This window comes from Anser anser (genome assembly GCF_964211835.1).
Source record: "Anser anser genome assembly, chromosome: 16".
NCBI classification, from domain to species: Eukaryota; Metazoa; Chordata; class Aves; order Anseriformes; family Anatidae; genus Anser; species Anser anser.
This window is the reverse complement of record NC_139737.1, coordinates 10882357-11156502: the sequence shown is the minus strand read 5'-3', so window position 1 is coordinate 11156502 and position 274146 is coordinate 10882357. Positions and strand designations below refer to the sequence as shown.

The window sequence follows — 274146 nt, the reverse complement described above, 5'->3', positions numbered from 1 at the left end:
AGTTTATGACACTGATAGCAGTAGCCAGATATTTCCTCTTGGGCAGCTAAGAAATAGAAGATGCTGTACATCTGGGGGTACAGAATGAATTAATGTCCCCTCGCTCTGGCATGAGCTGTAGCTCTAATTCTCTTTTGTGCTAAGATTAGTAGGACGTGAATCCAGCTAATGACATCCATGGAGAACAGAGCAGGAACTTAGTATTTCAAGCTGAAACCTTAGAAATCAGATGTCCATCCTTAAGGCATCATCTTGATTATTAACAGATTCATTTCCATTTTAGCTCAAACCAGAACTGCTTAGAGCTGTCTTCACGATATCTGGATCCATGGCCAGCAGGGACTGGGGAAGAGCAGTGCACAACACACCAGAGACACGCCTCGTGGCCATTGCCCGGGACAGAGACACCGCTGCTCCATCCCCAATAACCCCAGCAGCACGATCAGCCTGACGGGAACAGCCCCCACGGGGATGAGGCAATAAAACCACCACTGAAGGAGGATGAAGAGGATTTGTCATGCTGAGCAAGTGCTATAAAGGTTTTTATTGCCACTTGTTGGGGAAGTGCCTCACTCTTGACAGTGATGGAGCCCTTCTGAGCTGAAGATATTTATCCACAGGGATAAATCAAGTCTTATTTTACTGAAGAGCTGGGGTCCGATCTCAAAGCACAAAGCATCCAAGTGCTCCCGGCGTAGCTCTCTTGTCAGTTCAAAGCTGCCCCAGCCCACAGCAAAGGGGCTGCGTGGGGAAAGTGCAGCATGGCAGGGGGGTCCCTGTGCCTGGCAGACCCCGGGAGCAGGAACAACGCCTCGAGGCCAGAATGGGGCAAAGACTGGAGTGCTCCAATTTACATCTCACCAGCTGCCTGCACTTCCCTTGGTTATTATTCACTGCTAATGCAGAGCATCCAGGAGCCTTGGTCACGGCCAAGAACAGCTGCTCCTTTGCACCCTGACCTCAGGAAAGAGGAGCCAGCCCCCATCAGACCTGTCCGTCCCGCCAAGCCAGGCTGCTCCCACACAAACCCGCCTGCCCTGCAAAGCAGGCTTAGGAGCCAGAGGACAGAGCTGCTGCGGAGTCTGACTCTGCTTTTGCTTGAGCAACTGATGCCAAGTCACTTGTTGTACATCTCAGTGATGTAGGTGAGACCAGGATCAGGCCCAAAGGAGCTCAGTCCTTCTCCTCCCTCCCTTCTCTTGCCCCATTTTGAGGCCCACACCAAACTTGCTGAAAGGCCGCAAGTGGCAAGTGCAGAAGTGCTGAATTGCAGCTGGAAAAAAAACAGAGAGTGATTATTGCTGTCCAGGAGAGAAGGATTAATACATCAGCCCAATGTGAGACTCATATTTCGGCAGAAGTATTTTCATACAGGTGAGAATCTACATCAATTTTCTCAGCTACTTGATTCATAGAAAAACAGTGATGAAGAAACAAGGGGAAAAAAAAGCATGATATAAGCTCAGGGGATAGTTTCTCAGTTAATATATTAATGTGCAGCAAGGTACCCATGACAGGAAGAAACTGATTCTCCAGGCATGTTAATAAAAAATGCTGAGCTGATGTAGAGGCTCTGTTGCTGATTCTCTCCTTTCTAAAGTGCCTCTCTTCAGACCATCAGGAGAGGTGAGGGATCCGATCCAGCACTTTATCTGAGAGCAGGAGTGGAGAAAAGGTCTGCTAAGGCTTGGATGGTGTGCTGCTGCTCAGCCGGAGTGAGCATGATGGATGGGGTGGCTGCTCCGCGTTAGGCAGGGTGCAGAGGGGCCTCAGTTACATCTATTAACACCATCCATTTTCCCAGGCTCATCTGGCACTCACTCTTTGTCACCACTCTTGTTACCTTTTCCTGATGGTAAATGCTGGGGAACTTCAAGATATTTGAACAGTCAGAGACGACAAATCCCTACTAAGAAGAAAGTGTAAAACAGCAGGAGAAACATGTTGGCTTCATCCTGAGTGAACATTAAATACACTTCACATTTGTCTAAGGAGACAGTTAATGGGAAAACGGGCTCTTTAATTGAACAGGCTGAGAGTTTCACGCAGATGCATATAACAAATGCTCAGGAGAAACTCATTTTTCTACGCAGGGATCCTAGCCTGGGTGAGGCAGGAGGGAGCATTTCTTCCAGAGAATTAACAGCAAATGCAAGTGGCTGGTGAGGACAATCCAGCGCGACTCTGTTACCTGTACAGCTCTATTTAAAGGAACAGAAAGGGGCCTTGGACCAGGCATCCAGCCCAAAACTGACCTAAAGCAACATGAAAGAAACAAGTTATTTTTGTTGTGATTTACAGCTGTTTTGAAGCCCAGGGCATGCCAACTGGTGTATTCAATTCCTCTGGGTCATCACAGCCCTCCACAGAGCTGCTGCTTTTCGTGCTAAGTGACTCACTGGCGGCATTACTCACCAGGACGCTTATGCATCTCCACAACGTGCTCGTGTCGTTTTGCATCTTCTGCCAATCCCAGTGCTCTCGGCAAGAAGGTTCATTCGACTTCATGATCCCACTGATGGAAAACTTACCACGATGGGACTCCTCACAAGCCCCTCACTATCTGCAGCTGACCGCTGAGACTGTTCCCTCCTGGATCAGTCCTTTGCACCAACCTCTGAAGTACAAGGTGTCCACAACTGTTGCAACAAGGAGCCAGTCACACTAACCCAGAAAGTTAATCAAGAACTGCCTATGGGTTGTGTAAAGACATGCTGCATGCTACACATGTTCATTTGCATTTGCATCAGTCTTCCCATCTCCCCTTCAATTCCTCCTGTCTGTATGCAATCCTTCAAACACACTTTCCCACAACACAACCACTTCACAGTCTAAGGAGCACAAAAGATCCTGGGATTAACTTGAATATTATTTTCCTTTACTTACTAGAAATGTCATTCAGACACATAAGCCACAGTGCGAAATCCATTAGCTGCCCAGGGTGCACAGCAGAGGGTGGTGGGGCCAGCGACACAGCCAAAGCAGTGCACCAGCTTTCACAGTTATTGTGCTAATTAATAACATAATTAAATGAAGAAAGCTCATTACTGGAGTATCAAGGGAAGGGACAAAGGTAAAAATGTAGTAAGAAAGGGACTGAAGGAATCTCCTCTGCTGTCAAGTCCTCTTCCTTCTGATTCCTACCACACCAGCTTATTAAAGCCTGTCTTAAAAGCAGTGGCTTTTCCCTTGCTCCCCCAGGGAGGCTGTTAAAGAGCTTCCCTCATCATATATCAAGGAATCTCCTCGTTTGCAAACAGAATTTATACTTAACCAGTTTGTTCTTTTTCTGTAGCTTAAATCATCTCTCCCTCACCAGGCTTTCCCTCCCCCATGAACAGCAGCCACCTCTCTTCTCCTCTGATATTTATTGCTGAGCAGGCTGCAGGAGCATCCCCTCCCTCAGCAGCTCCTTTGTCCCATGTGTCCTCAATGCTCTTCTCCATGGCTGCAAGCCCCAAACTCCTCAGCCTGCACAAAAACCTAGCAATGCCGTGTGCTATGTCAGACTCCGAGGGCAGAGCAGCAGCTGGGGACAACCAGGCAGCTGGTGGGGCTCAAGCCCTGGGCCAGGACATCTGGGAGGAGATGGTGCCGAGCGGGTTTGAGCAGCCACTCCAGGTCGTTTGTTTTGCAGGTGGGATTTGCTTGAACATGAGTGGAGACAAATGATACCTGCTCATTTCAGCTGCCTCTGGACAGGTACCAGGAGGCAGCATCACACCTGTGTGCCAGAATGCCACTGTGGTCATGCAAACGGGTCTTAGGAGGCAGGCAATGCCCCAGGCACTCTGCCAGGGCAGGGCAGGTTTCCAGGTGCAGTATCTCCGAACAGTGATAACACAGCTCTTTCTTCCACCTCTTTTTTTTTTTTTTTTTTTCCTCCCCTCTTTGCTTTATCTGGAAGCTGAGGATATCCTCAGCTGGCCCTGTCCAGAAGAGAGAAGGCAGCTGACAGGTTTTCTATCACACCAGGGTCTGGATCTCTCATTCAAAGAGCAGCATTGCAGACAGAAACCCTCACCAACTCCAGGAAATTCTCTCATTCTTTGGGTATTCATTACCTCCTTTTATTTAGCAGAAGGGCAGTCATGTGCAGCAGGTCCGATGTTTGAAAGGCCACAGGGAGCTCTCTTTCTGGCTTGCCTTACCCTGTTAACTGTGTTATCCCAATAACCGCTGAATGTACAATGATACCATAACTCTTCCAGGCTGAATTAGTGCTGCCCCACTGCCAGGGTGTCAGCCAGGCCAGAAGATCTCACGTGAAAGCTCTGGCTTGGCAGACTGGGAACAAAGATGCACTCAAAGGAGCTCTGCATCCTCACAGCCCAGACTGTGTTAGTTGACGTTAAACACATTTCAAGGTCCTTGATATTCCTTTTTCACCCCACTATTGAACCGGAAGGTCAATTGCAGCCATAGACAATGAATGGCCAAGGACCAGTCCTCCCAGTCTTCCACACAGGGCATTCCAGGAGAAGGAGGAAGCCACCTGTACAGGATGAGAAGTCTTGTTTCAGAAATACAAAGAGAAGTCAATGCCATGAGAAAAGAGAAGCTGGTACTTGAATCCCTGCTGTTATTGCACTCTGTCTGGCTGACTCCATGCTGTGCAGATCTTCCTGGTGAAGGGTGCAGAGGTTTCTGTATGTCCACGAAACTCCAGCCAGAGCCAGCCTGGGGAAGAGCTGGATCTATCAGGGACATGTGCCAGAGACCAGCCAATCCACTCACATCAGCCAAATCTTTGCTGTAAGACTGGTAGAACCTCAGACAGGTGTGCTTTGGTCATGTCCTGACTCAAGGACTTTATGTGTACTAATTTCCACCTAAGATAAAAAAAAATAAAAAATAAAATAAGACTCTAGGCATCAGAGTTAAATAACATGTTCTGGTTCCTCTTTAACACAAGTCTGGGCATGTTGTTCCCACTAACAGAGGAAGAAGAACGATTAGCCTTAGAGAGTATTAACATGTTGAATGTGCAATGTAATAAGGATTTTTACGTCAAATCTCCTTATGAGACTCCAATGAAGTACAACTGGGTTTTCCAAGGTATTTGCAATGCTAATGTTTAGCAATGCTGTGAGTCTGGTGATGTTGCATGGCAGGGAGTGATGTGGGTACAATGTAAACCAAAGGAAGATGAGTTATTTAATAGGATGTAAGTTACATAGGAAATGAGTAACCTACAAATATGCATGTGATGTAAATAGTTCTGGAATTAAGAAAAAAAAATGTCTTCTTTGAGGTTTTTCTTAAGAGGAGAGCTCAGACATATCTCTGGTCTCCCTTACTCATCTTGTTTCTACTAAGTCAGGGGTTTTCTTTAATAAAAACTGTCTGGATTTGTCTGTTAGGGGACATGATATTAGTAAGAAAGAATATTAAATATATCTTGTTGCTTTTGCTTTTGAGGGAATAGAACACTTCCTTAATAACCATTCTGTGACTGCTTGGAAGGATGGACCTTAGTAAAGAACAGCTATTTAAGTATCTTGTCTTTATCCAACAGCTTATGCTCTACCATTGCTAAATCATCTTGAGACAGTAAGGTTCAAAATTCACTGTTTTCTGATGTTTGGTGGTTGGTAGGCAACATGACAGCCAGTGCTAGTGCAGAACCTATCGGACAGATGTCCACACGATTGCTAACATCCACATATCAGGAAAGGAGTTAATTAAGGAAGCTCCACCCTGCTGCTCTTCGTGTACAGAATTTGCAAATGTTAGCGCTAGCTGGGAATTTTCCAACAGACTATTTCTTCAGTGAAAAACGTCATTTCTTCCACTCCGAAACACACTGCAGGAACATGCAGATGTTGATGAAATTCCAATGGAAAACTGCCTTATTTTCTGTTGCAGGAAGCTGGAGCACCAATTCCCCTGCAACAAACCAGCTCTGCAGCTGTATTTTCAAGGGGTTATGGGTTTCTGTCTCTTTGGCAGACCATGCTGCTCATTGGAAGCCCGTCAGTCCTGGGAGAACTGGCTCCAAACACCAGTTTGAGGGTCCAGGCTCCCAGCATTTCCCAGTGTTGGAAACGCGCAGTCTGTCCAGGAGACTGTACCAGGGCTGGTTCTGCCAGAGTGTGAGGTGATGGCTAAGCAGGAGGCCAGAAGCCCTGGCGTCACGGCCCAAATCACCTCCTTGGCTCCCCTTGCAAGAGCCTGGGCTCCAGGAAAGCTGGGGAGCCTTAAGAAAAAGGTTGTAAAAGTCAGAAATTAAGAAACTAGTTAAATATTTGTAAAACAACCAAACAAAAGATTTCTCCTTGCTTAGAATACAGCAGTTTTCATCCCACTTTGTAATATAAATATCTGTAAAGTTATTTCAGAGAAGAAATTCCCATCCCCACTCAGCTACGCTGGTTGTGAAGATGTCAGTCTCAATGGACATTCCCTGGCAGTTTTCACCAGCACTATTTTCCAGAAATCAATTTAAGCCCCACTGAAACCAGTTGGCATTCAGTTTAATATGATTTTGATCTTTCCTTAAAGCAGAAATTAAGTTTTACAATTACTAGCAAAAACCAGACCCTTCCATCCGACTATTTGCTCTGCTGTTGTCCTTCCATGCACAGAGCTGAAGTCATCCAGGAAGTGTTAATTACCTGTTTTATGCTTTCCCTTATTCCTCACTTATGTTAGAAGGAAATTTTATTTAAATGGCATTTGCTTCAGTACTCTTATCACAAGTGCCCTGTAAAGCAATTTGGCATGCCCTGTTTCCAGGGGCATTCTGAGAAACAATTTATAGCTCCATAGTAGTGACTAGTATTGTGCCTCTGTTCATGCTTTACTAAACTAATGTCTGCAGCTAAAAAAGACAAAAAAAAAAGACAAAAGGGAAAAAAAAAAAAAGAAAAAAGAACCCGAGCCCGCAGACATCCCAGCTGGTTGCATTCACAGATCTGGAGATTCACGAACCAGTGAATACTTCCAGTTTGCCAAGCAGATGAATTTGAATGAGCATGCAGAAGCTCACCCCATAAACTGGGTAATAAGAGCCAGTTATTGTGGTTCATGCAGTAAATGCCCCCAATTTGCTGCCACATGAAAATAGCTCAAACCTTTCATTGCATCTGTGCTGAAGAATAGAGTTATATGAACTCCAGTCTCTGGTGACGTAAAAGTTTTTGTCCATATGCGGCTGCTTTGCAGTTTCCTACCAATGACTCTAATTGCTGGTTGTGCTGGTCTTTTCAAATTACTACAATTTGTCTGTGTTATTTAATGAGAGTGTCAGTAAGCACTCCTCCAGTGCCGACCTCCTGCCCATGTTCCCCAGGCACGGCCAATGTTGAGATACAAAGCTGCTGAGGCAAACACAGATAATAGTACTCAAATTTTTTAGTCCCATTTCTTTGCAGAAGGGTCATCTTTTTCTCATGTGGGACGTAAAATTAGAAAATTATGTTCTCCCAGTATCCTTCTCCAAGGCATAAAGAAACAGCCCGGGCAGTTTCTGAATGCAGCTGATAACCTTCTGATTTTCCCCTCATTTTAGCAGCATAAAATATTTGTAGTTCCTGTCCCAAACCACTTTGTAGGAAGACAAAATAGTTAAGAGCTTCAATTTTCAAGAACATGGGCTCTTTTGAGCTGTTCAAGACAGAGACACATCAGAATATCCCTAGGAAGAAAGAAGGCGTCAAATAAAGGTGACATTTTTCCTCTGCTTGCAGTGGTGCAGGACACAGTGAGATTGAGGGGCTGTGCTGCCCTGGCTGCCATGCGAGCCTTGGCGATACGTCTTAGGCATGCTGCATGCCGGAACGTGGCTACACAGCACTTGTAATTAGAAGGGGAAAAAATGGCCCGCAAGATTGCTTTTGAAAATGGTCTTCGGTGATGCAGAATTTCAGCTCCCTCTGATTCATGGAGTGACCCTGGCTCACTGATGTCTACCCATTAAAAATTGGCTGGATTCAGGCAGTTGTGGTACAGAAGAAATAGAAAGCACGACACAGAAGAGAGAAATAAATCCAGGCAGATTCACCTCAGTCCTGCTCTTAGCTTTATTCGCTCCCATCTGTAATACATTTCAGCAGGCAGGCTCGACAATGGGCCACTGAGCCAGAGCCATGTTTCACAGCACATCCTTGCTATGAAAAGATGGAAAGAGAGAGATAAATATGGGTGGTGAGCGGAGAGCAAAGGCAGAGACTCGGAAGAGGGGAAGTCAGGAGAGCTTGGCTGGGAACATGAAGCAAAAAGGGATGAAGACACAGTCCTCTCTTGCTGCCCACCCCAACTGACCAGCAGTAGAGTTTTGGATCAACACTTTTCTACTTCTTACTGCCTACGCTGCACCTCAGCGAAGCCTCAAAAGCTTCATTTGCTGACTACTCACATCGTTCCTCACACCAGCACCCTGCAGGTTGGGTCAAGGGTGCCCAAGCACGCCCAAAAAGAAAACCAGGAGCAAAGGTAGGGAGCACACCTGGAGTGCGGATGGAATTAAGCACCCCGCGTTTGCCTCGGTCACCTCAGCACGCTCCTCCTGCCTCGGCTGCAGGGGCGGTGGGGGACAAGCTCACCACAGCCCGTCCTGGCGCTGCTGGGTGTCACGGGGGGAAAACGGGTTTTCCAGGCAGCCTGTGAGCAGCTGTTGGCAAGGGCAGGGTGGCCGCACAGAGCTGTTTGTGGATGCTCAGCAAACATCAGCTCTCTCTTAGGACCACAGAATCATAGAATCACAGAACGGCTCGGGTTGGAAGGGACCCCAAAGCCCATCCGCTTCCAACCCCCTGCCATGGGCAGGGACACCACCCGCTGCATCAGGTTGCCCAGGGCCTCACCCAGCCTGGCCCTGAACACCCCCAGGGATGGGGCACCCACAGCTTCTCTGGGCAGCCTGTGCCAGGGCCTCACCACCAAGCTCTGAATGAACCTAACCTTCCTAACCTCTAATCTAAATCTCCCCTCTTTCAGTTTAAAACCATTCCCCCTTGTCCTGTCATTGTCTGCCCAAGCAAAAATGTGCTCTCCATCTTTTTTAGGAGCCCCCTTTAAGTATTGAAAAGTTGCAATGAGGTCACCCCGGAGCCTTCTCTTCTTCATGCTGAACAGCCCCAGCTCTCTCAGCCTTTCCTCATCCAATTGTCCAAAACAGCCACTTCGGGGGTTATTGCAGCCACAGTCTCACCCTGCTGCAGCTGGGGCTCAGGGCAGGCAGTGGGCTGCAATGGGTGCAGGCACAGGGCTCGAGCTGCCTTTTTACATCACTGGCAGATCTGAGGAACCAAAATCCAGACTGGTCTAGGGAGAAGTTTGTAAAAAGAAAGATATCTAGCTTGATTTTTAAGGATGTGTTTCATTTAATCTGGAGAGAAGCATCTTGTTTTGATCTTTGAGGATGCAGAGTATTGATGCTGATGAAATGGGAAAGAAACTTTAAAAATGAAAATTATTTTCAAAGGGAGAAAATCTCAAATCTTTGCAAACTTGGAAATGACATTTTCATCTTGGAAGTGTTTTTATTCTCCCTCTCCCTGCTCCCAACTTCCCTACTAATGCACATCTTATAAAGTCAGAAATGAAATCACAGACTATTTCAGTGTCGCCAAATTTGCATTTCTTGATAGGAAAACATTTCTAATCAAGGAGGGTCTCTTCAGGTGAGACATGTCCTGATCTCTTGCAGTGTCTCCTGGGAAAACAGCTCTCTGTCTCCAGCTGCTGAATGTACTTGCTCTGCCACGGTGATTGAAACATTTGCTGAAATAGTCCCCTCTCAAAGTCCTCCCCAGTCCTCAGATGTCATCACCTACAGACAGTGCTGCAAATCTTCTGTAGGTGATGTTTAGGTGAAATCCTGGTTCTCTGTAGTCAGGTATAGAAACTCTGGTCAATCTGACCCAGTTTTCACTATTTCTCCCACCATAAAGGTACACAAGAATCACAGCTTTCCTTTTAAAATAAATAAATAAATAAAAATAGGTTTCTAGGCCAGATAGGCTATAAAAAAACATTTTTCAGCATGACAGGCATGATGTAATCCAACACCAAGGCTACTTATTTTTTACCACAGCCTCTCGGGAGTTTCTCCAAGGTCTCAGAATCCTCTCCACCCAGAACTGGAGCAGCCCCATGTGCCTTGTCCCATAGAAATAAGGAGAGGGTTGAGAAATATGGGAAATGTCTGAGAAGCCTAGGAAAAATGTAGTGTCTAGCTGGGGACTCTGAAACTGGTCTTCTGCTTTTGGAAAGCCTCTCTCATGAGGGCTGCACTGTGGCCTGCAGGTAACCAGCCCATTAACCCTTTAGAAAGCACTCAATCACCTGCCAGTAGCCATTGGGCCGAGTTTTCCAAAGAGCTCAGCTCATCAGCTGCACGTGGAGCAGCTTTTGAATACCTGGCTTGAGCTGTGGATGTTGACCACTAAAATTTAGCTTGATATTTTAAACCTGTTCTGCCCAAAAGACTGCTGTCGTTCAACCTAGCAGGCAGCTCAGCACCACCCAGCTGCTCGCCCACCCCCAGTGGGATGGGACAGAGAACTGGGGAGGGAAAAATGTGAGAGCTCATGGGCTGAGATAAAGGCAGTTTGTTGCCAAAGCAAAAGCTGCACGCCAGCACAGCAAAGCAAGGAACCCATCCACTGCTACCCCCAGCAGGTGGGTGCTCAGCCGCGGCCAGGAGAGCTGGGCTCATCAAGCAGAACTGTTCCTTGGGGAGACAATGTCACCACTCCCAAAGTCCCCCCCCGTCCTCCTTCTTTACCCCAGTTTTATTGTTCCCCATGCCATGGGACATTCCTCTGCCATTGGGGCCAGCCGTCCTGGCTGTGCCCCCCCAGCCACTTGTGCACCCCCAGGGCAGCACGAGGAGCTGGGAAGCCCTGGGTCCCATGCGAGCACCGCTCTGCAACAGCTAAAACCGGTGTGTTGTCACCATTGTTTTCATCAGCAGCCCAAACCACAGCATCACACCCGTCTCTACAAGGAAAATTATCTCTATCCCAGCCAAAACCAGGACAAACACCTAATCCTGAACCCACCTCCATTTATCTCCCCATTACACCATTCTGACAATGCTAATTAGTCAGAAACCAAATTTAAGTGATGTATTATTAAAAGGTTACATGTTGAAATTTCTCTCCTGGGCTGCATGCTTAGCCAATGTGTTTTGCAGCACTCATAGTCTTGCCCTTTGTCTAATACCCATGGACATTATCAATTGATATAACTTTCTTACATATTTTCAGCCTACAATAACAAAGCTCTCAAAGGAGAATGTGTTCCCTTTCAAAGCAGAATGCTTCCTTTGTGACAGCAGGTACATTTTCACGATTATCCATAATTTGCAGCAAACTTATCATTTTCATAAAAACTCAGCAAGAATATAAATGTGCACACTGCACAAATATAGATGCATCGTTATTCAAAACGTTCCTCCTTGCATTTCTCATATGCCTGCCTTGTTCTATTTCCAACTTGCTATTTGTTTTCTCCACCATTTACTTCTTCAGGATATTTCAACATACCACACCAGCTTGAACCCAGAACCTCAAAAACAGCCAAAAAATGGTCAAAAATATTGGAGGAGAAAGCAAAACAGGAAAACAAAAACAAAAACAGGAAAAGTTCAGAATTTGAGCTTCTGGTGGAAATTCAGGTTTTGTTCTTACTTTATGAAAATACTTTGTAACATCACTAATTTGAATGAATTTGATATTCAGGGAGCACAAGCTTGCTTCAAAGGCATTTCAGTGTTTGCTAGCTCTTTGTTGAAAGTCTGGGAAAGTAAAATCACAAGAACCATTGCAAAGATAGGGATGGAGAACAGAGACTGCTCTATTTCCCCTGAAGGAAAATCTTGTGCCCTTCTCCCACATTTGTCTCTGCCTGTAGTTCTTATGTTCTTATCCACAATCCTTATTTTTCCCACTGTTCTGACTCAACCGACACCCCAAAATTTCTGTTTCAGGAGAAGGGCAACCACAGTTAGAAGCAGCAGCTTATGGCAGAACCGTTTGCTATCTCATTCTGTAACTATTGGTGCCAGAAGCCCATAAAACAGTTCCACACTTTCGTTCCATATTATAAGCAGCAGAGTCAGTTATTTTTAGCTGCATCATTCCTTGTGACTTCAGAGGATGAGAGGAAGAAAAAGACAGAGTTCAAAAGCATCTTGAGGGGGAGGGAGGGGTTTGGTCGTATCTTAAGATGCTGTGTAGTATCCAATGTCCTACGAGTGTGTCCACAGAAACAGCTCACAGTGGTGGTTTTAAAAACAATTTTGCAAAAAATTAACTCCACATAACTCCTACATGTCTTTGTGCAGCCTCTCCAGCAGCGTGCCCCTGCGTGAGGTCACTAATAAACCCTCTTGGAAGCCCAGCAAGAGGGACTTAGCAGGTCGCCTCCCACCCATTAGAGCTGCATGTGGCAGGGGCGGATTTAATATATACAGTTTGGGAAACTTACTTATTGCTTACTATATTTGAGATGGCCCTGTATAGACTGAACACAGTGGGAAATCTCTGATTTTCTCCTCACCTCATTTATTCCTCTTTTCCTTATTTTTTTTTCAATCCTGTCTCATTTCAAAACAGCAGTAGAAAGAAATTAATTTTATTATTACAATTCACGTTATTAGGTACTATCTTCAGAAGCAGTCTGGGATATTCAAAAGCAAAGTGCAAAGCGCTAGAGAACAACTCATTGCTGCCTCTGCTGAAGGACCAGATCGGAGACCAGGCAAGGACCCCAGCATCCCAGTGGGTCCCCAGGGCTTGTGCTTTGGCAGGGCAGCGGCCACCCCCGTCTGCTCCATCTCTGACTGTCAGCACTTGCGTGGAGCTTTCAGAACCGACCCGATGCATCCCCTGATGAAGGCGAGTGTGGTGGTTTACTGCAGCCATCCAGTCTGGCCCCGGCGCATTGCTCTGGCCACTTGTTTCTCAGAAAATCCCACTGGCGAAGGAGAGATGTGTTTGCTCATGGATAACTTCTCCCAGTTATCATCACCATGGTAACAAAGCAATTCACCAACATTACTAGAATTATCCTTGCAATGGAGAGAGGGCAGTGCCATCAACTTCAAATGAGGGAACGGGGCAGCTGATGAAGACACAGCTCTGGAGCATCACTGCGTGGCAGCAAAGATTGCCTCTCACCTCCATTCCCACTCACATTCCCCCTCCTTTTGCCCCATCCTCGAATCCATCCGCACCTGATGTGGGCACCCATTTAGCAATGGGAAGTCGAATAATGTGGCACAACAACTGCCACACTTTCTGTGGGGGCTCTGCCCACCACACCACCTTAGAAGTGGCAGTAGGGCAGGACCCTGCAGGGGGAAAGCAGCCAGGCAGACCTGAGCAGGTAGGGCCGAGCCAATTTGCCAGTCTGAATTTGAGACGGTTGGAGGCTTCTGACCTGGCTTCTGACCCTGACCGGCACTACTGAAATCCAGCTTTATGGGAGCTCTTCTTTAAAAACAAAACAAAAGCAAAACAACAAAACATACTCCCCTCACTACCCCAAAACCAAACAAAGAAAAAAAAAAAAAAAACAGAAAGAAAGATGTAAACCATGTGATTTTACTCACAGAGAAAAGAAAGAAATTGGGATTATATTAAAAAAAAAAGCAAAAAGCAGTTAAAGAGCACAGAAAATGCATTATGGCATGAATTTGCCAAGTGGCTATAGCCATTGTCAGGCTTTTTAGCATTCAGACTCATCACTTTTGGATACACGGGCTGGCTGGACAACAGCTGGCAGGTTATGGGAGCAGCAACGCCAGGGAGCACAGTTTCCCAGACCGGGTGAGGAAATGGCACAGCCACAGCCCCTCGCCCTGGCTGCTGTACCTGCTGGCTGGCGGCACCATTCAGCCATGCACCACCTTAGCCAGGTGAACAGGCATGGTACTGGGAACCTGTGTGTGGTACCTTGGAGGTGTAAGATGTATTCTCTAGCTCTTAAGAGCCACAGCCCTGGTTCCACGGGGCCACCAGTGGTTACCACACACACCTTTCCCTCTGCAGGTCTCTGTGAAGCAGCACCATGTGCAGCCCTGGCATCCGCAGCTGAGCTTGCGGATGAGCCTCCCGAAGCCGCCTACAGGACCAATTCTGCACCCAGAGCGGTGCTGACAGCAACTTGCAGTCCTGCTTGGTGGTGATCCACACAGCCAGTGGTGGAGAACAAAGGTGTCCCCTGAAGTCCAAATACTGATAGCTTATGGCTCTGCATAATTAGCAGTTGGGCTCATTTCAAAGGGCAATCATATAAAATAAGAGGTGTGCCCACAACGTTTTGACTGTCAATGCCACTAAAAGCTTTAAGCGGCAATTACTTTACAAGGATGCTACATGCAGGGTGGAAAGCACCTACTCTTTGGTTTATAAACCAAGGGGTTTATAAACCAAGCAAGAGGAATGAACTGGGAAACAAAATGCTATTCGACTTACTGCCCAATCTTATGTCAAAGATATTTCTGGCTATGTATGAGGACTGCAGGCTAAGAAGTTTAAACTTGTTGCTGCAGACATCTCCTTGCAATGCTTCATCAAATCCCAGCCAGAGATCTCCAGCTGGCAGAGCACTCTCTAGAAGGCTCCAGTGCTCTGGAAGATGCTTGTTCAAAACTGCTTAAATGTGCTAACTTCCCAGACATTCTGTTTTGTGGAGCACTAGGGGAATGTTTCCCACAATGTCAGGACCCTCTGTAGCTCCTGGTGAGCAAGCGTCGCTCAGCTCCACAGCAGCCTCTGGCTGTGCTGTAAGCATAAAGGGTTCAACTTAAGAGCTGAAGGCCAGTTAGACCACAAAAGAACACAAACACCTTTAAAAAAAATCATTTAATTACTCACCTTAAAAAAATAAATAAATCATTTAGTTACTCTCTGTTCAGCAATACATTGTTTAACTGTCTTGAAATGCAATTCATAAACCAAGTCCCCCAAAAGTCAACTAACCTCAGTGAGTGCCACGAAGACAATATTGAACTGAACAGCTGGCTGAATTACCCTCTGTAGCAACACATTACAGGAAAAATCATGAGAACTTTAGCTTCAGCAAGGTGACATTAGTATAATAGGAAGCTCTTTTCTTGCATTAACAAATTACAATAATGGTGCCTGGCATTCTTTTAAATAAAATTCACATAACAGCTTTATATATCAATAAATAATAATAAGCATCTTCAAGCATAAGTGGACACATCCCACTTTATTGAAAAGTGATATTAGCTGCCTAATGCAACCCTAATAATATCTCAACTTACAGCTAATCTGCATCAAAAGCAGTCAGTCATACTTGGCCCATGGTGATGATTTCTCTCCTTGTTTCAGAATAAGGCTTTCTTCTAAGCTTTCCAACTTCATTTTTTTCTCCCTCTTTTCTCTGTTGGATACGTGCAAAGAGGTAGCTTCACATGAGTAAGAGAGTCCCACCAGGTGGTTTTTTTTTTTTTTTTTTTTGTAGTTAATGGAGAGAAGCTGGGAATTTAATGCAACGATCTTAACTGGGTCTTCTGCCTCATCCCCCAAAGCTTCCTGTACTTCTCAGGCCCCCTGTGGTGACCATTAGCTGCTGGGGCTGTCTCTCGAGGGCTGTGCTGAGGAACAGAGTGCTGCTGGCTGTGGAGAAATCCTCTGCTTGCAGAAGAGAGACAGGCCCTGGTGCTGGTGCAGAGAGACAGGAGCTGTGGTCCAGCAACGAGGGACACCAGGAGAATTACAGAATCATAAAGGATTCATAAAGGGAAAAAGCTCTAAAGACCTGAATTCATATCCCTGAAGGCGACATGTTGAGTGTCAGTGACTTTTGGCAAAGGTGTCCTCATCTTACCTGTTTCAGAAGATGAAACACTGCTTTTTCTCTCATATGAGAGAAAAAGCAATAGTTCTTCCTGCAGTCCTCAAGGACAAATACCTCAAGCCCCAGCAGACTTAGGCTACAGGAGGGACAAGGTGAACCGCTGACTTTACAGCTGCTGTGCTTCCACCCACCACGTTTAAGGACCACGGGGCTGCCCAGCCTCCACGGCTCATTCACTTGTTGGCTCTCCTGCCAACAGTGCCAGGTGTGATGCGGCTTTTGATGTCCCCAGCTCATTTCAGCGATGCCCACTGACCAGCTGGCAGGAGATACGGGGGGATTTCAGACGCCGCTGGCCCAGGAGCAGTTTCATACTCCATTACCAACGTCCTCTGCTCTGTGCTTGCAGTGCCATGGTAGGACTATGTTACCAACCTAAGAACAGCTATCCCAAACCAGCCTCCAGAAGCGGTCCATAAAATGAGTAGAGCATTTAGCTGAAAAAGAGATGTTTCAGCAACAGGTTTATTCTACCTTAGTAGAGCGAATAAAATATAGCATTTCTGCTAAGTAAGTCTTCTGGTCTTTTTATCAGTACCTTAAAACAGGCAACAATGTTGTTCAAACTTTTTTTTTTTTTTTTTTGGAAAGGCTGTAATCAGCCTTATTTAAATTGGCTTGGTCTTTTGCCTCATGGCATCACCTCAGAACTTCTGTAATGTGCAGGATGATTTTATGAGAGATGTACGGGCAGACACCTTGGATTCTTTCAGTTTTCATTAATTTGATTCCTTCCAGGCAAGAAGAGGCTGTAATAATGTGATAAAATGAGGGAAGTGGTGACATTTAATATCATAAAAGAGCACAGAGAGGGGTTTGGTGTTTTTAAGTGTCACTAACACATTTTTCGGAGACAGCCCAGCCCTGGGAATCAGAGCACTGAAATAATTTAATCCTGGCCTGATAAAAGGAATCACTAGAAATAATTCTTTCCTTGTCTTATTGCATAAAGGCTAATTTGGGAGCTCATTATTTATTTGGCAAGTATTTAGCATAACAAATCAATTTCTAGTGACATCTCAGATGAAGTAATTTAAACTGAAAGTCAAAAGAAGATGAGAAAAGGAAGATAAAAATTTGTTAGTTTATAAGCAGACGGTTTGGGTCCTGGTGTGCTATCCATTGCTTGCAGCAGAAAGGACAGGGGGGCCGGGACCTTGCGTATGCCCCTGCTCCTCCTCAGCCCCGTAGCAGGGCAGAGGCAACAAGCCCAGGGTACCAGTGAGCCAGCTCCGATGCCAGGTACAGCAGTGAGGCATTACGTGCCTCAAGCTGTACATCCCCCTAGGAGGAAAATCCCGTTAACTCCCAATTAGGCACCATCTCTTTTCGCCTACTGCCACCAACACCCAAGACTGAGCCATCTGAACACGCTGCCCAAGAGAGAATATTTGCCTCAGGGCAAGGCATGCGTCCTCCAGGCACACCATTTCACAGCTCTTTTCCTGCTTCTGGCGGGAGAAGTCAGACTACTGGAAGCAGTCTTCTGCATGTATAAAGTTGTTTTAAGGAAGTTTTAATGGAGACTAAAGGGTCTGCTGTAGGTGACGTTCAGATATCTTCTGAATTTGGTTCAGCAGTACAGGAGAGGAGTGGTTTCTCAAGTGCAGACCCCAGCAGTTTTTCATGTACGCTTGCACAGAACCACGTTAAGGGTGGCAAGAAGATGGACTGGGGACATCCCTGAAGGTAGCAGCAACACGTTCAAGTTTCATTGTTTGCTGCTGCTGCCAGCACAAAAAAGAGCATGAATCTATGGTGCTGGGGAAAGAGAGAGGGAGATAGAGTTGGAAGAGAAAGAGGAGACGAGTTTGTGCATCTGCTTCTGTGTTTTTCATTGCTAACAGCCCCGAGCAGCTGCAAGCAGGCAATACCAGAGCACATGGAAGCACAAATTCCCCGTCTGTGCTTGCACACGCCTAGCTCAGTGTGCAGGGAAGGGCTCAGATCCTCGGCCAAAGAACCACATCAGAGCAGACCAACTCACCAGCCCACCCTGCTGTGCTGCTACAGCCAGGAGTGAGCCATGGGTTTTTTGCCCAGTTGCAGGCAATTCACTGAAAGTCAGGTTTTTGCAAGGATCAGTGCCATTTGGATTTGCATTGTATTGGCAAAATGAGAGAAAATGTTTTAAACTAAAACTTTTCATGTCAATGTTATCTAACAGAAACTTCTTCCATTTTGTTTTGGGTTGATATTTTCAAATTAAAAAAGGAAGACTCCAAAATAATAAAAAAAATCTTTTAGAGAACACAGAACACTTTGGGGGTGACATGAAGTGCTTTTCAGAAGCGTTCAGAAGCAGGTATTTGCCTTTTAATGACAACAGACCGTTTTCTGGTTTTCTTTGACCCAAACCCTTTTTTCTCCGATGTCTCAGTTTGGCCACCAAAATGGAAGAAGAAAACACCTGTATCTGTCTAGCTTTAGACACATCTGGGAATTCACAGACAACTGCAAAGTGTCTTTTGCCCAAAGATGCTTACAGGACAATATTCCTAGAGAGCGAAGAGCACGGAACAGGTCTTCATGCAGCCCAGCTCCCTGCTGGCAGGGGACGACCAGGTCACAGATGAAAACAACCTGGAAATGTTCAGCCGTAGAAAACCATGGATTTCTCTGTCCTGTTTGGAGCCTCGCATGTTGACAGAGAGCTACAGCTGCCATTACCCAGTTCAGTAGCCTGTTACATTATTTAAAGAAACGCAAATTCTGCAACCATCAGGCAGACCACCTAAACCTGAAGTCAATGACGCCTCACGCAGAAGTGATGGAAGGAAACAGGAGTGCTGCTCTCTTTATGACAACACATAATTTGTGGGTCCAGCTGAACTGAAGGACTAAATTGGTCATTGGTCTAATTAGGTGGTGAGCCCTAAACTTAACTGCAATAATCAGAATATACTTTGTGTTAGATTTCCTATGAAAACTTCAAAGATGGGTTCACTTGACTTGGAGAGGATCTGTTGCTTCCTCAGTAAAATACAGCAGCACTTGCTGTCTTAATGAAATGCCCCAAGATATCTCAGTTGTACTTTATTTCCACAGGTGTATTTTCTTTCCTGCAAGGTCTTGGAGTGATCAGGATATCCAGACTATGCCAGGGAGACACAAATGGTCTCACCCAAGTCTCTGTGTAAAGGACAGCTAAAACCAACTCTGAGATGGGACCAGATCTCAGAGTGAACCGCTCTGAATTTGGGTTAGCTTGAATCCTGTGTCAGAAATGGCTTTTGGCCCTTGTCTTCTCTGATGAAATTGCTCCTCCTGCTTAAACATCCCCTCCACTTGCCATGAACCCCATGTGCACACTAACCCCACCGTGCCTTGGTTCCCAGCACAGTTTGGGAACCTTGGGAATCCTTAGATCCAGATCAGTTTTCACCAGATGCCTCAGTGACTACAGCATCATGTTCCCCAAAAGCAAGACCCCCTCCATTGCCAGCAACCCATGGGGTTAAACTCTTTACGGCAGGTGCTGTGGTCACCGCTGCCAGCAGGGACACCTTTGGGTCCTGCAGGACAGCGACGGGTATGGGGGGAGCAACGTGTGTGCATGCACACAAATGGTGTGTGTTCTTGCCTTCTCATATTTGCATCCAGTTGTTAATTAACAGCCACAGAAACTCTGCAAACATTTAAACAGGCTTTAAATAGCCATGAAAACGCAACTGCAATGTAAAGCGTGCCCACCTAATTAATGTAATTAAAGTATCAACCTCTGAGCCTGCATGGAGGATCGCTGCAGCTCCCCCCGAGCCCAGACCTGCCCCGTGCATTAAGCAGAGTTTAGCAGTCCTGACGACAGGTTTCCCAAGGGATGGCTCAGCAGTGGCAGCAAGCCCGGGCTGCTTTGCTTCATTGGAGAAGCCAGCAGGCACGGCTCAAAGGCGGGGATGCGCCTCCTGCACCTGCTCCCACGTGCTGCCCACCTCCTCTCTCTCCTCCAGATGCTGGCACCGTCCTCCACCTCGCCTGCTCCCTCAGCGCAAGCTGGGGACCACACTCTCCTGTCCTCCTTGGGAGGGATTCAGGGCTTCTGTCCTAGGGCATCAAAACCCTGAAACCCTGGAAAAACCATCAGGCTAGCTTAGTATTCAGGTGATCTCTTTTTAAGTGGGGATGGCTTATAGTTGCCTCTGATTTCTGCAGCAGCACTGTATGTGGAGGACCAGACTCAAGATTTTTCCAGGAAATCCCGGGAAAAGATTAAAGAAATACTCTGTGTTTCTTTAAAAAAGTCAGACCAGAGAAACACAGAAACAGGACTGGAGAAGCGTGCCCAACCTCACACATTGTGAGAAAGCCATGTAATGACTACGTATGGTTAACCTTGGAATAGATAATATCACCCAGGCTCTCCTTTTTGAAGGCAAAATCAAGGAGTAGAAACAAATGCAGTGCTTGATTTGACTACGCCCTTGAGAGAGATTTCTCTGTACTGCCATTGAGCCAGTTACACTAACAGTTGCAATAAAAGTTTTTCCAGCAGTAAATACCCCTGTTCTGGAACAGCTAACCCTGATGCTCCCTTATATCAGCTATCTTCTTTAGTCAGCCAAGACCACTTCATATGAGGTTGCTAAGCATCCCCTAACAACAAAAGCTTGTGCTTGTCACTAACTTGGATTAGGTTTAGTTTTAACTACCTCAAGTGAAATAAATTTGACCCTAAATCTCATTGTTAGTCATCTGGATTATCTATGTCCCCCCAGCTCTGCAGACAAATCGATCACCTGAAAACCCACATAACCTCCAGCAGGCACATGTAAGGAGACCTAGAGAGCCACTCCTGTGTCATTATCTCTTTGGAATTAAACAAACCTCCACCAATAACACTTCTGAGAGCCTTGTCTCTTTGTTAAGACCTATGCTATTTTCTTATACGTGTTTATTTGTTTAGTCATCTAAATTCAGACCACAAACTTCTGCCTTCGCCCACCCTCTCTTTCCCAATCCCTGGGACAAAGTCCTGCACAGGAGCAGAGCCAGGAGCTCTCTCAGGACTCTGTCCTCCACCTACAACAGATTTACAATAAAAGCAAATGTATAAAAGCTGATCCTGCAGATCAGCTCTTGTGCCCAGGGATCCCAAATCTCCTGACAAAGCCAAAAAACAGTTCTGAAATATTTCTTCCCAATGCCAGAAGTTCCCATTTTTTGCATGCAACGGTTGGTAACCCCCAAACCCAAAAGGGAAAAACATCACCATGCAGATGGTCAAACAGTGAAACAAGGGCCCTGACAAACTGGGATCTACATCCTTAGAGATATTCAAAACTCATCTGGACAAGGCCCCGAGCAACCTGATCTCGTTGGCTCTGATGGGTCACTGGAATGTGCTTGGACTACAGACCTCCTGAAGTCCCTTCCTACCCACCTTATTTTGTGTTTCCATGCATTTTGTGATTCTGTAAGGAGCTAAACAAACACCCACTTTGAGACCTTGTCCTTAAGCCTCCAGATAGCGTTCATTACAGCAGCTGATGGACTTGCTGATGGAGTGAGCTGATTGATATCACTGACAGCAGCACCCGAGCATCTGATTTGGAGCAGAAGGCTGAAAGCAGGACTGTGTGTGGAGACACACCAGCAGTGAAGAGCTCTTATATCACATGGGCAGACATCAGTGGCAGTATCAGCCACATCGCTTTGGTGGCCCTGCGGTGTCAGTGCCTGCAGAAGAAGCAAGGCTCTAAACTAAGGACAAAAAAAGGAGGCTCAGCTCTACACTCGGTATCCTGAGTGTATAGGGTAATTAATCACACCAGATATTAGTAATTAAGAATAACTATCGTATGTCTCCTGGTAGATAAGTATGCATACTCTCTGTGTCTCATTATGCCTCCCCTACATTGTGGCAAGTACACTGCCATTAACAGCACTACTTCAGACACAGTCCAAGTCTTCCCAAAGTGACAGGCAAGCAGGTTTTCCATGGGTTTCCATCTTCCTTGTAAATCACTTACATCCCTTACTGGAATGGATTTAGCAGCACAACCGTGCCTTACCCCAGGGTCTGTCCCCATTTCTGTCTTTGCAGCTCAGAGCACTGGATAATCACGGTTGGCTATGTTAAATGTGCCACTACGAATGTCAGTGCTGGGACCGCGAGGATAATCCCATGCCAGTCGAGCTTAATTAGGTAAAAGAGCAACATGCAGAGGGTTATTTCATTACATCCTTAGTTGTTTGTGTGATTAATAATGTAAACTGACACCTCATCAGCTTCTGAAGAGGGAGAGGATAGGTGCAGAAGTCTATCTATTAGTGGGAGATAAAAAGGAGCAGTATCATTTCAAAAGGCAGCAGTATTTATCACAATCCATTTGAAGTTGAAATATCTGAAATGCATGATGTTGTTCTATAAAACTACAAATGAGTATTCTTGCAATTGTAAAACACATCAGGGTCTTCGTGCTGCCTTTAATTTGTCAGTTCACCTTCAAGAATTTAATGAACTTGTCTAGGTTACGAAATGTTTTATTCAAGATGAAGGCTGATATTATCATTTAAGATGCAAATCCTAAACTAATAGAAGCTGAAGTTGATAAAATAGCCATTAATCCACACTGAGAGTAACAAAAATTAACAAACTGATGTTCAAATATTTATAGCAGGAAAGTTCTGTTACTTGCTCATTGATACTGTTTTGAAGACTGACTTTGAAAGTACAAAACCTGGCTTTCTGTCAAGCAGAGTGCTTTCCCATATGGAGCTGCCTGGCATTTACTGCAACAGAAACAGCCCCAGCAACAGCAACACCCACTTCCAGAGGGGACTCTGGGACCATTCATTTCTAATCTTCCCAATTTTCCTCTTGCTGTTTGCTATCCTGAAAGTTTAACCTCTTTTTCATTATAAATGGAGATCTGGGATGGGAAGGCTCAAATGATTCACTGAAGAGCTCTAATACTGCAGCTGGGGGGTGCCATACACACTTCACTGCACTTGGCTGGTCTGATTTAAAAATTTGATATGTCATATATCCAGAGCAGCTTTCTGACCCCAGAAATAGACTTTTTTCTCTCCTGAGCTTTGTAGACTTAGTGAAAAGAAAAAAATGCCAAATATAAGCCTAGAAAAAGCTGCATGTTTCTTTACAATGAGGATCTGATCTATGTCACATTATGTTGTTCAAGGTGAGGCATCAGCAATACATGTAGATACCAGGGATGTGAATGCATATCAAGAAGACCACACAGAGTGGTAGGGCTAGAAAGGATCCAGTTTCTCTCCGTAAGGCAGGTACTGGCATGGACCAAGAGGAACCTTCCTGCACAGAGCAGTTATCCCATTTCGGACCATCAAGCAGCTTGCCAGAATATTTGCACACCAAGCTTGAGCCTGGAAATGGCTCCTTTGGTTACAGAGGTAGGTTGTGAAGCTTCATGGCCTTGTTTCAATCACATAGCAATAGCAAGACATGCTGCACCATTAATGGGAAAGACAAAGTGAAAAGAGAGGGGAAGGCATCAGTCCTGTAACCCTACCCATTAAATCTGCCCCCAGGTAGATGGACCACCAGCCTCAGCTGCTGCATTTATTCTCTTCCTCCATCTGGATTACAGACTGTTCAGTTAAGATCTCCAAGGAATTCAAAAATCAGAGCTATACTTCCAGCCCCTTCCACAAATTCTCTGCTGGACCCAGATACCTAAACAAAGAGGAAAAAGAAGGTGGGTGCAAACATTTGCAGGTGGCTGCTCATCAATGCATGCAGTCATTTTCATCCCAGCCAGTTCTCTCAAGCCAAAGTAAAAATTAAAGTTGGCATTTCACTCTGCAGGCAGATGTGTTTCATAATGCATGGGCAGGATATATTTTATTAATTCTGTTTTTTTGTGGATCTCTGTTTGCATAAGTTTCATCCTTCCATGACGCTGCTTGGCTCCACGGGTTGTGTGTTTTTTCCCCTCCTGTGGGATGTTGTTAGAGGCTGATGCAGGGAGCTGAGCAGGTCCACAGAGCTCTGCAGGTGGGACAGCAGCAGCAGGGTCCTTGGGACAGAGGCATGGGAGTCCCAGCCTCCCGAATCCAGAGCTGGAGGTTGCTCTTCTGGCTGTGTAAGTCTTGTGAGTACAGAGTCACCTCTACCAGACTGCCAATTTACAGAGCTCCCTTGATATTCACCTAAAGCCTGTTTCACAGTGTTTTGTATTTTCCTTTAATAAGTTTTTTTGGAAGTATCATTTGCTTATAGGATATAACTGGTGAAGGGGAAGAAAAACAAGCATGGAGATTTCAGTGCCGAATGCTTCCTCTCTGTGGTGACAGATGTGTGATAAAACCCAGTTTCCTAGGAGGCCACGCTGCTCTCCCAATCCCCCTGCCAAACACATTCATTATGTTCAGGTAGTTGGCAGCGCTCATTGCGTGTGTCAAACTTCAAGACATTCAGCTGCTGGAAGCAGAAGAGCAGCTGGGGGGGAATTAACAGTGGTGGGGCCAAGGGGGAATTTGGGCAATGCTCTAGCCCTGTATGACCCTTGCCAGCTGCCCTTTACATCACTGCATTGCAGCACAGGCTCTCACAGCCCTGCGCTGGTGATGCCAAGGATATTTGCTCACTTCAGCCATCCCAGGCTTACTCCGATGTGAGCATGCAAATGGAGAATCCCCTCCCATTTCCAGTGAAGCACCAAGCTGTTTTCTCTTGTTATTCTGATTCATTTTTCTAAGCAAGGTGCCATAGTCCTTCTGAGCAGTTTCCTCCACTGGGATTTACTGTCAAGGGAACCCAGGGATGTAGGCATGAACCAGACACACGACAGAGGGTGACCAGCACACAGCCAGTGCTGATAGTGAGGCAACGTGGGTTTTAACCTCTGTATCTCCCACGCTGGAGAGTAGGCAACACGTGGGCACCATCCCTGCAATGACTGTCTGCCTGACCTGGGCAGCTCTCCCTCCTGTACCCTTCACTTCCATTCCCACTTAGAGCTGTTTTTTGTTGTAGTTCTTTTTTTTTTTTCCTCCTGCAAGTTAAAAACAAACAAACAAACAAAAAATAAAACAGGGTCTGGAGGCAGGCAAAAGCACAAGTTAATAATGTACAAGTCATTTGGAAACAAGCACAAGACCATCCACTAATGGTACCAGCTGGGGACCTGCACTTACTTTACATAAAGCAGCCCCAGGGCCAAGCTTTTGTGAGCTGGGGCTACTCAGGAGCATAATACAAACAGTTATTTTTGGAGCAGTATTTCTAGGCTGGTCTCTGAGTATTGTTTAGTTGTTGTTTTTTTGTTTGTTTGTTTTTTTCCCCTCTCTCTCCTCCTTTTCCAAAATCTTTTGGGCCATCTTTCAGTATTTCTCTCAGAAAGCAGTGCTGAGCACTGTGCTGTTCAGCTTTTTTTTTTCTTTTTTTTTTTTTCTTGTGAAACTGCGCCATTTCACCAGGTCAGCCTAGAAAGTGAGTACAGAAATCTTCATACTCTCTCTTTAGGGACATGTTACACCAAATAACAGAGGAAGAATGATAGGACGTTTAAGAAAGACACTCTCAGTAAGAACACATTGCATTAGAGAACATGAACAGACTCAAAGTGCCAAATCTGTGCTTGGGGCAAGCCAGGATTTAGGGAGACAAGTTGTCTTTCGGACCCAGAAGATGTTTTCAAGGTCAGCTTTTTAAAGCGTTTCTGAAAGAAACTGGAGGATATTTCTCAGAAGAACATGCCATACTTGAGATCACTGACATCTTATTTTGGTATGTCAAATCAGATCTCCCCACCCCTTACCTACTTTGACTAACTCTAATTATCAAATCAGTAAAACACCCTAAGGAGTTGAAGTGGATTTCCCCCCTACCCCAGAAAAAAAAAAAAGTCAGAATCTACCTTGGATTTTTTTATTTTTATTTTTTTAACCTAGACATCATTGGGAAAGATGGAAGAGTACCACAACCTATCCAGTTCACCACAAATCCCCTTTATGGTGTTGAACAATTCAGATCCAAAATATATGGGTTAAACTAAAAGAAAAAAAAAAAGAATATGAAAAGGCATGATAAATAAAATACAAATAGCTATTGAAAGTTCATACAGAAATATAGAAATATGTATATTTTTCTCCTACATACATATACACTGTACATAGAAAGATTTGAAAATGGAGTTCCTGAGACTCTATACAAAACCTCAATATTTGCCAGTAAGACAAACGTTTTGGGAAGCATGCTGGATGACCCACAGCGCTGAGGAGCACGATAGCTGCAATGCTGCATGTTTAACAGATGGGATGTTCCTGCACTGGTCTCACACACAAAAGTGCAGGCAGCCCAGCACAAAGCCAGCATTTAAGTCATTGTTGCCAATGACAGGAATAAATAAAGTAGATTGATTGCTCTTTCCGGGCTTGTCCTCTGTGATTGTGTGCAGAGAGAACTGCTGAGTAACGCCATATACCTGCTTCTGGAGAAAGGGATTTTCAAGTTTGTGCCTTTTGTGGACACCTCATGGATGTGGCACTTAAGGGACATAGTTTAGTGGTGGACATGGGTTAGGTTGATGGTTGGATTCAATGATCTTCAGGGTCTTTTCCAACCTAAATGATTCTATTATTCTAAGCTTAATTTAACTTTCAGACAACTTCACACAGTGAACTCAAGGACTACTGTGCAGACAGACTTCATCTGTGCGATAAGTAGGGGCACGAAGTAACAACAGGTTACAGCAATCCATACTCCTCCTTGCCATCTTGTCTTTGCCCTTGAAGATGCTTGTAGTACAGATAGGAAATACAGGTATTTCTCTGCATGTGTTCAGCCCCCTCTATCAATTAAGGTAGGAAAGAGTCCCTCTCTGTCAAAACACAGTTAAATTTTGGCTCCACACACTCAAAAGCCACTTGACTGTTTCACTCATGTTGGCATCTCACAACATTTTAAATGCTGCTGTAATATCCAGGTGGCAGAATCAAGACTAGGCAAAGCAAAACAACATCTTTTACTGTGATGAGCAGCAGGCATACTTCTAGCAAAGTGCACATTTTCAAGATGGAAAAGACATTTTATATGTTGTTTTTTTTTAATGCAGAAAGTATTGCTTATGCTATTATTTTGCATTTAATATTGAAAAAGTAAGGCTAACGTCAGGCCTCAAACTCCCCATATTGCCAGTGCCAGCTGTCTTCATCCCTTTAGTTAATGAACTTGTGATGAAAAAAATACTGGTAATCAAGTGTTAAGGCCAAGAGGCCATCATCTTACAAGAACAGAAAAAAATATTGAATAAATGAAAGTTCCAAGACACAGTTCTGATTTAAAAAGGCAAAATACTTAGTATTTCAAGCTTCTAGATAACCTTGACTTGGAAAAAACACAAGACAGTGAGAAAAAGGTGCCAATCAGCCCACATCACAAAATTGTAAAGAAAATAGTTTTACTTGATCAGAATTCAGCTTTTTTTTTTTCCTGCCACAGAGTTTACAGAGTTTTTTTTTTTTTTTTAAAGAAACAACTTCTTGTTCTGACAAGACCTGTGCTACAAATAGATTATTCACAAAGTCTATTTTGAAGATCCACCCCAACAGGCCACTTGAATTTCATTTTTATGTTTAAATAAGAACTTATCTACACTGTGTATTGTCCCAATATTCTTCACATAGAATATTTTTAAGTAAACAAAATTGTTATAGAATTGAAAAACAAAAATAGTAACAACAAGCTTAAGCTTTGAGTTAGAACATAAACAACAATAGACTTAAATAATAATAAACCCAAACAAAGAGCAAGACATTGGGAATCTAAATTTCTTCTTTGCATCACGTGCTTTTAGTATAAGTTGAATCAGTGCCTTGGCATTTAACCTGCATTTTGTTGTTACCTGGTAACAAAGGCAACCAGCCTTTTTTCACAAGGTCCAGGTGCACATGGAAACATCCACTTTTCGCAGACAGATTTCGCTTGTCCATCAGCCACACACATATACTAATAACATACAGATTTAATTTACTGCAAGCACTACTTGACAGGTGCAACAGGAATTAACCAGCACAACAGGACTATTTATGTGGTGTTAAATGAGACCTATTTATCAGCATGGAGTGTCCTTAAAACCTTTATGTTTTTCCTAATCTTGTTAAACTCCTTTCACTTGTGACAGCTCAGATGTGCCTGAGGTGTGCTAACAGAGCTGCCTGGTGCTTTACACCAGCTGGGAAGCAGGGTTCAGATTATTCTGAAAAGAAAAAGCACAACCCCACTCTTTGGGGTTGCAAGGGGAGTTCCATTTCCTGGCTAATATATTCTGCTTGACTTGTAGAAACTAAACAAAGCATAGTCAGTCATTGTTGGCAATCAACTGAATGTGAATGTTAGGACCACATAAGCAATAGCACCTTCATATCCTCGCTCTGCCTTTGAGCAGTGTTCCTAGCTGGGTGCCTGCTGGGATGGAGGATGGCCTCCTCAACCCACTCACTCTTATTTTCTGATGGCAGCAATTGCATCCAGTCAGCTTCATGCTCAATTTGGCATCATTAAAATGACTACAAGAGAAATGAAATGCTTGGATATACATGTTTTCATGCACTCATTTGCTAATGCACCATACAGACCTGGCTGCTGCAAACAAAAGGCAGATCTAAGAGGCAAGTATTTATTACAGAAGTTCAAGCTCCAGGATCTTCTTTGCTTACTTCTATTCTTTCTTTAATTACTTTATTTCAGTTTATCAAACAGCCAAGTTGCAGAAAAAAAAAAATCCTACAGAGAAAAGAGTTTCTGATTCTCTTCAAAAACCTATGCACTTCTCAACACTCACTCTGTTACCTGGTAAAGCGGAGGAGAAAGTTGAATTTATCTAATAATTGCAAACATAAATAACAGGTTACTAACCTAAGTGGAGATTTCTGCAGAGCACTTACTCCACATTCCCGTGCAATTCCAGATTTAAAGAGCGTCTACACATAAAGCCATCTTGGGATGGGGCCCCTCTACCTGTCTTCTTCAGTTTCTATCTGTAATTCCCCAGGGAACCCCAGATCAGCATTTGGTGCAGATTTTGGAGAATTAAAGCCTCCTGCAGAGAAGTTACAACGTTCAGTTCAGAAAAATGGACTTCTGCTTGCCTGAAATTTCCTTTTTCCTTTGAGAAACGCAGCATGCAGGTCTTTTATAGCAGGTAGGTATGTTAGTGAGCGGGAGGAGAGTGACCAAACCTTGTCAATATGGGTCAGATGAGAATGTCTTTCATCCTTGCAATTCTTCTTGGCATCATGGCTTTTGGAGACACAGAAATGCGAACCCATCTCACACTGAGGCATTGTGCTAAAAGTATTTTAAAGAAATATGTAAGAACTTGTCCTGTTAGAGCCTTTATCATTGAAAAATGCAAACTTTCTAGTATCACACATAGTGTGTCCTAATTTAATGCCTACCAACTCATTCTAAGGAGGGTTTATACCTACAAAGCCACGGGCAGCATCGAAGTTAAGTCAAGCCCCACATCTCCCCACCACCCTAGTGTGAGGATCCTTCCCTGGTGTGTGAGGATCCAAGTGAGGGCAAGGACTTCTCCAGGATCCTTACAGGACAACCGTTTCCAATATTAGGGTGTGAAGAACAGAGCCTAGAAAACAGGGGAGGACAAAGGACATGCAGTGAGAGTCTCCTACAGGACACATGGCATGCAGAAAAAAACGACAAAAAGAAGCCTGTGAGCTGAGAGTATGTTTAATCCTCAACGTCACAGATAGTCTTCCAACAGCTAAAATAAGAAACTATTAGCAAAGCTGCCAGAATTAGCAAAGGGAATGAAGCAGGGAGTGCGGCATGGCTCGCAGGAACTGCGCGTAGGTGGAAATGCAGCCTGTGAGTGAGGAGCAGTGAAGAAACACTTTGCTTTGGTGTCCAGCCTCAACAGGGCCTTGTTATCCTGAACAACTTAGCTCTAGCAAGCTGGAAGTGAAGGCCACTGCAGGAGAGCAAAAGCCAGCAACCAACCCTCTGGAAGAGGAGATGACAGACCAGTTTGCTCTGATTTAGGTGCCAGGGAACGTTATCCTTTTCATCTGCCTGTTGGATTATTTTTCCCTTTAATAGAAATGTTTATATTAAGTCCTGTGGTTCTTTTTTTTTTTTTTTTTTGTTTCAAAAGGGGTAAACTAATTCCATGAGCACAGGAAAATTAGATACACTTCTGCCAGGATTCTGGGTGGGTGCATTGGAACCCACTCATTAACGTGAGTCCTTATGATCCTAAAGAAATGAATCCTGAAGAAAAACCTTGCAAGGACCATCCACAGCTCCACCTTGTTGTTGGCTTCCCCACCAGGGTGGGTCTGTGTTTCTTTGGGGAACCTCATCGCTGTGTGTTCCCGTCATTGTTTGGTTTCATCTGAAATACTGCACAAGAAGAAATACGTACGTTTCCTACTTTAAAGTCAGAAGCATTGCTCCCAAAGCCCTGGGAAAGGATATTCAGAGTACATGTGATATCCAAGTGTAAAGACAGACTTTGGAATTGCATTTTTTCCCCATTCATCTACAAATGGAAGAACTGCCCAAGACGGTAAAATGGGAACTTTTTGTCGTTGTCAGACAGCCTTCCCTGGGATGCTCATTGGCTCCTGAGGGTAATAGCAGGCTCCAAAGCTGCAATCCCAAATGGTTGGCAGACAGTTTCATCCTTCATAAGCATTTTGAGGTTACTCAGACCCAGAATGTAAGAAGCTGTTAGCATGAATCTGAAAGATAGTCCTGTCCCCTTGCACATACCAAGTAGTCAAGGCTTTAGATCATTTTCACTCCTACACCATGTTATTAGAAGGCAGTGACTGAACAGCTATTGCTCTTAGAAATGAAAAAGCTGGGAGCAACCAACTCAGGTGGTAGGATAAGGCATCCCATAGCAATGGCTTGTCCTTATTGGGAAGAGGTAGATCTCTTTCTTCAAGCACGCAGCCTCAAGGACCACTAAGAGGGCTAGAGTACGAGCCTATCATTTCTGCTAGCCTGCTCTCCTGGGTCCCTCACTGCTGTGGTGCTACAGCCCATGGAGGGCACCAAAGCCTTCCAGAAAGGGAGCTCACACCCTCAGGGTCATGTTCTTCAAGGCCTTCATTGCCCGAGGAGGAAGTCTGCTGTCCAGAGGAATGGGGAGGTGACATGGGCTCTTAGCACCGGTCACAGGGCTGCCTCCAAAAATGGCACTGACAGTTTCATTTTGTTCTTCTTTGAGAAGGAGCACCCAAATCCTACTACAGAAGGGCTGTGAAAGACAGCTCCAGAGACTGGACATGGCCCTGCTCTGCACAAATAGTTTTACCGTCTCTCCTCTCTGGCAGCAGCACTTCTTCCATCCCACAGGTAGGCATTAATTAGATAATCAGAACAGGGCTCCCTACAGTCTTCTCCCCGCACACTAAGTCCACCTGGCCAACTTCTGGCATCTCCACTGGCTGAGGAAGTGCGACACAGAGGTGGAAGCAAGGACAAACCCCAGACATCATAGAAAATGACAATGTGCCTCTAAATCAAAGCTGGCCCAGGAGTGAGGCTGGGAATTCAGTGCAATAACCAACAGAAGCAGGGTTCTAAACCATGAAAAACTGTTGGGGTTTCCCTCCAGACAGGCAGTGTGCAGAAAAGTCAGGCAGAGACCCCCAGCCCCAAGGAAGCTGAAGACACTAAAGAGGCAGAGGTGGGATGTACCCCAGCTTTTATCAGCTCTACCAAACTGCTTTGGCCACAAGCTGCAAGCAAAGCAAAGCACTTTTTGCCAAAGGATTACTTGGAAAAAAAAAAAAAAAAGGAATTCCCATGACAATATGAAGGGACAAGAGAGGAAATCCTCATTTTAATGGAGAAAGGTGGAAAAAAATAGGATAGTATGATAAGAAAGTTTCTATTCAAACACAAATACCTCCTTCAGGAAGAGAAAAGAGTGGCAAACTCAGCAATTGCTTCTCCACTGCTGCACAGTCATTCACATCGTGAGCCTGAGCACCTCCTTTGCAGAAACACGATTAGACCATATATCCACAAGCGTAAAGCACTGGAATGAATGAGGATCCTATGGCAAGTGCATGGAACGATTCATTCCTCCCACAAAAGTGACAAATAAGGATAATCCTACCTCATTTCCGAGATGACTTTTTGGCCTGGCTGCAATATAACTGTAACAACTGTAATAGCATGGACACACAAATTATCTTTTGTGGAATTACGAATTAGGCATTTCAGTGCATATATCTGCTTGGGATTTACTTTAGGGCACTGCATGCAATACACAACTACCAGCCATTTGCAAGACAGCACACACAAACCAAGTAAGAGCAACCACATTTTCCAGAGCAATTGACTCAGTGGCAAAAAGGACCTGGACCACAACTCAGTCTTTATTGATAGTAACTTCAATCTTTCTGCCCCAGGAAAGATTTGTGATAAGGTTAAAGATACCTCGGACTGTTCTTACCTTCCCTTCACATAAATTTACAACCCCAAGGACACCTGTTAAGACTAGTGGAGATAAGAAAGGATAGTCATATTTCCTTATCTGGAGCTCTCTGGTTTATAGCACTTCAGTTTACAATATAGAAGTGGTTATATTCCCGGAGAAAAAGTCCCTGTGAACTTCATGAGCAGCTTTCTAAACATTCAGTAGCCTCTTGAGTAGATAGTATATGTCATTCATGCCTTTAAAAAAAAAATAAAAAGGGCTCTTACCTGTCAGGAACACAGATACAGACTGAAAAGACTCGAGACTTTCCACCTTCCCCTAAAGAGAGGTTTTCCCATTGGATATAAGCACTCAAGCTTGTTTTGATCTCGGATACTGCCAAACCCTGGAGCACCCATCCAGGCTCTCGTGGAGGCTTCCACATGGGATGCAGAGCATTAAGAGCTTAGCTGTGATTTAGCATGAGCAAGTGCAATAGCAAGCCAACAAGTCCTGCCGAGCCTGTCACTGTGTAACAGAATTAAGGTAATAGGAGCAACAACCACACGGAACATAAAGCCATATGAATTCCTCCAGGGAGCTACATAAGCTCCCACCTCTTTGCACAGATTTTTTCAATTACACCTATTTGCATGGCTGTTTGATGCCGTGCTTAATATATTGTTCTGAACACAGGTTAGCCTTTCTTTCATTATAACTGTACCACTGATTATAACTGTATTGTATAAATTCTTACAATTTATCCAACAATTTACAACAATCCAGTCTATCTCTTAGTGTCTCTGACTTTTGTTAAATTTGGTTTGGGATGCGATATAGAATTAGTTCTTTAGCAAGGCTTGACAAATGCTGAAACTTTAAAATTAGATGGCAGAAAAACGGGATTTGTGAAGACAATCTCAAATATAAAATGTTGGAAAGATTCAGATTGTGTTCAAACCCTCTTAAAGATTAATCTGCATGAGTAATTTCTTTTTCTCTGCAACAATAGATGAATAATTAGAATTGTCTCTTATGCTGAAAACTGCAAGGTTTCTTTCCTAGGCAGTATGTCCTGGTCTTACTGCAGGTATGTTCTGGTATGTCAGGAATGGGTGCAAGGGATTTTTCTTTTTCCTGGTGTACCAGTACAGCTGTGATTTGAATACACACACACACATGAAACTCAGCCAAGTGTTAAATAAAGTGCTTGCCTTAGCAATCCAGTGACCGTAGGTTCCCCAAAAGCTCCATGAATAGAGAAGGGCCTTCAGGAGGCAGTACAGATTTTGGGCAGACTCTCCATGTGACCCACTGGAGAGAATTCTTTGTCCACAGACTATCACAGCTGCTGAACTCAATTACATATATGTAACAACTAGGTCAGAGGAATTACTCCCTAAAATGAGCTGTGCAGAACAGAACAGAACACCTCCAGTTGGAAGGGACCCCCAGGGATCACCATGTCCAGCTCCTGGCTCCGCACGGCACCACCCAGAAATCAGACCGTGTGTCTGAGCGCGGTGTCCAAATGCTCCTGAACTCCGGCAGCTCGGTGCTATGAGCACTGCCCTGGGCAGCCTGTCCCAGTGCCCGACCACCCTCTGGGTGCAGAACCTTTCCCTAACACCCAGCCTGACCCTCCCCTGTCCCAGCTCCGTGCCGTTCCCTCGGGTCCTGTCGCTGTCCCCAGAGAGCAGAGCTCAGCGCCTGCCCCTCCGCTCCCCTCGTGAGGGAGCTGCAGGCCGCCATGAGGCCTCCCCACGGCCTGCTCTGCTCTGGGCTGATCATTTAGATGTGTAGATGCTTAAAGCTTGGTGAGACCAATCCCACTCTTGAAACGACTCTGTGCATATTGGTCAGACTTCTGATAAAGTGCGTGCTGTGACCGCAGCTAGGGTCAGACTCTGCAGCTCTTGGTCGTTTTGGACAGGACTTCATCTTATGAACCATCCCCTTGAACTCAGTCATGTTCTACACTTGGAGCAATTTCATCCAAAAAGGTGGTGAAATTCCTCCCCTAAAAAAGAACAGTGAACTGACACCATCACAAGACAAAGGCAAAGATCTGTGAATAAAGCCACTGTGCAGATTCCCAGCAAGGCTGAACAGAGCCTCGAGCACGCAGCAAACCTGCAGCAGAGCTTTCACTTGTCTCTACTGGAAGGTGATGAAGAGATGCTGTTTTGCCACCCGACACCCACAAGATCTTGGGATTTCTCACAGACCTCAGAGGGGAAAAAAAGGCTATTTGCTCTAATCTGAGAATAAACTGCCCCTGGAGAGAAGCTCTGTGCTGTTGCGAGCAACCACAAATACATAAACACCAACTGGATGCAACGGGCTGGGACAAGAACCCACATTTGGCGGTTCCCAAAACAATACTCTGTCAGCTGAAACCCCCAGGAAGATGCACTCTGGGACTCTGATTTCCCCTATGGACAGATCCACCAGAGAAGATCACCTTATATTTCTGTCAATACAGCCAGTAATTTGTGTGTGTTTCGCTGCTAAGCAGATCCTGAGCTTTTTAACCCCAAACTTTGCAGAGAATAGGTCAGCTTCCGCAGAACCCCCATGATGAACAGCTTCTGAAATGCAGAATAAAATTTCTTATCAAAATCAGAGCAAGATTGACACTAGCGAGACATATGAGACGCAGATTCAATTCCCATTCTGCCTAAAATCACGCTTGCTTACTCCAGCTGAGATTTCCTTGTTTCTTCTAGTGTCATTCAAATTATTGCTACGAAACTCTAGGTTAAGGCTGCCTTATCTCTCCTGGCACCCTGCAAAAATATCTAAAAATACATACTACTCCTAAGAGAAATTGTATGTTTCAGAAGTAAGGAGTCTTGTGGCAGAGGCAGTGACCAGATCTCATGGTGATTTAGCCACTGGGCTGATGACCATTCCAGATTTTCTCATTTATGTAGGTCTTGGTGACTGGAGAAAATGTTTCCTATCAGTTCTGCATCAGATCATCCCCAGCTCATTGATTTGCTCATAGATATTGCCAGTTGATCACTAGCTTGAAAATGAAGTGCTTTCTAAGGCATGGTTTTTACAGATACTAAGCAAAATCACTCTGAAGTCTTCTAACTCTACACTGCCCTGGGGAACCCTCCCCAGGACAAAGTTGTCTAAAAAGCATGCAAAGGTGAAGCCCAGAGCTGCAAAGCTCTGTTTCCAGGACAAGTAATTTTCATAATAGTCTGTTTGCAGGCAAACGTTCTTACAGTATCTTGTCTGATTGCTTTAAAGTACATGAAGATTCAAACAGATGCCCTCACCTCGTACAGCTTTGGTTTTCCAGCTGGGCTGACTGATCCACCATCACTGCAAAAACTCCAAGCCAGCCCCTCTTCAAGCAGCTAAACCTCTTCTCTTTCAACTTCCCTGTGTTTCAGGTGAAAAGGGTTGGATCAGGTTTGCAATGTTGGAAGAGGAGGAAGAAGGAAGGCAAAAGATAAACGGGAAATCTCTGCTGTTTGATCTGCTGAAAAGAAAATGTCTAAGAGCTGTTCCTTGAAGTGCATGAGGATGAAAGGAACAGGAGCACAATTTGGTGTGCTTGTTTGCTTGCTTTTCAAAATAAAACTGCAAAGAATGGTGAAAAAAGAAAATGCCTTTTGCTTCATTTTATCTGAGGACAGAATGCAGACAGCAGGGTTCATATTTACCTCTCATTTAGACTCAATAAATGTGTCCTGTGAATACATTTTTGAAAACTATTTTTCTTAGGGAATACATTTTTTATTAGCTATTATTGCTCAATTTGTGCTGGTTTTTAAAGAACTCATGTGGCTTGTGGGGACAGATGAAGAGGAGTGATTCATGACTCACTGCAAAGATCTCCTTTTTTATAAAACCTCATCAGTCAGTCATTTCACAGGTTTTTAAGCCCGTATGAACACACTGGTGCAGCTGTGACCTGCCTGGAAGTGCCCTGGGAGGCGACATGGGAACACAAAACCAGTTTTTTCACAAATGCAGGAGAGATGATGGAGGATGGCAGAGCCAGTAACACTGACATGACACCAATGTAGACACCCAGAGCTTGTGCAAATCCTTTAGCTGTCTTTAAACCAAAAACCAGTGGAGCTTTCCTTCCCTCCTGCTCCTCTATCCTCCCCTTCCCCTCTCTGTAGCCCAGTGGCTTACAGGATAAATTCAACCGCGTATTGGTATTTAACTAGCTTATTCACAGGGACATTTGATGGGCAAGACCAAGATGGAAGCACCAGAGGAAAAAAATAAAATACCAAAAACAGCCCCAGAAAGTGCTTTAAGCTCCCTGGTGCACTCAGAGTCAGGATATTTCAGGCTGTACAGGTTCCTCAGATTTCTCCTTCAGTGACAATAATACAGTCATACTGATGCATAAGTAGATGCTCTGCAATGCATATTCTCCATGCAAATACATTTTCTGTGTAGGGATATATATGAAAAATATTCTTATGGGAAATATGTATTTCTCCATCTAAAGATAACATTCTGGATGGCAGAGCCATTTTCTTGGTCATGCTAAATGACTTAACACTGAAATAAATCTTTAAGTTAAAAAAAAAAATCCATTTTATTTTCCCATTATCCAGTGGAGAGGGAAAGAAAAAAAAAAAAAAGGAAAAAAGAAAATCAAGTGAATAGAACAACTAAAAGGAAACAGAAACAAAAGCCACTCCTGCTCTAGCTACTCCTACTCATCCATCACCTGGAAGCTGGACTTTTCCAAGTACTTTGGCAAACAGGCTACCAGTACACACTGAGGTCATGGAAATGGCTTCTGGAGAGCTATCATTTTCTCCAGCAGCCCGAGGGAGTCTGGGCCGCTGAGGGAAGTGTAAGGTTTCCTTAAGGGACAATGACCATCTGTGAGAGGAGACACCACAGGTCCCAGCAGCCCTCCCCTTCCCACGCAGGGATGGGGCAGAGCACAGCACGGATGCAGGAGTGGGGGCAGATTCAGGCCGTAGAAAGCAGAGGACCTCTGCCATTTCTCCCAGCTTCTGAATTATGAGATTGAGAAACACATTTCTCTTTTTTTTTTTTCCTCTCTGAAATAATAACTCAAACCTAGAGACAGTTTAGCAATAGCTCATGTACTAAATTGCTTCCATTTCCTGTTCACCTTACTTCTAATGTGTTAAAAAAATTGCATCTGAGGGATGTTTTTTGTTATCCTCTGCATTAGTTTGTGCAGGGGTGTAATATACTCTCATCTTTTACTGGAGGGAAACATAAATGAAAGGAGCATTTAGAGAAATACAAATTTGTACAACAAAAATCACCCTATGTGAGGAAAACTGCAAAATATTAATTAAACAAACAAACAAAGAACTACAGAAGCAGGATACAGTCTGCTGTAGAATTCAGTTATCAAGAAGCACACCTGCTCGGTGGAGGACCAATTATTTTCCTTTTTTCTAAAGACTTTTATGGTATTGTAATTAAGGAGCTTGAAGAGTTAGGCGCACATTTTAATTGCTAGATGAATAAATGAAAGGCAACCATACTGCACTCTGAAGGTTGAAAGACTGATGAAATGGGAGGGCTGGGGGGAGGAATTCTGTTACTATTTCAGAGAAGATGTAATATGAAAAACCAGGGCTGAACCCAATAGTGCCCGACTTCCCTGCGCAGCCACTCGGGCCTTTAAAGAACAAGGCTCAGCAGGAGCAGATCCCAGCCCGGCAGAGACGGTGGGGATGGGCCGACACACAAAGCCCACTGCACAAAGAACACCGCTGCATTTTATCTGCCTGTTTGTGAGGCAGCTGCAATCATCGGTGCTTTTCACAAGCAACAAATGTAGAAGTTGTAGGTGTCTAGCCAAGCAGGGGATTGCATTTTATCAGCTCAGTGGTACTTCAGTCAATTCTTGTGAATGAACATGGAAGCTTATTCCTCTAGTCACTGCAAACACACTGAAAATTTTTCAAGAGTGACAAGAGCACTCTTCAGTGGCAATGGCATCAGCAAAACAACCTGAGTAAGAGATAAGTATTGTGACAATGTCACTTCAGAAGACAGAAGGGGCCTAGATCTCCTTCCTGCTTGGGTTCTCAGAGTCTGGGAAGGGGACGACACACTTCTCTAAATCATCATGGCTGCACTTAAGCCAAGGGAAATAGGACACTCTCCACCAGTTGAAGACCTGCCCTCCCATGTTTAGCACTTGCTAAGAGCAAGTACAAACATTTAACTTAAAGAACAGGCTAGCTGAGGATCTATTTCATAGACTCACAGAATCACAGAACCATATGCCGAACTGGAACGGACCCACAAGGATCACCGAGGCCAGCTCCTGGCTCCACACAGGACCACCCAAAAATCAGACCATGTGTCTGAGAGTGGTGTCCTAAGGCTCCTTGAACTACAGCAGGTTTGGAGCCATGGCCACTGCGTTGGGGAGCCTCCACTCCCCCTCAGGAGGAAGCTGTAGACTATGATGAGGTCCTGAAATACATAGGCAGCAACAGATTAGAAGTAGGTGGAATTTCACTCTAAACTTTATATCTGTCATTTAGATGCATGAGCAAAGCATCCATAAGTGGTAATAAGAGAAGATATCATCAAAATTGCCCTACAGCATCAAACGGCAGGAAATCTGCTGGGGGTGCTGTCTCTTGGAAGCAAAAGGTATTGAAGACTTCAGGAAAAACCTGCATTTCTTCTGTTTCTGTCAAATATGTTGTTTTTGAAGCCAGCCTTGACAACTCCACTTCATTATAGATGAAAAATCAACAAAATCTGAAAATCATACGCAGTACCTCCTAGTTGTATGGAAACATTTCCTTCAGCCTGTGCTCCATAAAGAAATCTGAGTGAAAGAATAAACTGTTCTGTAATGCAAGCAGGGGAGTCATGGTCTCCCATATCCTCTGTCACTCACTTTTCTCAAAAATATACCACAAATCAATGGTAAGTCACAGCAAATCAGCACAATTTGCCCATTAAGGATGATAACGGGTATGGAGCAGGATTGGCTTTCCAAAAGCTACACTCCAGTTCTACATCAAGTTATTGTTCCCCTCCAGCCCAGAAAAGTCTAACAGCATCTATCAGAAGAAATTATTCTAGTAAGGAGTCATTTTACAGCCCACGGTGTGTAAGACCTTTGGCCATGTTGATCCCGAAAGATGGCATGGCTGACTCTTCCTTTTACAATTGCGCTCTGGCCATTAAAACCAGGCTGGAAGCTCACAAAATTTGCTCATCACTGATCTGAGATAGTGATTTTCTCCATGGATGCATTTCTTCATGGATACACAGCATAGTTCTGCTTATCCCCAGGCTCTATCAAAGGCCAAGCCTGCCCATACCTTACATGTGCATTCTCCTTTTTTCTTGACCTCTTAGTATCTTCTTTTTGTGACTCTTTAGGTCCTGTCAGCCCTTTCTTCTAGCTGGAGAGAGACCTATTCAGTGACATTCTTGTGCAACTACCCTGAACAAATGGTTCTCAGTTCATTTTTCTTTCTGCATCATTTTATTCACAGCAAGGTTCATGTACTTGAATTGCAGATGTTTTAATGAGTGCATTCCATCAAGGATGCTCATAGGTAGCTGTCTAGGACAAGGCTGCGACCTATATGGCCTCGAAGAGGGTCTCCGGAACCACTTGTTAATAAAGATTGCAACTCAGATGTCCACTAAAACACCAATTCTTACACTATTGCATGCACCAGTGAGCAAACCTTCCAGGTCAAGAGTCCCTGCCCAGAGGACTTGGTACCCATTGTAAATCCCTTGAAAGCCTTTGATACTGAGTTATGAAATGCTTCTCCCAGCCCTGGTCTTTCTGCTTGAATGACTAATACCTCACCAATGCCAGATGGCTATGGCCCCAGTTACCCAGAGGCAAGATAGAAGAAGAGGGAGCAGGATAGCTAGCACTCTCAGATGGACAAATGTGCACTGTTGGTGCTGGCAGAAACTCCAGAAGGCTTTAGCTGGGTGAAACATGAGGAGAGCTCAGCTTTAGTGTCCTCTGAGAATTTCAGTCATGGGGCTGGTCAGCTCCTCAACAGGAAACACACAGACAGGGGTGGTGGGTGTGGGGAACCTGGCACATACCCATGCCCTAGCCCATGGACAGTATCCTCAGTCAGCCTCAGGTGGTAGACGAGCACTAAGCAATACTCTTGCTAATTCAAGATGATGATCCCAGAAGCTCTTAACCCATTTTCTGATGTTTCTCCAGTCTTGTACCCTGCAGGCTACATCTTCAGATAGGATGAAAGATGCTTTACGTACTTTAATTTTGCTCTGAGACATGGAAAACCAAGAAAAGAAGCCAGGACAAGCTCTCCTGTTATCACTAAGTGACAGAGTTAGACTGTCTTGAAGCACAGGAGGTACGTGAGCTTTTACCTTGACAGAGCAGTGTTTAATTTTCCATAAGGAAGTTGCTGAGAAATGTCTCAGGGAAGATGTAGCAGATGAAGGATTTATAAAGTCACGTTTTTTCTGCTTCAGTTGCTGGATGCTTCCCCACCAACCTCTTCTTTGCTCTCCTTTGTGCACAGCTCTGCAGCTTTGCCAGGAACTGCAGTGCTGAGTTAACATCCCCAGTATGCAGCAGCAGAGATAAGCACCAGTATAACACAATACAGTACGGAAACAGGTACATGTACTACTGTGTCATTGCTGGCCTAAATGGGGAAAGGCAGAAGTACTGTGCAGGGTGGGAAATTTAAAAAATATTTTCTTCTGTGTTACCAAGCATTTCAGGAGCCCTTGTTCTGCAGCACAGCAACCAAACAGCACAGCAAGTGAGCTATGAGGTTTAGCAAGCCAAGATGCCTTATGTGGAGTTAGATTAATTTCTGCCCATTTATCCCTGTACGACTACTACATTTAACAGGATTAATTTATAAACATGTCCCTCTCCTCCAGGGACTCTGAGTGCCAGGCTCTCTGGAAATTTTTTGCTCTGTTGTATTGAATTTTCTTCAATAGGCACAGATATGGCACAAAAGGATGGTAAAAGGCTTTAACTGGCAGGAGCTTATGCCATCGTAGGAATTTTTTTTTTTTTTGATCGTGGGGAAGTTTACTCGGCACCTGGCCTGATGGCTGCAGATGAGTCCCACCTGTCTCAAAGGGGGAAACTGATCCTGTAGCCCAGGTGCTGGCAGGGCTTATTGAGAGGGCTTTAAACCAAGTATGAAAGGGGATGGGGATGAAATGAGTCTCCATAGAGGTGAGCCTGGGGGAAGGGTCCCAGGGTTGGTGGTGAGGGCAATGCCACAACTGAAGTGCATCTACACCAATGCACACAGCATGGGCAACAAACAGGAGGAGCTGGAAGCCACTGTGTGGTAGTCAAACTATGACCTAGTCACCATCACTGAAATGTGGTGGGACCACTCCCACGACTGGAGTGCTGCAATGGATGGCTACAAGCTCCTCAGAAGGGACAGTCAACTTAGGAGGGGAAGTGACGTGACTCTCTATGTTAGAGAGTGTTTCGATGTTGTCGAGCTTGGGGTTGGGAATGATAAGGTAGAGTCCCTGTGGGTGAGGATCAGGGGGTTGGCCAACAAGGCGGACATCCTGGTGGGGGTCTGTAATAGACCGCCAAACCACGATGAAGAGGCTGATGAGGTGTTCTGTAAGCAGCTGGAGGAAGTCTCTCAGTCGCCAGTGCTTGTTCTTATGGGGTGGTCCTTGTCTTGGGCAGAGGGACCACAAAATGGTAGAGTTCTCTATTCTTGGTGAAGTCACGATGGGGGTCAGTAAAACTGCTGCCTTGGCCTTCCGGATGGCAGACGTTGAATTGTTCAGGACACTGGTAGGAAGGGTCCCTTGGGAGTCAGTTCTGAAGAGCAGAGTGGTCCAGGAAGGCTGGATGCTCCTCAAGAAGGAAGTCTGAAAGGCTTAGGAGCCTTTCAGACTTCCACCACACACTAGCTGTGTCATTCCAAATACCATACTCAGACATTTCCTGGTCTATCTTCACTGTGCAATTGCCCCTGCCTGACACATCACACCATAAATGTCCTCTTTCCAGTAGTGCACCTTCCTTCCCCATCCAACACCCCTCAGTCTCCAGCAGCTATTCACACAGATCGCTCAGATCCTTTTCCAAAGGACCTACGTGTATGTCTCACCTCTGAAGGACAGAGATCACTGTCAGGTCAGGGAGATCTAAACAGGGACCATGACCTGCACAGCTGCATCACTGGATCATTTTAGTAGGTCTTACCCTTGACTGAAAGCACTGCGTAGCCTACATCCTGCCTTCCCTGAGAAAGGGCAGCTGGTGCCAACACATCTAGCTCCAGAGAGTCAGTGCAGACAAGCCGCTCCAGTTTTGCCTTCGACATCGCTCATTCAGGTAAACCCCAGTGGTGGATATAATGCTGACAGGAATGAACCATGCCCTAAACACGATTTGACTGCTGACTAAGTTTGCTCTTCTCTGACTCACTTTTCTTGCCCTTAAAAGCCTTCCACTCTCCTCTCCCACAGGAGGAGCACTTCCAGAACTGAGCTCCTGGGGTGTGACCTCCTGGTCAAAGCCCAAGGCAGCCCAAAACATGTACTTCAGAGGACCAGCAGCAAAGGTCACGGGGAGTGGACTTCACTTGCCTTTTCACAAATAATTTCTGTCTTTTTAGTTTTCAAAGACCTTATCATAGCATTTTGAGACTGAAAAAACAGAAGGCAGAGAAGGCATCAAAGTCTTAATCAGATTAGTCGTCAAATCTCAGAATTGTATCATAAATAACAAGAAATCATTTTTCCTTTCTTGAGATTTAAGAGACTGAATAAACACTTCAGCTTTTAATAAAACATCTCTTTTCTAGTCTTATGGTAGCAGAGAGAATTTGGAATGATAGAAAAACTCAAAGCAGCCAACCTCAAGGTTAAATCAGGTTATTAAGTGCCGTGCTAAATGTGTTCTGAAAACCTCCAAAAATGAATATCCCACAAGCGCCGTGGGCAACTTACTCTGGTGCTTCACAACTCCTGTGACTGAACAGTTTCACCCAAGACTATGTAAAAGGATCAGCAACCAGCAGGTAACTAACTGAAGGAGCATAGAGAATGCTTCCTATTCTGGGAGGTCCTTATCTGTCTACCCATCATCGCAGAGCCTCTGTGGGGAGGGCAATCCAAAGCCCAGGAGCATCTGCTGAAAGGCTCTCCTGGCCTGCGTGATCTTTGCAAAAGCTGCAGTAGGCAGCATTGGACCAGCAGTCATCCCCCAGTGCAGTCTCACTTTTAACGTAGTGCCACACTCAGCAGGCCTTTTTGATGCTCTTATGGCTTTGTTCTTTCAGTTCTCAAGCTGACAGTTCATTTTCCTTCCTACAAGTTCCTGCCATCACACAAGAGAATATTTACAGCTGTCTAAACCCTGTGCCCAAACATTCTTCCAGAAAACCGTACATGGCATGTGTGTTCTCATTGAAAGGAGAGACAGGGAAATGTAATTTGCATTGAGGATGAGGTTCTCTGAGTGTGCAGTTTCCTTGTGGTTCCCCTAGTCTGCTTCCATCCTCTCCAGTGTTTTGAAACTAGATCCTGCATTACAAGAGTTCAAAAATTATATATAAAACTGATCACCTTGTGTTCAAAGTCTGGAAAATTATGGAAAAAAACAGTTTGGGAGTTCTTTTAGTTAGCTTGATGATGTTTATAACACAAGGCTTGGGTCATACTTTCAAGCCAGTTTCTGCAAGGCAGATGGCCTGAAGCTTGTCAGGCATGCACACGGCCAACAGCTTGAAGAGAACACCCTGATGAGAAAGTCAAGAAACACCAGCGAAGGCTGGGAATCCTGCTTAACTCCAGAGGTGGGATTTTCCACGTATCTGTAGAAGATCTGAGGCAGTGCTTCCCAGTGGTCAGGACACCTCAGCCCATATCCCAGCCTCTTCACTTCTGCAAGCAAGAAAGCAGAACTGCTTCTTTGTACTCATAGAACGTTAATTTTGCCGACAGGGTAATAATAAGGCTACTAAATCAGTACTAAGATTTCTTACATTGCATACACTACTTAAATTACATGTCATTTTTACAAATTGTAAACTAGATAAATGACTACTCACAAGTTTACACGTGACTTGCAATTGAGATTTTCTAGCCATGGAAGTGGCATTACTGAAGAAAATTGTGCTGGACATAGTGGTAGTCCTCAAAACACAGCAATGGGAGAATAGGATAATTCACTCATGCTGAATTGGAACTATGTCTTTTGAAGTGTATAAATGCTAAGATCAAAATATGATCTCCTGAGCCAAGGTATAACCTACATCAAGAGGTGGAAATTAGGAAATCTGCTTAGAAAGCCTACTTTTTCTTTCTGGAAGCAATTGACCCCTCCCCCCAACCCCCACCTCCCTTAATTATGACAAAGCCCCAGTTTACTGGATTGCTGTACATCTGAAATGCCAGATTTTGGATTAGATCCCTATACATAAAACCACAATGATCAATGCAAAGCTAAATTCAAGTATTTACTTGAAGTCTATCACAGCCTTACTGCAAAATTAAGTTAAACCATTTCTGGACACACTATAGCTCTGGTCATTTTCCATTATTTTGCTATTTGTCAGAACCACAGTGTACAAAACAGTGCAAAATGCAAAACAAACAGAAAAAAAAAAAACAAACAACCACTTAGGATTAATTTTTAAGACATTTTTCATCAAACATGGAGAATGGAATAAACAACCTTGGGGACTGTTTCTTGTTTTTTACCTCCTAATATTATTACCTGAGGGAAATCATAGTTGAGAGAGGTGTTAGGTAAACAGGAAAAAAAAGTATTTTTCATATTCTTTCTCTAATAAAAATAATATATTTAGGTTGTTCTCTTCTTCAGGGATTTTAATCATTTTAAGAGTATTCAAACAGCTACAAAGTTATACAAAAAAAAAGTTTGATTTTTAATTGCCCAAAATATACCAAGTAAAAGATAAATTAGACTATAGCTTACAAAAAGATACGTACTAAAAGGCATACACCCCAGTACCAAGAGAGTAAGTCTCCTGGCCTCCCCTGCTTCCTCTTCCAGACTGCCTGATCTCAGAGCTTTAGCTACAGCATATGGCTCTTGCTCAGTCTTGAAGTTATCACTATTAATATAGCATTTTAATATATCATAATATATCACTTGAATATATCATTTTTAATGCCTCCCCCCCCCCCCCCCCCGAATTCAGCATCAATCTGCCTAGAGCACAAGCAGCTCAAACTCGTTCTAGTAAATGAGAAAGTGGGGGACAACAGAAAGAAGACTAGGAAATGGTTGGAAAAAACAAAAACAAAACAAGAAAACACAAAACAACAGCTTAGATAGACAGATACAACAAGAAGTGTATCAGCACCAGCTGCCTATTCCTAGTCTAGAAAGCAATGCAGAAATTCAACACTTTTTTTGGTTTTGATTTCCTGGGTTTTGTTTCAGAGCCCCATGGATATTTCAGGCCCCAGCAGATGGTCAAAGACAGGAAAGAGACTGCAGTCAAGTTCTGCTTGGGGCGTTGATGACATGCAGAGGATGAGCTCCTACTGAATATTCACAGAAACGCCCCTTCCTTTTCTGAATGAATACATCCAGGGAAATCCTCCTGCAGGGAGGTGTCTGTATGAGCTGCCACATGCAATGGCCCCATCAATTCCCAACACTTTAGGAACTTCCAGTCTTCCTAAATCTGGCCAGTCATGCCTACAGAAGCCAGGAGAGCTCTTGTGCTGCAGCTCTGTAGTAAGCAGTGCCATACATCCAGAAAACACCTAAAATACTTCTCTCCATCATGGCTTGGAAACTCTGTTCCCTCCACTAGTTGATACCTGTTTTACAAGCCTGGCAACGGTGCTACGTAGATCAAAGCTCATTCAACGAATTCCTGCAGAACCGTCTGGCCTAAATCCTCCTGCTCTTGATGTTCATCCTCCCTAACCTCTCAAGGCAATTTGGCTAACAATCTATGCTCTTCCAAAAACCATGGCAAATACAGATTACTGCAGCTGGCTTACAAAGCTCAGAGCATCCAGCCACAAGGTGTCAGCTCCACCTCTCCTCACCACCAAGTATTTACAACAACCAGCATCATTCTCTAAGTATACTTCAACCTCTCTTCAGTTGCTTCCCAATGGATGGGCTGGCTTACCAAAAAGCAGAAGCTGCACAGTATGTTCCAGAGAGAGGAATTATGGCATTAGGAGTTGTTCTCCAAGATCTCAAAACTGTTCTGACCAGTGGCTGGTTTCTGCTTTGCATCAGAGCATGTCTTATGAGAAAACTCTACCCTGTAGAAGGTCCAGCAACCAGGGGAGTACAGACAGAGGTCCCAACACACCATGCCCACCCTTTGGGCAAAGGACATTGAGAACATTTCTGTATGCCAGGCGAGGATTCATGACTGTCAGAGGAACCACAGCGTAACTGTATGATAATGCACCCCACCCTGCAAGCGTAGCCCAGGACAGGCTAAGGGAGCACACACATAAGGACTTATCCCATCTCTTTTGGTGAGGTCAGGTGTGATTTTTCATTCTGTTGTCCTGTGGCCAGCTCTGAATTGTGAGCAGGGCTCCCTGTCTGCTGGGGTTGCCGAGAGATGATTTGGACACATCAACCTAGCTGACTTTTGAGGTTGTCCCTACCCTGTTCAAGCTCGCCTTACCATCCCCTGTGTCTTTCTGGTTCTCCCAGGAGACAGCAGTTTGCTTTCCACAGGAACAGGTCCTTATGGTCCACATGATACAAGTAAGAAAAATTTCCACTCTTCCCTGTCTGCTGGACCACCGGCTCAACTAAATGACAGGGAGTTGTGTCTGGGCTGGCATTTATTCCTCTTAATGTCTGTGAGCTCTCATAAAAGATTTTGCCTTGATATTACTTCTGGTGCACTTGGAGGGCATTAGATCAGAGCTTCATGGGGCAGCACAAAGTCCTTTCCAACTGAGTGAGATTTCTGTCTATTTAGCAGCTCAGCCAAGTATTCCAGGGGGAGGCTTGCTTGAAAGAAAAAGATGTTTCTTTCAAGCCTCGCATCTTACTCTGTATGAAAGCAGCAAATGCAGTGAAAAGAGTGACCTGCCCCAGCAAGCATGTGTTTGGTAACAAGGTTCGGAGTTCAAACCATTTTGGCAGGGCATGAACATGACCTACGGCTAGCAGGTCCTGCTTTGCATCCCACACAATAACCATCATTTCAAGATTCTCAAGTGGATAACAACTATTGCTCAGTTTAAAACACTTAGAGCTGTCACAGAGGTAAGAGGGAATCACCTCTGGGACTAGAAGTTACTTACAAATGATTTCTTGGCTCTGCTGAAAGGAGAAAGATTTAGAGCACATGGCTAGACCTACTCTGTGAAGCAAGTCCTGACTGGAAGTGCCTGAGAGGCCACAAGGCTGTTCCAAGGGCAGTGGTGGAGCATCAGGATGGGGACGGAGATGGGCAGAACTGCGTGCCCAAGTGAAGGTGAGGCAGGAGGGGGACCTCCCCTCTTCGCTCTTCCCTCCCTATCCTTGCAATTAGAAGCAGAAGCAGCCTGCTGGCTTTGGGACAGACCCAGGACATGAAGTCCCCTCTAGTTTTCTGCCTGGCTCTGCCACCTCCCCAGGTGTGACCATCCAAAAGTCGCCATCATTCCCGCGCCTTCAGATACCCTTCCCCATCCCGCACAGCACTTGGACTATTCATAAGCTGAGCAAGGACTGTCTCAAACATACAGCACCACAGGGACACAGTCTTAGAAGGCGTAATCTTTGGCTGCACACAGGCAGATAAATCACATGGGAGTTGCTTGGTGGCCCCACTCTTTGCCAGATAAAGAGATTCTTACATGGCTGCCTCTTCTGAAGGAGAGGAGGCTGTGAAAGTGGGTAATAATGTGCGCTCATATAGACTCTGTCTAAGAGCTGGCTGTTCTGCTATCAGTTTAAACTTTGTCTCTATATTAAGCTACATATCTTTGATTCACCAGCCTTCCTGGGAAGTTTCCAAGGCTTCTTGCTTCTGAGCTCGTGCTATGGCACTGTTCCTGTTCCCAGCCAGAAAGATCTGGGAGTTCAGAGAGAGGTGAGGTTACACAAACTGTATTAAAAGAAAACCCACCACAGCAACAAGCTCTATTCTCTCAGTCCCAAGGACAATCACTCAGTTCACTTCTAGGAGAAAGTCTGGCTTAACTTTTTTGGCTGCATGAGCCTGAGCCCCTGGATTTTGCCACCAGCTCTTCCCAACCATGGATTTCTGCTCCTTGCCATGGCTGGCTGTTCACAGAGCAAAGTGGCTCTGATTTTTCGTGACCACTTGACTGCTGTGCTTGAGTTGCCTGGAAAAGCACAGCACACTGACTGGGACATGAGCCCACTTCTGTACACGAACCTCTCACCTCAAAAGTTGTCTGCAGTGTGGTGGCCACGAACGACACATGGAGCTGTATTTGGGCAATGCTTAGTCCCAGGGGAGCACCTTGCTCCCAGTAAACCACAGGGAAGCTGAAACACCTGGGTAACAAAACCACGCACATACACACACTAAAAAAGGAGCAAGATTTCTCTTGCTGCTCTTCCACAAAAACAATGCAGCCTCCACGCAAAGCAGATGCAAGCATACACTGGCTTGGTCAAAAGATCTCCTCATTTCCTTTGCTTTTTTCTGTTTTTGTTTTTTGTTTGTTTGTTTTTTATTTTTTTTTTATTATTTTATTTTTGTTTCCTCGCATGCAGCTGTTTCACTTTAACAAACACGGCACAGCATGTGCCTGTCCCAGCACCCAGCTCAGTCCAGCTTGCTTGCTTCATGGCATCTCTCAGCCTCCCCAGACCTCCGTCTGCCACCAGCTGCTCCCCCTGCATGGACCAGCACATTCCCCAGAACCACAGGATGAATCGGGCCGTTACTTACGTGAGCATCGTGTTACAAGCATTTGCAATGGGACCGCTGGCACCACAGCTGTTGCTGGCTTAAAATAAGCAGAGTTGCTAGGTCTGATCGCTGCTGCGATTGTGGCATATTAAAGAAAAGGTCCCAACAAGGTTTTGGTTCTGCTCTCAGCAGAACACTGAAGGAGAGCTAAACTTCAACATAATTTATCAGTGCTTTATAGACCTCTTAAAGCACCATGAAAGAAATACTTTCTGTAGTCAAGGTGGTGCATTTTATTACGCTCATCCAACAGCATAACCTTAGTTTAAATCCAGGTTAATGGAACTTATGGTAGTACTAAAAGAATAAAAATTACAAATGAGCAAAAAGAATCCTAAATCTACATTTTTTTTTCAGAGATCATTTAAAGTTGAACAACCTTAGATTTGACCTTAGGAACAGAGTTGCAAAAGCTTCTCTGGACAGCCCCAAATTTAACTTACCGGTGCAGAGGGCACTCTTGGCGTAGACTTGTCTTTTACTCTGCAATAAGAAGCTCATGTTGAAGAGTGCGGCCCATCTCTCTCACGTCATGGTGGCAGACAACAATTCCGCACCAAACTTGGAGCATATTTCTACTGCACAGCTGAAATGAAATAAATACATCTACTCATCCTCCATTAAAATATGCCAGAAATACTATTCTTAAGAAACACTTTCATGGCCATTTTTTTAAATGAACAAAATTCATGGGAGACATAAATTGCTACAGGGGTATACTGGGAGTTAGAAAACACTTGTTCATTCTTGGCTAGGCCACGTGGTAACCTGAAGAGTTCGTAGCTGAATGCACCGAACCTTACGGTTGAATCTCCTCTCTGTGCCTCTCCCACAGCTGCTAAGTGTGTACCTGCTCAGGTGTAAGACCTGGCGCCCCACGCCAGAGTGCCCAGAGCTACTGAATTTCCAGAAGCAAAATAGAGACACACAGCACAGGGAAAGCAGTCCTTGTCCTTATGCTAGATCCCGGGTACATCCTGAGACATGGGACTGTCCCCGTGATCTCCATACCAGCCATTCCTGCCCACAGCATTTAATTCCCCACATTTCTCCAACGCAGTCCCTCCCTCATCCTCCACCTCAGAGACTGCACACTCCAGAGCCCTCAGCTCCCCACTCCTCTGGTCCCACATAATCCTCTCAGCTCCTTGTCCACTGAAGAGCCCAAACTCTACCACCCAAACTATCCATCCTACCTCAGATCTATCCTAGAGCTACTCCTGTCCTCCCCCTCTACCCCAGACACCTCCACTGTGTCCAGTGCCTGGACTCAAACCCGTATGTGACCAAAATAAGCTCCAGCCAGCCAGCTGGAGACACCAGCACCAGCTCCACTTCACAGCCCTGCCCAGATGTGCCCTCCTCCTAGGAGCAGAATGGTCATGGTCTCCTGCACCTTAGGCCGTAAGGACAGTGTGTACAAGAAAGGGACACGAATTCTAACATACTTGGCTTGCAGCTAGTGTCCCCAGCCCCGTGGCTGGCTGCGCACAAGTATCATTCGGCTGTCCCCCACCGTGACATTTACTGAGCGCTGCAGGAATGCACGGCAGACCTCTGGGCTCAGCTACACTCATCAGGCTGTAGGGCAGGTGTGATAAGACAGTTTGGGTTCCTGCAGAAGATGGGAAGAAATGGGAGAAAGCGAGCAGAGACAAGAGTTTCTGCCCAGCTGCTAGGCAGCTCTGCAGGTGTTGTCGCAGCTTCAGCTGACGGCAGGCACCACGGGACAGAAGAGGGATCCAGCTCCGACGTGAAGGTTGCTGTGCTGGGCTCTGGGACTCCATCATGCTGTCTACCCAAGCAAAAACCCCTTACAGAGCAATGGGGGCCTGCAGCAATCCATCTTTCTATTTAAGTCCTACCAATATATTTGTTCTTGCCTTACCAGCCTACGACCGAGCTAACTACCACAATCCCCCCACTAGCCTTTTGGTGTATTTTTGTTCGTTTGTTTGTTTTGCGGGTTTTTGTTTGTTTTGTTTGTTTGTTGTAACGGGTAAATATGAGCCACTCAAGCCCCTCTATCTGGGACGTATGCTCTGCTCAGCAATCAGTAAACACTGCTTGGCAGGGCAGGACCGGGCTGCTGCAGCCACCTGGCACCCTGGCAGGCAGCGATCTTACATGGCCAGGCTGCGCTGCTGCGGCCGTGAGGAGAGCAGGGGCCAGACGCCACGTAAATCAGCTGAGCCCTTCAGATCAGTGCTGTGGCTCAAGGCCTGGGGGATACAGTGAGGGTCCTGTTGGCACCTCTACTTCCACAAAGTGTACAGAAAACAGGCAAAGTGAACTGTTTGCATGAACGTGATCGTTACTGTAGCTTGGCAGCATCTGTGAGCAAAAACCAAACCACAGCCATAAAGTATGGAAGCATCTGGCCCCTTTCTCCTGCTGTTTACATTTTTAATTTTGCCTGAAATGTCTTTCCAGGCAGTGGGAATCAGCTTTTCTTTTTCCCATACATGAGCAGTGGAAGCGCAAGGCATGCCACCTATGTGAGTTCCTGTATCTGTGGGGTGTTCACAGGCTGTGTTCACCTCCAAATTACAGAATACCAACCCAAATCAGGGCTCTGTTGTGCTAACAGTAAGAAATAAATGCTGTCACGCAGTGTTTGCTGCCTTTAGAGGAGAGAGAGTGCATTTACAATTTTATAGACTAGAAACACAGTCTGAAGAGCCTATTTAAACCACATTTAAGTTCCAAGAAAGACTCTCCTTGACTTCCCTGGGTTTTGGATCATGCTCAGGGAAATTAAGCAAGTTGCCAAAATTCACACAGTGAGTTTGTAGAAAAGCCAGAGACCAAAAGCTAGATTTGCCGAGCTCAAGCATTCGTACTCAAGCCACTCCACTGCTGGAGGTGCTGGAATGGCAACAACAATCTGCTCGAGTGTGAAATTCTAGCTGCCAACCTGGCAATGTTTTTATTTCTATGACCTATTCCATTGCTCATATCCAGGATTTTTCTCGAGCAGAAAAGAATTAGAGAAGACTCGGCATCATCACTGGACAGGCACTAACATGCCCATGATAATTCATTAGCCACAGAGGAGAAGGAAAGAAACTCTCGTTTTCAGGAATCAGGACATACATCTGGGGCACCGGGCTGCTGAATGGTGAATCAAGGATGGAGCTTTATGCAGCTCAAGTGCCCAGCTTTCTGGGCTGCAAGCTCACGGATTCTTTTGCCTTCCTGGAGGCTGCTTGCAGGGGACGTTTGCTCCTCTGCTTGGCCACAACAAGCATGTCTAGTCCTGAGTGGTCAGCTGTCACTGCTTGCTCTGGTGACCCACATACTCAGCCACATTGTGGTAGAATAAGGTGATGGACATTACCCAGAAAATACATTCATTTTACCACACCAATTAAGTTCTGAGATCCCCCTCCTGTTTCATCCAGAAGTGAGTCTGGCATTGCTTTTTGTTTGTTAAGCTTCACATTCTGGCTAAGGGGCTTACTGTAAAGAAAAGCAGTTACTGCCATGGACAAGGGATCGTTTGGAATCATTTCATGTATCAACCAAATGCAGCCTTTTATGTGGGGAAATGCAGCAGCAATTTACCAGCAGTGGCTAGGGATGAAGACAACGACACCCAGTGAAAACTGCAGAGGAAACTGTATAGATATCTGCACGTACAGACACCTGATTTTGGCTAAGGTACTACAGTCAATTGTTAGAAAAGTATCACAAAAGGTTTTCTGAGTAAATGTCCTTTAGTTTCGGATCTGATAAAAGCATTTTCTGGAGAGAAAGGGAGGCTGTGAATCTATTTGAAGTAGGAAACTTGAAAATAGAGTGTTGTATTCTGAGGGGGTTTATTTAAAGATCTTCTTGCCACTGTTCTAAGTTCTGAAGATCTATTTTTATGCCTTTGTTTTCATTTGAAAGAGAACACATTATTCCAACTGCCCTATGACTAGCAAAGATGGTTATGAAAAGGAAAAGAAATGATCATTTCCTTCTCTAGCCAAGGAATTTGCATCTTATAATAATGGGTGTAAATTTAACAGACTTTAACAAAGCAGAAAGCCTATACATCTGCTGAATGTGGTGGTATCCCCCCCATACAAGTCACTCTGTATGGAGGACACGAGATCAACTGGAGCACTTGAGAAAGGACGTGTATTTGGGGAGGGTCTCAAACAAGGAAATGCAGCAGAATGACAGACGTGCTTCATGATTATAAGTCTTTAATACTCATTTTATAAAGATCTGGACCACATCACAGATTTCAACCACCGCTCAGGGCCATGCCATGCTCTAGGAATGACATTTTAATTTGGACATGGCTGCCCTGTGGAGAGTCACATTTGAGATCCAGCTTTAAAACAAGTCATTTGTATGGTGTATATCAAATACATATTATTTTTACAGGGTCCAATGCTGCATTACAAATTTTAACATTTCAAATTTTCATCCTTGAGACCAATGGGAATTTAATGCATGTAACAAATAGCAAATATAGTTACCAGTGCAGTATTTCCAGGCAAAAGAGTGGCTTGACCTCATCTGGACCTGCCTGGTGTCCAAGCACTGCAGAACAGCTAGTAAGACTTGGCAAAGAATCGAAGTGCAGTAATGGGAATGATTTTTTCCACTCCTACGGAGAGAGAACAAAAACACAAATTTACCTTAGAAAGGGAATGAGCAGGATAAGCAAAATCCTGAGATCGAGGAAGGGGAGAGCAAGCACTTTTCTTTGCTATTTCCCAACACTGGAACAAGCTAAAAACTGGTGAAACAGCATCGCGCCAAGTTCCAAACTCACGAGGAGACTGCCCTGCCCCTTCCCACACCATCGTGACTCCGTGGGAGCCTCCAGTGCAGGATGCCCAAGGCTTTGAACTTAGGAAACAAGAAGAGACTTGACATGTTAATGAAGTATGAATATTCCACACTAAAGAGATTCTTCTAAAAGAACATAAAATCTAGTTTACAAGATGTAGACAGACCTCAGCTATTAAAATGAAGGGCTCAGGGCTTCGTAGGGTTGGATTAGCCTCTAACACAGACAGTGAGGGAGTCTCAGGCTTTCCTCTTTTGCCTCAGAAAAGGGAGATGGAACTGAAGAAGGCTCAGGAATTACCATATTTGACCTGACCCATTTCTGGCAAAAAGAGGCAAGAGCCAGGTGAGATGGTAAGAGATGAAACTGCCAATCAGCATTTAGATGGCAGCAGGGTGCAGGACAGTGATTATGTGGCTGCTTGCTGTCAGCACATGCAGCTCTTTAGAAGCCATTAGATTTCTTTCATGGGGACTCTGTCGTGCTGCCTTCATAGCAAAATCAGCCTAATAAAGTATCTCAGTGAAGCAAACGAGATAGCCAGCAATGTATGGCTCAGTGTGAGCTTTTCACCAGTTGAGGTAAGCAAAGAAAAAAAGGCTAATATTTGGGAAGAAATAATTTTCTGACCAAACATGCTGTTTTAGAATAATCAGACCTACATGGATTTCCATTGCATCAGCAGCTAGTCCTCTAAGAAGGAGAATGGGGGGATGGATAAATTAGTGTCAAGTTTCAAGTTTTTGTAGATTAAATATTTTGATTTTTCTAAAGTGATTCAAATAATCGTCTTGTATTTGACAGACATTGTCTGTAAAAAAGTACTATATCTGCTCCAATTTGAAATGTATGCTGTCAGTAAGGCAAGTGAAGAATGGATTCCATTTGTCACCATCAAAATACTCATGTTTTTGGTCACAGAGTTATAAAGCCAGCATCTCCACAGAACTATAGTTATAAGAGTGTTTAGGGAAGATTTTCAGAAGATTTTAACACTTGCTTTTCCCTTCCCTAGTACAGCCTTGCAGAGCTGACCTTGTGCATCATGTGCACAACTGGACAAAAATAAATGTTTTTATCCACCCAGATTATTTGCAAAGTGATTTGTCAAAACCAGCCTCCCTGCTCACCCATTTGTATCACATTATATTAATTTGCCTCAATAGTCCTAGCACGTTAAAGACCTCCGGAAACAGGCTGTTCTTCTCATATGGCTCAGTCATGCCAAAATTGAGCAGCTGAAGCACTGTAAAAAAAGGGGAATTCCCAAGTCTGCTTCACTTTTCTCCATGGCTTTGCTTATGTCTCTTAAACCTGAACCCTGCAACTAGAGACTATCATGTTCCTCCAAGAGCATCCCCCAGCCAGCTTCTCAGGCCAATTTACACTACTCACCATGACCAAGCGTGACAGAGTAAAGGTGCTTAATCCTTCAGGATTATCTCCTTGGACAATAGAACTGCACGCTTTAATGGGGCAGAGGAAAGCCACACAAACAGCTGTGAGTACAGGTCTTGCTGTAGGTCAGAGGAATGTAGCTTAAAAGGCAGAACTGAAAGTTGTTGTGCATAACCACTATACACACACAGGTCTGAAAATCCGTCCTGGGGAGGGCTATAGTACGTCCCTTCCAATGTCCCCTGAAGCCCACCCTTGCAGTGAAGCCCTGATGCTTTCCAGGGCACAGTTTGACAGGAAACATAAAAAGGTACTCTTTCTCTTGACTTTCAAACAGGCTACTTTCAAAGTAGCAAACTTTGAAAAAGCTGATAAAGCACAACTTAAATGATTCATATCTTCCAGTTCTGCAGGTTGGGTAGGGCTTCAAAATGCATCTGCTGCTGGTCCTCTTCTGCTCCTCTCCTGCTGTTTCATAGCTGGATAATCATCAGAAACTAGAGCTCAGTGCAGAAATGGGACCATGTCGATGAAAAGAATCACTCTATCTACATGAAAACCACGTAGGACGGTGTATTCCCTGGAGATGAGAATAGCAAGGGACCTTATCAGGAAAAAGAGGAAATGGACAGATTTAATAAGATGCGTAATGCTGAAGCACAGCAGTAAGGAGCCGGACCAGATCCCAACAGCACTGAGCTCCGTCTTTTCTCCAGGAGTTGTCAGGAATCACTCTATGCTCTTTTCCTTCATTCCTCTCATCCCTTTGCTGGGATTGTTCCAGGCTGAGGACATGTGTTTTCTCTTGTGCAGATACATGGCACTTGACAGCTTCACTTGGGGTGACCCTTCAATCGACACTGCTTGTTTGCTTGTTCCCACTTAGAGTGCTCTTCTGCAGCTCCATTTCACCATGAGAGAACAGTATTCTCTGTTCTCTGACCAGTTCTCTAACTCAGCTTCTGAAATAGGGGAAAGTGGAGATGTTTCAGTATGTAGTATAAAGACAGATGATATGGGAGAAAATGAAATAATGAGAATGTCCCAGAGCAGAGAAAGCAAGTTGAGACCTTCAAGAGTCAGAGAAGAATAGATAAGACAGAAAAATCAGTTAACTTTCTCAAAGAAACTATCATGCTTTTGGACACAGTGATGTTAATGTCTAAATTAACACTATAATTATTATATATAATTGCTCATGTGCAACGGTCAGTGAGAAGAAGCCAGCCCTTCAGATTTGCTCAGTTACTCTGTACTCTGTGCAATTCTGTTAATACAACAAATAGTTGATTTCAGTATTGCCATCCAGGCTTTGTTTTAAGAAATGGAAAGTCTAAAATGGGACATACAGAGGACTTTCTATTCTGCTTCCTTTCCTCATTCCCTTCCCTTCCCTTCCCTTCCCTTCCCTTCCCTTCCCTTCCCTTCCCTTCCCTTCCCTTCCCTTCCCTTCCCTTCCCTTCCCTTCCCTTCCCTTCCCTTCCCTTCCCTTCCCTTCCCTTCCCTTCCCTTCCCTTCCCTTCCCTTCCCTTCCCTTCCCTTCCCTTCCCTTCCCTTCCCTTCCCTTCCCTTCCCTTCCCTTCCCTTCCCTTCCCTTCCCTTCCCTTCCCTTCCCTTCCCTTCCCTTCCCTTTCCTTTCCTTTCCTTTCCTTTCCTTTCCTTTCCTTTCCTTTCCTTTCCTTTCCTTTCCTTTCCTTTCCTTTCCTTTCCTTTCCTTTCCTTTCCTTTCCTTTCCTTTCCTTTCCTTTCCTTTCCATTCCTCATTCTGCAGTGCCCTGTAAGTCATTTAGCAGAGGGCTGCCTTGCATGCCCAGGACAGATGTCAGGCATGGCAGAGGAGAGAGGTGACTGATCTGCTCTGCAGTGTCCCCACAAGCACCGTTTATTTGCTGCACACACCCAATCTACTTCTGTACTCCATCACCACGGCAGCTTATTGACATCCAGACATCCTTGAAGACACCCTCACAGCATCTTCCCATGACTGCAAATGAGGGAAACACAGATGCCAGAAGGCATCCTGAGTGGGAGACAGTTCATAAAGGAGGGAATGTAAAGTGGGAACACATCTGAGCGGGTACTGAGAATTATCCCAGCACCTACAGCAAACTTCAACAAACACAGCTGCTGAAAGAGGACAAGGCCTGGACATGCTACAAGCTCCCTAAAATGCAAAGAAATCACAGCATTGTGCTTCCATTGCAAACACTGCACTCAGATCAGGCATGAGTTCTCCAGAGACTGGTGCAAGGACTAGGACCAGCGATGTCTTTGGTGACATCTGTCCCATCACACACATGAGCACATCACTCATGCAGAGAAAAAGTGAGATGGTGGCTTGGGAAGGGTTCAAACACAGCACTTTTTGACCTTTCCTCTGAACATCTTGTATCAAGAGATGAAGGAAAAAGAGCTGAGCAGAGCCATGAAAAAAGAATCAAAAGAGATCTGCCTGCAGGTTGGCTTCTTTTGAACAGTCAGACACAGCCACAGAAATTTCCATTCCTAAAACCACCAGAACAACCAGAGTCTAGAAAAACAGTTTTTCTGGTGACACAACAGAAGCCAGTTGAACTTGATAGGAAAAAACCAACCAAATCTGGTTGTCCAAGCTGTCATGTCAAGATGACAAAGCCCCATTTCCCACCAGATCCCAGCTTTATCTTGTCAGTAGCCAGCAAAGCCCAGATTTATGAACACTAAAGGGACTGGAACAGCTCAAAATGCTGTGCTCACACCCGCAGCCCAGTCTAACACCTATCCTCTGCTGCTGGATACAGCATGGACAAGTCCCAGGTCCTTCAAGAGCCCCTTTTGGAGCCCTGAGAGCCCTGTTTGGACTGCTGTGCTTTGACAGAGGGTAGCATATTGCCAAAGAGGCATAACAGTACATCCACAGAAAAGCTAAAGAGCAGCAGACCCTTGGCTTGGAAATCAACACTACACCCCCTCTCACTCATCTCCGGCAGGGGTAACATGCCCAAACACCTCGGCCTCTGGGATCAGTAAGCAGCGTTTACTAAAACAGCTAGACAGGTTTTGCAATGGCATTGTTCACCTGCTCTCCGTGAAGCTATTTTTAGTAGGTCATTTATTTGAGAGCCGGCTCTGGGAGTATCAGTTTCCTAGTCAACTGGGCAAATTGGGCTGTGTTTGCTGTTTGCTGAATTTCTATAGGAAAAGCACTTAGGGGAAAGGAGAAACATGAGCGAGGCAAAGGGAACCGGCCTTCCAGATCTCACTGATAGCACAGAGCTCGCTGTGGCCATGCCATTTTGACCTGCTGCCCTCCAGCCACCTGTGCGTGAGCTTTGCATGGCCACTGCCATCGCTGCGTCGATGCTGGCATTGCGCTTTTTGACAAAGAAAGCAGCAAGGATTGTCCACGTGTCAGTAGAGAGATCATACATCAGTTACAGCCTCTGACCCAAATCCCCCTGGTTTGGCTCAGACTTGCTGCTTTCCCGGATCAGCCTTCAGCTGGAGGAAAATGGCAGCCATGCAAACACCCTGCACTGCATCGTGGAGGACCCAGCCTTTCCCTGTAGCGAAATTGTTCCTGTTTTGACTGATTTTACATATGCAAAATAAGGGGAATGAAGGGCTGGTCCTGCCGTCTGGAGTCCTCCCGGCCCTGCTGCTGTTGCAAAGCTGTGTACCACGTACACCATCTGCAGCTCTGCACCGGCTGCAAGTCACGCCAGCTGCTCAGAGCCGCTTCTCGCTCAGGCAGGGTTAAACCTCAGCATCTGCTGCGCTGGTCCACGGAGGAGACCAACCGTGAGCCCCTTCGGATGCTCCCAGGGTATGGCACAGAGACAAATGCCCCACGCTGCAGCTGTCCAGCAGTCAGCTCCGAGCAGAACCGAGCCTGGCACAGCCTGCGTGAGCAGCAGCCCCAGCACGGCCAGCACACACTGGTCTCCTGTTCGCACTTTGAAGCGACTGGAAAGGAGGCCCCCCCACTGGCAGTGCCCTCTGCTGGTCCCTTACAGACCGGCCAGCTTCCCCCTTGCACGCCACCAGTCATTACCCTGCCCCGTTTATTATCTCTCTCTTAATAGCCCTCCTCAGGTACCATCTGAGGATAGCACCACGGTGAACGCTTTCGGCTAAACACCCCCTCTATACCCCCATCCACCATCCCACTGGGTTACAGCCCGCAGAAGGACAATCTTCCCTTACTATTTTCTCCCTCCTCCCCTTCAAAAGAGCCTTTTCTTCTTCTCCAGGCCCTCCCCAGCCCCTCTGAATTTCTTGAAAGGTCGCGACAGTCATTTCTCATGGCAGCCAAAGAAGCAGCCCTGTCTCAGCGAGCCACCTCTGTGTCCCCAGGCACTTGCATCCTCCCATGCACCTGCCATGGGGCCAGAATTTGGGAGCCCCCCACTGCCCCCATCGGCAGGAGGCCTGGGGCACTCAGGGCACCCCCTGTGTTTCACGGGAGTTGCTTCTGCTGATCTTTCACTCCCCTTTAGTTCTGCAGCCCATTAGTGTAGTGAACGAGGCACATTTGGGGGCATCTTTGCAAGTCTTTGTGGGGGTAAAATGGAGAGTAGAAAAAGGCCTGAATCTCAGCCATGTTCTTCTGATCCTGTTTCAACACTGAAACCAGTGCAGTGGCATGGGTGTAATGCTCAAGCCTCACTGAGGATCAGCTCTCCATCCTCCTCTCCCATTTTGTCCTCACTAACATGGCTCAGCTCGAAAGTCTGGTGCCCTGGGTTCCTTCGGGTTGGCATACACAAGCACCAACTTCCAATTAGTGTCTCTTGCCTCGCTACCACTTCTGCATTAGTAGTCATGAGAATTAGGGGAAGACAAATGTTTTCGGACCCAGCTGATGGCAGAAGATGTGAAGGGAGAAAACCTCCCTGAACCTTTCCAAGGCAGAGCCTGCTCCTCAGAAACCACCGATCTTGACAAGACCTCTGGTCTTTCATGCCTCGTGTCTCCATGGTCAGTGTCATGTTGAAAATCAGGTCAGCTGCCCTGCTGTCATGCATACCGAGTCCCTGCAGTCACCTTCAGACACTTCCCAGCCTTACCCCAGCAGAAAAAAATTGAGGTAAGCTTTCAGACAGCCTGTTTGAATAAAACTCAGTGATCTTTCCTGCCTTCATCGCTGCTCACTTTGTTCCATGCTGTGTGGCACATACGGCAGGCAGAAGTTCTGGGCAGGGGCAGCAGAGCATCTTGGTGGTCACACAGCCCAGCAGGTACCATCTGAGCACAGCACAGCAGTCTCCACTGCCACATGGGCTAATTGTGGCCACGTGAGCTAATTGTGAGGACATGAGTACCTGGCCTAGGGAAAAGATCCTGCCTAGCATTTGCCTACACTTAGCATCCAGAAACCATTTAAAATATCAGGGAAAAATAGAGTAATGTGGAATTTGCAAATACAGGCCCCTGACCTCAAACCAAAATGTGAGCAAGAAGACAAGAAAGTCACTTGCAGGGAAAAGGAAATTAAGAGAAAAAGATGGAATTTACACTTAATCATGTTTCCAGGGACTGGAATTTTGAAAAAAAAAAAAAAAGGAAAATCCTATAAAGAGATGAACAGAGCCAACACGGTGGACCCAGGTATATTTTGGTCTCCAGTACTCCTGCAGCACGGCTGTGGTGAACGTCCTCTCTGGGCAGTGTTTGCCAGCTACATCGTCAGTCGGTTGCCTTCCCTTTCACAGAAGTCACTCCAGAAATGTAACTCGACTATTCCTGCTCCAGCACAGAAGGGAAGACCAGATGCTAACCTGTTTGTTTCAGAAGCTGAGAAAGCAATGGAGAGAGAGCGTTACCCAAGGCAAGTCCGTAGGAGGCCCTGCACCGCCTGGCAGCTTCCCACTCCCCTCCCGCGTGAGCGTGCTACAGATAGCATTAACGCACCACACAGCGTAACTCGCCCACTCATCCAGTCGATGGCAAAAATACACCAGGAACAGAAAGAACAGGCTCAGCAGAAACTGCTCAGCCACTGCAAGAGGAGCAGCTCTGGCAATCAGAGGCAGCTGCAGGGCGAGTGATGAGCACGGAGGGGCCACCTCGGTGGCCGCGCACGGGCAGAGGAGCTTGCCGCAGCGTTTGCCTGGTTGCTGCGTCCCTGTAGCTGTAGCCAAGCAGCATGGAGCTCAGAAAATCCCCAGCTTTTCCGTCCCATCCGTTCTCTTCCACAAATGGAGGGCAGTATAGCAACTGTTAAACAAAACATGGCTAAATGGGTGCTGCTGTGGGTGCTCGGGTCGTGGCAGTGGTGGAGGTAGAAGCCAGCTCCTTCTTGCTGGGACCGACCTCGTAGACGCTGCACGAGGACTGACTTTTCTCACTGTGATAAGTATTTCATCCAGCAGGCAGAGGCTCAGACTTACAGCCCTGAACCCATGACTGCTCCATGGCACTTACAGCCCATAGGCGCACCGCGTCCTTACACACGCAGAGACCATCCCGTGCCGATGCACCCACAGGATCACTCAGACACGGTGCCAATCGAGCCGCTTTTACAAGCGAACCCTGGGCTCTCCCTTTATACACCTGAGGAACAGACCTGCAAATCCTTCCCAGCACGTACGGCTGAATTCTGCTCCTTGCAGACTCGTGTGTCCCAGCAGGAGATCAGTGCTGAGTGAGCAACTCCCCTTACGTTTAAATCTTTTGATGAATAAGATGCTCGCCTGCAGCTGCCAGTCAGTACATCAGGCTCCTCATTATGTTTTAAAATATGAAATGAAGAAATTGACTGAAATGTCAGGCAGCAGCCTCTTGTCCTGCCTTTTATGAAAGAGTAAGTTTAAAATAATAAGAAGAAATAATAAAACCCTGTCACCTCTGCAGTTCTCTCCATTATGCAGGACTGAGCGTGATAAGAATTTACTGAAAGTAGAGGCTGCGTTGTCTCCGGCTGGGTTTACCAAAGGCCCTCTGGCAGCCCTCTATCACAAGGGCTTGCAGAGAAATACTGCCATGTCCCTGGGACCTGGGCAGACGGAGGCGTGCAATTTTTGCTCGAGTCCCCCAGTCCTCTCTCCGTCAGCGAGCCAGCTCAGGCCATGCCCCTGAAATGCTCACCAGGCAAAGTCAGAGCAAGAGGAACTGCTGGCATCGGGGAGAGATTGAACTGATGGAACTCCCAGCAGCAGAAATTCAGCAGCACAACGCTTACAAATAGCCATGCTAATTACCAGCTACTGAGACAATAAATCAGGTTCGCTGGGTCTATAGTTCAAAATTTGTACCAATGTAGATTTGGCAGAACCCGCCCTTCTTTGCTTTTATTTCAGTTTAATGAGATGAATAGTCCAGCCAGAAGGACCTGGGGCCCAATCCTGTGACATTGCTCAGGAGGAGCCTGGGGTCTTTTGCAGAGTCAGGGAAGTGGTCTGGGGTTTCGACGTATCTTCCTTCAGACTTCAGCTGTCCTTGATTAGCCTTGAAAGAGGAGTTTGGTACTGGAGGTGTTGGGAGCAGATCTGAAAGACCCTGAGCACATCAAGACCTCTGAGTTTAGCACATTAGTTTAGAATTCAAAGCCGTAAATATCTTCAAATACCTCAAATTACCAGAATGTTTAGATCAAAAATCAAAACAGACAGTGGAGAAAATTTAACTTCTTTTACACTTCATTTCAAAGCGCTGGGTTCTTCAAACTGATAAAATTTGACCATTTGAAATTTTAGCTTTGTACAGCACAGCAGAAACCCATGCCAATTAAAAGATGAAAAAGGTTTTTGCTGTTTTCCTGAAGATAGCGGAGTGGTAACTTTCTAAGGAGAAGATGATCCGAAACAAAATATTATCAAAATGGCAGTGTGGTGAGGCATTGTAATTTCAGCAGGACTGCCTTCAGCCATAAAAAGCAAAGCACCAGAGCTCCTCCTGACCAGTTCTGTTCTGGGAAGTTTGCGTTTTTGAGATGTTCAACTCCAGACCCAAGGTCTGTGAGGGCAAGGAACTGACTGAGTAACAGATAGGCTTCTCTTTGGAATTGAAAGTCAAAATTTTTTGACTCAAGGTAAATGATGACAAGTGCCGACCACAAATTCACCATTCATCTGAAGAATAAAAGACTGAAAATAGGACTCGGAGGCAAACACTATTAACTAGTGTTTTGTGTAAGCGGCGTCTTTCACATGAGTTCCCTGGGTCTCCTGCTATCGGTGAGAAGATTCAGACTTGCTTTGGTTTAACTATTTCATCAAAGAAAATCAGCAGTATTGCCAGCACTGACAGATGCCCGCACAAAGGCTGACAATTGGTAAGATTCGGCCAGACATGACAATGGTACAGGTACAAAGGAAAGCAGTGGCTGAATACAGAAGGAGAAATTCCATCTTAAAAATTATTAACATTTGCAGCACCTTGCATGAAGCTGAACAAAAGCACTGCTTTTGAAAGGAGGAAAGCTGCCAGTGCAAGGAAGCATCTCTTTCATTGGAGTCCTCTAGTACTGGTTGGGCTTTAGTAAAGCGGGAAACATTTTCTTCCCCAACTATATACATATCCCATGACATATATTCTTTACAGCATTTTTATGAGCTTCTTTAGCTTCTTTTAGCATGGTAATTGTGTTGGCTGCATGTCCTGTCACTTAATTATAATCCTGTCATTGTCATTTGCCAGCTTATCTAACAGAATAACTTTGCCATGTGGATGACATCCAATTAAGGAGAAGGGGGGAGAAGGAAGGAAAAATATATAAAAATGTGATATCGATCTAAAATACAATTGCTTGATGGCCTTGTGATAAAGTCCCTAAGTTACAACTCTGATAAACAGTGTCCATTTTCATCCGCAGTGCTTTTCACATGTGTGTTGTGCATACGAGAAAGACTTAGCTTTCTGTAAGTATCCTTTTATTTATTTTTTCTGGGCCAGCACAAGCCAAGCTCCTGAGTAGCTCTGGCAAATATTTGCTGCTGCCGCATGAATGGAGCTTTTCCCCTTCACCAAGTGTGTGCAGGTACAACTCCAACCTTAAAACAACCTCTGCTTGTGAAAAGAGCTGGCAGAAGGATTGGAAGGGAAAGTAGGGGCAGAGAGCAAAGAGACATCTCAGAGAAGTTTAAAACTCGGTCAGAAGGCAGTAATTAATTAATCCTTAATCCCTTGTATTTTTTATATGGGGTTTCTTTTCTATCTATCCATCCCTGCCTCTGCTGACTAGCAGACTCACAGCTGATGAGGCTGACACCCTCCTCCACTGCAGCCTCCCTCACCAGCTCCCACCCAAGATCCAGCAGAGAAAATCTGGCAAGTCCTGCAACACCTCATCCACTGCCTCCAGGACGCTCGATATGTTCCAAGACCCAAACCAAGCCTTGAGGCAGTGTCACTTAATCAAAGCATTTAAAACACCGAACTAAGTTTACTTTGGCTATCCTATCTGTCCTTTCTAGCACGGGTGTCTCCAGTAAGCTGTCTCTACAACCACTTACACAAGCAAGTAGCAAGTAATGGTGCATTGGCTGTGCCACTTCACCCATCCGTGTGTGCTCTTAGCTCGCACGTGGTCTCTTACAACAGCTCATTTCACACGTGGTAATTCATTAAGACTTTTATTTGTACTTCAGATATTAGCTGCAGAAGCCCAGGATATCCTCTTTAGCACAGATAAGGCAGTCAGATACATTTTGTTACACACTCGTAGCCATTAGAGGCTTCCATGCATTATTAAATGATCACTACCCATACTTGAGCATCCCAAGAACTAAGGAGACATTACCACTGCTTCACTGCCATAGAAATTCCACCCCTAGATACCTCACGGATTCCCTGCTGTATACTCAATGTCCTTTTCCACAATGAGTATGTAACTACAATTAACAGGGAGACAAAAAGCTCCCGACAAAGAATATACCAATAAAAGAATGAACTGTAGTACTGTAAGACACCAGGATTTCTTGCCGCTGAACAGCTAGGCAAAAGCTGGCCCTAAAAAATTTCCATAGCTCTTTAGGAGAATTTTTCCTCTCTCACCACTTCTTTCCTTTCTAAGCAAGCGGTTTGGGCAATGATCCCTTCCACATGCTCCACTTGCTGTTTTCTCCCCGCACCTACCACCTCTCAGCACCACTGTGTCCCCGGGTCGGTCTGGCTCTTGGACACAGGCAGAGGAGTACCCTGCGAGCAGTGCAGCGCTGCAAATCACTGCTTAAAGGCTTAGTAATTTGCTGTGGCAGTGTTTACTCTTCCCAGACTGCTTTGGCTGAGTAACTGTAAGAGACAAAATCCTGAAAGCAACAGGAAAAATGGAATAAGAGTGAGAACCAAGGGGTTTGGGGTAGGCTGTTTCACCCAGCTTAGCCATTGTACTTGGCCACGTGGAGAGAGAATTGCTGGAGTGTCTCTAGGTGGGAGCAGGAGCAAACAAGTTTTCTTTTTTCCTTCTTTCCTGGACTGATCACAGCTTTCTTCTGAACTCCTGCTTCTGCTCCCAAGGAGCTGCAAGAAGCCACACAGTGTGCAGAGTGCACGGGCTGACGGGGCCAAGAGGGAAACTCCAAGCAGGGAGGTTTGAGTTAATGGAGCATGGCAGAGAGAAGAAAGGCATGTTTTCCTCTTTTCTATCCAGAAAATCTCATGAGGATAAAATCAATGAATCAAAGCTGGACTTACAGGAGACTCGGGGTGAAAGCACCAGAAGCTGGGGAAGAAAAGGTAATCCCCAGCTGGCTTTGCCCAAGGCAAGGCTGACATTGTCGCACCTGAGAAGAGGGGGGAAGAAAAAATCTGCTGCTTTAATGCAGGTTACACAAAGAGGGGACAGCGTGCCTTTAAATTGATTTATGAGTACACACACTGAGGTCTGCATCAACTTAACCAAAGCAATTAAAAACCTGATGTTAGCTTAATCAGTTCAAGGTTTACTACAAGCAAGGCTTAAATGCTGAGATGTTTCTCCAGAAGAACGGCACATTGAGCTATTTGTCAAGTGCTTCAAAGGCACAAGTCCATGTTAATGTCCTTTGTCTCTCTTGAGCACACCGGTACAGCAATTGACCTAGACAAGACATACTTGTGATAACTGAGGGCTCCTCCCAGGGTGATCAAAGTCTGTAACACCAAATTCACATTTTTCAGACAAGATCCTTGTGCCTCCCTTGGAACCTTTTCACCTAAAATGTGACCGTAAGTGCCTTCCCTTTCTATACGAAAACCTATCTGAAAATATATGAATGTATATGAAAATATATATATGAATATATGTGAAAATATATGTGAAAACCTCAGATAAATAGAAAGCCAGTGTCAAAGTCAAATGTAACTTTGCTTCTGTAAATACAAAGCCAGGAGATGGTTAAGATATCCACAGATGGTTCATTAATACCCTCAATATTAGCATCCAGAGGCTTCAATAAAAGCCTTTGATTTAGGCCATCTTAGCTGGCAACTCGATTTTCTTGTTCATCGTCAGTTCTTAGTGTCCTGTGAACAACTTCCCGTTCCCTTAGTGTAACATAAGTACCTTAATTAAATGGATGCAAACTGAACCACATACCTGCTAGCAGGGGTGAGCATGCCAAGCTGGGAGAAATAACATCTCTTGCTCCACTGATCTCATGTTCATTTGCAGATCTGAATAGGAGCCAAGTCTTTCACAAACATGCGTTCGCTGCTATTTCACAGCAATTGCTATGTAGCATTATAATAAGTGAAATCACTAGGTAGGCATTTCTCAACTACAACAAAATATTCTTCGGCTTAAAACGTTTTTGTCCATGTAGCTAACATACAGCCTGCATGTAAGGCCATCTCCCAGCATGAAATGCTCTCCTTTGCTAGTTAGAAGTATTTTCCTGGAAATGGATGATTTGATGCTAAAGGTGGGAAGGAAGAAGCTCTTAGTCTTGCTCAAGTGAAAATCAAGGCTACAGAAAACTTTACTAAAGCCAAATTTTACCTTAGTTCTTTAAAAAATTCTCCACGACTGCTGTCTGGTGACTATTTCCTTTGCCTGTGTTTCCATGCCATATGAGAATCTTGTCTGATTGAAATCTGCTTTGAAAGACAATGGTAGCATGCTGGTGAGAACAAGCCTTTTCTTACATCCAGACATGCTGGAACATGAACTACATCCTTAAGGGACCACTTCTCCGGGTACTTCTAGAAGTCCTTAAAAATCTCCAGCTCTTCTAAGATTGCCCATCCAAATTGTACAATCTCAAATAGCTTGGAAAAAGAACATGCTTTTCCCATACCCTATTTCATGTTCTGATCTATCTGGTCTATCTATTTAGAGATCTCATAGGCAAACGCACACCCATCCTCTAAGTACTCCTGAAACTGAGCTGCAAATTTGGAATGAGTCACCACATTTTCCTTGGTTCCATACATCTGCTAGCAACCGGGAGCATTAATTAAACATCGGTGATATCAACACACATATTTTGCTGGCCCAGTTTATGGGCACAGGTACAAGGAAGAGGAAGAAGAGAACTAAAGCAAGCAGGAACAGGAGCTGACCACGCAGACCTGTCTGTCCTCAAGCAGGTCAGGTAGGTGAGGACCCAGTCATTAACCACCACACAGACAGTGCTAGGAAAGGACAATTGACCCGTCCATAATAATGAAGTTTGGCCATTACTTTACGTAGTCTCGCAGCAAAAGCAGAAATGCAGTTCATGTCCAAATAATTATCAACAGTAATTGTTTTTGCAACTACCATTCCAGCTTTTGCACTGAGGTCTGGTCTCACACGGCGAATCAGCCTCAGTGTTCAGAGAGCTCTCCTTGCCTTAAGCTGGTGTCGAGGGGTTATTCTGCTTCTATCCATTTGATGTGGGAAGTATTACTAGCCCCCATCACCCATGTGTTTTTCTTCATCCTCAGTATTTAAGGGAGCTTTTTCCACCTGATCCAGGCAAAAGCAGCTGGAGATCAAAGTTAATTTGCTCATATCAAAAGGCTTCACAAAAGCACAATTACAAATATATCCTCCTAATCATAGTGGCCTTCTCAGAAGTGCAAACAAGTGAGGCAGGAGCAGAGCAAGTATCCCCTATACTAGATTTCTATCTGATGCCTCTCCAAGGTTTGGTCCCTGCCACCTGCCAAGGCCAGCACACAGAAAAAGCAGAAAAGACCTCTGCTAACAAAAGTGGGGGAGGTCAGCTCTTCCCCATGAATCTTTGGTCACCTTCAGTTATTCCAGCTTTGTATTCTCAGACGTGCTATTTCATATCCACTTTTCAGAATCACAGAATCACAGAATCATTAAGGTTGGAAAAGCCCTCCAAGATCATCTGGTCCAACCGTCCCCCTACCACCACCATCACCCACTAGCCCACGGCCCTAAGCACCACGTCCAACCTTCCCTTGAACACCCCCAGGGACGGTGACTCCACCACCTCCCTGGGCAACCCATCCCAATGCCTGACTGCTCTTTCTGAGAAGAAATGTCTCCTCATTTCCAACCTGAACCTCCCCTGGCACAACTTGAGGCCCTTCCCTCTAGTCCCATCACTGGTTACCTGTGAGAAGAGGCTGACCCCCAGCTCCCCACACCTCCCTTTCAGGTAGTTGCAGGGAGCAATAAGGTCTCCCCTGACCAAACAACCCCAGCTCCCTCAGCCGCTCCTCACAGGACTTGTGTCCCAGGCCCCTCACCAGCTTCGTAGCCCTTCTCTGGACATGCTCCAGGGCCTCAATGTCCTTCTTGTAGTGAGGGGCCCAAAACTGAACACAGCACTCGAGGTGCAGCCTCACCAGAGCAGAGTACAGGGGGATGATCACCTCCCTGCTCCTGCTGGCTGCACTATGCCTGACACAAGCCAGGGTGCTGTTGGCCCTCCTGGCCACACTGCTGGCTCATGTTGAGGCGAGTATCAATCAGCACCCCCAAATCCTTTTCCTCTGAACGGCTTCCGAGCCACTCTGCCCCAAGCCTGTAGCACTGCATGGGGTTGTTGTGGCCAAAGTGCAGGACCCAGCACTGAGCCATGTTGAACCTCATCCCGTTGGCCTCTGCCCATCGACGCAACCTGTCCGGGTCCCTCTGCAGGGCCTTCCTGCCCTCTGGCAGATTGACACTTCCCCCAATTTCGTGTCATCTGCAAGCTTACTGAGGGTGCAGTCAATTCCCTCATCCAAGTCATCAATAAAGATGTTAAAGAGGATGGGACCCAATACCGACCCCTAGGGAACACAAAGAAGTTGCCCTAAAAGATGTTGCAATGAACAAGAGGTGCCATATCTTGACATCTTTCCATTCTCTGGGTGTGATCTCCTATCTCACCCACAGATCTGTTTCACTTGTTTTACTCTCTGTCTTTAAGTGGCAGGAACAGCAGCCACTATCTGCATCATGTATATCCCACTCCACCACTCATTCTTCCTAGCCTTGTGCCTTGTAGCATTATCACCATTATTTTTTTTATTGCTGCTATTTAACTTAAAGGAAAACTTACAAAGCAAATCTTGTCAGGTGTCCTCAACTGGGGACGCTGTCCATCAGCACCTTTTCATTTTGGAAAGGCTTGAATTCCTTCAGCATCCCCAAAGCTGACAGACGCAGTAGTTTTGCACTTTCTTGGGCACAGCCTAGGTATGAACTTGGTGACAACCATACCTGAGCACTGGCTTTTTTTTTTCTTTTTTTTTTTTAAACTACCTTTTGTGTCTTGTTTTGTTTGCTGTTATGCCATCTGAGAGCAACTGTGCAAGGAAATCTCTATACGGGAGAGAAGAGAAAAGCTTATCAGAACTTGCTTATCTATTTATGTCACAGAATCATCAAGATCCTCTCCATAATGTGGCTCCCTTTGGTAACGATCCATATAGCTGGAAGGCAATTTCCAGGCTTGAGTCCAAGCACAGAAAGCTTAACACTTTTGTATTAACCTTTAGCACAGCTTTTACTATGTTGCACTTCTCAACTAGCACAGTTTTCCACTGAGAGTCACAATTCTCCTGCATCGAGAAGGAAAAAGCCAACAAACTTGTTTTCTGCTTTCTTTCAAGCAAAGCCTGGGACTCTTCCCACTCATTTCAAAGGCAATTTTAGCATTGTCTTGAGATTTACAACCAGGATTTCATAGATTTCTTTATCATTCATGGTTGAGAATGATCTCAGGGTAGTTCTTCATTTTTGTCTGGGGTAACCAATGAAGTATTTTCCACTTTATCCTTTAAAAAGGACTGTAAATTCTTTAATTTTTAAGCTACTTTCCAATTTTGTTCTGAATGCTTCAAGTAGTAGCCAAGAGAAGAGAAACACTCTGCACAGATTTTTTACTTAAAACCTGCCTACTCCAAAAAATGTTTACATGTCCAACTTGACATCTGGTGTTTAAAGAGCTGCCTTGGCAGCATATGAATCAGAGGAGGAACTATAGATTAGGAGATGGGCATTGAAAGAAAACATGTCAACAGTACATCCCCAAATCTGTGACACTCTACCAAGAGAGACTTTGACAACTCAGCTTATGCCAAAATACACAGTGAAATCCCCTTCAGAGGTTTTTAAGAAAGGATAGTTAATCACTGTCCATCAGTGCAGACTCTGCTTTGGGCAATGTGGGTTGATGAACAGTTAGTCTTTCCGGAGACAAATTCAAAGGGGAATTTGATCTACTTAGTTATGCTGCCTGTGTTGCTCCTCCCAGCCCAATTTTCTAAAGATTTTCAAACTGGTTGGCTAAATTTTAATGAAGGGGCAAAGGAGAATCTGGTTTGTAGAAACATGATTATCTCACCAAGCTCCTGAAAGTCACAAGCAGGACAGAGGGAAGAGACCTAAATTGGCACCCACCAGAGAAAAAGCTTCAGCCCCCTTGTTACCCCATTTCATTTCTCCTGCTGACCAGCAAAACCTCACTCAGAAGCAATGTGCAGCCGCTTGGTTTGCCAGTAGCTACAGGATGAGGAGAGTGCCGGAGGAGTCCGGAGGATGGGACTGTAAGGGATGTTGAGTGGGGCAGAGTGGTATGGACACCCCCAGAAGCACCAGGCTAGATAAGCTTCCGTGTTTCTACTGCCCTGTGGTACGGTCACTCTGTAATAAACCAGAGGTCTTACAGAGTCACGTTATCTCCAGGACCAGTGAAACATCAGATATCAAAGGGCTCACCAAAACAAATCACAGGCACTGGCTGGGGCTGATCTATTTGCTTATCTGCTTATATGCATGTGTTTTCCTCCTTCTGCCACTTTCTGAAAAAAAATAAAATCCTACGGTCTACCTTGCATCAGCTTCAGGAGAGGAGCCATCAGTTTAACAGCACTCCAATTAACCTTTATAACTGTTCTTTTCACTAAAGCGCAGGAGGAAAAAATGTATCAGGTGGACTTCAACTTGCATAACTGACAATCTGGCCGTCAAATCCCCCCCGCCCCTCCCCAGTCAGGTACATGTTAGCTACCAAGTCGTTTACTAATTAGACCTTCAGGAGCATCCATCAGCATGGGGTAACAGCTCACAGGTTGCAAGCACATGCCAGCGACCACCTGTGCGCCCCACGGCACTGCAGGATGAGATCCCACAGAGGACAGCCCTTCCCTCCGGGCGGTGGAGGCCATTTGCTGTGCCAACGTCACAGAGCATCAGGAGAGCCCTGGCCCAAGGTCAACTGCTGGTGGACACCAGCTGGTGGAGAACATCAATGGGCAGGTGAAAAGGAGGACACAGGAGAGCTAAGCTACAGCTGATGGAAATGTTTGGAGCTGGGATGGCTCGAAGCCATTCTCTCATTCTTCCTAAAAATTCCATTTTTAGCCAAATCCCAGCAGCCTGTTTTTAAGTGCCCCCATTCTTCCTCCATAAAATGCTTTATGAACATTTTCCATAATCAATACAATCCTGTTTCTTTCAAAAAGGCTTAACCAGAACTGCAATGAAAAACTGAGGTCATTTCACAAAGTTCACTATCCATAACAGAAAGAGATCATCCTGGCTAAATATTAGTGTGCAGTGACTGCTCTGGCAACCTCTGTTGAACTACCACAGAATTTACAGCATTGATTTAATTTGCAGGTTTGTCCATTTTCCCGTAAGGCTTTTTTAAATAGGTATCTAATATTTATATGTGCATATACAGTACTTTGCTGGAAGTGATTAAGCATTTATAATGAGACAACAATAAAATGCATTTACTTTATTTGGTGTACTAACTATTTCATTTTGAATGATTTAGTACATATTGTAATATCTGTTTATAAACACTGCTGTCCACCTAGGAATTACCACAAAACGTTTGTTCATCAGTTATAACATGTTACCAGCAGGTAGAAACAGGGATTTTGAAAACACTCCCTGTGTGCAGCAGGGAGAAAGAACAAGGTCAATGTGCTGTTAGAGGGCTTCTTCTGCAAAAATTACGCTGGTTTGTTAAAGTTGCGATCCATGCTGTGAACTTGTATCAGCACAGCTCTTCAGATACACCAGCTCTTGAGTAAAAATAAAATGCCCCTTGCCATGAATTTGATACTGCGTGCACAAACATTTGTGCATATCAGCATTAGCAGAGTTCTGGCCACTTTGTGGGCAGAGGTGGAAAATCTCACCCTGCAAATATTTTTGTTGAAAGTGCATTGTGACTCACCAGGCCACTGCATGAAACTATGACTCAAATTGTGCGTATTGTCTGTGATTAATCCATCGAGAAAACATCTGAAAATAGACTAAAATAGAAGTTGGAAAATAACTGAACTTGAGGCAGGATGCAAGTCATTCAGGTATACTGGCTTAATTCACTTGGCTTCTCATCTCATAGGATCACAAAATCATTACAGTTTTAAAAGACCTCCAAGATCACCTGGTCCAACCATCCCCCTACCACCAACGTCACTCCTCTTGTGAAGCAGAAGGGATTTAGGGCAGTGGGCTTTCATGGATCTGGAGGAAGAAAAGAGCCAAAAAGGAAAAGGTGATCCAGGAGGGCACTACAAGGCATGAGCAAGACAGAAGGTGACGTCTTCTAGTGATGACAGACATGGAAAGAGGAGAAAAGCATCGGAGAGGAAGAACATCACCAACAAAACTAAAGGAAGAGCTATATTGCTGATTTATAAGGCAAGCTGCAGGGCTGGAAGCAAACTTGCTTGAAGAAGCTGGTCAAAGAACCGGGTTTATTCATGCCTGGTGGAGTTTTCCTGGTATTTCCTATGACGTGACAGCGTCAGCAAGGGGTTGCCAGCCAAGGCATGCTTGCACAGTTCACCCAGGCACACCGCACCAGCGAACACGTTGCATGCAGCTGCAGTGCTTCCCAGACTGGGACATGCTCTAAAACCTGTCTGGGGACAACCTGGCCGTTTCTTCCCCTGGCCTCACTCTTTGTATGGTAACAGCATTATACAGGCACAGGGGGGAACACACCGATGGCCGCTGCAGTAAGTGCCGATGTGAGATAACTGCTTCATTCATTTTTTATGAGGATATCTGCACAGGAGCGCTTAGTCTAAATAAGGCACCCTTAGGAGCAAAGCTGCAGAAGCATATGGTCAGTGTACAGCATTCAATGTTTGTTGATGAAACATCTGTATAATGATCACCTTCCTCTGTCCCGGAAGCCAGCTTAGCCCAGTTACTTCTGCCCTGAAAGAAATATTCATTTAAAAATGTATGGTAAGGGAGCAGAATTTTAATGGCAACCTGCAGTCAGGTACCAGAGTCCCACAATACATCGCTAGAAGATGGGCTTACAATGCCTCTGAGTAGTCTCTGAATTTGCCTTTATGATTTAAAAAACATGCACTTTTTCCATTGTTACTTTTAAAAAAGGGCAGCGCTCACCAGGAATATGGGAAAGGGAATAGGCTCAGTATTTTCTCTAATCTAAGTTTCTGCTGACCAATTTTTAAAACCGCCTTTTTCATAGATTTCAGGTGTATATTCAGCCATTTTGCAGTTGAACACTTCTCAAGGTTCCCAAGGACTAAACTTATAATTTAAGTAAAAAAAAAAAAAAAAAAAAAACAGATCACAACAACTAACAACAGTAATCATGTCTTCTACCCACATCCCAGCAGGAAACTAGAAAGAGACAGAAAAAGGAAGAGTGGAAATGATGGTGTAGACATCTCAGGCACAGAATATGTTAAATGTTAGAAGAAGATTGGCCACAGGGTATACAAAGAAAGAAAGAAAATTAAGAAGTTAAGATGTTCCCTTTTCCAGCTACTCTTACAACGAATAGCTGTAGGATGTTCAGAAAGCTGAACATGCCCTCTTTGGTCACTCCAAGGGAGGAATTACAGGATTCAGCTCCTGGAGTCATGTGATTACAAATGCCATTGCTGCCAAAACTAATTTTCCAGTGCTTGCAACTGCAAAGAAACCCTTAAAAAGCCTTTCATTTTTTTCCAGAATACTGTGTCTGCCTTGTTGCAAGTCCATAAAGAATTAGAAAAAAAAAAAACAACTGTTCTTTTGTGCCAACAGCTATATATAAATGACGTATGAGTATTTATATATGTGTGGTCAGGTTTGTCGGGGACCAGCAAGCAGCTGTCCTGCCCACAGAGCTTTGAGATCCTTCCAGATGATAAGTATTAATAAAGCAAGGTATAGGAGCATTATTTTACGCTTTATTTCTTTAATTTAATTTCATGCCTCACTTTTGTTTTGTTGGTGTTTTGTGCACTGCAACATTTGTACTCATTCATTATTCTGGTTGATAGAGAATGCATAATGTTTTAGCAGTGATATGACATTTACATTCACTTATGAGTTATTAGATGTCTTCTTATAAGTGATGAAGAATGTCAGATCTTGACATCTTCTATTTTGCATATCAACTAAGATTCCTTTGTAGCTTCCTCTCAGTTGTTCACTGTCAGGACTCTTACCCTGAGATAGAAGCATTTATGCTGAGTTCATAATATGTACAGAAGTAATAATTACAGCATCCATGCAATAACTCACATGCAGCATGTACAATACGGATACAAGGCATGATTCTGCATCCTTACCCGTGTGACTGTTGCGTTATAGTCGCGGAACCTACTCCTGTAAGAAAGCATGACTCAAAGTTGCAAAAACAGGTCTTGAACGTATTGTAAAATAGAATTATAGCACAATTTAACTATCACTTATAAGCTGGAGCCTGCAGAGTAAAGAAACGGGTAGCTTTCTCATTTATTAAAATATTACTGTCATTGCCTACCATGAAAATGGTTATTAAAAACCTCAGATACCCGGTAGTTATCCACAGCCTGCTGCTCACAGCACTGCCACGGGCAGGAGGAGCCAGCAGTGCCCCCAGGTAACAGCCCCCAGCACGCTGTTCTGTGAAGGATCAGCTCCCAGCACAAACCAGAGCCCAGTGCTGTACTGGTGGGAGGAGGGCATCAGACATTTCCTGATAAAGGCACTGCCCCCACTCCTACAAGGTCCAGTAACGAGGGATTAGATATCCCTATGGATATTTGTACGCCCAACACCAACCTCCCCTCCCAGCTTCTGGGAAGAGACATCACGGGTGGCATCTCTTATCCCCTCATCTCTTATCCCCTCTAAGAAGTTACTCATGAAAGGAAGTGAGATTTCTGGTTTGTTCCCATGTCCTCTCAGCTAGGCAGACAAACACTGAAAAAAAAAATCCTATGCTCTGTCTATACAATCTCTGTCTTTTCCTATGCGTTAAACTGCATAAAATTTACACCAGAAGCATTTAAACACATTGTGGCAGGAGGTAAAACTGCATGTGGATGCCATACACTGTCCCCTTTATCTCTGTCTCTGTTTCTGAATGGCGCACAGAGGAAGAAGCAGTGTTCCAAGTCTAACTGCATATTACCGCTGACTCTTAGCGAGCCTGATAAACCAGCTCACTCCTCACCCTAGCTCTAGAGTGCCGGGAGACAAGCAACACTTAGACACAAGTCATTTTTCCATGTCAAGCAATTTTCCACAACCTGCTCAGCTGCTATGTCTTTGATTTAAGCCACTGCACCTCCAAAAAGAAGCATCAGAGCATCCTTTCTCAAGGCTATGGGATGCTGCAAGCAATTTCATGTTGCATTCATCATACATACAAACATGACAAACAATGGAATGAAGACTGTTAATGAAAGCAACTAGCAAATAAAGAACAGGCAGATGGAAAGACTGCACAAAGGAAGGAAGGAAAAAAAAAAAAAAAAGCAAACACCACAACAGCTACGTGGAATAACATTCTTGCTAAACAGATTATGTCCAGGTAATCTTTTCACTGCTATTTAGGTACTGAAAAGACATTTCTCTCTTAGTATTGGCAAGAGCTCTCCCTAATTTTGTACCAAAAGGTGGCAGCACTCTAACCACCTTTAATTTGTTTGTCCCTGTTCCTGCTTCTATTTCCCAAGACACTGTAGAAAAGGACCTATGAATCACAGCTTTCACAGTCAAGCAAGTATTTCCAAATGTTCCAGTGAACTTACACCCCAATAAATTAACCTTTGCCCTTTCATAGTTCTTTTTTTTTTAATTTTAAAAAACATTTTACAAGCAGCCTCATTTAAGCAGAAGTTACATCACATCTACAGAAAACAACTTTGGAGCCTGTAGGTTCAAAGAATGCCAGAAGCGTAGACCATTCAATAGACGAGCAGGAACAGCAATGCAGATAAGCTATTAGCACTCTTTTGAGATGAAATGAAATGAAACAGTTTCAAACACTTTGTCATTCAATATGAAAAAAGAAGTCAAGGGCAAACACAGTTTGAAAAAAAAAATACTTAGGAAATGATACTAAACAACACACTCCATCAATGGGAACATGCACCAAGCAAAGACCAGAGAGCAGCTGGTTAAGAAGGAGAGCACTACAGATCCGTCTCTACTTTGGATTTAGCTAGAAGCTCAGGAGAAACTACGTGTAATACTGCAACTTAGGGTAACAGGGTTAATAACACACTTGTTCTAGCATATGCACTGTAACAGCACCTCAGCATCAGCATAATCACCCCACTGACTATCTGGGAGATGGAGGGGGAGTGAAAGTGAAATCATAAATCATAACCAAGATAGGCTGACACTGAGAGGTTACGTATTGATTCAAAACAGGAAAACAGTCCTGAAATCTAAAACACAGATTTTTATATATATTTATTGAGAGAGCCATTGCTTTGCCCTATTTTGTTGCTGGTTCATTATCTACTTGAAAGCAGCAGAAAAAACAGTCCAAGCCCAAGTATAAAATTCTCCATAGATGTTCAGTGACAGGATTAAGTAATAAATTCAGCTCTATTTTGTTCGCAAATTCAGTTCACAAATTGTGCACGAAGAATTTAAGGTAAAAACCTGACCTTCTTGAAGTCAGTACCTGTTTTCTCCACTGCTTACCCTAAAATCCTAGTAAAATATATGTATATTTATTTATTAGCTAAATGTTGGAAGCAAGAGAAATCTGAGCCAAGGATTTGCCCAAATTTCATTTACTTTGAATGTGAGCTACTTAGTGCCTGAAAGGCTTGATCAATCACCTGGTATTTGCACCCCCATTTGTTACTAGAGATGCTGCTGAGCGGTGTAGACACTACCAAGATCACGATGGGCACCCAAGTGCTTCTCATACTGATTTTGCACGTATAGTTGCATGTCATTTTTTGTAATTTCTATAAATATTCATGTGCTCTTTTCCTTACAAACGCTCTCACAAACAATATGTACTTCTGTGAATGCTGATGAGGAATGGACAGAAAGGATCAGAAAAAACTTGCTGGAAAAATTGTTATTTTGATTGGAGTAAGTGTTCACACACATCTCTTCACTTTCTTCATTCAAGCATATACTTTCATCCTTTTCATTATTAATTGGTTTTAGTTTCCTGATTTACAGAAGCTACCTTTCTGCCTAGCAGTACAAGACGCAAGTCAACGTGACACCATTAGGAATAATTACATCTCAGTTTTTGCAGTGAAATAACTTATAACCGTGGCAGCTGAAGCAAAATACGTCAGTCAGACAGTTTTACTTCCAAGACACTAAAACTTCCCTTATCAGAAGAATAACAGGCAGGATCTGATTGCTGTTTGCAGCCTATGACTGGCAAGGGATTCATGTTAGCACTTCAGTAGCAAGTGATGATACACTGCAAAATACCTACCCTATTCTATGTCCCTCTGAGACCGTCACCCAGCCACTTCAAAGCAAGTCACTGCTCTCAGGTTCCTAACACTGCCATCAAAGGCTTTTGAGAGATCACTCTGGAATTAGAGATCCAGTGCAACAAAATCATTACAATGCAAGAAATCGGAAGGAAGAAATTAGAGACTGATTAAGAAAGATCGTCAGCACTTCTAGGCAGGGACCTCACCCATGTGCTGGGACCTCACCCATGTGCTGGGTAGTCTTACACTGTATGTCCAGAAGTGAGAGATGCTTTTCAATCATCTCTTGAATAACTATCATTTATGTCAACTATTTTGCTCACCTGAGCATTTTTTTTTGCTCAATCTGAGAATTGCTCACATCCTTTGGAACTCCAGTTCTGACCTACCTTAGGATATGATTCCCAAACACACTTTAGCGCATGCTGAAATAGTTTCCTGTCAAGGAAAGGTATATTGAATAACAGTTAATCAGCCATGTAACCTCTTGTTGCCCAGCCCCAAAGGAAATGGAGGATAACCAAACACCTGCAGGGGCTATGCTGTCAGCAGCACAAGCAGATGCAGGTCAGCCCTTGGATGCACACAAACAGTTCATTAAAATAGATAATATAATGCATAAGCAGAGAAGCAAATTCAGGCTTTTCAGACAGTGCCTAAGTTTTGAGATCTTGACATTGTCAACCTACTAATGCCCTCAGCTCTTTTTTTTTTTTAAAAAAAAAAAAGTATTAAAGGCCAAGGAGAAGAACTATCCTACAGTCCAGCTGTACTGATTTCTCACGTTTTATCAGCAGAATTTGAATGTTCAGAATTTGAATCCACCACAATTGTTTTAGTTGTTTCAGTTAAACTACAACAAGGAGCAGCAGAAAGCTGTTAGCTTCCTCACAGACCAAGGGATGGAGATAGTTTTCAGCTGTTTACCAGACAGAAGATGCAAACACCTGAGTAACGGGTCCAGTCGCTCGCGCGTCAGATGCTTCTGGCCATCCCCAGCCTCTCCCTAAACTCCCCTTTGCCTTCTGCCCACTTCCTCCTCAGACATCCTCCGCAGCTCCTCCCAAACTACCTCCCACCCCTGATACCTGCTCTTTCCTTCCCTTTTTATTCCCCCCTTTATTTATCTATTCCCTTTTTATTCTAACATTCCCTATGAGTCAAACCCTAAGAGGCTGTTTTTTTTTTTTGGCAGCTTCTTCCATTATCTGGAATAAAAGGTGTTTCCAGCCACCCAGAAGCTCCAAGTTTAAAAGTGCTCGCCTAAAAATACATTTAATCTATTCCTCGTATTTTGTATCATGCAAATATAGCTCCTTTTGAAATATCTTGGTTCTCATGCACCTGGCATGTTTAAGTTATTTTACCCGCGTGCTAAACATAAGCTCCCACTCGGCTCCTGCTGTATTTTAATGCACTTTTTGGACATTTCCCAGTCTGCACATTCTCCTCCTGTACCACCCCTGGGGTCTTGTACCAAATTCCAGTAGGCCTTTGATGGAGAGCAGCCAGGCTGCTCATTAGCCTGTTACGAAGCTGCTCATCAGTCCCTCTCCCAAGCTCCCCATTACTTCAGCGGTATAGCTGCAGTAATTGGGCTGCATATTTTTCAGGCTTGTATTAGCATTGCTTCAGCCAAACGCTAATGGCCCGTCCTGCGGTGTATCCCACCAAGTCTCCCCCATGCTAATGCAGTTGCATTTTTGTCGCTGGTTTTGGGTTTATTTCTCATGTGAATGGGAGAGTTTTGACAAAGCGCTCGGCAGGCCTTGCTCCTGGCCCTGCCCCGGGCACTGCCTGAGATGGAAGGAGGGTGGGGGTAAAATGCTCTGCTCTGGAAATGACGCAGTCAGGACAAGATGATTACACCACGCTAAATGATTAAAAGCAAGATTCAAACCTACCAGCAAATATTTCAAAGCTTCTAACACCTGTTATAAAAACAACTTCACGGGTGCCGTGCCAGTGTAGCTCAGCACTGGCCCCACAGACCACGCCTGAGGGAAACTTCATCAGAATCAGGCCCCTGCTTCAGTCAAAAATATCTGGGGTGCGTGAAGCCAACAAAAATCAGCAGGAGACAGAAAGAAAATAAAAGAGAGGTAAATAAACCCAGTCCTACTGAGTGTGGTGATGGTGTTGTCCCGTTCCTCCCCCCCCGGCCCCCCCTCACCTCAGCTGTGGGACAAGGATGGGCAGGGCAGGACGTGGGTATGGCTGGTCGGTGTGACAGGGCAGCTGGGGACAGCCCTGGGTCCCTGGGAGAGAGCAGAGACAGGCGTGGGGACAGGCTGCGGTCCCTGAGGTACAGCTGGGACAGGCCTGGAGTCAGGCCTCTGCCCACCAGCTGCGGGACAGGGGGACAGGGCTGTCACGGGCAGTGCCAGTACAGCTCAGGCCTGGTGCTGGGGTTGGAGCGGACACGGAGCCCCAGGGGGCTAGGTGGGGTCCCTCATCCTGCTGTCTTCACTCTGTTAAACTTTATTTGATGTCTGCTGGGAGGTTTGGGTAACAGGGTGGAAAGCTTAGTGCAAGCCTGGCCTGCACCCCACGGAGCACAGTGTGGGCCAGGGAAAACGCTCGCTCATAAAACCAGCAAAATCAGAGTCCTCAGCGCTTCCCTCCAGTCCACTTTGCGCTTTGCTGTGCTCTGCAAAACTTATCTGGTCTCTTTGACTGTTTGCAGACTGTCCTTCAGCAAAAGGACCAACACTACTTGCTCCTGGCAAGGAAACATATGGGTCGCAATGGGATCCAGCCCTATGAAACTGTGACTGCAGTCGGACGCCGTGAGTATCGGGACACTTTTGCTCTGGCCAATGTTTGTTCTGAATGAAAAACCCGTCTTCCACAAATGATTGGAAAGCAAGGGGAAAAGCTCTGAAGCCCACCTCTAGGAATATGCAGAGTGTGTTGAAGAGAATATTCATGAGTACTTTATTTTCTTCATACCTCTAGCTCTAAAACTTGGAAGTGAAATTCAGCCAAACACTGTACAGCATGGTGAAGAGAAGAAGAAAATGTTTTTGTGCTCCCTGAGTTCGGGTGGGCTGCAGGGTCACAAATTCTGAGCCCCTGGAAATTAAATTCTAAAACTCATCAAGCTAAAGTAAAATTCCTTGCAGGGGTGCTGGTGAGCTTGTTACAAGAAAAGATCAGAGCAGTAGAATTTGCCATTTCCCCCACAACTGCACTAACAATAGGTCAGAAAAGGAGGAAATAACTTCCAGCTCCTGTTCCATAATGTTTTCGTTTGTCACTTTCAATACCCTCAGACTTCCAACTGGGCTTGGGCTCAGTATGTGAGCTGCTCAGGCATGTTTTCAGCTGCACAAGCAAATGCCCAGGCAGAGAGCTCAAACCTGTCTTCAGGGGAGACTTCCCCACGATAGCCAAGAGTGTGGTGAGAAACAGGACAAAGCAGCCACCGCATGGGATGGAGCTGGAACCATTTCATGAGCCCAGGAAGCAGACTGGAAAGATTAGAATCATAGAATCATAGAATATCCTGAGTTGGAAGGGACCCTTAAGGATCATCAAGTCCAACTCTTGATACCGCACAGGTCTACCCAAAAGTTCAGACCATGTGACTAAGTGCACAGTCCAATCTCTTCTTAAATTCAGACAGGCTCGGTGCAGTGACCACTTCCCTGGGGAGCCTGTTCCAGTGTGCAACCACCCTCTCTGTGAAGAACCCCCTCCTGATGTCGAGCCTAAATTTCCCCTGCCTCAGCTTAACCCTGTTCCCGCGGGTCCTGTCACTGGTGTTAATGGAGAAAAGGTCTCCTGCCTCTCGACACCCCCTTACGAGGAAGTTGTAGACCGTGATGAGGTCTCCCCTCAGCCTCCTCTTCTCCAGGCTGAACAGGCCCAGTGACCTCAGCCGTTCCTCGTACGTCTTCCCCTCCAGGCCTTTCACCATCTTCGTAGCCCTCCTCTGTACACTCTCCAACAGTTTCATGTCCTTTTTATACTGTGGTGCCCAGAACTGCACACAGTACTCGAGGTGAGGCCGCACCAGCGCAGAGTAGAGCGGGACAATCACCTCCCTTGACCTACTAGCGATGCCGTGCTTGATGCACCCCAGGACACGGTTGGCCCTCCTGGCCGCCAGGGCACACTGCTGGCTCATATTCAACTTGCTGTCTACCACGACCCCCAGATCCCTCTCTTCTAGGCTGCTCTCCAGCGTCTCATCGCCCAGTCTGTATGTGCAGCCAGGGTAAAAGTTCTTACAAAAGTTCTTACATCTAATCCCCACTGAGCAAGTTGTACTTCTTTATTTACTAGGAAATACACTGACTGCACTGAAGTTTCTGAAAATATGGAGAGAGTCTTTGCTGAACTGGGACTCTGCTGAAGGCAGGTATGTAGGAACATAAATGTATCAGAATTACTTCCATACATATTTGATCAAAAATACTTGTGCCACTCAGCCCATTCTTTACTACTGTGCAAGGAATGTTAGAGTATGGGGGACTTAGAGATTAGCATGCAGGGATAAGGCGATGCCTATGGAGAGGAACTGTGCCAAGGAAGCAGCATTGCAATTGCTGGTACAATGCAAAGGCACCATGGATCTGAAGGAATCAGTAGGTTGGATGTCATGCTGTACCTTCACAACAGTAATGATTCAGGCCACATCGACAGTTCAGGCATTTTCAGGCTGCACATAATCTAATGAACTCTTATGGGCTGCAGCCTGTTCTGCGTGGCTTCATATGGGTGCTGGAAGCCCCCTGTTTGTTTCTTGCTGTTTTCGTTGGCACAGTGCTGGACCTGTCCGGTCTCTTTGAGCACATCTGTTTTGCAGCTAGGAAAAGAGACAGAATGCCTGCCTCTGGGCTGCCTGCTTCTCAGAGTACCTTGTGTGGCACATCAGCCCACCTAGTCACAGAAAGCACACTGCCCAGCAGCTCCCCATAAGCCCACAGAAACCAGGACCCATCTTCTTATCCTGTGTGGGCTGTAGGGGACCTAACAGAGAAAGGGTTAGGACACAGCAGTCTCAGGTTCATATTCCAGGAGATGGCTTTGAACCCAGCAGATTAAAGGTCTAGTGAGGGAGCAGAGCTACACTTTGTAACTTGCCTTCTGAGGGGTCTGTACGCAAAAGGAAAGAAGTGACAAAATTCTGCAGAAGAGAGAGACGTGTTCCTCTGACAGACAGCTCTTAAAAAATGGAGGTGACTGGAAGCAGGTGAAAGGAGATGAATTGATGGTCAGAGTCCAGAGGAGACTGTCAGAGGAGCTTGATAAATATAACCCGTCATAGCATCAGGGGCATATGAATGAAGGATGTAAAAGCGCGTTGTCTAAAACTCAGCCATCGTGAACACCTCCAGAGCACTCTCTGCCTCTCCCTCAGTGTTTTTCACCAGCTCCATTACCAGTTTGCCTAGCGGAGAAGCGAAAGCCGCTTCTTAACAGATATTCCATGTATCCCCCAGAAGTCCTTTTTCAAGCATCGTCTCTTTTCCTGCTCTCCCTAAGGAACAAGACGGGCAAGTTTTTTGTTCTCTGTGTTTCTGTTCTCCCACTGGGAAAGAGACCCTGAATCCAAAGTGGTCCTTGGTAATTGCTCGGCCTTTCTCTGGGCTAAATATTGTCACTAATTTCAGCTGACCCCTATAATTAAGCGTTCTGTATGGGAATGTCCTCTAGTTGTCACCTCTACATAATCTGGGAATGTCCTAGTAAGAAGAGGGTCTGTGTGAATCTCTGCTGGGGACAGATAGTAAAACTGTTTGTTCATATTCTCTGGACAGAGACATCGTGTCAAAATGGTGGTGTGACGAGGCAGGAAGGGAAAGGCTGTCTGATCTCCTTGTCCTTGGTACTGGTGCATGGAGTGGAGATCTCTGAGAGTATGTTGGCTTGGAGATGGTGCTGAGAGCAAGAGGACAGGAGAAGGAGATGAAGAGCCATCAGCATGGCTAGGGGATGCATGGGGAAGATCCTGGCCCGCAGCAGGGAACAACTCACAGCCCAGATGTGGAGTTGACAGACAGAGAAGGACCCACAAAGAACTTATTTCAACCCAGAACATCAGGTATAATTTGAAAGGAAGATTTGTATTTGTGACTATAGTTAATTTCGCTAGTCTTGTTCCAGTTTATTATTTTTGTGTTCTAATAAGATGAAGCCTCAGCTATTAGGAGCCTTTGGTATTTCTTGCTACATTTATTTAAAACAACAGCAACAAACAGGAACACAAAGGTTCAAGCCCAGGGCTCTGGTATTGCTGCTGCCTGCTGTGTCAAGTGCCCACATTCAGCTTGGTGCTTAGTAACGAGCAGTGAGTGTGGGACTGGAGTTATATTAGTGATTAGTTTATGCCAGCAACTTGAGATTGCTTTATTCTGGTACCCTCTTTGCAAACTTTAAGGTATATGTGTTCAAGCAGATTTTTTTCTGAGGAAAGACATTAGTATCCCCTTTGTCTAAATGCACTCCTCAGTAAGGAAAGAAGATAACTCTTTGTCCCGGGGGTGCGTTAACTATAGCACTCCTGACATATCGTCCCTAGATCTTGCAGGCTTAGCTGGTCAGCACACATCCTACACAGAAGATCCTGGCTTTGTATAAAAAAATATTAGCACTTCAGCGTGAGGTGCTCTTTCAGTGTTTGGCACTGACGTAATACTTTTGCTAAATGTGAGGTCCAGAAGAGTTTTAAGACTGTCCTTCAAAGGAGGCCTCACACAATGTCTGCTGTTCAAGAAGGTTGCTGGCCGCATCCAGTGTACATATTTGTCACTGGACAGATTCCCTTGTTTGTGTCTAAGCTCCTGCTAGACAGGATCTCTGGTTGCTCCTGCAGAAGTGAGCTCCTCAATGAACAAAAGAAATGTCTCTTTTGGCCTGGAGCTTGGAGGTGCTGCATACATGCACAGCACACCACAGACTCCTACAATTCCAGTTACATTATCAGCCAGCCCTTTCTCTACACACCTGCTGAAGATTGGGTATCTCAGATCTGCTCTATGGATTGGACAGGTGAACTTGCTCAAAACCATTGATTTAATTGGAGATCAATACGCTGAAAATGGAACTATCAGTTTCTGCAAAGTGTGACATACAGTGGCATTTAAGTTAGAGCTAAGTAGAATTGCTTCTATTGCACGTGCAGAATACTAACAGGAATTGATTTCACCCTGCAAAGGCCTGTATTTGTTTATTCAATGGCAGAGGGCTTTTTTTTTTTTTTGGTGGTTGTTTCTGATTTTGAATGCTTTGCATAATCCTGTGTTTGAAGCAAATGAGATGAAGAATCAGCAGACCCTGTGTAAACTCAAGCCAACAGTGCAGGGACAAGGAGGATTCAGCTCCAAAGACATTGTTAGAAGCTGGAGTCCAAAGCAACTTCTGCATTTGTTTTCTCTCTCTCTCTGCCAACTCAGTGCTCTCACTGAGGGGAAAGTTGCTCCAGCCATGCAAAGCGGGAGTGTAGCTTTGTTTTATGTGTGCATTGTAGAACAATGTACTAGGGCAATGCCTGCTCTAGACAAGCTGCTCATAAAGGCATCTACCTGGCTCTGCGTGGCTTGGGGATCTCTGCTGGCCCCTCAAGGCTCCTGGTGTGAGGTGACATTATGGCACCTTCCAGTATTCCTCACCTCTCAGAGAATTTTCCCTTCTGGAGGCTGCAGGAAGGGCCTGACAATAAAAACCTGCATAAAACCTGCTTGAGACAGGTCCTTTGACTACCCAGGGAGGAGGACAAATGGCTGCAAATGAGGGAAGCCTTATAAATGCAAACCACACGTTCAGAAAGTGAGCAAACCATCAACAGGGTCAGAGATCTAGGACTGAGAAACAGATTTCTCAGCTTTCCCATCTCCACCTAGTCCCAGCCTGGATCAACAAGGGTTTGAGCCAGCAGAGCATCTCCTGAGCACTTCTCAGGGGCTACAGGTCATACAGAAGAGTTTTGCAGGGTGCATATGTCTGCGTTATCACCTTTAAAATCCAATCCAACACCCCCTGGGGCTGGCAGAGAAGCTCCCAGTGACTCTCTGGAGTTCTTGCTGACCGCAGGCCTAGGCCATTTGCTGGAAGCTCAGAAGCCATCAGCACATAGTGGTGCTCTCAGTTTTTTTTATTACATTCATTACAAATAAGCTATCGTGATCTATCTGACACCCCTAATGTCCAGGCCAAGAATTAACTGAGCCCAAGATGCCCATCTTGTTAAGGAGATGGGGCATTAACAGCTCAGGCACGCAGAGGGAGTCAGGGGAAGTTCATGTCGCTGCTGCTGATTTTGCAGGAACAAAACCAAAAAGTGGAACTCCCCACTCAAAGGGGACGTTCCTATTCACAAGTCCTAAACACAGCTACTTGTAGACAGGGGAAGAAGATGACTATGTCAGAAGATATTTTTTCTTCCTCATCTAAAGCTGATTTGCTCATCCTTTTCTTTTGTTCAGGGAATATTCATTAAACAGGGAAGAGAAGCAGGTGGCAACACTCTGGTTTGACAAATGCTGCAATCCAGAAGGGACCCACTTCTTTACTCAGTAAGGTTTGTTTCCCACATCATGTCTGTTGCATTGTGTCCCTTTGTCCTCTAAGGCTATAGGGGCTCTTGGGCCCCTACCTGGGTTCGACAGGTACAGAGTAGGAGTAGGCACAGCTTTATCTCATCCGCCTGGGGACTGCTCGAATCTCACAATAGATGCATGTCCTTATCTGTGATTATACACACATCTTTCTCCTGTATTGTGAGACTCAAGGAAAACATGGGTTATTTTTTGCATCCCCAGAGGCTGGAGTCTCACTCCATTCACTCTCACAAAAGCCTGGAGTCACTCCATTAGTTGGGCTAATTCCAGCCTGCCCAAAATCAGAGGGAAGCCAGGCACTGAGTGGGCTGCGAGCGTTCCTCTACTGTCGACAGTCAAAAAGAAAGGAATAAACCTCTTGATTATATCCCTAACACGACGCACAGCAATATTTTGCAATAATCTTGCTCAAAGAATTCTCCACAGATGCTTACTCTGGTGTGAGCTGCTGTGCTGATTCAGTTGCTGTCAAGAATTTCCATAGCTCAACTCCCCAAGAGAAGAGAGACATTAATGTCAGTGCCAAAAAATTCATACTCAGGTTCACAGCTTTGGCTTGCCAGGGTTTTTAAGGCCAAAATGGACCATTATGATTATCTGGCTTGATTTTCCCGATAACCCAGGCAAGCAAAGTTCACACCAGGATTTCTACATCAAAGCCAGTGACTGGCAGCAGAATGGGTGTTGGAAAAGGACACAGGACCTCAGTTCAAAGACTCTGTATCCATCTCTCAGTAACCTGAGTCCATAATCTAACTACCACCACTGCCCAAACATGAACTTTATTTCTATTTGAATATATCTAGCTTTTACATATAGCAAAATTGCTGTTATTTACCGGATTTAGGGCGTATTTTCTACTAAATTACACAATTCCCTGCATTCACAAATGAACCTACTGTTTTAGCAGTTATGGATCATATCTGCTTGTCAAGAAAGGAAATTAAAAGCTGTCATTTTACCTGACAAAAGATGAGTTAGAGGTTGCAGGTCTCTAGAGCCAAGTACAAGGACACTGATACATAAAGCAATGTTGAAATTGTAGTAGCAATGTTTCTGTGGTTGTTGTGAAGATCATGATTGATACAGGTGTAATCCAATGAAGGAAAAATGATTGATATGTTTATTATTTGAAGTTCAGTTTCAACCATTTTGACTCAGCCTTAAATGCATTAAGCTTTATTTCAACTTAGGAGACACTGCTCAGCTGGCTGAATTTGGAGGCTCAGGGCTCTGACTCTGAATTTAGAGAAGATCCAGCTGTGAGGGGGATGGAGTATTTCCCAGTGAGATACTGGTCAGGCTTTACAGCGTCACAGTCTGTTTCTGTAATGAATAACATCTAGGAACTAGCAGCAGCACTTTCCTTCTGAATGGGATATTGTTTCAAGAAAAATTGAAATAGAAAAATGAAATATCTCTCTCTTTTTTTTTTAACATTCTTAAGGGTTTTTATTGGAAAAAAGTGCACAATGATCAATATGAAATATTTTGTCAAACCAAATCTGAGTTTCATGGGGGGGGGGGGGGGGGAGTAAGTAAATTTGGGTTAAAAACCAACACCTAGCAAGGGTCAAATACCCTTTTAATTTCCCACTGTTGTGCTCTCTGGGCCACTAATCAATGTACAGTTACCAGCTGACCTTCCCAGTTTTTTAAGACAGTCATTTAGGAATTCATGATTAATGCATAATCTTCTTCATGAAGCAGTTGCTGCTGCAACACCAACATACTCACAAAGGTTAGTCAACTAATGAGACTTCATCGCAAAACCTGTGAATGAGAGGGAGGAGGGAGATGATTTATTTAAGTGGGTAAATGTCTGTAAACAAAAGAAGGCATCTTCTTTTAAGCAATTCCTTAATTTAGTTATTTTCTTAAGAAAAAAATGTTTGGCTTCCTTTAAGGATAACATATCTATGACAGGATTTCTTTTTAAATGCTATTTTGTTTAATAAATCATGTAAATTCCAGCATGTAAACTAGAGCATTACAGACAGGCTTATAAATAATTAACAGCTTGCTTGCATGCAAGGGGAGAAAATATCAAATTCAGCAAATTGGACAGGAAGCTGATTGTTTACCCTCATGAGGAATAAAAGATTGGATCCTAAAATGCCTGTAGGTTTACTGGTGTAAGGAGAGAGGTGTTTCTGTATTCAGTGTGCTGGTCTGAGGTGGGGAGGCTATTATCTTTTGAGCTGCTGCAGGCACAACAGCTGAGCTAGTAAGTCTGTGTTAAGGCTTTGCAAGCTGGGGTGATGATGTAGCTTTCCTTGTGTTTAGGGTTTTTTCGGGGGGGGGGGGGGGGGTTTCTGGTACTCTAACTCAACTTTCTGCTTTGGGAGGGATGAGGTGTAGGAGAGACAAGCAGCAGGGTGCTTCTGGTAGGTGGATGCTGCTAGTAGAAGGAACAAGACTGGTTTTAAGTAGGAATCATTAATAAATATGTTAACTCAGTCAGCTGTCCAAAAAACTGAGTGTGTTGTTTCAGGGCATCCTCTACTGTTTTTTTAAAGCAAAAGCAATAACGGTAATTCTTGTAGTGATGTTGCCTTCAGAAATGAAATCATTCAGGACTTTAGAGTGATCTGGGTAGGAAAAGCTCTTAGAAATACTTGTCTATCTCAGAAATCACGAAGAACTTTAATAGGCTTGAACTTCAGGCAGGGTGGGTTTTGATGTTGTTGGGTGAAGTGTTAAGTCATCTAATGCTAAAGCCAAAGATACTAAAGTTTTCTGTGATGCTGGATCTTGTTCTCTCCCCCTGGAGCTTCTCATCTTTGAACCTACTGTAACAGTAGCCTCTTATCTGGGTGATAAAAACAACAGAGTAGGGAATTATATAGACAGGAGGAAAAAATCTGCTCTGCCTTCGCAGGGCTTTCTGCATAAATGCCTCTAGACACATTAAAGTGAAATATGCCAGCCAAAGGTGCTACCTCTGCACTTAAATTGCAGTGATGTGATTTATTTGTCAGAATCACAAGGTGCTACCAAGCCACTTACTGTAATATCTCAGTGACAATAATAAAATTATCAGGAAGCAAAACACATTACAAAGAGAAAGTTGCTGCTTCCTTAAAAGTCCTTGGCTGCCCCAGCCCCCTCTGACCAAACACTGTTATTGCCTCTTAGGAAGCTGCCGATGGCTCTGTAATGCATGTGCATATTATTTGTACTGATTGGAAGCTGGATGTGGGAATAAATCGCTATATTATGCCAGACTGCCTGTAAAATGGGTTGTTCTTCGGGAAAAATAGCATCTGTGGGCCCAGCAATGTGTCTTTGGTCTAACAGAGTTGGATGTATCAGCATGATAAAGCTTTGCATTTCCATACTGCCAAGTAGCTAAGGATTTAAAAGCAGTATCTAAACATTGATTAGCTTGTGCCTAATTATGGAACAGCCTGGTCAGTCAGTGTTAGTTGCTGCTGCCTGTGGAGGACAGAAATAGGATAGTAGGGTGATCTGGGGATAGAGCAAATATCTGGCAGGGCTGCGATAAGAGCTCGCACCTGCTGATGCCTGGTATGTAATCTCTCCTCTGCTTTGCATACCTCTAGCTGGAGGGCTGCAGTACCCAAAGCTGCTTCTTGGCCTCTGGTACCTGTAACAGGTCCCTTGACGGAGACAAGGAGTCACAGCAGAGGAGAGCAGTGTCAGGATCCTTGTGCTCCAGGTGGGGAGAAGTGGCTTGTGCAGAGTCTGTGTCTCGTTTGCCCCAGTGTAATGCCTTCAGAGTGCCCTTTGCATAGTCGTTCTGGTGAATACTCTTCTGGGGAAGTTTTGAAGTGCTGAAGCCTGTACTCTGGTTACGTAAATACCCATATCCACTTCTCTGTGCAGCACTGTGCTTCCTCTATTCCCTCCTTCCACCTGCTCTTCCAAGGGGACCACAGTCCTCCTAGCAAGATCAGTCTGTTGCTATGGAAATCTTTGTCACAAATGAAGACTTCACAGCGAGGCAGAGGTATTAAAACCAGACATTTACATATGCCTCTGGCTCCAGAGGGATTTGGGTCTTGTCATTTGCAGTGAAAGATGCAGCTGCTTTCCCTTTTCTCCCAGGGTGGTGCTGGCCAGGGAGGTGGTGGGGTCATACAGAGACGCTGAAGAAACCTCCCCAGCTGTGCTGCATGGCCCCCACATCTCCCTGTTACTGTGGGGGTCAGCAACTAGTCCTGCAGCATTAACGCCTCTTCCTCAAAACATACTTGAGCTTTTCCTCGGAAGTGCTGCGGAGCAGGAATGTCGGCAGCTGATGGAGTGAAATCAGGGAAGAGCATTAGAAATAGATATGTAGGGAGGGCAGCTGCTGAACCCGAGCACACTGCGGGGGCATGCAGCCTCCTGAATGTCAGCGTGGGGGATTAAGAGTCCCCCCTGGGAAGGGGGTTAGGGGTAACAGGAGTAATCCAAATATGCCGTCTTCATGTAACTTCCCCCTAAGCGTTGCTAAGTTTAGCAGCTTCGCTTCCAAGAAGAACTGCTCATCTAAATCCCAGGGCCTGGCTTTGAAAATTTCAGCACATCCCCTGTACTGCAAAATCAAAGCTTCTTCCCTGCTGAATGCACCTTTGATCAGAACTGTGAGAAATATTTGCAACCATGTGAAACTTGAATGATTTGGGGTTTCATTACACACTTGAAACTCAGACCATTTTCATCAAAGGCATTGCTAAAGTTCACCAACCCTCTAACAGAACCTTTGATGGTTTATGGCTTGCATTTTGTGTGTAACTCACAGGTTTGCTAGACTTTCTTTAAGTGAAACTAGCTGAAAGTGGCTTTGACTGCGTTTTGAGAACTTGGAGTTACAGAAAAAGCAGCCAGCCAAATTTTGTTGCATTTACAGCTGCATGCTATAATCTTAAAATAAGGGGTAATTCCACTGGAACAAGTATTCAGAGGTTATGATTATGCCTGGGTGAGAGTGTGGTAGAGAATACCGATAGGGCTCTGGTACCCTCCGGGCTGGGGATCCCGTTGCAGCAGCCGGACATGGCATTTCCAAGTGCCAAGTTTGCTGTTTCTTGGTGCTGGCAAGTCCCTTGTCCTAGCTCAGCCTGGGGAGCTGCCCCTTGCCCTGCTATTGGAGCACTTTGTGAGATCCCTGTTTCTGGGAACATGGGACTGTCTGGGGTCCAGCCTGTCCTTGAACTGGTTCTTGGTCCTCAGCCATCTCTGATGGTTCAGCCCACCAGCGTAGCCTCTGCTCTCTCTTCCCTTTCCTTTTTACTGGCTTCTGTGCCTCTTCCCCCTGCAGCCACCAGCTCCAAGCCAGTGAGCTGTGACTTGGTACTGCTTGCGCAGGGCTGTGCCCTCCCTTTGGCCATGAGGTTCCTTCTGGATCAGCTGCCTGGACCAGTCCTGACTATGCTCGTCTTAGAAATATTCTGGTCCAGGTAAGCAGGCTTTCCCTGCTGCTCTTAATCACTGGAGGGGAAGAGTCTCACTGAATACAAAACGCTCCAGCTCCAGCGTTGGCCTGGTCAGCCTCTTTAACACCACTTTCCTGCTAACTGTGCTAACATGCAGTGAGAAGCATGAGGGAAAACAGCAGCTTACAACAAAGAGCTAGAGTACATGGGTGAATGTTAAAATGGCCATTTGCCCGGGCATTCACCACGTGTGCGTTACACTTGCAGGTGTGGGCTGTCTTCTAGAAATCACTGAAACAAGCATTCAGAGCAGTGTTCCCTACCTGGCACCATTTGGAAAACCAAGTCAGAGCATCCAGGGTCTCTGCTACATGTTTCCATTTCAGATTTTTCCTTTATGGATCTAACTTTCATTTGGATGGGCTGGAGTTTGTTTTAGGTTTACCCTTTGTTCAAAGGCACAAACCTGAAGAAACAGCAGTGTTGCTCCTCTCTTCCGGCTTGAAAGAGAGCTGGGAGAGTTACATTTGCATTACTTATGCAAAGACTTCTCAGGTAGAAATGTTTGGATGCAAACTTGCTTTGATTCAATTGAAATAAGAACCTTTGAAAATCATGCATATAAATTGCAGTACGGCAAATGTTGGTACTGTGCTGCTGGTTGTGCCCCAAGGGATACCAGAAATGTCCAGCGCCTTGTATGTTGGGTAACAGTCAAGTTCTATGCCATGCAACTTGACCATCTTCAAGATTTCCTTATCTGCTACATGCAAACTGCCACCACTTTGTTTTAATTAGGTGTGTGTGCTTAGCCTGAATCAAAGCATTGTGCTTTGAAACGCAGCATTTGGTTTTAAGTGTGACCTGAAAAGGCACATTCTGGGTACTGACAATGCAGTGGGGACATGGTGTGCTCACTTCTCCATCTTTCTCCAATTTTTTGACCATCTTATCTTACATGAGGCAGTTGCTCCTTGTCTCAGTGAAAACTGCAGGAGATTACAGCACAGTTCACAGCACTCATCTGTGGTGAAGAGCAGAGCTGTAAATAAAGCCCTGGGGAAGCACAGGAGCAAGCTGGATCAGGAAGCAGAGGGTCCTCTGGCTTTGGATTCCCCATGAGGTTGCTCTGTCCTACGGGGAAGGGGGAGGACAGGTAGCTGTAGCAGGGGCACCACGCAGAGCCCCTCTGATGCACAGCAGAAGACCTCTGGGCTGCTTCCCCAGCACGCAGGCTGCTGCAGCAAAGGGAGCTGTTGCCTTTTGGGGCCAGCTGAGAAACTTGTGCCTGCTCATGGTGCTCGTTTCTCCCATGGTTTCAGAGCACTCAGGCCCTGTTGCTAAGCCCTCCTTCCTTGGCTGTGCCTGAGCACAGTGAAGCAAGCAACCAGATTGCCCAGGGCTGGTGGTGCTGCATCTAATGAGGGCGTCAGGGATACAACCTCCCTGTTGCTGCCGTTAATGCACAAAGCAGACAGGAGCAAACCTGATTTGCATCACGTCACTTCAGTTCAGCTGAGAGCGAAGCAAAGTCATGTGTCCTCATTAGGAAGCTCAACAGAAAGGGATGAAAGTCATGAGGGACAGTAAACTCTTCAGGGCTTGTTTAGTTAACATGGTTACAGCCAGCCTCTCCATCTCTGCGTGTGTCCTTTTCTCCCATTACAAGAATGCTTTTCTGCTTTATGCCTTTTTCTTATTTAATACATCAGAAGGAAAACTACACTGATTTACTCCATCCGGTCCTCTTTGACTGCCTCTTCTCAGCACTGCACGTGTGCTGTGAGTGACCGCTGCATCGCATAACGGCCAGACAGAATAAATAACAGGCAAGTGGCAAGAGGTAGGCTAGATCTCACACCAAAGCAAATCCGAAGCTGAATTTGAGTCTGCACTGGAGCAGGCAGTCAGAAAATACCATTTGTACCTTTGTCCATGCAGGGCACAGTTTGCCTGGTGGGTCTCCACCTCCCCAAATGTCAGAAATGTCAGAGGAGGCAGATAGTGCTTGGGGAAGCCAGGTCAGGGCTACACATTGTGGACATGGGCAAAAATTCTCTCTCATCCAGACAAGATTAAAAAAAAAAAAAAGGCACGTTCAGGCTCCAGCTGCATCTGAATAAACTCCCCGTTGCTCACTTCCAAGTTAAAATCTGAAAGAACTCTAAGGCGAGGTTTTTGGGTGCTGGCTGTCCCCATTAGGTCTGCAAAGTTGGGCATCCCCAGAGTTAGGAACCTGTGGAGGTGCAGCAGGCTGGGAGGGCGCTCCCTTGTGCATGCAGTGACCTGAAGGCTTTGCACGTGGTGCTTGTTGAGCACTTGGCTTTGAGAGGCGCAGTCTCTGCAGCCGAGGGCTGTCTGCATGAGCGTGCTCCTGGCCCAGCACAGCTGAGCTTTTCTGCCTTAGGGATGCCCCTTCAGGAATGAGGACTTTTCCCGGGTGTTGGTACACACATACAAGTAGTACACGAGTATTACTGTGGAGGTGCGTTTTGTTTGCGCAGAACTGGGGGTCAGATGGGGATAATCGTTCTGCAAATTTAAGAGCATGGGGAAATGGAAGCAGCAAACGTGTAAGTAGAATGAGGGTCAGTTATTGTGAATCCAGCTGATCTGAAGTGGTGAGATGAAGAGGAACAGCTCTGGTGTTTCCTCTGGGATGCTCTGCACACGCTGGGATGCATGAGGGAGGGTCACTGTGACAAGACTAGAGATGCGAGGGCATTATGGGCTTCTTAACCTGACAAGAAACACTATCAAGAAGGTGAGAGGGCATAGGACATGGTTTAGTATCCCAAATCAAAAGTTCAATATGGGGTTTAGCCTACACGAAGTGACACTTCCTGTCACCTGGCTAGTGTGGAAGTTTGCTGAGCTGATGAGATCAAAGACAGCAAGAGACTGGCTGCCCGAACAGCAGTCCTGCTCAGTCACTGCCTAGAGATGCAATTTGGCCAAGCAAGGGACGAGGGAGTAAGAAAGGAGAGCACAGCTGAGGAGTCATACAGGGAGAAGGTCTGGTATGCAGGAGGGAGCCGGTGCTACCAGAGGTGATCCCAAGATGTCTGGGATACCATGAAGGGTGCTAAGGCCGATCAGATTCACAATCTGAAACTTGAGACTAGGAGAGAATTTTTGAAGAAAGATGATAACCTAGGAAGTGCATTTACTGCCAACGCTGTGTCCCAGAATAACAAGGGATGTCCATGCAAGCAGCAGCAAAAGGCAGTGAGAGGATACTGCACAATATTGCATGCATGCGGGCTGCAAAAGTGGAAGAGGATGCTCAGACAGCCCTGTGTAATCCCATATGTGACAGTTCAGGGCCAGGCCACTCCGAAGTGTACGGTTTATAGCTGCGCCAGCTTTTGTGTGGGTGTGCACGCATAACGTGCATCCAGATCAGCCGCGACGTGTGTGTATGGCTCCTACCTCATGTGTGCAAACCATATGGCAAGTGAGAGCAAGTCAGCACATACATTGTCAAGAGGACAGTCAGAGAAAGCAATCCTCCCCTCCCCGCATGAAGAATTTGTGCCCTACCTTATGCCAGAAAAGAGAGATTCAGAAGGAGCTAAGAGCAAAGCAGCAGGTCCATTGGGAAATGAGCGCCTGTCAGACTTGGAGATTAAATGGAAGCACGACAAATCTAGATTGTTCCTGCCAAAACCAACTTTGATTACTTTATAATTCAACATGTGTTACCAGCTCCTATTATTAGAAAGCCAAACTTACTCCACTGTGGGAAGAGGCTGAGATGGAGCTTTCTAGCCTTGTGTAAGTTAATTACAGTACACATGTTAAAAGCTGCATCTGTCTTAGTCAATCTAGTTGATTATTGCAGCACTTTATTTTTAGTTATCATCAAGGTGAAGGATGACACTAATATACGTGGAGAGCTTCCTGCAGATCTTGCTCAACTAAGTGTTCTCCAAAACCAGCTTTGTGAAGTCTGGTGGGACCTTCTCCCCTGGAGCTGGTCCAGGTGAAGCACTTGATGGACTTGCAGAGGAAAAATCTGTATGAAGTGCTTTGACTACAGAATAACAACAAAGAGACTAAGACCTGGCTATTAAAGCTGGCTGTGAAAACACTAGGGTTGTTAAATCTTTGTAGTACTCCAGTGGCCAAAACTTGTGATGCTCCACTTCTATTCCGAGCTCCCTCTGATGCAAATCTTTCTGGCCTCGTGACTGAATGCTTTCATTTTTCAAATATCATCACCACGTTCTTTCCCTTTTTTTCTAATTCCACTGCCTACTGTTATTTCAACTTCTGGTCCAGATCTACAATGCACGAGCATTAGGGTGACTGACAAAGCCCACAAAGGCATGCCAGCTGAGAAGCTTCCCACATTTGTGATGAAAAGTCCTGGACAAACGAGAGGTTTTGGGATCTGGCCCTGGCTAAAAGCTCAAAGTATGGCAACAACTGCTCCCTCCTGCCTTAGGGCCCATGGGCTGGTGTGGTACTGGTCTCACGTAGGAGGTAAAGAGTTGGCATTCATGGTATGTTTGAGTGCCCCTGGCTGTTGCAGTGCTGACGGGGTTGGGAGACTGGCACTGACACTGTCCCTCGTGCCCTGCAGGCCTGGGGAGACCTTGCCTTGCTTTGTCTCCTTTCCAAACTAAAATGAACAGATAAACAAGAAATAAAAAAGCTTGAGCAGGAAAACAAACAACCAACCAAAAAAAACCCTTCCCTTTGGCTTTTGAAACCATAGCTGGGCAGATGAGCAGCACCTGGAAGGCAGAGTCAATGAGCAGCCTGGAGAAGCAGAAGTCAGATGGCAGTGGCCATCTCCAGGGATGTTCCTCCTCGACCTGCTGTGCAGCTTCGTCAGGAAACCCAGCCAGGTGGTGATGGGGAAGGGAGAGAGCATTAGGAGATCCTCATCAGATGTAAAGCAGTAATACTTGGTGGACCTATATTTATTGTCCCAAGAACATTTTTCAAAATCCTGGCTTTCTGAGCTTGTATTTGTAAGAGCATAACTGCTAGCAATGTATCTTCTGTGTGTGGTTTCAACAGAGGCATACCGTGTGCCAGCTGTGGTTTTGTGTGCCAGGTGTGTGTGTGACACCTTGTGCAGCAGATCAGCTCTCTCTTTTGACAGATCACAGGGAAATCTAAAGGGGCTGACTGTCACTGTGCCCTGTGCATGGCAGAGCAATGGTCTGATAACAGCTCAAACTTCCCTGGGTTGTGTGCAAGGACCCAGTGTGGGTTTGCCATTCTTATGATTCCTGTATTTTGCTTTTTTGCTTTTGCTCTGTCATTTATGGAAAGATGCAGCTGGAAAAGCAATGCTACAGGTTGGGTTTTAAATGTACAGCAAGGGTCATCGGAGTGACCACAATTCCCCACGCTTCATCCGCACCTCATCAGAATAAAATCCCCACCATCACTGCTTCTATAGATCAGGAGAATACGCAGGGTGGTGTACAGCCACCAGCCCCTTCTCTGACCCCTGTGCAGGGGCTGAAGCAAGAGCAGTGCCATGCCCCGCGGTTATGGTACATGCCGGGACGCACTGAAGTTTCTGCCCACCTCCTTTGAGCTGTGAACTGGACTTGTGTTTGCACCTGTGATGGGACATAGAGTTTACTTACAGGGAGAGGTGACACACCTGCCAGCACCATAACTGAATGTGGTCTCCGTGTTCTTCTGCAGAGATAAGTGTGAGCACACAGGTCAGGCATGGAGGTTGGCTCTTTGGATGCTTCTGACCCAGCAGCTCTTGAGGAGTACTCATGAAATACTTTGAGGAGCCACCAGCTGGCTTTCCAGGCACAATGCAGACAAATAAAGCTAAATGAGAAGCTTGGGAGGGGAGTTAATGTCCCTTGGGGCGCCATCATTGTAAGATGTAGTAACCCAGTCCCCTTTCACCCCTCTGTTTTCAGGGGGGCTGGCCCCACGCAGAGGGTGTCTCTGGGCTCAGGACCACCGGTGCGGCGGGAGCACAGCCGTCCTCCTGGGCAGCGGAGCCGCTGTGTCCAACTCCCACTGGCTGAGCAGCGTGCTTCTTACAGAGCAATTAATGGCTGCGTGATTAGAGACAACTATTGCTCAGAGGGAGACAAGCTTCGAAAGGTCATGGTTGCTGTGTTTACTCCCAGGAGGTCTGCGATGCCACTGTGGAGTGAGGGATGGGGAACGCCACGTCCCCGCCTGTGTGGGGATGGCTCCTGCAGCCTGCGTGCCCCTCCTCAGCCTCTCCCTCCGGCCTGGTGCCGGGCTGACCTGAGAGTGAGGGGAGCTTTGTTCTTCCCGTAGTTTGGCCGTTCAGTAGGTGCCCGCAGTGGCTGGGGCTCCTGCTGGTGCTGCGGCCACCCCGGGGAGCCAGGCACGCAGCTGCTGCTGGCGCCGTGTGCGAGCGCACCCGCGCGCAGCGGGGGTATTAGACTTGACTTTAGTGTTCCTGTAAGCCAGGAGGAGTGACTGACATGGTGAAAATGCCTCTGCTCAGCGTGAGCCTTTGTAGTGCTGCAGCACGGGGATAAAGTGTTCAAATGCACTCCCTGGGGGAGCCTTCACCCATCTGACACGAGCCAGAGCCATCGGCAGAGACTCCTCACCTGCAGCTGGATGCCTGCCCTCCTCCTCTGCTCGCCAGCACTCCGGAGCGGTGCCAGGTGAAAGCAGATGAAAGATTGCTTCTCATTTGGTAACAAATAACTTCCAAGCCCATCCAAGAGACTTTCAACTTAGCTGCTCTCTTTGCTCCTTTCATGTCGTCTTTGTGTAGCGGGTGCACTAATGCAAGCTCCAAATAAGCATCTGTACTCGTAAGACATGAACAAACAGGGAAAGGATAATAATATCCAAGGGTTTTACAGGAGAGGTTAAAAAGGAGCCAGACTACAGAGACGGCTGAATAGTGGTTTGCTTGACTGATGTTACAAAGGCGAAAGACACAAAAATCCTTGGAAAATGCCTCTGAGCAGTGATTGCTTTCTCAGAAAGCTTTGCAATTAGGCATGAAAGGAATCCTTCCAAGCTTCTAAGATGCATTAAAGATGCTATTATGAAATAATTAAGGAACGTGGAATAACTAGAGATCTGTTCCGTGCCCCATCTCCCCCGCCTCTTGAGGTCCTTACGCAGAAGGCTGTGTAGCAGCTCTGAGCAGCACTACTCAGACCCTTTGGATGGCCCTAGCCTTCCAGTGCCCTGCGTGCTGCCAGCTGTCTGCATTGCATGCTGGCCTGCCTAACCTGGGCAGGAAAGGTGCAGTGAGCCGTGTGTGTTTGCTCAGGATGATGCTGTACCAGCTGGAGCCCACTGACTCCTGACCTCAGGGTCTATCCGTGCCCTCAGGATGCATCAGAGCTGCCTTCCCTTGCACAGCAGGTTAGTCTCATCGCATGCACAGCGTAAGGAGAGTGCAAGTGTAGGTGCTGGCCAGTATCTCCTTGTTTCTCCGGGGGTCTTTTGTGTAGACTAACCATTGTTGAACTTAGAAATGACAAGACTAGATTAATCCATTCTTAAATCCATTCCATAGCTGACTGGAGAACACAAATAGAAGATATATTTACTCTGCTGCTGAGAACTAGAAGCTAGAGCTTTTTCAACCAAGTCGTGCCTTTGAGAGCTGGGAAACTTTAAAAAAAAAAAAAAAATAGTTGCTTGAATACCCATCATGTCAGTGATGAGTCTGGGGTATTTATTAGAGTAAGTTTTCTTCTCCCACCTTACTGTGCACTCCACGCAGACCCGCTGTCGGTGCCAGCCCCCGATGGCACCGGCTGGTGCAGGGCAGCTCCTCCAGCACTGCCTGCCCTCGGTGCCAGCAGCTGCTGGCAGCGATGTGGGAGCTGCATCCCCACGGGCTGCCCTGCAAGTCAGGGCTTGCAGCACGGATGTAGCTGATGCACAGTGATATAGGGGATTGTTTCCACTCCCGCTGGCCACCTGATGCGTTCCCTGCAGTGAAACCCTGGCTCACGCTGAGGGGATGCAGCATGGCTGCATTTAGCCCCCTTAGCCGGGCTCGGCTCCCAGCCAGCGGTGGTGTGCATGGTGTAGGGGCAGCTGCAGCCCCAGGATGGGGGGTGCCCATTCATGGGGTGCTCATTTGAGGGGTGCCTGAGGGCCAGGCACTTCATTTCCCTCCAGGTGCCATCAAGATTGAGCCTGTGGTTCAGGTGCAAGAGCTTGAAGGTCCCTGTGCTGGGGAACTTACTGATGGAGAAGAAATGGCACCAGCACTATTATCCTTCATATTCCTTTTCCCTGTCCTCATTATCTGGTCAGCTTTTAAACCTCACACGGTCAAGCCAGAACTCTGTGAACAGCCTGATTTGTTGACAAAGGCGATGAGCAATATAATTGCACAATACAGCTATAAACTGAATTATTGAACCTACAGAAGCACCATAAAACCAATGAACAATAAACTCTTACTGTCTCCAAATCTCACTCAGAGAATTAGGCAGAGCACTTTCCTGCTTGCTATGGAAAGCAAGGGGCAGCACTCTTCATGACATGGAGCCCACTGGGGTCACACGTACGACTGCTGCCATTTCTGAGATCTCCAGGCTGCTACCTCTTTGTACTTTCTCCCCCTTGCCAAGTATCATTATGTTCCTGGGATGTTGTTATGCTTTGCTTAGTTTCTCTCATCGTGAGAGCTCGCAGCTTTCTGCCCATTGCTAGAGGTGCCTGTAGAGTGGAAGGCTTTACTGGATGCAGAGATCATCAGTACTTACAGGGAGCATTAGCTGAACTGGCACAGCTCCCACAGTCGTGCTATTAGAGACAGCCCATGGCTGTAGCACCTGCTGTAACAAGCTGGATTGAAGCAAGCAGGGGCCTTACTTCCCTTTTGCGCTGTAGTCTCCAATCTCCTTTGCTGCCACTTTGCTTTTTCTTGAAGACTGGGGAAGTTAGCGAGTTGCTTATATAAGATCCATCTTCTCGTTAAAAAGCCATCGTCTCTGCTGACCAGGTCTCTCCATCCTATCCGTTCCCACAACGGGGCTGGAAATCCTCCAAAGGACAAGGGGCTCAGCCCTGCACAGGGCGTTGTGCTGCTGCTGCAGCAGCCGTGGGGTGCTGGTGTGAGAGCCCAAGCCCAGAGCTGCACCTGAGCGAACCAGCACTCAGTGCCGTGTCTCCACTGCCCACCAGCCGGATCCTCCTCCTCTTTGTGCCAGCCAGTGTGGTGGTTTTACCGTGCTAGGCAGCTGGACTCCCCCACAACCTCTCGGAAGAGGAGGGGAAGAAGTAAAGGAAAGAACAACTCACAGGTTGAGATAAGGATAATTTAATTAAAGGGAAAAATAATTATTAAGGAAAGATTATTATTAATTAAACAATTTAACTAAAGGGAAAAAAGGGGAAAGGAGAAAAGGGAGGGGAAGAGGAAAAAAAAAAAGTAAAGGCTGTGTGGAAGTGCAGAGGAAAGAAATTCCTCTCTACTTCCCACAAATGAGTGATGCTTGACCACGTCCTTGAAGCAGGGCCTCAACACACGTAGCCGGTGTTTGGGAGGACAGGCGTTTTCACAACGAGAGCCCACTCCTCCCCTCTTCTTCCTTTTTCCACCTTTTATTGCTGTGTGACACCATATGGTGTGGAATATCCCTTTGATTGGTTTAGGTCAGCTGCCCTGGTGACGTTCCTTCCTCACTTTTTGCCCACCCCCTGGGGGGGTCAGAGGGAGTCCTGATGCGGTGCCAGCCCTGCTCCGCAGCAGACACAACACCGGGGTGATACCAGGGCTGTTCCAGCTACAAGTGCAGAGCACAGCACTGTATGGGAAAGTTAACTCCATCCCAGCCAGACCCAGTACAGCCAGGCACTCAGCCCCACCGCTGTGTGTTCGAGGACAAGTCCTGCATCGTGTCCCTCTGCACTCCAACACTCACAGCTCCACCGCGTGCTGCACCGGAGTGAGGGCCTTTCCCAAGTGAACTCCTGATAAGTCAGTGTTGGAGGACCTGGAGTCCTCACGTGGGGTTTTCACATTCACAAGGTCAGTGGGCTGAGTAAAATAACAATGATAATACAAAACAGGTTAATATGGGATTTTACTGAAGGGAAAAAGAAATAAAACAACTGAGGTTTCTTTCTGGGATTTGCTGCTAAGGAGAAATGTTATGGACCAGAGATGTGTAGGTTTCCTCTTCTGGTATTTTCTTTCATAACCTGAACTCTGTTGAACTGTGTGTAGTGTCAAGTATTTATTTCGTAAATGTACGGATTAATTAGCTGCAGGACGTGATATGTGTCCCGAGAAAAACACTTTGTGCTCTCTGATACTGCCTTTAATGTAAAGTCTTTGACAGGAGGAACGTGCTCTGACTTTCAGGAACGTTCTTCTGATGACTCATCTGTACACGGGGGGAGCCTGCGGCCCCGTTTACCTGGATGGAAAATGGTACCCTCCCGCTAGTGCATGAGCACGCTTTGATGAATCAGTTTCTTTGAAAGGAAATTTCACCCTTCTAGCAGATTTCAAGTCTTTAGGGCAGGGCTTAGCAACCCACACCAGGTACAGCCTTCTTCAAAGTCAGCGACGACTCCCAAGCCCTGCTGATGGAGGGGAGTTGCAGGGGGCACCTTGTGCAGCCCCTGTAGCCCTATTTGTGACCGCTGACCCATTCAGTGCTGCTGTGCCTCCAGCCGGACTCCCTGGTGTGGGTGAGACTTCTGCCTATTGCAAACCATCCTCTGGGATGGTTCTGCAAAGTCTTGGGGGACCTTCTGCATCCTCAGAGAGCAGAGGTCTGCCTTACACCTGCTAGGATGTGTGCGGGAGGAGAGAAAGCAGGTCCTGGAGTAGTCCTGTGGGAGAAAAGACAGCCTCTCTTGTCTTTCACCCTGAAGAGGTCCAAGCGGAAGGCAGCGCTGATGCAGAGGAGCATATCGAGGTCCCTCCCATGCAGGATGGAAGTGAGGACTGGGCGGCACTCCTCGCCAGGACCTGCTCAGCGCTCAGGTGAGCCACATGGAGACGGTGAAGGAGGGCCTCTTCATCCTGTGTTGAGTTTATGTGGTGAGGTGCTGGTAGCAGGGGGACTGTGACAGTGGCCTCTGCGAACAGAGCCCTGGAGCTGCCATGTGTTAGAGAAGAGCCAGCTCCAGCTTCTCCAAAAGGGCCGAGGTGAGGAACGCTGCTGCACCTCTGTGCAACAGCAGCTGGGAGAGAGGAGCAAGGAAATGCAGAGAGACCCAGCCCTGCAGCCACCAAGGTCAGTGCAGAAGGAGGGCAGGAGGTGCTCCAGGTGCCAGGACAGAAGGAGAGGCCCCTGGTGGAGCAGGCTGTCCCCCTGCAGCCCATGGGTCCCACATGGAGCAGATCTCCACGCTGCAGCCCGTGGAGAGGAGCCCATGCAGGAGCAGGGGACTGGGGGGAGCTGCCACCTGTGGGGGACCCGTGCTGGAGCAGTTTGGTCCTGATGGACGGACCCCATGGTACGGAGCCGTGTGGGAGCAGTTCTTGAGGCACTGCTGCCTGTGGGCAGCCCCCATGGGATCAGTTCGGGAAGGACGGCACCCGTGGGAGGGACCCCACGGGGAGCAGGGACAGGGAGTGACCGAGAAGGAGCGGTGGAGACAAACTGTCAGGGACTGATCGCAGCCCCCATTGCCCGTTCCCCTGCTCGGGGGGAGGACGTAGAAGAGGGTGGATGGGAGGCAGGCGTTTTTAGCTTGCTTTGAGTTCTCACTGCTCTGGTCTGCTGCCAACAGGCAACACGTTACATTAATCTCCCTGTGCTGAGTCTGTTTTCCCCCCCAACAGTAACTGGTGAGCGATCTCCTTGTCCTTATCTCAGCCGATGAGGTTTTTTCATCTTTTTTCCCTCTGTTTTGCTGAGGAGGGGCAGGGAGGGAGAGGTGTGGTGGAGCATGGCTGCCCGTCAGTGTGAAACCACCACGGCAGCCTTGGCACTTTGTTATTCCAAGGTCCCAGCATCACCAGGGAGAGAAAGAGGCCACTTCAGCTCAGGTAGTTCAGGGAGGCTTGGTATTTAGATACAGAAAATTAGTTTCACCATTAAAAGGGCAAGACACCTCTTAAAGAATAGAATCTATGGGGATATCATAAAACCTCAGAATTCGTGGATTTTTCCGTGCTTGAACATTTCATGTGAAATGAATTAAAGGTTTCAGTCCAGTTCCTGGTGGAAAAAGTGCTCACGTAACAACTGGCACTAATTGGCTCCCTTGTTAACAGCCTCGGAGCGAAGGCAAGGAGCGAGCTGCCACACAGCCCAAATATCCCGCAAGCACCAGCACCTCGTGTGACTGCTGCGAGGCAGGGGAAGCGTCTTGATGTTTTACCTCTTCCGAGGATCCTAACATTAGACTTCACTTTCCAGGCCTGCCAATTTAGCGTTAAATTCTCTTTAAAATCTTTGTTTGTGATGGAAATGTCACCCTGACAGATTAATTGAGCTATAACATATGCAAAATAATGTGAGAAAAGAATGCAGTTGCATTACCCACTGTTAATGCTGCAAATAGGCACTGCTACCTGCAGTGATGACTGTCTTGAATGCTAAAGGATCGCAATCCTGGGCGCATCAAATGAGATATTTTAATGGGGAAAAACACCATTCTCATCTCACCTACAGTTGAAGGAAGGGGAAAAACATCTGGGAAGTGGTTCTGTGGTGAGTACTGTGGTTCATCTATCAATATTAATAATAACACATAAAACTGTGGCTTGCATATTATCTCCCAATGAACAGAGGACAGATACTGAGTTCCATGTAATTTAATTTCAATTAGTGCATTGGAGCTTTTTAAAGAATGGACTATATATTCTTCTACAGTTACTCACAGACTATTAAACACAATGCAGAAAAATTATTATGTAAATGAGAATTATCTTATTGGCCTTAGTGTCTTTCTCCTTCTTCCTTCCCCAGGTAATTGGGTAGGTAGATGTTGGGGAAAAAATAGATGATGAGAAATGTGAATAATGAAATCTCTGCAGCACTCTCTCTCCTTAGATGCAGAAGCCCAAAATATATGTGTGTGTCAGTTTAATTTAATTCGCTGTTAATTAGCTTAAATAGTAGTCTTACCTTCCTTTGCTTTCACTGCATTTCTGTCCGCGCTCTCATTAGGCAGTGTGATGAAGCAGGTGCTTGTTTGAAATACCATAAGTGCCTATTTACATTACAACGCTATTCCTAGCACCCCCGATAAAGGAAACTGAAGTCTTGTCCCTGGATACAGCTGATGGGAGAAGGGAAGCAGCACCTTGTTTTCATGTATTTAAGCCACCAAACACTGATTCCCTGTACTACTAAGACCGGAATTTGAAATACAAGGTACAGAAGCATCCAGTAAACAAACAGGCGTGTGGCTTTCTCCAAAGCAAGGTGCACAGTAGACCTTCTGAGATCTGCCTGGAGGATTTGTATGTTCAGTTCCCACCAATTTCTAATGCATGCAAAGGACTAGAACCTAGACAGGGATATGAAGATCCCCTTTTAATGAACATAATTCGGAAAGAAAGTTGCCAATTATTTAATTCAAGCCAACAAAGGAAGCATAAAATCTATGGTTGATTTTATTGGCATGGATAAACCTGGGAGAGGGCAAACTGTGGACAAAAAGGGAAGGGAAAAAAGATGGAAAAGGCAGCAGGGAGGGAAAAAGGGAAAGAATTCAGCATAGGGCAGTGTGCTTTCAAATATTGATATGGAAAAGTTATAAATAGAAACAAACGCATGCTTGTGGAGCTAATAAGGTTCTTGTTTACAAGTGAGCAGCATGATTCATTAGGAATGGGAACAAGCAACTGCTCTGAAAGTAAGGGAACTGCTTTGTGAAGGAACTGAGAGACCAGAGGAAGGGCTTTGGGTGCAAGTGAGCTCAAAAAGAGAAGTTCTGCAGCTCCCAGCGCCGTTGTGTGCAGCGTGTCCCCTCGACGTGCAGAGGCTCAGAGGCAGCGGGTGGTGGGGAAGGCACGAGCAGCTCAGAAAGGGGATCGCTAGCTCTCGCCTCTTTTGTTCCAAGCACTGTAAAAACTGAGCAAACCTTTCTCATTTTCAATTCAGTAGCCTTTCCAGTTCCTTGTTTTCATTTTACAGACAGGGCAAAGTCTAACCCTGCTGGCAAGCATCCTGGTTCCCTTTGCGCGGCAGATGTCCCCAGGTGCACCTCGGCTCTGCAGGTGTGGGGGTTAGGTGTCAGTGCTGCCAGATCGGATCCTTCCTCACCTCCATCTTCAGGAGGGCACAGCTCCTTGGATGTGTCCATGACCCAGCTTTATGGAGGCATTTATGTTTGATAAGCCTGTGAGATGGCAGTGTTGGCTAAGAAGGAAGGAAGATGGCCAAACAATCTCAAAAATAAGTATGGAGATGAATGGGGAACGGAGTAAGAAAGAATGTCTCTCTCTGACTGCCCCCCAGAGCAGCATTTCCCTGGTACATTGGGAATCTTCTCTTTCCTCCCTGCCAGAAAGCTCTGCCTGGTTCAGCTTGAGGAAATAATTCAGGGGGGGCTCCTGGGAGAGCAGCAGCAGCCCTGGAGAAAAGGGTTGGAACCATGCCTGTTGGCGAACCAGGCTCTTCACCATCTCATCTGTGACCTGACGTTGGAGGTGAGGTTAATCAGGTCCCATCCCTGCAAGTAAGTGCCTTCGTGCTCACAAAACATGGTCGGGCCAGCAGCAATGGCTGAGCAGCAGCAATGTTGATGTTTTGGTAGGCTGTGATGTTGGCATCCACGTTGGTTTTGTAACAGTTAAATTGAGTGGCCCCATGGGGTGAGCAGGATTATTCACTCACACCGCTGAGAGCAGCTGCCTTGCTGGGTCTGCCCACAGCCTCAGGAAGGTGCCTGCATTATCCCAAACCCCACCCCTGCAGCCAAAGCAGTGCTGGGCATCCGTGTGGGCAGCGAGATAGCTGGCACGGTGCCTGGGCGCCTTGCCTGTTCACATTCTTCTGTCTTTCCTACTGCCCTTGTGCTCTTTGGGATCTTGGTTGTAACATAGGCACCACACACTGCTGGGGTCCCCTGCCTTCTGCCTGGCTTCTGCCTGCTTTCTGGCCCTGCTCTACCAGCCCACGCTGTTTCCAGACAGCCTGGAAGAGCACTGCAGCAGAAGTCTATACAGGCAGCGTAGCACAGGTTTGACGCTCCACCAGGGACCTGAGCATCAAGCCCTACAGCTCATGCTAAAATCCTGCCTTGCCTGGGGCTCCGCGGGGGAGAAAAGCCCGAGCTTTGATCGCAGGAGCTGCATTGACAAGCTGCTGGCAGGGCTTAAAGCGCTCCAGACCCACCTCCCCTGGGCTGGTGCCTTCCCTCTGAGGGCACCCCCAGCCAGCACACAGAGCAGTGGGACTAGCTGGTTCCCCATGCGTCTTCCTTCCCCTGGGTTTGCTGGCCCATTGCAGGGGTGCTGCCCATTTTCAAAGAGCGACGAGCACCCCACCCACCCCGCAGCACTTGGCACCAGGTATTTACACTCAGGGTGGGGAGGGTCTGTTGCAATAGCTGTGTCCGATGTAGCATAAAGCGGCTGTGATGGCTCTGACAGGCAACCACCCTGTGTCTGCACGGCAAAGGGATCCTGCTGTCCCAGCCTGTTAAGAGGCTTGGCCTTGTTATACTCTACCATCGTGGGTGGGTTTGTAGGGCAGATGGACAGCGACGTCTCCCCTAACAGCCCAGTTGTGAGGATAACCCCTAAAAGAGTCCGTTTGTTCAGGCTGTCTGTATGATCTGACTTCATACCCCGTGTTTAGCACAGCAGCTCTTTCCCCTTGAGCAGCACCATGCACTTTGCAGTTACATCTTTAAAACGACTTAGTTATACACTTGGTACATGTTATTTTGAATTCTCTTGAAGATCAAGGATGCTACAAAGCCAGCAAGATAAAATTAGCATCTGAGCTGTAGCCTCTGCCTGGTATAAGAAATGCAGATCAGCCTCACTTGCAGTGAATGCTGGAAGGTGAATTTCATTTACGTCTTCCTTTCAGCAGACCTAGTTCTGCCACCCTTATTTGCTTAGAGTAAGACAGCCCGTGAGCTGTCCCCACAGCTCCTGCAAGGCAGCTTCCAAAGGAAAGTATCAGGCAGTAGCACGGGCGTAGAATCGGACCCCAAACTGATAAGAAATCAGTTTGTTCAGATCAGTTCTTATCTACCCACAATGTGGAAGTTTCAACAGGGAGCCGAGGGGGACCAGCTAGGCTGAGGCGTGCCATTCAGCCCTCAGCAGCACCAAGCGCGAGCACCGGACATTTTAAAAGGCTGCAAGAGGTGAGAGCATGTGCAAAGCCAAGCCCTCAAAGGACCCGAAGCCTGGAGAAGGGCCGTGAGGTGGGGACTGTAGGGGCCCCTGATATTATGTCAGGAGGCACCTGGCTGCGGTGGGCAAGTGATCCCAGTGGGAGAAAACGGTGGGGGCTGAAGGCTTCAGCACAGCCGAGGTAAGCCCTGCAGCCTCTGCAGGAAACAAGACACATTTTAAAAGCCAGATTAACCAGAAGGGGCCACCACGATGCTGGCCTAAAGACCTTCTCTTGATTACCCTCTCCTTGAAGTAAATTTTAGCTGGGTTCTTTTCAGTTTCTTGGTTGTGTTCTTTTCAGGGAGGTAAGTTTAAACCTGTAAGAGCAGGTCCTGAACGAGCCAAGTGCTAGGAGAAACCTGAGGCTGCTGCTGACGTCTGCCGCACACCTCATGGCATTGCCAGCACAGGCCTGGGCCCAAACTCAGGTCCAGCCTTGTTTTGTGCCACGTGGCTGCAAACTATCACTGGATAAATCTGAGAAGCAGAGGCCAGGTCTCTGTTCCTCAACCCAGTGCTGCTCTGGCACAAAGTGTCCCCTCCTTGTGCTCAGGTGCAGGGCTGGAGCAGACTGGGCCAAGAAATGCGGGGCAGAAATTCGAAGCTTAGATCCTTAAATCTTTCCTGTAACCACCTATCAAGTCTTCACCCAATGTGCCTTCCTAGGCATTTGCTGGTGAAATACCCTGCTATCTGTTTGAGAACAGGCTTGAAATTGGCAGCCTTCACAGCATTGCCTTGGTCCCATCGGGGCTCACGGGCACGTCGTTATCTTCTCAACTGGATCAGGAGGCAACTGCAGGCTCACTTACACGATGGAGACCTGAGTTGGACCCTTGGGGCTCTGCAGTGTTCTTGCCCGACGGGTCAGGAGTGAGAACATCCAACCCAGAAGCAAATGTTGTGTTTGAACATGGTACATCCTTAGCTTTTAACCACAGAGGGTCATCCATGGTGACAGAGTCAAAAGGGCAGGGGGAGGACATTGGAAGAAGAGCAGTGGAGCTGCCTGGAGGTGTAGATGGGCTTTCAGAGGGGACAGTCAGGGTTAAGAGATCTGTTTTCAAAACTGTCTAATGGCTGGAGGTGCTTGATTGGGCATCCAAAAATTAAGGAGCCCCATACTTCCAGTGAATTAATTCCTACTGAATTAGGGGACATGTTTTCTCTCTCTTTCTTTGCAGATGTTCCGGAACAGTTCCATCTTTTTCCACAGTATTTGAGGTGATTTACTGAGTAAGATCTAAGCTGAGTCACCGATTGTCGTAAGTGGGTATCAGTCCATTGATCTTTGTTAATTCTTACCCATCTAAGCCAACGAAGGATTATTCTTTAAAAAAGGTGTCTATGAGTATCCAAATTTTAAAGCCAAAGTTGTTTTAATTGGACTTACGGGTAACGTGTTTCATATTTCCAAAGTGAATACTCAGTAGGATGAATTCAAAGCCACTTTAAGAAAGTTACAGATACACACTTAAAAGTAGGTGTTTCTGGGAACATCTCTGCCTTTTATGCTAGTGTATTTACACCAAACCAGCCAGAAGCAACAGAAGGGCAGTCCATCTGAGCCACTGGCACTGACGTCCGTTCAATAGCAACAGCCAGCCAGGCCTGGGTAATATTGCATGCAACTGCTTTCTTTGTTAATGAAGGTAACATCGTGCATTGAACTAAAGGTGGATACCTGCCACAAACTTCATACCTCATCCAGGCTTCAGGATGTGGCTTTTCAGATCCAGATTTTTGTTTTTCCCACTAGAGAAATAAGACTGCCAGGGAATTAAATCTGGAGCCAACTTCTGCAAAATCTGAAGGAGGTGGGAAGCTGGATTCAGGCTGATGCATCTCTCCTCCGCTGAGTACCCCAGAACACTTTGCCTTCATTCAGAAATCCCCAGGCTATAGTGCAGAGGAGATGTTCTGCATGTGAAACAGCCCTGCATTGCCTCTGGTCACAGGGCATTAAAACATGAAAGTGAGGACCCAAAGGAGAGAACAGGGCAAGCTGTCACAAGTCACAGAGTTTGCTGTCCCAGCATAGCAGAGACTGGGAGAACTGATGAATTGATGATATATTAAGGATTTCTGCTGGTATATTCAAGTATTTCATTTCTAGGGAAAAGGAGAAAGTCCTTATGGACCATGGATGACTGGTGTTCCCTGGATAGTAGTAAGTATCCAGCAGGTTTTCTGCCTTACTGCTTTATGCTGAGGTTGAAATACACAGATAAAAGACAGCCAAGGGAGAGGCAGGTTGCCTCAGATTCCACTGCTAAGGATTTTCATTTGTGAAATGTATAGAAAAATAAGCAGACAACAGTTTTCACAAGTAGGTTGGTTGCTTGCCTTCTCTCCTTCCCTTAGTATTTGTGAGTTACCAAAAATAGTTTACTCCTATTGTTTATTCTTGGTACTCTGTCATCAACAAAATCCATTCAGTGCTGCGCTAAGCACTGAAATGAATGTGAGGGAGATGGGCCCCAGCCCTAGAAGGTCAGCAAATACAGGAGGCTGACAAAACAAACAAAAAAAAACAAAACAAAACAATAAAAATTAAAAAAAAGTTCAGAACAGGGGAAGGACTATGATTTAAAAAATAGACCGTGAAGAGAGGGATTGTATTTCAGCTCCCTAGCATCTCTGTAACAACATTGAAATGGTTTACTTGATCCCCAAGTCACCATCATTTGAGGCCTCACACTTTTCTTTCTGCTGTTATTTTACATTTCATTATCTTGGTGTTTTCAGATGAAAGTAGTCCTGCTCCAACAAATTACTGGAAGTGTTTTTCCTCTGTTGCAAACAGATTGTTTCCCTGCTCTTCCTCAGCATTCAGCGTACAGCGGCAACAATACGCCTTTCATTAGGCGGACCAGGAGAGCTCTGCATCCTGCATAATGGTTTCCTCCTCTGATGCTGGGATTGATGCGATGGCAATTTCTGTGAGTTCTGTTACCTGTCCTAAGAGAAAATGCATACATGTGTGGGCGCACCCACACATTGCTTTTCACTGCCTGCTTTCAAGCTGATGTGGAAGCTGTAGGGAAAAAATGAATCTTATTTGCCAGTTAGGTCTACTAATTACAGGACTTTTTTTTTTTTTTTTTTTTAAGAAAAATTGTTTTCACTTACAGCCTTTGCAATCTGTTTTGAATTAGGAAACACTCAGGATGAGAAAGTGTTTTCTCATTAGAACAAATGCCATAGATTTAAAAACCTCTTCATTTAAATTCCTCCTAATGTTCTTTGGCTTGAACAAGTGAGCTCTTAATGTCCATTTTAATTAAAGCATTTCAGTGGGATTCCAGCTGGGCACCTAATGACAGCAGGTCTCTGACAAGTGGACGTGGTCCAACTAAGAAAGGGAACTCCAGGGTGGGAACTTCAGCAGAAGCTGTCCTTTTTAAGGAGACGTGCTAAGGGAAACATAAATTAAGGTCTGCCTAGAAAAGCGATCCCTCACTTAGAGTGGGTGCAAGTATCGCATAGTTTGTGAGGCGCTGCCTGGGGGTGCTGGGTTTTGCACTGGGGCAGACGTACGTTGCCCTGAGCCACTCTGTACTTCTGTCTCCTTGCTGCTGTACCAGTTTGCAAAGCGTCAGCGCAGGCTCTCGCAGTTAGTGGGATTGCGGGCCATAGGCTTTAGCACCCGACCTCTGCTGTCAGGTTCCTCTTCTTTTATCCACTGCCCCCCAAATTTCTAATTTCTTGCTTTAAAGTGCTGGAAAATAAAGCCTCATCCAGCATATTTATATTCCTTTCCTAGAGCATGGAAAAGGCACAGAGCAGCACACTGATGGGGATTATCCAGCACCTCAGTGCTCTTCTTTCCCAGCTACTTTGCCCCCCTTTCCTTGGGAGCAGCCTGGGGCAGCGTGGAGAGAAGGAGCCCATCACTGTCCTCTTCAGCGTGCAGCTGCCATCCCAGAGGGAGCCAGGGTTGGAGAAGGACCAGGCAGCTATGAGCCAGCAGGCAGTGAGAGCATCATATGGCCAGTGTTCCTCTGCAGGCAGCGTACGCAATGGAAGAGAAACAAACTGCAAGGTCAGATTTGCACTGATGGAAATCAGACAGCTCCAGTAAAGTCAGAAACTTTGCCTGAGTTCACACCAGCATCGTGTCTGGCTTGCTCTCTCCTGCATTGAGTGATGAATAAATCCGGAGACAGTTAATAATGAAAGACTATTAAGAAAAGATTTAGTCATTATTGTTCTTGTGCTTCTATGCCCTGTCATTTGTCAGGCACTTGAACCAAACATGGGAAATGTCAGTCCCAGAAACGCTGCTGATACCCACCCCAGTCACAGATTTATTGGTGCTTGTGCCCAGACAGCATCCAGGGGAGGAGGAGTGCGACCTGGGCAGGAGTTTGCCATGTGTAACTGCTCCCTTCCCTTGGCACAACCCTTTAAACCAGTCACCTTCACTCATAAACAGTTACCAGTATAGGAGCTGAGCAGCATTTCTGGGCCAAAAAGCACCTTGTGTTATGATTTTAAGAAGGAAATGTTCTCAGCTCAATTGTTTAACCTCCAAAGTCCAGGCAAAGAGATTCATTTTGAACAATCCTTGGAAGTAATATTCTTTATTTGCTCCCCACTCCCTACCATGTTAATTGTTTTTCTTTCTTTTTAGAGAGAATCCTGTTCCTGCTCTCACGTTCACTCCTTATGAGTTGGTGCATATCGTGGGTGAGGTGGAGCAAGTGTGTAAGAGTGTATCTTTGACAACAGTAAGAAAACATAAAAATAAGCACAGGTTTTGTTTTCAGACTATCTTCAGCCACATGTAGTGTACAGTTCCTGGAAGGAAAAACACTTGGATATACACGGTGTGTACACAGGAACAAAAAAATAATGCCAGTAATAATGTCATATTGCGCAGGCGTTCCTGCACTCGCGGCAGCAGCATTGTGCAGGACTGACCCAAAATGTGTGTTCCTTCCCCATGAGGGCAGCTGTGTGCGTATAGCAGGGCCATGCAAGCGTCATCTGCTTTTTGCGTCTGTGTTCGCTGAGTTTTTCTCTGTTAACACAAAGTCGGATGAGCCCCAGCTTCCCCCTTCCAACATCCTTTTATTGCTTTTAGAGTGACTTTGAGACGGGGTGGAAAAAGAAATCTGACAGCGGTAAGTTCCAAGGTCAGTGCTGCTCACCCGTCTCTGTCATCCCACTGAGCTCATAAATTGGTGTTAACGCCTCCTGGAAAAAAAAAAAAAAGAAAAAAAAAAGACATATAAAAAGAGAACCTTGTTCACACTTGGAGGCATACCCGTCACTAGGGCAGACTCTGTGAAGCGTGACTACAGCAGGACTGCGAGTGTAGACAAAATCCAAGGCCCATTCAGTCCAGCTGTGATCCCCAGCCCCAGCAAGCATCCATCCCAGCACCCAGAGCAACCAGGAAAGAGCTGCCTTTTTAGGCAAACTGTTTTCTTTTTAAACTCCATAAAGCACCCGTATATTTTTGTTCCCCTTTTATTAGAAATCCTCTTTTGCAGATGGATCGTTTTTGCTCATTCTTCAAATAGCTGCTTATAACAGGGTTTCATGGTGGGGAAAGTACAAATAACTTAGGACCTTTTGAGATGCACCCCTAGCCCCCTCCACTAACAATTCTCTTTAGTGGGATTCATAAAATCTATTACTGTTTCTGCAGATTGGCCACGGTGTGACTTTGGAGATTTTTTTTTTCTGTGTTGACACTGTTGCTTCATTGTTATTCTTTCTGTACTGGTGGAACAAAATGAAAAATTCATTAAAAACAGAGAAAAAAGAGAAGGAAAGAAAAGCACTGGCATTTCTCTATCTCCCAGCACAAGAATCAAATGTAGGAGATTGAAATCAGGGCCATGGGAAGAAAGGGGTGAGAGGGTTAAATGTCTGAAAGGTTCATAGCCACACACTCAGTGTCCTGGGCAAGCAATCCATGCTGATAAACAGGAACAGTCACCTCCTTTCCAGGGTACCACTGTCCAACTAGGAGCTGAAAAAGGGTCTCACAGGAGGACTTGCTTCTTTCAGCGGCTTTCTGCAGGCTGTGACCCCTTAGAGGAGCTCCAGCAGCCATGCAGCTCGTACCAGATCCACAGCTCTGGAGCTCAGATGTCCCCCATCCACCCCTCCTGGCCATGCGGGGAGCAGACACGTACGAGGAGCATCATCTGCTGTTCCTTATGGGATCCCACCCCATGCCACAGGTGCCATTCACCTTGGGGCCAGAGATGATTTTGACACGGTCTCCCACAGCGTCCTGGCATGCAAGCTGGGGCTGGATGGAGGGCTTTGTACAGCACTGAAAAACGAGCTGAGTGCTTGGGCTCCAAAGGGGTTGGGGTGGGTTGTACCCTGCCTGGAGGCCAGTTACAAGGAGTGTTTCTCAGCGATCTTCCCAGGGACGTGTCCTAACAGCCCTAACGATAACCTAAGGAGGAGATAAAACGCAACCGCAGGGTTGCAGGGAATACCAAAGAGGCGTGTGCAGGTGCTCGAGAGCATGGCTGCCACTGAGCAAGGTGTGCGTGGGCTGGAGGAACGGGGATCTCCTCGGCACGTACCAGCCACGTCTGGCACAGCTCGTGCCACAAGGACCCACCGGGGTGCGAGACATGGTGCTAAACTGGAGTAAGTCCAGAGACCCCCCCAGGAGAGACCTCCAGAGTCCCTTCCAACCTGAACTCTCCTGGAGTTCTGTGGATCCTCAATCCTCTTCCCAAATATCTGCTGCGGGTTTGATTTACAGTGCCGTAGCTTTTTTTTTTTTTTTTTCTCATGAGAGGCCTCAATTTCTGTAATTACCCCTACGTTACTTTTCCACCCCATGACAGGGACAGCCCCCCAGACAAGGACCTAAATCTTTTGAAACAATAAAAACGACAATCCAAAACATTTCCCAGGATCTTTGCTTAGGAATGTCACAGGGAAAGAATAAATCTTTTTGTGATCAAGAGACTTAACTTCAAAAGCATCCAACCTGCAGCTCTCCGTGGGACACCTTTCTGCAGGGTTATTAATAAGAAATAATTGTTTTAAGTGCAGAAAAGTACGTGTACTTTCCATTCTCCTCCAGAACCCCTGCATCATTTGTCCTTAATAAATAATGAAAGATGTTTTCGTATTGCTTCCCCCCCTTAGACCGTAAAGTGATTGTTAAGCAATAATGAATAGGACTTTAAAGAAAATTGGGTAAAGTTGTTTTGGATGCAAACTTAACTCTGGACTAATACAAATAGCACCTGCTTTTGCAGAAGGTTAAAGATGTTACAGGGGCTTTTGTAGGTGGTGAATTTTGGTCAGAAAGCTGAATGCCCCAACGCCGGATGGTCATGATGCTGGCAAGAGAATTCGCCTCATTAGGGGTTCTCCTGCGACTGAACCTCCCGGTCTTCAGAGGAATCTTCTGAGCACGGCGTCACTGCCACCAGCCTCGGCAGCAGCAAGCCTTGGGCTGGGACCTTCCGCGGGACTGGTTTTGTAGAATCACCAAATGTTAGGGCCTGGAAGGGGCCTTGGAAGATCATCAAGTCCAATCCCCCTACTGGAGCAGGAACACCTCGATCGGGTCACACAGGAACGGGTCCAGGCGGGTTTTGGATGTCTCCAGAGAAGGAGACCCCACACCCCGCCCGGGCAGCCCGTCCCACTGCTCCGTCACCCTCACCGCGAAGTTTCTCCTCACATTTAAGTGGAATCGACCATTTAAATACCCGCACGGCACGGCAGGAGGCTGCGGCCAGGCGGTGCCAGCCTCTTTTCCCAGGTGACGAGGGACAGGGCTGAAGGACGGGGCTGAGGCGACAGCCCCAAGTCACGCCAGGGGAGGCCTGGCCGACACGAGGAAGAACTTCCTCACGGAGAGCGTACTGAGGTGTTGTCTGTGGCGGGCTGCCCGGCGGGTGGCGGTGCAGTCCCCGTCCCTAGGGGGGTTTGAGGCGGGGATGTGGTGCTTGGGGACACGGCTTGGTGGCAGCCTGGGCTCAGCGGGACCCTTGGTCGCTCCCGGGGGGGCTCCGCCGCGCTCTCACGGCCGAAGCCCGGCGGGGCTCAGATGAGGCTCCGGGGCGCTGAGGCCGCGCGGCTGACGGGGGAGGCGCCGCCCCTCAGCCCCGCCTCAGCCCCCGCCTCCCCTCAGCGCCGCACCCGCCCCCTCGCGCCGGACTCTTCCATCGCGCCGGCTGCGGGGGGGGCACAGCGGGAGGGCGGAGGTGGCGGCGTGGGGCGAGCGCCGCTTTCCCTCGGCCGTGTCCCGGCGGCGCGGCTCGACCCCGCTGGGCACAGCTCCGTGGTGGCGGAGCGGGGCGGGGCGGGGCGGGGCGGGCAGCAGAGGCTGGCGTTTCTCAGCGCCCCCCCCCCGCGCCGCGCCGCTGTGGTACGGTCGGCGGGAGGGGCGGGGCGGGGGAGAAAGGAGGCGTGGCTTGGCGGGAGAGGGGCGTGGTCCGGCGGGAGGGGCGGGGCTCCGCCGCCCGCGGGTGCTGCGGGGCGCGGCGTGCCCGGGAGCGGCCGGAGCCGGCGTGGCGCTGCGCGTGAGTCGGGCTCCCGGTGGGCTTCGCTTTTTTTCTCCCCTCCTTTAAACCTTCCTCCGCGTTAATTCCGTTTGGTTTGCGGTTGTTTTTTTTTACTCTCGCGTTCGGGGGTTTTTCCCTTAATCCGGCGTTTAACGGGAATTGCTGGGAGGCGCGGCCGGAGGGAGCTGGGCGCTGGCGGGGCTCGGCCCGGGCTCCGCGCTGCCCCCCGGTGCCCCGGGGGCGAAGCAGCGGGAGGAGGGAGGGAAGGAGAGAGGCAGCCTCCCGGGGCCGGCGCCTCCTGCTGCCGTCCGGAGGGGGCCGGGGGCGGGCTCGGGGGCGGCTCCGTGGCAGGAGGGGGTCCCCGGGAGTCGCGGCGCTCGCAGAGCCCCTGCTCCGGGCGGCTCGCTGGGGTCGTGCACGGAGGGGCCGAGCCCCGGCAGAGGTCGGGCTGCCCGGGGCGAGCCGCGGCACCGATCCTGCCCAACAACCGGCCCCGAGCGCGTCCCGGCAGAGCCGCCGCGCCCGTCCCGAGCGCCCCCGGGGGAAGCCGCGGAGCGCCCCGGGTTTGCCGTGCCCGCCCGCGGCCTGGGGGGGGAAATGTTGGGGATGCTACAGCGGGTACCGGCGGGCTGCCCGCCTGTGGGGAGGACGGGGCCGTGCCCGGAGAGGGCTGCGGGTGTCTGTTCCCTGCCCGCTGAGTTACCGTCCTGCGCGGCTCGGGGCTGGGAGAGGCCGGCGGCGCTGCCGGAGCTACCGGGACAGGGAGGGCTGGGGGCGAAGCGAGGAGTTAAATCTCGGGCTCCCGTTACGATTCCGTTGTTGTTCAGGTCGTGGGCTGAGGTTTGTGGTGGAAAGGTTAAAAATGCCTGGAGAACGCGCTAGGAGGAAAGGGACCGAACGGAGGTAACTTCAGAGTGAGTCGTTATCAGGGGTTGCTAAAAAATTCAGGAACCTGCTGGTGAACAGGGAGGGAGGGAGGGATCGTTCCGATCAATAACGAGTTGGTTTTTTTTTTTTAAATATATATATATAACTGTAGAGTTTTTATTATATCACATAAAGCACACGTTTATATTTATTTTTTATACCTGTGTTTGTAGTCAAGGCTAAATCGGCAGAGTTCCTGCTGATGTGGGTAATCAGCATGAACTCTGATCTGAATCAAGCTGAACAGCAAAGAGGCTCTTAGGAGAATCTGAAACCCAGGAGGCATTTTTCAGACCTGAGTTATGTCACTTTTTTTTAAGAGGTGCCTCAGGCAATTGCATTTTAAGAAGACAAAGCTTTTGTTTTCCAGCTGGCCTAGAAAAACGTCAAGGATGAATCCAAAGCAGAGGCTTGCAGAAGTTGTCATTTGTGTTTAAGTTGATTTTGCTGTTGTGCACAAGAACGCGGCTGCCTTCCTCACAGGAGTGCGAACAGGGTCTATTTTTATTTTTGCCACCAGTCCCTGTCTACCTGTTTCAGCTCAATTCAAGTGAGTAATGTTCTCTGGTGCTTCTCCTCTGTGAGTGTGTATTTAATTAGCAGGTCAGGTGTCTGCAGCTGCATCTCAGTTATAAAATTAATTGTATGTACTTTACAAAAGGCAGAGCGGAGGTGACACCAGGGCAGAGATTGACACAAAAGCCCTGTTCGGGGGGAATTAACACCTGCATGCCAGTCTCCAATTTTGCATCTGAAATACTGGAATTTTCAAGGCAAAGGCTTGTAACAATGAGCAAAGACTGCTTTCCTTTGCACATCCTAGGAAATCCACAGTTTGCATGGAAACGAGAAGTATGCATGCTAATAGGAGGTCTTAAGCTTTTCTTGTGGCTAGTGGTGTTTCTTGCAGCTGAAAGCAATCGCAGTTGGCATCCCACGGTTGCTGGGCTGTGGGCAAACAGCAGAAGCTGTGTGGAGGGTACCACAGGGGATGCCCCAGCCTGGATGTGGAAAAGCATATTGCCTGCAATCTGCAGTTCTGTAAGCTCTCAGCGAGGTCCCTCTTGTTTAAGAAGCACTGGCAGCGTTGATGATGACTGATTTTTCTCAAATAAAATGAGAACAGGTTTTGTCTTTGGGAAAGCTAACAACCTTAAAGAAGCAGCATTTACCCCGTTAACGGGGTCCGAAGCTGTATGGCTGGAGGAGACACTGTGGGAATTAACCTCACCCTCCGACTTCTGTTGCCCTGCCTTGCTTTGTTCTGGATATCCAGGGAGAGGCTATACGGGCGGTGTGAGTCATCTTTTGGCTCTCGTGTGGCAGTGTTCAACACAAACAGTCCTGTTTGCTCCCCTTACTGAGGGCGCTCGTATCTTCCTGCGTGGGAGGGCCCGGAGTGGGTGCACCAGCTCTGCTGGAGAGGCGGCTGCTGCTTCCACGGGAGAGGGTGGGTCCTGCTCTTGCAGCACCTAACAGGAATAGTTTTTTTTTAAAACAAACCTTTGCAATATGTAGAAAGCCATGCATGAGGCACGACTCGGCCTTGGCTTTGTGGGGAAGGTTCCCCCACTGATTTCGGGGGGCCCGTGCTACAAGGCAGGATGCCAGGCTCCAGCAGCGTTCCCACATCTGCAGCAGAGCACTTCCTTCACTTAACGTATCCGTTTGCAGGCTCTACCAGTCATGTTGCACAACAGTCTTTTTTTTGGGGGTGTGTGGGGGGGGGGGGCTGGTTCTGAAAAGTCAGTTTTTAAAATAGAAACACAGTGCCAGTTTGTTTTTAGAGAAGAGGAATGAGGTGAACGGCATGGGCGCCTCCGGGCTGCGTCCGCATGAATGCAGCGATTCCCAGGTGAAGCCTGCGGCATCGGCTGCCCTGCGGTGGGATGGCACGGAGCAGAGGGAGGTGGGACGCGGTTTATCTGGTGCTTTTGCAAGCAGATTGTATTTTGACAAACGTGGCCACGGGAGGGAAGAATATGAACTTGTCTTCTGGCTGCTGCTGCAGGCTGGGGGACGGACAGACCGGCTGGAGCCGAGCGTCCCCTGCGGTGTCCTCCCGCTGTGCCCGACACCCCCGGGGGAGGACGGCCTTCCGCGCGGGGCCTGCCTTCTGGTGGCAGCAGGGTGTGGAAATAAGGGTGGCAGTTCTGCCAAAAAAAAAAAGATATTTTGATGAAATGAGGGCAGTGGCCGCTTGCTCTGGAAGCTGGGAGTAGATCGGCCGTGTAATTTGTATTGGTGTGCGGATTCCTGAGCTGGGGACCAGACTGGAACGGACGCAAGGTAGGGGTAGGAAGCTGGTGATCCTCACCTGGGCTCCCAGTGCCTTTACAAGACTGCTTAAACCTCGTGCTTTTTTCCTGCCTTTAGCGAACTCTTCTGGAAAGCTGTTCTAGGAATATTTGTGAGGGGGAAAATGCTGCTTTACGACATGGGACCTGCCGCTTCTGCCGGCTGCCCAGTGCAGGTGCCGTGGCTCATAGGCAAGGGCTCTGTTTGAACGCAGCTTGTAGACGAAGCCGAGTGCCTTGGAGAAGTGAGGGCTGTCCGGTGCCAGCATTTGGCCCTTGGCTGCGTGGGACTGCGTGGCAGCAAGCGTCCCTCCGGGTTGGGGAGAGCGCACTGCAGGTGTTGGCTGCCAGGCACGGGGCAGCTTCCCTGGAGAGCGGGGTCCCCTTGAGCCTCGGCGGCTCCCAGCTGTGCTCGGGTGCTCCAGAGCACGCTGCTGCAGCCCCAGCTGCACGTCCCAGTGCCCAGGGACGGGCACCTTGCAGGGGAAGGTGCTGCAGGGCTGCTGTCGAGGGGTGGTGAGAGCTGTAAGCGCTGTGAAAATCCTTTTGAGCCTCTCCAGCAACTGAGGCTTTGTTCTCTTTGCTCTTGCTACCAGGTTTATTCTGTTGCATGATTCTTGCTTGCTCATTTTAGCAGGGCAACGAAGCTTTGCCTTGTGCGTGTCCCAGCTGCATCAGGGATGTGTTGGAAGGTCCGGCGTGTTCTCGCCACCTCCCCACAGCCTTGCAGTGAGTTTCCGTGCAGGCACAGGAGCTCTCACTGCAGATTACATCACAAGAGGAGCGAGACTGCGGAGCTGGTTTGGAAACTTCTATGCCTATAAAACTCCTGGAGAAGCTCTGGTGCAGCTCATCTCATGCAGGCAGGGTGTGTGTTTTACCTCCAGTAGTTATCTTGGCACCCAGGGGGCATAGGCCGGTGAAGAGAAGCTTCTGAAGGTGAAGTCTGCTGAAGGATGCCCTGTGAAGCTAATACTGGAGAACAGCTTCACAGGCACATGGGGAATGACTGTTGCGATGGATGTACATCAAAAGTAGGCACTGGACTTTTTTGGCTCGTAATTAGGAGCAGAGTGCTTGCCTGCAGAAGGGCTCCCCAGCCATTTTACTGCGGTATAAACAGCGTTTTCAGGGAGGGCACGTTAATAAGCCGGGGTTTGCTAATACCTCCTGTGAGCAGAACCACACCTTGTGGCAGGAGAGGGATAGGAAGTGCTTAGATGATTTTAATTAAAGTCATTGTGAGGAAGAAATTAAACATGGTCTCTTGCCCTGCTTGTATGATGAGTGGAGAGGGCTCAGCCTCCCTGCACCGAGCTATTAGCTGCCTTCTGTTTGCACAGGAAAAAAAGCAATTTCTTTGTCAGCTTTTACCCCTGCTCCTGGGCCCTGTTTGCTTGTTTGTTTTTGGCAGCTCATCACTTTGAAGATGGACATGAACACTGTTCACCCAAATAGTCCTTCATCTTTGTTTGTTGGCGAACGTTACAAAACCTGTCTTAAATTGCCTCTTCTCTCAGAATGAACGGGCTGCGTATGTATTCCCGGCGAATGAAGTGCTTTCAGCCCAAGTAGAAGCCAGGCAGTGCTGCTGCTCCGTGCGCTGCTCCAGCCTCTCCTGAATTCCCCTTCCAGCACAGCCTCTGAACCTGTAAATCTGAAAAGCAGCAGTGGGTGGGGGAAAGCAGAAAGCCTCAGCGCTTCTTCGTTTCGCAGCAAAACCTGCCGGTGCTCCAGCTGGTGAGCTGGGTCCCATGTCCACATCCTTTGCTCCCCGCTTGTGGCAGCGATGGGGCTGCTGCTGCTGCTCCTTGCTGCCCCACAGCGCTGCGTGCCCGGCGCTGGCAGCGTGGGCTGCTTTGTTTATGGTCCGGAGAACTTCCAGCCTCTGCCTTCCTTTCTCTCACGAGCCCTGCCACACGTGTGGTGGGCCGGGGCTGGGATGAAATGTCCTGCCACAGCAAGGTGTTCTGTATAAAGCAGAAGATGGTAGAGGGGGCTAATTCAGTGTGGAAAAGCCCAGAAGCTACAGTTGAACAGAAACAAGATTTAATAAATCATTGCGTAGCGTGCTTCTGGTGGCTACTTTGTGCACGCAGGTTTTTTTTTTCTTCTTGTAGCATTTCACACCTGACCTCTTTCCTGAGCTCAGCTGGAGGGAGTGTGTTGCTGACTTGTCATGCAGGTGCATGCTCATCCTTGCTCCCATCCCGTGTCTCAAAATGACAGCGAGAGGAGCTTCTGGACAGCTCGGAGCAGAGGGGTGGGTTTGACAGCCTGAGCAGCCAAGGAGGGCAGCTTGTGAAGTGGTGTTTCAGGCTTTCCTCTGCATTCATTGCTTTTATTATCATTTCAATTTGCAGATGTCGTATCGCTCTCCAATTTTTTTGTGCTTCTGGCTGATGATATATGTCTGTTCAAGTACTGATTTGCAAGAGGGAAAAACACTGTGCTCATGACCTCAGAATTGATAGATTTTTAGCCTTACGTATAGTGTAAACATCTATCTTTTATAGCTTGTTGTGAGGGAGTGGTGCATGGGATTGCGGCTTTGCAAGTTGGAGGCTCTGGCCCATTGAGGGGTGCAGGTGATTTATAGTTTGTCCCAAGTCTTCACAGCTGGGTTGCTGATCTTTGGCACGTGTAGGGAGTACATAGTGTGTGATTACTCAAAGCCTTTTCTCCAGAAGCCTAAAAAAAGGGGGTGGGATAAGCTTTGCATCCTACCAAGCTGCTCAGGTTGGGAACTTGTCATGTCTTGGGATGAAATGCAGCAGCCCGTGCAACATGTGATAAATACAGATGCTTTTTATTTTTTCATGATTGTGAGAGAAGGACGGTATTGCCAAGTGTGTCTGTGACCTGGGACAGAGATGGGAATGTGCCATGATGGAAAGCAGTGTTAGATTTGGTAAATGGATGTCTGAGGAAAAAACACTTCTGGAAGCGCAGGTCCTCTGATGGTGTCCTGTCCCGCGAGAAGCAGGCTGATGCTGGGGAGGTGCTTGTGCCTGAACACAGCGAGGACTTCTGCTTCTGGGGGCTGGCTTTTAAAATCCCAGAGGGCAGGAGGCAGTAAGTCTGGGTTTTTCTGACCCTAAAATTTCTTTCTTCATTTTGCCTCCAGAGCCTCACTGTCATGAGCAAGGGAAGTCTCTAGCAAGTAGACTAAAGACCAGCTGATGAAATAAATGCAAACTGATTAATCTGCTTGTTCTTGTTTATTCCTTGAACTTTATTTCTATTTGAGGTCGTCCAGTAGGAATAAAGGAGAACAGGAAGCAACTGGTAAGGTTCCCTGCCACCCTCCCCACCAAAAAGAACCCCATGTGGTTCTTTTCCCTTTGTGGGGGGGGAACTGAGCAGATACCAGCGGTCTGGAGGCCTTATGTAGGTGTCCTTCCATACAGTACAAGAGTGCATGAAGATCCGTGCCTATAACCCATGAGAAGCAGCCGTGGCTCCAGAATTTATGCTCTAAACACATACAGGCAGGGGGGCACGTACATGGACGGAATGTGGCGGTGGCAGGGCTGGGAGCAGCGCCAGGCCCCTTGCTCGTGGTTCAGCCTCTCGGGGTCTGTCGGGCTCTCTCTCAGCCCTCCTTCCGCACCCGTGCCACCAGAACCTGACTTGGGGGAGCGGTGGTGGCGTTCTGCCTGCCCCAGCCCGGCCTCCCCCCTCACCCTGTGGCTCCCTGTCCCAGTGGCTTCGCCCTGCCTTGGGCTGGCACCCTGCAGGGGGGGGACGGGAGTCTCAGCAATGCTTGGCGTGTGACATTTCGCTTGGCCCAGGAGCGTACAGTCATTTCTGCGAGCCTTGGCGGTGGCTGGCAAGGAGGTGACCTCTGCTATAAGCCGCCCCGGTGTAGGAATGTGGCAGCTCTGTCTGGGTGGCCTTAATTTTGTTTCGTGCTGCTGCATCTGCTTATCTACTTCTTACCTCAAGATTAAACTGGTACAGAAACAGACGCCTAACGCAATGAGCCTTTCGATGGGTCATCCAGGCGCTGCCGTGGTGCGCAGCTTACTTGGAGTGAAAGCTGGCGTATCCTGGTGCTGGGGCTCTGGGTTCCCTCTGGTTCAGCAGGCCCAGTGCTCTGCTCCGGGCTTGTGCCGTGATGCCAAATGGCCGAGGTCCTCGTGGGGCTTCTGCCCTCAGTCGCTCAGCTCGGAGCAGCTCCATGTGGGGAGCCTGTGGGGTTCAGGGCGGCCCACCGGGGCCCTGCCTCCTGCTGGCCTGGCTGGGGCCTCGGGGCCGGGCATGTCGCTTGGTGGGGGGAGACGTCCTCGTGCAGGGGCAGGGATGGGAGCACCAGAACAGAACCTGGGCTCTGTGCGGTGCTCGATGGCCGAAGGGGCTTCTTGAGGTGGTCTTCAGTGCAGCTGGGGGTATGCAGCGCTCCCTGCAGCTGACTTGCTCGTTGGTGCTTCCAGTCTCGGTACAACAGTTACCTTGATCTTGAAAAACATCTGCTGAAGTGTATTAAGAGGGATGTGGTGGTACCAAGCTCCAGCTTGTAACCCGGTGAAGCCTCTCTCTGCGCGGCCGCCTCTTCCTCACGTGTGTTTCCAGGCCGAGCAGGTGGCACTTGATTTTTTTTTGTGTAAAAACCCGGGCAGCGCTGTGCGTGTCTACTCGCATCTGTGTGCTCTATGTAGGTCAGGCGTGTGTTCGCTGCTTTGCGAAGACCGAACCTGACAGCGCGTCCTTTCTGCGGCGAGGGGGGAGCGCTGCGCTGGCGTGCCGGCCCCGGCGGGGCTGTTCTCGAGGGCAGAGCCCCGGCGGGGCCGCGGGTGAGGTGCGTGCTCCTTGGCACGTGCTGCGGGTTTGGGACAGAGCCTCGCTGCTGAAAGATTAATGCAAGCTGTGCATCGAGGGATGACGGAGCGTCGTATCAGATTAGCCTTACGGTTCAAAATACTAAATGCTTCTATGCTGCGTGTCTAGCAGATGCCTCTTGCTTTGCTCTGAATAAAGAGCCTGTTTCCCGACCTCTGAAGCCTGTGTTTCTGCAGCAGGAGTTATTAAAACACAAATCACTCTCCTTCCTCCTCCCCCTCTCCCCAGCCAATCTCGTTCTGGTATTTCTTGACCTTTTCTCACTCAGATTGTGTTGGTGGAGGATAAAGCGAGTTGAAAACAAGCAGCTTTCCTAACAGAAGCATGTGAGGAACCCAGTCTAGCACCCTTTAAAACGGCTGAGTCTCCTTTTTGCTTCGATGGACACAGGTCAGAGAGAGATGTGTGTGGTCCCATGGAAGATGCTGTCCTGGGGTTAAATCAGCGGGCATCAAAGCTATGGCTGCTGCTGATCTCCCAGCTGGAGCTTTGTCCTCTGATCGTAGTTTGACTCTGGTCTGTACAGTAGGTGACCTAAACCCACCTGGTTGTTTTTTGCATGGTTGGCAATTTTTGTCTTGAAGGCATGTGAGGATGCAAGAACTTTTGTTTCTCACAGAAGGAAACTCCTAGCTTTGTGGAAGGAGAACCTGGAGGCGTGACACCACGGGACTCCTAGCATCCATTAAAAACAGATACGTAGGGGACCTAGTGTTTATTTTACAGCTGAAGCGGGAACTTTGGGAGGTTCTCTCTGGGAGCCTTCATGTGGAGACACTGCTCCCTGAATTACGTTTCCCAGATGAGATGAGCCTGTGAGCAATCACAATTGAAATAGTAGCAGGCAAGGATCAGAGTAGATGAAGGTGGATATATGGATGTCCTTGCAATCCAGTGCAGTGTGGAAGATATTTCTAGCATTAAAGCTGATCTGCTTGCTCTACTGTACTATCAAGAAACACTTGAAATGGAAGAAGGGCTGCACCTGTCGTTCCTTCCTTCAGCAGATGACAAGCGCCTACAAGCACTGCAGGCTCCTGAGAGTCTCAAAACTGAATATGAAGTTCTGCACTCTGAAGCAGCTGGATGAGTAGCCAGCACTTGGAGGCCTCTCAGCAGTGAACAGATCCTTGCGACTGAACAGTAAATATCAGGAGGTGGGGAGCCCTCAGCGGACTTGGCTGTCGTTGAGTTATGGATTTAGGAGTATTGGTCTTAGAGGCTGGGTGGGGGTTGTACCAGGCCACCAGCGCGGGAGATGAGCTCTGGAATACATGGAATTGTTTAAAGTTGCTTGGAAAAGAGGAATTATGGAGCATTTAAAGGGAAATTGGAGCTAAACTTCTGTATGTCCTGTGCAGGAATTCTGGCTGGAATCCTATTCTCGGTGTGTAAGTATGTGAACTGAGCGTGTGGAGATGTCTCGGGACTGACGTCTCTGCTGGCGAGACCGCTTTGCTAAGTGCTCTCGTGCTGTGCTCAGCTGGCAATCAAGGGGTGAGATGTATCCTACAACTGCTCTTTCCCTTCATCCTAAATAATATGAACTGTGCATTGTTGTGGAAGCTCCAGAGTGCAACCAATTTTTGCTTAAGTCCCTGCTGACCAACAGAAACTAAGAGGAAACTAATGAAATCCCTATTGTCACTACGTATTTTTTTGACCTTTAAAAGGAAAACGTGCTGGTGAGTCAGGAGACCCTCTGGGAAATCTGTTCAATTTGTTTCGGGCGGAAGGTGAACTGAGATGCAGTGGTGACAGTGCCAGTTTAAAAATAAAGGCAGGGATCAGAGCCGTGCAGAAATCTTGCCATGCTGTTGTCTCTGGTTTATGCATGAGCACAGAAGTGGAGTCCCCAGAGCTGTCAGGTGTCTCTCAGCTATTCTGGTTACAAAGCAAACAGAGATGCTGAAGTGTCTTGCAATTTTCACCTGACCTGGTTCTAAACACAGGGTGTAAAATCCTTGTTTTCTGAGTGTAAGAGAGAGAGTAAAGAAGGCTGTTTCCTGCTCTGCATCTACATAAGAAATGAAATGGTGGTTTTGGCTGAAACCAGTGAACTTGAACAGTTTTGTGGCAATAAATGCCATTTGAGAGTAGTTTGGATGAAGCTTGCCCATGAAGGGGAGTGACCTTGGCTGAGCCTTCCAGCAGCTCAAAAAAGCCTTTATTATCTTTGTGTAAATTCAGAGTTAGATTGGAGATGATTGGGGTAAGGCTGAGTTCTGATGCTGCCAATAGTCCCAGAGTTTGGAGGAGAGCAGACTTTCTTAGTCTTGCTCGTTCATCAGGACTTCTAGTCGTGGGTAAGTGACCGTTGCTTTGCCTACAGATCTTAAGGTTGGTTTTCCCTAGCAAAGACTCTTGGCTTGAAGGTCTCAACTGCTAAAAGTGCTGAAGTTCAAGTGTTGGAAAATGTAGCTTTTGGTGTACCGACACTTCCAAGAAATCTGTCCCTTGCTGCTGTCACACTCACAGCTGCTCGGGGCAGGCAGCTCTGCATCAGGCGTGCTTGTAGCTCCTGTGTTGGTTGGGCTTCGGGCCGGTTCGTGCTCTCCCTCCTTATAATTAAAAGGAAATTGCAGTCCTGGGCTGCTACAGTAGCCTCCCTGGCAACCAAGAGTGACATCTCATGTAGGGGGCAAGGACTGCCAAAGTCCTGGGGTGTCGCAGGCCTGCAGAGCTCTGCTCCTGCTCCCTGGGGTGACCGATGCCGCCAGCCTCACAGCGTGCCCCCGGCTGCTGTGCAAGGACTTTGTAAACCTCCTGCAGTTATTTTCTGTCCGGTCCCTCCCTGCTCGAAGCAGCTGGGGCAGCGTGAGAGAGACCCTTGGCTGGTTGCACAGGGATGGGTGGGAAATGCCCTGCCCATGCAGCCTCGCCAAACCCGGCTTCCCGGTGGGAGCCGAATGCGTCCCTGCCGCCGAGGTGGGAGAGAGTCAGAGCTGTCACGGTCGGTCCGGGAGGTGCTTGTGTGGTTCCAGTGCTTCAGTGAGCTTGTCCCTGTTGGCCCGTGGCACTCAGGTAACCAGCAGTATGAGTTCAAGTGGTGTGCTGGGCCAGAGGGTCCAGCCCGTGCTGCTGCTGCTCTCCCTGTCGGTACGCCAGTCCGCAGCCAGGGGTGTGCTTTGATTTGTCTCTGAACATGTGGATTGCTTTGACCTAAATCATACGAATGCTACTAGAGCTGGAAATCCTGTGTTCCCTGCTGGCTCCAGTTTATTAAAATAACAAATTCATAAACAATAACTCTTCAAAGCAGTGTGCTAGAGACACTGCAGTGCTGGATCATGTATAAAACATGACCCTGCAGAAACCAGCCTGTTCCTCCTTGGGCAACTTGTAGTTCTGACCACCCTTGAAATGATGTTTAAAGCAAGGTATCTCCTGCTACTTTAGCATAGCCTGAGACTTTGTAAGATAAGAATATGATGCTGGATGCAGTCTGTGGGGTCTTATTTGTCCCCTGGAATACGAATCATACCTTTACAGATGTCAGCAATGTCTCCTGTATTGTGTGATTTGGCAGCAAATTAGCATGAGTTATTTGGTTTAAAGGTATTAAAATATGCCAGACCAAGCAATTTGGCAAAACTTTACTTTTATCTGCACTGCAGTGTACCCCAGCTCGCCAGTGGTGGTGGTTGTGTGTGCATCCACATCCAGGTTCCCCCTTGGGACAGGTTTCTGGAGATGAGAAAAGCGGCTTCTCCTGTCTCGTACAGGTGGGGGAATGAAATGGTTTCACCAGGCTGTGTCGGTCCTGGTGGGGCTGAGCTGGGGCCACCCCAGTGTCAGCTCAGGGGCTTCTCAAGCTCCCCTGTGCCCCGTCCTTAGAGGAAAACATGAGCTGTGATTTCAGGAGGGATGGGAATCCCCACCTGGGGACAGCGTCTCACCCTCCTGCAGGCCAGCTGGCAGGACTGGGTCCCTAAGGAGGACGCAAAACGGGAGCTCAAAGCCCTGTATGAAACTTCAGCCAGAACCCTGCACGTCTGTGCTGTCCCCTCGCAATTGCACCATTCCCCTTGGGGGGAATTTTGTACGTGTGGAGGTAATCATTTTGCATAACATACTAGGAAGTTGAGTCAAACAACATTTCCTACTTCTCACACTCCCAGAGTAAAAATACCTTTCATTAACCTCTTTTTCTCAGTAGAGGCCTCTTACATGCTTTTTTCTACCCTTTTCTGTTCCAAGACAACAAATTTCTCCTAAATAACAAGTGCTCTCGTGACTACTAATTCTGTGCTGTTTGAGTGTTGCACTTTTCTCCTCTGTCTCCCTTTTGCTGCCTGAACTTCTCCAGGGATCTTTCTTCTACAATTTATTCAAGATATATGCAAGATTTATTCTTCCAGCCATTTTAGCATGATGGCCAGCAACAGGCTGAGGTAAAAACCCTCAGCACTTCACATCGCTTGACCTCAGGAGCCCCAGGTGTCAAAACCCAGCAAGAAACCCTGCCGAATCTCTGGGAAGGTGCTGGGAGCTGGTGACCCCGTGCCACGCGCGTGCGTTTGGACAGAGTTGCGTGGCGCTTCCAGGTCTCTGCTGTGGAGGTGCACGCTGTGTTTTCTGAAATGCAGTGCTGCACCTCTGTGTAGGATCAAGTCAAGGGGGGTTTAGATTAAAAGAAAAATACCAGCCTGTTCTAGGCCCCAAGAGCCAATGCTAGGTGCCTTTCTTTGCAATCCTGAGGCTCCTTGCAGCTCCTCTGTTCTGAGTGCGTTTTAACCGTTATTTTGATGTCTCTGTGGACAGCTGTAATGTAGATGACAGCAGTGATCTTGGAAAGACAGCATGGGAAAATGATTGTGGCAGATAGGAAAAAGTTTCACAAGCATAGTTTGGGGAGCTCTGGGGTATCAGGGCAGGATGTGTTATCGGCCGTGCCCTCTGTGAGAGCAGCGTGTGTCAGTGCTTCAGCGTGGTGTCTCCGTGCTGTAAGGGCCCCTCACGGCCCTCCTTCCCGTTCAGTTTGGCTGCCTGCTGTCCGGGAGCGAACTGACGACTTCGTCGGCGCTCTCCCACGTCGTGCGGATGGAACTGGAGCCTGGCGGCTGAATTTCCCAGCTGAGCTGGTGAGCAAGCCCCTCCAGCGCTGGCACTGCAAGGTGGCTTTTATGACTCCAGCGTTTTGTTCCAATTCATGGCGTTGCTTGTGTGGGTATAATAAATGACTTGAGTGACTAAAATGCTGTAGGCCTGATGCTAAGCTTTTTCCTCTGTCTTTTGCATGGATCTTTGGCAGTGCAGGAGCAGCGTACGAGAAAGTGAGCGTAGCTTGGCATTAGTAACACAGTGCTCATGTCTAGACAATGAGCAGAAGTTGCATGGGTCAGGGTGGATATGGATAGCTGCAGAACATGTTGGCTTTGATCCAGCCTCATCCACTACTCGTTATTCCCTCTCGAGTAGCAGGGTTGACCTCGTTCCTAGAAAGGCAGATGAAATGCCAAACAGAGGTGACTCTGCGTGATGGCTGTATGGGTGTCACTTTGTCCCCTTCTTAAAGAACACGTGGGTGAGCAGCCTGATGTTCGTCCTGGCTCACTCCTTAGCCGAAGGAATTGGGTGCCTGAGGTTTGTCTTGCGCAGCTATGGGGGTTATTTAGGATGTAGTACTTGGACTGTTCTCCTGACCCATGCCATAGATCTTCAGGATTAGGATCCTGTCTCATGGGGATTAGCACAAAAATGGCAGAGGAAGGTACTGCTGTTTGTTGAAGATACCTGCGCTTGTTGGCTTTCTCTCTAGAGCAGACCAATTTGACTTCAAAGTTTGCTGAATTCTTGGTCTTCGTGGTGGCAGTCCATTCTGCTCTGGAAGAATGGCCTCCAGGCCAAATTTGTCATTTATCTCTATCACTTATGCGCTGGAGCACGTAACTGCCTGTGCAAGCCCCGTTGGTGTTCCAGGGGAAATCTTAGCTGTCTCCATCTCTCGCTGTCTGCATTGTGGACGGGCCGTGATAATCTGCCCTGCTATTTTGCTTGCTCATGGCATGTGTCAGATGTTGGACAGACTGGGAGGCGCAGTGCTCATCCTCAAAGGGCTGCGGCCGCCTACTGTGGACTGGGCTTCCAGGCAAGCCAAAATCCAGCTGATCTCAGGCTGCCTACGGAGGCAGCATTGATATGGGGAGCCAGGTAGAGCACACAAAAAGAGCTATTTCCTTTCATCAAGAATATTTTATTCACTGTGTAACTTTTTTTCATCCCAAAACACTTTTACAGCTGACAAGCCAGATTTAGCTTTCTGATACTCTGGCATGAATTGGGTGTTATTCTTCTGATTTCACTAGAGCTGCTTTGATTTCACAATAATGTAATAGAAGAATGGAGCTCTGTGATAAATAGTGCCCTGGTGGAGCCAGAGCAGCTGCCAGTAGTCCTGGGCCACACTACTCAAAAGACATCATCTGACCTCCGAAGTCAGTCTGAGTATTATATTATTCATGCAGAAATGGACATCTCCTCTTCTTTGTCCTCTGGTCTTTTGTCCAGAAGTCTCCCTGCTCCTTTCTGTGTGCGTGACAGACCTCGTGTTTCAGGGGATGGGGTAGCTGCGTGCTTCTGGGGTGATCCACGTGCTCCAAGTTTGTGTCAAACCAGCTTTGTCACGTTGTTGGATGGTGAGAGGTTCATCTCAGCTTGGTGATGGTCAAAGTGAGTTCCCAGAGCTGGTCGGGCAAGGTGGATGTCCCAGCCCTGAAAGCAGGGCTGCAGGAAGGCTCTTCCACAGGGTTGGTGCAGCACAGCCCTAGCAGGACGCGAACATATGTGCTGTTGCAGGAGCTTTGGTCATCGTTACAACGCTGCTTGGTCTCCGCTCCGATGGGCTCATCAAGCGTGGTATTATAGCAGCAAAGGATGTGGCACTTCCCAGGCCTTTATTTCACAGTATTTCGTTAATTGCTTAATTCTTTGTTTTGAATGCGCGCTGGAAGTGTGTGAATCTGTCTGATCCGAAGCGATTGAAACCTTTGGAAAGTCTCAGTAGCTTCCTGGTTCTTGGATGTGATTCTCGCTGTGTATGGCAAATGTGAGCGCATGCTGCCAGCCAGTGCAGGCTGGCCCAGAGCCCACAAGCAGGCGTTCTCCATCCCCTCCTGTGAGCCTCTCCCCCCAGAATCTATGGAAAAGGCAGGAGGAGCTGATGGGGTTGAAATGCCCTGTGCTTTCCAGGTGCCTCCTCTTCCCCCTTGGCGTCTTTTTCCATCGTCAAGAGAGTCTACCCCTATAGCCAGCAGCTTTCTGATGAGCAGAATCTCTGGAATGTGAAATTCAAGAATTAAATCCATCCGTGTTTGCAGAAGCTCCTGCCTTCCATCCAGGCCAGCTCTGGTCGCAGTAGTGTCAGTTATCTTCTTCCTAACGTGTAATGAAGAAAATCCTAAGCTATTTTTGCAACTACAATTAATAAAGTGAGAATACTTGATTGTTGTTGTTTTTTTTTTAATACAACATCCAGTAGCATCTTTAGAGAGGAAAGAAGTTACTGAAACTTCATTTCCTTGCATGTCTTTGTTATGTGGTTAATAATTTTTAACTGACCATGATGTTGTGAGTTGGGTTGTTGTAGGTTTTTTATGCTTGTCAAAATGTCAGTTGTAATGAAAGACTTCACAGACATGCTGTACCTGAGTGATTTAAGCCTCTAGGCGAATCAGGCTGCTGATAGCATTTTTGGATGAGTCAGAAAGGTTTGTTTCTCTCTTTTTATATTCCTTTTTGTTTGGTTGGAATGTCTTCATCAAAATTAGTTGTTGAAGTTTTTTTTTGTGTGGTTTTTTTGTCTTTTTTTTTTTTTCTTTTTAAAGGCTAATCTGCTGCCTGTCAGCTTACCACAGAGCTATTTGGAATTCAGCATCTTACATTGCACTCATATCGGGGGAAAAGGAAGTGCCTGTGTAATAACAATAATTGAAAATTAATAGTAGATTAAATTAATACATAATTAGAAAACACTAATGCTCCCTGCGAACAAAGGCTGATTCCTATAGGAGTTTTATGAATAGAAGGGGAAAATTATGTGGCGCTTTCCCTGGGCCCTGTCTATTCCAGCCTGCAGATCATTAAAGCAATTATAATTTCACAGAGGTTTGATCTGGAATTGATTTCTTTGTGATAATTCAATTTAGAGGCTTGCTTCCTCCAGGGTAGAAAATGACAGAAGATGAAGTGTATAAATCCTCAGTACTGTCCAGAGGCATGCATGGAAGCTGGCGGCGAGCCAGTGAGGAGTCACTCCAGAGAGCAGTCTGCATGTGACCTTATGGTTGGAGGGGTAGATGTTTTTGTGCTTAATTAGGAAATGATCAATACCATCTCAGTGCCGGGCTGTGTGGGAAGACGACCCATCAGGGTACGGACCTGAGGACAGCGACACTTCGTCACACGAGGTGCGGTTAAAACTGGTCACAGACTCGTGTTGGCAGGAAGTATCTCAGGACACCGATCTTAGCAAAGCCATTGCGTCTGCCTTGCCTTCCACCAGAACTGGCGTCGTGAAACGACTTCTTTGGTGAAGACAAGCAGCCGAGGTGGGGCTGCTGATCACCTTTCCGTCTCTGCTGGGAGGGACAGAGAGAGAGGTCTGCTGCGGGGAGGACCTTGGTGATGCAGGACCCAAGTGATGCAGAGAGTGGAGCGCAGCCAAGACCTTGTTGGAGAGGTGTGAGGTGCTGTCCGCCCTGGTCTTGTTTCCTTTTCCTGATGCTGGAGTGCCTTTTCCACTTGTACACACGCTGATGGCTGTGCCACCTACAGCACACTTCTGCCGTGCCTGGTGCATGCATTGATGCAGATACAGATGAACAATTCATTTATTTTATGGCTTCAGCTTTTGCTTGACTTTTACCTCTGCTATCTTCAGACCATCTGCTCTTGCCATAACACAGAGGCACGTGCAGGATGCTCCTTCCACGTATGCAAAGCCACCTGCTCCATGGGGTTGTGCAGGGAGGAGAAGGGCTGCCTTGGACTGGCAAGCACAGCCTTCGCTTACGGATAGTCACAGCGTAACTGGCCTTGGATGCAGCCTTGTAGCTGCATTCATAAAGCAAATGGCATCCTACTGCACGGTGATGCTCCAGCGTGCTGTCCTGCTGCTTCTCGTGGGGCTGGACAGGAGAATTTCTCCAGCCCGGTCCTATAGGGATTAGGAAGGCTTCTGGGTAGCCAGACCTGGATGTCACAGTAAAATGAGGGGAGGTGGATGAGAAAGGAGAACAGAGTGAAAAACAGTAGAGTATGCCAAGGCACAGTGAATCCAATGTAGCAGGGAAAATTGGGACCTTGTGGAATATAATGATAAAGTTTACTAAGCAACTGCTGGGCTACCTGCCTCCCCTCCCAGTTAGACTTGCAGGAAGTAACACAGCCAGCTGAAACTGGTACTTGCAGAAAGCAATACCCTTATTAATTTGCTTTCTTCTTGGCCCAACACAACATTTCATTTTTATTTTGTAGCTTTGTGCACAAAGCCCCTCCGCTCCCTGGATCTCTAAGACTGTGTGTCTGGGAATCCTGGAGGAACAGCTATTCAGTCAGGCTGGGGTTTTGTTCCTGCATATCAACTTGTGTTTGTTGAAGTTTTGACTTCAGTTGCTATTCCATTTCAGGGCTTTTTATTTAAAAAAATAAATAACAAAGATGATGAAACCTGTTCAAAAGAAGGGAAAGAATTTAAGAGAGACTTTTACTTTTAATTTCATTTGGTAGGCTTGGCAGTTGTTATAAGAGAATGTCAGGGGAAGATAAAATATGTATATATATACATATGCATGATTTCAATCAGAAGTAGGCAGGAAGGGTTCATGGCTGGGTTACGCAACTCTTCTTCACAGCAGTGAGCACTTATTCAATGAATGTGTTTGCTTTGGTCTATTTCACATCTATATTTAGTGGGGGTGTAAGCGGGGAAGCCACCCCAGCCCTGCACAAGTTGCATCTTCAGCTCTAACTCTTGCCTTTGGGACCAGGGAGAGGTGAGACCCTGACCAGGCCCTCCCTCCGTGGTAGGTGCTGCTGATGCAAGGAGCTGGGGGCCGCCCCGCGCTGCAGGAGGGCATGCCAGCTCTGTCAGTCCTGCGGCGGCGCGGGAAGCCCTAGGAGGGGACCTCGGGCATCCAAGCCCAGGGATTTGGGGGTGCCAGATGGATGCAGGGAGGTGGAGTGACCTCCCGTAGGAAGGCCATGTGTGAGGCCCTGTTGCACGACGCCTCCTTGCTATGAGAGATGAGGCTTAGGGCTGGCTTTTAGCGAGTCAGAGGTGTAGCACCCAACAGGCTGCAGCAAGAAACACGGAGGCTGAGCTGTGTCTTTTCTAACGTGGCACAGAGAAGTTGTGGACCCAGTTGTCCCCATCCTTGGAAGCGTTCAGGGTCAGGTTGGATGGGGCTTTGGACAATCCAGCCTAGCAGAAGGTGTCCCTTCTGGACAGGAGCGGGGTGGTCTCCTGCTGTGGGCTGCGGCCCTACCCAGAGCTGCTGCTGCTGGCAGGCGGAGAGCAGCACCCCACCACCCTCTTCAGAGGTTTTCTGGAAACGGGAACTTGTCTGCAGGAGAGGCTAAAGCTTCAATATCTGACATTTTGGCAAGAACACCTGAAACAGGAAAAGCAGTCATTGCAGAATAAAAATAAATTCAGAGGATCCGCTGTTTCTTGTTGCAGTGTTTTGTTTTGCAGCACCATCCTAGAACACGCTGCTGAATGCCATTAAACAGCATATCAAAATGGGGATGAGTTTGATGTTTTGAAATACTAGTTCATAAAAAAAACACAAACAGCTCTTTTTTCCTGTTGTATTTCTTATTGCAGAGAGGGGAGAGGAAAAAAAGTAACAACAACAACATAGTAGCACATATTCTCAGGAAAATGGAAACTGTTCTGTTGAAGATTTATTTATTTTTATTTTTTTGCCAAAACCCCTGTTGTCCAGGATTGCTGTGAGCTTGGTGACGTGATCTGTGTCGGTCCAGCTGAAGTTGTGACTTCTCATTTGACAGCGTCAGCGTTAGCATTTACCTTTGTGTCCGCTGCTCGTCCTCCAAAGATATCCTTGCTGTTCCCTCAATTTTCTCCTCGCCTGCTAATCTTTTAGGAGTTTCCTCCTTGTAAGGAGAAGAGGTTCACGTGGTGTGGCTAACACACGTCCCTTAGGTGCCTAAATATTTGTGGCTGCTGCTGGTGACTGCTGTTAGCGCCTCTGGGATGTGGAGGGGAGCGGTGCGGCCTGCTGCGCCTGCCCCAGGTGCTGTCACCTCCCGGCAGCTGCCCCTTGGTACTGAGAAACCTCTTCAGCTCTCTGGAGTTTTCTTAGGGCCAGCTGCTGCAAGAAGTGTGTTTCTCCTTCCTCCGGCTCTGAATTTCAGTGGAAATGGAAAGAGTGCTCCCTTGAGGTGCTGCAGAGTCTGGGTAGCGGTGGCTGTGGGGCTGCCCCCCCCCACCCAAGGGATGACAAGGCGCCCAAGGGTCAGTGAGGCGCACGTGGAAAGGCTGCTCTGAGATGGATCACTTTTCTACTTGGGGCAGAGGTGAATTTGCATGATAACGAGCTCCCATATATTAGAAAAATGTTGGTTAAAGCATCTGGGTCAAATTGAGGTAATTGGATCTAACCTCGCTAATTCAATACCCCAATTAATTCATTGTGCTCTGAGAAGCCTGCAGAAGAGCTAGGACCAAAATGAGCAATGGCCTTAAAGATAGCTGTAAAGTAATTACTTTTTTTTTTTTTTTTGTAACATCAATTGCTGATTTATGAAAGGCTCAATATTTGGTGTTTATCTCTTGTATAAAGTTGGGGAGCCAAGGCTTCGTCCTGGCTCTCAAGAGGTGTTAGCTCTGAGACTGGAACCTCGAATTTGGGGGTGGGGCGAGCACAATACCATCCCAAATGCTGTCTTGAGCTATACCAGATTTTTTTCAGCCTAGAAAGTTGCAGCAAAAGGAAATTCATTGTCCAGAGGAATGGCTCTGAATGCAGAGGAGTTCGTGTTTGTGAGGATCAATGCCTGTACCCAGACTTCTCTTGGAAATCAAGGTGTTCGAGTGCAGAGCCTTGCTTTGAGGCCCGTGAATCTCATCCTCATCCTTGCCTGCCTGTGGGTGAGCAGTCAACAAAGAGTCTGAAACCTGCAGGTGAGAGTGCCATGGAAAAAAAAAAAAAAGAGGAGAAGCTTGCTGGACTTGTAGCAGAGGCATTGCAAGGGGTCCAAAGAGCTGAGTTCTCATCCTGCTTCTCCTAAAGATGTTGGACAAAGCTACCTATTTCTATCTGATTATATATCTCATATCTGTACTGTAAATAATACCCTCAAGGCGCCACCGTGTCCCTTGGGTTCTGCAGCTGGACCTGGAGAGCCATGTGTACCCAGGTTGGCTCCCCAGGGTCTCCCTCCAAACCATTTTTCCTTGTGATGCTTATATGGATGCTGCTATCCGGACCCAAGAGCAGTGAATTGGTAGGAATATGCCCTTTACTACTATATTTCTAAGCCTTGTTTCTCCTGCTTTGTGTGCACTTAGGAGTGGTTGTGCATGTCTGCGTTGGATCAAAGCAAGATATTGTGCTGCTGGAGACAAGGTTTGGATTTGAGTCCTTTGCCGTTTGGTAAAATTAGAGGGTGGTGGGTTCAATGAGAGATTGACAGAGGGACGTCCCACACCCAGCATCTTGGGGGAATACATGCGGTGTTCCAAGCTTTACTGTCATGCTTGGCTTGCATAGGCCCCTTGATAAGGCTCCATGCGACTGCATTTGTGATGAGAAGTGCTGAGCTGCTTTTAAGACCATCTAAAGACAAGGAGGACTGAAAGATTGCAGGTTGTGTGTGTGAATCCTGCCTCTGGCTGGGTGCAAGGCTGAGCTTGCACCGTTTGCTGGGGTGAGTTAAGGGCAGCAGCCCCCAGGATGGTGCAGCACAGTCAGGTCTCTGCCCATCCCGAGCGCTGAGCGAGGAGAAGAGGTGGCAGGGCCTGGATGGGGCCAGGAGCTGGGCTGTCAGCTGCTGCCTGGGCTCTCATAAGGGGAACAGAAAATCGGCAGCTATTCCCTTTTCCATGCAGGTCCAGCTGCTTGGACCCGTCTGTGACCTTCTGAAGTGTGTGCTTCAGAGGGATGCTCATGCTGAACAGCCCTGTGGGTGCAGTGCATGCCCTGCCTCTGCAGCACGAGGGGCTTCGGGATGTGAGTAGCAAGCGAGTGCTTGCATTTGCTCTGCTTCCAGCTGCCTTCTCTGAACTGTTCTCCTTTACCTCTCCCTACCAGCCTTTTCTGTACACCACCCCACCCCCCAAAATCTTCCATTTCTTGGTGAATTAGTGCTGTCTTCATGCTTTATGGTGAGCATTTTTATTTTGCTGCCTTGCTCTGAAGTATTGCTGTGTCACGCTCCAGCCTGCCAGCAACAGGCAGAGGTATTGAGTAGAGGAGGGTTGCATCGGTTTGCAACCACCTGGGTGTTGCTGTGGCTCTTGTCTCCCTACCCCAGACTGGATATGGCCAAACTATCCTTGCTGCCATCTCTGCCTTTGGTGCTGCTAGTTGGAGATGGCCAGGTCACCATCTGTCCAGCGGAGACATCTCCAGACACAGGAGCCAAAGGCAGGGAGTTGCCTCTAGTTGCAGTAGAGAGAAGCCCAGTAAAAAGCAGCTGCGGAGAGAGATGGCTTTGCAAGTCACAGGGGTTCATAGCTTAAAATGTGGTTGTGAATTGATCCACACAGTTCAGCGAGCTATTGCCTGATTATCTGGCCATGATCAGTCTGAGCCCCAGAGAAGCCCTTTTCTGGTGTCACAGAAGATTTCCGGGCTCCTGGTGTAAGCAAAATGCTTTGTTGCCGCTCATCTGTGCAACTTGCTTTCATGGTGGAAAAATGCCCATTTGAGACTGCTGAGATAATGGACTGGAGTGACAGCGATACAGATAAGTCTGGCATCTCTGTAGCATTTCTGCATCAGTGATGAGGCAGAGACAAAAGATCGCAGGGAGGTTCGAGGTGGACCGGCACAAAAATCCCAAGGAAGTGCTCAGTTCTTGCAGTTTTAAGGAGGCGCTGTGGCCAGAGGTTGGGTGAAAATAATGGATGGACTTTAGAGTCCAGGGTAATTTTAGCACCATTCACACTATTAAAAAGAGATGAGGTTAAAAGCATCTTTCCTATGAATGGGAAGAAATAAGAAAAATAATTTTCAGGTGCCTGGCAGCTAGTAGGGTCTCTGTGGACCTCTCTGGTTCTCTGCGGAGACATGGTGCAGTCAGAGAAACGTCTCAAGCCCGTCTGATCTTTCCTTCTCCGGTGAGCCCTGGATTTCTAATGCTTGTCTGTGCAGTGTCAATCTATGCAACACTTTCTAATCTGTGTAGCAGAAAAGTACATTAAAAAAAAAATTATATATCTGTAATTGTTATTCCTCCTGTCCATAGACCCCAGGAAGAAAGTCAGCCTTGAACTTCAGTGGTGATTGTATGTAGAAGAGCCTTTGTGCCCTGTAAGCAGATGGGCTGAGAAACTTGGCTGAGCATAATTTCTCATGGAAACTTTTTTCATTGAAAGCCTATGGTTTTTTTTGTTTGTTTGTTTGTTTGTTTTTTTGCAAGAGGAGGAGCAGTAGCCTGGCAGGCAGGAGGAGGCTGGGGGTGCCTGGGATGCTGCCCTGCTGATGGCTAATCAGTGGCTCTGGGGAAGGTCAGTTCTGCACTGTCACGGGGGCTGTTGAGTAGCAGCCTGACTGCAGTCCAGGTGTGCCTCAACAGGTGAAGATCAGGCAGCGTATGTCGTGTTTGCAAAGTGTTTGGGGCTCCCTTGCAATGCAAGGCATAATATGAAGGCAAGATTGAATTTAATACACCGTGTTTAACGGCAGGACTTTCAGTAGAGCCCAAGTGTCTACTGACTTGCATCTTAGTGACTTCCAAGGGTATTTAGTAGTCCCATCTACCTTCCCTGGGCACTTTTGAAAAGCCAAGCCTAACAACAGGTGGAGGGAAGGCAGAAAGACAAGCCGTGTGTAATGCCAGCAGTAAAGTTAGGTGCTGAACCTTATATGTAGACATTTGTCATATAAAGATAGGTGGCTTCCTCTCTAATGTATTCTGCCATACGTTTCATATGATCTAGCCTTAGTACCAATAAAATTTGTTTAAATTGGATTCTGGGAGAATGGGCAGAAAGGCAAACAGAGCAAGAGGCTGCCCTTTGCTAAATCACGATCTCCTGGGCTGGCTGGGAGCAGGCACTGGCTCCTACTAGTGCAGGGCCGTGGTCCTGCCTTCCTCCCGAAAGCACGGGGACACCAGGGATGTTCTTTATTTGCCAGATATAACTGGAAATTATAGACTGCAGACATCATGGGGTGGCTGGGCATAAGGCAAGAGCAGCAGTGTAAATGTAGCTGGTTGGTGTCCCTGGAGGAAGGTCCTGCTGCAGGAACAGCGTTACAGGCCCTGTTCAGACTGACGTGGCTCCGAGAGATCCATGGATATCAATCACTTGTGTGCCTGTGTCCGGACTTTCCTTTTTAAATCTTGGAGGGGTGCTGCCGTGGCCTTTCTTCCTCTTGCCTGGCCCCAACAGCCCTCCGTCCATCAATGACTGGGAGAAAAATTGAGAGCAAATAGAAGCTTACAACCGCTTTTCCCTGTTCTTTTACTCAGCTGAGAGTCTCAGTCCCTATCAGCAGATCCTTGTATCTGATACTGCATTATTTTTCTTGGCTATTTTTCCCTTTATTTTGCTCCAGAGACCCTCATTCAAGAAGTGCTCTCACTGGACCAAGTGCTCCTAGTCTGTACATTGATCTGGCAAGTAAATAATGATTTGGAAGGAGTGAAAGTCCCTGTTATGGTGGCTTGAATTTTGTATTATTTTTATTTTCTTGTTGGCAGCTAAAACCCACCTTTCTTGCACACAAGTGCAATTCCCATATGGGACTAAGACCATAACTAAGATTTTATCAAGGAATCGTATGTCCTACAGCTGCTTTCACATGCCTCATGCACATGGGTCTGGAAGTCTGCTCTGTTTGTATTTAGAGCAGAAGTGATGGGGAAAGCTGCTTGTCCCACAGGGGACTCCTGGGTTTGTGGAGACCAGTCCTCACCCTTGGGGGGTTTCTGGGCTGTTGGCTGCATGAATGATCTTGATCTTTTATTTCTCAGCATTCTAGCTCTGCGTTGAACAGACAGTGGCACGTGAAGGGCCAGCTCCTCACATCTCTGTGCCCAGAGCTGCTCACCGAGCTGCTGAGCTGGGCATCTGTGGACTGCTGCCATGTGTGCTGAGCTCTTTCTGGAGGATGCCAGAAGTCCCACTGAAGTTTGGGGGAGCTGCAAGCACTTACTGCTTGTGTTTGAAGAGGGACGTGATCCTAAGAAACAGACATCACTGTGTTTTCTCTCCTGGGACAAGGCTGCCTGGGAGAATGGTGTGACTGTAGTCCATGAAAGGCACAGGTTTGTGACCATAGAAAGCAGGGCAGATTTTGGCTGGCAGCAACCACTACAGTTATTAGCCGTGCTCTCTCCTGCAAGCTCGTTACGGCATCGTTACACCTCCCCATCTTGCTGGGACTGTTCCATTTGGCTATGCAGACACATACGTAGCATCCTTCTCTCTTCCTAAAGACACAACAGTGATGGGCAGTCAGCCTGCCCAGGAGAGAAGGGAGGGATGTTGGGGCAATGTGTCAGGACCCCTGCAGGGCTGGGCTGTCACATCTGCTGGGTGCAGAAACAGAAGGCAGCAGGTGGTGACAAACTCCCATTAATCCGTGGCAGCTCCACCCTCGCTGAAGGGCACAGCAGGACTGTCGTCGCGGAGGTGGCAGCGGGGGCTGCCTCTCCCACTCTCTGAGATAGTGTTCCCAGGATCCCAGCTCGTGTCCGTGCATGGGGTCGCGGAGCCTGGTGTGAACTGTAATGGCTCGCCCCTGCTGTGTGCTGAGGCGTCTGGAAAGCAGGGACCCAACAGCTGGGGGTCTGGGGGAGCCAGTGTTGGCAGAGGGAGGAGGCGAGTGCTGCGGCTGTTGCAGGAGCTCGGCTGGCATCAGAAACTGCTCAGGTGAAGGAAGGAGCTCAGGACTCGGGTTAGCTCTTTCAAAGTCATGGTAGGTATTTCCTATGGGAAAGAAACTCATGTTGGGGTGCTCCCTAAGCAAGACCCTTTCCAAAATGTTGGATGTCTGCTTGAGGATGTTCCCTCTGTGCACAGCTGCTTCTGTCTGTCCTGGCAGGGTTTAAACCGTTTGTGTCAGTAAAGTGAGCCAGGAGAACCCAGCTGAAAGCTGCTGAGCAAGCAGGGGACGGTTGCGGTTGCCTCATTGCTTTGACCTCGGCTGAACTGCCGGGGCTCTCCAGACCCCGCTGTCTCGCCAGGGAGAGCGCCTCGCCTCACCTGCGGGAGTTTTCCAACTGCTGGAGCCACTCCTGCTGCGACCATGAGCTGCAGGATTCACACCAGGTCCCTGAATGTGAACCAGCTGCGAAATCTGCTCTCGAGTCATGGGGCTTAGCGAGCAATTTGTGTTTTGGATTTCATGGAAGTTTTGAGTTGCTTTGTAGACGATGCACAATGCAGAAACCAGGGTGGGGGACAGGACTGCTCTAGTTCTTGTAGTAGGGATTGTATTATAGGTGACGTGGTATTCTGAACGAAGGGCTGGCATTTCGTTTAGGGGTCTGTCATTCCCTCTGATTTCAACAGTGTGTTCAGGAAGCCCTTTGTAGCCCTTCAGAAAAGACATTCACATTTAATTACAATTAAAATGTTCCCTGTTGGTTTGCCTGTTGCTCTGCAGATGAAGGACTGCTGTCCTTCAGGCATCTCGGGACCAAGAGGAAGGTTCTGCCACCCCAATACGGTTCTCCTAACCTCACAGGATGGAGTAGTTTAGGTAGGAGAGGGCCTGTGGCGGTCCCTGGTTGAGTCCCTTCTCAAAACAGAAACAGATTAGAACAGATTGCTCAAAATATGTCCAGCCATGGGCGTATCACCACTCCTGCGGGCCTGTGCTCCAACGTTTGACAGCTGTCATGGTAAACGTGCTTGTCCATGTGCCAGCTCGTGCTCAGGGCCTCCTGTGCTGTCTGCGCGCACCGCTGAGGGGAGCCTGGCTCCATCTTCTCCCCAGCCTCCTGCTGTGCAGCTGAGGACAGTGAGATCCTCCCTGTGCCTTATCCAGGCAGACCCGATGCTGCTCTCCCCTAGCAAACCGCATTTCCTACGTTATTTCCAAAGAACTCGTCTAGGTGCCAGGGTGACATTCCCAAAGACATGGTGGAGAGATCTGGGAATGGTGTTGTAGGCTGGTGCTCACTTGAAAGGCCCTGTGGTTGTCAGCAGCCTGCGAGGGCTGCCTCGTGCCTGACTCGGGTGGTCCCTCCCCGCTGGGCTTCCCCATCTCAGTCCCGCCGGCCCTTTCCTGCAGGCCTTGCTGCACCGCACCGAGTGCGCAGCTGAGTCTCGCCTAGGTCCTGTAAATGGAAGACAACTGGAGAGGGGTGAAGCTGTCCTGCGTCACTGGAGGGTAGTGGGCCTGCTCCCAGCAGCCGCAGGAAGCTCCGGTGACTGGTTGCAGCGTGGTTAGCAACAAAAAGAAACAAAACCCCAAAATCTTAAGAAAGCAGGAAATTCCTGAGTACACTGCAATAGCAACTGAAAGATTATTACCTTACTGGGCAAGGATTTTTGGCAAGGGCAGACCTATTTTGGTGGCCCTGTGGTGGTGGTGTTATGTGCCATGTGGGATGCACTGTCGTGAACATGGCATTTCTCCTGAGTGTATAAAAAGCTGCCCTCTTCTGATTACCACCCACTTACTACCTTTAGGTAAATCAATACTTAGTCATTGCAAGATTGTTTCACGTAACCGGTCCAAAAGAGACCCTGAATGCCATCTTTTTCATAAAATAGTTTCTTACATCAAATTTGAAATGCTTGGAAAAACATAGATGATTTCAGTGCCAGTTTCCTGCAGGAAAAACATTGAACTGAAAATAAAAAAGTCCCACCCCACTCCAAAGTCTGTTTTGTAAATTCAGCTTCTTTGTTTCAAGTTACAGCTTGTGGTAGAGGTTTTTTTCATGTTTGTATTTCTATTATTAGGGCATCGTGGTGAATCTAAGCAATTTCAAATGTCCTCAGGTAGAAGTTTGGGGTTCTCAAATAGAATTTACCTAAACCATGCCTTCTCAGCATTTTTGGTTTGCAGGGAATTTGGAAGACACTTTTTGCTTTATCTTTTTTTTCGTAAGCATTAAATTCAAATCAGGCAGAAAAAAATGGTATGCTGAGATGTGAAAAGCTTCTTTGGGTTAGGAATTCAGTTCCTGGTCTATGGAAGAGGGGCTTAGTGGTGATCATTGGCTTTGTGCCTTGAGGTCCTAAGTGCCCAGTGCAGGTGGGGAGGCCACCAGAGACGTGGTGCAAGAGCCCAGCATGGGTTCAGGTTGGGACACAGTGGCTAAAGTGGCCAGACTCTTTGTCATGGGGCTGGTTCCAGAGACCTAAGCGTGGCCAGCACTCTGCCCAGACCTTGGCAATTGTGGGCAATCCAGCTAGTCATTTATGAAAAATGACCCTTTGTTTTAGTCCTGAACAGAGGAAACTATTCCAGAGGAAAACCACCAGAGAGCTGTGAAGTTCTGAAAGACTGAGTATTTAAATATCCAGGATTCATTCTTGGATGTCATAGAAACAGAGGGTCAAGGTCTGTCTCAGGTGTGTGGGTCTGAGTTCTGCTGGGACCAGCTGATTACTCAGCCCTGATTTATTCTATTTATTTATTTTTGCAATCTCATCTTCATTTTCCTCCTTTTAGAACCATTCACCTCACGTATGTTTTGTAGTGACTGTTTTGAGGGGTAGCTTTGTGCTACAATTCAGTATTTCTGCTTTTAAGTAAAGTGAAATTGCACTCTCCTAAGTCCCAGCTTACCGTACAAATACCTTTTGCACCTACGCTTTGTTTACTGTTATTGTTTTATTGTTACATTACTTTGTGAAGCATCTTGCACAAAGACGTAGGCTGTTTGGAGGAAGAGAAACTTGGAAAAACTTAAGTCATTTGATGGCTGCCCAAGATTTTGGTACTGCACTAAAGCACTAGATTTCTGTGCTCCCACGATGCTTTCTTTTTGTTTTTTCTTCTTTTGTGGGAGGGAGACATGGTTTAATGTGCCTAATGCTGGGGTAAGCAGCTACACTGCATAGCCAGGAGCTCCTGTGGATACTGCTGCCTTTGCTGCACCAGCCACGGCTTCAGAGATGAGACTTCTGCCAGACTTGTTCGTCTGTTCTCCCAGACATGTTCATCAAGTGGCTTTCAGCTTCAAAAAATGTTTGAAATTCAAGCTGCGCTGCTTATTTGTGATTGGCCTGATAAGTTAGAGGGTTTCTAAGATTTACTCTGCCTTGTGATTGCAATGAGCAAATGAGCACTTCTGGCCTAAAAGCTTGCAGGTGGGAAGGGAGAGTCCGATCCCTGCAGACAGGGCTGGGAGATGTGGGAGGAGCAGGGACCTGGGGGAAGGCTCTGGAAGAGGAAGAAAACAAGACTTCGCTTCATAATTTGACCCTTCCTTGGTTGTGCAAATAAACGTTTTGTTTAAATTAGCTCCAAATATGACTGCAAACATCTAGGAGGGGTCCTTCAAATGTTTGTTAAGGAGTTTCTTTAAAGTGCTCCTTAATCAAATGCTGTGCTGTGTATCGTTGTTGTTTGTGTAATTGGCTCCCCGTTTTCCCACCCACCACAGCACTGGTCCTTGAGAGGCAATGTAATGGAAAACATCTAAGAAGGCGGCTCATGAGGAGCTTTTGGGGAGAACTCATTGCTCTCTGCAACTACCCGAAAGGAAGGTGTGGGGAGCTGGGGTCGGCCTCTTCTCACAGCTAACTAGGGATGGGAATAGAGGGAATGGCCTCAGGTTGCACCAGGGGAGGTTCAGGTTGGAAATGAGGAGACATTTCTTCTCAGAAAGAGCGGTCAGGCATTGGGATGGGTTGCCCAGGGAGGTGGTGGAGTCACCGTCCCTGGGGGTGTTCAAGGGAAGGTTGGACGTGGTGCTTGGGGACATGGTTTAGTGGGTGATGGTGGTGGTAGGGGGATGGTTGGACCAGATGATCTTGGAGGGGTTTTCCAACCTTAATGATTCTAAGATTCCACAGGTTAGAGCATCCTTTTTCTGTCTTTTCCACCATCTTTCAAATCCTGCCTTACCTCAGCACAGACAGAGCTGAGCCAGAGTGTAGATTTCAGAGCTCTCAGGAACCACTGGGTTGGGTCCACTGCAAACATATGGAGATGCAAGGTTGGTGTTGCTCGCAGCAGCACTGTTAAGAGATACACATAAAGTGAAGGAAAAAATGCTGAGTTTATGCTTTCCCGTGTCCTTCAGCTGACAATTTCCCTGCTATTCCATCCTTTGTTCCCTTAGCTTGTGCGCTGCACCAGGTAAGCCCTTTGGGGAATCAGTGGGGGTGTTTTTAGTGGGCAGGCCTGCAAAGAACATTGCCAGAGGGTCCCCACACGTGCTGACCAGACAGAGGGGACGAGCAAGGCAGTGCTTGACGCCAGCTTGGACTTCCCTCCACATTTTTGGCCGAGCACAGTAATATTTAAAGTGAGACACCATTTCTTTGGTGGCAGGACACTGAGGCTGGTGCTATTCAGAGGGTGACGTGTAGTGTCAGCTGGCTTTTCTCCAGCAGTGGCACTTCGTCCATGCCTCCGTGTGAGATGTGGAGGTAAAACATGAGTTATGCGGCGTTTCCACAAGTATGAGGCTAGATTAAGTTGATCTCAAATTTAGAAATACTCCTTCAAGAAAGAGGGGATTTAGGGGAAAGCTCTATACTAGGTATGTCCAAAGAAAGTTGATCAGATAACCTTTTTATGTTGTCTTGGTTTTATGTTAATGTTTCTTTGTGGCGGGCAGGTTATCTTGAAATTAGTGAACTCCTCTGCTACAAAGCCAGTGGTACCTGGTGATCCAGGACAGAGAGAGGAGGATATTGCTCTGAAGAGAGGTGGTTGCGTCAGGAAGGGCAGTGTTGAGATGAAGGGCAGTAAGGTGGTTTTGACAGGAGACCATGAAGGAACTCTTTTCTTTCACATGCACACTTACGGGCTCCAAGCTGTATTTATATATATATATAGCTATTATAATGTGTATATATATTATAAATATAGCTGTTCACTCTGTATCTGGACCTTTAACAAGTATTGTATTTGTTGGAAAAAATGTCCTCTCTCTTCTATCTTGGTGATAGGATTTGATGGACGGATGGAGGTACTTTCCTGAAAATGACCTTAGAGTAAGAAATATATTTTCAGGATTATTTTTCTGATTAGTAATGCCTGAAGACAGTAAATGAATGAATTAAAAATTTCTGAACACTAAAACAGACATGCCTGGATCAACCTCTTGCACTGGTGCACGTTGCACGTGGGCTCGAAGGACTGCAAGGCAGCACCCAACTTGGAGTGTCAGGTCTTCTGTATCACAGCTGCCCATGAGCAACCCCAAGCAAGTGCTTTGGGGGCTTTTCTTAGACATCTCCACCTCCTTACATGGGAGGGGAGCCTGTCCAGCTCTCCTGCGCTGGTAGCTACGTGCTGTACTGCTCGAGTGTTCACCGCCAGCTTGTGGCTGTGTGGCAAACCTTACTTTAGCTCCAATGTGAAGGTCTGATGCCTAGCCTGTTGGAAAGCAGCTGTGTCACCTCTTAGCCTTCCTTTCGTAGGTTAAACAAGCCCAAATCAGGCAACCACTTTCTTGATATCGTTGCTTTTCAGCTCTGGAACATGAAGCCGACTGCTTTTCAGCCCAGCTCCGGGACCAGTGCCCTGGCGGCTGCAGCACTGTCCAGTCTGCAGGCTGCGCTGGGCTCATTTCTTTGTGCAGTGGAGGTATCTCAGCCCCCTGGGGACGTTTTCATTCAGCCCTGTGCTCCTGCTGGCACCGGCCATTGCAGCGAGCCCAGATGGTGCTTCCCGTGCAGCTGCTGCATCAACGTCCCCAGGTGGGCAGGTGACGAGCTGAGCAGTAAACACCAGTAGGAACGGGCCGTCATATTTTCCACTTGCTCCTGCCTGATTTCTGCCTCTTAGCCATGCAGAAGCTGCCAGAAGTAAAGAATTACGCGCCCTGTATGATGGCTTCAAAATGGAAGATGTCATTTGTCTCAGGTTATCAGTCAGCCCTGAGAGCTACGGCGGGATCTGCCGCGATGTTATATAACCCCATCCAAGCAATATTTTTTCCACTCTGTGAAATAATTTGGTGAATTTCTAATTACACAAATCTAATTAAAGGCTGAATGGAACGACTATGCCTAATCATAATGATACACCCATTTCATTAAAAAAAGAAATTGCTTGTGTACAACAAACCATCCAATTTAGTGCAGAATTAATATAAGCCTCCCCAGCTGGAGCGGTGCAAGCACCAGCTTGGGCACGTGTTCCCGGGAGGCCCACACAGCCCCACTGCTGCGTGGGGCTGGAAACTCTGCCTCTGCTGCAGGTGGGGTCCCAGCAGGTGTCTGCGTGGTGTGGGGGGATAAAAGACCCTGCCGGGTGGGCAGAGGGTGCTCGGCTTGGAGGGACCGTGGTCTGCGGTGCACGTGGGGCTGTGCACGAGCACCTGGGTGGGCACTGAGCTGGGGTTTAGTGAGTTTTCTGTCCAAAGCTCAGCAGCTGTGGAGCAGTGGATGCGCCTTTGCTGAATTTCCATGTCAGCTCTCCTGGAAGCTCTGGTGAGCCACCACCGACCGCAGCGGGGAGCGGGTCAGGGCTCGGCTGCCCTGTGTGCCGGGCTCTCGATTCCTCCCGTCGGCTCCCAGGAGTTCTGCAGCGTCCCGACCAGGAGGCAATTTTCTATAGCAAGACACAAGCCTTAATCCATGCAATCGAGCGTCAGTTGCAGGGGCAACGGATGCACTTGTGGGCCTGAGTGGAGTTTTCTATTAATATTGCTGCAGTAGCTTCTTGCTGAAATCACTCTAGCAAGAGCGACTTGGGCTCTGTGCTTTCCTTAACGGTTGTGCAGCGTGAAGCTATCCTAGAGCATGGAGTCTGCGCCCGAATTTCTGGCAGGTCTGCAAGAATTCAGCTCTCAGGTGGGGAGCCAGATATTGGGCGGAGGAAATAATATCAGGGCAATGAGGTTAAATAGATAATTGATTTTTTTTTTTCAGCGCTGGTCTCGGGTGTGAATCCATTGAGGTTAATGAAGTAAGGCAAATTAAATTGAATTGCCCTGTATGGAAAGCTTAGGCTGGCATGTAGCCTGTTTCAGGGGCTCCTTGTGGTAATCCTTTGCTATTTTTGATGGCTGTTGGTGTCAGCTCTTGTTTGCGCTGGCTGAAAGGAGCTGAATGCCTACAACAATTTTAACTCTCAACAAGGAAAACTGCAAGTCATAAGCAAGCCTCCCACTTTGTTTCCTTACTTAAACACTTGGATCTGTGTGCTCACTGGGTTTGGTTCTGATCTTGCAGTGGTTTCGCGGACCTGTGGGGCACTCAGTCTGGTGATCTTGCCAAGCCCCACAGCTAGATGTGCCCAGCCCTGAGCCAGAGCCTTTCCATCCCCGCATTGCTGCGATTCCATGAGAAGCCATGCAAGGCGTCGCTATAAGTAGCCTCTCCTGGATGAGGTGTCAAATATTTGCTGCAGAAGTACTCGTGGCATCTTGGCAAGTCTTAGCTCTGGAGCCCAGATTAAATTCTGATTTGGATCGTGATATCCAGCCCTCCCCTGGTTCAGGCTGGCCGTGTTTGTTTGACTTCCTGGTCTGAGCAGGTGGGAAGCAGACATGTGCTGGTAGCAGCTGTGTGTCTCAGGTGGCACGGGGGGTTTGTCGACCTGCTTTATTAAAATGCTTGGGTAATATTTTGGTTGTGATGGGTCTGTTCACACTGGAGCTTCCCCTGGTGATGCAGCCCTCTCTGCGTCCCTGTTCATTGTAGTGAAGGATAAAACGCCAGCGAGCTCGGGGCAGCTGGGGCACGCTGTAACCAGCTCTTCTTGCAGAATTTGAGATTGGAAGGGACCTCTGGAGAGCGCCTGGTCCAACCACCCTGCTCAAGCAGGGCCAGATTGTTGCCCAGGAAGGAAATTGCCGTGAAGTTCATCGCTCCAGGTGGAAGAAAAAAAGCAGGAGGGAAGTGACTTAGGAGGAGGACACAGGTCGCTGCACATCTCCTGGGGACAGTTCAGGACATGTTCCCAGACTTGCCGTGTGGCTATGCTACTCCAAAGCCTCTCTGAGAGCTTTGCTATGAGTTAACAGGTGGGATGGATTTTCAGCGTGGATGCCCCAAACTCTTGACAGGTCTGAGCACGGGCCATGTAGGGGCTTGGATTTTACGGGCTTTACCAGCTCATGGGGTTGATGCACCCAGCACCTCCTGGCAAGTCCCTGGTTGCTCTGGCACCGAGTCAGTGCAACCCCAGGGAGCAGCAGTACCCATCCTGTGCTGTTTCACAGTGTTCCTGCACAATGTCCTGCGTGGTGCCACAGCTAGAAATAATCACAGGAACGGCTGTGAGCCTGCAGTGAGGGAAGGGGAGAGGGAAGCCCCGGGTCTGCATGAGAAATTTGACTCTTGCAGTTGGCAGGAGCCTGTCAGTCATGCAAGCAGCATGTGTGAGGAGGTTTCAGTCTCCCTTGCTGGATAGTCACTGGCTAGATAAATAAACAGGATCTGTTTTTGTCTTCAGCCACCACTGCCTCCTGCTAGCCTTGACTTTTTGACTTGTCTCTGTATTTTTAGCTGCAGGACACCCTGTCCCCAAAGCCGGCGAGGACCTGAGGTTTCTCATACCTCCCTGAACACGTGAAGCCAGCTCTCGCCCTTCACCACGTCCTACCTAGGAGAAGGGGAGGTGTCGGTCAGCACGGTGTCTTCTCCCTTACGCCCTAACATGTAACTGAGCTGAGGACCTGGGGTGTGAATCTCCCTTTGGAATCTCCCTTTGGAGTTTGTCTTATCGGTGGTTGTGCTGAATAAATGTGTGGGGACGGTTTCTGTCCTCCCTGTGAGATGTGGCGGAGTAGTGGTGGAGGAGCCCTGTGTGCAGCCCAGCTTGGCACTCGCAAGGTGGGACGTTGTGGGTGTGCGGGGCCGGGTACAAGCTGCAGGGGGTTGGTCCGGGGGCTGTCTCCATCACCACCCGTAGGTCTGCACGGAGCAGAGACCTTGCCGTGTGCCCACCTGGGGCTGCAGCTGCGGGCAGTGGTCCCACAGGACATCTGCCACCTGTGGCATGGGGACAGGCACCGTGCAGGTGGCGTGCTCAGCCCACGGGTGGCCGGGGGACACGTCAGCTGTGTCCCTCCCAGCACTTCTGCCCACGGCCAGTCCTTCCCTGGGATGGAGCTGTTCAGGCCTCGTGCTTGCACCGTGAGCCTGTCCGCGCTGCGCACCTCCTCCTGGGCTGGGATTATAGAATATAATTATAGAATTATAGAATATCCCGAGTTAGAAGGGACCCATAAGGATCATCGAGTCCAACTCCTAACTATACGTCATGCCACAACCCGCGAGATCCAGCATGTCAGAGGCCCTCTTTCCTCCCTCAAGTCTAGAACTGAGAGGGCCCGAATTGTTTTCCCTTTCTATCTTTTGCCTTATTCGTGTATGAAGAAATAGAGTAAAAGAGACATTTTATTACATTCGGCGAAACATGATGTTTCTTTGTGTCTTACAGAGAGTGGAGGGGGTTGGGAGTTTATTCTCTTTTATTTAAAAGTAGAAAACAATTCAGCATAATGCAAAATTAAACATCACTGGCTAACTGATCAAATGTTTTCCATGTGGGAAGCGCTGAAGCTAGCATGCATTTCACTGTGGTGCTTCTGGTGCTTTGCTGCTGCGGGTGGGACTTGGGAAGGAGCATCCCTGGTTTTGGCAAGTTCAGCGTCTGCGTTTACCCACACCTGCCTTCTGAGCTCCCCTGATCCTCAGCTCCATGGGGCTGCAGGCTCAGCTCTCCACCATCCTTTCACCTCCTTTATCTCCACTGAAGTCCTCATTCAGACACTCACTGCAGCCTGGACTTCAGTTTAAGCATCTGAGCAGTTGCCTTGATGTAATTAGGGCTATCTGTGTGCCTGGGGGGAAGCAGACGCTGAAGCACTTTGGATGGAGGTATGGAGGCTCATGCATTTCAACCGAGCCACAAAATCGGTTGTATGGGGGCACCTGGGCTGCCAGCCCCGTTGCTCACCCCAGTAGCTGTGGGTGTAAGCTGAGCCTGTGATTGTGACCTCTCCCCGCTGCTGAAGGCTGCATGTCCCGCGGGCTGTTGTTTGCGCTGCGCTGACACGTGTCTGCGTGAGATTGTGTGACCACCTTGTCCCTTGGGAGAGCCATCCAAGGTCACCAGCTGCTCTCTTGCGGCACCCGAGGTGGCACATCTGCCTGCTGGGGTCCGGCTGTGCCTGGGGGCTTGGCCTCTGCGTCCCCACCCTGGCATCACGGGAAGATGCAGAGAGGGAAAAGTGAGACCAAGCAGATGCAGGCTTAGGTTTTACTGGGTGTGAGCTGGAGGTACAAGGGGCTTCTGGAGAGAGTCCAGACGTAGGACCGCAGAGATGGGGAAGGGACTGCGGCACCTCTCCTGGCAGAGAGCTGGGAGCGGGGACTTCTCAGCATGGAAGAGAGGAGGCTCAGGGCGATCTCACTGCTGTCTGTACCTGCCCGAAGGGAGCGTGCGGAGGGGATGGAGCCAGGATCCACTCAGCGGTGCCTGGGGCCAGGCGTGGAGGCAGTGGCTGCTGCTGGATTTGCATGGGCAGCGTTACCTGACCTTCTGTGCAGCCGGGGTGACCCAAGGTGGTAATTTACCATCCGAGTGCCAATCCAAACAGCTGAGATATTTTGCATTTTTTAATGGTTCTCTACTGCGCCTGAATTAACAGGAAAATGGACTGAAACTAAAGTGAGGCAATTGAAGGCAGAGAATGACAAATTGGCTTTAGAGCGTGGCAGCGATGCGCACTGTCAGGGGTTCACACACTGACCTTTATCTAAACAGAACTGTGTGTAACAGATAAGAATATTTAACAATAATTAATGTCACATCATCGCAGAGAACAAAACGACTACATCAAACAGGCAAGAAATCCACTGCAAATTACTCAAAAGGGAAATGTCAGCTTCTTCATATCTGCAACCTGCCTTGTGCTGATGGTGCTGGAATGAGAAGGGAGGGCATCCGAGTAAAAAAGCTATTAAAATGATTTAAGGAGTGGATAATATATATATAAATGGGCGAGAGAGGCGGAATGGAGCAGAACAACAGCCAGCCTGCCGGACCGGACTTGTGGAAAATCAAACACTAAACTGAGCTGATAATTGGGTGCAGGGATAAATGTGTGTAAGCCAATTATCTCCGCTGCTGGGGTTTTGACGGGTGGCTGAGGTTTCCCTTTCCTTTCCCCGCTGTCTCCGCGGGCTCCTGCTGCGCTGTGCTTCAGCAGCACCTCTTGCACGGGTAGGATCTAGCTGCTTGGGCTTTGTATTCGGGAGAATCACCGCTGGCAGTGGATGCTGAGATGATTTTCATTCTGTTGCCAAAGTGGGGCTGTCCCACGAGGTGTGGGGAGGGCAGCGGGGCTGGAGCATGGGCCCCACGTGCGTTGCTGGCTGCAGCAGGCAGTGCCAGTGCTGGGTGAGGGCTGGCGAGCACGGCCGGAGCTCTGGGGCTGCAGGGGTCTGTGCCACAGACCAGGGGGTGTTCTTATTTTCATTTTTAAGAAATTATAATAATATGGAGGCTTTTAAAGTTATTTTTGCTTTCCCTGGGACTGGACCAGGGAAATGCACCAGGCGTTAGGGGAGATGCAACGATGCAGCCTCCTGGGTGAACAAGAGCTTGCAAAGGTCAGTTGGGCAATCGCAAAAGTCTCTTCACAAGCAGGGTCCGGAGTTCTGCAGAGGGATGAGACCAAAGTTTTGTCTCTTTGGCTGACCCCAGCAGCCCCTCCAAGGGGTGGGGGGATCCCACTGCTCCACCAGCTTTCCTGCATGCCTGCAGCACCTGAGCCACTGCAGAGGTATCGGCCTCTCCTTGTGCCATGCAGCTGCTCCTCCTTGGAAATATTTATCGCCAAGAAATGATGGCAGGTGATGGGAGAAGATCCTGGAGCTGAGCCTGCACAAATCTCATAAAAATCTCAGCCCTAGACATGAAGTGTTACAGTCGTCCTTGGCTTCGTTCCTCTAAAGCTGGTGGTGATGCAAGGGAAAAAATATCCCCTTTTATTCTAACAGGGCCCTTGTGCCCATTATAGTAAACTATTTCCTAAACAAAAATTAATTTATCTGCATGACCAATTGTGGGAAGTGCTGTTAGCCTCAGTTAGTAGAGATGAGGTTGAAGCACAGAGCTGGAGCCCAAGGTCAAGCAGGACAGCTGGGGAGGAGCCGGGAACTGATCCTGGGTCTCCTGGATTCCTCGCTGGTACTGTAAAGGCCAGTCCTCCCTGCAATGCCATGCCCAACCTGCAGTCCTGCTGGCCACCAGTCAGTTTTGTTGTCAGCATTTTCCTGGTGGGAGGAGGCAGCAAGGTGCCTCTGGATTAGCAAGGTTGTGAAAAATAGCTTTCCAGCTGGCCTGATGACCTTCTGGCAGCAGGAGAGAATTTATAGGCAGAAGATGGAGATGTGATTTAAAATTAGCAGCAGTGGGGAGCTGTGCCTTTACTTCTTGAAGTGGAGCAGGAAAACTGACTTGTCCCTGATCCCATCCTGGGCTGAGAAATGGTTTTGGGTTTCACGTCTCCATTACAGAAAGCACTCAGCATCTCACCTTGCTTTCCTGCAAAGCAGCCACGGTGCAAAGCTGGGCTCTGCCGATGCAGTCACTGAGAGCGTCTGATATGCTCAGCTGGTGAGCAAACCTAGCCCAAGGCTGGGCGAGCAGATAAGTTCCAATTAGGGGATCTGAATATTGATTCACTGGGGAGAAGATATGACATTAAAGAATCACTGGAAGACTAAAACCATGCCGGTGTATTGCTTAAAATGAAAGGCAGTGAATTTGCATTACAGTGTGGGGCAGGACTTTGAAAATGAGGGGCAGCTACTAATTAGAGCGCATTAGTTAACATAGTTCACCCCTATTTTATCTCCCATGGCCAGAGACACAGAAATGGCACTTGTTAGAGAAATAGTATTTAGCTCCAGAGTGTTACCGATACCATCCAGAATGACACAAAGGCCTTTGAGAGATCTTACATTTCAGTCATTCCTTTTTTCAGGAGACACGCCGTCGTGTAAAACCAACCCAGCCAACAACCCAGGAGCCTGGAAACACAGCTCCGAGCTGAACCAGGCTGCGGTGGTTTTGAAGTCAAATGGTTGAGCCCGTCCACGTTTTCTGCCTGCCTGTCTTAGCACTTGGGTGGCACTTTTTCACTGGCAGGTATTGAAAGTACCCTGGCGGGCAGCTGGGTGCCACAGGCACCATCCTTACGGCAGAGCAGAGCTGGGGCACAGGCAGGTCCAAGCCCCCAGCCCTCGTGCAAAGCCCGTGCTGGAGCACGCCTCGGAGCGGAGGGGCACACGTGGCACGTCTGACTTTGGGCATCCTCAGACTGAAAGCCTCAGTGGTGGCGGCTGTTCTGCGAAGGCTTGAGCCAAACAAGCTGCCCTAAACCCCCAGACTCTCTGTCAGTACAAGAGGTGAACTCCAGGTCTCCTTCCCCCTGTACCCCTCCTGTGTTAACAGAACCCGCAGTGAGCAGCATCACCTGTCCTCCGAGCTCTGCTTGCTCCTCCTTGCTTCTGCTCTCTGCACAAGGTCAACTTGTATCCTCAATGGTGACTTGACAAGAGCGTTTCATCACTTTTTTCCCTACTCCTGGAGCGTGAAGGAAGGGTTTGGGCAACCTGAGGGAAAGCAGAGCACTCTCCCACCCGACTCGATTCCCAGGGCAGTTTCCGCGCCCTGGGGTCACTTCTGCGGCTGTGTGCTGCAGTGCAACCTGCGAGCAGGAGGGGGTGCATCAGACCCTGTCAGACACTTCATCCATCAGGGCATGGGGAAGCAAAGCGATGCCCGGCGAGGAAGAAGCAGGAGCAGCAGCTTCAGTGTTAGCACCTCGGTGTGAGGTGAAGGCTGTGCTGGGGTACCTCTGCTCGCCTGCCCTCTGTGCCATCGCTAGCCCTGCACCACGAGGTTTTGGCAAGGGCTGGTGCTGCCCGAGGGTAACGTCCTGAAGCTGGCTCCTCTTCTTTTCAAACCACTTGGCTTCACGAAGTTGTCATTTCTTCTATCCCATATCAAAAGGATTTGTATCTGAGGAAAAAAAAAAAAGAAAGAAAAGAGAAAAGGAGTTTTCAGGTCGCACCATCTGATTCTTGCTGCTGGTGTCAGCCTTTTTTATGTGCATCCAGAGCCCGTGCCATTTCACACCTGCTCCGTGCTTGTTTTTAAATGACACATAATGATGATAGGCAGTGTAAAGATGAAGCTTCATCCCCAATTAAATTGCATTTTCTGTCTTTTCATTTCCTGCCCCAGTTGAGGAGGAAACCCCTGGAGAGCAAGATCTTTAAGTTTAATGAAGTAGGAGGTGCCTGCAAAACTAAAGGTGATCTTGTTTGTAAGAAGAAGATCGGTGCTGATACAGAATGTTTCCAGAATATTGTGCTTCTGTGTGATGCCCCAGGGAGTGTTTCAGGTTATTGGAAATGCAAATGTAGGAATTTCAGGTCATCGGGTGAGAGCGTTCAGCCTGTGACAGCTGCTGCTCAGAGCTGCCAGCAGCCCCAGTTCTGCGTGGGACTGGACCTTCTTCACTGTCTCTGGAGATCCCAGTTGATCCCACTGGTGCCAGCGCAGTGGGTCATGTTTGGCACGTGGTCTTCGCATCCCTCCGGACTTCATCCCAGCATGAAGTGGGGATGCGATCGGGGTGCTGGGGTGAGGTTCTCCGTGCCCTCTGATTCCAGCCCCACCGCTTCTCGCTGCAAGTTCCCTTTGCTTCTTTATCAAAATTCAGCCCACTGTGGTGAATCCCCTGCCCTGAAGATGAGTTCTTGGTTTTGTAAGGGTCTATGATATATCTTAGTCAATATCTATGCTATTTCATCCTTTATTCCTTCCCCCAACTTCCTCTGAATGCCATCCAGTACTGGTGATTTATTACCCTTCAGTGCGTTTCGCTTTTTGTTGGAGAATTTATATTTAATTTTTATACCCGTTATCATTCAGGGAGAGAAGGGAAATGCTTTGGGAGCCCAGAGTGAAAATAAAACAGCACATTTTGGTGCAGTTACTTAGTTTGAAAGATGTTGTTGTATGTTGGCAGGGTATTTACCTCCTTCCTCCTTTTCCATCATCAGTTGAAGTGATTCTAGAAAAATCACAGGATGCTGCACTGCACTGCACAGGTGGACTCCAGCATTGCAAAGGCTGGAGCCTGCTGCTCCTCCTGCCCGAGTTCATTAGGACTCATGCGATAAAGAAGGAGTTAGAATAAGAGCAGGACAATTTGGTCTTCAAAGTAGCTGTGCGTGGAGAAACGAGGAGTTACGGAGCAACAGAGGGGGACTTCCTTTTCTTAGCCCCCATGACCTTGCTAGTGGTGAGATTCTTCTGTGCCACCTCCTGTACACCTGTAATCTGAGGTTAATTTCGTAGAGCTCATCTGAGTCAAACTTCACATCCTAAGGAGCACAGAGGTGAGTAATTTGGCCCTTGGTCTCACGGCAACACCAGCGCATGGTGCCAATACCACAACTAAGTGCTTCTGATGCTCTTTGCACAGTGTCCTTCTGCTCCTCATAATTCCGTAATTCCTCCCTCCAGCCCCCACTGAAAAAAACATTGTTTTTTTCTTATCAAAAGTGGAAGATTTTAGGAGCAAGATAAAACTCTTTTGCCTGAGCCAAGGGACCTGGGTGAGTTTGGGAGGAGGATGGGGGAAGGCGTTTAGAAGTTCATCCAGATGTCTGGTAAAAATTCTGCTCCTTCTTCCTTACTGGGATTTGCTCCTGTAATTCTCTGTTTGCCACATCCCCAGCGTCACTGAGACTTTTGATGTTCAGGGCTCTGCTCCCACCCAGTTTGACTCCAAATTTCTCTTATTCATTCCTCTCTTCTACATCTCTCTTGCACGAATGCCCATTCTCGTGGTATCTCTGAACTCATGGAGTACTGAGAGATGCAACCAGATGTCTTGAGAGGTCCAATAAACCTGGTTGATGGGTCCATTGAAACAGAGGGGAACTGAGGAAACAGCACTGTCAAGTTCATCAGCTTGGACTCTTTATCGGGTTCTTGGTTGACAGCAAAAGTGGCCCCCTGGCCACCTGGTTTTAGCCTGTGTCACTGTGGTGGCTTCTTCATGCAGAGCTTTGAATCCCCGTGCACGAGGGGTTGTCCCTTCTGCGCTGAGACTTCTGCTGCGAAAGCCGCCGTTTGGTCACTGATCGACGCACTGAGTTGTCCTTGGTGGTGGTTTAAGCCCAGCGGTTCATTTCTCTGTCTCCTTAGTACTTTCTCTGTTTTAATTAAAAGCTTCACTCCAGTTTGACCTTCTGCAGTGCTGTGGCATATCTGAGGCTGAAGTGAGCCTCTAATTACGGGGGGCCGCTGGTGGTGGCTGCACTCAACGCTCACCCTGCTGTTAGCCACAGCTGGCAGATCCCTGCCTGCTGCCCCCCGTCGGAGCAGGCAGCCCAGGTGCCAAGTATTTCACAGAGCAGAGTGTAAAAGTACTGCTCCATCAGTGAGAGCCCTGGGAACTCATTCAGGAGACATTGCTGGGAATCATCACTGACTTCAGGAGGGTGGAGGAGGAGGAGCAGGAACCTCACCTTGCTCTGTTGCCTGTTTGTACATTGTCAGCTAGCCCAGGCTGATTTGAAGGAATTGGTTCCAATTACTGGATTTGTTAATGGTTTAGGACTCGGAGTATGGGGTCTGGGTCCAGTTCCTGAACGCTCGGGACTGTTTGGGCTGCGAGCTCAGAGACGCGGCCGCTGCCTGGGCGCCGGAGAGCAGGGGGACGTCTCGCTGCACCCCGGCTGTTTGACCGCAGCTCCTGCGTCCTCGCTCAGGACTTGCGGAGCTGAGGCCGTGTTCGGTGGGCAGCTGGTTGCAGAGGAGGGGTGTTTTGGTGGAATCTGGATCCCACCACTGAAAAAGCAGTCAGCCCACTTTTGGGATGAGCAGTCATCTCCGCTGTCTTGGCCACAGCCTTCCCAGCGAGCAGAGCCACTTGCTGGGCCAACAGTGCCGATGGTGCTGCACCAGCAGCGTGCTGAGCGGGCACTTGGTGTTGCCCAATGTAACAAATGCCGTGGATAATCCTGTAGCTTCCACTTCTGAATCGTAACTCCCTGGGTTAGTTTCTGCCTCCCAGGCTTCTCAAGGTGACAAAGCAGCGCGTTGCACAGTCCAACCGGGTATCCCAGCCTGTGGGAGGAAAGGGAAGGCACCCTAGCTGCAGTCCTGGAAGGTGTCCTGGCAGTTCAAACGGAACCCAGAGGAACTGGCTTAAAGGAGAGCATTTCAGTTCAATGAACAAAATGTTTGCTTTACTGTGAAATATTTAATTTTGAAGAAACCCTCTTTTCCCTTAACAAATCCCAGCCATCGTGACCGAAAATTCCCGTCCTCTATCCATCAGGTACCTCGTTCTCTGCAAGCACGTACACGATGTAGCAGGTTTTGTGGGATTTCCCGAGCCTGAGCCAATCTGAAGCAAGCTATCCCAAGTATTCAGTCCTGCAAACACAACTGCCTCTGTCTCCGGCTTTGAGCCCCTTGCTAAGCAGCTCAGAGTCTTAAGTCCAAAGGTCTTGGGTCTGATCCGTGCAGACAACCAGCCAGAGGCTTATCTTCCCAATGCGGCATACCCTCCTCTGCCGTGGATTAGAAAGTACTGGATTATCTGCTTGCCACAACCGGTAGAAAACTGTGTGTCCTGCTTCTTGTAGGGCGAAGCTGAGACCGCAGAGGGGTGCTGCGCCTGCTCCCGGACCTGGTGACGGGAAGGACTAACAAACACAAGTGCCCACACCATTCCCGGTGAGTAGCTGCGTCCTGCGTTACACGCGGAGGTGGTGAGCGGTACGGGAGCGCCCTGCCATTAGTTCCTGCTGCGGCTCTGCAAGGAGAGGCTCGCCACAAGCCTCTAAGGACACCTGGCTTCGTACGCCAGCTGGTCCAAGTGGGTTTTGCTCTGCAGTCAGGCTGAAGGCTTTCCTTTTGAGCCTGCTGGGTGCGTGCTCGTCCTGGCCTGGTGCAAGCATTCAGGGGGTCGGAGGCTGGTGGCTGCGGTGAGGACCTGCTGCTCCCCCCTGTGCCACTGGCACTAGAGGCGAGAGTGCCTTCATCACGCCTGGATGCGCGGATAGTGATGGTTCGGATGTGGTGGGGTTCAGCACGTTTTAATTCCTCATTCTGCCGTGTCAGGGCTTGGGAAGATGAAAGCCGAGCCCCAGACTGTGGTATTTCCAGGGTAAGGCAGAAGAGCGCGGCTGTGACGGGCACGTGGGAGGGCGTGAGGAAAGCACTGAGGCGGCACTCGGACAGCTCTGGTCCAAGGGCAGCCAGGACACAGGCTTCTGTGCCCCCCGGGCAGGCCGGGCTGAAAGCACCTCATGGAAGAAGAGGTTTTGTGGAGGGATGGAAGAGGGTTTGGGGATCAGTGATGCTGTGCCCTAAGTATTGGGAATGCTGCTCCAGGAAGCGCTGGGGTGATCAGAAACTCATTGTGCTTGCCGAGCGACTGAAGTCAGTGTAGTCCAGAGCTGGGAGATCTCTTGCTGTGTTTGTGGGAGTTCTCTTTCACTGAGCACACAGTAAAAGGGCTCCAGCTGAATAAAAACTGGAGTTTGCTTCAGCAGAGACTGAATGAAGATTTCAGGACTTACTGGAAGCAATTGTACAATGCACAATGCGTGATATGAGCATGAGGTAGTGAAATGTTTTCAGCAATGGACTTTCCCCTCCGGTTCCCAGGCAGATAAAAGCAGCTCCTCAGTTTCCAGTTCTGCTGGGCTTGCAGCCATGGTGTAACACATTTGTTTTAATTGGTAGCATGGTTGCGTTTTTCCTTGGGAACTTAACGTAGGAGAGAGAAAAAATAAATGTTATCAGGTGGAACCTCCTGCCATATGGGTAAGAGCTCTGCTGTTGCTTGGTGGACACCAAGGGATACCACACTCAGGTTTACACCTTTTATCTTATTTGGAAATCTGATAGATGACACTCCAAAATAACAGAGGGCTACCCCCGATTCACCTGAATGTTTTCAAACCAAAACCAGGATGTTGAAGGAGAAGGGGAATTTGGCCTTGTTTACGATTTGGCTGAAACCTCTTCTTCTAGCTTAATATACCTCCCTTTAGTAGTAATGAAAACATCTTGTCGACTAACGAATTCTGACATGTGGATATGTTAAGCAAACAAGTGGACTAAAAGTCACCTTCGTGAACAAAGGAAGTACTATACCCTAATTCCCGAGACCTAGATTTAACTCAGCAAATTAAGTTATGGGATTCAGCAGCGTGGAAGAATCATAGGATCACGGAATATCCTGGGTGGGAAGAGACTCGCAGGGATCAAGTCCAACTCCCGGCTCTTCAGAAATATGTCATTTTTTGACATTCAGGGCATTTTAAGAAGAGTTCTGCCAGAAGTTTTTCAAACTTTTGTTTTGGTCATTGGCATATTAAACATTACTTTCAGCTATGGAGCCTTCTTTTCCTACAGGGTATTTATTGTAGCTAGGTGCAGCTGTGCTGTCCCCTAAGCAGAAGAAAGTCTCTTTTATCCTGCATACAGAGGCTGCAGGGCTTGAGCTGCAGCACCTTCTTCAATTGGCGAGCCCTGTGCTTTCACAGGGCTTCTGAACCCTTGAATGCTGCTGGCTGATTATTTGTTGCAATTATGGGGAGCTCACAGAGTAAAGGTTGATTCCAGAGGGAGCTCTGAAACTGCCGGTTTCTTGGGGGATATACAAAAAGCTGTGAAAATATCTGTTATTCAGGCAGCTCAAGGAGAGCATTGAGAGTAACTCCGGAGGATGAGGAGGGCTGATGAAAATGCCTGTTTTTTCAGCAATGCTGGGAAGATCACAGAAATACCTGTTTCAGGGCTGACCCACTGAGGTTTGGAAGTGTCCCATAGAGAGGGGACACAGAGCATCCTAAAAGGGTTTCGGTAGTTCAATGAAAACTGTGGATGAAGGTTTCCGTCTGTCGTCTCAGAAGCAGCCAGCGTCGGAGGGGGCCATCACAGTGTCTAATCACAAATAAATCCAGACTGTAATCACTTGCTCAGGTCATTTATCAGCTCCGGCAGTTCCTGTCCTCTCTGGATTAGGACGGGGCTCGGTCGCACTTAAAGCTACGATCTGGCAGTGACCTTCTTAGCACCCCGTGGGCCAAGGAAGGAAGCGATGTAACAGGTTGCTTAATTTAGAAGAGATGCTGTGGGTCAGAGGGGACTCACAGGTGCCAGTCCCAGGTGCAGGAGACGTGGGCGAGGGGCAGGCATGGCGCTGCCCTGGCTGGCGCTGCAGCACCCGCGGTGGCAGTGGCCGCGGGACATGGGGGCTGCAATCCTAGGGGCTGTGCACGAGGCTACAAAACCCTAAACGTGGGACTGAGTTACCCCTCTGTGCCTAAGATACTTCGGTCAAGGAAAACAATAGGCTTGAGGAACTGATGTACCTCGAGTGACTATAAAGTTGTTACTCTTCCCAGAGGCGCTACAGGTGCTGTGAGCCTCGAGAAGACAACCTGAGCCCATCGGGAGCAGCGATAGCGTGCAAAGCCCTGAGAGCAGGTTCAGCCGCTGTCAGCTGCTGGGCCCGTTGCTTGCAGCGAGCACTTTGCAGCACTCACATTTCAGCCAGCGTGGGCAGGCGCTTCGCACCCAGCGCTGACCTGCTTTGCCCCTCGTGGGTTGTTTCCTTTTTAAAAAATTCGTATTCTTCTGCAGGCAATTAGACTACGTGATTTCTGCAGTGTGGGTCCTGAGGTGTCCTCGCACAAGGCCTTTATTTATTTTTACATTGGCAGACATGTGCAGAGGAAATTTTCGAATGCAATTGCCTTGCCAGCAGCATCCCTTTCCGGCACAGGGTTACTCCAGCGGAGCCGTGCAGGTGGAGATGAAGCACGGAGTCGTTCGGAGCAGGGTGTGTTGTGCTTGGCTTCCCGAGCCCTGTTAGCGGCCCCACGTGTTTGTGACCATGGGCAGACATCTTCTGTTTGAAACCCAAGTGTCTGCAGGAGTGCCGTAACCTTGGCTGTCCACGGTGCTTCGTGTGTGTTTGCAAATCCTAAGGGAAGGGAGAAGAAACCCAAATAACTGAAAGCACCCTCAGACGATTCCCAGGAGGTAAAACAAAGCATGGGGTTTGGTCTGAAAGGGAGGCAGCGATTCAGACCTGTTACCGCTGTCTCCTGCAGAGCCCGGGAGGGAGATGAGGCCCTGCTCTGTGACCGCTCTCACAGCGGGCTGGGTGAGTGTTGAGCTAGAAAAGCCGTGTTCTTGGCAGTGAAGCTGTCTTTGGCTGTCATGGAAGCAGAGCTCGTCAAGAGTGGTTTTGATGGATGATTATTATTAAGGAGTTGTTTTGTGGTTGCAAGCACCGCGAGCACTCTCTGCAAAACGTAGATCCTGCTGTTGGCCAGCATGGAATTCCCCAGGACGGAGACGTCCCTTGCCCTTGCCCCCTCATCTCTTCGACCTGCGCAGAGCTGGGCTTAGCTGGCTCCGAGTAGGAACCTGAGCAGCCCTGACCACGGGCTGGGTTTTCCAGCAAGAGCCAAACCTGGCGTGCTGAGCTCCCAGAGGTGGGCACTGACCTTGGCTGGGGAGCTCGGTCCTCGCTTCTGCCTGCGCCAAGCTTCCGTTGCTGTGCTGGGGGTGAGCAGAACATGAGAAATGCCTTCACACAGCGTATGTGATCCGGTGCACTGCGCCTGCTGGGGGTTAAAGCACCTCCCCGAGTCAGCGATTGAATGCGAGAGCTGGGGTGGTTTTCTGCGATCGACCGAAATGAGCAAGTGATCCATAGTGAGTGCTGGAGCTGAGAGCTGAGTTCTCTGCAAATCTCGAACGTATCAAAATAACACGTCAATGTAAATTATCTGATTTTCGAGGCAAGGGGGGGTTGCTTTTTAATTCTGGGATTTGCTGCTTGAAATTATCTTTGCTTCTCAGAGCTTCTTCACGCTTGAAGGTTAATTCAGACTGAGGTAGTGCATGAATCAAAAATGTAAAATCTTTTCCCGAGTAACTGCTTGTGTAAGCACCAGCTGACAGATGATGACACGAGTTGCCTCTATGGCTAAGGGTAGCTCCCATGCTCAACGTTCAGGCACAAATGCTTGCAGAATGAAACTTTAAAGGTTTCTAAGCTTCGAGTGATCAGTCACGGACGTGTCCCCCAGCTGCACGTAGGCGTTCATTGAACTTTGCAGAGCCCAAGGAAGTGCTCACAGGCTTGGCACGGGGAGGTTGTATTTACTGACACCCTGGCTTCTTAGAGAAACAAGCAGATAGCCAGGAGGACTGAGGACAGGTTCTTCTCACCTGTGTCTGAACCACCAGGTCCCAACCATCTTGGCTTGTTTCTCCTTCACCCAGGAGGCATTTTCTCCCTCTCCTGGCAAGAGCCAGTTGCTGCCCACTCAAGGATTATTATATGTTATAAGATAAGCCAGAGATAAGCCAGGGAACAGGATTTAATACCAGATGAAGACAGGTTCAAGTCTACGCCTCACAGTTCAAGTTCTCCACCGTAATTTTCCCAAGTTCCCTGCCCAGTCAGCTGTGCTTAATCCTTCAAAGGTATCCAGTCACCTTTGAGGGTCTGGGCCTGAATTTCTCAATCCTAAACCTTTATAAGGGAATATTTTTTCTGCTCCAGCTTCATCTGCTGTTGTACCTGTGAAGACATTACCCCATGCAGTGCTCAGACTCTGGGCTCAGACCAGGTGCAGTTTTCTGGCTGCCCCTCTGAGTACCAGAGCTGGAAGGGGAGTCAGAAAGTAGAAGGCAAGGGGATGCCTTAAAATGAAAACCTGAAAATAAATCTCTTTTTGTACATCTTTTCTTGGCTTCCCCTTGCAAGGCTGTATCAGCGTGCGCTTGATGGGATGTGATGGCTCTGACCCTGTCAGATGCATCAAACATGACATGTGAGCGTGGATTTTCTTAAACAGAGAAATAAGAATTAGCAAGAAATGCAGAGAAGACAAACAAACAGATGGCTGCATCCTTCATCAATAGAAATCTGGGCCTGGGATTTGCTTTCAGCGAGGTTTGAATTGGGGATTTTAGGAAATTAGTCAAAAAGTCGCTTATTTTACCACCCCCCTTATGTAGCATTTCATCTTCATGCACGTTTCCCCTGTGAGGCGGTGACCTTTCGCAGGCTGCGGTGACACAGAGAAGTGGCACTGATGTGGGGGACCTCGTGCTGCCGGGGCTGGGGCTGGGCTCCTGTCCCCTGCGTGCTGTGACAGCCAGCGAACGCTCGGTGCCGCGCGTCCCCGCGCCGATGGTCCGTGCCTTGGGAAGGGCAGTTTCCTTCCACAATTCTGGGGTGAGGGGCGAGATTTCTTCCTGGGGTTAGAAGTTGCACTAAAAAACAGGGTCAGAGGGTCAGTGAGGGTGGCCTCGGGGTGGCCTGTCCAGCCCTGGGGGACAGGTCTGTGTCCTTGGTGGGTGAGCTCTGCAGGGACAAGCTCTGCCACGGGCTCTTCCTGATGCCTTCAGAGCAGAGGGACAAACAGGGACCATGTCAGCTGTGGTCAAACAGGTACCATGTCAGCTGTGGTCTTCTGCTTGCTCGTTCTTTCTGGAGCGACAGGGGAAAGCCTTGTAATCAAACCCTCGTTTGTTCTTCGGCATCTGTCCCTACAACCTTGGCTTTGCTTTCTGGCAAGGCACAGGTCTCACACCCACATCCCATTGACCTCCCTTGGGTTACCTCCTCCTCCGGATGAAACAACCCCACCTGCAGACTGTGACTGATGGTTGAACACATGCCTGTGTTGCATCAGGCCCCAGACTGAATACAGTTGGGTTTTGGGGTTCCCTGTGCCATGGCATGACAGCTTGCAGCAAGTATTAGGAATTGCTTAGCTGGAAGCATTAGGAATTACTCATCTCAGCGCGTGTGTTTGTGGGAAGATACAGGCACTATTCTTGAATTTCTTCTAATTCAGATAGAATTGGGAAATAACACAGATTTTGTGTGAATCCTCTTGAATAACATTTCTTTTTGAAAGTGCTGCAGAGGAGCAGCAGGTCAGGGAGGGCAGACTCACGCCTCTGGAGCTGGATTGAACCACGCACAGTCTGAGTGGAAGGTGACACACACACCACGCCGCTGAACAGTGACTCCTTGTAGCTAGGAGGGTTGCTAATTACAGGAATTAGTGTTTTAAAGGGCGTAAGTTTAAAACACAGGTGTAGTCAGAGAAGTAACTTTGGAAGGGGACGTTTTCCTCCTCAGACCTGCCTCCCACATGAGTTCAGGGACGTCTTGTTGCAGTACGGGTCTGGGGGAAGCACTGCAAGCGGTGTCCCCACGTGTCCTGCAGCTGCTGAGCAAGCTCCCACATCCCAGGTGAGCCGCAGGGATGCTGTGCTGACACCTGCCCTGCGCTGTGGCGTTAATTTAAAGCACTGCGAAGTTGGGGGCCAGCTGCTGGGCTGCAAAACCTCACCCCGCGACAATCCAGAGGCTCTCCGTCATCTGCTTGTGCCTTCATATATGAGAATAAGGCAGCTTTTGTTGTTGTCAAGTGATGAAATTCCCCTGAGTCCCAGTAGCAAATCCTGAAGGGGGTGTTGAAGGCGCAGGGAGAAGACTCCAGGGGTCTATGTTTGCATTCTGGATTTGTGCATGTTAAGAAACGCACACAAAAAGGGGACGGGTGGTGTCTGGTGGGGATGCTGAGCGGGGTCAGGTCCAGTGCAGGCTCCCTGGGGTATCAGCATCCCGCAGTGCCCATCTCAGCCCAATGCTGGCCTGTGATTACACCACAACTAATATTTCCTTGATCCGAGCCTTACTGCTCTGTGTGGCTCTGCTCTGGTGTGTTAAAAGGGACTGGGAATACACCCTTTGCCTTGTCTCTCTGCACTACGATGTCCCTGAGAAGTTACCTGCTTCCTAGTATCTGTCAGGTAAAACACACCATCAACTTAGCTATTTATAATCCAGCTTAACCAGAAGCCAAAGACAAGTTTGTGAGGCTGGAGAGAGGTCAGGGAACCCACTTAGCTGTCTGCAGTGTTATTAATTATCCATGGCTTTTTGTCCTACTTCCCTTCCGAGTGCTCGCTGTGACACGTGGGGGCCTGCTGCCGCCGGCTGAGCCGCGGTGCTGCTCCTTGTCCAACTTCAGCTGCCACCATCAGTGTGTTGATCTTGCTCTTTGAAAATAATCTGCCTTTTTTTTTTTTTAATTTACCTCTCATAGCTTTGGATGTCATTATTATTTCTTCTCCCCTCCTCTGGCACGTGTACCTTTTGCTTAAGATCTCAACCTTCCCCAGGCACCAGGCACCAGGGCAGACCATTCATTTTGAAGGATGCTGATTTAAAGACGAGATGAGATCCAGGCTTGCCCAATTTGTTCTTTTCCTCTGTGATTTGAAGGGCCTGAAAATACCCGCACAATTATTTCCCATCTCCACACATGCCCCTAGATGCTTTTCTAAAAACTGCCCCCCTGCTCCTGAGAAAAGCGAGGCGCCACGTGCAGTGCGGTGGCAAGTGAGAGCCCTCTGGTGAAATATTGCTTTAGGGGGCTATCTTGGCCAAAATATTCCATCTTGCAATGCCTCATCCCACGGGCAGCCCCTGTGCAGTCTCCTTTGGGGGCACAGGGGTGGATGGAGACCACTTGCAGGCAGGTGAGGGGAGTGCACAAGCCGAGGAGTGAGGCTCGGTGTACCAGCACCCCAGCACCGGCCATGCTGTCTCCTTTTGGAAGATGCTTACTTTCTTCTTCAATGGTTTTGTGCTTCTCATCCTCTTAAAAACGCATCTGCATTGTTTATCTGGCTGTTGCACGTGGTCACAGCCTTTACAGCCTCTGCCTTGGTTCTTATTACACTTTCCAAAGCCTCTTCATTCCCTGAGTTCTCTAATCTTTCCACCAGCACCCATGTTTTATGCTTTGGTTATGCCTCCCTTCCTTTTAATTAATTTTTCACACTACCTTGCTCGTCCCTGTTGCCCTCTTTTGTTTAATTTATTGTTCACTAGCCATCATAACCCCTGGGCAAGCCTTTAATTTATCTCTTCCTGCGTCCCATCGCCCCCCCTCTGTCCTTTCCCTTTATTGATTTCTCCAGCTTGATTTCATCCTGTGCTTGCCAGCATCATCTCCTGCTCTTCCCCCCCCCCCCCCCCAAAAAAAAAAATTGCTCGGCTGAATTTCTCCCCCCGTTAGCGACCTTGCTTCCTTGTCGGCACTATCCCAACAGGGCTGAGCCTGCTCTTTGGTAGGTAGGTCCCCACCTTGCTCACAGTTATTTTTTGCACTGTCCTCCACTAACCGTAATTTCCATCCAAGTTGCCGTAAGGAAATGGTCCTTCTCCTACAAGCCTCTGCCAAACCGAGGAGCCTTGGTGGCCGCCGCCCAGCACAACATCTCTGCTGAGCACGGAGGCAGCCTGGGGGCAAAGAAGAACTCCCCGGGGGCAGATGCCACCAGGTTTCAGCTCTGACCAAGGGCAGAGGTTGGCACGCTCAGGGGCTCTTTGTTCCTGCCATTATCACGGTGCTGACGAAGTGTTCCTTGTCCTGGAGAGGCCTGGGCTGCCCGCCGCCCAGCTGCCCCTCTGGTCTGAAGCTGTTGCCAGTCTGCACTTAAGTGATGAGGAAGGGGAGAGGGAATAAAAGACCCTTCGGTGCTCCAGCTGCCCCCTGCCAGCCACAGCCCAGATCGCAGGAACTGGGTGTGCACGGGCTGGGACAGGGAACCTTCAACTTGGCTTTCTGTTGGGAAGAACTTATGTATGATCTTATGTATGATCTGTAAATAAACGGCCCATCTACCTACAGACCAGCTCCTTCCATTACCACAGTGGGTTTGGAAAACAGTTACTGCGGGTACACGGGTTATTTTGTCATCTGTAGCTGTGTGATCTGCAGTCAGAGCCCAGGAGCAGGAGCGGGACGGTGGCAGGAACCGTGGTTTTAAGGTCTAGAGCAAGCATAAGATATAGGCATGCTGTGGCTCAAAACTGCGATAATGTACCCACATTTCTAGAGCTGTCCACACAAGAGAATACTCTGTTTAGAGTCTTGCTCGCATATGTGGTGTCTGTCTGCATGAACACTGAGCTGGTCGTGTCCGATGAAGGGCCAGAGCAAAGCTAGGAGGATTTGATGCTCTGTACAAAGGACTGTTTGGATGTACCACCTCCTGTCTCCCGGCTATGGGGTCGGTAAGAGCAGATGTCGAAGTAACGAGGTGGGTACTGAGGAGTCTGCAGGGTTGCTCTCCAGTCCCTGTGTCGTGCTGTTAAATCGCAGGGCAGCAACGCTGATGCACGGGTTATCACCTGCTTGCTTTTCGTGAAGAAGAAAGCTCAGAACAGGAGTACCTGCACTGAGAGATCAGGCCAAGAAAGTAAACACCTCTGGAGAAGGGTGGTCCTGAACACGTCTGCCCCAGGGACAGCAGAGCTTTGGCAAAGGACAGTCCCCATGAAGGTCTCTGCCCTGGGACACAAATTGAATGCGATTGAATTGATGGGTCGGTTGTAAATACTTCTAATTCTGTGGTGAGGTGTTAGCATTGTTTGGCTAGGAAATGAAATATGGTACCTGTATAAGGTGCTGTATTCAGCAGAGGTTTGTAGATGGGGGCTGAGAAGCGTGAGCTCAGCTCCAGCCCCAGGCTGGCCGTCCGTCTGCCGGCACGACCCGAAGGTAAACGCCGCAGCGCCTTGTTGCACTGTTTCCTTCTCCCCTTCTCTGTGCACAGTTATTTTGGTTCTTCCTAATTTCTGTTCTCCCTTCTTCATCCGAGTTCAACGTGATGGAGAGAATCCTTCAGATAAACTCTGAAAACAGATCGCTTCCTGGTGCTTTCAGGGAAATTCAAAGGTGTCCATGAAGTGCTGGCCTTTTTTTCCAAATTAAGAATCCCTCCCTGTCTATCTTGCAACAATTTTTACCATTACACAGGAAAAGCAGCCCAGCTCCCTGCTACCTCTCCTGCGTTGTGTCTGCAGATGCAGGAATATCTCTTTTTTAACGTAGGCAGAGCCCTTGCCCTGCCACTAAGAGCAGTTTTACACCGATTTGTGCTGGCAGATTTTTTTCCCAACCTGCTAAAGGAAACGTAAAGCCCACTTGGGTGGTCAATGAGCGCTACCCATCTCACGCCACACGCCATTAGATGAGGCTCGAGATCAAAACCTTGGTGTAATCTCAACAGCTGGGTAAATACAGAGACAGTTCCTTTTTTGTTTGCAGTTTGGTCAGGTTCAAGGCTGAGGAACAGATCTAGAGCTAGAAAAAGGGGCTTTGCCGTATTTTTTGCCAACTTTGTATTGAGACAGCATCTGACAGGAAGGGATGCATAAAGGTTTGGGTAATTTATCTTACATTGTGAATTGTGGTTCTTTTGTGAAATACCCCAGGCCCCTCGGCACAGTGATTGATTCAGTACATCTGCCTTCCCCAGTAAATGACATTTCTGTTTGTCTCCGTAGGTTCTCTGCAAATAAGGAGCTATAAATAAACAACAATATCTGTATTTGCAGGGGGTGGAAAGCTGCATTTAAGCTTTTCCTTTGCACATTGTAAACAAAAATGGACAATTAAGGCATACAGTAAGTCAAAGCTGTGTGGAAATCAGGAATGCACACAGATGCTGCTTTATGGCACATAAAACCTACGGTACTGTAAAAACACTTTATATTATTTTGCAGTTAGAGGAAAAAGTTTAGGGGTGTGCAGAATTTATAATGGGGAGCCGCCAAGCCTTCCAGTAAGTTTTGTGTTTCTGAGCCCACAAGCAGAGTACAGACGGAGTCCTTTGTGGTCCCGGAGGTTCGAGTCTCGATGGGCAACGCGAGGAGTGAGGATTTGGCAAAGAGCGTGGTGTCGCAGGGGCTCGGTGCTGCTAGCTGGAGTTGTTGCTGGCACCTCCTGCGCACCGAATGCAGTGAATTAGGGCTGTGCACAATGGAGCAGCATTAATGAGAGTTGCGGGAAGGTTTGACGAGCAGCATACAATTGAGTTTCGTCCCTGATTTTTGGCTTTTGGGCTCTGCGATGAGGCATTGCCCGAGGTGTCCGCGCCCTGCAGGTGCAGCCCGTGGATGCATGGTGCATCGGGAGACGAGTTTGTCCGCCCGGTGCGGCTCTCAGAGCGATGAGGGCAGCATGCAGGTCTTGCAGACAGGCCCTAGTGCAGCAGTTCCCATCAGCTTTAAAAGGATTTCCCAACCTATGTGCTGAATTTTGGTTAGAAGAACTTGTTTTAACATGGAACCCGCAGCTTTTCCACTGGGATTTTTCAAACCAGGCTCAGACATTGTTAGTAAGCTACTTCACAGTTAGTTACCTGCTTGACTTTTCAAGAGTATCATTCATTTTGCGCTGCGGTCACAGATTTTGAATACAAGATGCTTGTAGCTGTGGATAAGTCAATGGTAAACATTTTAATCAGAGAAGGAGGCTGATCTTCTGCAAGTCTCGATATCTGGTACACGGCTTTTTATTCAGATGAGTATTTGCCTAAGTAAATTCAAAAGGTCAGAGGCATGCCTGGCTGTCAAAAAGGTACAGGATTAATTCGCAGCACAAGCCACGAATGGGCCATTGCAGGCAGATACTAGGGCCATTGCTTGCTCAGTATCAGCTCAGCAGTAAAACCACGCAGCCTTGGTTTTATTCCTTTGGCAAAGCGCTTGAGAGAAAGCTTGGTCCCGCTGGCCTCAAGGTGGGTGACCGAGTCTGAGAGCCGAACCTCACAGGGTACGGGGGGGTTGTCCCGTTCTGAGCAGGGTGCTGAGTCCCTCATTCAGAGTCTGCCTGTGCTCAGCATGTCACTTTATAGGGTGTTCCAGGAGAAATGGCCATAGAAAAATGGTTCCCTCAGCTTCTCTTTACAACAGTAGCATTTCTTCCTCATAAGCGTTTTTCCACCGAGCTGTCTCCTCGGCAATCTATAGGCCTGGGCCTGCATCGCAGGGCTGCGTGCAGTACAAAAATCCTTCACCATCTTGTATCAGCATCTACTTCAACTGCAAGGAAAAACAAAGCCACGGGATGGGCTCTGCTGGCAGCTCATCCCGTCCTGCTTGTTCTTTGTCTCTGCTTTCACCGCTGCCTTTCACACTCCAACTGGTGGCATCCAGAGGGAGAAAACGTGGCACCAGCTGCAGGCAGGGACCCATGTCACCTGTGGCTGCACACCTGAAAGTGTCCCCTCCAGGTGGCACAGCGCCGTAGCGGAGCCAGCCAAGCACAGTGCCTCAAGTTCAGGTTCTTTAGATGCAGCGTGGTGGGGCCTGTGTTGGAAACCTTGCATGAAGGCAAGATGGGGAGCAGCGGTGCTGTCTCTGGCCTAGAGGGTTTGTGTGTCTCCGTGAGCTGCGGAGGCACTAGCTGAGCCATGCGGGAGCAGGGAGTACTCCGATGGCTTATCCCAAATTCCTTCCCCCCTGCGAGCTTCAGCAGGGACCAATGCCACCGCAGCTCCAGGGATGACAGGCGGGGGAGTCCATGAGGTCTGTGACCATGACCTGACATCAGTCATCTCCGTGCTGCAGAAACTGGATGCTCCGTGCTGCATCACAAACAAGGCTCCTGCCTGGTCAGGGAGGCCTTCTCACCTCTGCCTTCCGTTCTCTGTTCCTCGGTCCCTATAATCTGCCTAAGCTGATTCCCCTCAGTTCTGTAGTGCCTACAGTAGTGCATCAGTCCCCCAAGCATGCTTTGGGTTTCTTTGTCTTCATCTTTTGTAGTGTCTGTGTCCACCAGCACAATGCTGGAGCTGCCTCCTTAGTGCAGTGAAGCTTGTCCACGGGGAATGGCCTGGCCAAACTGGAAGAACCGTCTGTACTCAGCTGACTCCTACTTTCTTCTTAAGCCCTGGTATTAATATCATGCTTGTAAAATTGCAAGGTATTAAGTTTTTGTGGAGATGCTGCTCTTTGTGTTTTGAGACAGCTGATGGAAGTCTTAATACTGCAGGTGGTGTGCCACCAATCCCTGTAATGCTGCACTGTATTAGCACTGTGGTATCAGAAATATCCCTCCAGCAGGGAGCTTTGGAAGGCAGAGTGCATTGCCTTTATTCCTGGGCATGTGTATGCACGCTGCTCTTCTGGGTTCATGTTTGAATTTGCAAAGAATCTGTCACATCAGTAATGCCTCCTATGAATTTGGATATTAGTGTGAAAAAAAAGAAAAACATCCCTTCTCCAAAAACGTTGGGTGGCAAGACAGCCGCCAAGGTGGGAGGGGGACAGTGTGAAGGAGGGGACACCACCGGGGTGGCTGTTCCCTGTTTGTTGCATCTGCAGGACTGGCGGGCTCAGGAGCAGCCCCTTCTGACAAAGATGCTCACTTTTGTTATTTTTTTTTTTTCACTCTTATCATATTCCTTCTCTGTATCCATCTTCTCCCTTTCCTCGTGCATGACAGGACCGTGGGGCAGTGCAGCTCCGGTCAGCCTGGGCTGCTGAGCCCACCCAGAGCCGAGACCCCTGCCCGCCTTGGGGGTCCTGCCCCCAGACCCTGTGCCAGCAGGGGCAGCAGAAGGGGTTGCAGGGACTTTGGCTCAGGCGGCTCTGAAGGGAGGCTGGGGCTGGTAGCTAGACCAGAGGGTTTCAGCACCGAGAACTGGCCTTTATTGGTCTGCTTGTATTTTTCAGTTTTAAAAAATAACCCAGAACAGTAAGCAGAAAACACGATGTATAATTTATGAAATGAAACGATGGTGGTTATTGTGGATGAAAACGTTTTTGGAAGGCTCTTCCTTTCTCACTAAAATTCTCCATAAGGAACAGGCTGTCTTTTTCCCACCTCATTGCAATCAGAAAATGCAGTTCAAGGAAAATCCTGCTCGTCCCGCTGCGGTGCCTCACGCCTCCTCCCTGTGCCGGATCCGTCCCTTGCCTCCTGGCACTGAAAGCAGGAGCCCGGCTGGGAGGAAGGGCTGGGGAGGGAGGGACGTGGCGCTCTGAAATCACAGCTGCAGCAGCACCTCCAGCAGTTAGGGCAAAGCATGCAAGCCAGAAAATATGCAGTATGTTCTGTGAAGTAACTTGGTGATTCTCAATCCTAACTGCCTTAAAAAAAAAAAAAAAAAAAAAGCTCCAAAATTACTAGGCTGAGTTTCATATGCTGTGGAATATAAAAGTGAAGGGCTCTTATTGACATTTTGGAATTAAAAATTATGTTTGTTGTGAAAAAATGAGAAACCGCCTGTTTAATTGGTTGTAGGCTGCAATTTGTGTGCACTTAGGTAAGAAAAACACAGCTATCTAGGGGCCCGTTAAAGATCACTTTCATTTGAGTCAGCAAAGTGGAGAGTGGTGAGGGAAGCGGATCCATATTCTCCGAAAGCTAAGACTGACGAGGAGCTGTGAGAGATGCACTGCCTCAGGTGGGCTGGTGGTGGCTGGACAAAGAGAAGAAAATGGAGCTTTGGGGGGTTTGAACCTCAGGAAGAAAAAACGAGCAGCTCCCAGCTAAGGTGACCTGAGCTTAAACACTTGGCAAGATCCGGACTGAGCTCCCGGCACAGGAGAAGCTGTAGGTTTCTGGCTGCAAAGAGCGATTTGAGCTTCATCTCCCACGAAAAATCAATGGCAAAGGCTGACCTGCTTATCCAGGAGGCCGTTCTGGTCCGTGGAGAACCAGAAATGTCTCCAAGCAGTGGTTCCTCCCATCTCACACAGGTTTCCCATGGGAAGGGAAACCTTCTGCCTACAGAGCTCTGCTTTCCTGTGCTGATGGAGGAGAGTAAAGTTTGTAAACTGGGGGACGAAACTGGGACACCCTCTGAAGGCACAAGAGGAAGAGGAGGTCTCCGGAGCACAACTGCCCTGGTCCAGGCATCCCAGCACACAGCAAGGAGCAGGAGGGTCCAAGCACAGCACCGGGGGCTGCAGTGGCCCAAAGGGCTTCCCCTGGTGGGGCTCCGCAGGGGCACAGCGGGGTACCTGGCTCCGGGGTCTCCTTCTGACAGGGCTCTGGGAAAAAACACCACTGAGCACGTCCTAGTGCAGAAAGGTTCGTCAACACCATTAATTGGAAGTGAAGCTTATATTCCAGGTGGGAAAGGCCTCTGTAGACTAAAAGGCCAACGTTTAGACTAAGAAGAGGCTCAGCTCTTACTCATTTGGTGAATCACAATATTTAGCAAAGGATTTCTTTGCAGAGAAAGCAATTGGAGTGGCTCTCTGTAATCATTTTCAGTCGAGGAGGAGGAGGGAGATGCCAAAGGGATGGATGTGAGATCCCGGCGGTGAAATAAGGCGATGTCGGGAAGGGAGCAGGAACGAAGGAAAGGCACGCTGGAGTACAAACCTGGCTCTCCTGGCTGCTTTCCCCTCTCGCACATTTCCTCCTTGTGAGTCCACTGCGGTTCTGAGGGCTCATGAACTACAACGTGCATGGGGTTATTGGGGAAGGATGGGAAAAGCCAAAAGCCAGGGCCCTCCGGCCTTGCTGGCAGAGGCTGCCAGGCATGTGTTAGGGAGGCAGGTGCCATGACGGAGCGCGCCAGAACGTGGCTCTCCTGCCTTCCCGCTGCTCACCGGCGTGCTTCGTGAGCTTCCAGCTTGCTTTGCCTCTTCGGACTCCATTTTCCAGATCCTTCAGGCCAGCTCTGCATCCGTCCGGGTGGCTGGACGGGCAATCCAGGCAGGGCCGAGCCTGGCTACCTCTGCGCCCAGCTCTGGGTTGGGCATAAACACTTCTGATCATGCACCCCGAAAGTGAAGGAGGGCTTTGCTGTTAGCTTCAGAACAACACTGAGCCGCCGCTGGGGAGCGTGAAATCCCTGCCGTCCCACGGCAGCTGTCTGTTACACCGTCTAATTAATAGCAGTACCTCCTGCCTGAGGCGGAGATGTAGTTGACGAGCCACTGTAAGTTTCGCCTGTGATTCTTTTCCTCTTTGTTTTAACCAGATCTGATCAATACTATAAAGGGCAAAGTGGCAGTATTATTTACTTATCGCGGGAGCAGCGCAGCAAACAGTCTATCACTTTGCAGTTTGCTGACCGACGCTACAGATAATCTGTGCTTATCACTCGCTTTGCAGGGAAGTCCTGTAGAGCGTAATACATCAATAATGCAATGATCGTAGGCATTTGGTGGGAAATACACCTTTTTAATAGATTTCGTAACTCTCGGTAGCAGTAACATTGTTCTGCGGAAGAAAAAATAAAGAGGGTGAGTTTTAATTCAAGGAGTTTTTAAATTCAAAATGACTTTTTCAGTACAAATTGTTGTAGGAAATATTTAATTTCAAAGCCGTCATGTTTGTAGTAAGAAGAAGGAAAGCCATAGCATTTACCTGAGAAACAACAAATTGTAACTTGGGTTTTAGTCTAAGAAAGAAGATAATTGAGTAAATATGTTTTTCTATGAGCTTTGTGATCGTATATCAGGTATTTCATGGAAAGCCCTTTCCAGTTCCTGCCAGCTGCTCTCTGCCAGGCCGTGGTAATTCTCTAACCCATGTGAGCAGACACCTCTGCAAAGCCACACGTTGTGCCGTGATGCTCCTGACCCGGGGCAGCGTTCGCGGTCTCCAGCAAGCGCCGCTTCGTTCCAGCAGACACTTGTGCATCTCATTTTGGAGGATCCCTTTTCACAGCACACACTTATTTTTCAAGGGCAAAATTTGCTTTCAAGCTCAGCCAGAAGAGCGTGGGCTGCAGAAGATAAGAGTGACAAATCGGCACACGGGGAATAAACTTGGGTCCTTCAGCTCCATCACCGTACCCCAGCCACTCCTCGGATCAACACAAGCAGGGGCACTGCACTTTCACAGACCACAGCTTAATAAACGCCCTCCTTAAGGTGCTTTGGAGACTTCTGCTTTGTTTCCCTAGCGGTGTGCTTCACCTGTGCTCAGGTTCACATACCCGCAGCCTTTCGTCTCCACCCGGTCCCTGTGGACCCAGCTCCTCACGGCAGCCCACGGGTACAGGGAAGGGGCCGGATCCAGTTACTGCCAGCAGCAACCTCCGGCATCTTGTAGGGAGGGGAACAACTTGCTTTGATGGAGACTCCAAAGCCTTCTGCCCCCTGGCACCAACAGCTCCGAGGAGCTTTTCCCAGGATGTTTTATGCATCGTGCCTTTAGAAAGATTTTTAAGCTTCTCACTTTCGGCTGTTGTTTTTCAGAAGGGAATTGTTAACATCCAGTTGTGTCCTGTCTGTTCAACGATGGATTTTTGGGAAGCCCAGCAGCATCCTTGTACTGGGGACCAGCCCTACAGCAGCAAGGAGCAGCCTTGGGGCTCCCCCAGAGGTTTCCCTGAGATGTCCCCAGGCGTGTCCCCCACCCCGCTACTGGCTTTGAGCGACAATGCCCAAATGAGTTGCTCCAGGTCATTAGTTTATTTTCCAGCCCACAGCTCCCATACCCTCAGGGATAAACCCCAGGGATGTCCAAGGCAGCTGAGAAAACCAAGTTAGCAGCACATAGGAAACCTCTGAGGGTGGTTAAGGGTTTATATACGGAAAAAGTTGCAAGGTGGTGCAATGCACAGGACATGGTGATGCTCTCTGTGGTCAGTGAGACAGCTGGGGATGTAATGCACAAATATTTGCTCTGCTGAGAAGCCAACAAGCATTATTAGAGCCATGAGTACCAGCGACTCTGCTGATGCAGCCCCGGGGATGCAGACCCATCCTCTGCCAGCACGGATGTGGCTGGGCCAAGCGGAGCAGCGTGGGGTTGCACTGCGGTGGGTGTAGCGCTGGGGCTTGGTGTGGGTCCCTGCGGTGCCCCGTGGCCATGGGTGCCTGCAGGGTGGTGGCAGCAGGGTGGGCAGGGACTGGCGGCAGTGACAGGAGAAGCAGCGGGCAGGGGCTCGTGCACCTCTGACTCCAGCAACACAGGCGACTGCGTTTTAGCGAGCGGGTTTGCGGTGTCTGTGGCGCACAGATCAGCAACGTGCTGCGCGGCAGCTGCTGTCGGTAAAGCACATCGACGAGCCTCATTAACGCTGCCTTATGAGCGCAGTTGAGTGTAATTGTTCACTGTATTTAAAAACCAGAACGGGGAAAAATTGCCGGAATATATCCTCTGTGCGTGTGAAATGCTGGAAATAATGGTAGGCATTCATGTTTAGAGCAGTGTGAAAAAGGCAGGACTGTGATTTTAGGAAGCAAATAAAATGTCTCACCTGGAGCTGCAGTTTTATGGGGACAGGCACATGCTTACGGCTGCTCCTGTACACAGCGCATCCCAGCTGCCCGTCCCGCTGCTCACCGTGCACCCAGGAACCTGTGCTTGATCCAAGTATCTCCCCCCGCAAAAATCACAGTTAAGATGTCAACAAAGACTCCCCTGCCTCACCTTGTAACTTGTGCCCGTGGTTAATCACGTCCCTGTTAAAATGTGAGCCCTATATCCTGTTCGAATTTGGCCTCAGTTTCCAGATGTTTGTTCCTGTTCCATCTTTACCCTCTTGATTAAAGAGCTCTCATGTACCCGATATTGTCTGCACATGGAAGTTCTCACCTAGTGTAATCAAATCACTTTCCAATCTCCTTTGTGGTAAGCTAAACAGCACAAAGTCTTTAATTTTTCTATGTCAAGCATTTCCTTCAGCCCTGGGATCATTTCTGTGGCTGCATTCTGCACTTTCTTCCTTTTCTTTGATCTGTAAACAGGAGATACTAAATTGTGCATTGAAGTTTTGAATTCAGAAGTGATGAGGTGTTTACCCAAACCTGCCCTGGGCATCTGCCAGGCTAGGGTGGCCGCACCAGGCTGCCCGTGCCGAGTGGTGCTCCCTTGTCGTGGGCAACAAGGGCACCTCCAGCTCTACGTCAGCATTTTGCTTTCTGATCTCAGAAAACTCACGAGGAGAGCCAAGGAAGTGACCCAAATTTCCCTGAAACTCTCTCAGGGTTGCCACAATGGCCGTTGTGTGTTTCCTGTTCCTGTGACATGATTCACCCAAGGGCAGCATTTTCCCTGCCTGTGAATATAGCTAGGGAAAGGGGGCTGCAGCAAGCAGCACGCTGGTACCACGGTCCGTGCAGCAGGCCGAAATCCAGGGTATGCTCTTGAAATCAAAAAAGCTTTGGAGCTCTGCAGCCACTGAGGACCAGCCCCATGGTAAGTAACTCCCATCGCAGTTTCAGAGCCGTTCCAGGGGTGGCGCATCCTCATCTCTTTTCAGCAAACCTTACAGTGGACCCAAAGAAGGGTTATATTTGCATAATCTTGACTTTTTTTTTTATCACCCTCTCATGATTTTTGAAAGCTTAGATATCTGAAGCGCTTAGCTCAGTGTTGAGTGCCTCATTAAATTTCAGAACCCTGCTTTCCTAGGCTCCGTTAATTAGGCACTTGATTGAAAGTCTGAATCTGAAGGCTTGGGTATTGACTACAGCTTTGCTAACCTAAGGTGATCTGTTCAGTGTAGTTAAAGCTTGCCCAGCCAATTTCTTTTCTTAACGTCCTTCACCCTGCTATTAAAGAGGCATCACAGATTGCTGGAAAACCCTCATGTTTCTACTGCGGTAGCTGGAGAGCCTCAAAGATTTATTTTAGCTCTTGAGCTCCATTGTTACTTGAGTTTTCTGCTGCAGTTGTTGTTTAATAAAGACTGCCTGTCCGTTTAACAGGCAGCACTTAAAGGCCAGCCAGAATATTGTCTTGAATGCTCTTGTAGCCTGTTAGGCTTTTTTTTTTCTTTTTAAGTACTGGAGAATCTTTTAGGTGTTTGTATAACATGCAAGGAGCCCCTTGTCAGATGCCAGCGTGCTTTTCTTGTCTGCAATGTCGGCTTCAGTATTTCCATCTGCCAGACACGGAGCTGTTTAGAGGCAGTCTCCCCACGGGCACGCAGGTTTCTAGGTGGAAGGCAGGTACTGACAACACATGGACCTGCCCTGCGGATCACACGCTGGTTCTCCTTTCCCCATGCAGTTATGGGGTGTGCAGCAAGGTGACTGGGCAGCCAAAACCAAGCAGCATGTGCTGCTCCTCCACCCCACATCGCTTTTGCATCGGCCACAGGGAGAGACCTGCCAAGCTGGGAGGGCAGATGGAGGGGAGCGAAGGACGGGCGACCCGAGATGTCCCTGCTGCCAGCTGAGCCTGCACTGCCAGGAGGAGGAGGCAGGGAAATACTCCCAAAATGAGCTGTCCTGGCTGCACAGCTTGGACTAGAGACAAAGAGGTGCTGGGTTAGAAGGGGAGGGTGTGCGGAGCTCTCGGGGGAAAACAAGGTTGGGTGGTGAGAGAACCCCCATGGCAGTGAATCGCAGTGAGATGTCTGCAGGTGTGCCACTTGTCTGGGTTTGTGTGTGCCCCCTGCTTTTTCCCATCGGCCACATGCCAGCGACACGCGGAGACATCACCCAGCTTTGCTATCAGTGACCAGCTCCATGAGGACGTGGTATTGCAGGGGCAGCTGTAGCCATTACCTCCCTAGCTTGCTGCGTCCCGAGCTGGCATCTCCCCGCAGATTCCCAGGCTTTTTGTTGCTGTAGGCTCTAGTAGAGATGGTATTGGTATTAAGATATCTCTTAGAGATATTACCTATGTCTGTCTCATAATTCCCTCCTTTAAATTGTCTCCTGTCAGTGTTATGTGGCAGCTGCTCCAGTTTCTGCTTTAGGCTGCACATCTCCTCCCTCCAGTCCCTCGACACACAACCTTTTTCCTTCTCATTCTCCTCCCCTGCAGCACACACTGTCTCGATTCAATTAGTTGGCCCAGACTGGCCTTCCTTTGCGTGCCTGTTTTGTCCTGACAAAGGTGGCAGTCAAGGTAGACAGTAATTTAATTTAATTTTCTTCTGAGGCTTTAAGTGGGATAATCCTGAAGTTTAATCTTGCCTCTGAGTCACAGCTATTGGCCTTGGTCACTTGTGAAAGGTTGTTTTTAGTTTCTTGGTCTGCTCAACAGCTCTCATTTGTTACTCTCTGCTCCTGGTAGATGTTTCTGACCTGTTTGTAGGCAGAGGATTGCTGAGACTACACAGCTCCCTCTCTGAACAGCGCTGTGGATGTGTGCCCGTTGAGGAAGATGCAAAAATGGCTTGGAGGTGAAAAAAGTTACTACTTCTTCATGCAAATGTGGCATTTTTATTTTCTGAAGGTAGTAGGTATTTCCCCCTCTTACCTACTGAACATGACATTATGAAATACCTTAACACGTACAGTGATATGAATGTGTTACAAAGTGCAAGTCTGCAAGACCTGTGTCCAAAGCAAAAAAAATAAGTAAGAACAGAGCAGCACTTGATGGGGGGTTGCTGCTCACCTGCTGACCTTTGTAAAAAAGTTTTCACATTGCCATCTGAGCATCCCTGCACAAGGGACATGCAGTCATAACCAGTTACAGACACAGCAGCGTTAGCTCCATTTGTAGATCGGAATTGAGGCCCAGGAAGGGTTAAATAGCTGGCAAAAGTTGCCCATGAGGACCTGAATGCAGATCCCCCGGTTACCCTCTGGCAGCTGCCTCTCTGCTAAGAGGCTGCCGGTGTGTCGGGGACGGACACCCGCCGGCAGGCAAGAAGGGACGGGTTAGTGGAGGCAAAACGGTGCAGGAGGTGCCTTGGGATGAAGGAAGAACTGGGATACAAGTGAATTCACAGCAGCAAAATTTGGCGAAAGATGGCAGTGTTCACGTGCACAAGCTTGGTTTCGGGTTTAGTGCTGGTCACTTGCAGTGCCTTCAAATCGTGCAGAAGGATAAAAAAATGTCAGTAAAAAATAAAAATAAAAATATAAAAAATATAAAAAATATAAATATATAAATATACATAAAAATATAAATATATAAATATACATAAAAATATAAAAATATAAATAATAAAAATAATAAATAATAAATAAATAAAATAAATAAAATAAAAATATAATAAATAAAAAATAATAAATAAAATATTCATAAAAATAAATAAAAACCATGCAACAACCGAAAAAAAACACTATTGAAGTGTTGGTGGAAACACCCAGGAGGGAGTTGGTGCCTTGCAGAAGCTGAAGTGCTGCTGATTTCCAGCAGAGCCGAGTGCCTGTGTTGGGGCGAGGGCTGTGCATCCTTGTCCCACTGCCCCACCGACTCCGGGGCAGCAGCTGGCAGGACGGAAAGCAGGGAGCTGGAATGGGGTCGGTTCTGCCCGTCCAGGGTTGCAGGCTGTTGATTCATACACGGGTGGAGACTTTGGGGGTTGCTGGTTGGTGGAGATAATCCCTTGGTATCATCCTGCCTACTGGGCAAATCCAGCACCTTCAGGATGTGCAGCAACTCTGCCTTCAATGAAGCCTCCACGTGTGCAGCGTCTTCCCCGCGTCCTGTGCTTAGCCCCAGGTGAGGCTGGCGGCGGAGGTGGAGGTGGCCGTGCTCCGCAGGACGTGCTCTTGGTGGTCTTCAGGGCTCGCTCCTCCAGACCAGCTTTCTGCAGGCGTGTGCGTGTCCTTGGGGGCATCCAAAATCAGTCAGGAAGCTTTGGTCGCAAGCTCTCATCTCTGTTTTGGTGAAGCATGAGCCTTCAGATTTTTCTTTTCCACAGAAAAGACGAGACAAGGTTGATTCCTCTTTAGATTTCATGTCAGTGCCGCGTGGTGGGCAGAGAGGGAGGGATGCCATGGGCAATGCAGATCCCTTCTTTTTGTAGTTAATATGATAGCTTGCAGCTTTTTGGAAGATAAATTGTAAACTGAGGAGGGTGTTGAATAAAGGCTACACTTCTCCCTGCCTCCTACTCATCAGAAGAATTTAATCAAAAGCCTTCTGTATTCTGCACAGAGCCCCTGGCTTTATTCATTTTATATCAGGGACCTGGTCCAGCAAAACACTTAGGCTGAAGGGGTATCCTGCTGCATATAATTAGGCTGCTCATCTGCATGGATTTAAACAAATAATTAACTGATTTTCTGAATCAGCATCAGGGTACTGAGCACCTTGTAAAGTGCCCCTTGGTCATGTTTTGGAGCAGAGCATTGTCTATGAATTGAGCTGGACCGTACGGCTTCTGGTCTATGCATGCAGACCTACCAGGGAGTAGGACTCCGGTAATTTCCTTCCTGCGGACGGGCTTGTGCCAGCCCCTCTCTCTGGAGACAGCAGAAGGGAGCAAGCCCAGCGAAGGAGAACTCATTGAAAAGTCCATAGTCACTCTCAGAGGAAATGTGTAAGTGTTTTGCTTTGCTGAGCCAGCTGCTGTCCCAGCTCACGCCATTACTCTGCAGAACACGGTGTCTGTCTGTCAGAGCTGCCAGCCGGGCTCCATCCCCAGTACCCAGCCCAGGGCAGCCGCGGGAGGCATAGTTTCCATCCAGCCTGGGGCAGAGGGGCTTGAATTTTATTACTAGCACGTGGCGGATGTTCAGTGACCTGTGGTAAGTGAATGGCATAGTTGCAATAAAATTGTGAATGCTCATTGATCCGTATTTATAGGATGAGGTAGTTAATATACTCGGTTTACAGGTTTGATGAGGTTTTCACTCTTTGAGAGAGATGGAACATGCAGTAACACGCAGTGTCTTCATTTCAGTGATGGCTTTGAGGGAATGTTTTCAAAAATGCCAGCACTTTGGATAACAAGGCAGTTGAGTGGTGTTTTATGGGTGCAAAGCCTTGGAAAAAGTGCTGGGAAATGACATGTGGAATGAGCATGCGTGGGGCACAGCTGAGCAGTGCAGATGAGGCCAGGCCACCAGCAAGATTCAAGGGGACCGTTAGGATTATTCTGTGGATATGAGCTTGTAACAAAGAATTAGGTGGAGTTAGGATCCTATCCTTTATATTGTTTCCACTGAAGGAACAAGGAGGGGTAATAGGCCCTTGATCTGGGAATATAATTAATCACAATCTAATCTGAGGCCAGAATTAAGATGTAGCCCGGTCTGAAGGCTGTGTCCACCTTGCTATGCTAATGGAAGTGGAAATCGATGGCCATTTATCTGAACACTGCGGGCTGTGAACAGTGGCTGCTGAGGCATAGGTTGTGTTTGGTCTCCACTGTGGAGGTGGCAGCCTCCAGCCTTCAGCAGGGAGCAGGGCAGGGCTGTGAGGGCAGCAGGTGAAGGTGCTGAGGAGCCAGAAATTTGGGAACTCACTCCTCCTGGAAGGGATTCGGACCATCATCACTCAAGCCCACATCTCCCGTTCATGGAGCAGAGGGACTTTTGTTTTGTCCCTGAGTCTGGCGCTGTGTTCTCTTGTAGGGTTTGCAGGAGGTGATATGCTGGGAAGATGTTGAAGAATGGATCTACTTAGCAAGGTGTGGATTTAGTAGAAACGATGCTGTATTATTTTTCATTATTAGATCTGATTTGTTATACGCCAGAGTGGCACCTGGCCCTGTAGATGGTCAAAGCAATGGTCCATGGTTGAGAAACAGTGCAGTTAGATGGCCCACGGGGTGTTGGTTGCCATCAGGTGCCAGGCTTTCCCCACCTCTCCGTGGATGACAGGCTGACAGTTCAGGAAAAATAGCAGAAAGGGGAGGACAGGAAGGGAAGAGTCTGCAACAGCTCTACTTTCCTGTTCCATGAGTGGAAAAAGGTGGCCTTCTTGTGGGACAAGCATGTTGTTGCGGTGTCCAGGTTGTGCTTGTTAGGTGCCGCGACCAGATTTGCAAGGACAAATTGGTGAGGGTTCAGTTACCTGCAGCAGAACCTCTCCTGTGTCACTGCTGTGGCCACCTCTGAAGGACTGCAGTCACACATCCTGCCTTCTCTGCCACGTTTCTTCAGTTTCTCCATGAAATTAATCGATATACTCAATGCCACCCTGCGCATGTGATATCTCATATCCTCTTCTCCAAGCCTTGGATACATGGACAGATCTTTGGCCACAGTTTAGCAGTCTGGATGTTCCTGTGGTTGGTGGTGCTAGCAGGAGATGTCAGGTTTCTCTAAGTGGTTTTGAAGCTGGCTGATGTCTTTGTGCTGTGACCTGGGGTCTGAAGGCTGTCTCACAACAGGCATCCAACAGTAACTTCAAGGTCCCATTGAAAGACAGTGAAATGGATGTACGCATGGACTCTTTCACTGACCACCTTCTCTGATCAGCCTTACTGTGAATATTAGGCTTACACATATTTCTGGGACTAAAACTTGGGCATGTTCTGCTTTATGCTTCGGGTTCAGAGCTTTCTTCATGCAGTGCATCACACCACATCACACCAGGAAAGGCAGACTTTGTGACCTGTGTCAGTGAGACCTCCCTGTGGGTATTCCAGCAACGATCCCCTGCCTTCCTTGTCTGAGGAAGATCTCTTTTTACTCAGATGACACTGAAGGGCTTTGTCTACGTGTGACTGCAAAAATCTCTGGATAGGTTCAGCAGTCAGTGAGAAGTATTCATTGTGCAGGACATTTATCATTTTTCTTTTGTAGGTTATACACCAAAATATGTATTATAAGCCAGAAAAAGAAAGCTGCTCCCCAGAGCTTTCTGCTGGGGCATTCAGCATCTTATCTGAGTAAGCGAAATCGCAGCAAAGCAAACACAGGCGGGGTCAGGCAGCGTATAGAGCAGCTGGGAACTGCAGAACAAAAGCCTCTTTGCGCTCCCAATAAATTGGTCCCATAGGAACTTTGCTTTGAAATTATAATTGACCCAGCGAAGAAAACTATTTCATAGACTTTGAACTCATTAAAAAACTCCATCACTCATCTGCAGTTTATTCTAGACACTTATTCAAAAGAAATTTAATGATCTTTCTAACGAACTTAACTTAATGTTGCTTGGAATGTATCTTAACCAAAGTGCACAGCACTGATTGTAGGAGTGGAAGGTGTTATTAGCTCTGTCAGTTGTGGCCACTAAGAACCTCTCAGGAATTTCAAAAGCTTCCACAATTAGGAACAACAATTTTGGCATCTTTTTTTTTTAACCAACGGTTTCCTGTGGAATTTCGTATCTTTAAAACCTTCTTTTTAAAAAAGTGAAAAATAACAGTATCAAGGTAAACCCCAGATTAAGGAATATTTAGAAGAGATTTTTTAAAACAAACTTTGAGTGGACTTGCATTATATTACAGGATATTCACAGCACAGTAGGATTTGCCTTCAGCCATCAAACCTTCTAATATGGCCCCTGTGTAGGAAAACATCCCTATTCAGGAAACCATTTCTGTGTGCAGCCGTTTTATAGGTGCCGACCCTTTTCTCCTAGGGAACTGCTGCAATTGCATTGACTTCAGGCTATGAAGACATCGCGTGTCCTGCCCCAGCAGAGCGTATCGAGGCACAGGCTCAGCCACGTGGCCGGCTGTGTGGGACACACCAACCCGCTGCCCAGGACCTCAGGACAGGCAAGGGCTGGGTGAAAGCGTGCAGCCAGGCACCGTGCTTCCCGTTTTCCCTCCTCGTGTTAAATCTCGTTGGTGTTCAGACTGTGGCCGCTGTCCGAGCGGGTTTGTTTCCTGGGTGCCCTGGGAGCCCCGAGGACCTGCAGGCCTGTGTGCTCAGCCCCGGCCCTTCCCCGGCCCCGGCCCAGCTGCGCGTGCGTGAGGAGCCCCCAGCGCCTGCTCCTTCTGGCTGTGCTTTACCATCACTGCTGTGCCTGCGCTTCTGGGTCTGTTTTCTGTTGTCTTTGGATCAGGCTCAATGCTTTTTCACCCCCGGTGAAAATCAAAAATTCGGTAAAGAATAAGGTACGAACAGCTGGCCGAGCTACTGGCATTGAGGGGCCCATTCCTTAAGTGAGGTTTACTCTCAGTTTATTTTTCCTGGCATTTAGCTTAAGGCACTTCAGTGAGAGAAGATGTTTTCACTTTGGACAATCCTCAAGGAGATTCAATTTCGGGGGAAAAAAAATTACGCTTCCTTCTCAAACTAGCTCTTGAAATACTCAGAAGGCCTCTTTTGCAGCCGCCTTTAGGTGGTGGGGTGTCCTCCTGAACAAGTGCTCTCTGCACACAGCTGTGACACTTGCTCAGTTGTACAGTCCCCCTGGCTTTTGGGAACCATTATCACTAGTCAGACTTTCTGAATGTCACAGTAGGCAGTGTTTCACCCAAACAGTGAACCCTGGGATGGTAAGAGGTTCTGGAGAAGGTGGTTAACGTACCTCGAGTGGATGGGCTGTAAATGCAGGTTGGCAATGATTCTGTAGTAATTTCTTAACTGAGCATTGTCACCTGGCAGTGTTTTCCAGAGGTGAATGACGCCAAACAGTCTTTTTGGTGTTTCATTAAGGACTAATTGTGCACTGCTGATGTTAACGGTATAGTTAATTGACTTCTGTGAGCACCGGGCAGAATCAGGAGTTTCACGAGCACTTGGTGCCACTGCAGGTCATGCAGAGTAGCTTTTGGTCTCAGTTAATCGACTTTTTGACTGAATCGTACCGAGGTATCAGCACAAACTGAACTTCTTGTAGAAACTGGGGGATCTAAGTGAGTATTCTCTGATGTCTAAAGAGGGTTGTACTCATGTTAGAGTCTTACCCAGGAGAGTCTCTGAGACCTTCTTAGCAGTCTTCTCTTCCCACCACTGGTAGGAACTCAGGTCTAAGATGAAGTAGCATGAGCAGCCAGCAGGTTTGCTGTGAGCAGGTTCAGAATACACACACTGCCCCAGTCTGATGCTTTTCTCTTGGATTTCATCCCTGACATGTGCTTTTCCCCATGTCCATCTTCTGAAGGTCCCGAGAACCACCGTATTGTACACACCTGGGAGAGATGAGAAGAGAGGTGGTGCAGGAAAACCACCCAGCCCTTTGAGAGAGGTGGCCCTGTCCCACCCCAGCTCTTGGCCACCTCCAGCACGTGTGTGGGTTAACCCTGGCACTGGGCATCTCCTTGGGCACCCAGTGAGAAACAGAGCCTAAAACCTCCCCCAAGGTGCCTCCTGCATCCTGGAGCTCCTTCTGGAGCTGCAGCTCCTAAGTGCACCTGCACAAATCCCTGTGATGCCTCTGGCCCTGCATACTGTGGGGACCCTGCCAGATGCGTTTCATTGGGGTGCACAGGAGTGGGGCCTGCTTGTATGCTTAACACTTTTAAAAAATTAAAAGCACTCAGCCTGCTTGCTGTTAATCCACAAGCTGTGTGTCTCTAAGAGCACGTGCAGATGTGAGGCTGGAAACCAGGTCAGTAAATACAAAATGACACTTTTTAAAGTAAAAATGTTTAAATTTCCCAAGGTTTCTTTCCCCAGCTCCTGCCTGTGCCTAAATCTTGCCAGTGCTGGGAAGCAGCAGGGCTCCCCTCCGCTTTCAGAGCTTCTCAAAATGACAAAAATCCCTCAGTGGCAAATCCTGGCATTAGGGGGGGACGGCTACTCAGATTTGCATCTTCACATGCAGAATCAGGAGGCGCTGGGGATTTATTGTGGCCAGCGGGGGGGACATTGAGCAGGATTTCTGCTCATTGCAGAAAGGGAAGGGAACAAATCATGTGCCAGCCATAAAGTGCCCAAGAGTAATGTCTTTGGAGGAGTCATTTGCTGTCCCTTGGAAAGGTGATGCCTGATTTTGTTTTGATTCCTCATCTGGATGTCTCTACCCAGAGCAATTTACTCATTTTTTTCTGTGTTGCAAGACTGATTTAGCAGAGGAGCCGTGGAAGATAACAGAGCACAGATGAAGATCACGTCAGATTCAGGCTGTTGTTAACTGTCCTCAGCAGCTAAAAGCATTCTGGGCTCTGCTTCACTGGGAGGAAGATTGTCCAAGATAACCAAAGAGGTCCCCTTCATAAACCCCATTGCCTGATCCCACTCATCCTGTAGAAACAGACCTACATTTTCTCTAACAGGTATTTCTCATATGCGCTTCTCTCGCAACAAAGAAGGATAATTATTGTTGTGTAGCTTGTGCACAAAACTCTCCTATGTGTTTTAAGCATGTGACATTTTTCCAAGAATAAACAATAGGATGGCTCTGAAATGTTCACAAACCTTTTCTTTCCACTTTCTAACCTCTAGAGAGCAAGCAGAAATATACAGTGCTTTCAAATGTTAATGAAATTTTGTATTTTGAAAGAAAAGAAAACAAACAGAAAAATATTCCCCAAATAATGCTGTGACTCTGTCCCTGCATTGTGCCATCTCCAGTCACTTAGTTCCCTTCATCTCATTGAGAAGTTCATCCTCGTGTCACACGTTACTGTTTCTGCTGGCAGGTTGAGTAGCTGAGCTTCTTCAAACAAAGGGTAATAATGTTTATTCCAGTCCATGCGGGACAGAGTCAGTCTGCAGTGGCGATGCACAGGGGAGGAGTGTTGAGGAGTGAGGAACACTGGTCTGAGTTGGACTGGGAACTACTCAGCCCTGTAGGACAGGACCTGTCATCTCCTATGTCCTTGAGCATCATAGGCCATTTTGCAGTCACATCCTTTTTTTAGCTCTCAAGAACAAAAGCACCATAAAGAATACCCAAAAGAAAACTGGAATGTGGTACTTTTAATTCAATTTTAAAATAAAACAAGCAACAGCAACAACAACAACAAAAAACTGCTGGACACATCAATCTGCCTCCTTCTCAGTGTTGAACTCTGCTTAGCCAAAAGAAGACTATTTTTTACCGTAGCTAGATTCACATCCCTGTCCCGGTGACACAGCATTGCAGCCCTCTGCACTGGGACCCAGCAGTGCAAGCTGCACGGTCACCCCTGGGCAGGAGGAGGGCAGAGACGGGTTTCTGGCTGGGCTGATAGACCTGTGAAAAATCAGCAGAATGTTAACCTGAGGATTTGACCCATAGCCCATGCTACAGGGACTGGAACAAAGGTGAAGAGAGCAGAGGGAGCTGGCTCTCCACCTGTTTTCAGCCCACCAGCATGCTGGCTTTTCTCTCTTACACATGTGAAACCTGAACATCTTGCATCTTTGTAAAATCCAGGCAGGTTGCTGGTGCTGGTGTGGATGACAATGGTTGTGCATCCTTATTTTTAATGGTTCAATCCGGGCTGTTGCTATGGTTTCAGCACTAACAGATCAGGTTGTAGGAGGCAAAGCAACCCCTGAGAGGAAATAAACCAGTGCTGCTTTGGGAAGGTATTATTAAATATTACTTTGTTGTTATTATTGCTGCTGGTTTCATTCCTTCATCTGCTGGGTGTTAGCAGGGGTGGTGATTAAAAGCACCCGCCCCTGGTGTGCCGTGTGGGTGGTTTGTGTCCTACTGCCTCCAGTGCTGCCTGCAGATCCTATAGCTGCTCTTGAGAAAAACCCCAGGACTGACCAACCGCAGTCTCCATGGCCAAATCCAAGCATCAATCTCACTCCTTTTCAGTCACCTACCGTGAGTGTATCTGCATGTGTTACCCCACAGGAGATCAGCCCATTTTACAGATGGGAAAAACAAAGCACAGAGCTGCAGGGTGACTCACCAGGGTCCCCAGAGAGAGAAGCAGAAGTCAGCTCTAGGTCTTTTCGATCTCAAGTCAATGCTTTATTCGTTTCATTAAACTGAGCATCTCTCATCTCCCGTGTCAGCCATTTCCCCTGGGTGCAATGCAAAGCTTTAGGCTGTTTTGGTCTTGGAAGAGCTTTGTACAACCCCTCCAAGATTGCCTGTTCTCACCTTGGCCAAGACCTTGGGATGACCTGGGTCAGTGTTTCTATGTGGAAGCCTTTGATTTAGCAGTAAATGGTGCACCCCTGCTGCAGCCTGTCACTAACCCATTATAAAAGCACCCTTTTGCTGCTTGCTTACCTCTGAGTGTGCTAGTGAAAGAAAAATAAGTGCTGGGGGATTACTCTGCTAATGAATAGACCTGTGTGTGCATGCATGTAGCGCAGCATCTTACAAGTCCATCTCAGTGCTTTTTAGGTCTAAGAATGAAAGTTATAATGAGTAAAATATTGATTTCCCATAAAAGGGTTTTAATCAAATGCCCTGACATCCCAAGGGGGACAGAACTCTGCTACAACACCAAATTGCACTTCATATGCCATCTATTTTTCAACCACTGTACAAATGAGCCTGCCCACCGGATATTTTAGCGTTCCCAGATGTCATGCATCACGGGAAGCAGGGAGAGCTGAGGGTTAGCCAGTGCTGCCTGGCTCTGGAAGAGTGAGGTCTGACAAACCTGCTAGGGGGCTATGGAGAAAGCAAGACAGGAGAAGAGATCCGTGGTGCAGACCAAGGACAAGAGGGTTGCCTTTAATTGCTGTCATTACCAATATATTCAGCTGACCTTTGGCATCAACTCAGGAATGAATTGTTACACCTGTTCCTTGTCCCCCATCGTCCGTTGCCTACATGAGGCTGGCTGCTGACATCCCCTTTGAGCTTCCCTCTCCAGAAGGTGCCCAGAGATCTCCTGCAAACTTTGGGCAGAGAGCATGTGCTCATGGAGACAGTTCCTGCCTGCTGAGAGCGGTGCCAGCTTGTCACAGGTTATTCCCTTACGCTTCAGGCGAAGTGTGAGCCTTGAACAAGGGCTGAAACAACAGAGAGCAGCAAAAAACAACTCTTAGAAAGAAAGAGAGGATTAGGTGAGCAGTCCAATGTCTCCTGGGAGTAGCACCAGATAGGACAGCCTTCTGGGCTTGCAGAGCTTGGTAATGAAGAAGCTCTGCTTGGACCTGGGGACCAGGATTTGGAGACCCTGAGGCAGGAGGCGCAGGCTCTCCTCGTCTGTGCTGATTTGCCGCAGGGCTCTAGGTGTGCCACTGGTCTTCTGGAGGGCCTGAAGCTAGGTCGTACCACTGGAAATCTGCTTGCCAGTCCTGTCCTAATATTATACGTCTCCAGCCATGGCCAAATCTTTTTTATCAGTAGGTTTCTATTTTTTGTATCTTCATTAATGTTTTCATATTTTTATTAGTATTGTAGCTATGAGAATTGTGTGTTGGGGTGTGGCAGGGTTAATAATAAAGTATGACTAGAAGCAATGTAAATTTTATAAATACATAATTTCAGTTCTAGAGTAAATTACCCAAAGGGGGGAAATGTGTCTTGCTGCAGTCTCCGTCTCCTGCAGGTTTGTCAGCCCTTGTGGTTTTACCGTGGACCTCAAGTCTGTTTTCTCAAAACTTGAGTTCCTATAGGGCTATCAGTTGCAAATTTCCTCCTTTTCAAAAAAGTAGTAGTGTATTTTTGGCCTATCATGGGGAAAAGCTTGAAAACTCAACCTCGTCTTGCAGGTTGGGGAAAAAAAAATAGGAAGGCAAATGAAAACAACTCAAAAACTCTAAGACAAGTTTTTAAGAATATCAAGAATCTAAATTCACCACAAGATTTTAGCACGTAGAGGTTGCTGAGAGATAAGATGGGACCGGTGAGATGGTAAAACACCCACATTGCACAAATGGGATGGGAAAGGACATTCAGCTTTGTGTCATGCTTCATGGGAGACCAGATACAGGATCTACATTTTTAAACGAAAGGGGTTGTTCACATTAAGCTCTTGGCTGGATTTCAGTCCCCCCCAGCTTCTGTGGCATTTGAAGGCTGGGAGCCCGGGGAGCCTGGGCTGGACCTCGTGCCCATCCAAGGAGGTGAGCTCTTCTGGCTGTGGGACACCAGCAAAGACCCAGGCGAGAGACTCAGAAATCAAAAAAGTTTAGAAAATCATCATATGCTAGCATGGTCACAGAAACACAGAATGGTTGAGGTTGGAAGGGACTTCTGGAGGCCATCTGGTCCGACTCCCCTGCTCAAGCAGGGCCTCATAGAGCAGGCTGCCCAGGACCACGTGCAGATGGCTTTTGAATACACCCAGTGTGATCACCTGTGTGTAAGGGCAGGGAAGAGCGATGCCTGCCTCCTGGCTCGCTCAGGGGGTGTGTGCCAGCAAAACTACCAAACCCGATTTGCTTTTCAGAGGGGATGGTCCAGTGCTCAGCCCCAGCCTGCTGTCTGCATGATGTGCTCTCCTCATTCAAAGCTGATCTGTGTGGACTGGGACAAGTCACATCAGTCAAAGATGGCAAAAGGACATAGGGCTCAACTCCAGATTTGTACCTTGTCACAGGCAAAGGCAAAGAAAGCATCAAAGGGCATTGGCAATGGGAGATCGGGTGTTCCCATGAAGCGTGGTCTGCTTGCTTCTTCACTTCTCCAGGCAAAATCAAACAGCCTGAGGTCCCAGCTGATTTCTGGGATAGCTGAAAATAAACAGACTTGAAACATAACTACAAATTTCAGCATCCAAATCACTCTGACCTTTCCAAATAGCTTGATTTAGACTCAGGTGGTGCCTGGGTCTTTGTTCCATGATCTGAATTAAGGTCTGGACTGTTCTTCAGATAGTTGTCTCCTAGATTCTGCCTCTTCTCTGAACCTGTTCCCCAATCAAACCTTATAGCAGGGGCTACTAACTGGCATCCAAACAGGGGTTAAGGAAAATGTAGTTCAAGTTGACATGCACTCCCAACATACCCTCACCTGTCCAGTCATCTCTTTCCATCATAAAAAGATAGAAACCTGGCTGGGTCTGGGATGTGGTTGTTTCTAGCAGTGGCAGAAGGCATTTCTCTGCTTCTTAGGAATCAGCTAACTTGAGAGGACCTTCATGGTATTTCTGTGGACCCCAAGGTTCACACTTCACTTGAGTAAAATAAGCAGTGCATTGGGAACCCGGATGAAAGCATTGCCCTTAGGAACCACTTCAAGCATTTCTGGGAGCCCGTCGTTCTCACTGATTTGCACTACTGTCTTTTGTTTTCATGGCTTTCTTATTTACTCCCCACCCTCCTCTTCTGCCTTTACGGCTGGGAAGTTCTCATTTATTTATTGTGCTTTGGTTTAACTCAAATTGCCTTGGCTTTGTATCAGAGAGCCAGAAAACATTATCACCAGGCAATCAGTATGCTGGAGTGCTCCCCTGCCTGCTTTCTTTCTGAATACTTATTTATCCATCCTGGAGGAGGTGAGGGTGTGCAGTGTCACCATCTGTGCCTTGCTGTCCTGCCAGGAGCGTCCTCCTGGTCCAATATCCCCAAATGGAGTCAGACGCCTGTGGCTGGGTTCTTCCAGGAGTTATCTGAACTGCTCTTGTTTTGATTAGAGTGGTTTGTCCTTCCCTGTCACACATAATTTCTGTTACGATGGCTCATTTTTCTTGGCTGTAAGTGGAATTGCAGAAAACAGATAAGTTGTCTTGCTCTTCCTGGCTGATGAATCATGCTGCCTTCCTTTTCACGTCGCACACTCTCTAGGTTCACTGTTGCTTCTTCTCCACAATAAATACTTTCCTACACCCAGTGCTCTGTAAATCTCACCCAAGGCCTGGAAAGCTTTAAAAGCACTCTCTTAAGTCACCCCGTGGTTGCTATGAGAGCCAGCAGAGATGGTGCCCTAAGCGGGAGCATTTCGGTCTTTTACATGGTTTTTGCAAATAAGTGGAAAAGGCAAGAGTGGGAATAAAGCAGGGGTAAGGATGACTGGTGTGAGAGCCAGCACATCTCCGGAGCTGCAGGGCAGTGGGGAAGACATGCCTGCCCGGTGCGGATGTGCCTGCCAGCTCCTGGCGAGGAGGCCGATGCTCCCCCAGGTGCCTCTGTCCTGTCTCGCGCTTTCTTGCAGGTTGGCCCTGGGATGGGAGCTGATGGTGCAGCCCCAGCAGCTGCATGGCTCAGCCAGTTCATCACTGTTCTCCATCCCCTCTCCAGGGCTTCTTCTGCAAGGCAGATCTTCAGGTTGGTGTGGCAGCCTTGTTCCTGCAGCTCTTCTGGGCTGAACTGCTTACTGGGAAAAGCCTACTCTCTGCATTTCTCTGCTCAGGCTGGCCCTCAGCACAGGGCAGGGCTGAGTGCTGCTGGCAGTGAGTGTGGCCCTGGCCTGCTCCCAGGGAGGCATGAAAGCCACCCTAGGGCTTGGACCCTTGGAGAATGGGACTCTGTGCTCAGCCAGCAACATTTGGTCCCCTGCTCTAGCCCAGCTCTTCAGACACGGCTACCCGACTTGGTCTTAGGTGTGGTGGGGTGGAGGATGCTCTTCCTCTGGAGCCACAGCACCCGGTACCCTGGGTGGGGACCACTGCCTTCACAGCCGGGCTCCCCTGGAGCCACCACCAAGTCCCCTCTGAACGCTGGAGGCATCTGGAAAGCAGTAAGTGACAGCTCAAGAAAAAAGTCAGTGGCAAGTCATGGATATCGGCAAAGTTGCACCACCTCCAGAATTAAGGTAATGAGAGAATGAGACCAGGAGCAATGAGATAGCTGCTGTCACTGCTAGGATGTGATTAGAATAATTGCTGTTTTTTCTGCAGGTGTGAATTGCAGGACAGATTAGGAAATAAGGCCCCTTTGTGTTTGGCATGGGGAAGTGAACCAGGGGACAGTCTTGCTGCAATCCTGCGGCCCTTGGTGGGCAGTTGGGAACTGGAGACCCTGGTGAGCAGCCCTGCCTGCTGCCCGCCTCCTGGGCTTTGCAGCCAGGTCTTTGAAATTTAACCAGAACACCTGAAACCATTACATTCTATTAACAGCAGCAATCTGTCTTAATTTCTTACAGCTTTGCATGGGGTTTTTGAAGTATAAATAGGTTAACAGGTTTAATGCTCCAGTTCATACTCTCTGGCATGGGCCTATTTTCATTATGGTTTATGACAGTAGGCAAGACTGAACTACATAAAATTAGTAGACACAACCATAAAATCATGGAGACATTTCTTTTTATGTCACATTTTATATGACCCTGCACTCCTGTTGCTACTTTAAAACAAAGGCTGAATTATTGGTGCAGTCACTTTAGCTCTGCTGCTGCCATGAGCTTTGGTGCCATCCGTGCCTATCAGGGCTCCTCAGCGAGGTCGCACACTGGCTATGTGTGGTTTGCACCAGGAGGAGATTTTAACAAATGCTGAGTTAGCTACGGGGGCAGAGGAAGACGGGATCAACCAGGTTGAGGATGTGGAGGTTTTCTGATGAAAATCTGACTGTATCTGCATTACAACAAAAATACTGATTCATTTAAAAAGTACATCTGAACCTCTCACATTGTCGGCTGTGGAGAAGTGTCACAAGGTTGATCACAGATAGCCAGGTCTTTCTCACTTGCTAACTTTCACCACTGTCCCTTCCTTTCTGATGCCACATCAGTTTTCTGTGCACCAAAGTATCTGGACTTCAGGCATTTTTTACTGGCAGAAGTGATGTGTGACTCCAGACGCATGCCGCACGTCCTCGTGAGAACACTAGGACATGAGGCAAAGGCCTCAAGTTGTGCCATGGGAAGGTTTAGAATGGATGTCAGGAAGAGTTTCTTCATGGAACGGGTGGCTAGGCATTGCAATGGGCTGCCCAGGGAGGTGGTGGGGTTGCCATCCCTGGAGGTATTTAAGAGACGTGGAGATGTGGTGCTCAGGGACATGGTTTAGCGGTGGACTTTCAGTCTTAGGTGGATGGTCGGACTTGATGTTCTTAGAAGTCTTTTCCAACCCAAATCATTCTAATGATCAGGTAAGCCTTAGGAGGACTGCTTCCAGGAGCTGGTACCAAGGCAGGGATTTTCCAGCCTCTGCAGGGGACTCCTCTCCCTGACCATTCCCCTCTGCCAGATCTGTGCCTGGGGAGAATGGAAAGGGGAAAATAAAATAAGCGCACCTTATTCCTTCTGCAAGTGCTCATTTTGTAATCAGACTTCTTGCATGCTTTGGCAGTAGTTGTTAGCCTACCCCAAAATCTAATTTTTAGTCAATGAACTACTCATCTGGAAACTTGTTTCCCAGCTTTACTCTAGCAGTGCTTCATTCATTGTGTTCGTATAACCATACTCTCTACCCAGCCTACTAACCCTGTTCACTCTTCACCTAATTTGTACAAGAGCAAATGAGAGATGTCTTTGTCTCCGTACTGTATAAAATATACATTAGTACTTTCACGTGGGATGAGCAAACCGCTTTATTGGTCAAATAATCTTACTTCAGAGTAAATTCTCCCACTTTCCTGTGGGAGAAAATCCTCAGTCCATTCATTTTTCAAACATCTCTTGCAAATTAAGACCTTGGTATTTTCTAAAGCCCCTCACTTTCCTGCCTCATCGTTTGTAAGCTTCTAATCCCTTTAATCTTTCTCGTCAGGAGATGTCCAGGCAGCAGGGAACTGTGTAAAGGTGTGGAAATCTCACCAAATTCCTGTGTAATGCCCTCCGGCTCTGTGCTCCTGGTCGCTCTGCAGTGACACATTGCCCGGCTGCTGAAGGCAGGTCAAGGAAGGGCGATGCCTAAACACCTGTTTAATATCTGCAGCTATTTCGTGTCTGTATTTGTCCATCTCCGTTCAGCTACAGTGCGTTTCCCTGAGATTTGAACTGGTTCATTAAAGGGTAAATAGCGGAATTTCCAGAAGTGTTTTGTTACCCAAATGGGCAACTAAGCTCAAAAGGACAGACCACTAATTTGCTGGAAGCATGAATTGCCTAGTCCATGGCTTAATGATGTGGTTACTGCGTAAGACCACTCAGCCTCTCGGTCTGGCAATGGTGGATCTTTGTTTTGGCAAAGATGAGTCCCACCTTCCAGGGAATTTTGCCTGAGCAAGGATCACAAGCTCAGCAGTCCCCTTTCCCAGTAGTACTGCTGAGACTGCACCAAGCAGGTTGTCCTGGGAGACTCCCCACACCAAGCCAGTCCTGACTCCCTGTGCTGGCAGGTGGCAGGTGACAGTCCCTAGGTGGGCACACGGAAGGGTTCATCAGTCAGGAAAGGAGCAGTTGAAAGTACCCGTATCTCTTTGCATAGGTGGCTCCCAATGTTCAACCATACAGCTCCTTGTTCCTGCTGGATGAGAACTGAACCGTTAACAAAACAAGAGCATCCCTTCCCTTCCCAGTTGTAGGGATGCCAACAGCATCATTGGTGCTGAACTGAAATTAGGATTCATCTGTAGTAATGACTGTCAGAAATTGAATGAAAATGTGGATTTAGCTTCACAGACACTTGGAAGTAGGACCTGAGCATCCTTTAAATGGGGAAGCTTGGCTTTAAAGTGTAATTTGACAGCCAAGGGCACATTCTTGTAGATACTACAGGTCCAGGTAAAGTGGTAAAACCAACATCAGCCATAGCAAGGCAACAGGATCACCTCCTGCTGGGTCACCAGCATGTCCTGGTGGTGACAAAGGGAGAAGTACTGGAGGGAAACAGATGCAGCATGTGCATGAGCAGTCATGTATAATAAGGTGCTAAATAAATTTATCAAGTCAAATTATCCCTTCATCTGACCACTGATAGGTCCTGGGACTGCCCTGAATTCCGTACTGAGCTAACCAATAAGTGGTAGCAGGTTTTTTTAGGAGAATAATCCATCTGGCTTTAAAAACGTGAAAGAAACTATCAAAACAAGTAGTCTCTCAGGCTGATTACCCGCAATGTTAAGCATTAGTACTTTAGTTTTTTATCTGGGTCTGTCTAGTTTCAACTTCAGGCTGATGGATTGTGTTGCATTTTGGGCTATTTGAAGGATAAATTCTCTTTCTGTTTGTGGTCTTTGTAATGGCACTTACAGCCCCTGGTCAAGTCATCATGGAACATCATCTTTGTCAAGCTACAGAGATTTTGTTCTGGAGATGTCAAAAAAAAAAAAAAGTTTTCCAATCCTGAAATAGTTCTTACGCCTGAGCTGGCTCCAGTCTGTCTGTGTTTTTCTTGTGAACCTTGGAGTTTGCCTAGGAATATTCTACCAGAGCCAAAAGCAGAATTATTGATGCCTCCTCAAAGCATTGCCTCATCTGATCACCCCAGCACTTCATAAGCTCTTTGGGGTCCAGTTAATTTTCCACAATAAGCGCAAAGACTTTCCTAAGTTTCTACTACCCAAAACAGGTCGCCTCACCACGTGTGTCCTGCCCACAAGCTGTACTCCAGGCACCGTGCATTTGGTTGTGACCCACTCTCTTTATTATTCTCCGCTTCCCCCAGTTTTGTCTCACCCACAGACAGCAGCAGTGATGGTTTAATGTCTTCCTGCAAATCATTACTAAAGACAGAAAACCTCTTGGGTGCAAAACCCACTTGTGGTGAGATACCAGGAGCTGCTGCGTGCTGTTGGTTTCCTCTCAGAGTTCTACATGGAGACCTCTCCGTTTAGCTGGATTTTAGTCCAAGATGATGTTATAGTGTTCAGATTTCTCAACAAAAGCGTGTCCCCAAGTCAAACAACTTAAGTCTCAGTTTATCACATTGATACTATTATTGACTCTCTACAAGGAACTTAGGATCTTATTGTGGTATGATCTTGCTATACTTTGACAAGATCAGTTTTCCATATGTGTATGTTGATTGACATTAATTATCTTAAAGACATTATATATAGCAGCTATCGCTGTCATCATTTGCATTTACAGGTTTCTGTTCATCAAGGTAATTTGCAACCATGATCAAATCTTCATGCCTTTATATTGAACCCAAAAAAACAACCTCTTTATGCAGATGTGGGCATAGGGGGGTTAAAAATGAGAGTGAAAGAAAGAGGATTTCTCCCAGCTTTCCCGTGTGAGGTGTTCTCATGGGTGCTTGAAAGGCCGAGGTTCTGACCTCCTCACATTAAGGATGATCAGCACCCGTAATGCAGAGCCCTGATGGCATGTATGTCCACCTTCCAGTTTCAGTTGGCCTCCTGGATTGGCAGCCACTTGCAGAGACAAAGTGTATCTGAGCCATATGGACCAAGTTAAGAAATCCTAACTTCGGGAAAGTAGTGCAGTGATATTTAGTCCTTCATGCTCAGGAGCGAGAGGTCAGCTGGCCATGAAAAAAGACGCTGCAAAACCAGAAAGATAGACATCACTGCTTGTGAATTCCTACTCTGTGGGGAAAAAATGTTTTAAATAGCCTGATGTGATAAAAGCTGAAGCTGCAGGTATCAGAAAGCAAGCCATCTTTTTTACCATCACATCTCTGGTCCAGCTGTGCTCACAATGAGTCCATCCCAAAAGCTCCCATGGGGTGCTGGTCTCGTGGAGCTGCAGAATGTACCCGGGGCTGGGACATCCTCAGCCAGTTATGCAAAGCACGAACTCCCACCAGCATGGGACCAATTCCCTTGGGGCAGCCTAGTGCAGACCCCCAAGGGCCGATGCGTTCAGTAGGTGACCTTGGTGAAGCCTCCTGAGCCCACCCCGCCTCTTCCAGAAACACAGAGAGAGTTCTTCCAAGCTCACGGAGATCACCTGCCTTGCACCAGCTGATGAGGAGAGTTCTTGCCAACCTCGTGGGCTCAGGATCTGGTCTTGCCCTCCTCACCTCCTTATTTTGGCTTTAAAAAGAGATTTTTTTTTTAAGTGAACTTTCTTTTATTTTTATTCCTGCCAAAGTATTTAGGGTGCGTTTGCTGTTCTCCACTGCAAATGCACAGCGGGAGTTACCTTTAGCAAAATCAAATCAGAAGGTCTCACAATATCACTGGGTGCCAGGAGAAAATGCAGTGGGTTCCCAATACAGTCATGAAATGTGAACGCCAAGCGCTTCCCTTTTTCCATTACACACTCCAGCTGCAAAGAATAAAACAGCTATCACGTCAACCTATCAAAATTAAAGTCGTGGGGTGGATGAGAGGTTGGAAAACACTTAAAAATGAATTATCCTTGATTTCTCCATCTCTATTGAAATTACTGATGGTGTTCTGCAGTAGTGAGTTCCAAGCAGTAACCGGTGATGTAGAGAGATGTTGGCATGTTTCAGACTCTTCTATGAAATATAAGTGCATAAAATTACAAAACCTTCCCCTTGCCGTTCCCAGAGACAGACAAAGGCACTTTGTGTATCACGAGGGTTTGGCCGTCTCGTGGCTCTGGGCAGGTACGTCAGTGTGTGCACAACCAGCACCCTTGAAAAGTGGAAAAGGAGGGACTGGCTGACACCCCGCCACGCTCAGCCATGGAGCTTTCATAAACCGGCCTGAATTCCCAATTTAACTTCATGAGCTTTTAGCTCATCCAAAAACGGGGCAGCACAGGGCTGAACAGGGTGAACTCCCTCGCTGTGGTGCAACGCCCAGCCTAACGGGGCAGCGTGCCTTGCACCCGGCTCAGCCAGCACTTCCACAGGAGCACTGACTGGAGGATGCAGGTTGGCCACCCAGGGGTTATCTGTTAGGGCCATTAGCAGTTTTCCTGGGGGCTTTCGTCAACTGTTAGACTGGAACAAGCCCTGGGCATCCAAGAACTAAGACCAAACCTTTGGCATCTGAGAGATGCCTGGTATGCGCTGCTGTAGGAGCAGCACGGTGTCTGAGTTCCTGGGAGGTGAGAGTGATGCAGACAAACTCGTCCAAGCAGGGCAGGGGGAACTCAAGGTTACGAAAATGAAATTATTCTTCTTCTTTTGCTTTTCCAAAGACTGCTACTGTTAAAATGAGTAGTTGTGGAGCAGCCATGTCCAGACAGATGTGTTCCTGCTCACAGTTCTTGGTGATAGTCAGAGATGCCCTGCATGGTGAGGAAAGCAAACAGCATGTTTGAGTCATGCTGGCTCAAGTAAGCCTCCAAAGATCTGTGGGTCAGGGATGGTAGAGCCCCAGGCAGCTGGTTAGCTCACAGGAGGTGAGATTGGATAGGGTGTGTTACCCAGGGCAGGATAAATTCTTGCCTGCTATTGTGCATGGGCAGCGAGGGTGCATGGAAGGTCATCAACCCTCGTGGATGTCAGCCAGTCACTCCAGGGGACGCCAAGGCAGCTCGTTGCCCAGAGCAGGAGGAACATTGGTCCTCTCTACCGGCATTGCGGGAGGCGGTTAGGTGTTGGCCACTGCCAGATGCAGGACACAGAGTTCCTGACACAGCGGCCTGGTCCTTCATGACATCCCCGTGACCAAGTCACAACTGCGGTACCGCAACCCTGCTCTGGCGTCACTCCTCCAGGACACCTCCAATGGGCTCAGATAGGGGAAAGCTTGGGAAGAATCTTAGATCTTACTAGATTGACCAAGTGATGTCAGGGTGGAGGATCTTGCTACCCCATACTTCCCTTATTGATGACAGGGACCAAGCTGCCTGGTCACCATCCTCGTGTCCCCTCACCTACCCCTGCCCTGGGCCACCAACCACCTCCTTGATGATGTGGAGGGAGCTGTGAGGGGCAGCTGGGCCTTAACCCAGGAGTCAGGCATCCATACCTGCCTGCTAGCACGGTGTCCAGGTGGTGCTCCCCCTCTTCTCAAGGCCAGGAAGAGGCTTTGTTGCCTGGGAAAGCAAGCTCAGCCATTGCGATGCTCCTTCCACCGTGCCCAACAAATTAAAGCCAAATAGGCAGTAAACTGCCACGGACCATTACCCCTCTCACAGAGGAGGTTAAGTTTGATGAGGACCAAATTGGCATGTAATGTGATCTAATTGATTTTATAAGCTGTTGTGTTAACAAGAGGCTCGATGTCATTCCCCCTGCATCACCCAGGTATTTCGGTGACATCTGCCGCGTGGCCTTCCCAGCGGTGGGCTCGGATCTCGATCCAAGACCCGCTCTCATCCTGGTAGGTCCCAGCTTGGCACGTAAACCACACGCCAGGCCTGGTCCCCAGGGGAGGGCTAGAGGGAGGACACTCGTGAGGCCCAGGGAGCTTCTCCCGCCCTTCGTGGTCAGGGACCAGGATCTTGGTCCTGACTTCTCCAGAGTATTTGGGAGCTCTGCGTGGTGGGGGCAGAAAGAGTGCTCGTCTGGTGCAGGAAAGCTGTTCAGCATCCCCTGAGAAGGGCAAGGTGAGCAGCCCGTGTTGTAAAGGAGCTACAGCATTCCCGTGGAGCTGGTGAGGGCTGGCTGCCAGCCTTGGTCCCTGCCCCTGCAGGGCACTGTGGCCTGGGCTGGCTGCCTCCATCAGGGTGGGCTGCGGGGAGCGGTGCCCCCATCCCAAAGCAGAGACACGGGGCCATGCCGGGACAGGAAAGGTGGCCCAGTGTCCTGCACCCAAAACACATCTCCTGTACTGCGCATAACAGGGTTGCTGCTCTCCCAGCAAGCACAGACTCTGTGCTTCACGTTCCTCCCCACTGATGCTGTCCTGACGCGCAGGTGGGCTTTATGTGGACTTGTGCTCCAGCTCCCCCAGCAGGGCCGTAACTGGTCCCAGTGCTACAGGCCAGTGTTTCTGTGGACAGGTGCAAGCAAAGCCTGGTGCTCCGTTATGTACGTGAAACAGGGCAAAGTGGACGTGGGAAGCAGGAACAGCCTCCCAGGCCCCCCAGAAGGCTGGTGGAGCAGCTTCCCGAGGCAGGGTGTGAGGCAAGCCAGGCTCCGCTGCCCGCTGGGGTTGCTGGCACCCAGGGCACAGCACTGAGCCCCTCACAGCTTCAGTGGTTGCTCCAGGGCAAAATGCTTTGTTGCAAGTGGCAGACGAGGCCGGGCACTGGCTGTACCCATTGCTGCTGTGCTGCAAGAAAAAAAAAAAAAAAAAAAAAAAGCTGGTAGTTTTTTATTTCGTTTTGGCTGGGCTATCATCCTTCTGCTCCTGACCTGCCATCTGATGCTGGTCATTTCCCAGGGGCCCAACATCCTGCAGCCCATCAACCCCGTCTTCTGCGTGGGAAACCAGGAATTACCCAGCTCCCCAGAAGCAGGCACAAGGCATAATTAACGTTGATAAAGCCACGTGCGGTAGCCAGCGATGCCCTGCACACATGCAAAGTGTTATTTATTGCTAACTCCCTCTCAGCCTGACGCTGCGCAGTGAAACCCGCCAGCTCTGACTAATGGTCCCAGCAGCTGCGTAGGATATTTGAGTTGCTTTTCGTTTACAGATTCAGTGGGTCCCTGGTAATTGGAACACGGCAACTTCTAACACATAACAGATGATACAGCGGTGGAGGGCATTTGTCAATGCTTCACTCCCCTGCAGCAAGAAGGGCTCATAAGTCACAGCTGACAAATCTTTTAATGACTTTTAAACTTCATTTATAGGAAAGGATGACCGTAATCAACAAACAATGATGGGTTACTAATCTTCCTGTATTACTAAAGCAGGGGCCTGTGTTTTTAACCCCCCCTTAAGAAGCATAACGCTGCAAAGGGGAAGGTGATGGTGCCTGGAGAAGGGCTGGCAGTGTGAAGGGGCGAGAACAGCACCGGCGGGGAGCTGAGTCCCTGCAGTCCTGAGCCATCACCCATAAGCACAGTGTACAAGAGGGAATCTGTCACTGGCAGGACGTTACTGATGTTATTGATGGAGAATTAGAGCAGCAAATGACATGCCTTCATCTCCAGCTCTGGCCCAAACCCGCTGACACCAGTGGGAAGGTGGCCAGACCATCAGTGCCCGTGGGCATCAGGCAGGCAGATGCAGAGGGCAGCGTGGCACATGGCAGCGGGTGTCCCCATCACAAAGCCGGGCTTTCTTTGAATCTGTGCATCTGTGTAGAACCAGAGAGGCAAAGACGAGTAGACAGGGAGCAGGATTTATTATTTTTAAAGAGAAAAGGTAATGGTAGCCAACATAGGTCTTTCCACAGCATTCACCCCAAACAGCTCAGTTGCTTTTCAGGTCTCCCTGTCCTATCACCGCTGGCTGCAGGATACCACTCATCCCTCCCATCTGAGATGCTTTCCTTCGGCTGAGGGTGCCACTGCCTCCCCAGTCTCTTCAGAGCCTTCGATGTAGCGTTCAGGCAAACGGACTTGAGCAAATCCCACTGCCAGTGAAGTAGGAGACCACGTCCCATTGACTGTACAGAGATATGTATCTTAATCATTGGTGTCATTCTGAGTATTTAGAGTGTCTGAAATAATTTTCAAAGGCAGTCAGCTGATAATTGACTCTGAGAGAGGAAAAGAATATGTCAAAAACCTCAGCTGCTGAAAAATAGAGGGTTAGTGTGCCAAGGACCCGTATCATGCTCTTGCTCTAAGCTCCTAAGGCTTCCCATCCCAGGCTCTGCTCCCCCCACTGCAAGCACTTGGCCTCAATGGTGCTAATGGTGGTAATTCCCGCGGCAGTCCCGGGAGAGCAGGACCCGTCTCACCGGGCATTTGCACACTGGAGGAGCCATCGCACGCAGCAGCTGTACATGGTGGTGAATGACGACAACTGCATCAGCGAAGCCCCACCTTTGGGAACTCCTCTTCAGGAGCGGTGTGGCCCTGATGGCTGACTAAATTATCATTACAGAGTCGCACCTGCTGCCCAGATTTCCCCCCTAGTTCAGCGTTGTCCTGGGGTAAGGGTCCACATGTGCCCCACGCAGGAGCCAGCAGCGAAGGGGGTGCTGCAGCATCCTGCCCTGTGCAGGGGGTCCGTGCTGGAGCCAGAGGGTGCTCTGGGTCTCTGCCAGAGGGGGCTGAGCTGAGGACCTGAGCACCCGGCTCCTGGTTTGGGCTAGGCAGCTCTTCTGCAGCCAAAGCATCATGCTCCCTGCGCAGGAAACCTCTCTGCTGCCGTCAGAGAGCCACAAAAAGCAGCAGCGACGGTGCCAGTTCGTTAAGCTAAGGAAGTTCCCAGAAAGTTCGCTGGCTGAAGATCCCACTTTCCTCATGAATAAATCATTTGCTGTTAAAACAACATTTGGGCTGGTGTGGGGGGCTGTTCATTAAGGAACACCAAGTCAATAGGCGGCTGATGGGAACCTGTCTGCAATGCGCGCAGGTGGAGGAGAGGGGGATGGAAACATTGTGTTTTCCCATTAGGCTGTGAATGATAAAGAATTAAAGTATAATTCTCAAGAAATTAGTCATGGCCAGCCATTAATGAGCATCTCGGTAACACACTAATGAGCTGGCTTCAGATGCCTGTAAAAAAGGGCTTTAATTAGATTAATACATGTACTGTTGTCCATAGCCCAGTAGGTAATCATCAGGTTTTGCACCAGTGGGACTACAGATGACATTCTATTTAATTGCTGTTTCCTTTTCATTTTCTTCTTCTTTTTTTTCTTTTAAAGTTTCTTTCCTCCAAAGAATTTTGTTTCTGTTCTTGAACATAACGTAAATGTTATCCATGGAATTCTGCATCTGCAAGTGCTGCCAGACTGGGCTTATCTGATTCAATTGACCTTTAAAATTTATTTTGCTGCTGTCAAAAAGAATGTGAGTCTGTTCACAAGAGATTCCCAAGACGATTAGAAGCAGAGACTCCTGAAAAGTGTACTTGTTGCATACTCTGCAATCAAAGGATGGTATGAACTCTTTTTTTTTGGAGAAAAATGCCTTCATTTAAAAAATATATCCATGGAAGAAGCAGAGCCCAGAAAAGTTTGGTGTGAGTGGGGAGCCCACGTTCAGGGAGACAAAGAGCTGCTGAGGAGCTGTGTCTCACAGGTTGAAATCCGTAGGCTGGTCTGCGTAGGCTCCAGAACATGCCCAAATTTTTGCTTCTAGCACAGCACTGATAGTGTGTTTTAGGAGGTTTTTTTGGTTGTTTGGGTTTGTGTGTGTTTTTTTGTTTGTTTGTTTTGGGGTGGGGGGAGTGGGATGTTATGCTGTCAGGACTCTGCTCGTGTTTTAAATGCAGTGTTGTTAGCTTGGGAGTGGAAACCCAAATTTAACCTGATGAGGCTTATACCTGCCAGCCTCTGGCCTAGATTCTGCTTTTGTGACAACCCTGCTCGGTGCCCAGCAGACAGCTTTGTCTTCAGAAAACTTGAGCTCAGAGCTGAGGGGCTGGGCTGAGGGGCAGGGGGCTGTTGGACACCCCTCGCTGCCGCCCTGTGCTGTGCGGGACAGCGCTGGCATGTCGGGGAGTCCTCCTCCAAGGAGAGACCTTGGTTTGCCAGGCAGGTGGGCGACAGCACTGCTTCCAAAGCCGGCACAGATCAGCAGCCTTGGGGTAAAGGCCGAGCATCGTGAGCCCAAGGGGAGGAGCAGGTCCATGTGCTCAGCTTCTGGGCTTACGTAGGGTTAGGTGCTCGCCTGGGGGAGCCGTGCCCTGCCCGCAGGAGCCCACCAGCTCCAGCACGGCCACACTCACCTGCACTGGGCTGGGCAGCGCTTGGCTTCAGCGAGGGAACGGGCAGACACGTGGGCCGGGCTGGTGCTGCTGCACTTGAATTTATCTCAGGGTTTCAAGCCATAGGTCATGCCTTTTTCACACTTACCGGGATTTAAGTCCCTGACAAATAGATTTTTAAGCTTTCCATAGGCATGAATTCTATGTAGGACAGATGGTTACGAGCCACAGCTATAAACTGCATGCTGACCTGATAGACTTTGTAACCATTGTAGTTTAACAACTCATTAAATACTTATTAAAACAGCTACTGATTATTTATTGCTCCTTTATGAGGGATTTGCCAGTTGCACTGAAATTTAAATCAGGGCCGTGTTTTCAAAGGATTGGCAGTATTTCTCCAGTTCAAAATGGCTTGTTGTTTTAATTAAAAATTTAAAAAGAAGGCTCTTTGCGTAGCAAGACTGATAGCTGAAGGAAGATTATAAAGCAGCTCATTCTGTCCACGCTGCTATGCACGCAGCATCCGCCCGTCTGGGCAGGAGCACCCTGTGTCAACTGCCGTGGGCCCCAAATTTGTGGAGATACCACACAAAACCAGAGAGGTTACGGAAACTGATTCAGTGGAGTAAATGCTGACCATTTGGAGCAAGCTCCATCTCTGGTTGATTTGGGGTCAGGTGGAGTCTTCAGACATCCCCTTGCTGACCATCCTCCATGCTTTGTTAAGAGGAGACGTGAACACACATCTAATTACTGCAGAGTGCTGCAGGCATGCCAGCCCCAGGGCAGCTCCAGGAGAGGATGCGCCAATGTAAAAGTTCCCAGTGCACCTACAGCAAGGTGGGACGGTGGGACAGAGTCACCCCCTCCTGGCAGAGCCCTGCAGAACTCGGGATCTTCTATAAAATCATGGTGTCACTCTTGATTATTTTTTCTACATTGTACAGCAGATGTGCTTTAATGAACCAGACTGAGCTGATGTTTTGGCGCTCTCCTGCTCAGTAGCTTCTTGTCTCCCTCTGTACCACCCAGGTTGGATGCACCTTCCATCTAAGCAGGGCTGAAGGAGATGGAGGGCAGGCAACAGCCCCTTGCCCGCCCCATCAGTTCAGTCCTGAGAGCTTGGTGGAGAGCAAGCAGCGATTCACTGCTGACGTCCTCCAGCTAAAACACCTCGAGTGCCAGGGGACAGGGAGGATGTGCGGTGGGCTCCTTCGTCTTCAGTGCCTCCTCCATCTCCGGACTTGCAAAGGGAACCTGCAGCTTCCCAGCACACCAGTCCGTAACCCAACCCGCTGAGCTGATTGCCAGCTTTTCGCCCTCCCAGCTCGCTTGGAATAGCAGAGATTTCCCCAAAGGCAGCAACCCTGGTCCAGAAGTAGTGCAATAACTTGACATCTTTGTTTACCCCCTTCTTTTAATAACCTTCTGGTCCCATAACAATCACATGTGGGAGAATCAAAACCATTTTCCCCAGAAAACCCGAGGACTGGTATATTTCCAGTTTATTCTATTTATTGAACCACACGACGGTACAAAGGGGAGCTCCACTCTCCAGGAGAAAGGCTGAGACCCTCTGGATCTCCGTGGAGGAGCTGCTGGGGACTCAGAAGCTATTAAAAAGATTGTAGGGCTTGTGATGGTTATTAAACCAGTGCTTCGGAGCTCGGCTCCGGTGTGTGGGGACTCACCAGCAAATTACTCCCAGGTCTCGCGGGAGGAATGATTGGCACCAGGGGTAGCAGCAAGTTTACTTTTAGATGCATCTGCATTTCTGTGCTATTGAAGGGTCTGTGCCAAGGCAATCAGTGGAGTCCCCGTGTCTTGCAGCGGGCATTTCTTTTTAAAACTGCTCTTCAGATACAAGAAGGGCTGTCTGAGTCAGAAATGGCTCCATCGCTGTGCAACAGCTGCCCCAGCTTGTTGGTGCTGGGGTGGGTTAATGGCCCTGTTCCTCCCCAGAAATAATAATGCAGGGGCTCCGTGCCAGCAAGATGTATGGGTGTTAATGGTTTGGGATGGAAGCAGGGAGTTAACCCCCAAAAGGTGGTGCAGAGTTGGGTTGTGTCCTGTGTGAGCATACAGGGGATGCACAAAGACCTGAGCCAAGCTGCACAGCTGTGGCTTCCTCCAGCAAGGGAGATGGAGGATTCAGGGACACGCCACCTTCAGCCCTCAGATCTGGTGCTGGGGACCCTCTGGCTGGCCGGGGCACCCCAAAACACCAACATTTCCAGGAGCCCGGGGCTGTGGCAGCAACGCAAGGAGCAGGTTTGCCCGCGCCCCCTCCCCAAGGTCTCTGCAGGACCTTGTTCATCACCTGCCTCCGAGCACAAAGTCACCAAATTGAGGAAACTTGGACGGAGCCAGGGACAGGATGAAAAACCATGTTTCCCGTTTTGTGAACAAGCATGATAAGAGGAAAATAACAGCCTGCCTGCGTGTCGCCGTCACACAAATAAAGAGAGCTTTCTGCAAAGAGAGAGTGGTGGGGCTCACTTGTTTTTCTTCGCCGCCTTCTTCTCTGACAGTTCATCACTAAGATGAAGGCCTCTGGGGTTTTTAGACACCTGGCTCTCAATTAAACAGCTAATCTGTGCAGCAAGGCACTTAAAGCAGGAAGGAAAAATGGCTTATCAAGTAAACCAGCTCTGGCCTTGGGCCGCTACCAGATTGAATATCAATATCTTTAAGGGATTCTTGAACATGAGCGGCAGTGGGGACCATGACATTGCTTCCAGCTGTGCTCTTTCCTAGGACGTGAGGAGAACAGGGAGGGGATGCTGCTGGAGGCACCCATGTGCCTCGAATGCAGCAGCATCCAGCCCAGGGGCTCCAGGGATGCCCCGGGCAGTCCCCATTGCTGTGACCCCCAGAAACTGCACCAGGGTTCCTGGGGCTTTGGGGGTTATATTTTATTTTATTTTATTTTATTTTATTTTATTTTATTTTATTTTATTTTATTTTATTTTATTTTATTTTATTTTATTTTATTTTACTGTGTTTTACTGTTTTTATTTTTAAGGGTTATCATTTTGCTTAGCCTGGCAGCAGCCAAAAGGTTCCTTGTGCCGTGCGGAGTCGGGTGTTGAATCCATGGGGATTTTTGGTAGGGTCAGGTTGCAGGGAGGGGAAGGGAGCATGGCCAGGGACCTGCAGCCATGGGGGCAAAAAGACGCGTCAGTGGGATTTCACATCATCACATGAACCTGGCAGCTGAAGCTTTAAGCAGAACAGCAAATGTCAGGGACTTCCCAGAAAAATGGCAAGATCTACCGAGACTGCCAGCAATCCTTAGTAACTGGAAGGAAACTGTCCCTCAGTTTCCCTTCCAGAGAGCAGAGATACTCGTATTAATGTTTCCTCTGTTTCCTTTGAGGTCTACAGCTGAAGGATTGATTGATTTACCTATGTCCAAGTGACAAGTATCATTGCAAGTTACTTTTTTTTTTTTTCTTACTCTCTTTTGTGACTCAGATCTGGCTTGTTGCAGTCCGGGGCTAGGGGAGGAAAAGTAAAATAATAGCTGTGAAAATGCGTCCCCTGAAGACAGCTGTAGTTATTAGAATATTAACACATCACCAGCGGTACGTGTCTCTGTTGTATATATTTTTCTAATCAGAGACATTGCCAAGATGCTCTGTGGGGGCTCCCGCGGGTTTTTACATGGCATTATCACAGAATCACAGAACTGTAGGGGTTGGAAGGGACCTCAGGAGATCACCGGGTCCAACCCCGCTGCCAAAGCAGGTTCCCTAGAGCAGGTTGCCCAGGGAGGCGTCCAGACGGGCCTTGAATATCTCCAGAGAAGGAGACCCCACAACCTCCCTGGGCAGCCTGTCCCAGTGCTCCGTCACCCTCACCGTGAAGAATTTCTTTCGCATGTTGGTGCGGAACTTCCTGGGCTCCATTTTGTGGCCATTGCCCCTTGTCCTGTCCCCACAGACCACTGAAAAGAGGTTGGCCATGTCCCTCTGTCTCCCACACTTCAGGCAAAAAAGGCAAAGGGGGCAGGTTTCTCCAGGAGTGCAGGTGTTGTGTGAGGGCCGCAGGAGAGTGCTTGGCCCCAGCCTGTTAAACTCCAGGATGTCGCTGATGGGGCTCGACACCTTGGGGTTGGACCCCAGCCTTGGACACGGGCCTTGTGGCTGAGGCTGTGGCTCCATCCCTGCCGGGGCAGGGGCAGGTATCAGTGGGCAGATGGCACTCGGAGAGCATCTCATCTGCAGAGCCCTCGGGTCTGGGTTGGTTTCCTCCCAAGTCCTCCCAATGATGTGGCCATCACCTGGCCTCACCTTCAGTTTGCCACCTGGTGTCCCTGTCCCCCCGTCTGTCAGATGCTGCCATGGATCCTTCTGAAATAGAAGCCCCAAGGGAAGCACCTGTGGGTGCTGCAGTGACCCTCTTCACCACCGGCACCCTCTGGAGCGTGGCTACAGGATAAGGCAGGTGCTTGAGGAGTTTGGGCTGAAGACATGAAGGCCTCAGACCTGAGAGTGGGAGCACGGTCTCGCCTCCACTTCAGGGTGGGCGGTGCAGAGGGAGCTGGAGGCTTCGCAGGGGCTTCAGGGGTCTCTCCTCAAGTCACTGGGTTATCTGGTTCCTGCCTGTAAAAGTGGGGGGTTCATGTCTCGCCTTCATGAAGGAGATGTCAGGGGGTTGTTCCTGGCAGTTTATCCCTCCTCAAAGTGAAGATACTAATGATACCTGAGTGCCCACCTGAGGAACATCCTCATCCAGCTCCTTTGTTTTTAGAGAAAACAAAGAGTGTGGACCAGATCCACTGGCAGCAGCAGAGCCAAGTCATGTTGTCCCCATTGAGAGGAGGCAGCCCTCTACATTTGAGAGGAAAAGCCCTGATTTACCCTGATTTACCTCCCGCCAGACCTTTCTGTTCTGCGCACTCTTTGCACGGAGGCAGCTTAACCCACATCCCTCCCACGCCGGCTTAAGGAGCTCAGCACTGATGTAATTGGTGTTTACAGCTGCAAACAGCTGGCCAGAGATCAGACGGATGCAAATAACCCACTTCTGGGCTCGCCACAATTGGGGAAGTGTTTGGGCTTAACGAAGCTTTAGGGGTTTCCCTAAGGGGGTAGCAGCCTTTAGGGAAACCTTTAGGGGTAGCAGCTTAAAATTGGTCGGGGTGCGGAAAGGAGGTGTTGAGAGCCGGGGTTATATTTTGGGTTGTTTAGTGCTGAAGCTGGAAGATGCAAATGCCCATTTTTGCCATCGCAGCCCAGACGAGGGCAGCTTCAGAGATGCTTTTGCAGGGAGATCACACAGGAGACCGAGAGACAGGCTTTAACAGCAGGTCCTAAAGGCACCCAGAATTTCTTGCAGTTTCTCAGGTGGGAGCCCCGGGTGCCACATCAAGCTGCAGCAGGGCAGGGGCGTCCCAGCGCAGTGCTGCTGGCTCTGCAGGGCTCGGATGTAGCTTCAGCACATAGGGTCGTGGGCGGCTATCAGAAGGGGTTGGGGACTTGCATAATCTCTGCCAGACAAGCAAGGATGGTGTGAGGTCGAGAGCTCTGGAGATCACACACCAGGGCAGAGCTGCTCTGAGGTAGAAATACGGGGACGTCAGCAAAGGGAGTCACCGAGAGTAAAGTTACACGAGGAAGCCAGTGCCCTGTGACATTGCTGACACCACGGGGCAGGGACAGCCAGGGATGCTCAGCGGGTCGGGCACATCCTTGGGAAGCAAGAACATCCAGGGCTACCAGGGCATGGGCACCCTCTGCGTGTGCAGGCTCCTGAAGGTCCCTCACAGCCTCAGCTGTCCCAGGGGGTTAGTACGGCAATTTCCTAGGGAAAAAAAAAAAAATCCTGTCCTTAATTATTACTTCCAGGGATTTTAGGAGCACTGTGTCTGCTAGGAATTGTTTTAAAAATAATACAATAAAAGTCTCTGGCTATTGTAATCTGTAAGGGTGAAAAGGAAAATGTAATGAGCCAGGCTCAAAGTCCACCTTTTTTTTTTTTCAATTGGATTTAGCAGGGAGATCATTTCCAGCTTCAATGGCAGGTTAATAAAATCACGGGGGTGAGAGCTGGGTAAGATTTATTGCACGGTCACATCCTCCCCTGCTCCGCGTGGAGCATCTGCCCTGCCAGGCGTCCCCAGCGCTCTGTTGGGTCTGACTTTAAACGATGAGAGGAACTGAGTGCCTGGTCCTTTGTGCTCTGAGAATCCAAAAGGCAGAGGTCTGGCAGCCCCAGCGTGTCCGGATAGAGCCAGTGACTGCAGTCAGTGTTAACCGTCTCCCTGTCTGCCTGGGTCTGGCTGCAGGCACCTTCTGGGTCAGGCAAATCTCCTCGGTTGTCTCATTGAAGCTGCAGATCCTGGATATAGAGAGCTAGCGGTGACAAGCCCTAAAACACTGATGCTTGTCTGTCTGCACAGAAAAGCCGTCAGGCAGAATGGACTATAGGAAGAAGCAGCCCATCTGGGTGTCCCAAGGGGCCGGTAGCTGAGCAGCCTCCTTCAGAAGGACATCCGTCACCTGAGGAGCCAAAATGGGGCACACCTGGTGAAGGGGTGGCATGGATAGTGACCCCCTGCCCTCCTCCTGCAGGTTTAGGGGGAGAGAGGAGCAACCGGGGAGTTTGTGTCCTATGGGAGAAGTTCTTTGCAGGAGAAGAAGGGGAAGGAGGACTTTGGTTCTTTGGAAGTCCTGGTGCAACTCCAAAGCACACGTCAGGAAGTGCCTCTGTGCCCAGCGAGGACCGGGGGACAGACACCGGCCCTGCCTTGGGGCAGGCAGCCCAGACAAACCCGCTTCTTCAGCCTGGAGAGCCGAAGGCCCACATCGGGTCAGATGCCGGGGTCCCTGGGAGGGGATGGGATGGCTCTGTGAGAGCCAGGGGGACCTGGGGGAGAGCAGCACCACGGTGTGCCTCATGAAGTAAGTACCTTCCCCAGTTCTGAGCTGCCTTTTCCCAGGTGAATATCACACTGTGCGTGTGCAGTGCTCAATAGCGATCCCAAAACAGCCCCTCTGTTTCTGAGAGATCAAAATCAAACTGGTATCTTTGGACAGCTGTACTTTTGGCTGCAACAACAATAGCAAGCCGCCTGATAGGCAGCAAGACTAGATTTGTTTTACTATAGTTCCCAGCCCTGTCCCTTCCTCCTCTTTGTCCTGAGAATAGAAGAGGTGAAGCCTTTCCTCGGGGGCTGCCCGTGAAAGACCCCGGGCAAGGAACACGGAGGGTATTGCCTTGCAGCTGTGCGAAGCGGGTTGCAGCAGCCGCAAGCAGGCAGCTTGCAATTCCCAGGCTAACAGTGACACCTCCTGTTCGCACAGAATTCAGCTCGAAGCCCAGCGTGGCAATGCGAGAGTGCAGGTATCAGCTAGGAGCACGCGGGGTCCTTCGCCACGTAAACCTCTTCGTGTGCACCCAGGAAAACGAAGCCCTCTCCTAGCCGCAGGTGCAGCCCTGCAGGGTCAGGGCTGTCCCTGTGCACGGCGAGACCCAGCCTGCTCCGGGGGGTGCTGGGCAGAGGGGAGCCACAGGAGCCGGGCACGAGCACAAATGCTGAATGCAGACTGCTGTAAAAAGAGCAGTCCTTGAGTTGTAATTAAGTATAGGCAGGTAAAAGCTTTCCTTTAATAGCATTAAAGCTTTTATTTGGATGTAAAATGTATTTAAATACTGTTTTGTCCCCCAGGAGCAACCAGCTTACGCTCAAGAGGATCAGCCTGATAAATAACATTTATTTCCATTGAGTTCTGTGTGTGACAGAGTCCCCTCCCCAACACAGAGAGGTCTCCAGAGACCAGCTGAAGTTGAGGAGCTGGTTCCCTTGCTCCAGGCTTGCTGGGAGATTTATCCCCCACCTCTCTTTGTAAGACTCAGGAGATTCCCTTGCGCACCTCCCTGACTCCCCGTTTGTTCATTCAGGTGTTCAAGATGTCATTGAAGGTGCAGACAAGCAACATCACGAACAAGAATGACCCCAAGTCCATCAACTCCAGAGTCTTCATTGGCAATCTCAACACAGCCGTGGTCAAGAAGTCGGATGTGGAGACCATTTTCTCCAAGTACGGACGAGTGGTGGGCTGCTCTGTTCACAAGGGCTATGCCTTCGTACAGTACTCCAACGAGAGGCACGCACGTGCCGCGGTCCTGGGAGAGAACGGGCGCGTGCTTGCTGGCCAGACACTGGGTAAGTCGTTCCTTCAGATTCTGTAGGTTTCCAGGTGCAACAAGGACGGGCTGATCCCTGAACGATGGTCGAGGGATGGCCGGTCCAAGGCCAAGCTGCAGGTCAGGGTCAGGTCCGGTGCTGGTCGGGGGGTCAGACACAACCCCCTGTGACCCAGCAGGCACAGGCGGGGCTGTGACAGAGCTGGAGACCAGCAACAAAGCTGTCCTACAGCACAGCTCAACGGGGACTTGATGAAGGTTCCTGGGCCCCGCAGGGGTGGCAGTCACTGTGAGGCTGGTCGTGGCCACTGGGCACATTGACACCCGCAGGGCTGTGACTGCAGCACTGCCTGGGCTTAGGAGAGGCAGTGGGGGATCCGGATAAAAGCCCAGCCCTGAAGACACTGATGTGGAACCCTTAATTTCAGGGTGCCTGGACCGAAATGACAGCAGCACAGCACCTGTATGGGTTCCCCTAGCATGACAAGAGACTTCATCTCCCCTTCTTTCACCATTCAAAAGCCAGGTGTCTCGTTGTGTCCCATTACCTGGGCATCCTCTGTGGTCAGCAGAGACAGGCTCCTCTGGGTTTGAGCCTGGGACACCTGGCTCAGGCTGGGATGGAGGTACCAGCCTTAGCCTTAGCCTGTCAAGAGAGGCAGTAGTCCCGCTTGGACTATCACAGACTAGCTTTAGCCAGCTGATGTTAAATGAGGTAACTCTCCCCCCACCAGATATGTGACAGTCTCTCCTCTGTGCTGCTGTGTGATAAGAAATAACAAACAAAACCACCCCAACTGCTCCCAGCTGCATCATTATTTTGCAGATTGCTCTGAAGGGTCACATGCTGAGAAGCCCTTGTCACCAACTCTAAGCTGAGAATTGGAACTGAAGACAGTATTTTTAATGAAAATTTGTTATTTCCTAGCCTGCTACAGGCAGTGGTCACTGGACAATCAGGAAAGCGATTTGCAGCCCATTCCCACTTTGCTTCCAGCACAGCAGTCAGAAAGAAGTTACATGCTCGGTCTAGTCTTTAAGCCAGTGTGCTGCTTCCATCCGTGGTTTATTCAAATACCAGAAACTTTTCTTTACTTCTCTTCCCATCAGCACAAAGCCGGGCTGAGGTGAGGGGCAGTGTGCCAGCTGTTCCAGCCCAGACGTTGCCCACATGCACAGGGCTGGTCGACATGAGAGCAAGGCGCTGGGGAGCCAAGGAGCCCGTAGTGGCACTCCGGTCAGACACCAGTCTGACCTCGTACTGTCCTCTCAGTGCCGGTTCCAGAGGCCTGGCATGCTGCAAAAGGTCCATGCTGCACGCCTGCTGGAGCAGGGGCACATTCGTCTCCCCTTCACCTGCCTTCTCTTCGTGAACGCGTCCTGCCACAGAGGAGCTCAGCGTGCTTTCCTATGATATCCATGGCCCGGTATAAACCTGGGTGTGCTCCCCTTTCCGTAGAACCCAGCGGAAAGGAAGAGGTGAATATGCCATACAATGTGGTTCGAAAATGTCTTTACACAAAAGAAGGCACAAAAAGAGGCAGCCACGGCCGCATAGGCCGTGCTGATGCGGAGAGGAAGGATGGGATCGGACAGGCAGGGGGCACAATAGGCACATTGCTGAAGAGGCTGCCCCTGCCTCTTTTCGTGGCAGGACTGCCCTCCCCAGCCCACCTGCTTCCTGCCCTGGCAGGCACTAGCATCTTCAAGCCAGAACCCGTGGATACAACCAGAACTGTCAAGCTTCAAAAGGAGGGTTCTGAATGTGCGTCTCGGGCTGTGACACTTGGTCCTCCAAGCTCCTCGACCATGGTTGTTGGAACCGATGTCCCTTTCCAGGCCCATCCAGTGCAGGCACAAACCATCGCAGCTGCATCCTGCGTGGCAGGAGGTCGTGGGGAGTCACCACCCACACACTCAGGACAGTGCCCGGTGCAGGGGCAAAGCACCCCCAACGGGGATACTGGGGCAGTGGCGTGCTAGTGCCTCCTGTCCCCACTGCCAGCAGGTCCCTCAGCAGGACAGCGTCCCCACCCAAAGCCAGAGCCACTCCTGCACGCCAGGCGCCAGCTGTGGTGTCCCAGTTCAGGTGGCACTACGTGGCACAGTTTGCATAAGCCAAGGAGCACGTATTCCACCCAGCTTCCCCTTAGGACTCTTGCAACCCCTTCAAATAGACTGTAGAAAAGCCGGGACTTGCAGAGCCCCTCAGGTGGAGGACTGCGGCTGTCAGTGGCTCCTGCTCCCTCCAGGAGCACAGCTGGCTGCGCTGCTGTGGGAATTGCACGGTGGCGTGGGGCCCAGCCCTCTGTCTGTTCCCGAGCACCAGCAGCGATCTGCTCCCTGCCATCTCTGATGCCATGGCAGAACAAATGAGCAAGGCAGCAGCTCATCTTTCTAGCTGTCTTCTCTCACGTAAGGTCAGCTCTCAAGCTAGGTGGTCTAGTAGCATTTATTCCATCTTTTCTTTTTGATTCTTCTTCCTTTATCAGCGGACAGGCATACTGTCAGGCTTCCATTTTAACTGATCAGCAAGATGCATCATGAAATGGAGGTGTCTGGAAGCCACGTCTGTAGCCCATCGTGGGTCACGGACTGCTTTGCCAGGCAGTTCCTGGCTACCTCTGTGGACAGCCCAGCCACTGCAGGAGGCCATCACCATTTCAGTGGGGGAGCTCTGCACTGGAATCTGGATCCACACCAGTAAGCTCGCCCTGCCATCTCCGCTTTCGGTGTGGGCAGAGATGCCTGGTAATGAGCAGGGGGCACATATACTGCCATGGGCTGAGCAGATGGATACAGAGATGCTGAGGAGGGAGCCAGAATGGCAATGGGTTGCAAAATCTGTCCAGGCTGGTGTGCATGCTGAGCTCTTGTCTCTCCTTGTTCACTGTCAAGGGAATCCCGGGGGATCTTACTGCTCATCACCACTACGGGTTGAAAGTAGAAATTTCCTGCTCTGACTGCATGCCCTGATGAAGGCTCTGTAGTGCTATTTCTAGCAGCGCGTACCAACAAATTGAGCTAATTGTTGTCATTATCCACCGTTGGGCTTCCGTTGCATCTCCCTTGAAGGGTGTTGATCAGCATGGTGCTGTCATTAGTTCTGTTTTGCAAGAAAAGTGACTGGCAGCTGGCAAGATGCACCCTGACAGCAGAAAGGGTTCACAGCAGGGGAACTGGAGCTGAACAGGGATGTGTTCTGGGATGCACCAAAGAAAAGTTTATTCCTCTCTTCCTTTATAGCATTGCCAAAAGCACTGCATTGCTCCAACAGGCCCACACTGGCAGCAGCTGCCCTCAGAGCTGGCCTGTTTCCCTGCACATGCTTGTTCAGGCTCAACACTCTTCTGGATGAAGGATGAAGGGTGAAGAAAGGCCGCAAAGAAAACGAGCACTTACTTCTGGTCACTTTGCCAGCTGTTTATTTTGATGGTGAGCAGCTCAGCTGGGCCCCATTATTTCCCCATGAAGTCCCGTGCTCACTTCATGCAGCGTGAAAAAGGCGGCGATTGGTAGGACTAGGGTGTAAGCCTGTTGAGTTTCACAGCATATCCTGCAAGTCCTGAAGAGGTGAGAACTTAAATCCCCCAGCTGGCAATCCCAGCTCCACAAACCCTGAGCCCCAGGTGTACATCTTCAGGTCCACCTGCACCTCAGAGGCTGCAGCCCGTGCAGCTGGCTCAGCACACAGACCTGCACCAGTGCTGTGGGGCAGCCCATGCCCAACCCCATGCAAATGGTACTTTTGGGCTACCTGAGGACATCCAGCCTCATGTGCTTGGATCTGCCGTGCCCAGAGGCACTTATACGGAGGCTGACCTGTGGTCGCTCTCAGCACTGGATTGCCAGGCTCTTTGCAGGTTCCATGAAATTGGCTCTATCTGTTTATTCTCACGTCAAAAGCACATTTGACAGTGAAGCCGAGGAGAGGAATTTCCTCTGCAGATTAGAGCAGCTCATTCTCACCTTCCCTCATTGAAGATGTGCCTGCGAGATCAACTGGGGTGACTGCAGGCGTGCACCTGCACTCTGTGCACCTTTTAATGCATCCCAGTCCAAAGCGATGCCTGGGTGGCTTGTGCTTAACATTCATTTTTATTCTAGAAGGAGCAAGGGGTAAATCGTAACTACCAGTTAGCAGCATGCAGCAGTTTTCTGTAGTCTGTGCCTTATCACAACAGCACTGAGTTCTCCTGGGAAGCCTGCCCTGAATTTGCGTACACGGGTTAGATCGTGTCCAGGGGGCTTGATTTTGAAAATAAGTGCTTAGAAGTTTTGTAAAAGAAAAGGGAGAGGCTTGCTAAGTGCAGGAATGTGTGCCCAGCAGGGACCACTAAAGGCAGACAGGAGCGCAGTGGGTCTGTCTGACCTTGCCTTGATCCGCGGTCGGGCACGGCTCCCGGTGGGCACAGCCGTGTAACGCTGCAGCTTTGTTCATTGCAGATATCAACATGGCCGGGGAACCCAAACCCAACAGACCTAAAGGGCTGAAGAGAGCAGCCTCCGCGTTATACAGGTAGGTCTCCGCTGTACCACCTCCCTGCAGCGAGGTCTCTGGGCAGGTATTTCCTTCTGGCCAGGGCTGATTTTCCTGAACTGCCCCCTGGGCCATTCGTGCACATTCAGATTTTCTCCTCCCGTGGCCTTTTCTGAGCCTGGCCTTTGCAACACCCCTCAGGGCTAGGCTGATGGGAAAAGAGCCAGCAGGAAGCCACACGGCAGACCCAAGGTTGGCCGAGACCTGTGGTGTTGTGAGACTGCACCTGGGCATGGCCTGGCCCATGGGCCGTGCTGGGCCTGGAGCACACTGGAGGAGCTCAGGCAGTAGTGGCTCTTGCCAGGTGTTGGGGACAACAGGGGTAATTTAGGTAAAGATGCTGGAGAAAGGGGCAAGAGAAGAATAACACAGAAAGGGAGACAAGAAAGGAAGAAGGTGGGAAGGCATTGGAGCAACAAGTGGAGGTGGACCAAGGAGGTGGCCAGGAGAGGCCCTGAGGGAACCTGTGCTGGCAGCAGCAGTGAAGAGGGCAGAGAACAAGGGACAGAAGGGACAATGGTACATGACATAGGTCTGTGGGAGATGTAGGGTGTCACAGATGTCAGAGCCTTCGGTGCCACTGTTGCCAACTCTAGAGACTTCATCATAGTTCTCACAATAATTGAAGATTTTCATTGAAGCCTCACCGCCTGGAGTCGTGGGGGTGTGGGAGAAATTCATTATGTTCTTGCTCCTGAGGTTACAGAAAGGAAAACTTAAAAAGGTATTTTGAGAGCGCCCCACAGGTTCGAGAACCAAAAAACCGAATAACAAGATCCCAAAATGTGTTTTATTTCTAAATTCTCATGATCTTTGTACCAGTTTCATGGTATCGAGACTGGGGCACTGAGTCAGGATTTAGAATGTGTGGTGTTGGGAATAAAATTAGTGTCAGTGCTATAGGTGGGTGTTACAACAAAAGAAAATCATGAGAGAACTGTGGCTTTTTCTATAAAAAGAAAATAAGTGAGAGGGATAAAGAGAAATGAAAAAACTGTGATCAAGACTCAGTCCAACACCAGTGTGCAACCACATGGCAAACCTTAGCAGTAGCAACGTGCTTCTGATACAGGCAAACCCACCAGAGCTTCCGAAACCCTCCTGTGACACCCCCAAGGCACCTGCTGAGTCCTTCCCTGGGCCTCGCAGCTGAGTTCTTTCTTTGCAGCTTTCACCAGGCAAACGTTTCCTGCCATCCTGGACCAGCACTTCCTTCCCCACTTTGCCACCCACCTGGGCTCATAGGACTTATTGACTGGCCAGACCCAGCTGAAAGGATCACATCTGCCCCCTGCATCCCGTGGTCCAGCAGCCCCAGCAAACCCAGCTTCTCTTTTTGCTAGGCTCCCAGGGTGACCGGGGCCACACCAGGCAGACTGTGGGTATCCCATGTAGCTGGCATTGGCTCAGCTGTTTTCTGTCTCCCCAGCTACAACGAGGAAAGAAGTGCTGGGAGAGGGAGCAGCATCACCCATTTCCTGCAGGTTTCCCTTGGACAGATGGCATGGGGCACCTGGGCTGCCAGTCCGAGAGCTTCCACCTGCAAAAACACTCTGAGACAAAAGACCCCAGAAAACTGCGCCGAAATCCCGAGCTCTTCGAGCTGGGTCTCACGCGCTTCACGCTGGCTGCAAATCACTCAGAAGGCTTATTGTGGATGTCAGCCAGCTTGGCCCTTAGCCAGAGTTTGGCCCTCTGGATTTACAGGGGGAAAATGTGCATCTGTGCATCATCTGCACTGACGTATGGAAATGGGCATGACACAAATCCTTCTATTTATTTGCACATGCATGACTTGTGTGGTGCTGGTAGCCGTACTGCAAATCACTTCATTCCATACATCATGTGATAAAGAGCATTTTTTGTCAGCATTTACTTCTCATCCATTCCTTGACTACTAATCCTCTCCTTTTGAAATGACCAGTATTTCAGACTTCCAGGCTGCCACGTAGATGAAGAGAGAGAAGTTTGCTTCCTCCCACAAATATATGCTAAAATATGGGCCAGAGAACTACACTGCTCTGAGCTTCAGCGATATTTCATCCCAGATTGGTGACAGATTTAAACTTTGCCATCTGGATTAGCAAAACTTATGATACCTCATGGAAAGCCAGGAATCCAGGTTTGCAGTGAGCTGTGGTTATAGCTTCTCCTAATGGTCATAAATTTTTCTAAATGTTAGACATCAAAAATCACAGCACTATCATTTATAGAAGTGCCGTGTTAAACACCTAAGATTAGTTTTTCAATGGTTGCATTTTATTTTGCCTAACTCTAACTCTGCATGAGAGAATCAAGTACTACAGGAGGCAAGGCAAGGGTTATCTCATTTTGGACACAGAGGAAGCAAAAATGGTGGCAGTATTAGTTGATCCATCAGCCCCAGGATAATATTTGGGTGTTTAATGGAAATCCCTTGGGATGTAGTCTCCCATCTACCTCTAGCAGGTAAAACATACCCCAGGTTCACACCATCATGAGTTTTCTAAGATGTCTCTACAAAACCTAGACCTTCAGTCAGTGTAAAGCCTTGCTGCCATCACTGTTCTGCCTAGATTCGTTCAGGGCCACACTCCCGCAGCCTGTGCCTTTGCCCGAGCATCTCCTTGCACACAGAAAGTCCCCTCCATGACCCCGACCTGTGCCCCGGCCACCGCTGCTCAACACGAACATGCCTGGAAATGCTGCAAACAAGTTAGCGAGGCTGGCTGCAAAACGAGCTTGTCTTTTGACCATGTCCCCCAGGTATTCACATGCTGTGTCTCAAAACCGTTTGCCTTCTGGCAGGACATTTTTCACCTGCCTGGCACACATCCAGACAGGGTTTCCTGGGACATTTTGGGCCCCAGCCGGGTCGGTGCCAGTGCCCCTGCCATGCTGTGTTTTGGCTGCTCCTTGCTGGGGGCTGTGCAGAGAAGATGGCTCTGCAGAGGGACCAGCTGCGGGGCACTGGGGTGGGCAGTGCTGTGGCTCTCCATGGGTCCCTGCCCGTCCCAGTGGTGTTGGTGCCCATGTTGCTCTGTAGCGAAGGACAGCCAGCTTTGGGACAACCTAAGCAAGTCTTGCAAGGGGCACCAAGTGCCAAGCAGCTCGGTGGACACAAACCTCCGCAGACACCTTCACAGCCCGTGGATGCAAGTGAACGATGACCTCGCAGCCCAGCTGGCATCTGCGTCCTTTGCTGTACCCACTGCAGTCAAAAAGCTGGTGTCGAACCACCTGCAGCCAGCTGACCCACTCCTCCCATGTCTCAGCTGTGGTGCTCGGATCAGTGACAGCCCTGTAAGCCCTGGTGCCAAACCCATGCACAGGGCTGAGAAGCAACCCCAGAGCAGAGCAGGAGGTGAGCAATCGCACCGTCGGGTCCAGCACTGGTGAAGAGGACTGGTGCATGCTGTCCCAGCGCCTCTGCAGACCCAGCATCTTGGAATTGCTGTGTTCCCTTCCAGCATTTCTCTCCCAGCTTCCTGCTACTTCAGCTAGTTGCAGAAGAAAAGAATCTCACACCAGATGTGCAGGATTTTAAAAGCTCACTATTTAATTATGGCTGGATATTCCAAGTAGCGTTTCAGCAGATATTGTTTCTACTACTGCAATAATTAAGACTGTGCAATCGTTAATAGGAGGATCTGAGCTGAGCACAACATGTCAATTGTGATTATCAGTGCAGGGTTGCCAGCCAGGTAATTAAAAGCACAGCCACTCAGCTTTACGTTTACTGTTCAGGTGTGTGCTCAGAAACGGCACTACAAATGTAATGTAAATGCAGCACCTAAAAACAATTGCCCTTCAATTAGAAATGTGTGGATTTTGAACCTTTGTGATTCAGTTATAAATGTTGTTTAATTGCTATAGGAAAACAATGCAGAAGAAATGCATCACGAGCTGGAAGCATCATGCTACTTGACATGGCCTTATAGGCTTCTGCTGCCTCTCTCTCTGATTGTCCCTGCTCTAGTAGTAAAGGGCACGATGTCACCAGCTGACTGAAAAATGGCAGGAATTATTCCTGTACACAAAGGAGGCCCTGCCAGTTCACTGAATAATGATCCATCCATTTCAGGAAGGTGTATCTTATGTGCCGTGAAATTATCAGCACACAGGTTCCAGGTAAACCACTGAAGCTAGGCACTCGCTTTTTACTCGTATTCTTCTGTATTCCTGTTGTAAGACCTGACTTTTGCTCTGCACCTGACTTCCAAGGATGCTGGTAAAGGCACCCAGCCACTGCCTCCCTCCTTTCACAGCCTCCTGCAGGACTGGCTTTGTCTGTTAAGCTGTGACCTGACTCATGTTATAGCAGCGTCCCACAGTCACAGACTTCAGAAAAATCCCTGACTTAAGCCCGCTGCCTTCTTCTTTGAGGGCTGTGTCATGCTTTGCAGGTGTTGAAAGAGGCTGGGGTCAGAGTTTTTGCCATCCCACGCTGCCCTGAGTCTAAGGCGGACTCATCTCACGTATGTTCAGCCTGGCTTGGATTTATGTGATTACATTCCCAGCATCTGGAGCTCAGCGAGCTGAATCCCTCTGGCTTTGGGGAAGTCAGAAGTCCAGGAGTTGCCGGCCATGTGCTGAGCCCGTAGTGTCCACACCCCAACTGATGGGGCCTGGAGGAAAAGCCGGCTCGGGCTGAGTCCCAGAAGCATGACAGCAATGAGGGTGTTTCAGAGTTGTGCCAAATTCCCCCTAAACTTTGTGTCACTCATCAGGAAATGATCTAAAGCTGCCCCATGGTCTCAAGTGAGCTTCCCAGCGAGAGGCGGTCCTGCTTCTTCCCACTCAGAGTCCGTGAGCTTTACGGAGAGGTTACCTCTGTCTTCTGCTGCCTGTGGATACAGAGAACATTGGTGGCATTGTTAGAGCTAGCCAGAAGCATTTCACCAGAGCCCGTCAGGTTTGACAAATATTACAGAATTGTATCAATTTCATTTTAGTTGCACCTAAAGAAAGAAAAAGAAGAGTGAGAGCCTGACATTGTAGAAGCACCCTTGTTCAGTTTTCCTTTCAAATGACATCCTATTTTGATTTGATTCTGTGTTTATTGGATTCAAACAGAATTGGAGTCAAACATACTTGGTGTTTAAAATAGATTGAAGTTCTGAGGGGAGCTGCTGTTCTATAGCATTTTCTATATTTCCAAGTTTCATCCTGGGGCCGAATGAAAATCAAGTTATCAGTCTTGAAATGCCACATGAAAATACATTTCCTCTGTCCATATGAACACGCTGGTTAGATTCCAGCAAGAGTTGGCGTGGTAGGAATTGCCTTTCCCTTTCAGCTGAGAAAAGCATACCAGGGAATAAATGCAGATCACACAGCGTTTGGGTGGAAGGCTGCTGGGACTGCTGTTTCTGCTCTTTGAGGCCAGCAGGTACCATGTCCACAAGTCAGGTCAGAAGGGGAGGATGCTGAGGCTGAAAATACACTGAAATTCATCTATACTGAGGCTTTCAGCAAAATGCCTTTTTTTTTCTTTTTTTCTTTTTTTTTTTTTTTTGTGATGAAATTGAATTTGGAAGGCTTTTGGAGATAACAGCTCTGTAGTCACACCTTTCCTGTCCCTCAGTGCTCAGCAGCGGGAACTCGCACCCAGCACCCCAGCCCAGGCGCAGAGCTGGCCATGGACGGTCAGTGGGTCAGCATCTGCTCGGAGACAAGGTTCAGCACAAAACCACTTCCAGCTGCCAAAAGAGGCAGTAGGTGCAAATGCTGCCTCGTTGTCTGTAACTTGCACCAAGTCTCCTTGGCTCCAAGCGAGCCCAGCTGTCCTCAGCCAGCCAGAGGTGTGCTTCGGGTCCCCAGAGGCACAGGCTGTCCCTGCACGTGGCTTCAGGTGACCAGGGAACTCAGGGGCATCCAAGGGATGGGGAAAGTCCCATGCTGGAAACCAGCCGGGTTGCTGAAACCAAAATATTAGGTGGGAAGCCCAGTGCCAGTGTAGGCAGGACAGACATCCTGGGTCAGCATGAGCCACGCTTTCTGCCAGCCAGCCATCCTTTTTGTCACTTCTTGCCTAAGATGCAGGGCACCAACTTTACCCCCCAGGCTACATCTTGAGTGCTCATCCTTCCCTCTTCCCATCACTGTCTTCTTCTTCCCATTAGTGTTGTTTATTTATAAGCCACTAAATGGTTTCACGACACAGGACAGAGCTTTTGCTTTCAGGGGCTGTGATAGCCATTCTCTTTGTTCGGAGCAGAGCAGAGGGAACGTCATCATAACTTCCTCATAAAGCAGCAGCAATTCGGGCAGCAGCACACGAGGGAACCAGACGCTGTGCCCAGCTGGGGGTACCCGCTCTGTTCAGCAGCATCGCTCTTCCCCAGCGTGCCTCTGCTGCAAGCATGCTGGGGCATCGGCCAGCACAAGGGCACTCTGAAAAGCTGTGATTGCCCTCTGCAATCACCTGTTTTGTCTTGCCTTGTGAAAAAAAATCAGATGCAGCAAGAGAGAAAACACATTACTGGGCCTCCAGGGAGTGTCAGAGGTGAGAAATGTATTGGTCTGACCTTGGGTTAAAATGCAGCTCAAGCCTAAGAAAACAGGAGGTGGGCAGGGTCTTGCTGAGAGGAGGGAGATTTAAACATCCTTGATAGCAAAAATGTTAAATTAATAAATACCCCCTTCTTCCTGACTTCTCCCTCAACAATTACATACGGTATGGAAAAATCTCACCCCAGCAGAGCGGGTAAAGCTATGTCCTCCCGGCACAGGTGCAGTCCCACCACACAAAATGGAAGGATATCAGCAATACCCTGAGAACAAGTTAAACCAATGTAGTTAGAGTGCATTACTGGCTTCCACAATTACTGGCCTCCACAATTACCAGCGCAATCCATCAGCCATTCTTTGAAGTTCTCCACAAGGTGGCCTGGAGATGGAGAGCTGGCCCCCAGGAGCTCCCCAGACTCAGCCATCACTTCGGACATCCCTCAGGGAGTTGGTGGACATTTGTCCCCGGCCCCAGTTTGTAGCTTTTAATTCATCCGCACTTCTTCTTGTTTCTCCTCCAGATAGCCAGGTTCATGCCAACATCACACCTCCAGTGTGTTCAGCCCCCAGGTCTTTCTCCAGGCTCAGACCGGCCCCGTGGGCCAGTCAGGACCATGGAGGGGGGGTGGATGTGGTGGTGCGTTATCAGCATTAATTAACATGTGCCATCCTGACTCTGTTTCTGCAGCGGCTACGACTTCGACTATGACTATTACAGAGACGATTTCTACGACAGGTGAGCTGGGGAGGCGGCAGCCAGAGGGGCTTTCTGTGGGGCAGGCGGTGCAGAGAGGCCACAGCTCCAGCCGTGGGGAGCGAGGCGGGGTGGGCACAGGCCGTAGCAGTGGCATCCGACATTCGGGCTTTGCAGGGCCTGGGCTGGGGGTGCTTCAGCTCCTGCTTCCCCCTCTGCTTCTCCCCCGCAGGCTCTTCGAGTACCGGGGCCGAGTGTCTCCAGTGCCCAGGGTGGTCCCAGTGAAGCGGCCGCGGGTCACTATCCCCCTTGTCCGGCGCGTCAAGGCGACACTCCCCGTCAAGCTCTTCTCCCGATCGGCTGCCATTGCCAACAGCTCGGCCAAGCTGAAGCGTGAGTATGTGCGTGCAGCCCGGGGACGGGCCGTGCCACCCAGCCCTGTCCCCAGCCTCCAGCCAGGTACCTGCAGGGCTGGGTGCTCCCAGGGAAAAACCTTAAAAACCCCAAAACATCTGCAGCAAAAGCCCAGTGAGGGCTTTTCAGAAGCCTGTGGGCTGCAAATGGGGCAGGGGAAGGTACAAGGGATCATCCTTCAATAAGCGTACGGTCACCACCAGTGCTGTAACGGGAGTGACGAGCTGTCGAGGGGCTGTGGTGCAGGAGAGCTCATTGCTGGTCCCAGCAAAGTTTCTGCCCCCCTTTCAGCAAAGCCCATGCCGGCTGACACCTCTCTGTCCTTCTTTCCTTCCAAGTGAAGTGCAGCGAGCTGCAAACAATCAAAACCGAGCTGACGCAGATCAAGTCCAACATCGATGCCCTGCTGGGCCGGCTGGAGCAGATTGCTGAGGAACAGAAACTGTCCACAGGTCAGTTGGGTGTGTACAGGTCCCTGAGGGCTGGCCTGAGGCAAAGACCCCACCAGAGCTGGTCTTCAGACCCATCACAACTTGTAACGTCCTCTGGGCACCAGCACTGAAGCATCTCCCCCATGATCCAGGTGGGGGGGGGGGCTCAGACACAGTACAGGAGGTTTCTGCAGCCCCAGCCCGGATAAGGGAACTTTGCTAACAAACATGAAGATAAAAGTCCCTGCCCTGAGGAGTTTAGCATTCTGCTCAATGGTAAGTTCTCAGCTCCAAGCTCTCAGTTGTGTCTTGGAGAGGGAGGGTGCTGCTTTCTAAGGGTACTTCATTCTTCTCTTGTCATCGAAATTCAAAGCTGGAGCAATGGACTTCACTGAACACACCTATCTGTTTCTCTCAGGAGAAAACATCACAGAAATACTAGGTAGTGTTGAAGCATCACTGCGAAAAAAATGGTCAAGATTCGGAAAACGTCTTTGCTGACAGTTAAATGGGCTGCCAAAATCACATGCCAAAATTCCCCAAATTATGGAATTGGGTTTAGAATTGTGAGATTTTTTTTTCTTTTGTAGTACAGTTTTTATTTTTTTAATTTGCTTTCTTGTTTGGGTCACTTCTGCCTCCTACACACACTCCAGTTGGCCTGCTCTCCCCACTCCTGGTTTTCTATCTAGCAGCTCCTTCAAAAGCAGCAAAGCTTCGCACTGTGAACTAAACCCTAGATCCATTATTTACATACCGACTCGATTCTGGGGCCTCTGGGTGAGTCTGATCAGGCTGCAGCCACCGCCTCCCCCAGCCCCTGATCCTGCTCGCTTGGCTCTTGCTCTCACAGAGGTACGGAAGAAGGCAGATGGCAGCAAAAGTGAAGTCTCGCAGGAAGACACAGCGTCAGAGGCAGAGGTCAACACGGAGGAGCCGCTGAACGGGGATGAGGGAGAGGAAGAGGGGCTCGCACGGGATGAGTGTGAAGATGAACTGGTAAGAGCAGTTGGGTGCTATGTTCCTCCAGCCAGGGGAGTTCAGTAATGGACCACAGTTTTACTGTAACGTATTAAACCCCCAGGAAAATAGTTTTTCCTTCCTAAAAGGAAATTGTTGTATTTAATCCCATGATTGTTCACAGCTTGTTCTTCCTAACTGTTAAGCTGCTTGCAAAAGCTTTGACCTAGCAAATGGTGGAGAAACACAGTTGGCTCCTGAAATTCGGACTGTATTTATCCTTGATTTCACAACATTTAATTAATGGTTAAAATAAGTTGCTTTGCTCCAGAGGAAGTGGATCTCGAATGAATTGAAACATATGCCAAAGGCAGGCCATGTTATATTAACCACACTTTCCTAACAACGGGCATTTGCAAGGGCCTTTTGTCTGGGTGGGCACCAAATTGCACAAGTGTAGTAGCACAAGTCTCAGCAAGCCGCTGTGCATGAAGCTGTACATACATGGCAAGGGCAGCACTTTTCTCTGAGCGTGGCTAGCCTGATTTTATCCATGTCAGCCCCATTGCCTTTTGTTCTGCCCTGAACAGGGACTGAAGAACCCAGTGAGCAGGTTTTACGGGCTGCTCCCAGATGCCACAGCACTGGTGGCAGCAGAAGTGAGGATGGAGCTCACCATCCCTCGCTCCATCCTCACCCCATCACCGCTGGGCTGACCACACAGCACTTCACACCTGCAGCACTCTGCCTATGGCCAAAGATCTCAAAACTCTTGCCAGCTGATTGCAGTCTTCCACTTCACCCCACCATAGTTATGATGGATGCAGGATCTGAACGGCATATTTCAAGTGTTTCAGTTTCTGGGACCTCACAGCTGAAGTCCGTGACCACTGCTAAATCTGAAAAGAGTTGGTTAAGGGGAGAAATAACAGACCACTGTAAAGAAGAAAGGCAAAAGCTGGCTTCCATCTCTGTGTCAGTTAGGATAAGGAAGGCCAGGTTTAAATTACGTCAAGGGAAACAGATGGTAGAAACTAGGGGAAAGCTTACTGATGCTAATGATGATAAAGCAGCTCGCAGACTGTCAACAGAAATCATGGACCTTGCCATTGGTGGGATGAGAACACAGAATGGACAGACATCCACTGGGTGTGATTTAAGCATCACAGAATGGCTTGGTCTGGAAGGGGTCTTAACGACCATTCAGTTCCCCATGCCCTCCCACCTTGTCCTATCACTATATGTCCTTGTAAGTAGTCCCTCTCCATCTCCTTCTCCAAGAAGAGCTGATCCTCATTAGGGATAGATGAAAATCACTATTTCAGGTCCCTACCACTTCTGATTTTCTGTAATTCTCTGGTTTTAAAGTGACATTGAGTTTGGAAATATTTTACTGCCATCATCAGGTTCAGATGTGCTCAGCATGGGGCAGGTTAATCTATGGAGCTCATCTGCAGGGGTGTTTTCTTAAACACTGCAAGGCAAACCACAGAAGCTGTCCTTTAAATCTTGCTCCTGACCTTAGAGCACTGAGCAGCTTTGAAGTCAGGCACATGATATCCATTGAAGGCAATGAGAGCTGAACAGATGCTTCTTTTCAGCCCTACATCCAGGCTAAAGTTGGCTGCCTGGTTTTGTGCACAAATCTCTGCTTGGCCTTGGTGAAGGCTCCAGCGTTGGCTGGGGAAATGATGTCCAAAATGTACACTCCAGCCCCGAGCAAGGAGGAGGAAGGGGGCCTCTCCCAAAACAAGTTTGTGCCCTTTCCAGAGAGGCTGGGCAGCAAAGGAGCTCTGAAGCTGCTGCTGTGCCCAAAGTTTACAGACTTGTAAAATAATTTAGGTTGGAAGGGCCCTGTGGAGGTCTCTTCCCTCATCCTGCCAGCTGATGCACCCCAGGATGTGGTAGGGTCTCTTTGGTAGGGTCTCTTTGCCCCGGGGACATTCTGCTGACTGCTGCCCAACTTGTTTGCCAGCATCTGAAGTCTTTTCTTTTTTTGCAAAGCTGCTTTCTTGCCAGCCGTCCCCTATGTGTCCTGCTCCACAGCATCATTCCTATTGCATTCCCACAGACTCTAGCACTCAGCTCAGGGGGTCTGGGAGGCCAGGAGACAGACCTGACCAGGGAAAACTGGGGGGAAAAATAAGCCTTGAGTACCTTGGCCTTTTCCATCTGCTTGGTCAGCAGGTGCCTGTGTCCCCTGCCCCACTGAGCAGTGGGCTTACGTTTTTGTTATCCTTTCTTTTCCTGCTGGTGTACCTACGGAAGCTCTTCCTGTTGCACTTTGTATCCCTCACTAGTTCCAACTTCTGCCTACCTTTGGCTTTCCTAACACCACCACTGCACACGGGAATTTTGGCTTTATCTTCCTCCTTGGTGGCCCAGCCCTGCTTTCACCTTCTGGGTTCTGCTTTTTGTGTAGGAAAAAGCTCATTTTGGAGTTTGCTGCTCATCCTCCTGCCATGGCTGCCCCACTCTCTGCACAGCAGAATGGGCTGTTCCTGTGCTCCAAGGCAGGTGTGCTGGAAGGTGGCCCCGCTGCCCTGGGCTCTGTGGGCTTCCAGAGCAGTCTCCTGTGGGATTCTGCCAAGCAGATCTCTGAACATCCCCAGATCTGTTCTCTTAAGTCCAAGGATTTGATTCTGCTATTTCTCTCGGTCACTTCTCTCAGGATACTCTTTCCACCATCACATCACTGTCCAGCTCTTCCTTGTTCATTGGTAAGAAGGTCAAGAAGCACAGCTCACTGACCCTAGTCAGCTTGTCAATCAGCTGTGTCAAGAAACCTTTCTTGATGTTTCCAGAAGTCTCCCGGCTTGCTTGCCCCCAGCCCCGTTGACTTTCCAGAAGATACCAGGTTGGATGAGGTCCCACAGGAGTACAAAGGCCTCCAACCAGGAGGCTTCCCCCAGACATCCAGAGCAGGTTTCCTGTCGGGTGGTCTGTAGTAGATGCCTGCCATGATGTCGCCCACGTTGTTCTGCCCCCTGCCCTTCAACCGCGTGCTCTCAGCTGACTCATCCCCGTTCCAATGCACGTCCCCATGCACCTGAGCCCTTCCTTTGCCCAGAGCAAACACCACCTCACCTGGTTTTCCTGACGAGCCTGTTCCCAGGGCACTATACCTGCTTTGTAATTGCAGCTCTGCAGGCAGAAGAGCCTTTGTTCTGCTGCCAGAAGTCACAAGCCTCCACACTTGCCCATCTTGAGAGTCTCCATCCCCAGCTCCTGTGAGCAGTTTCCAGCTTCCCTTCTGCATGCCTTGCAGTCCTCAGGCTTTTGCCCGTGCAGGATCTCTGCAAAGACCCTGCTGAGCTCCCCAGTAGCACACACCTATTTCCCTTCCCCAGAGCCCTGCTGCTAACTGGGTTGGGACTGGTCTCCCTCGCCTTTCCTTCTGGATCATCTGGTATTACCTGCAAACATCTGGCTCCATTTCCATCTGTTCATCATAAAATGGAGCCTGTGTAGGAAATTAAATATTACTGCTGAACACCTTATTTTAACGTGTATTGCAGAATGGCTCCAGGAGGGCAACTTTCATGTGCCTTATTTTCAAACCCATTCTTGTATGGGGAGCTGTTCAGCATGGTGTGCTGTCACTGTGACCTTGGGAGTGGTGAATATTATGAGTATTATTCTGGATGATGAGCTGTACTGCAAACTGGAACCGGTTTCTCTGTTCACCAGCAGAATCACTGCACTGTGCATGATTTGCCACTGCAGACCAACTCCCCCTGAGCATCCTGGGCAGTTCCAGTAACCACAGGAACTGTGCTCTCAGTGTGGGTCCTTCCCAGGTCCCAGGTAAACTTCTCACAGGGCTAAAACAAGGAAGAGCTGTGAAAACACACATAATAAGGCCCACTTCATACAGATGCTGTGGCTACTTGCTAAGTATGGGGCTTCTCATTTAACCTGGCCATGTGAAAACCAGGGATCCAGTCTAAGCGTTCACCTAGCAATGATGAGTGCTTACCATTTAGCACCCACGCCCCAGGCTTAAGACCTTCCCTGGGGACATGCAGCCTGCCCAGTGGAGGTGCTGGCTCTGTAGCAGCACAGATCAGACACCTGACTTTACACCACCAAGGGAAGGTGGGCCTGACTTTATCCCGGTCCCTTTGAGGTTCAGACAGATGTCAAAATCAAAGGCGAAATCACACATCCCAGGTCTGTTCAGCAGAGGCTTGCTAGCATAAGGATATTTCTGGTTTTGCCTGGAATTGTCTTTTCCAATCGCTCCCCACAGTCCCCACGTTGGCGTGTTCTGCAGCTCCTCCGCCACGGAGCAGTCTGACCCTGCCGCAGCGTGCAAGCTGTCCTGCCCATGATGGACCGGGCTGGTCCCTGCTTGTGACACAGCACGGTGTCTCGGGCAGGGCAGGGGGGGCACGTGGTGATTTCCTGTTTCTGTCTCCCTGCAGGAGAACAGCCATTACACAGATGTGGAGGATGCCAGACTACAGTAACCAGGTACGGCTCACACACTGCTTTTTAGAGACTGATCCTCAGCAAAAGTTTTCATCCCATGCAAGATGTTGGGATCTTTTGCTGCTTCAGAAGATGCTCTTTCGCACTGATCCTGTGTGCTTTCTAGCACTGAGCCTGGCTGCTCAGCCGGGTCGCTGATCAGCCCCTCGCTCCTTTTCCTACGTCACACACTACCTCTCTGAGGTTCAAGGAAAATGATGTACCTTTTTTTTCATCACTGCCTCTTGTCTCTCCTTGCAGCCCATTCAGAACAGCAGTGAGCAATGGTGTGAGGAAAGCACGAGACTAAACCCTGTCCTGGCACACTGAGCAAGACAAGCTAAATTGAAGTGCTGCTGTCATCTCTACCTGGCATTCGAAAGGAGAAACATGGCCCGACATCTTCCATCCATCTGTAAAGCAAAGACGACTAAAACTCATCATACCAGTGAATCCCCACGACCCTCTGCAATGGATTCAGAGCTCTGCAGCCAGCCTGGGCAGCAGCCAAACCCTGTGCAATCCATACCCACCACTGACTGGGTAATGGGAGAGCGGTTGTGTCACCCCACGAGTCAGAGATGCTACAGGGCTTTTTCTAGGAGCAGAGGGAGAACTAAGCCCAACCCCATAAGGACTTTTTCTCATGCTAGGTGAGAGACAGAGCATTTGCTAACTGGGGGAAAGTACTGTCTCAGTTTGGACAATGTGTGTTCTCACGCTCGAGGTCATGTTGAGGAAGAGGGTGTGGGGTGAGCTCTGCTCCTGGAGTGGCCACCTCCTGTTGTGGCTCTTGTCCCACGCGCCACCGCGGGTACCCGGTCACTTCCAGGCAGAGAGGAGCCGGTGCCTGTGCATGTGCTGTGCTGCTCCAAGAGGGGAAGGTGAGAGGAGCCTGTGGGACAGCAAGCGATCCCAGGCAGGAGGAACAAAGCCTGCATCGTCTTCAGCAGTTTGGCCTCCTTGTTCGCCACTGGGAAACCACCATGGGAAGGCTGAGCAAGTCCCTGAGGAACGAGAAGATGCAAGCATGTGTCAAACAGGCGGATAAGACCCTTTTGGACTCGCCACTCCCTGGAAGGGCTCTGACCCACCTGCTTCCCCAGCCAGAGGAGCTAGCCCCTTCCCCTGGGTGTTCGCACCCCCTGCCCCAGCTCCCCTGGGTCTCCACGCCTGCCAGGGGGCCAGGAGGCAGCGTGCTAGCTCCTGCTCCTGGCAGCGAGGTCTGTCACCAGTCTGGCAGGGCTGCAGCACGCCTGGGCGCAGTGATCCCGGTGACTGCCCCGAGCACAGCGCCTGTGGGTGTGCAGGCACCCCCCTCTGCTGCCCAAATTCAGCCTGCTTCTGACCCATGCCACGTCCTGCGAGCACAAGGCTGCGGCAGCCTTTTCACACCACAACACCCAAGAGGTCTCTCGGCCTTTCTCGTCTTGTTCCTTCCTCTTCCGCGGGCTTATGCAATTTTTCTGAGTTCAGAGGTATATGGGACTGAGACTCACACAGCACTTTATTCAGAGCAGTTGTGTCCTGCCCATCTCCCCTGTGTCTGCCCAAAACACCCCTCCCAAAACACACACACACACACACACACACACATCGGTGCTTTGAGTCCAGAACGGTGCCCGCACCTTCTCCTCGGCCAAACTCTCCCACAAACCACGTGGCCCCCTGATTGTACAGGGTGCTCTGAAAGGGGACTCCTGCTTTCTGCTCCAGCACTCAAAGCCAGACTTCCTGTACAGCATCTCTCTTTGAAGGGTGGAGGGGAAAACAGGTCGTGGGGGCAACGCTTCCCTGCCCAGAGGGCCATCCTGGAGCAAGCATGGCTCTTGAAGCACAATGTTTTATTTGCATTTCTTAGTTTCGAATAAGTCATGAAGGAATTAAGGGATAACCGTGCTTTCCCCTACCTTTTTCTGGTTCCTGTACAATTTATCCATTGTGTTGTACTGAGCCGTCGTAGAGCTGTTTTCTAGGCTTTGAGAGATGAGCTGCGGATTTTGCTATGAACTGACTGTGATGCTGATGTCTGGGAGAAAGGTGACCTTGTACATATGATCCTGTATAATAAAAGAAAGAAGTCTAATTTGCTTTTGCTGTCTTCTCTGTCATACACATACACGCTTTTTTTCCTGTTTCCGACAGGCAAGCCTTCTTTCCCTGTCTGAGCTTCAGTTCTGCCTGCAGGACTGCCTTTCCCTTGCACAAGGGGCATTGAGCGAAGCAGCTGGCTCGTAGTGGCTCTTCCTCTGGGTGTCTGGGAACTCTTTCAGTGCAGGAAGAGACAAATGCAGGACTAATCCAGAACTTTAATCGCATTAGCTGTTTGCACTACTCCAGCTAATAACAGGCTGGAAAAACATGATTGATGTTCCAGTTTGCACAAGCCAGCAGTAGGAATAAATGCCCCTAAAGCACAGTGACTTCTGGCTGTCTCCCCAGCCACTGCCCCAGCAGAGCAAAGCTCATGCTGCATTGCCAGCTGTGTTCATTGGGGCCAAACCCCAGCACCTGCGCTGCATCCGAAGGGCACCAGTGACTACACAAGGAGAATCCAGCCACTACCTCACCTTCAGGCTCTAATTTCGTGGTCCCAAAAAGCTGTCTGCTGAGCCTGGCCCAAGCCATCATCCACTACTGGAGGGCGAAGCTGCCTGTTGGGTCTGTTCACGTCCATGATGATTTTGGGGATGCTTGGGCATCCATCCATCCTGCGATCAGTCCCTGGGTCAGTTCAGGATGAGGAAAGCAGCACGTTCAGACTAATTGTTGGGCGTCTGTGTGCCTGGGAAGGGGGAGAGAGGAAAAAATATTAGGAAGCAGTTTGGAGTGTTTGGCACTTGGCTATTGAGATCAAAATCAGTGCAGCGTTAGGTCAAACCTGGGCCTAGAGGGTGGCCATGGCGCAGTGCCTTGGGGGCAGGATGCGTCCGTGCTCCATCCCCACAGCCCTGCCCTCGCTGGCCTGAAACCAGTCTGGGCCTGGGTACCTGTACGTGGTGCTGGGTCCTCAGAGCCTGATCACAGCCTCCTAGCACAAAACTGTCCTGGTTTTGGTAATAATTTTTTGTCGAGGATGGGACTTTGGGAGCTCATGCAGGCCCCTGTATGGCAATTATCTTTGCTATTAGCCACAGAGAGGTCTTTAACAAGATGAGTTTCTGTGTTTTTTTGTGCTAAATGAGTTCTGGATGCGGCCATGCAGCAAATCTTCTCATGAAGAGGCAAAGAAAGACAGCGCAGTGGGGTGGGGAAAGGGGACACACACACACACCCCTCCCCTTTCACCACGTCAGGCCATAAAGCAGGTGAATGGCATCCCGTTGGCTTTGCTGTGAAGGACCCCCAGCAGGAGAGGAGCAGAGGGAAGGAGGCCTCACCTCCTCCTCCTGAGCACTGCTTTCCACAGCCAGGGCCCCAGCCCTCCTCCCACAGCCCAGCTCTGCCCCCCCAGCCCTCCCACCCCACTTCCCATGCCTGAAGGCACCCAGAGGTGCGTGGTGGGGTGCTGGGTGCTCAGAGCACAGAGCAGCACCCAAATCTCCAAGCCTCCTCCCAGACTCTCTGTGGTGGCAGGGAGCGGGCTGCAGGGAAGAGCAGAGGCCCCATTGCTGGGCCCGTCCTGGTGAACAGAGGGACTCCTGGTCCCCCCCCAGGCCTGCTATCCACAATGCAAAATAGTCTGTCAGGTCTCGTTAGCTCTTGAATGAATGTAAAGGGGTCCCACCCAGCCTCCCTGGGAACATCTTTTCCACGATGTCCCCATGCAGTCGCTCCCTGTAAATCGTCCCGGCCCTGCCGGGATGTGCCAAGACAAGGGCTGGGCGAGCCCGTTCTCCCCAGCGTTTCCCCCAGGGCAGCAGTTCATTCAACATCTGCATGTCCTGAAGAGAAGCCACCGCTGTAGGCCGAGCAACTCAGCTGAGCATACATCCAGTTTCCATCGGACGAACTGGAAGAAACTGCTTTGTTCAAGCGTCTCCCCACCACCCGCGAAGGCCAGAGCTCACTGCCCAGTTCAATGGCCCTCACTTGCCTTCTCGTAATTTCTGCTCCTCTTGTCATCACAGCTGCTTTTGATGGTGGCAGCAACATTGCCTGTGCTGGAAACAAACCCAAACACTTCAATCCCCTGTCACCATGCCTGCACCTCTGCAAGGGAAACATGGAACAACGGAGATTTAAACATGGACTTAAAAGTGCTGCTCTGGATGAAAAGAGCAGATGTGCAAGGGTTTTTGGTGCTCTGCTTTTTTGTAGAAGTAGACATTAGAGCAGTGTTAGTCCAGTCCCAAATCTTCCTTTTATGAGTTTCTGGATATGGGAAGACAATCTGTCAGGCCAAAATATCTGCAATCTTGCATTCAGTTTCAGTCAGGAGATGCAAAAAAAAAAAAAAACCCACAGACTTCAATAAATCCCTTTAAGTTTAATGGGCATCACATGGTTAAAGTCCATTCAGAGCTTTGGAAATATTTAGGTTACTGCCAGTGTAATGGGAACAATTCTTTAGGGAGTTCAAAAATGCTAGTTGCTGCCTCTGAAAATTATCACATCCCTCCTGCATCGTCTTCCCATTATTTGCAGGAGATTTAATTCCATATTTTTCCCCTCTCTTAATAAAGCTGTGTAGACATTTGGAGATGTGCTCAAGAACCCCAACGGCTCCCAGTGGGGACTGTTCATTCTCCTCCAGGACAGCACAACCCAAACCATGGATCAGATGCAATATCACAGGAGTACTTGTGAGAATTTGTGAGGACTGGGGCAGGCGCATTTGTGAGAACATGCATGTCCCCCCAGACCCCATCCAGGTGCCACACATGGGGCTGATCAACACAGGACACACAAGGCCCATGCATGAGACCCAGTCTGGTGTCAACACCAACGGGTTCCTCTCCTTGCAGGGTCCCTCACGGCCACCCTTGTAGTGCTGCTTACATGGGGCTTGGTGCTTCTGCCCCTTGTCCCCAGCAGCACAGGGCACTGCTGCATCCCCAGGGGGCATCACATCCTCCCGCAGGCTGGCACAGGGCAGTGCTGCACTCCCAGCCCCACAGAGATGCTCCAAGTGAGACCTGCACAAGCGGGGGTCTCACCTTTCGGAGGACAGGGCTTGGAGAAAACCAAGGTGAGCCACAGCAGGTTCGGAGCAGGCTCCAACAGCCTTGTGAGCCATGAATGAATGCATTTCCCCAAGCCAGTGACCACAGGGGTGGATTCACCAGTGCCACAGAGAGCATTGCCGCCAGCGCAGCGCCACGGAGTGCTCAGCACGGGGAAAGGGGCACTGGGGGAGCTGAAATCCAGCACAAGGCCAACCTGAAATCCAGCACAAGGCCATGGGAAAGGTCCAGAGGCAGCCCTCGAGCAGATGCTGGGGAGCAAAGCGGAACCTTGATGAGAGTCCTGAACACAGCTAGAAAAGTGTGAAAACGGGGAGGTGCACACTTAGAAATGCCTGCTGGTCTTCGGGATCTGCCTGGAAGAGCCCAGGGACCAGAATAACAATGAAACAGCTTGAACATCAACCCCTTTGAAGCCTCTTCTTGGGGTTGCTCCACATTTCGTGGTACTCCCTCACTGGCACAATCCCTCATGCTGAAGCCTCCTTTGAGGTGGTCCCAATGTTTCTGGGGCCACTGCAGTCCTTCAAGCATCAGGAGGAGCAGCCTGGGGCTCTCAGCACATTGCGGAGATCAACGCTCATCGGTGGGCAGGAAAATGTGGGCTCCAGCCATGCGGAGCATCATCCCTCCTGTCTCCATGGCACATTTTAAAAGCAGTGCAAGCCTTTAAAATAATGGTCCATGTGATGTAGGGAGCTTGGCTGGCTGGGGTGGAAGAATGGGGGAAGAATCAGGATTCAGGAAATCCCATCTTTAGTGAGAAACCCCACAAATTTAGCACCTATTCATCATCCAGACTTGCTTCCTAGCAGGTGGATTATTTTCTTTGATGGATTAGAGAGGGTTCCTCAAACATGACTTCCTACAGATGTCAGCTTCAGGCACACACACATGAGCTCACAGCTGCTCCAATTCAGCAGAAAACAACATAAGCAGCTCCGTGAGGCCACGGCAGGCAATTTCCTCCCTTAGCACCACGACTGAGACCTGGGAGGCTTTGGGACCTTTCATCTGCACGTCTCCTTTAATAAAACCCCTTTGGGCGCTGCGAGGTGTTATCCACAATAAAACACATCCATTTCAACTGCTTAAAGACCAGTGTGGGCACGGGTCCCAGGGATCCGAGCGCAGCACCGTGCCCCATTGCAAGGCAGGAGCCCAGTAGCACAGGAGGCTCATCCCCACTGGCAGGTCCAGCCCCAACCCCGGATCCAGCACGCAGCCAGCACAGCCAGCCCTGCATCCCCAGAGACAAAAGCAGTGACATCCAAGTGCCACCAAAGCTGGATATTAATGCTGTGGCACAGAGGATGAGAGTGCATTCATGGGCTGGTAGCACAAGAAATTAGGAGTTTGTTTGCATATCAGCATCTACTGTAGTATTTGAATAAAAACATTGAGAGCTTTATGTGAAGAGAGGAGTTTGGGTTGGGCAGGAAGCAGGCAGCTGTCAGGAGGAATAAGGAAAAAACAAGAATAATCTTCAATAGACCATAAAGCACTATTTCTGTGCCTAAAAGCTCTTCTAAAATAAATCACATACTCCTGGCTGATTGGGTGTGAGTGAGGAATCAGAAATCGCTGTTAGTACTCAGCTCTCATGGCCAACACAGCCACCCGGGACATGCATTTGCATTCAAACGCCTAAACTTCAAGAGACAATCAAGAGATTAAAAAGAGCAACAAAGACATGTTAACAGCAATGTGGGATGGTGGATTTAAAGTAAAACCACAAGAAAAAAAGCAGGAGGTATTAATAAAAGCGACGGCACGGATGCCCGGCTCTGGGACACCTCAGCTCACTGCCCAAGGAGTAACCCAGAGGACGTTTGTGACATACTCAAGTGCTTGTGGCTCAGGCACACAAGACGTCCCAGGAACAAGAAGCATAACAAAATGAAAGGTATCCAGGGGTTATGCCGAAGCAAAAATATAATACATATCAGTTTTACTTGTAACTGTTTGCTTTCAACCTTTCATGAAGGATCCTGGATTTAAACCTTACCAGGCAGCTGGTATTTGTTTCACAGCTACGCTTGTCCCACGCAGGGAGGGAACGAATCGGCGTGGAGCCAGCGGGCGCTGCCTGCCCCGTGCAGAGCGTGACCCAAGAAGGCAACAAGGGGAGGAGGCCTGGTGGCCGTGCCGTGTGTCCACGGGAAATTCAGGCTGGGCACCATTTCTCCTCCCGGGAAGAAAGCAGAGGGACACCCACAATGGCCGAGGCAGCACAGCTGGTGTTTTGTCTTGTTCTTGCCCTTCTCTCCCCAAAACAAGCCAATGATGGAGCAACGCAGCCTTGCTCCAGCCCCACTGCTGTCTGTAACACATTCCTGCGCGTTACGTAGTTTCCCCAGGTTCTCTTCTATCGCTGTAGCACTGGGAAGGCTCAGCCCTGGCCAGGGTAGCACGGGCGGCAGGAGCGTGGGGACCACAGCAGTGCTGTGCTCACAAGAACACCGCTGGGGGAGCAACCCAAGGCACGAGGGAGGTGAACAATGCTAACACCACAAAAACAACACTAGAAGCTAAATGCTTCAGAAACTTAATAGCAAAAACAAGGACCAAAAATGTGTTTGGCTTCTCTAATTTACTCCAGACCCAGCTTTCCAAGCCACTTGATATATTAGCTGTTTTTTTTTGTTTTTTTTTTTTTTGTTTTTTGAAAAACAGATCCCAGCTGCAGATGGAGCTGTGCTACAAAAAGCTTTTGAGAAATCTGGTCTTATATGAATCAAAGCAACGATCCACTGGGAATTGTTCTCATCTACAAAAAAAAAATTAATAATGCATTTGAGGAGTATTCAGCAGGGCATAACAACACTCACCCACCCATCCTCACTGGGGCTGGTTATCTCACCCAGACACTGCACTGGAAGAAAGAAGCCAGAGGAGATACCAGGGGTGCGTGGTGGGGCAGCATCAGGCAGCACACAAGCAGCACTTTGCTGTTAATGTATGGAACAACACATGCTTCCCATGACATTAGATCACAATCCTTCACTGCAATAATTTTAAATGACGACACAAATATCACGTACTGCTTTTGCAACTGCTCCTCACGGCTTTCATCTCATGCCTGAATAGGTCTGAATTATCCCCCCAGCAGGAAAAGCATTTCCCAGCAGCAGAGCATGCAAAACCAGCGCTTGTCTGTGGGAGCCAGGTACTGCAGCTGCTGGAGCCAACACAGAACCAGCCAGGCTGAAGAACAGCACTCACCTATGAGAGTCACACTCGATCTGTCCTGCTTTTAAGACTATTTCTGTCTCTCAAAATTGCTGCCTCACCTCCCTGTAATAAACAGAACATCTTGTTTTGTTGCCATTGTTTCAGCTGTTCTGGTAGCAGGGAGCTTTTTCAATTAGATAAAAAGAGATAAGTTGAAAATAGTCTGCATGTTGCTTTCTTTCTACAATCACAGAGACCTTTTCCCACAATAGAATTTTTGCTAGGAGATCATTTTCCAGTCTAAGACATCTCTGCTATTTCCCCTCCCAAACAGCATTGTCAAGTGAGCAACAAGGCTCCCTGACTTTCTCCCAGACAACAGCCAGGAACTTTCTGAATTTGTAGTTTAGCAACCCAACTGATGGGTCTGGGGGTGATGTTTGGAGAAGATCTGCTCTGGCTAGCTGCTATACACATGTTGGGGACCAGCACAAAGAGCCTGTTGAATGTGCTCTCACAAAGTAGAAAGGTAAATCTGATACACGCAATCACCTTTTTAACAGCTGTGCTCTCAAACAACAGTATTCCGAGCCAGCAGGAATCCTAACCCAGAACCAGCACCTCTGCACACACAAAGCGATACTTTTCTCTTTGCATTCATTTTTTTTTTTTCCACAGCATTTGCCCACTTGCCCAACCCTCACTGTTTGCTCTTTTTATGTTTTAAGGTTAATCATATTTTCTCATTAACTATGCATCACAGTGGCTGGTATGGTGCCAGGGTTTGGATGGAGGAAAAAAAACAACGCCGATAACACACGGCTGTTGTAGTTGCTGCAGAGCAGTGCTTGCACAGAGCCAAGGACTTCTCAGCTCCTCGTGCTGCTGCCCTGCCAGCGAGCAGGCTGGGGGGGCACAGCCAGGACAGCTGGCCCAAGCGGTCCAAGGGACACCCCGTGCCACAGGGTGCCCTGGGGAACAATAAAACTGGGGGGAGGATGTTGCTGCTCAGGTACTGCTGGCTGGGCACCAGTCAGCAAGCCGTGATCACAACTGCATTCTGCACCACTTGTTTTGTATGTTCTATTATAATTTCCCTTCCTTTTCTGTCCTGTTAAACTGTCCTTATCTCAACCCGTGAGTTTTACCTTTTTTCTGATTCCCTCCCCATCCCACTGGAGGTGAGGGGTGTGAGCAAAGGGCTGGGTGGTGCTGAGCTGCCTGTCGGGTTAAAGCACAGCAGTCCTTTTGGCAACCCAAGATGGAGCACAAAGGTTTGGGTTAATGACAGATCTGAACAGAGCATGTTAGAGAGAACAAACTTGCCTGCTGTATTTGCTTAATAGTTGCTGTGATGTTGCTTTTTTTGCTCTCACTGTTGGACGAGTTCTGAGAGTTGTGTTACGTGACCCCTTACGTGCTGTGTACGCTCCCTGTTTTGCTTTTATCATCTTTGGGGTCTGGTTTAGGGTTGCTTTTAGTTTTATCACTTTGCTGTGCTGTGTGACACTGGTTTATAATATGATCAAAGCACCGGTTGTGAGCCTAATCTGGTATTTGTACTCAGCATTGTTGTCATCTCTGTACTTCGGGAACCATCTCTTGGGAGCTGTTAACAATTGCACCCTGTACCTTTTCTCCTCAGAGAGCTAATCTGTGGGAAAGACAAGGGAGGACACTTTCCCCTGCTCCTTCACCTTTCCTCCCTTCTTCATCCTCCTCCTCTCCCCCAGGCTCATTACCACAGCTCTCGAGAATTTTGGATGTTCCAACCAGCACGATCCTATTGCTGTGTATCCTGGATGTGTTCCTGGTTTTGTCTAAGATCAAACAAATATTTAAGAATACTACCCAGAGGTCTGCCCCAAGGCAGGATGGATCTGGGTGGCAAGGTGTGTGGAAAGATACAGGCAGGCATCTATCACTGTTGTCACCTCCAATAGTTTTGGACTTCACTCCTGATCAAGTGTGGAATCCTAAAAAACTGATAGAATGAACAAACAAAAAAAAGTTATGCCTTGATCCTGGCAATGCCAGAGGGCTTCAGCTTGCACTGTGCTGGGGTCTGACCCATGCCTATCATACAGTAACAGATGCCAGTAAGCACCCTCACGAGGAGGAGCTTGCCTCTGGATGTGACCCACCTCTGGTGACGGATCCTGAGGCTGAAGCAGAGCGCCAGCCCGGGCTGGTGCCAGCCCCCCTGTGCACGAGAAGGAACAGTGGAAGCAAAAGTCAGCATAGTAAGGAAGGAAACTCCTGCTAAGAAGGGGAAGGATTCACTTTTACAAGAAGTGAGTAACGAATGCTATGACGAGGAGCAAAGAGGCCCTGCCGCCAGCCCAGCGGAGGAAGGGGACGAGCAGGTTTGTTGGCTGCGTGGATCCATCTTGGATGTGCCTGGCCCCTCCGACCACAGGAGCGTAAGGCTCTGGTGGACAGCAGCGCACAGCATACCCTAATGCCACCAAGCTGTAAAGGGGAAGAACCCATCTGTATTTCTGGAGTGACAGGGGGATCCCCAGTTAACTGTATTGGAGGCCGAAGCAGGTCTAACTGGGAACAAGTGGCACGAGCACCCCGTGGGACTGGCCCAGAGGCTCCATGCTCAGCAAAAACTGCATCAGGAGAGGGAAGTTCAAGGACCCCAGAGGGTAACAGAGGTCTTTTAGCATAGCTGCCTTGGAGACAGAGTACATCAAACAGCTATGTGCCTGTCCCGGTCTCTCGAAGAACCTCTCTCTTGTGGGGTTGCTGAGGGTTGAAGAAGAGCAGGTGCCAATCGCTACCACAACTGTGCACCGGCAGCAATATCACAGCGTCTGAGTAATTAACACCCAGAAAATGAATCAATAGGCCCTGTTTGCTGATGGGTCCTTTCTTAGTGTGGGAAAGCCTCAGAGGTGGAAGGCTGCTGTACGGAGTCCTACACGGCAAGTTGCAGAAACTGGTGGAGGAGAAGGTGAATGGAGCCAATGTGCAGAAGCAACGGCCATCCAGCTGGCTTTAGATATTGCTGAACAAGAAAAGGGGCCAGCGCTCTATTTCTGTACTGACTCCTGGATGGCAGCAAATGCCCTGCAGGTGTTGTTCCAGCAATGGAAACAGAGGAAGTGGCAGCACAGAGGCAAAGCCATCTATCTGGGCTGCCCCGCTGTGGCATGATATTGCTGCCCAGGTAGAGAACCTGGTTGTGAAAGCACACCACATAGATGCTCACAGGCCACTGAAGCACACCAAAACAACCAGCAGGTGGTTCAAGCTGCTAAGATTGAGGTGGCTCAGGTGGATCTGGCCTGGCACCATAAGGGTGAATTATTTATAGCTCGATGGGCTCAGCAAGCAAAAAAATGAGAGATCACATGCTTTGAAGACCAGCCCATTATTATCCTCTCCAGAACAGGGAAACCCCTCAATGGGGACCACAGCCTCAAATCTATGCAACCACTTCAAGAGAACCCAGGAGATCTTTGCACAGCTTCTTTAGTAGGAAAAAAAGAATAAATTTCCATACCCCTGATGGCTGGGACTCATAGGAGAGGAATCCATTGTTCAAGGTGTCAGGAAGTATGGGGACAATGCAGAGAAGGAAAATGATTTAAATTTCATCCCAGATGAACCCATGTTTCCCCAAACTGTTTTCTTTTTCCCCCCACATTCATGCTGGAAAAAGGCTATTTCAGTGCTGAAGAGAAAACACAATATAAGGCTTGCAACAGGCTCTGAGGACCATAAAGACAGTTCAGTACACAAAACTAAAAAGAACCAGACTATTTTTTTTAAACGTGCCTTTTGTGCCATGACCCCTAACACAGCAGTTATATTGGACAATTTAGGGCATATGCATGTTCAGGCATCAAGGCACACAGCTGTGCTCCATCCCAAGCAAAACAGTTCCACATGGAAGAAAGAAATACAGGAAAGAAGAAATACAGGAAAGCTTTGGAATAATTACCCAAAGCAGCAAGCAAGGCTGGAGGGAAGAAAAAAACAGGGGTTTAAAATGTATTTGTGTTGGTAGAGAATTCAGAAAGACCTTGCCTGTAACCTGACACAAAAACTACAGGTCACAGCTGTATAAATCCAGATACTATGGTTAATTTTGTTTGTTGTTACAGAAACTTTTCTCCTTCCAACATCTCAGTTTCTGAAGATGTTGCTAGTTTCTGAAAATCTCTGAGCCCACAGATTCACCATGGAAAATGGAAGGGACTGAGGCCAGAGGTATCCACGCATTTCTGTTGGGTATTCAGCAGAAAAGTGATTAATAGCATAGACACATTTTTCTTGGTTTGGGCTGGAGGATCTTTTGCATCTTTACTGCTGACGAGACCTGCAATAGCTTAGATTCTTCTTACACCTTTAAATACTCACAACACAGCAGATGTGGAGAGGAGCAAGCCAGCTGTACCAGTGTGTTCTTTGTTAGCTCCCCAGCTCTTTCCCAATCCATTAAAACAGGGATTTTATTCTGCTCCACACAGTCTGTCAGTGCCAAATAAAAACCTGGTTCCCACATCTTCACCAGCTCCATACAGACAAGTTTTAACTCATAAAGTAGAAATCATGGAGAAACAACTGTGTGCAGCCAAATACTCCATGCAGTCCTAAGGCAAAGCTACCACCTTACTGTTACAAAATCCATCCCTAAACTGCTTACTTATAATCAGCAGGAGCACATAACCTTTTTTTTTTTGCCTCTGAACATGTGACTACACTTCAAACACAGCAGTCTGGCAAGCAGCAATATGCATACAACACATACAGTGGACTATATTTGGTTTTGAACATACACTGGGAAGTTTTTTTCCCTTTTATTATTGGTGTTTTAAATCTAAAACCTGCTCTTCGACACAGAAGACTTTTCATGTGCCAGTGAATTTCCTCCATGAGTAAATTGAAGTCCACACCTCGAGATATTTCAGTCAAATATTAGTCACCACAACCAATGCCTTTAGGTTTTCATGAAGGCATTCAAAATACACCTATAAAGCGTATGTACTCACCAGGACACCAGGAAACCTCCCATGACAGCTCTGAACAGTGATTTACTTCTTCATTAACATAATCTTTCTGATCCAAATACAACTAAGTCAAATTTTGTATTTAACATACTAATACACAGTACCAGCTCAAGGCCATACTGTATTTTTTAAAAAGACATTAGTTTTTTAAAAAGGACAATAAAGGTATTTGACCCAGGAAAGCACACATGTAAAAACAGAATCATTGTTCTTTAGCTATTTCAGCATGCCCAACAGCATGTCACTGAAAGAAGGCATCTAACACTTCTCCAAAAAGTTTTACTTCCAAGTAGAAGGCTATTTGCTAGAGGAAAACAAACAAACAAACAAACAAAAGAATACAACAATAATGTTACAAGAGGCACTGATCCTGGCTTTATTCACTTAAAGATACATCCAACATTTGTTATAGCTCACTTGAAATTCAAAATGCTTTTAAGAAACCAACTATAAAACTTTGATTTTTGTCTTGCAGTGCTGTCAAGTTTTCAAATAGCAAGTGACTTCCCAGCAAAACTGTGCTGTGTATTAACATACATACAAAGATTAAAACTTGGTAGAAACCTTTCAGTTTCTGATATTTGATGAATCATGTTCAAAGTGACCACCATTTTCTCTGGGGAGGAAGCTACTCTGCTTACCGGCAGGGATGGGTGCCAGCAGTCCTGAGCTATTGCACCTTATCCTAACCCTGCACTGTTTTAAGGAGTGGTTAAGTGAGAATTGACTTCTGTTCCCCTCCATTACAGTACTCACAAGGGATTTCACTCCCCATTTGCATCTTCACACTTGGCAGCTGGAACAAATTTTTCTCAGCACTAAAAAACTAGTTAGGACAGCATTATGCACATCCCCTAGAGATTACAGATACTGACTGCTAGCAGAGATAAGTACATATTTTATAATCAAAAGACGTCAATGTGTTAATTTGGAATAAAAACTACTTGGCAGTATCTTCTGTTAAATTCAAGATATATATAACTGTTGCAGCCATCATACAGTGATGTTTCCTACAATCTTTTTTGCTGCATTTAGATTTTTTTTTAAAGTGATAAAGAGTGCAGGACTTAAGAAATATAAACATTTTTCTATTAGAAACTGCAAAGTTTAGTACTATGACACTATGAAAGCTTACAATACAGCAATTGTTATCAATTCCATGTTAAGACTCAGCATCAATATGGTGTCTGAACTAGCTCAAAGCTCTATTCTGCCTTATAAAGCAGTATCAACCTGTCTTGATGTCACTTTCTGTGCAAAATGTGTTTCCATACTAATGCAGCTATAAAAGCACAAGCAGTTCTTATGTTGGTGTATCATCCTTGTTTTGTGAATGGCTTCTCTGTTTAATAATAGCCTACCTAGAAATCAGCCATCATATACAGGCAAAATAACCTTAAACTTCTGTCTGGGTATTAGGCATAGTTCAGTGACATGATCTGAAAGGACAACACACCAACCATTCCCATGAACTGTTTAAATAGGAAACTGAAGGAAAAATCCAAATCGAAGACACTCACTGTTACAGTATCTTTAATTTATCTTGTGTTTTACAGAAGTCTGAATGGATTAAAAAGCACCTCCTTTCCCATCACGTTCCTTATAGTTGGTAAAATATATTCAATGAGCAAATGTATGTGAACAGCTTGAGGATCTGCATCTTGCAAGGATTTCACAGACCAATCAATCAAAAGCCAAATTTCTTGTAGTTTTTACAATCTTGTTTTAATACAATGGTAAATCCATTCCGATTGTAAACCTGTCCAGTCATATCTCCCCAGAACACTTTGCAAAATCCAGTGTTGATTAGCAAACTAGTTAGCTTTGGCACGGAGCTGTGCTCTCTTGCCTGTGACAGCCTGGAAACCAGTTTTGATGCTGGCGACGGAGCAGCGAGAGTGGCAGGTCTCACACTGCAAGAAATATAATCTGGTGTCCTTCTGTAGGATTGTGTCTGGTGACCGACATGTATGACAGGTGACATATTCCTCTGCAGAAAAGGAATTAAGTTGCAGTTAAAAAAAATAATGCATTACCATCAGAAAAAAAAATCACTTCAGCCCTGAGTTTAACAGTTGTCTTGAAAGGATGTTCAAATTCATCTACTGATTTAGAAGTGGCTTACTATGAAAGTCACAGAGGTTCAAAAAGACTAAAAATGCTTCCTTGCTCCTAAGTTAACAAAGAGCAGGTTTTGTACATCTGGTACATTGTGCCCTGACACCAGTGTTTTAAGAAGTAATAACCAGCTAGGGCTTCCCACTGGCTTTCCATGACTTCCTCTGCTGAAAAAGCATTCCCAAATGTCAGCAACTCTTACATAGACACTGTCTGAAACAGCATTTTGTTGCATATAAACTGCAAGCACACACACTGTATTTGTTAACTAATATGTACAACAGACTTTAAGAGTAATTATCATTATTTTCCATAATCCTCATCAAAACTAAGAAGTTAAAGTCAGATGAAAACAAACTATTTTCAACCACTCTTACTGTCTTTCTTGGTACATCTCTGCACCAGGACAGAGTATGTCCTAGGTGCTCACTATACGATATAACCACCTTCACTTGCATTATTCCATCACAAAGCAGAAAAGTCATAGTTTGTTAGCACAGAACCTCTACAGCATGCGTACTTGCAGAGGGGCATGTTGGGCCTCTGGTCGTCAGAAAAATGTGTAGCGGAAAATGGAGTTATACTTACTGATATATCTTCTCAAGACATTTTCTATCTGTTTTTGCTGGAACCTTCCTTTGATTACAAGTTGGTTGTTACCATCTATTGAGCCACTAATTTGAAAGAAAAATAAATTTGAAGTAATTGATTTGCAGAAGACATCAAATAAAGTATATGAAGTCAGCAACTTGAAGCAAGTTAACTGAGGCATTCTTCAAGGTAAGAGCAAGCCAGAATTACTTTGTGGGGAAAAAAGAAATATGTAAAATTCTGACAGCACTTGAAAACCTATACACAGTTTTGCCCAAACAGAACTCATTGCAATAAAAGCAGACTCCAGCAGAGATCAGCCTCATAGTTAAGCTGCCCTACCAGGAGAAATGTACAGAATTGAGAATAAGCATCCGTTTGTCTCAAAGAAATGACCGAGACAACTCTTTTAAGGTAGAATACTACTACAAACCTCTTCTAGCTATTCTGATGTAATAAATTGAATGTTTTTTTCAGACTGCAGTTTTTAAGTTTTTGTTTAAGTTATCTGAAGTTGAAGAGATCTCAATGTCCAGAGGAACAGTCATTTGTTATAACCACATTGCAATTAGATGGCTAGATTCTGTACATCTACATGTAACAGTATTTTAATCTTCAAGACAGAAATAAACAGACAGAGTATATTGTCACAGAATTAGATCTTTTTATCAAAAGCATTTAAAAGCAACAGAGCAGCTTTTATGCTAAGACAACTGGATTTAACTGTGGCATTAGACAGAGTCACTAGCTACAGGCCCTCAAAACTTCCCCTAGGCAGGCAGGCATTCTCTCTTCCTCGGCAATCCTACGGCTTAAGCTGAACGTGAGCCAAAGAGCCATCCTCACCAACTGAGACAAACAGCACTGCTATCAGATCATTTTTTGAGAAAGGTCCCAGACAAGGGATTCAAAGTGCTATCCAAACTGTTCCCTGGGACTTATAGCTTGCCTCTGTACCTCTTCTGCGAAATGGTGTCTCTTCAATCACCCAGGACAGCATCTGGGTGCAGGGAAGAAGAGCCTGATGTTCAAGCACATAAAAGTACAGACCTAAAACCAGGAATCTTATTTTTGATCAATGGCAACTACGTTGCCAATGCTTCCTACTAATACGCACACGCACAGCCCAATAACCTTACCTTGTACCCAATTCTGCCAACAAAAACGCCAGGAGATGTTTTGGCTGACGATGTAATCTAAAAATAAAGTATGGATATCTTTAACCTCCCTCCTTCAGAGAAATTTGATATCTATACAGGAATGGTGGGTTAAAATGATCTTAAAGTACAAAGTTTAAAAGGGCAGTGCCATAAGGTCTGTACCAAAGAGCATAGGCAATGAACTAAGACACTATAATAAAGCTGCACAGTCCACAAAACAGAAATTGCAATTTCAGTAATTATTCTCTAAATTGAGAGTTCTATATTTCAGATTTTCCATTCTTAACCCTCCACACACTCCTATTGCCCTTCCATTGGAGCATTATAAGCTATTATTAAAATTTTAGTTTAGTATATTACCCAGGTCTTCTATATGATCATGCCAGAAAACCGTCCTCGCTTATGAAACAAATCAGATAGACATTCCTAGAAGCGCCCACAAAGAATAGAACTGACTTCACAAGAAATACTCAGATAGAGAAAGCATAGGGGAAAAAAAAAACTGAAATCCATACTATTTACCAAGAGAACAGTATTTGTAGTTCATCTCAAGACTAGAATTCACCCCTGCCATCCCAACCCAAGTCTTGCAAATAAACACCACTGAAGACCCAACTACACACACTTGCTAGAAGTGAGAAAACTCAAAACAGCTTTAGGTTTGATTTCAGTCCATGAGGCCCATGAAACAAGCCTACCATTTTGATATGTACAAAGTTAGAAACTGTCTCCATAAATCACCTTCATAAATACCTTAACACATAAACAGAGGAAAAGAACAGTATGATTGGAAGAGCTTTCACTTTGGTTTGTCAGTTTTTCTTTTTTTTTTTTTTTTTTGCCAAAAAGCATTCATTCAACAGCCAACAACACAGAAAATTCCACTATTCCTGGGAAATATTAAGAGTAAAACTTACAATTTGCAGATATCTGTAAAGTTGACAAAAGATGTTTTCTTGGTCCCCACTCTTACAACCTGCGGAGGCTTCATGACAAATTTCCTTTTTTCTCCAGCTACCATATCTGGGTTTTTTTCCCGCATGATGTTAAATACCCTATTGAGTAACTGCAAAAATAAGAAAGAGGGGGGGGGGTCACATCATTTGAGGCATGTAAGGTATTCATGCTGAAGTACACCGTTAATGCTATCTCAGATGTTCAGAAGCAATGAATATTAGGTAGTCTTTGTCCATTGACACTTCCCCATAAGCTTTTCAATGCACACTTCAAAAAAATTCTAATAAATGCAGAAGATAAAAGCTGTTTTCACAGAGGTTTACTTTATAATGTCCAAGTACCTCAGTGTGCTTGCAGAGGCATTTTAATATTGCTCTATATGAAAATTAACTATGACAAAAGATGTGCTTTCTGTTATTTTTCTCATCACATGCTTCTGAATGTAAGTTCTTTAATTTTAAGTCGGAAACGGGATACACAAACACAAGGCTCTGCACTGCCAGAGCACATTAACATGTAAAATACTTCGAAAGCCTTTTAACATTACCTCATCATATGTGTAGTCCCTTTCTGAGCCTGCCCACGCAGGTCCTGACTGAAGACTAAAAGAAATTCCATCATCTTTTTTGCTATCTTCATCTTCAAAAGCTGTAAAGAAAGTTGTTTAGGATTCATTAAGAAAAACAAATATTTCTTTAACCTTGCTTGTACAACATTTATAAAAAGTGCATCGAAAGAAGATTTTACTAAGACAGAGACAGAAGTGTTCCCTGTTTGTCTGCCTAGAAGAGACACCAGCACTTACGGTGAATTCATACAGTGCTTCTACAGAAGATTTTTTTTGATAATCATGACTGGTGAAAGTAACAAAATGAATTTTGAAACCAAAAGATACTTCAACAGAACTTATTCACCAGTAACATGGACTATGGGTAACTTTCAATGTCTCCTGGGCTACGTTATACTTTTACCTTCATCCTTCTCCATTATTTCATCTTCATCTGGAAACTTCACATATTTTTTCTTCTTCTTCTTGTTGCCCAGCATGATATCAAGGTCATCTTCAGGTTCTACTACCTCTGGCACATCTCCCTCAATTTTTAAGTCCTGCAAACAAAAAAAAAAAACTTATAATTTACAGTATTAAACAAATCTCTATACCACAACATTAGAAATTACACCAGTTGCACACTATACTAGATGAATGCTAGTATTATCCACTATGATCCTGAAATGTAATAAGTAAGAACAGAAACTGAAATATGTTGAAGAAAGCGCTGCAGTACAATGCATGAAAAAGAGACAGACTTTTAAATGTCAAGTTGAGATACGATGAGGTACATGCACCTAACATGTAACAGTGCAGTTCTGTGTTAAAACTTAGTCTACATTACTTCCTTTGTAATACTTGGTTTCCTATTAGGCAATCAACACAATCTTCTAGCTAACTTCTGGCTGGTCAAGAACAAGGTCACACTATACTTAGCTAAAGCAATCAGCCACATTTGGGCACAAGGGAACAAAACACCCTACATGCCAGACACTAACATAAGGTGAAGCTGTGATACCTGCAGCCAGTCCAATTTGTTGTCACAATTCCTTCATGGATGCAGGTATGTTTCTGCATTTACATAAAAGACAGCAACCATTTGTCCTGTCTGGGGCAGATCAGAGGAGCATTTTCTTCCTCAAAAGGCAGAATCCAAGAATAGCTTTACATGTAGCATAACATTTCTCTGCCCTCTTGCTCTCTGGGCTTCCCAGTTACGCTGATATGCGATACAGAATTATGACTTGGAATAAAACTTGAGAAGAGTAAAGATATCTTGTACACCTACTGAAATACAGAACAGTAGCCAATCATTTCTAAAGAAAACACGAGAGTACGAACAGATTTCTTAGCAGATATATACCCTTTATTTGAAGGGTTGGCTTGTAGAGGACTGTTTTGTGCATGGCTTCTGACATCATTTTCTTCTCTCACCCCAGAAGACAGTTAACCTTGATGCTAATCAACCCTCATTATTGACTGCAGAATTACTTGCTTATTGTGCATATCAGTTAATTTTTTCTCATTTCCAGGCAAAAAGCCCTTATGTACAAACACACTCAGCAGAACCTACTATACATGAAGGACACTGTGAAACACGTTTCACTATTAACTGCACCAGGATATAATGGCAGACTCAAAACAGTTCCTGCAACATCGATCTCCAGAAAAGAAAAGCAGGAAAGTTACTTGGCAATAGACAAAATGGCCTAGTTATGTAAACAGACCTTTACGCCTTCTTCTGCTTCATCTATATCAAATATCTTCTTTGGCTTCTTCTTCTTTTTCTTTTGATTGAAGAAGTTTAAATCATCCAAGTCATCTGTTGCATCTAAAAACAAAGGATAAGCAAAAGTAGTACAGATTATTAGTAACTGTAGTAAGAGTTCAGACATTAAGGTTTCCAATGCACATCCAGTGTCTTCAAAACATTACAGCAAGACATAAGCAATGATCTGTAGCCCCTACAGATATCCTTCAGGTTTTCAACAGATCATTCTCCTCTACCCGATACCTCAGCATTATTTTACAGTTTCTGTATCTTGTATCTGCATTTTCTTATTTTTACGTGTTTAATCTTTCTTCGTGCTGTGCAAGAGAAACTAGATGCTTCTGTAATTATAGTAGAAATGCTCAAAAAAAGTGAACAGAAAACTGCAGGAGTTAAGTATAGTTTCTTTGGTCTACAGCAGGAGCCAATTTTAACAAAAAAAGGATTTAAATTAACAGCATTCCCTTAATCAGGTCATCCTGAAGTGGCATTGGCCTCAATCTAAAAAGCAAAATCATATATATATATACACACACACACAAGCATATTTCCAAAAAGACTCTGAGTAACAGCCTAGTTGCATTCGCACTTGTCCAAAAAAATAGAAACCCTTTTAACCATATTTCTATAATTCACACTATAGCTTAATTGTTGAAGTGAAATAATGCCAGAATTGTGCAATTATTGCAACAACCGCATGTGGAAGATTTTAAACTTCATGATAACTATTTTTGGGCTCCCCTTTTCATTGTCTCACACAAGAAACTCTGTCCGAGTCAGGAAAGCAGAATTTGCATAGGCCACTAGTCACCTGCTCTATGTTTGTGAATGGGGCTTTAGGCAGTAGGAGCAGAAGATGCTTTTCAAATAGGCAGAGTGTTACTCACAAGATCTTAAACTAGGACCCCAGCACCATACATTATGATGCCACACTCCTGAAAGGCTTCTATCAAAATACAGAACTACCCTTCAGAGTTTATCTACGTGGTTTCATTTTACCTTTCTTCCTGCTGTCTTCTTCATCCGCTTCAACATCTTTGTCTTCTGTTGGCTCTGGTTCAACTTCTTTTGTTTCTGACTGCTGAGTCTCTTCTGTTTGTGTATCCCCTCCCTCCTCATCCAACATAAATGGCTTCTTCTTTTTCTTCTTCTTCTTGCTCATAGTGGGATCAAAAATCATCTGTAAAAGTCAAGAGTTCACCAGCAGCGTAATTATCACCTGCCATTTAACATTTACAACACCTTTAAGTTTCTCTCTGCATTCCTTCTGTTAACCAAACAGAAGCAACATTAACCAGGCTTTCATCTCAGCCTGGGATTTTTCTTGATCTGTGACAAAGCAATACAAGTGAACTGACTCCACAACGACGAGCCTCACTATTATCACCACTGGTTTTGCTCCAAGGCACAACTAACAAGACCAGTTACAAGAAAAGAAAAAGTTACAATGCTGCTCGACAGTTTCAAACTTCTGCCACTTTTCCCACAATGGCTATGCTGTCTCAACAAAAATGCTTAGGACTAGGGAGAAGCTTAGAAGGGCCTGGTGATACAGCCAGGCTGGCGTCAGCTCCCAGCACTATGAAGCAGCAAAAGGTCTCATCCCAAAGTTGTTCAGTTCTTTAACTAACAAAGCAGCTTAACTCACCCAGACCAACCACGAAAAAGGTACTAACCCCAAGAATGACTTTTAACCTATTCTTTACCTAAATACTAGAGACAATCAACACAAGTTCTTCAAGTCTTCCAACATAGGATTGCCTCCTGCTACTTTTATTTAAGATGCAAGTTTGACATCTTATCTACCCATCAGTTTTGTTACATGTCTGGCCATTTTTTCTGCACTACAGTGTATACTTAATGCCTCAAACAATTTCAGATACTTAAAAAAACTGGAGAGTCTTATTCTCTAATAGCTGAAAAGCATTCTTTCAGGTACTTAAAATTCAGCATCATAAAAACCTCTTACTCAGGATAATAGAACCATTTCAAAGGAGCAACTCTTCAACTTCGTGTTTGGTTATACCCTCAAAGTTTCTCTGTCCATAAAACAATCTTTTCCTCACACTTCTCATTCTCCTGCATGTGATAATCTTGTGATATTCTGATTTTCTGGAGCTTACGTGTTTCATAAAGGCTCTGAACTGAGGCTGAGAGGCAGCACGAAGCACTTAACGATGCTGTGACTCAAACACCCAGAAGTGTCTACATGTATGTGACAATGAAGCTTGAGGCTTTCAGAATGAAGTGTGCCTTCAGCTGTGCACACTGTGCTAGAACAGCTCTTAAAAAAGTTCTGTTGGCTGGCTTCCCTCTAAATGCACATCTATGAATCACTGGCAAGGCACAGCAAGGAATGTTCACAACTGGTTACGCTGTTTGCTGGCTTCCTCTTGTAACCTCTGGATTCTGCTGAAACAGAAGGAAAAACGCCTGCATAGGCAAGGGCCTACAGCTCTGGGCACACCCAGACGAACACCCGTTTCAGGATCACGACCCATTTCAATGACGAAGCTTTCTTTGCAAGGCTCTTCAGACTTATCTTCTATACTTCCTTCCATGAAGAAGCAAACATAAGATGATGTTTTAGATCGAGTGTAATAATTGCTAAGGAACCACTCCACGTACCCCATCACCCCTCTCTTCATAAGAAAAAGAACAGCTTTCAACCCAAACTGCCATAAAGCGTATCTTCTGTCTACAAGAGACAGAATAGGTCTTCAGTAGTACACTAAGCTAAGTTTAACAAGCAAGGGCAACTTCTGGACTCTGCAGGTAGTTTTAAGGCTGAAAAACCAAAGCAACTGGCCCTTCTGCAGAGCCTGGCTCTGACAGCCTGCTTGTCTCTAAAGAGATGCCACCTCCATCCGGGCAGGGCAAGGCATGCTTCTGCAAACCTTGACCTCCTCGTAACAGGCTAACTGCTCTGAAGAAACTGAATAGAGAAGTCAGACAAGCTGAGAAGGTTTTCACCTGAGCCATTTAGCTCACCTAGAGCTTCAGTAAAAACTAAAGAGCATTCTTAGGTCATGCACAGTTTAAAAAGAATGAGAGTCATGATATAAACTGACCAACCACACAACCAGGCTATTCTGTGTTTTGCCAGAAACACCACCAGAGCCCATGCCTTTTGCTATACAGAAATGAATATAAACTTCCATCCTCTTTCTGCTCATAACACCAGATTCCCATGGGGTTTTCCTCTTCTGTAAGCCACAGTTCTTTCTCACATCCAACTCCATGACTCCACTCCTTATTTCAAATGCCTATACAGTCAAAATCCCAACTTACAAAATTCAAGCAAGTGAAAGACAATGAAAAAAAAAAAAAGGAAGTTGGACTGCGAAGCTCTAATCCTAAAACATAAGCCCATGTCACCCTATACAGGGCATGTACCCTATTGCAGTGGCAACTGCTGGGGGTTCTACTGGAGGTTCTATTAATCCCATTTCATTAGTCTGAATAAACACAGGCATGTCTACAAAGCACAGAGCAACACTGCACTGATAAAGTTAGTTCAGGTATCCTTATGCTACACTGTGCTGCCCTCTACGATAGAACAAAATTATTTATCAATCAGCACCTAAATCCCTCTTGCTGCTCAAAACGCAGCATCCTCCAGTATTATTTCCTTGGAGCTTCATTAGCCACTGGGCCAGGAAAAGAAAAAAACACACAGAACATTCAGTTATCATTAAGTAGGATTTTATATCTTATTAAAAACCCTACTACATATAAATAGAGGTTAATGGACTGCTCATCATTTTCAGGTTTGCCCTTCTCCTCCCCTGGAGACAAGGCTCATGTTGCCTCTGCTGTACCATGCTGCACCCAGACAGGAGACGCTGCTACCAGAAAGCTTCATTTTGTTTAAAGCTCTGGAATTTTTAAGCCACAGCCCAGAGCAATTGCCCATATTTTGAAGAATTCTGTGCATGCGAATCAAACCAACTTCTGTAACATCTATACTAGGTTTTAAGGTGCAGATCTGTTAACTGAGATTCATGTGCCTTCACCTTCAACTTTACAGGATCATGAACTGTAAAAGAGCCATCACTTGGAAAGCTCCACATCAGCTCCTAACAGCCAGCAGCTGTGGAAGGCACGTGCACTCACTCTCACACACGTTATCCAGAAGACCTAACAGTGACAGCCCAACCATCGTACCTGTTACTACCTTCATTCTGTGAGTCTGCTAGACAAAGCAAACCAGAGATGTAACTTTATTACACTAGATATTCCTGATCTCAGGTGAGTATCAGAGCAAATGCATTAAGCAATATAAATAAAGTGACACGAACTAAATCTAAACCAGTAAACTGCAGACTAGCTGCTCTATGCTCTTATGGGCACCTGAAATAGAAAGCAGCTGATGCAAGGGTCCTTATTTCCTAACCTAGACATTAGAAGTGCAGTTGCAGGCACACAATTAGGCATAAAAATGCAGCACATTCATTCCAAGCAGCTGGATGAACCAGCCTCAGCTACCATTAGAGTAATAAGTACGCTAGTTGTTGTTTATTATATCAGAAAAGGTATGACTCGTCTGTCACCAAGGTTAGTGTGACTGTGCTCTGCTCATATGGAGAAGAGCCACAGAGGCATTTTAAGCAACACCAGTGAAAAGATAAAAGACCCAAAGCAGCCATGTCATGGATTCTGCCAGCGCAGCTCCCAGCAGTCACCCCTCAGGGTGCCCATAACCTCGGGCATGGAGAGCTTTCTGTTTCCCCAGGAGAGCACCTGAAATGAGGTTACTAAAGGTACAACACACAAACCCTACAACGTTTGAAAAACTCCTCAGACATTGGCATATTCGCTTCCCTGGGCGTGTACACAAGGAACCACCATAGCTGGATAGCTTTCGCTTATCACTCGTCGAGAAGCAGCTTCCAGGGTCAGAAGACGAGATACTCAAGCCCCAAAAGCAGACGAGCCGCCAGGCCACGCGCTGAACACCGCTCGAGGAGCACGGCACGGCGGGGGGGAGGGCAGCCTGCCTTCCTCCCGGCCCTCGCTCTGCCGCCGGGCGAGGAGCTCCGGGCGAGGCCGGGCGCCCCTTCAGGACCGGAACGGCCGCCCCCCCTCCACGGGCCTGGGCGCGGCGGGGAGAGGCCCGGCAGGGCCCCGAGCCAGGCAGGCGGCGGCCCCCGGCCCGGTCCCCGCCGCGAGAGGCGGCCGCGGGGCCCCCCCCAGCTCCGGGGCAGCGGCCGCCAGGGCCCGCGGTGAGGGGGGGGAGAGGCGCCGGCCCTGCCCCGGGGCGGAGGCCTCAGGCCCGGTCTCCCACATGGCGGCCGCGGCGTAGGCCTCGGGCCCGGCTCCCCCATCCCCGACGGCGGCGACCGCCGGGCCTCACCTCGTCGCCCGACATGGCTGCGGCCGGGAGCGGAGCGGGACGAGGAGAAGGAGGAGAGGAGAGGGCGGGAGCGGGGAGCGGCGGGGCTCAGGGACGCGACCAGCCCTCGCCTGCGACCGCCGCGCTCGCCTCTTGCATCAGCGCTCCCCTCCCCCGCAGCGCCGCGCCTGCGCGCCCCGCCGCGGCGCCGGGCGGGAGCCGCCGGGCTGCTGCTGCGCATGCGCGGTGGGGCCGTCCTCCCCCCCTTCCCCCCCCCGCCCCCCCGGCCGCTGTTAGGGGTCTCTCCTGTACGGCCGCCCCCCGCCCCGGGAGCGCCGTCCCAGTCTCAGCTGTGGGGCTGGGTGTACTGGGACCTGCTGGGTGTACTGGGACTTCCCTGCCTCCAGCCGCTGCCCCCCTGTCTCCTCTGCCCTTCTCCAGGCGCTTGCACGCCCCGCTGAGATCCCCCTCAGCCTCCTCTTCGTTGGCTTCACGGCCGCAGCTTCGCCTCCTGTGTCAGATGCACCGACGTCTGAACCCGTCGTTTTCGTTCCGTTTCCCTTTTAATAGCTAATAGGAGAACTTGGTGCCAATACACGACAGGCTTACCGCAAAGTGCACGTTAACATTCTGTCCCCAGACCAACTCTGTGGAATTAAAAGGTCGTCAGTTCCATGCCAGCTGTAGTGCTAAAGCAGAGCCATCATCCAAAACTTTGTTATAGGGGTTTTACATTTTAATATTTCCAGGCCATTTACATTTCTGGAGCCCCATAACTTACTACGTCATGTAAACTTGAACTATTATTTTTACATTAGCTGGAGATTATGCACAGTACATCATTTAACTTTTTAATCAGCTGCAAGAAAAGACTGGTCATCTTGTCTATCTTCGATCTTCCTTTTGTCTACCTTTCTTGCTCGCCTTTGTTCAAAATGATGACACCCAGCCTGTTCCGTACACAAAGCCATCAGTCTGGAGGTACTGTGAGGACAGGATCAGTTTTAGCTCTTCCCAACATAACTAAAATATGTTTTCTAAAAAACCTCTGAAAGCCAAATTTAAAAGATTACTTTTCTCTCCTGATTCCATACCACCACCTTTCTCTGGGAATTCAGAGCGTTTGTGTCTTTGTCACTTGCTGTTATGTGATAGGGATATCATGGGTTTAACACTTATCATGAGACAGGATAGCTATAGTTTATGTCACCCCACATCTTATTTGTCTAAGCTGTTCTTAAAAACCACCATGGACAGAGGTTTTCTCTGCAGCCTGCTCAAGTGCCTGATAAATTTCATCTTTATTGCTACCACTTAATCCAATGCCAGTTGTAATGTCCCACAAGGATACAGAGGGTCACTGTTCATGGTGTGTCAACCCACGGTACTTTGGAATATTGCTGTGCCTTTTCCTGTCCTGTCCCCACAGTCTTCTCTTTCAAAATGTGCAAAATCCAGCCCCTCCAGCCTTTTTCAGAGGTCTTTTCTTTTGCTTCTCATTTTCTTTGCTCTCTTCTGCACCTTACTTACATATGTGTTTCTTAAGTGCAATGCCCAATACTGGGCACGGTACTTGCATCTGATGCCTTGGCAGAACCAAATAGAGCAGCATAATTACCCCCGATGCCCCATCCATAACAGATTTCTTAATAGATCCCAGAGTAAGGTTCGCATTTTTCTTTGTCAGTAATACTTGGTGAGCAATTACAGCCCTAAGATTTCCTCCAGTTGGGCTGTCTAACGAGTAAAACATAATATTTTGTACATACAGAATACATACTATTTGGGAAATGCCAGAGGAAAAGCTAGTGGCAGCTGCTAGAAGTGCTGTGCTGGAGTTACATCCCAATCTTCAGCTAGAAACCAAAGGAAGGCTGAGATGCTCCTGCCTTTGAAGCTCTTGGCTGCAGACACTGTAACATCAAAAGCATGCCTGGGAGATCGCCTTACATTGATTTTTTTCTTCTATGCTGAAATACTATTCAGGATGCAGTGCTTTCCTCTTCTGTTCTTTTCTTTGCTCTCCTTGTGAATTGAATAAGTTCCAGAAAATTAAGACTACATTATTTGTGATTAGTAGTTACCAACATCAGCAGTCATCCAAGAACACCTGGAGCTAGTGTCTTTGATCTGAGACTAGGGAAAAACAATCCTGTGTGAGTTTTGATAAGAAGAGCAAACTCTGGGTTCAAGAGGTTGCAGAACCACACAGATAAAAATATTTTTTTTTCTTATATTTATATTAATATTTTCTTGAGGAGTTTTGAGTAAGTCAGTTTTTACTGAGTCTGTGGATAGCACTGAATTCTGCTCTCAGTAAATAAATAAATTTTAAAATGCTGATTCTGAAGATTGCCATGGAGTGAATGTTGTTAACCATTGGGCTAAAACACTCTGACACACATTTAACCACTGCCCTTCACATAAGATGTCTCTAAGATAGGACTGTAGCCCTATTTCCACCCAAAAGAGAGAGCCACAAGGGTTTACTTGGATTTCAGATACTCTGATACACAATAGCACAGTGAAACAGGGAGAGGGAAGTCTGGAGCAAACAGGTCTATGCCCTTAGCAGAAGCCCAGAGAATGGATGAAGTAGGTTTAAAGAAAATAGTCATATGGAAAAGAAGGCTTTCTAGCAAAGCCCCGCAGACCAAGAGGACCTCTCCATGGAAGCAGCAGACAGAGGAAGCCTGCAGGACTTAATCACAGCCTGAGGGTTAGGACAGGGAGAATGCAAGCAAAGTCAGAGGTTTGAATCTCATGGCAAAATTTTAAGCAGTGGGTTTAGATTAAATAGTCACTTTTGGACAATTTCAGGAAGAGACACAGGCAGCATACAACAGAGGGTGAAAGTTATTATCCAAAGTTTAACATCATGGTAACTGACAGACTCAGCAGAACAATAAGCCAAAGGCTGGGGTCTTAGAAAGGGGTAACACTACTTGCAGAATCAATTATCATTAATGCAATTCTGTTTGCAAGAATGTACAATGTCTGCTGTCTGGAATCCAGGAGACAGTCAAGCTACAGGGACAGTTTCCTGCCAGTCCAGCCTTGCCTTGCTTTTCCCTTTCAAAACCTCGCTGTACACTGAGCAGTTCCAACAACCAGCGATTATTTTCCAAAACCTGTCACTATAAAGTTAGGTCCTTTTCCTGAGAGCCATTCTCACACGACCAGTGGATTTATTTACTCCCTTTTCTGCCTAGAGCAATCACATGTTAAGGTATACCTTGCAGGTATTTTTGGCCATCATCCTCTAGTAGATGTCTTCTCAGTTTTCCCCCGCCTATACTCCTGAAGGGACCTGGTCCTGAGGGCTGAAGCCCTTAAGGCCTTGATGAAAGTGTTTTCCCACGGGAAAGGTACTCTTCCTAAAACAGAGCTTAACCCTGGCACTTGGGATTTCAATTACATGCTGTTCAAGCTCCAGACGGGTTGTTTCTCACTTCCCATTGTGGTGCTCCTTGTGGTGGTGGCTGTCAGCTGTCTCTGCAGGGAAGAGTAATAGAGATTAAGGTGACTATCACCTCCACTTGTACCATTTGCTTCCTGGATTGGGCTGTTCTCTGAATCTTTTCCAATATTCAGTCCCAAATCACTCATGGGCCAGAAAATATGACTGTTTCCTTCCCCCAGCCTCATACCCCAAGGGCTGGGAAATCCCCTCTGACAATGAACAGCAAATTCTCATCTTTCTTGCTGCAGACAGTCTGCTTGGTTGTTTGTATCGTTAGCTGAGAGATCAAACAAAATAATGATCTCCACACGTAGATTTAATAACAGGATGCATCAAGATTTATTACGAGATAGACAGGACTGATCAGCCTCAAGTAATTGGAGCACATGTGCTGGAGTGCAAGCTATGTCACTTGTCTCACAAAAATGTGTCTCCTGCAGAGCTGGGAAGCCCCATTCATCCATCAGCCTGTCCCCACCTCCAGGGACAACATGTGCTCAGCGGAGCATCTGCAGGAGAAGAGGGTACTCCTGGGAGCCACCTGCCCCAAGCATAGGCAAGCAGTCAAAGAGGAAAAGCCTCTTACTTACCAGTGCTATTGGATTGGACAACAAAAAAGACAACAAAAAATCCTTTTACAAATACATCAACGCGAAACGGAGGACTAGGGAGAATCTCCATCCTTTACTGGATGCGAGGGGAAACCTAGTTACTAAGGATGAGGAAAAGGCTGAGGTGCTTAATGCCGCCTTTGCCTCAGTCTTTAGCGGCAATACCGGTTGTTCTCCGGACACCCAGTGCCCTGAGCTGGTGGAAGGGGATGGGGAGCAGGATGTGGCCTTCGCTATCCATGAGGAAATGGTTGGCGACCTGCTACGGAGCTTGGATGTGCGCAAGTCGATGGGGCCGGATGGGATCCACCCAAGGGTACTGAGAGAACTGGCGGAGGAGCTGGCCGAGCCGCTTTCCATCATTTATCGGCAGTCCTGGCTATCGGGGGAGGTCCCGGTTGACTGGCGGCTAGCCAATGTGACGCCCATCTATAAGAAGGGCCGGAGGGCAGACCCGGGGAACTATAGGCCTGTCAGTTTGACCTCAGTGCCGGGGAAGCTCATGGAGCAGATTATCTTGAGGGTCATCACGCGGCACTTGCAGGGCAAGCAGGCGATCAGGCCCAGTCAGCATGGGTTTATGAAAGGCAGGTCCTGCTTGACGAACCTGATCTCCTTCTATGACCAAGTGACGCGCTTGGTGGATGAGGGAAAGGCTGTGGACGTGGTCTACCTTGACCTCAGTAAGGCTTTTGACACCGTTCCCCACAACATTCTCCTCAAGAAACTGGCTGCTCGGGGCTTGGACTGGCGTACGCTTCGCTGGGTTAGAAACTGGCTGGATGGCCGGGCCCAGAGAGTTGTGGTGAATGGAGTCAAATCTGGTTGGAGGCCGGTCACTAGTGGAGTCCCCCAGGGCTCGGTACTGGGGCCGGTCCTCTTTAATATCTTTATTGATGATCTGGATGAGGGCGTCCAGTGCACCCTCAGTAAGTTTGCAGATGACACCAAGCTAAGTGCGTGTGTCGATCTGCTCGAGGGCAGGAAGGCTCTGCAGGAGGATCTGGATAGGCTGGAGCGATGGGCTGAGGTCAACTGCATGAAGTTCAACAAGGCCAAGTGCCGGGTCCTGCACCTGGGCTGCAACAACCCCAAGCAGAGCTACAGGCTGGGAGATGAGTGGCTGGAAAGCTGCCTGGCCGAGAAGGACCTGGGAGTATTGGTGGATAGTCGGCTGAATATGAGCCAGCAGTGTGCTCAGGTGGCCAAGAAGGCCAACGGCATCCTGGCCTGTATAAGAAGCAGTGTGGCCAGCAGGTCGAGGGAAGTGATTGTGCCCCTGTACTCGGCTCTGGTGAGGCCGCACCTCGAGTACTGTGTTCAGTTCTGGGCCCCTCGCTACAGGAAGGACATGGACGTGCTCGAGCGAGTCCAGAGAAGGGCGACCAAGCTTGTGAGGGGTCTGGAGAACAAGTCCTACGAGGAGCGGCTGAGGGAGCTGGGCTTGTTCAGCCTGGAGAAGAGGAAGCTCAGGGGCGACCTCATCGCTCTCTACAGTTACCTGAAAGGAGGCTGTAGAGAGGTGGGGGTTGGTCTATTCTCCCACGTGCCTAGTGACAGGACGAGGGGGAATGGGCTAAAGTTGCGACAGGGGAGTTTTAGGTTGGATGTTAGGAAGTACTTCTTTACCGAAAGGGTTATTAAGCATTGGAACGGGCTGCCCAGGGAGGTGGTGGAGTCACCATCCCTGGAGGTCTTTAAAAGACGTTTAGATGTAGAGCTTAGGGATATGGTTTAGTGGAGTACTTAGTGTTAGGTCGGAGGTTGGACTCGATGATCTTGAGGTCTCTTCCAACCTAGAGAAATCTGTGAATCTGTGAATCTGTGATTTCAAGATTTGTTCATGCACACATTCATCTCTCACTGTCCTTTGCACCTTTCATCCTCGCATTCTTTGGGATTCTGCAGCTATGAAGAGCTGCAAAACACGTGGTGAGTATGGAAGAGCAAGGCATAAGCACAAGCGGATAACAGCGAGGTCTCTGGCTCTATCATCATACCTCAGCCTGCCACTTCTCCAGGCTGAACTCCAGCTGGAGTTCTCCAGCTCCCTCAGCCTGTCTTTGTAGCAGAGGTGCTCCAGCCCTCTGATTATCCTCGTGGCCTCCTCTGGACTCGCTCCAATAGGACCCTATCCTTCTCCTGTGGGGGCCCCAGAGCTGAACACAGTTACTCCAGGAGGGGTCTCAGGAGAGTGGAGAGGAAAGGGAGAATCACCTCCCTCGACCTGCCTGCAGCCCAGCATACGGTTGGCTTCCTGGGCTGCAAGCACCCACATTTGCTGGCTCACGTTGAGCTTCCCACCAACCAACACCCCAGGTCCCTCTCCTCAGGGCTGCTCTCAATCCATTCTCTGCCCAGCCCTGTATTTGTGCTTGGGATTGCCCTGGCCCAGATGCATGACCTTGCCCTTGGCCTTGTTGAACCTCCTGAGGTTCGCACAGGCCCACCGCTCAGGCCTGTCCAGCTCCCTCTGGATGGCAGCCCTTCCCTCCAGCATGTCGACCGCACCACACAGCCCGGTGTCACTGGCACACGTGCTGAGGGCGCACTCCATCCCACTGTCCTTGTCAACGACAAAGGCATTAAGCAGCACCGGTCCTAAAACTGATCCCTGAGGAGAGCCACTTGCCACTGGGCTCCACTGGGCCCTCCGATCAGTCGGCCGCGACCACCCAGCCAGTCCCTTCCACACTGTGAGAAACACTCTGTAACCAACAACTTAGGCTCAGGCGAGGATCTCAGTGAAGCAGCAATTTTATTCGCGATTGCAATGGTGGGCGTCCCACAAGCAGGAGCATGCCTACTAGTTCCATAACACTGTTTATATACTTTTTTTTTTTTTTCTCGACGACCAGGACCCTCCCCTGTTTCCCCATCGACTGGGTAATCCAGGTTCACAATCTATCTGGTGCTTCACAGACAATACACGGCTTTCAGTGGCCGGCCTGTTATAAGTCAAATTTCTTTTGCCTTTTTTACTCTTTGAGGTGGTAATGTTTCTTACACCGTGATTTCTGCCTAATTGCTCTAAGGATTCTGGTTGTCTGCACGTTACAAGGTCCTCTATTAAGCTTTCTTATCACTTCAAGCATACCTCAATACCGCATTCCTTCCCTCTAAACAATGTAACTCTGTGCAAAACCATTTTTATTCCCACACCACCGAGAGGCCCCCCCGCCAAACACCCCCCCCCCCGCCGGCCTGGTGCCGAAGCGCTGCCCCCAGAGGCGCGGCGCTGCCCGCCCGTGGCCGCCAGGGGGCGCCGGCGCCCGGGCTGCGCGGGGGAGGCCGCGCTCAGGGCCGGGGACGCGGCGGGGAGGGGGGGGGGGCCGCCCAGGGGATGGGAGGGGGATTTGGGGGAATTTAGGTTGAGCTGGTAACGCACGGGTGTTTCAGCTTTAGCGCAGGGCTTCCCAGCTCCTCGTGCTGCCCTGGGGGTGCACGAGTGGCTGGGGGGGCACAGCCGGGACGGCTGGCCCCAATGGCTCTGGGGGGACATCCCGTGGCATGGGGCGGTGTGGGGGTAAAATACTGGGGGTAAAATACTGGGGGGCACTGTTCAGAGAGGGGCTGGGCAGCAGTCGGCGGGTGGCACGCAATGGCATTATGCATCGCTTGCTTTGTATATTTTATCACCGTTGTTATTTTCCTTTTTTGTCCTATTAAACCGTCTTTATCTCAACCCATGAGTTTTACCTTTTTTCTCCGATTTTCTGCCCCATCCCAGCGGGATGGAGGGTGTGAGCAAAGGGCTGTGTGGTGCTGAGCTGCCTGCCGGGTTAAAGCAGGACAAAAGCAGCTACGTGATCAGCCTCTAGCAGTGCACCCCGAAAAAAAGACAGCACCCTAAACACACTGCTTGGGATTAGTTCTGCTGTCTCCAACCCCACGCTGTTTTGAATATGCTGTTTGCAGACATTTTCAATGGTTGCTGAGAAGTTAGATACCAAATTCCACTGCAAACAGTGGATACAGACAGCCTAACTCTCCTATATCACGAGTTATTTTTCTAAGCTTTCTGCCTGGGCAGCTGCACAGTATGTCCTTTGAAATAAACATTTAATTCAGTATGTGAGAAATGGGCAGCTTGGGATCCCAGGTCCACATACATAACAGTTAGAGTCAGATTTCCACATGCCTGGCATGGCAGCTGTAGTCCAGAGCTTGTCTGGGAGTTCCCAGGTGACCATGAATCCTAATGCAGATGCTGTTACTATCCTCCTATTGCTTTGCTTAAACAAACAAAAACAAAACAAACAAACAAACAAACAAAAACCAGATAAATCCATTCCAGAACAAAGTAATAGGCAGACAGGTTTTGCTGGGTGCTGTTATAAAATAGGAAGAGAAAGAGGGTTAACACATTTGGGTTTTAAAAAAACAGCAAGGAAACTGAATGGACAGCCTTGACAAGTTCTAGGCATGGCTGAGAAAGAGCAAGCTAAACAAGGCTTGGTCCTCTAAGCTAAGAACTTGGTTCGTGTTCAATTCCTCCCATATTCACAGGAGCAGAGGACGTTATACCTTTTTTTTTGCACATCATGAAAATTACATCAGTACTACCTGTTCCAGCAGCCTCCTTTGCTTGTAACAGAAACCGCCTGCAAGGCAGCCACGTTTGCAGAGATGCCAGTATTTTCACTGAAGGATTTCCCACACTTGATGGCTAATTTGGATCAAAAGCATTTGAAGTTTCATTGCTGTTCTTAAGTGTCATCTCACTCAGGAAGAATTGTCAAGTTATAGGATTGATGATGAGTAGCATAATGTGTACACAAGATTTTAATTGCATCCATATAAACAAGAAGCAAGTCCTATTTTAATTGACAGAAAACGCTCTGTTCCATGCCTACATTTCAACAAGTTGCATGGGGATAAAAATGTCAAAAGTACATCTATTAAGGATATAAGAGCAAAAACAACCTTTTCCAGATTTGTTGGAAATGCCACCTTCTGTCACAGGTTTTAATCAGGCAAATATAGGAAGAAAATGGATGCATGAGAGCATATGGTTTAGATTATTTTCTCATAATAACCCCTAAACTGGAAGTTGACACATACCTATTAGTGATAATTGATGAGATGAATTAACAGGCTTTTTTTAAGCATCAACAGAACTAAACTAAATAACAGAACTAACTAAATAACTTCTTGGTTCTGCAATTCAGACAATTGCCTAGGAAAAAAAGAAGAAAGTAGTTAGATCCAGTTCCAAATTGCTACACAGGTGCAGAACTCTTTGTTAATGCATCTATTTCGCCAAAGCAGCAACTTATTTTTCTATTTCGTAAATTTATAAATGATTGACTTCAATCAAAATAATTCTCTCAGAGGAAAAGGCAAAAGTTGAGTGGGTTTTAACAAGCTGTTTCAGGCAATCCACTATCTCACACAGACCAAAGACACTCTGTTGAATAGGCAGCCTTGACATTGCACCTGCAGCCACAACAGATATTTTGCTGGAACAAACACCTCAGTCAGACACTGTAAGGAACGTCAGCATAAGCTGTGCACACAGAAGTGTGTGGTAGGGTGTGGTAGAAAAATCAGAGGGATTGGGGGGGTGGGGGGAGAACCTATTCAGTATTATTTTAATTAGCACATTATTGTGCTAGCTAGGAAAGGTTTTCAGACACTGCAGTGGCCAGCTGGGTAATGTTATGCTGTGCAACTCATCCATATCCCTAACTGGGATTTCTGTATAGTCATGGTTGAAAAATGGAGGCCTGGCATTTTTCAGAATTTTCCTCCTGGGTGCAGGATTAATAATAATAATGATAATGATGATAATAATAACAACAATAACAACAATGCTATTCTGGGCATATCATGGCATTGCTTACAGGGAAGTTATGAAGTTGCACTCTCATCAGACATCCTGAGAGTTCACATGGTAGCCTGGTGTTGGAGTTAACTTCCATCACTCTGGTAGTAAATTTCTGTTTTGAGTCTGTGAATTATCTGAGAATCAAAAAGTCCAACAGAATGTTTGAGACTTTGATCTTATTTTTAAATGCTAATATAACAGAAGCAAGCTGGAAATACTCTTCGATCACAAGATGAGAAAGGCTGGTTAATCAGTAAAGACTCCTGTATCTGGAAGGTCCAGAGAAGGGCTGGCAAGCATTCATTTAAGAGACAATGCCTTGATTTAATGATGATAGAAAATCCACAGAGAGGGTAAGAGCCATTCAGTACATTATGGAAGAGTTGATTTGGGCAGCCTGGGAACAGCATCATTAGTCATACTTTTTTCCAAACTTTCATGCTTTGGCAGTCACTGTCATGGACCATCAAAAAAGCTTCCCTCATTTCCTGAGCGACTGCACTCAGCACCATGATATCTAAAACAGACCTTCTGCTTCCCACAGTGAACATAGCTAGTCCTGGCAGCAAATAGCGCTGCTTTTACAAGGCTGTTATTGCCAATGAAAAGCAAGGAAGTATTGTATCAGTTGTTTTTGAAGTGGGTGCACAGCAGCCATGACTGTTCCTGAGCCTAAATCATTCCCGGCATTGCTCTTGGCCCCTCAGAAGTGTAGAGCCAAAAGTAGACACCAGGTTCTGGTGCAGTAGACACCAGGTGCAGCTGGCACCGAGGCTGTTGAAAGTCTTCAGATGCCTCTGCGGAAGCAGCAGCAGCAGCACACCCCTTCCCCGATTTTATACCAATTTTGCCTCTGCTCTTTTTGCAAAGCAAATTCCTTGGGCTGAAACCCCTGGGACTCTCTAACCTAATCCAGACATGCAGCATCCCAGCAGAGTGCACAAGCAGGGCAGGAGCCTCGCAGACCAGCCAACAGGAGGTGACCAGGTGGCAGCAGCTCTGAACAGTGTTGCTTGGGCTGCAGGAAAGCCAATGTTCTACATTTCATTTCTTCCTCCAGACCAGAGTTGAACCCTGATCACCATTTCTTCAGCAGCTGACCTAGTAATAGAGCTGCCATGAGGCAGCAGGGTGCTCCATGGATTCTTTTGAAACTGTTCTGCATTGCATAAACCACCGAAACCCTCCAAGAAGGGCTGGTAGTTCTCAGAGCTCCGAGGAGATAGCTTTTACCACCAGGCATCTCTCACTAACTCTAGCTCAACAAGTGCTGAGGAATGCCATGGTTGTGTCTGTGCCTGCTGCAGAAATGCAGGTGGTGCAGGAACCTTCACTGCTGGAAACTTGGGCTTAATCAAAGTTTGAAGGAGCTGACTTTTCACTTTGCCCGAGGCTATGAGAACATATTAAGTGCTCAATGCCTATTAATTTCAGACACTTGAATATCATTGGTAATTCAGGCCCTTGCTTTTGTGCTTTTTCCTTGTTACCTCCTTTGTCTGTAGAAGTTAGGTCTGCTTTAGAAGAGTTGGTTCCTAAGCATATGTATAGGTTGTGCTTATCTCTATAGGACCTTCTGGTGCTATACAGCCACTGTAACAAATGCACCAAAGTGGTCAGTCTTCCTAGAGAAGGAGCTCTGACAAATGGGCAATGGTTAAGAAAATGGAAGCAATCATATTTTGAGTTATTCTAGAATTCAGATGGATCTGAGAGAGGAGAAATGTGATGAAAATGTGAGAAATGGCTTTGTCAAACAGTCAAATGATTCAGCTATGCAGTGCAACAGGATAAATGCATCTCAGCTGAAGATCAAGCCTGGCTTTCTTTACAAACAATATTTTTAGATTGTTAGCTGCATGAAATTGCCTTAAAAACCTTAATTTCAGGCCAATGTGTCTTCAAGATGATCAAAAAAATTTAAAAATGGGTCAGTCCCAGAATGCTGCTTGTTTCTTAGAAGAGGCATGAGAAGACTGCACAAAGAAGATTGTTTACACCCTGAGCATGCAAGACATAGCTACAGTTACAACCTGGCATGAGAGAAATGCTTGATTTCATCCATAGCCAAGTTGCTAAAATTTATTGCTTTTAGAATGTGCTAATCTTTGGGAAACTAACAGCAATTTAATTGCCTATTATCACCAGAGAGACAAAAGTCTGCAAGAGCTAAAAATCTGGGGGATCTATACATGAGCCTATAATTCTGCATGAAAGCAAAGACTTCCCAGAACAGGTTCTATAAGGACAACCAGAGCTGTGTTCACTTTGTTAAGCGCACATCTGACAGAATCAAATTTCAGCACCAAATACATTTTTGAATGAGTAGCTGAACTTTATTTCATGGAGTATTCAGGTTACTTAAGGACATTTGCATTTCACTTGGCCTGGGAGGTAATGGATCTCCAACCCACTCCATGGTGAGCCACTCCTACAGTGCAATGATGTTGCAGTGACAGCACTATACGTAGATACCATTCTTCTGCATCTTGCTGGAACAAGGAATGCCATAGGCAGCCATGTGTCTCCCTCCATCATCTTTCTTTGCTCTCACAGCTGTAGGTTCTGTGCAGTCACCTCCATGATTGGCAATTTTACAGAAGGGAAGGGCCCAAACTGTTTCCCAACTCTGGATGTTTGAAGGATACCTGAACCCATATACGGCAAGCATCAGTGCTCCCTTTCCCTGACCTGCACTAGGTTGTATGCAGGTGAGTCCAGAACTAGCCCTATTTACCTGCAGAAACTGACCTCCCAGTGCAACAAGGGATGTGACAAGTCAGAGTGGCTCTGGTTGGTGCTTCTCTGCAGCCTCTGCAGATGATTTACTGGTGCCTAATGCAATTGCTAAGAAAATATTCCACATTACAGCAAAAGACCAAACAGAAAACAGATTACCAGTCACAAATGAGACCACTCTAAATAAATAAATAAATAAAATTTACGACATCCTTCTGGGGACTAGGCCAGAAGAGGAAATAGCACTGCTAATGGCCATGGGGTTCACTGTAGAGGGAAAGGTCAAGACGTTAGGCAATCCAAGGTTTCTGACAACTCATCTAATGATTTTTGTCTTTGAACTACAAATGCAAAACTAAATACAAAGTAGTTCCCAGCTCTGATTGGGTTTGAGCATAGTGCTGCAGGTCCAGGAAAGGAACAGGTTATGTGGAGAGGGAAACCAGGCCCTCCTTTCTCTGCACTTGCCAGTAGCACCATGATCCTCATAATGCAGATGTCTGAAAAATCCTGGAGACCCAAAGAGCAGTTTGAGGTTTCACATAAGTGTTTATTTCATGGTAAGGAATTCCATGAAATTCTTAACAAGTAAATATATGCCTTTTTTATTGAATAAATTTCTTTATGATGAGCCAAGTGAGAAAGAAAACAGAAATTCAGGACAGAAAAAAAAAAGTGTTCTCTGGTCACCCTGATGGTGAAGTACACCCATCTGAGGACACACAAAGCAGCTGAAAGATGCCTGGAGATGTATGAAGTTTTCACTCACACCTAGCTCCTTTGTTGCAAGCCACACTAGCGTTGTCATTTTGCTGCATTTCCCACCCCCCACAACAAATGTTAACTTTCAATGGCACGTTAGCATGAGATTTTAAGCATCAGGAAGACTGATCTCCATCCATTCCCATCTACGCCTTCAAAACAATCAAGCTTTTTAGCTACCAAAATCCACACTAAGTGCCATGAGGCTTGCCCTGCAATAAGGCAGAGAGCTCTGCTGCCTCCTTACTCTATAAACATCCTCGAGAGCATGTCCCCTTCCTACCGTGTGCCCAAGTTATGGTGCAGCAGCCCAGACCAATGCTGGACTGAACTGAAGCCTTGCAGGAAGAAGCTACCTATTCGAAGTGCTCTGAAGTGAGTTGGCCCAGGAGGCCAGTTTGAACCATCTCCTGGTGAGGGAGAGATTTTGGCTTAGCAGAGAGGCTGTCCATGATGAAACCCTTTCTGCATGGGCACCCTTTGGAGGACAACCTGGCTTGCAGGAGTTCAGCAGGTGTATTCCTGCAGGACACCTCTGTAAAGCATCACTGGGAGAGAATCAGGGACGAAACAGGGAAGAAAATTCCTTTCTGGATACCTTTCTGAAAATTTTCATTTTCACCTGAAGAGCTTACCAAAAGCTGGGAACCCAGTGCACTGAAATGTCTTGGACAGTTTTCCCTCAGTTCCCTTGCCTTTCAGAACATACCTCTCATGCTTTATCGCCACTGACATTAGTTTTGTAGCTATTGTTCTACCCTGATCACACATTGCTCCCAAATCACAGGATGGGGAGCCAAGGGATCCTGATGTTCGTTGCTTCCCAACTGCTTGCAGACACTCTCATGAAGCTCCACCACAGAGTGGGTCATGTCTCTCTTCAGGAGACAGCTTCAGCGGTTTTCCAAGCTTGGTAGCTGTTGCTGGCACAGTTCAGGCAGATGAGGTTAAGACAGATTTGTGCTGTAACTCTGTGACACTGAGCACAACACACCAGGAATTGTGGCAGAGCCAGCACAGGGCACAGATCCATCTGAAAAGCAGTACCTGTGAGGGACAGCAGCTCCTGGTGTCTGTTCTGTGCAGGAGGAGCTGGGAATCCCTGACTTGTTGAAAGAGTTTACCAACAAATCAGCTTGAGGCTATTGCCTCTTGCAGGAGGCAGTCTGCAGTCCCAAAGTTACATAACAATGTTGTTAGGGGAGAAAATTCAATTCACTGTCTGTCGTTATAACTCCCTTTTTCTAGAAGAAATAGACAGTCTTCTGTTTCATGACCAAATTTATGACTTCTATTACTGCCACAGCAGCGAATAAACCAAACCACAATAAAATCTGAATCTATGTCTGGCAACCCAAAGGGTAGTCCCTGAGATTGATTTCTTCTTGATCATGGCTTTTTCACAGCATGGTCTCTGCAAACATGTAGGAAGACAATTCCTGCCCTGGGAGATGTAGGAATAAGTTGCAGAGTCATTCTGGCCATTTTCTCTTCAGGGATACTGCCTGCGTTTTCAGCCATATGTCTCTTTCAGATCTGCACCACAGATGTAAATCCTTGGTTGTGGCAGTTGTTTTCAACTTGAAGCGATGAATGCATCCTAGGGTATTGGGCAGAACTCAAATGAATGTTTTGCAGAAGCTGAG

At 47.9% G+C, this 274146-nt stretch overlaps 3 protein-coding genes across 6 annotated transcripts; 2 read left to right on the top strand and 1 right to left on the bottom strand.

Annotated features, from left to right (window-relative positions):
• The first annotated feature begins 102833 nt into the window (after window positions 1-102833).
• LOC310882557 (uncharacterized protein) lies at window positions 102834-116637 on the top strand. Its single transcript, XM_083801465.1, has 7 exons — window positions 102834-102951; window positions 103138-103249; window positions 106732-106902; window positions 109762-109801; window positions 110694-110747; window positions 111407-111519; window positions 112344-116637. Exons 2-6 carry the CDS (start codon window positions 103191-103193, stop codon window positions 111473-111475), a joined length of 393 nt encoding a protein of 130 aa, XP_083657591.1. The 5' UTR covers window positions 102834-102951; window positions 103138-103190; the 3' UTR covers window positions 111476-111519; window positions 112344-116637.
• Window positions 116638-116996: 359 nt separating this feature from the next.
• RALY (RALY heterogeneous nuclear ribonucleoprotein) lies at window positions 116997-235375 on the top strand. Of its 4 annotated transcripts, XM_083801220.1 has the most exons (11): window positions 117042-117099; window positions 118379-118558; window positions 160126-160216; window positions 215040-215304; window positions 219732-219804; window positions 227006-227053; window positions 227244-227404; window positions 227764-227877; window positions 228710-228855; window positions 233244-233292; window positions 233551-235375. In XM_083801220.1, the coding sequence occupies exons 4-10, from the start codon at window positions 215049-215051 to the stop codon at window positions 233286-233288; spliced, it is 843 nt and encodes a 280-aa protein (XP_083657346.1). In that variant the 5' UTR covers window positions 117042-117099; window positions 118379-118558; window positions 160126-160216; window positions 215040-215048; the 3' UTR covers window positions 233289-233292; window positions 233551-235375. The 4 variants fall into 4 exon arrangements, with proteins under 4 accessions (XP_083657344.1, XP_083657345.1, XP_083657346.1 ...); XM_083801218.1 differs by lacking the exon at window positions 118379-118558 and having other exon boundaries at window positions 116997-117099; XM_083801219.1 differs by lacking the exon at window positions 118379-118558 and having other exon boundaries at window positions 117023-117115.
• Window positions 235376-246965: 11590 nt separating this feature from the next.
• EIF2S2 (eukaryotic translation initiation factor 2 subunit beta) lies at window positions 246966-259316 on the bottom strand. Its single transcript, XM_083801189.1, has 9 exons — window positions 259117-259316; window positions 254760-254940; window positions 253717-253820; window positions 252411-252546; window positions 251987-252087; window positions 251400-251548; window positions 250462-250518; window positions 249320-249405; window positions 246966-248603 (listed from the first exon to the last, which is right to left on the bottom strand). Exons 1-9 carry the CDS (start codon window positions 259129-259131, stop codon window positions 248428-248430), a joined length of 1005 nt encoding a protein of 334 aa, XP_083657315.1. The 5' UTR covers window positions 259132-259316; the 3' UTR covers window positions 246966-248427.
• Window positions 259317-274146: the final 14830 nt, after the last annotated feature.

Excerpts from the sequence above, each read along its gene's own strand:
- LOC310882557 (XM_083801465.1), top strand. The coding sequence starts at position 103,191 with ATGCAGGATGGAAGTGAGGACTGGGCGGCACTCCTCGCCAGGACCTGC. Across the intron at positions 103,250-106,731 it reads AGGACCTGCTCAGCGCTCAG|AAAGCTCTGCCTGGTTCAGC; the intron begins GTGAGCCACATG and ends CCTCCCTGCCAG. Across the intron at positions 109,802-110,693 it reads CTTTTTCCACAGTATTTGAG|GGAAAAGGAGAAAGTCCTTA; the intron begins GTGATTTACTGA and ends TTTCATTTCTAG.
- EIF2S2 (XM_083801189.1), bottom strand. Across the intron at positions 253,821-254,759 it reads AGAAGACAGCAGGAAGAAAG|ATGCAACAGATGACTTGGAT; the intron begins GTAAAATGAAAC and ends CTTTGTTTTTAG. Across the intron at positions 249,406-250,461 it reads TTGGCAGAATTGGGTACAAG|TGGCTCAATAGATGGTAACA; the intron begins GTAAGGTTATTG and ends CTTTCAAATTAG.
- RALY (XM_083801218.1), top strand. The coding sequence starts at position 215,049 with ATGTCATTGAAGGTGCAGACAAGCAACATCACGAACAAGAATGACCCC. Across the intron at positions 219,805-227,005 it reads GCAGCCTCCGCGTTATACAG|CGGCTACGACTTCGACTATG; the intron begins GTAGGTCTCCGC and ends CTGTTTCTGCAG. Across the intron at positions 227,878-228,709 it reads GGAACAGAAACTGTCCACAG|AGGTACGGAAGAAGGCAGAT; the intron begins GTCAGTTGGGTG and ends TTGCTCTCACAG.